This window comes from Nyctereutes procyonoides, unplaced genomic scaffold, assembly GCF_905146905.1.
Source record: "Nyctereutes procyonoides isolate TBG_1078 unplaced genomic scaffold, NYPRO_anot_genome, whole genome shotgun sequence".
Lineage (NCBI taxonomy): Eukaryota > Metazoa > Chordata > Mammalia > Carnivora > Canidae > Nyctereutes > Nyctereutes procyonoides.
Genome location: NW_026575020.1, coordinates 49410222 through 49612199, shown reverse-complemented (window position 1 = coordinate 49612199; position 201978 = coordinate 49410222). Strand labels below are relative to the sequence as shown.

Here is a 201978-nt window from a genome sequence, read left to right as displayed (position 1 = left end):
AATGGAGTCTAATGTCCTGTCTCAGTTTGCCCTTGCTCTTCCCCGTTTTCCTACCACCCATCATGGTATGCACTTGTTCTTCAGCCCTGGTGGGGAGTACAAGATGTTAGGATTTTATGCAAAGCATGAATTCCAGAAACACTCATTATTTGAGACTGACCCTGAGGAAGGCTGATAGCTATTCATGGCTAAAGTGGCGCCACCAAGTGGCAACGGTGTAAACACGAGTTAAGGATTCACGCCAGCTTTGAAATTCTGCGGCTGGAAATTTACGTCATCTAATTTCCAACATTTTTGTCTGTACTGTGTCTTGACTTGACCGGGGGAATCATCCAGGCATTCAATAACAGTTTAATGTGTACCTACTCTACCGGGAACTGTGATTGTCTCTACAAGGGTGAGCCGATCACAGTGGCTGGTCTCTAGGGAGAGAGACAGGAAAACACAAGTTGGGGAAGGAGGATGGAGAGTAGGCAGGGAGGCCTTCCCGGAGAAGGTGGCATCTAAACCAATACAAGAAGAATAAGGAAGAGTCGGTGAAGAAGAAGAAGAAAGGAACCCTTTTCAGAGGAAACCTGTGCAAAACACCCGGAGGTACAGGGGAACATTCTAGATGACATTTAGGAAACTGCAAGTAGTTCAAGACGGGACCCCAGAAACTGGCAAAAGATGAGTCTGAAGAGCTCATGACAATAAGGCTAACACACACACACACACACACACACACACACAGTGTTTGCTTGTGCCTAGAGTGATTCCTGTATTCTATACATGCTAACTCAGCCCATCCTCGTCACAATTTCCTAAGGCAGGGGCTACTGTCATTTCTATTTTACAGATTAGTCTGAGGCAAGGAGAAGCTAAGGAACTTGCCCCAAGCCATAGTGGTAGAAAGAGGTAGATTTGCGGTGTGAACCAAGACCCAGAGCCAAGCCAATGCACTTGGGCTTTCACCTGAGAGCAACCGAAGACTTCAGTGGAAAGAGGGACTTGGTCAAGTGTGCTTTAGAAAGGCCACAGGATGCCAGCGTGTTCTCTGGTGCTAACAGCAAAGCCGACACCAAGGATGTTTGGGAGTTTACACTCGAAGGAGATATCAACACACATCAGCCAAGTCAGGAAGCAAGGGGCAAGAGCATGGGATGGAATTAAAGTCAGTTGCCAAGTTTCCAAGAGCTGAGTGAGGAGCTGGCAGGAGGCCAGCCAAGACTGCAGGAGAAAGGGACATGGGGATTGCACCTGCCCGTGCCTGCCCAGTGCCTGACACCAAGTGTCTTTTCAGACTGTCCTCTTCTCTTCTCAGACTCACCTGCCTGCACTCACCTGAGATATGCACCCGACTGGAACCTACCTTCTTTCTTTTTTTTAAATTTTTAAATTTTTTAAAAAAATTTATTTATTCATGAGAGACACAGAGGGAAAGGCAGAGACATAGGGAGAAGCAGGCTTCCTGCAGGGAACCAATGCGGGACTCGATCCCAGGGCCCCAGGATCATGACCAGAGACAAAGGCAGACACTCAACCACTGAGCCACCAGGCGCCCCGGAACCTAGTTTCCTATGTATACTCAGACACGTTCACAAAAGGACTGAGGAGCATTTTAGTAAAAAAAAGCATGTAATAAAATCAGATTAAAACATGAATAAGGATAAATAGTAAGATCAAGGGGGGGGAGAGAAACCATAAATAAGAGCAGAAATCAAGCTGGTGGTGGGCGGGAAAATGAAACATAAATATCCAAGCTGTAAGATTTTTCCTACTGTTGCTATAGCTAAGTTCAAGTTTGCTGCTAAGCTTCCTGACAAGGCGAAAAGAGAGACAAGGTCATTTACATGGTTGCTATTGATAGAAAAGAGGAAATGCACCCATCTGTCAAGAAAATTGTTGTGGCCCTTGGCTGGCGAAGCTCTGACATGGGTTCCCAAACTGGACTGCTCTCCAGTTCCTTAACAGCCGGTCAACTTTCCCAAAGCCATGCCTGTGTTTAGGGCATCAGACCCTCCTGGCTTACAAGCACATAGTTGATGGTCAAAATCCTGCCCAAATGTCAAAGCCCAGCTTTGAGAGCTTGGTGCCTATGAAGCTGTCTCTTTCCTCCTTGGTTAGATGTCACTTCCCTGCCTTGTTCCCACAAATTCCATAGCACCCATCATATTCCACTAGATGTCCTAATTCAATGTGTGTAGGTCTTATCTTACTGAAGCAGTACTGCCTCTTGGTTAGAGCGACAACCCTGGAGTCAACCTACCTGGGTTCCCCCTTTGCCACCCACCAGCTGCCTGACCTCCAGAAAATTGCTTCATCTCCCTATACCCCCAATCTTCTCATCTGTTAGGTGGGAATTATAAGAGCATTGTCCCTGTTCTCTTAGCACCGCTCCTGGCACATGGTGAAACCACCAGCATCTTCATAATCATCATCTCCCCAAGGGTTGAGCTGTCCCTCTACTAGTAGCTGTTGAGCTGTCCCTCTACTCATAGCCACTAGAGTGGCTACTAGTGTCCCTAGTAGCCACACATGGCTCTTTAAACTAATATCAGTTGTAATTAAATGGCAAAAGTCAGGGGGCACCTGGGTGGCTCAATTGGTTGAGCATCTGATTTTTTATTTCGGCTCAGGTTGTGATCTCAGGATCGTGAGATCAAGCGCCGCATTGGGCTCCGTGCTCAGCATAGAGTCTGCTTGAGATTCTCTCTCCTTCTCCCTCTGCCCCTCCCCCCATAATCTCTCTCTTACTCACTTAAATAAATAAATAAATAAATAAATAAATCTTTTAAATAAATAAGAAAAGTGTAAAAGCCAGTTCTTCAGTGACACTAGCCTCATTTCAAGTGCCACATGTGGCCAGTGGCTCCCATTTTGGACAGCACAGATAAAGAACATTTCTATTAGCACAAAAGTTCTATTGGACAGTGCAGGTCTAAAACAAGGATTGGCATATTTTTCCAAAAAGGGCCAGATAGTAATTATTTTAGGCTTGGCAGCCATATGGTCTCTGTCGTAACTACTCAGCCTCATTAACATAGCATGAAAGCAGCTATAGACAATGCATAAATGCATAAATGAGTAGGCATGGCTGTGTTCCATAAAACTTTATGGGCACTTAAAACTGAATCTCAATGATTTTCGTATTTCACAAGATACTGAGTTTTCTCAACCGCTTAAATATGTAAATGTCATTCTTAGTTTGTGAGCTGTAGAAAAACAATAGGTGGACCATAGTTTGATGACCCTCTGCTCTTGAGTATAGGCTCCTTCTAGATAAAACTTCCATTTCATTCATAGCTCCATATCCTGGAATACCTACCACTGAGAGCCTGCTATGTAGTGGACTCTTGGTACATTTGGGAGACTCTCCCAAGACACAGCATCTGTACTGTAAAAGTTCACAGACTAGAGGCAGCAGAATAATAGCCCCCAAAGATGTCCCCATGTGACTCCCCAGAACCTATGATTTGTTATATTACATGCCAAGGAAAATTAAGATTGAAGATGGAATTAGGTTGCAAATCAGATGACTTTAAGATAGAGAGATTATTCCAGATTATCTGGGTGGCCCCGACGTTATCACAAGGGTCCTTAAATGTGGAAGAGGGAAGCAAAAGAGCCAGTGTCAGAGTGATGTGATGTGAGGAAGACTTATTTGGCCATTGCTGACTTTGAAGGGGATGGAGGGCCATAGGCCAAGGCATGTGTGGCTCAAGACAATAGAAAACACAACAAAGCAAATTCTTCCCTGGAGCCTCCAGAAAAGAATGCAATCCTACCAACACCTTGATTTCAGTCTAGTGAGACCTATGTAAGACTTTTGACCTCTGGAGCCCTGGATAATGAATTTTTGTTATTTCATGGCACTAATTTTGTGGCAATTTGTTACAAGAACAACAGGAAACTAACACACAAACTAGCAGTAAAGTCAGACAGGGAACAAATGTGATGTGTAGATGAGTACAACAAGAAGCAGGACAATGGACAACCTTAGCCCAAGCAGTTTCGGCAAATGGAACAAATAAGAAAAGAGGCCCAGCATGTAAATGGAATCATATGGGATTTGTCCTTCTGAAACTGGCTTATTTCACTTAGCATAGAATATTCCACTTACACGAGGTTTCTGAAATAGTCAAACTCATAGAAGCAGAGAACAGAGTGGTGGTTGCCAAGGTCCAGAGGAGAGGGAAATGAGGAGACGTTGCTCAATGAGTATAATGTTTCTGTTGTGCAAGATAAACAAGTTCTAGAGATCTTGTGTACAACATCATGTCTGGAGTTAACACAGCATTGTGCTCTTAAAATCTACCGAGAGGGTAAATGTCATGTTAAGCATTCTTACCACACACTCACATACATGCAAAGGGCCATGAGGACACTTTTGGAGGTGATGGATATGCTTTCTACCTCGATTGTGGTGATAGCATCACAGGTGTGTGCACAGGTCCAAATTCATCAAACTGTATATACTGAGCATGGGTAATTTTTTGTAGGAGGCTTGGGGTATCAATTATGCTTTAATAAAACTCCTTAAAAAATAAAAGGAAAATGAGCCTGAGTGTGGACAAAGGCACAGAGGGTGAAGACCAAGAAGTCTGAGATTATAAGAGAGCACAGTAGGAGTGGACAGGTAAGAGATGAGAGGAAAGGTAGGCAGAGGCCAGATCTGGGAGGCCCTTAGCCCCATGGAGAAGCCTTTAGTTGCCTACTGCAATTGCAGGTATCTATTACCACCCAACAATTAAAGCAGTAATCATCGTATTATGTACCATAATTTTATGGATCAGGAATTTTGACAGAACTCAGTTGGGTGAATCTTCTTCTCCATGTGGTATCAACTGAGGTCCCTGGGTGGTATTCAGCTGGAGGATGTGCTGGTCTGAAGGGGTTCAAATGTCTGCTGCTGTGGTGGGGAGGATTAAGTGAATGGACCCCAGTGGAGCTGTTGGCTGGGACACTTATAATATGGAAGTCTCAAGATGCCAAGCTCCTTCCATCACGGCCCAGAGCTCTCACAGGGTGTCCCCAGACCACCATACAAAAACTGTATAGCTTTTTGCAACCTAACCTTGAAGTCCCAGAATGTTATTCCTGCCACATTCTCTCAGTCAAACAAATGACTTCAGACAGCCCAGATCCAAAGGGAAGGGCATTGAACCCAATCTCTCAGTCAAGGAGTACCAAGGTCCCTGACCACCTTGAATCTGCCATACTAGAAATACAGGAGCCAGTAAAGGGCTTTTTTGAGGGGTGGGAGGGACTATGTGGATTCTTTCAATATTATTAATATGGAAAAATACCCCCCAAATTAAAATCATCCACAATCCCACCACCCAGAAACTATCACATTGTGAAGAATTCTGTATTTTTGATGATCAATCTCTTCAGACTCTCCATGTATTTTTGGGTTTTTCCACTGAAAGATGTTAAACAGGAAATTGACATTATTAATTTGCTTGTTGAAACATTACTTTGGCATCAGCGTAGAAAAGAGCTTGGCAGGGAGACCAGTTGGACAGCTACTCTATGATGGAGGCGGTGGCCCCTGCAAGGTTGAGAGTTCTGCCCTTCCAGAAGCTTCTCCCCGCTTCATCTTTTTGATATGCACAATTTAATCTCAAAAAATATTATATAAAGTGTTTCACAAATACAGCTTCAAGACAAGCCCAATCCTGAAACAGGCTGGAAAAGGTCATCTGAAAACCTACCTCTTGCTCACACCACATCTATCCACCAGGTGGCCTGAAATTTGGTTCCATATTGTCTTCACATGGGTCTCAGGTTTCAAGACTGACCTCTTTGTAGAACATTGTGGCACAGGGAAAGAAATATTGGCTCTTAAAGATTCTACCAAGGAGGGATACATGTCAGTCTTTCGTGCATGTCATTGGTCAAAGCAGATCACAGGACAACGAGCTTGTACGTGGGGCAGAGAAGACTTGAAACGGCCCCACAAGTCAGGCCCCCCACCTCAGTCTGGCTCTTCCCTCCACCTGAAACACTGACCTCTCCACACAGCCTCAGGGCTCATGGTCCACCTCCTTCACGCCTATGCCTAACTGCCACTTGACTCCCTATATTCTCACTTACTCCATATTTATCACTGAATGACATGTTATATGTATTTTACTAGTTTGTTTATTCTCTCTCTCATACACACACACACACACACACACACACACACACACACACACACAAAGAAATGTAAGCTTCCAGGATGCCTGGCTGGTGTACTCAGTCAAGGACAAAATTATTGATCTTGGGGTTGTGAGTTCAAGCCCCACATGTGGTGTGGAGTTTACCTAAAAAAAAAAATTAAAAATTAGGAGCGCCTGGGTGGGTCAGTAGGTTAAATATCCGCCTTTGCCTCAGGTCATGATCTTGGGGTCTGGGGTCAAGTCCGGCGTCGGCTCCCTGCTGAGTGGGGAACCTGCTTCTGTCTCTCCCTCTGCCACTGCCCCTGCTTGTGCTCATTCTCTCTCTGTCTCACTCTCTTAAATAAATAAATGAATAAAATCTTTAAAATAAATAAGCAAATAAAAATTGAAAATTGGAAAAAAAAAAAAAAGAAATATAAGCTTCACGAGAGCGGAGTTTTTGTTTTGATCACTATAATGCCTCCAGTACCTAGAATAGTATCTGGCATATAAAAGTTGCCAAAAAAATATATTTGGATGATTCAGTGATGGATGAATGAATACTAGAAAGGTTATTGGCACCAGAGAAAATCAGAAAATGTTGACTTAACTTATAACCAGATGCTTCTCCCTAGATAGCATAGTGTCGACCTAAATAAATATTGATGAACTAATTTGGTGACCTTCATTTGAAAACTCTAGAATGTAAAAAATGTATCTGAGGGTAAAGTTTATTTTCCAGCGGTGGAATTACTGGATTTTTTCATTATTATTTATATTTTTCTGACTTTTATTAATAAAATGTTTTGAGTTCTCACCGTGTGCCTGGCACATAGGTGTGTGCATGAACATCTTATGAAATCCACACATCAGCTCTGGGAGGTAACCAACATTAGTGTACCCATTAAGACTTAGGTAACTGAGGTGTATTACATGAGTGACTTCTGCAAGGTACGGGTAGTCAGCTCCCTGACTAAGAGTTTGAACCAGGACTCAAACTCCAGGTTGATTCTGGAAAAAAAGTATAGCCACACTATGTTATTACTTTCTACAATGAGCTCAATTTATTCTTCTATTAGGAGGAGGGAGAGGGAAAGCTTACTTAAAAGGAAAAGAAGGGACACCTGGCTTCAGCTCAAGTCATGATCTCAGGGTCAGTGGGATAGAGCCCCACATTGGGCTGCGCGCTCAACAAGGAGTCTGCTTGAGATGCTCTTCCTCTGCCCCTCTCCCACTCAGGCTTGCACGTGCTCTCTTTCTCTAAAGTAAATAAATATTTTTAAAAATAAAAATAAAAGGAAAAAAGGAGGAGATGGAGGAAGAGAAGGAGAAAGAGAGAAAGATGAATAAGAAGAAGCTTCTAATCAAGAGCTTGCGCCTCCTGACATTACAGCAGACTTCAGCCTGATGATTTTTATAGAACAGTCCCCTGGAAACCCATTAGCTTTCAAGACATCATCATCATGCAGACATTTTAAAAACCTCACGGGGTCTTTTCTGCCTAACCAGACATCAGTTTGACTAATGTGAAATTGATTGCAAAGTTGGCTGGTTCCTGAGAGAATCTTTTCTTCCATTTTGATCAATCAACGGCTCACTGAATCACTAAATATGTTATGGACCGCAGGACTTGATCGTTGAGCTTAAAGCTTATGTGTTTAGCATCAATGAAATGAACATAATTTTTTTAAGTGAGGAAAAATGTAGCCCTTTTAGGCTGTGCCAGAACAATCGGAATGTTTCCTCCTTTATTCACACAGTGTTCAAATGCTGTGGATGCAAAATGAAGTCTCTGCCTCTGGGGTTCAGGCATGATCACCATTTTACAAACACAGGGAGAGAAGTAGGAGAGTTTAGAAGATCTCATCTCCAGAATAAAAGATCAAAGGGTCGGAATAACAAGTGGTCACTTTAAGGGAAATATTTTTAGAAGGCTTAACTCAGTGGAAGTAACAGATGCCTTCTTTTTCCTTTGCCCTCTCTCTTTTACAAAGCAAACCTACTGCTGTACTAATACAACATAATCCAAGCACACCGAGTAACTCAGAGGTCTAAGATAATACCCTGTACAGCCAGATCTGGTTTTGGAGGTCACTCGGCATTGGTCACTCTCTGTGGCGGTGAAGTCAATCACGATCTCTGACTCTCCTAACTGTGTGGAGCTAACTTTTCATTCTAGACGTTTAAAAAACGTCTAGACATTTAAGGTGTCCAATGTGATGTTTTGATATAAGTATACCTTATGTAGTGATTACCACAATCAAGCTAGTTTATATACCCATCATCCCACATAGTTACTGGATGTGTGCGCGTGCGCCTGTGTGTGTGTGTGTATGGTGCTATTGATTTCTACATATTTAGTCATCTTTGTACCACACATATGAATCCCCAAGTGATATCACATGAATAGATGAATGAATGGCTGGTTAGATGAGTAATTATCACGGTGGAGACTGTGATAAAGAGGAAACATTCTGGCCACCTTCACCTGGAAATTTAGGATCAAATATAATAATGTGTTTATGCATAGCTAAGTTTTCAAGGAGGAAAGGGAAACCCCAGGAGTCAAAAACATGGCACAAACAGGTAAAAAGTTCAAACAAAAACACACGGAAAACCGGACCCACAAGGGGAATGAGCTGATGCCATGACTGGGTAGGGAGAGATATGGCTATTAGGCTTGGTAAATGACAGGCTTAGATTGCAGTGCCTACATAGACAGAAGAGATGAAATGCTCGACCTACTTGTAGCAGGAAATTGAAATTGAGTCCCCTGCATAAAATTGAGGTGTTTGGGGCTCCACTACCACGGTAATTGATTTTTTCTTATCTCTCTATGCTGTGTTCTACCTAATTTTATCATGATTTTTTTCTTAAGATTTTATTTATTTATTTATGAGAGACACACACACAGAGAGAGAGAGAGAGAAGCAGAGACATAGGCTGAGGGAGAAGCAGACTCCCTGCAGGGAGACCGATGAGGGACTCCATCCTGGAACCCCAGGATCATGTCCTGAGCCAAAGGCAGACACTCAGCCACTGAGCCATCCAGGCATCCCTCATGATTTTTTTTCTTAAAATTAACAAATCTTCTCTTTCTCTGTATTTCACATGCTGTTCAACCAGTCTATGAACTTGTAATTTCAAGACCCTGTTTTTCATATTTATTTATTTATTTATTTATTTATTTATTTATTTATTTTTAAAAATATTTTATTTATTTATTCATGAGAGACAGAGAGAGAGAGGGAGAGGCAGAGACACAGGCAGAGGGAGAAGCAGGCTCCATGCAGGGAGTCCGACGTGAGGCTTGATCCCGGGTCCCCAGGATCACACCCTGGGCTGAAGGCGGCGCTAAACCGCTCAGCCCCCCGGGCTGCCCTTATTTTATATTTAGTTCTAAAATTCACCTAGAATGCATTTTTATTTTAGTTTTTCCCAAGTGAATATTTTATTTCTCCAGCAATATATTTTTTAAAGATTTTATTTATTTATTCATGAGAGACACAGGGGGAGAGAGAGAGAGAGAGAGAGAGAGAGAGAGAGAGAGAAAGGTGGAGACACAGGCAGAGGGAGAAGCAGGCTCCATGCAGGGAGTCCGACGTGAGGCTTGATCCCGGGTCCCCAGGATCACACCCTGGGCTGAAGGCGGCGCTAAACCGCTGAGCCACCCGGGCTGCCCCTGTTTTTCGTTTTTAGAAGTTACTTGATTTCTTTAAAAAAATAAATCAATCTTTTAAAATTCTAGGGTCTTGGCTGTTTTCCCTTAATTTTTTTCTAGAGATTTATTTGCTTATTTTAGAAGGACAAAAAGAGCATGAGCTGGGGGAAGGGCAGAGAGAGAGGGAGAGAGAGTCCCAAGCAGACTCTCTGCAAAGTTCAGAGCCTGATGTATATTAGTTTAATAGTTTAATAAAGTTTAGTATAAATAAATATACATATACACATACCCGCACGCACACGCACACACACATATGCATATATATGTTTCCACCAGAGTGGAAATTAGAAATTAGAAAATATTTAGGCAGAGGCAGCAATGAAAAAACTGTATCAAAATGGCTGGGTTGAAGCTAAAGCAGGAATTCCACGGAATGTCTCATCCAATGTTCATCCTTCTGTTGCTTTTGCTTTATTTGCTCAATATTATGTTTCTCGGTACGTCATTGACACATGAAAATTTAATTGAGCCATTTAACTGTTACGTAGAAACACAGGGCACATAGACCTGACTTCAAGGAAATTCTTGCTATGTTTCTGCAGTACATATGCTATTTTCTAGAAGTCTTTGGTAGATACTATTTCTTAGGTTAAGGAAGTTCCCTTCTATCCTCAGCTGGCTGAGAATTTTTATCATGAGTGCTCTTGAAATTTATCAATCCACAAAGAGATCTATCGAGAGGACTGTGTTTTTCCTCCTTCATCCATTAATACATTAAAATCACCTTGAATGCAGCAAGTGATTTTTGAATGTTAAACCACCCTTTTGTTACAGGAATAAATCCAGCTTAGATTTTGGAATTTTTAAGATCTTTTAAAAAATGTTTTACTTCCTTTTTTAAGTGCATAGGAAAACTCAGGTGTTTTGATTTTGACTGTTGGCATTCTTTGGTTTTTATTTGAGAAACTGGTTGAGAAGCTGGATGGGGAGCTGCAAGACACATCACCTGGCATCCTGCTCTGCCGAACATTCATCACAGGGACCGGAGGCAGCCCTGCCCGCTTGCTGTCAGCCTTGTCACTACGTGTGGCATCAGGCAGCAGGAGATCAAGCAGGCCCCTAGGGCACTGCTGTCCAAATTACCCAGCGCTCAACTCCTCTTGTTCACGCACGGATGTCCAATGCAGGAAGTACCCTTCTGCCGGCATTCTCTTCAATCCTTAGGAAGCACACCTCATCTTTTTAAAAACAGCCAACAAATTACAGCTGACTCCCTACCCTTTCCAAAAAACATAGGGGAGGAAAAAAAGAGCAGAGTGGATCTGACTTAATGCTCTAAATCTAGAAATGTTCCAGGCCTTACATTTCTCGGCTGAACTGAGGAATGCTAAACTTTACATAGCTATGTATGATATAAAACGAATATAAAAAATGTATTGAACGGCTTCAGAAAGATGGGCAAGAATCAAAACGTTACCAATGAGCAACTGAGTGCCGAGATTACAAGGTAACATGCATTCCTTTTTTGAAGAGTTCCTTTTCTTGTTAATAAGTTTTGAAATTGAATGAGGAGTACATGCCTGTGTTTTTAAAAAGCCAAACAGTGGCAGGGGGTTCCTGGCTGGCTCAGTTGGTGGAGCATGGGACTCTTGAACTCTGGGGTGTGAGTTTGAGCCCCATGTTTGGTGCAGAGATTACTTAAAAATAAAATCTTTAAATAAATAAATATAAATAAAAATAAAAAAGCCAGGGGTGCCTGAGTGGTTCGCTTGGTTGGGCATCTGCCTTCGGATCAGGTTGTGATCCCATGGCCCTGTGATCGAACCCTGCACCTGGCTCCGTGCTCGGTAGAAAGCCTACTTCTCCCTCTCCCTTTGCCACTCCCTCTGCGTGTGCTCTCTATCAAGTAAATGAAATCTTTAAAAAAGAAAGAAAGAAGAAAGGAAAGAAGAAAGAAAGAAAGAAAGAAAGAAAGAAAGAAAGAAAGAAAGAAAGAAAGAAAGCCAAACAGTGGCAAATTATACAAATAAAGAGTAAGCTCCCTCCTACCACATTTCCCCAGCTTCAAAGGCTTTGGGAAGGGGAATCACCCCTTCCAGTTACTCTCCATCTTTCCAGAAATTGACACTGCATTCCAAGGGAGACCAGTTGATTGGTTCATTGACAGATCAGTAGCTAAATTAATGGTCCTATCTCTTCATAATAATCAGTTCTGTGTAAGTCTGAATTTAAGGGCTTTTTAAAAGCTTTTTTGTGGGGATCCGTGGATGGCTCAGTGGTTTTAGCGCTTGCCTTGGGCCCAGGGCGTGATCCTGGAGACCCGGAATCGAGTCCCACATCAGGCTCCCTGCATGGAGCCTGCTTGTGTCTCTGCCTCTCTCTCTCTCTCTGTCTCTCATGAATAAATAAATAAAATCTTTTTTTAAAAAAAGTTTTTTGCTTGTTTTGTTTTGTCTTTGTAATCTCTACACCCACATGGGGCTTGAACTCACAACCCTGAGATCAAGATTCACATGCTCTTCTGACTGAGCCAGCCAGGTGGCCCTGAAATTAAGTTTAAATGTAAATTTATACCTGACATTTTGAATGTTTCCCCTGATATTTCCTGTAACTTGTAAAAGTCATATAAGAATATGAAACTTACATGCACAGAATAATCTTTCTCAAAATTAAAAATTATTTACAATCTGGCATTTGCCACGAGTGACTCACATCACTTTCAATTACATTAATTAAAAATAAAGTTGCTGGGGCACCTGGTGGCTTAGTCAGTTAAGTGTCTGCCTTTGGCTCAGGTCATGATCCCAGGGTCCTGGGATGGAGCCCCATGTCGGGCTCCCCACTCAGCGGGAAATCTGCCTCTCCTCTCCCTCTGCCCTTCCCCTGCTCACTCTCTCTCTCTCTCTCAAATAAATAAATCTTTAACAAAAAATAAAGCTGCTGAAAGTATAAATTTTGGTGGCCTAATAATTGAATTTGCATAAAAATGAGCCGGAAAAACTGAATGATCACTCAAGATAGATATCACATAAACAAATCATTATTTATTGTGTTATATAAAATTTTGACATCAAAATGTTATTTTTTGCAGTTTGTAAGTTTATGTTACTATTCAATATCTTTCTTACTCCTATTATACTTTATAAGTAATAACATATTTTTAGGGGAAAGCCATATATTTTAGTGATTTTATCAACACTTTTTCCCGCTTTTTCGAACAAGGGACCCTGAGTTCCCATTTTGCACTGGGCCTTGTAAATCAGGTAGCTGGCCCATTTTGGGAGGTTTGTTGCCCTATGAGTTCTCACAGACCCATCCCAGTGTGCCTGAGCGGAGACAGGAGGAAAGTCCATGGAGTTTGGCCTGTGACTTTCCGAATGTGGGAGGGAAATATGTGAAGATAGAGCCTAGTGCCTACTCCCTCACCCCCCACCAGCAGAGTGAGGAGAGAGAGAGTAGCAGTGGGGAAGTCTCTACCCCAGCTGTGACAAGGTAAGAATTTATGAGCTCCCCAGGTAACAGAAGCTGGAGGAATTATCAAGGCTGGAGTCATCTTGAAGGGCCTCACCAGCCAGCTGCCAGCGCCATAGAAGAAGGAGGCTATGGATGGGCACTGGGGGGAAGAAGCTTAGGAGGAGAGCCACAGAGGTCTGCCAAAGAGCACGTCACCCAACTTAGGAGCTAGGAAACACAGAGGGTCCCATGGAGCCCTCTGAATAAGCACATATGTGACCCATGAGAGAGAGATAGGCTTTAGGAGACATCTAGAGAGCTTCCCTAATGGGAAAGTATTAGGCAAGAAAGAGGTGTCAGTGATGAAGACTTCACTCCTCTCTCACTAATCCCCTCTCCTGATCAGAAGAACTTGAAAAGTTAGGGGGTCTTCTCATCCCACCCTTCAAGGTGGTGTGATTACAGAAAAATAAACTGTCTCCTGTTGTTTTTCCCTCCATTGAGTTCATGGAAGAAACCAATTAGGTTTCTTGGGAACTTAATTCCTAATTTCTTGGGACCTTGGGAATTAGGTGTGCACACATTTTAAAAATAGAAATAGACCTGATGCTACCCTATATTTTCATGTAACAACATATCTCAGAGCTGGTTTCAGTACCAAGAGGGCCGCCTTATTATTTTTGATGACTGCATAGTATTCCGTCTATAAATGTACCACAATTCATGTGACCTGTCTTCTATTGATGGATATTTCATTGTTCTCCAATATTTTCCTATAAATGTATTCCTTTCAAATCATAAAAAATTCATTAACTTCTTTAATTGTACGTCACTGAAAGAAAAAACTGCATTGATCCCTTGATTCATTTGTACAAAACAGTAAGGTCAATTAGTACAGTGAACTCTTGATTGCTTCTGGGTTTTTACCCCCACGTTTAGCATCTGATGGTAAGAGACACTGGAGTATGACCATCGCTTCTCTGTCACTTATTAGCTTGGTGGCCTTGGATAAATGGTTTAAGTTTTCTGAGCTTCCATTTCTTTACCTTTGAAATGAAGTTAGTAATTTCTACCTGAAATTATTATTATAAAGAATAGAGATACCATCTTTTGAAAATGCGGAACATAGAGTATATGCTCAGTAAAGGCTTGCATTTTTGTTAGTGTTGTTTGTGTGTGGATGTGTCTTGAATGAATGTCACAAATTATTAACTTTTTGTTTGCTTCTCCATAACTCATCACTCACTATGCATCTTGGCTGCTTTTGGCACTGATGCAGTGTTGAGGAATATAAACATTTTCATAGTAAGCTAAATAAAGGAAATTGAAGAGGGAGATACACTATTTAAAGGTAATGTGGTTCAAAGGTAAAGAAAAGGGGTGCCTGGGTGGTTCAGTTGGTTAAGCATCTGCCTTCAACTCAGGTCATGATTCTGGAATCCCAGGATTGAGCCCCACATCAGGCTCCCTACTCAGTGAGGCGTCTGCTTCTCTCTCTGACCCTCCTCTATCTCATGCTCTCTCTCTCCTCTCTCTCTCTCTCTCAAATAAATTTTTTAAAATCCTTTTTTAAAAAAGTAAAGAAAAGTATTATTCTCCATTAATATCAATCACTCATTCTCAAAGTGTGCTTTGAATATCTCTGGGGCTTTGGGGCATCTACAAAGTCAGAACTATTTTTTAAATAACACTGAGATATTATTTGCCTTTTTCACTCCTATTCTCTCAACAAGTGCACAAAGCCTATGTGATGTGTGATATCACCACCGATTGAGTGTGGAAGCAGATATGAGAATCCAGCTGTCTTCTATTAAGCCAGACATCAAAATTTTTTTTAATGTAAACAATGCCTCTCTTTTCCCTGTTATTTTGTTTATTTTGGAATAAGAAAAAATATGGTATTGATGTTAATATGTAATGGGTTTATTATTTTTAATGAATTAATAAATATTTTGAGCTCTTCTCAGTTTTAATTTTTATCTCTTACTAAATAATGGTACTTATGACTCACATGAACAATAGCTCTTTAGGGCTTTCAACAATTTTTAAGGTTGTAAAGGGGGGGTTCCAAAAATTTTGAGAGCTGCTAATATAGTTAATTGACCTTTGGTCATAATTCATAATTCTAGTTACATTTGGGCAATAGCATTGTCCAAGAGAGACAAGAAAATGACACTTATGAAGTTATGGAAAGCAAATTTTTGTATGATTTTTCAATTATTATTTCTTTAGGTCAATCAGGTGGCAAATATTCCATGAGCACCTACTATGTGGTCAAGCATTGCTCTAGATGCTGGGAGAAGACACATAAGACCTTGCTCTCACAGGACTTACCTTCTAGATAGAGGAGATAGACAGTAAACATGTAAACAAATAAACAAGATAATTTCAGGTTCTGATGACTGTTTTGAAGTAAATACACAGGCTAATGTGATCAGAATCCCCGGTGGTAATGGGGAACTTGAATGGCTCTGTTGGTTAAGCGTCTGACTCTTGGTTTTGGCATGGGTCATGATCTTGGGTTCAGGGGATCAAGCCTGAATCAGGCTCTGACTCAACTCACAGTCTGCATGAGATTTTCTCTCTCCCTCTTTCCCTGCCCTTCCCCCTGTTTATTCTCTCTAAATAATAAATAAATAAATAAATAAATAAACCTTTTAAGAAAAGAATCCCTGGGAATATACAGAATTGTTTATGCAGTCATGGGAAATTACATGCCCGGGTCAAGAGGACCTAAGAATCTATACTATGTTCATGGATTGGAAGAAAAGAAGAATAGCCCACCAAAAAGAATCAATGCACAAAACAGTACACGATAAATTATTGCTGTCCTTGGTATGGGATAAATCTCTTTTTAAAAAACAACTCCCCCACCATTCCCTGGGAGTTGCTAAAGCAAGATTCTTTCAAGAGCTCAGGAGAATGAGATCCTATCAGGAATGCCAAGTGGAAGTTAGTGTTGATGTGCTCTGGGATGAAAGACAGAGGCAGGCAGAGCATTCCAGAGAGTGAGGTCAGACAAGGGTCATCTGTAGATAGAGGCTGACTTAAACCTCCACATATGGGAACAGATGCCTGCAGAGAAAGTGGAGAAAGAAGAGCCGAGGGCCTAGGAAATAGCTACCCTAAGTATTTTAAGATATGTCTCCTCATCCACTTGATATCTTTCTGAAAAGCTCTTAAACAGCCTCTGGAACCAAACTTCTATAAAAAAGTAGAAACCCACCAAAGGACGTTTCTGATTGCAGAGAAAAGATGAAAAGTCCAAGTCATACCTACTTCAGACACGCAGCAGTGAAAACTCTCAGTCTTGTTTTTGGAAAACATGCCAGCTTTCTATTCCTCATGCATATTTGCTATCAATAAGCAAAATGGGAGATTGTGTAGATAATAGGTACCAAAATAAACTGGTGCGTTCAGTTTTAGCCAATGAGCATTTGCCAGTTCAGGTTTCCATTTATAACAGAGATTCTCACTCATCAACAATGTGAAACATAGAGCTGCTGCAGCCAGCTCAGCGCACACACCAGTTTCCTTTCTGTAGTGTTCCTAAAATTAATTAAAGGAATACTCAAAACATCAAACCAGGACATATCACCCCAATTCTTCACCACTGACACATTTTTCTTACATCTGACCTCCTCTCGTAGCTTCAACTACTACATCTTCACCAATGATTCCAAACCTCTCTCTCTCTCTCAATCCCATATACCTACCCTATGCCATGTATTCCAGATATGCCTCTGAGACATTCCCTCTTGGATGTCATACAGGGTCTTCACAGTTCAAGAAATGACTTTGTCCTTTGTGTCATTAGTTATAGGGTTAGCACCACTTTTTATCCTAACAAGAAACCCACATAATGGGGTACCCCGGCTGAATTGAAGCTGGGGTTAATCATATCCTGAAATATCTGAAGACCATATCATAGCATCAACAGCTTTTAACAAGGAGGATAAAATAAGAACAGAAAGACTAGGCCAGAAGGGGCAGCCCAGGGTCTGCTTCAGATATTTCACCCTTGACTTGGCCTCATGGGCTCACATTTCAGCTTTATACGTTGAAGCTGAATGAGTCTCTATATGATACAAAGCTCTTTGTCCAACTGTCAGAGCATGACCCAGAAATACCGCATGGCTTTGGCTCATTGTTTAGTGCTGAGGGACCCAGGACTACCTGGTGTCCCAAGAGTTTGCAACTTTGCAGACGTGGCATAAAAAACTCAGGGTTTTTCACATCCATGGGGATAGCTATAATAATTGTAAACAATGAAAACAGAAACTAACAAATGTTGGCAAGGACATGGAGAAATTGGAGCCCTTGTATGTTGCTATGGAAATGTAAAATGGTTCAGCCTCCTTGGAAAACAGTTTTTCAGTTCCTCAAAAAAGTTAAACATGGAATTACTGTATAATCCAACAATCCCATTCCAAGATAGATAGATAGATAGGTAGATAGATAGATAGATAGATAGATAGATAGATAGATAGACAGATAGACGTATATATATCTCTAAGACAATTGAAAACACATACTCAAATAATCACCTGTACATGTATATTCATAGAAGCACTTTTCACAATAGCCAAGAGGTAGAAACAATTCAAATGTCCATCAGCTGACGAATGGATAAATAAATTATGGTATATAACTTAATGGAACATTATTCAGGAGTAGAAAGAAATTAAATACTTACTGACACAGACTACCACAGGGATGAGCCTTGAAAGCACTATGTTACATAAAAGAAGCCAGACACAAAAGGTCACATGTTGTATCACCTCATTTATAGGAAACATCCAGATTATTATTTTTTAAATATTTGACAATTCGGTCCTCAGCACTTTCATCGATCATATACGGTTACACAAGATTTCAGGCGGGGTGCGATATCTCAGCTTTAGGCCCACAGAATGTTAGAGAAGGAAGTAATTATTTTGCCTGGCTTTTCCTAAACTTTGTTCTCCAAAATACTGGGGGCAGATGAAGTCGTAGGAAAGACCACCAAGTTCACCCAATTTATGTTAATGTTCTTAACTCGGTATGCTAAGGGAAAGTGTACAGCCAATGAACCATGGGGTGTCTCAGTAAAAGGCTCTGAAAAGGGGCTTTGTGTAGGGTTTGGGTTTGCACTTAAGTGATCCTAAGGTGGGAAGAGTAGGGGAACAGACATCAGACCGGGGGTAGAGGTGGTCATGAAGTAGGGTGCTTTAATAATTGGGCATCTCACAAATCTTTATTCAGCGGGTGGGAGGGATGGAGAAAGCCTGTGGAAAGCATTGATAAAAGAGACTTAATCACTCAATGTTAGCCCCTTTGCAGCTGTGGTGTGGCCTTGGGAAAAACACTGTTTTCTGTTGGCCTCGTGCTGGCCTCGTTTATGACTGTTGGGAACATCACAGTCTGCTTATCAGGGCTGACTTTCATTTTCTTGGGTCCCACAAGAAGTTAGTGGGTGTTCCTACAAGAAAGAGATCTACATAAGCCTGGAAAGTACTTCTTAAACAATGTGAAACAATAAATTGGGCCTCCTGGAGTTTTTATTTTTTATTTTTTTAAAAGATTTTATTTATTTATTCATGATATATATATAGAGAGAGAGAGAGACACAGAGACACAGAGACACAGAGACACAGGCAGAGGGAGAAGCAGGCTCCATGCCGGGAGCCCGATGCAGGACTCAATCCCAGAGCCCCAGGATCACGCCCCAGGCCAAAGGTAGGCGCTGAGCCACCCAGGGATCCCCTCCTGGAGTTTTTAAACATGCTAAAGGGAATTGTGAACCTACCAAGAAACCTTTAATTTATTTTCAACCCAGCTGCCTGAGTGATTCTGTTCAAATGAAAGTCAAAATGCCCAGTGGTTTCTTGTCCCTCTCCCACATTCTTTTCCATTACCATTACCATTACCATTACCATTACCATTACCATTACCATTCCCACTTCTTTTCCTGTTTATCCACGCCTCCTATCTCTCCACCAACCATGCTCACCTCCTTCAGGCTCCTCCTACCCAAACAGCTTTTCCCCACATATTCCCTTCTCTCCCCCAGGTCTTTGTTCATAAGGGATCTTCTAGTGATGCCTCCCCTCCCCTACAGCCTTCAACACCCTCCCACTGCTTTATTTTCCTTCTTGGCTCTCACGGCCATTTGAGATACTTCCCATTCTGTTTTTCTTGTCTATGGTCTCTCTGCCCATATAAGCAGGGATTTTTATTTAATTTTTTCCCCAAGATGCATCCCCCGGACCTGGAACCATGGCAGGCACAGAACAGGCACTGAATAAAGGTGTGTCAAATGAATGAACAGGCCAACCCCTTCCAAATTTCTTCTCCTTCTGCAAAAGAGTGCTGAGTGAGGCCTCTGTATTTTCCATGTACAGACAGTAAAGAGGTTTTGGAAGAACACATGGAGAGTCTGAGACTCTTCTTCCAGGGTTTCAGGATGAGCTCTCTCTATCTTCTCACACAAGCCAGTCTCTCCTTCAATGTCCACCCACCAGCCTGGAACTGAATTGGTTCACTAGATGGCACTGTTCACCAAGAATCATGGCGTTCTTCGCCCTCTCCCTGGCTCCCCTAAGGCCTTTGAAATCACCTTTTCCCCAGAAGTGAAGAATTCCAAGGAATAGTGACTGTTCATGCCAGCTCTCTAGACCAGGAAGAAACTCAGAGTCCCAGAGCACCACTTAACTAGCCACCGTCACCCATGAGTGCAGGTTAATCCTTTACCTGAGAGCAAAGGCTATTTCTAGATACTTCTAGTAGTACCACCAGTAACAAACCTAAGCAAAGCTTTGGCTCCTTTTGAAAACCTCTAGGCTGGATGTCCTGCCCCTTGCACTTGGCCAGTGGCCCTCTTGGCATAATCTCCCTCTGTCTCTCTACCCTTGCCTCTCTGCCCCTTTAGACAATGGAGTACAGGTTAAGATGCCAATTCTATGACCAACTCTGAGGCACAGCAGTCCGAGAGGAAGCATGGAATGAGAGGCAGCCTGGAAGTGCAGTAAAAGGGTGAGCAAAAAACCACATTTCTATCACAAACTGCCCTAGGACCTTGAGCTACTTATCCAACATCTCTTGACCTTGGTTTCCACAGCTGTGTGATGGGAATTAAAATCTCTGGGACAGGACATGTAGTGAGCATTAAATGAGAAGATGCATGAGGCAGGCTTCAGACCAAGCTTTCTATAAAGCTTTGCTTTCCATTTCCAGATGTCACCTATATCTATACTCTAAAACCTCAGTCGGGGCGATTGGTTGACCCAATGAACACTTCTCTGTAATCCTGGCTGGTCTTAAAATGGCCTAGTGAACAAAATCTCCATGATGGAGCCTCTCTATACTGCCTTGACTAACAGACCATTAGCTCAAGGTATGTCTGCAAATGCACACATAGAAAGCTACTGTCTTCATGAATGTCAGCCAATTAGCAAGTATTTGTGGGGCACTTGTGATTTTGCCTCAGCATTTTAAGATTATTCTGGAAGCAAAAATGAGACAGATGGGAGAGAGAATGTAGACAAAGACACTAGTTCACTCTTCAATGAAATGTCATTGTTTCTTGCTTTTGAGATGAAATATGTAAGTCAAGGAATGTTAGAATGGTTATTGGTCTTTGCCCCCACTGTCCCTTTTTTAACTGATAAAGCCAGATAGAGTGGTTCCATTTTGGGAGCAAAGGCACGTTATAGGGGCTGTTCATTCACTGCAGCTATGCCCTCACACACAGATTGTGCCTGTGATTAGTTTAAAAAAGGCCAGTTGTGCCTGCTGTTTAGTCATGCCTCTGGCTGGGTACTTCCTGTTTGCCAATCTGATGGGATCACCTCCTTTCCCAGAAATCATCCTATGCTCCAACCCCTTACCTCCTATCCTAGAATGGTAGCAGAGGGGTGACTCCTTGAGCCTGGGACACATTCCCTCTCTTTCCCTACCCTCAAGGCTTACCTATTCTACCTCGAGTCCCCAGGCCCTTCCTCATTCTTCCTTTTCTCAAAGGACTACCATACACTCGTCCATTCCAGTTCTACTCTTTCAGCTCACGTTCTGAGTGCTGAAACATATCAGAAAAGAAGAAGGAGCTTATTTCCTATGACTTGATTTTATAAAAATAGAATGGATTTTTATACAAAGAAGTGGACAGGAATGGTATTTGTTCACCTCATAGTCACTCTAATTATAAACAGTTGGGTGTTATGCACAACCATATTGGGTGACATGTGGGTTGCGTCAGACAGGATGTGTCATTTCCAACTTCCCCTGTCATTGCCCTGTGCAGTCCCTCATCAGCATTTAAAATTACAACCTGATTGCTGCACAAATAGGAAGTCTTCCCATTAGCTGAACTGTGGTCTGCAATTTTGTATTACCAAGGATACTTAATTCCCAAGCTCAGCTTTATTCTTCCAGATTTTGCTGATTTACTGTTTCCCTAGAAATAATAGACATTTTGTCTGGGAAAAGACAGACACTTAGGCGTTTCATTTGGAAGAAGGATAAAAAGCTGAAGTCTTGTTTTTATTGTGGTCAAGTGTTGTATATCCCTCTTCTTCCAGATAGCCTCTGCTTCTGTTATTTGGTGTTGAAATTTCTGCTCCAAGAATGTGGAAGGATTAGGATGCTATAAACATAACAATATAAATCAGGAGTTTCCTCTCCCACAGAACCTAGAACTGGAACTTAGAAAAAGAAAAATCAGCCTGAGCAGAAATGAATCTAACACCTCTGAATTTATTTGTAACATTTTCTTTGGAATTTTTTTTTTTGAGGGTGGAGCTTCTCAAAGAGACTGCTTATGCCTTGAACAGAGGTCACACACTGGACCTCCACAAACCACATCCAGCCAGCTGGTCTATTTAATTTGGCCCACACAGTGTTTTTTTTGTTTTTAAGAGTTGGTCATGGACATTTTAAATTTTTACACAAAAATATAGGGGTGTATAAAATATTTATTTAAAATGTATTTATATAAATATACAGATTTCGATATTATCTTGGGAAAAATAAGTCCAGCTGAGGTAGCCCTGGGATGTTCTTTGCTCATGGGTAGTGGTGGACGGTGGACCATTAATTCAATGGGAAACACCCAAGGGGGACCATTCACAGGAAAGGTGGGGCTGGGAAGATGATCAATTTTCTCACATACCCACATCTCTAGGCCTGAACCATAATCCCAATGAGCATTCAGTTCTGCTGCATCAACATATAACTAACTGCATCTTCCTGAATACCTGCCCAAACCACTAGTTTCTGAAAGCAGCACCATAAGCTTCTATTTTCCTAACCACGGAATCAGCTTTGACTCTTCCCTCCTCTTCCCTGCCACACCACACCTCCCCCATCAGCCACCGGGTTCTGCGGTTTATTCTCCCCCAATTCCACTGAGCAGTAAGATAGCTACCAGCCACATAGGCATGTTAAGTGTGGCCACCGTAAATCGAGGTATGTTCTATGTGAAAAAAGATACACTGGATTTTAATGACTTATGTCAAACAGAAAATAATCGAAACTGGCTGATTAGTACTTTTACACTGATTACCCATTAAAATAAGATTTTTTGACATATCGTGTTAGATATATTACTAAAATTCACCTACTCATTTCTCTTTGCCTTTTTTAGTGTGGCTTTAGGAAATTTTAAATTACAAATAGGATTTACATATGTGGCTGACATTTTCATTCTTTCTTTTTCTCTTTCTTTCTTTCTTTCTTTGGCTTATTATCTTTCTATTGGGCAGCAGTGCCTCAAAATATCTCTTCATGTGACTTGTTAGTGGTGCTAATCATAGCCACAGTGCAATTATATTATAATATATAAGTATCAAATCAACATGCTATACACCTTAAATTCACACAATGTTATACATCAAATATATTTCAATTGAAAAAAAGTTTCTCTTGGGTCTGTCCTATCCTTTCTAGTCTTGCTGCCATCTAATAGCCTGTATTTCATGTCCTGTCACTCTGAGAATTTCACATTAGTCTAAATTTTTCACCCTTCTAATCTGTTCTGCACACCCTGGCCGAGTTTATCTGTCTAAAACACTGCTTTTATCACGAAACACTCCTGCTCAAAAACTAACACCAGCTCCCAACTTTAGCCCATAAAGTCCAAACTATTGAGCATAACAGCTTCCACTGTAAAAAATTTAAAAAAAAACCTATTCTGCACTTCATTTAATTCTTCAAACAACCTTGCACCTAGCCTACCAGACTCCTGGTTTTCTAAATGGCCAAGCTGGGAGTGGTGTGGAGAAGCACCTTTGCTCCAAGAGGTAACAAAGATGAAGCAGTTAAAACATCCAAACAGAAGCTTTTTTCAGGGAGGATAGTTTATACAACACCTTGCAATCAACTAAGGAGCAATCAATATCTGTGGGTGGATCTGTGAGCTGAACTATTTTTACATCAGTTGGGAGAAAAGAATGAGAGTGTGGAGTGAAGAAACTCTTATCTTTGCATTTTAGAAAATCCAAACTGGAAATGCAACCAGAAAAATTTAAGTGAAATAGTGTTCTTCAGTCATCCATTCTAGGTCCGGTTTTCCATACACACACGTATATATAGCTTAGTCACAAAATAGATAAAGTTACTGTGGCATAACAATTAAAATGTCATCTCAACTTGCAAAGTATGAATTAAAAATTCATCAGAATGGGGCACCTGGGTTACGGTTAAGCGTCTGCCTTTAGTTCAGGTCATGATTCCAGCATCCTGAGATGGAGCCCCACATCAGGTTCCCTGCTGAGTGTGGAGTCTGCTGCTCCTTCTGCCCCTCCTGCTTGCTTTCCCTCTCTCAAATTAATAAATAGAATCTTTTAAAAAATTCATCAGGAATTATATAAATCCAAAGCCAGCAGAGCTACTGATTTCTACACTGTGTTGGGTATTCTACATGGCAACATGATCCTTGTCAGGATTCATCTTAAATATGTGAGTTCTGAACTGTGCCATCTTCAAGATCTCATCCCTTTCATCAAATACACCATCTTAAACGCATTTTTAAAAAAGATTTTATTTATTTATTCATGAGAGACACAGAGAGGCAGAGACACAGTCAGAAGGAGAAGCAAGCTCCCTGCAGGGAGCCTGATGTGGGCTTGATCCCAGGACCCCAGGGTCCTGCACTGAGCCCAAGGCAGGCACTCAACCGCTGAGCCACCCAGGGGCCCCACATTTTTTTCATTTTTTTCAACCACAGATCAGATAGGCTTTGCCAAACTTTCCAGCAGAATTGTCTGGTTCACAGGCCTTGCAATCAGACAAATCCACTTTCTACCACTTGTTGTGTTACTTTAGACCGACTCGTTAGCTGCTCAGTTGCCCCTGTTTTTAAAAAATCGAGCATAGAGCCTATTTTCCTGTTTTATAAGAATTCAGCGAGATACTACACGCAGTTAAGACAGCGCTTGGCATGCAGGAAGAGCTCTCCCCTGCAGGACAATCGGTAAAATAACTTGAGATCTCTCCGGCTTTAGCATCCCCATCTCAGAAACTTTTTTCCCTAGGCAGCTTGAAGACTCTACAAAAGGGTGAGGCTTTCCGCGTCTCACGCTCTCTACTAGACGCTGTTAAGTTTAATAGGCAGAGAGCTACTGGTGACAGCGGTCTGGGCGGGGTGAGACCGAGCGCGTCCGCCCGCCCTGGTCGCCGCAGCCCCACCGCGGCCGCCGGCGGAGGCCTCACCGCGCTGCTGCTTCCCAACTCCCGCTTCGCAGCATCTGGCAATGACAACACCACCACGTGGCCTGCAGCGCTGCGTCACGCGCCTTCGTCCAATGGGGAGCCGCCTCACCGAGCCGGGGGCGGGCCGTCACCGGGGCGGTCCGCCCGCAGCCGTCGCCAATTGGCCAAGGCGGCGCCGTGGGCGTGGACTCGTAGCCAATAGCGGCCGGCGGCGGGGCCCCGCCTCTCGGCGGCGAGGTTTGGCCGGGACCCGCCGGAGGGTCCGGGGCCGGGCCGGGGCCGGGCCGGGGGGGGCGGAGCGAGGCGGGCCGGGGCGGGGCCAGAGGCGGAGGGGGGCTGGAGGCGACCCGGCCCGCGGAGCCGGCGCCAGCGGGCTGCTGAGGTGGCTGTCGCCGGCTCGGAGCTGCGGCTGCCCCGGGTCGAGCCCCCGATGGAGGCCGAGGCGGCGGAAAGCCCCCCGGGCGGGGTCGAGGCGGCGCTCAGCTGCTTCTCCTTCAACCAGGACTGCACGTAAGCCGCGGCGCCTGCCCTGCGGGGAGCCGGGGGGAGGTCGCGGGCGGGGGTCCGGTCCTGGCCGCGAGTTGCAGCCGGAGAGGCGCAGGCCTACGCCCCAAGAGGGCGTCGGCGGCCTGGCCGGGGCGGCCCGGGGCTGGCAGGGCGCAGGGGGGGGGGGGCGGGGAGGCGGGGGCTCCCCCTCCTCCCCCTACTCCTCCCCCTCCTCGGCAGGGGCTTGGAGCGCCCCCACCCCCGCTGCGGGCGGTGGAGCCAGAGCCAGAGCCAGGGAGGGAGTCCGCGGGCGGAGCGGGGCCGGAGCAGGGGCGGAGGTGAGCGACCCGAGCGGGGGGCCTGGGGGGGGAGGGGAGGGGAAGCCAAGACAAAGGAGGTGGGAGGGGAGCGGGCAGCGGCGACTTGACCCCAGGCTTGGTTGTTGGGGCCCAAGAAGATGGGAATACGGGGAAAACTTTCCCATTTGTCCTTGAGCATCTCAACGTGGCATCTGGGCAGGGCCTGGGACAAAGAGGCAGCCTATCCCTGTGGCCGGGCCAGCCCCTGCCCCAGCCCAGCCCAGCCCAGCCCGGGGCACCTGGCCTGCGGCCTCGGGGCGTCAGAAACCCTCCCAGCCCTCCTCTCCCTGTTTTCACCGAGCCCCCTCCGGCGAGGCAGAGTCCCCTCCCCTCCCCCGAGGCCAAGAGCCCTTTCCCGGACCACCCCCCCTCCCACGAGCTCCACCCTGTTGCTTTTTTTTTATTTTTCTTTTTTTTTTTTTTGAGCGGATTTTTAATGTTTCACTTCGATGTGCACATTTGGACTCAGGCCAGAGAGTGAGCTGCCGAGCTGTATTGCAGACATCTCGAGGATTCCCTCCCTGAGAAGCAAACGCCTGTTTCCTTCCCTCTCGGCCTGGACTTGTTAGACGCCGGTCCCCGGGACCATATGGAATCATGCCTTTGGAATGTGCACCCAGAGCATCGAGCAGGGATGTCCACTTTCCAGTTTCCCACTTCCTGCTGTACCAGTTTCTGTTGTGTTCCTTGTTTTGGAGCCGGCTTCAGGCTTGGGCCTTGGCTGCCTCTGACGAGGCTGTGCTAATATTGAACATTCAGCGGTGTAATTAAGGCCATCCTGTACCATAAGTAAATCTGGCTCCCATTCCCTTTGTATTTCAGTTTAAAAACACCCTATGCCAAACAATATGCCTTTGTTCGGAAAAAAAAAAAGAAAAACTGGATGTGTAATCGGGTAATAGGGTAGCTGGACAGCTCGGTTGCATGAGTGACTTATGAGTGACTTTCAGGCTTTTTTTTTCTTTTAACCATAATCCATGATAAGAAATAACATATTACAACATTCCCTTATACCCACATGCATAGGATATCCCTGAAAAGTGGTTCATTAAGCAGTGTTTACCCCTCCTGTGTGTGATACCCTCTTTTAAAGGTGTTTGTAACTCACAGAACTGTTTTTAAGATCAACTGATGGGTTGAGACCCGCAGTTTACAGAAATGATGGTGTAGATAAAATTTTGACGTTTTGTAAGAAGCATTTTGCAAGAGAGGATGGCTGTTGAAATGCCAGAATGTTTTCCTTCCCAAATGAACACAGGACAAGGAGTCAGTTTGCTTATTGGAAGTAAATGTTCTGAATTCTGCTTTGTGGATATTGTTTGTTAGACTTTTTAAAGTCATGTTGGTTTTTACTCTCGAGTCCCAGCTTTCTGTAGCACTTGGGTAAAAAATGTTATTTTCAAAGCTGTTGGGTGGTTGGAAAGTTGATTTCCTTCGTCTCTACTGTCAGTTCTGTTTTCTTGGATGAAAGCTCTGCTGGACAGCTCTGTCTCACCTATAAATAAAAGTTTTTGTCACAGTCAGTTGCTCTGAGCCACAGAGGGTATGACATTGGATTTTAAAATAAGTCAAGCCCCTTACGAATGCACTTAGGAGTATCAGAGTGTCTTTTTCTGTAAGTGTAGGCTGAGTTGGAAATCCAGTACTACAACTAACCCTTGCCAGTCTTCTTGGATCATACTTCATGTTTGGCACTGTGCTAGACACTTTGGGTACATTTTTTCATTTGATTGGCAGTATGTATTTGTCCCAAGCCCTATTCCTGTGAGAGATGATGAGAATTTTTTTTTTTTCCTGCAGGAAGGCCTTACAGATAAAATAAGATTTTACTTTGGACTCCTGGATTCAGCATCTTTTGTGGCCATTGATCAATCATTTTAAACCTAACAGTAATCACATTGCCATTTTCTCATGTATAAAATCCTTCTGTTCTAGGAGCAGGGCTTACGTTTGAAAATTATTTTAAATTGCCAGACCTTATGGTTAATATCACAAGACTCTAATTACATTTTTTCCCTCACTTGCAAGTTTTAGAAACCTCAGTGTGCTGCTAAACGCATCTATATTTATGTGAAAAAGTCCTGTGTGAAAAAAGTTTAAAAGCAGTAATTCCTACAGAGTATATTTTAAAACATTTTTTCTGAATCCTGGAAATAAAAAGGAGCCTTTTAAAGTTGAGGTATAATTGGCATACAGTATTATTATTAGTTTCAAGTGTATGACCTGTTGTGATTAGACATTTGTATACACTGGGAAATGGTCACCATGATCAGTGTTCTAAACATCTATTGACTTACAAAGTTAATGTGATTTTAGCTACTGTATTTCCCATGTTGTACATTAGCCCCCATGACATATTTATTTTATTTTTAAAGGATTTTATTTATTTATTCATGAGAGATGCAGAGAGAGAGGCAGAGGCACAGGCAGAGGGAGAAGCAGGCTCCACTCCGGGAGCCTGATGTGGGACTCGAACCCGGGACTCCAAGATCATGCCCTGGGCCGAAGGCAGACTCCCAACCACTGAGCCACCCAGTCATCCCCATATTTATTTTATAACTGGAAGTTCGTTCTTCCTGATTTCCTTCACCAATTTCGTAACCCCCCCCACCCAACACCCTTCCCATCTGGCAACCACCAACCTATTCTCTGTAAACTCTGAGTCTGGGTTTTGCTTTCTTCTGGTGTTCTTTTTTTTAGATTCCACATATAAATGAAATCATGTGGTATTTATCTTTCCCCATCTGACTTATTTCATTTAGCAAAATACTCTCATCCTTGTTGCTGCAAATGGCAAGATTTCATATTTTTTCATGGCTGAGAAGTGTGTGTGTATGTGCACACGTACATGCCACATCTTTATTCATTCATTCACTGATGGACACTTAGATTGTTTCCATAGCTCAGCTATTATAAATAACATGGCAATGAACATAGGGATAGGGGTGCATATATCTTTTGGAGTGTTTTCATTTTTTCTTCAGAAAGATACCCAGAGGGGATCCCTGGGTGGTTCAGCGGTTTAGCACCTGGCTTCGGCCTAGGGCATAATCTTGGAGTCCTGGGATCAAGTCCCACATCGGGCTCCCTGCATGGAACCTGCTTCTCCCTCGGCCTGTGTCTCTGCCTCTCTCTCTCTTTCTCTCATGAAAAAAATAAAAATAAAAAATAAATAAATAAATAAATAAAAAGATTCCCAGAAGTGGAATTGCTGGATCATAGGATAGTTCTAGTTTTAATTTTTTGGGGAACCTTCATACTGTTTTCTGGAGTGGCTGCACCAGTTTACATTTCTACCAGTAGTGCACGAGGGCTGCCTCTCCTCCGCATCTTCGCCAACACTTTGTTATTTCTTATCTTTTTGATAATAGCCATTCTTACAGGTATAAGGTAATATCTCATTGTGGTTTTGATTTCCATTCCCCTGATGATTAGTGATGTTGAGCATCTTTTCATGCACCTGTTGGTTATCTGCATGTCAATTCAGATCCTCTCCCAATTTTAAATCAGATTGTTTTTTTGTTATGTGAATTTATTTATTTCGGATAGTAACCCCTTGTTGCGAATATTTTCTTCCACCCAGTGGATTGTTTTTTTCATTTTGTTGATGGTTTCCTTTGCTGTGCAGAAACTTTTTAGTTTGTCGTAGTCCTGTTTGTTTATTTTTGCTTTTGTTTCCCTTGCCTTTGGAGTAAGATCCAAAGATCATCTCGAAGACCCATGCCAAGGAGCTTACGGCCTGTGTTTTCTTCTAGGAGTTTCATGGCTTTGGGTCTTACATTTAAATCTTTAATCCATTTTGAGTTCACACTTGTATACTGCTAGTAGTCCAGTTTCATTCTTTTGCCTGGAGCTGTGTTTTGAAGTTTTAAGATGCTGCTGGCTTGCCTCTCCAGTTACTGTTGGTCAGCTCTGGGTGCACAACTGCTCTCATGCGGATGTCCAGCACACCACGTTAGCCCCCCAGCAGGTTGGAGGACTGAGAGACAGAGGCAACTTCCTCACTGGTTAAAGGTTGACCATATTCTCCTATCCTTGTGACCCAGAGAAGAACAAACGTTTGGGTAGAAAAAAAACAATTCCAGGGAAAATCACGTGACCTCCTCTTTTTTATTTTTAGGCTAATGAAACCAGAGCCTTGGCCATCCAGACTTGCCCCAGTAAACTGCTTCTGTTCGTATATGCTTCCCTATGAAGAACAAATCTCACCTTTTCAGATACTTGTTTTAAATGAGGAAGCCAGGCTAATTTTTAGGTCCACTTAGGACCATTTTAAGGTCCGTTTCAGCTCTGACATCGCATCTTCCCAAGGGTAGAAGTGCTCAAGATCAGACTGCGTATTCAGAGTGCGCTCTGTGTGAGGTTTTGCTCATCAGTGAGGTGCTAAAGGCAAAGTAGGAGAGAGCTGGTTGGGGATCCCAGCTGCTGAACAAAATTGACTCCTTTGCTTTCATCCTAAGGCCAAGGCAACTGGGGTTTACCCTCCATCTTTATCTGTTGGTTGAAAGTGAGAAAATAAGAAAAGATTTTTTTTTTAGCCCATATTGTTTCAGATGGGTGTTTAATTTTTTGTTTTTATGTTTGGTTGTGACACTAGCTTTGTGGAACATGGTATAAGGCAGAGTTCTCAACCCTGGCTGCACATTGAAGTACTTGAACTAAAAAAAAGAAAAAAATAGAAGAAGAAAGAGAGAGAGAGAGTTGGGAGGTGGGAGAGAAAGAAAAGAAAGGGGGAAAAAGGAGGGAAGAAAGAAAGAATCTAATTAAATAAAAAGCTCAGGGTTGGAGGGCACCTGGGTGGCTCAGTGATTGGTTGTCTGCCTTTCATTCAGGTCGTGTTCCTGGGGTCCTGGGATCAAATCCTGCATCAGGCTCCCTGCAGGGAGCCTGCTTCTCCCTCTGCCTGTGTCTCTGCCTCTCTCTGTGTGTCTCTCATGAATAAATAAATAAAATCTCTTAAAAAAAAAAAACAAACTCTCGGTTGGAAGAGCAACAGTAAACAATAATTAGTATTTTTTAAAAGCTTCCCAAGTGAATTTAATATACATCTGGGAATGAGAGCTACTGTTACAAAATATCTGGAATATTTTTGTGAAAAGCAATGCAAGGATGCATCCATTAAATTGTACCTACTAATGACTGTGCCCACTATGATCAGGTATTTATTTTTTAAGCAAAAAAAAAAAAAAAGGAAATAGAAAATTTACCTCTTGGTAAAGTACCTCTCAAACAAACAGGAGCCCCCTAATCGTGTTGGGAGTAGCACCAGGATGAGTATTCTTAAGCATTATATTTTTCCTATTTCTGTCCAGTTGGGAAAGCATAGTCGCTGGTAGGTTTGACATTTCTATGGATGAGTTTCAGATCTCTTAACCATTTCACATCTCTGTGTGTGGTTATCTTTGCGCTTTGTCATTTTAATGTACCTGCCTACCTGACAAGGTGTGCCTCACCATTTAGATAGTTATCAAATATCGAAATACCTGAGGATGGATGTTTGTCTGTCTACTAGGAGACTGGGGGGAAGGGGAATGTCTATCTTCAGCAGATCTGTGGCTGGAATACAGTACCTCCTGTCATTCCCATGCTCTCTTTATCTTCCACAGATCCCTAGCAATTGGAACCAAAGCCGGTTATAAGCTGTTTTCTTTGAGTTCTGTGGAGCATCTGGACCAAGTCCATGGAAGCAGTAAGTGTGTGTGTGTGTGAGATCTCAGGGACACCAAATCCTCCCTCCAGACTTTAATCTGTGGTGCTCCTGAGCTGTCTGCATTTTTCTACCTTAACTGTTAACCTGAGGGAGTCAGTATTTTTCAGATTTAAATGTAAATCATTGCCTCCACTTGGTTTAAAAAAAAAAAAACCCACAAGTAAGCACCCTGATTTGGCAATATCTTAGGTAACATTTTCTTTTTATATTAAGAAATCCTTTGTTTGAAACCATATTGTTGACACTTCTTCATACACTTCTATGCACAGCCGTCGGTTTTTATAATTGTCAAACCAGAAGGTCACTTATGATTTTTTTTTAATTTTTTTTTTGGCCATTGTACTGGGACTGTAGAATATTGCTAACATTCATTCAGTCATGGAAGTCTTTTCTTTGTTTGTTTTTTTTTCTTTGTTTTAATAAAGCAACACTATCCTATTTGCATAGCTCATATTGAAGATGTTCAAGTACTTCTAAGGAATATTACCAAAAAAATGCAGCTTAGAAATGTGACTCTCTTATTTTCTCAGGGTAAGTAATAATTTATGCCATCGTAATAGTGAAGAATACACAATCTTTGGATTTCCTGGAAAGAAAGGTTTGGTAGATAAATACATTGGGTCCCTAATATATTTATAAGATCTTACTTTTATCACACCATTTTTGTGAATACTTGACTCTGTATCTGTCCTGTGTCAATTCCCTGTGAGACCTGCCTAAGCACAAGGAAGGCAAGCATACAAAAAGAATGTTCTCAGGAAAACGCTGAGGTGTCTACCTATGGGCACTCGGGAGGCTTACTTATTTACCTTCTTTCTGAGTACAGAAGTACTTCCCTGGTCATAACACAGATGTCCAGTTTGTCTTCAACGGGAAAGGGATTGCAGAGAGGGCCAGGGAGCACAGCAAGATGGGGAGAGGTTACAGATTCAACTAGATTACTACCCACCCCCACCACGGTGGTGTCTGTCCATAGTGCACCTCTTGGCAACAGGGCCCGGAATCCTGAAAGCAGAGGTTCCCCAGAGTAGACACTCCTTTGAAACCTCTCAGGGAGAAAAGTTAGATTGAGAGTGGCCAAACCTCCCAAATACGTTTCACAGAGCAAACAGTGGGGCTCTAGGGCTGATTTTACCACACACAGGATCATGGGAAGCTCTGAAAGACCTGACTCTGGGTTCTGGTCACCAACATTTTCTTTAGGTATTGGCAAGGGCCAATACCTATTGGCAATTGGAATCGATCGCTACCTTGGGAAACAGCTAAAGCTTCATTGCAGGGGGAAAGAAAATCATTGTAAATGTGTGCTGATGGAGGGCACCCAGTCTGCAAGACCTAGAGGCCTTCGGCTAACTGGTGTCAGCTCAGCTCAGGGGAGGCTGAAATCTGTGTGACCTCAGTCTGCTCTCCCTCCCAGACGAAATCCCAGACGTTTACATCGTGGAGCGCCTGTTCTCCAGCAGCCTGGTGGTGGTGGTCAGTCACTCAAAGCCACGGCAAATGAACGTCTATCACTTCAAGAAAGGCACAGAGATCTGTAATTACAGCTATTCCAGCAACATCCTGTCCATAAGGCTGAACCGACAGGTACATTCGGGGAGACCTCTCGGGGTTGCCGGGCTTCTGTTAATTGGCACCAAAGAGAAAGATGAATACCTGTAAAGATGAATGTTTCTAAACCAAGCATCAGATTCTAAAAGGAATTTTAATACTCAGGCCGAGTATGATTGGGAACATCATAAGCCTACTCCGGGTACTCATTTCAGTGATGTGGCCTCCCTGGCCCTTCAGCCTCATGTCCTTTCTCGAACATTGGCCACTGGTGGAGTGAACCCTCTTCCGCTGGGTGCAGGCTGGGTAGAAATCTGGCTGTGACTTAGTCCTGTGAGCAGTAATGCCTTTTAGAACAAAATTCCTGAGGATGAGTGTGCCCTCCCCTCCCCAGCTTACTCTGAAAGCAGTTGTAAAACTACCCGTTCTCTTGCTCTCTCCTTGGACATTCCCAGCTATTCAAATGTCCAGGCTCATGCTCCTGTTTCTTTGTCCTGGCTCGCCCTACAGATCTTACTTGTGTTTTTCTTTTTTTTGTCAAAGGAAGGATTATTCTTATATCAAATATATAATATGTTCTCTTTAAAAATAGAAAATTTCCTGGGCAGCCCCGGTGGCTCAGCGGTTTAGCACCGCCTTCAGCCCAGGGTGTGATCCTGGAGACCTGGGATCGAGTCCCACATCAAGCTCCCTGCATGGAGCCTGCTTCTCCCTCTGCCTGTGTCTCTGCCCCTCTCTCTCTCTCTCTCTGTGTGTGTCTCTCATGAATAAATAAATAAAATCTTAAAAAAAAATAGAAAATTTCCTTAAATAAGTATTTGGGGCTATGAATGAGTTTATCTTAAACCATTAGATTTTAAAACCTATGAGGGCAGGCATTGTATCTGTTGTGTTCACTACTGTAGGCCTAGTAGAAAAGACAGTGCCTGATGGAAAAAAAATACTCCGTGAATATCCATTTCCTGACCACCTATTAAATAAGTAAACAAACATTCTTTATATGACTGTGCAGATCTTTCTGTTCAATATTTCCAGGATGGTGGAGGTCATTGCATTCATCAAGGACAATGTTTTCTTGTCTTCTTACCTAAATTATTAAATGCTAATTTTTTTTTTTTTTAACAAATGAGACAAAGTGCTCTCTTCCATTTATGAGAAGGAAGAGATTGTTTCGTTGAGTTGGTCAACTACTTTGATTGGATACCCACTTAGGTCTATATAAAGCAGTGTACTGAAGAGAGCCTAAGAAGTAGGATGTGGGGCTATTTAAGTAAGGAGCAGGAGTAAAGAAGGAAGTAAGCCCAGGCTCTTGGCCAGGGAGGGAAAGGCAATTTGAGAGTTTTCGACTTGAAGGTTTTTAAGCCTGATTCTTGGCTCAAGGGCTCTCTCTAAAATCTGTTGGTAGCACATTAAATTTCATTGCAAAACTTTTTTGTCTTTGCATGCAGTGATAGCCAGTATATGAAAATTAAAATCTCTATTTTGGCATCTGATTGTCTTTTTAAGATTATTTAGGCCAGAGGTGCCTGGATGGCTCAGTCAGTTGAGCGTCTGCCTTTGGCTCAGATCATGATCTCAGGGCCCTAGGATGGAGCCCTGCAGTAGGCTCCCTGCTCAGTGGGGAGTCTGCTTGTCCCTCTCCCTCTTCTACTGCCCATCCCCGCTCATGCTCTTTCTCTCTCTCTCCGAAATAAATAATTTTTTTAAATCTTTAAAAAAAAAAAAAAAAGATTGTTTAGGCCAAAGTCCTATAAGATCAGAACCTTCAAATAGTACCTATGGAATTTATTTCTGTAATTTCTCTCTTACTTGCTCTCTGACATTTTCATTACCAAATGGGACAGAGGATTACTCAAGTGTGTGAGTCTGCTAGCCTTTCAATGCCACCCTGTCCTCAGTATAACATCTGTGACTTTTGAGGCTCCCCTGCCCCAACATCTTTAGAAGGTCAGTGCTCCTAGCACTACTCAGCTGTGAATGGGCAGGTTCATTGGAACCCACTTAGACACCTGTCTCCTCCTTAGCATTTTTTCTCCTAAGAAGTTTCTCTTTTTTTCTTTAAGATTTTATTTATCAGAGGGAGAGGAAGAAGCAGGCTCCCCGCTGAGCAGGGAGCCCAACTAGGGACTCGATCCCAAGACCCCAGGATCATGACCTGAGCTGAAGGCAGACGCTTAACTAACTGAGCCACTCAGGTGCCCTGATTGGGGGGGGGGAGGGTGCTTTTTTTTTAAAACATAGGCTTGGGCCTTAGCAGCTCTGGGGTTGGGCACCTGCTGCAGCCCCTCCCTGCGGGGCCAGGGTCCCATGATGCCAGGGCTCTGCCGCCCCCTGCAGGAAATGAACAGGAGTGAGTGCTGCGCATCCTGCCCGCTGTGGGAGTCAGCGGGTCTTTGGGCAATGCAGTTCCTTTTTTAAAAAACAACAGGAAACCGGGATCCCTGGGTGGTGCAGCGGTTTGGCGCCTGCCTTTGGCCCAGGGCGCGATTCTGGAGACCCCGGATCAAATCCCACGTCGGGCTCCTGGTGCATGGAGCCTGCTTCTCCCTCTGCCTGTGTCTCTGCCTCTCTCTCTCTCTCTCTCTCTCTCTGTGACTATCATAAAATAAATGGAAATTAAAAAAAAAAAAACAGGAAACCATCAAAGATTTGTGTAGGGAGTTATGAGGAGAGAACATCTCTATTTTTTTCTAAGTATATAGAAAGGAAAAATATTTAGTAAAGGGATTTCTCACCCTCAGTTAATGTCATGCCCCTTGTCCTTAATTGAGGAGATGTATCTTGCGGCATAACAAGGACACATTTGATGTATTTCCATATGTAAACTGTGACGGTGGTCTGACCATCTGTTCTGAGGGGCCCTGGGTTATCCAGCTGCACATCCCCTGGATCGAAGCCTCTGGAGCTACCTCTGAATCTGTGATGCTTGAGGGCAGATGCTATCAATATTTTCTTAATCACTAAAAGGGGTTATTACTTCTAAAATCTAGAAGAGTTGATGAGAGCCAAGGTGACTGGGAACGAGCGGAGTCGAAGGCCCATCCAGGGTTCTGCTAGGGCTGAACGTTGGTCACTAAAGAGCAGTTTCCAGGGTCACGCTGGCCCCAGAAGAGTCTTGCACAGGAACTTGGGACACGATGCCTCCTCTTTCCCCCTTGCTGTTATCTCTCTGTTTCCCTCCCATTTAATTCTTGTCTGTGGCCAGCAGGGGTGACCTGAAACTCACTGAGTGGGCCACAGAGCAGCTGGTGCTATGACAGCTGGTGGGACGGATGCCGACAGGTGGCATGAGCTGGATATGGAGGCTGTTCCTACAAGAGGCATATGTTGAGGACCCAGTGTCCTGGGGCTTGGGTGTGGGGATACAGGAGGACGTCAGAAACCAAAGAACATTACCATATACTACTATAGTCCAAACCATAGAAAGTGCTGGCAAATGGCAAGGACTTTGTTTCAGGGACTATGTTTCTCAGAGAAACGCGAATGTTTGCCATCAATTTTGAGACCCTATTAGATTTTTTTTCTTACCCCTTGGTGCTCAGACTTGTGGCCACAGAGCCTTAATTAAAATTGAGGAAGACATTTATATCTTATTTTCTGCTTGGTAAAAGTGATGCTCTTCATTTTTCTGAGCTGTGAGAAGTCATACTGGGAAAACAGTAGGGCAGTCTAGTCCCTTGGAGGAGAACCTCCTAGGGATTTTTGTAGTATTTTTAGGTGCCTTCCTCTATAAGTGTTGTTTTTTGCGATAAAAGGATCTGGCCTAAGAACAGTGGCCCTCAAACTCAGGTGTGCAGCAGAATGACCCAGCGTTCTTGTTTAAAACCTCCCAAACCAGAATTTCCAGGGAGAGGCCAGGCCTTGTCCCTTAGGTGCTCGGCTGGTTCATCAAAGCCTGAGAACCACCAGCTTAGAGGAAGCTAGTCAGGCTTGTGCAGGGGTCATGGGCAGCTGCTTAGAGTGAGGAAAGAGCTACCCAACCAAAAACTCCTTCCCAACAGCCCCTCACTGGCACCCAGCATCCACATCGCACTGAGCTATGCGTTCCGCTCCTTTACACACCCAACATCGACCCCGCAGCCTGTTTCCACTTTCCAATGGCCATTGGGAAGAACCTCTACACCTGACAATCCTCATTTGAAAAGGAAGAGAAGGGCCTCCCTGCCCTGGAGAGGGAAAGGAGCCAAGCTGGGAGGGACCCTGAGCAGGGGGCACCCTGGGGCCGAGTGTGCACAGGAGGGCAGAAGGGCTTTCCAATTCCCTATACCAGGGCCAGAGAGAGTACACAGAAGTGAGTGTGGAGGGGCACCCGGGTGGCTCAGTAGTTGCATTTGCCTTTGGCTCAGGTCATGATCCTGGGGTCCTGGGATCAAGTCACCCATCAGACTCCCTGCAGGGAGCCTGCTTCTGCCTCTGCCTGTGTCTCTGCCTCTCTGTGTGTCTCTCCTGAATAAATAAATACAAATTCTTTAAAAAGTAGGTGTGGAGGAGAGTTGAGTGGAACAAAGGTAAAGCTGGCAGTTCTTTGGAGGGGGTAAAGCCTAAGATTGGTAATACAGGAGGAGTAAAGAAACCCATGTCTGTGCAAGAGGGAGACTTCATTATGGACATTGAAAGGGAGCCTGTCTGGTGGGAATAGGAACCAAAAAGATTACCCAAAATTGTCCTAAATAGTAAAGGGAGTCTGATCAGGAAGTGTCCAGGAATTCCAGTTCTAAAGAGAAGGGAAAGTACCACACACACAAACACACAATCTCAATTTCTTTCTTTCTCTCTTTCTTTCTTTCTTTCTTTCTTTCTTTCTTTCTTTCTTTCTTTTTTTTTTTTTAAGATTTTATTTATCCATTTGAGAGAGAGAGCACGAGGTTGAGGGCAGAGAGAGAAGCAGACTCCCCACTGAGCAGGGAGCCCAAGACAGGGCTGGATCGCAGGACCCTGAGATCATGACCTGAGCCAAAGGCAGACGCTTAACCCAATTGAGCCACCACCCAGGCACCTCCGCACAAATCTTTTTAAAATTTTAAATGAAGTTTTTTAAGATCTTGTGTTTTATGGTTCTGTTCAGGTGGATGATGTGTGCGTGCATGCATGTGTGTACATAATCTTCAAATCGATCCTTGAAATTCTTCCTCCTTTAGGCTTTGAAGCCAATTTAGGGCTTACATGAAAGATGAGTGATTCTGTTTGGTTGGTTCCTTTGGGAGGAACTGGCCCAGTGGACTGATGAGTCTGTGATTGCAGAGGCTGCTGGTGTGTCTGGAGGAGGCCATCTACATTCACAACATCAAAGACATGAAGCTGTTGAAAACCATCCTGGATATTCCTGCAAACCCAACAGGTGAGCTCCAAAATCAGGGGGGATGCCCCCCTCCCTACCCACCCCCGTCTCACCCCCACCTGCTCCCTTCACAGGCTGGATTCCCTCCTCACTGGAAAACCTAAGGCAGTATTTTTATGGGTTTTGAGTCTCAGTGGTGTTTACCTGGGAGTTTTCTCTTCATGGTGGCAAATCCCAATTATGTTAGGCAGTGCATCCTTCAGGAAAGCTGCGGCCTTCCAGAAACCCCTTTCATCTGGGACCCGTTCTCAGCAAATGTGTTAAGACACTTTAGGTAGACGCGTAGGAGATTTCATGCATCTGATATTAAAACATGTTTACCCCTAATTATTTTCTGTGATTGTTCAGTACAGAGTAGGTGTAATAATTAGAAGCAGGTTTTGACTTGGTGTGTCTGCAGGAGTAGGAAAAAGGCTATGAAGAATGTGTTTTATGATGTTAAAGTGAAGTCTCTCTACGTGGGTGATGTGCTAGGATACTGGTCTTTACTAAATCCTTCAGTTCTAACACTGTTTAACCAGTGCGCCATGTAAGAATGGGATTAGATTGGATTTGGTAGATTGAAAGAGCAGATAATGCATAGGGGTTCACTAAGCAAGAAGTAAATGAGAAAGAAGCCCTTCATTATGTGGGAGGGTAGGGGGTCCTCACACGAGAACAACTGGTGTCTCCAGGGATTCAGGTTAATATCTGGGGATTGTATTTCAGTTTAGGATCAGTAAGTGGCTCCTCCAGTTTATAGCAGTTTCCTAATCCTTTGACTTTCACTGAATTGCAGGGTCTGTATGGTCCAACCCAAGTCCCCGAGGCCCTTTGGGCCTCAGATTTTTTTTCTCTGTAAAATGGGATACCTAATAGCTATCTTGCAGGATCACCTGAGAATGACAAGAGGTCAAGTTTGTGAAAGTGACCAGCTCCCAGCCCACCATACAGTAGAATCTCCTATGCTTGCTCTCCTTCCCTCTTCTCAGTTACATAGATGGCCCTTTACTGTCAACTTCAGTGCTTTAACATTTCAGCCATAAAAGAATATATTTTCAAAGATCAAAGGCATTGAGGCCATTGTAAAATTCTGTGAGATGAGGACTTTAAAGCATATTTCATAGAATGAAGGATGGTAAGTGAAGGAGCTGTGGATGGTCAGGTTTTTGTTCCAGAAATATGAGGTTGAACTGATCGGGGAAAGTAGGTACTGAAGATGTATCGTGTGCCTGGAGCCACAGCAGGAGCTGTCAGGTATAAGTAGGGCACGTACCCAGCAGGGACTCAAAACCCAGCCACACGAGTCCCCGGAGACAAATGTGTTTTGTGTAATGGAGTATAAGACAAATGCTCTGGCACTTTGCAGGGCTAGGACCCAGTGTGGGACTGTGGGGTGCAAACAGTTGAAAGTAACAGGTGCTCTTCTATAGGTCAGGCAGGAGCAGTTCTGTGGCCAAATCAGAGCAGATCTCATGCAGGAATGGACCTGAGTTAGACCTTGATGGATTTGGGCAAGGGACCACCCAGGTGGCCAGGAAGCTAGAAGCTGCCTTGGTTCTCTATTTCTCTGAAAGGCAGGGGTTGGCATGGTCAGTACCCTCTCCAGCAGAGGGGTCAGCGCTGCGGTCGGCTTCACATGCTCAGCCTGCAAGACAGCTCTGCCCGCAGGACTGGGCCCACTCCTCTCGTGAAAAGCGGTTTCTCCCCATCTACTCTTAATTTATGGCAAATGTACCTGTTTTTCTTAGCTCCAAAAATTCATTGGTTGCCTCACTTGTTGCAGCTTAAACAGGGTATAAAGAAGGCTTGAAAGGGTGGTTGGGCCCCTTGTATTTTATGTTAGAGAGAATGGGTATGATTTGTAAAGGAATAATTTTATCACAAGAAAAATTAGAAACAGTGGGAGGTGTTTTCTCTGCCTCCCATAAACGTTATGAATGGATTCAAGGACAAAGTTAGCATTTCCTTCTGAAAGACCACGGGCGGGTTGAAAAGACCCAAATACGGTCTTTCGACACCTTTGGTGTTCTTTGGAGAGATAGCCCGAGACTTTTTCAAATCCTGCAATTTATAATTATCATCTCAACTTCCACTGAGCTCCCTTTGTTCTCCAGCAAAAGAGAGACCATAATGTGTATCCCACAGAGTTATTTTGGGGCGGATTAACGGCCAGGCAGGGAGAGCAAAGGCGAGGCTCGCTCCCTAGCCAGCCCCTGCCTGGAGGGCAGCCTGACATGGTCAAAGCTGCACTTGCAGGGACACGACCAGTTCCTCGCTCAGCTGACTCTGAGCCGTCAGACCCAGGAATGTAAAATTTTCAGACACAGGGAGTCTCCCTTATTTGTCGCCCTTCTCTCATTCACTTTCTAAACGGAGACGTAAGACGGAAACTCTGGCTCTCGATTTGATAAATGCTTAATGGGTACACAAGAGAAACGGAGTCCCTTGTCCAACTGGCTGGAGCGCACTGATGCCAAGTGGATTGTAACCTAGTGAATTATAAATAAATTCTATACACAGAGCTCTACCATTGCTTCGCACCCAGTATCTAATGCGGCTGTAAATTTCCTTCCTTTCGTCTGTGTTTATGTCACGGCCAATCCTGTTGTGTCAAAGATTGCAGGCTGTTTCCTTTAAAGGGTTTGGCCAGACGGGGCTAGAAATTAATTTCCTGCCAGCACAGCAGTCTGTGTGCTGAGCAGTGAGGGTGGAGATCTCCACGCAAGCTCTGCCAACTGCAGAACTCGGCGGTGCCGTAAACAAGACCTTCTACAGAACATCGGGGGAACCGTCTATACCACACAGCAGTGTGTGTGGTAGAACAAAGGAGCGGTTTATGCCCAAGCCAGCGCTCCTTCTGAAAAAGGGTAATACAGGTGGGGTAAGTGGCTCTAGAACATTGGCAAATACAGAGATTTCTATTTGTGAAACTTGGAAAGCATCTTCTGAGACATCAGTCGACCCAGAGGGAACTGCAGTGTATAAGTCGCTGTTAATTTGCTTGAAGTTTGTCAAGTCATACTATAACTACCAAGGTGAGGATGATCTAGAATCATGGGACTTCCTTCTTATTCCAGCCAACGATCCCATCAGTTCTTGCACCGATCACAGGCACTTCTTTTCCCACTGCAGAAGAATTACAGCCAAACAATTTCAGTGAAGTTAGAGCAGACAGTGATTCATGAGACTGTGTGTCAATTCTTAAGCAAACCCAAAAGCCACATCAAAACCAAATTCCTTTTTTTATTATTTATTTTATTCATGAGAGACACAGAGAGAGAGAGAGAGGCAGAGACACAGGCAGAGGGAGAAGCAGGCTCCATGCAGGGAGCCTGACGTGGGACTCGATCCCTGGTCTCCAGGATCACACCCCGGGCTGCAGGCGGCGCTAAACCGCTGCGCCACCAGGGCTGCCCAAAACCAAATTCCTTTCTTTTTTTTTAATTTTTTTTTTTATTTATTTATGATAGTCACACACACACAGAGAGAGAGAGAGAGGCAGAGACACAGGCAGAGGGAGAAGCAGGCTCCGTGCACCGGGAGCCCGACGTGGGACTCGATCCCGGGTCTCCAGGATCGCGCCCTGGGCCAAAGGCAGGCGCCAAACCGCTGCGCCACCCAGGGATCCCCCGAATTCCTATATAGAAAAAAGACTGGAAGAAAATATGCTCGAATATTGAGAATGGTGAAAAGCCTCTGGGTTTTAGACCAATGAGTGATATATTTTTTTTTCTCTTGCTTTGTATTTTCTGGACTCTGCAAGTCTTTTACACTATGACTTTTCTGTGATGTAAAATGATATCAGAGACAAAGCTGATTTCCTTCCTGGAGTAGGCTTAGTGTGACACCTGTGCTGGGAAACAAGACGAGGAGAATGGTAACATCTAAGCCTCAAGTGAGCTCTTGATGTTTTCCTCGGGGGCTTCAGAAGGAATAAAAATGCATTCTTGTAGCTGGTTGACTCTGAGAACAGAACCATGCGAAATCTAAGAAACTCGTGGAAGCCTTTCTGGGGACCTTCATTAAGTCTGCAAAGGTTGGTGTGCAGGATCCCTTGGCTAAATTCAAGTGGATTGGCAGATGCGCAAGCCCAGAGGCAAAGCTCTCAGATAAGGTGTAATGTGTCAGAGTAGGCCTGCCCTGGCCATCGAACTTTCCCTGTTAGAGTCTAGTGTCATCCCACTGTCAGATACTACCGAAGGTTTGATGTTACTCGAAGAAATGTAAGCTTTTCTTCCTTTCTGGGATATTTACACTTTAACAAGAACAACAACAAAAACTCTGAAGGCCATCTCACACCCGTCAGAATGGCTAGTATCAAAAAGACAGATACAAATTGCTGGCGAGGATGCAGCGGAAGGAGGAGCCTCGTGCACTGCTGGTGGGAACGCAGACTGGTGCAGCCACTCTGGAAAACAGCACAGAGGTTCCTCAAAAAATTAAAAAACAGAACTACCATGTGACCCAGCAATTCCACTTCTGGGTATTTATCCGAAGAAAATGAAGACATTAACCCGAAAAAGATCATCTGCACCCCTATGTTCACTGCGGCATTATTTAGAACAGCCACGACATGGAAAGACCAATGCCCATTGGATGAACGGATCGAGAAAATGTGGTATGTACGTATGTACAATGCAACGTTATTTGGGCATAAGAAAGAAAGGGAAATCTTGCCATTGGGGACAACATGGATGGACCTCGAGGGCATCATGCTATGTGGGTTAAGTCAAAGAAAGACAAATACCACAAATACTGTATAATCTCACTTATAAGCAGAATCTTAAAAAAAAAAAAAGAAGAAGAAGAAGAAGAAGGTACAGAGAACAGATTGGTGGTTTCCAGAGGTGGGGAGATGGGGAGGGAGGGGGGATGGACGAAGAGGGTCAGAAGTTACAAACTTCCAGTTATAAATAAGTCATGAGGATGTGATGTACAGCATGGAGACTATAGTTACTAACACTATGGCATATTTGAAAGTTGGTAAGAGAGTAAGCTTTTAAGAGCTCTCATCACGAGAAGAAAATTTCCTGCGTATGGTGACAGATGTTAACTAGACTCACTAGACTATCCCTCACTCGTGATACATTATATACAAATATCCGATCATTATGTTGTGCATCTGAAACATAATGTTATATATGTCAGTTATACTTCAATTAAATTAAAAAAAAAAGAAAGAAAAAACAAACAAAAAAATTAAAAAATTAAAAAATTAAAAAATTAAAAAAAAAAAAAAAAGAACTCTAGGGATCCCTGGGTGGCGCAGCGGTTTGGCGCCTGCCTTTGGCCCAGGGCGCGATCCTGGAGACCCGGGATTGAATCCCACGTCGGGCTCCCGGTGCATGGAGCCTGCTTCTTCCTCTGCCTGTGTCTCTGCCTCTCTCTCTCTCTCTCTCTCTCTCTCTCTCTCTCTCTGTGACTATCATAAATAAATAAAAATTAAAAAAAAAAAAGAACTCTAAAGGGCAGCTCGAAAGTCCAAGCTTTCTGCTCAAAAACCTCCCCGTTCTCCCTGCCACAAAGATGGGCCTTGATATTTTCAGAGGAGGATGTAAATAAACGAAGACTTGGCATCTTAGAATGTTAAAGCTGGAAAGGTCACTGTAGCCCCCTCATGTCATGGATGATAAAGGTGTGAGCCTCAAAAGGCCACAAATCACTCAGCCAGAGTTACAGAGTCGTAGACAGACCTAGGTCTTGACTCCATGTCCTCAGCCCATCTCTGCCAAACAAATATTCTTAAAACACTCCTTTTTTTTTTTCCTAACAGCTTTGTTGAGCTAGAATTCACATCCTGTATGATCCACGCATTTAAAGTGCACCATCCAATAGCTTTTAGTATATTTGTAGTGTTGTGTAACCATTACCACAACCGATTCTAGAACATTTTCATCGCCCCAAAAAGAAACCCCATAGCCCTTAACCACCACCCCCCATACCCCCAGCCCCAGGTCACCATAATCTACTTTACGTCTCTCTAGATTTACCTATTCTGGGTATTACATGTAAGTGGGATCATATAATATGTGGCCTTTTGTATCAGCCTTCTTTCACTTACATGTTAGAACATTTATTCTGTATCTAATAATATTCCGTCATAAGGGTATTTACCCATATTTATCAGTTGATAGACATTTATGTTGTTTCCACTTTTTGACTCTTAGGAATGATACTGCTTTGTATATGGCTGTAGGATTTAATGTCTCCTGGGTAGAATTTGAGGTTCATATGATAACTCCGTGTTTAACCTTTGCAGGAACTGCCAGACTGTTTTCCAAAGCCCTGTCCCATGTTACATTCCCAGCAGCAGCGTAGGAGGGTTCCAATTATCTGTCTTTTTGATTATAGCCATCCTAGTGAGTGTGAAGTGGTACCTCATTGTGGTCTTGATTAACACTGCTTTTTTTAAACATACGGGCTTAGAAACCTCTGGCGCGTACCCAGGGCATTTTTAAGATCTTAACTCTTTGGCATGGTCCTCAAGTCCTTGCCCAGTTGCCATGTCCAGTCTTACCATCTCTTCTGCTAAGCAGCCCTATGGGAACCCACCATGCAAGCCAACCCAACCTCCCATGCTGTTCCCGCCTGTTTCACAAGACCAGAATGCCTTCCACCTGCTAGCTGCTCTTGAAATTGCACTTGGATTGCAAGGAGCCCAGAGAAGATGGGGGAATTGAGGTTCCCCAAGCAAAACTGGGAAGATACAGGAGAGTCTCTCCCTAAGGCTGGGGCTGAGAGTGACCCTGTACCAGCAGGGGTTACAGGATGCCAAAGCATGCAGGTAAGGGCTCTGGGCTCAGTCATGTTCCCCCCAGAGTTCTGTGTGGCAAGTGATAAGAACACAGCCCTGGCTTTGTCCTCATCAAAGCCAGAGAGCAGGAAGGAGGACCTCGGTTTCAGTTCTCAGTGTTGGATTTTTTTTTTCTCTGCTCATCCCCCGCCCCCAGCAGATTAGGTTGGGTGCATTTTAGCCTGATGTAAAGTTTTTCTTATACCTGTCTAAGAAACCGTTTAATATACTAAACTTGTGGGGCGCCTGGGTGGCTCAGTCGGTTAAGTGTCTGACTCTTGGTTTTTCAACTCAGATCTTGATCTCAGGGCCGTGAGTTCAAGCCCCACAAGGGTGGGCTCTACACCCATGATTTAGTGTGTGTGTGTGTGTGTATATATATATATATATACACGCCTACCCTAACTTGTGACAAAGTTGTCAATTGCCTTTTTCATTTAAAAAGAGGTCACACTTGCTTAAACTCAAAGTTCTGCTTTTGGTTCTACTAATTCTGGTAATGCTTTTGGTTCTACTAATTCCTTGAATTCACTCCTGTCACAGACACCTCTACTATCAATCCAGACCACTGCTGTGAAAATCCTTCACTTAAACACTTTTAGAACTACCCCCACCTTGAGTCTCCTTATAAACAAAAACTGTCTACATCGGTTCAGTGATGTGATTGGCTGTTTGCTCTCCCGGAATATTGTCAAAGCACCTTAAGACCAAAATGTCCTCTTTCTTTAGCTTATTTCAATGGCAGAGATCCATCTTACCTGAAGGTTCAGCCCTCAAATGAACTTGCGTCTCTGGAGGTGCCCATTTCCCTAATCGAGGCAGACATTTATTTGGCTTAGAAATGAACAGTTTCGGACAGCCCAGGTGGCTCAGCGGTTTAGCGCCGCCTTCAGTCCAAGGCATGATTCTGGAGACCCGAGATCGAGTCCCACGTCGGGCTCCCTGCGTGGAGCCTGCTTCCCTCTCTGCCTGTGTCTCTGCCTCTGTGTGTGTGTGTGTGTGTGTGTGTGTGTGTGTGTCTCATGAGTAAATGAATAAAATCTTAAAAAAAAAAAAGAAATGAACAGTTTCTATATAGGTCCTTCCCCCCGACCCTCCACCCTGGGCTCCCCAACTGGCTATGAGTGGCCAGCTGCATGCAGTCACCTGCAGGAAGGCTGAGACATACGGCCTTTATTTCCGTAAAGTCTCTTAGAGCCTTAGAGGGTAATGAAAGAGAAACAGATGCGGTTTCAGAGCCCCGTGGTAAAATGTCAAGAAGAACTTTTTCAGTATTCTGAGTTCTGTTTGCTTCGCTGCGGAGACCCGGCCTGCATCAAGTGTGAATTTTACTGTAGAGATTCCCTGATCGCAGGAAAGATCGGCTAAGCCGTCCCTCCCCTCGCCAGTAGGTGGCACTGTAGCTGCGCTGTTTTCAGATGCCCTTTCCAGGCCTGGTCTCTCCGAGGTCTCTTCATCTGCTGTCCCTTCTTTGCCAGGTCTCTGTGCCCTCTCCATCAACCATTCCAATTCGTATGTGGCCTACCCTGGAAGCCTGACCACAGGCGAGATTGTGCTTTACGATGGACACTCCCTGGTGAGTTGGCAGTGACCCAGCTGACCCAGCCCACCTGCTTGGCTGCGTGGTCAGTGGCAGGTGATGTGCAGGCTGGGTCGCGGCGGGGCGGGGTGTAGAGGGAGAAGCGACACCGGGGGCGTTTGTTTTGGCCACAGTCTGGCTGGGAATGGAGGAGAAGGTAATGATACCCGTCCTGGCTGCCGTGAGTCAACCTGCGAGGCGGCTCGCCGGCCGAGGCAGACGTAGACAGTGGAGTGGAAACCACGTGCCAGCAGGTGGCCCATTGTCAGGCTGAAGTAGGTGACAGTGTACGGATGTACGCTTCCTGCCCTGTGCCCCCTGCGGCTTCACAGGGCAGGGCACGATTGCTGCGGGAAGCCCCCGACAGCGGCGTGCAGGGTGAGCCGCGGCAGCATCGCTGCGCCTTGGGCCTGCGGTTGGCTGTCCATCTTCCAGAGGGCAGGAGGAGGGCAGGAACTGCGGCAGAATCTGGATAGAGCAGAAGAGGCTGTATGGCTCCTGGGTAAATGGCCTGGTGCAGAGAGAGACGCAGGGAGCCCAGCAAAGGCGGGAGGGCATCTCCGAAGGAGGGGAGGGAAGGGAAATGCATCTTCCCTCTGCCCCAGCATCCGTGTCTGTTTTCCCTTGTCACCAACAGAAAACAGTCTGCACGATTGCTGCCCACGAGGGGACGCTGGCCGCCATCGCCTTCAATGCCTTGGGCTCAAAACTAGCGAGCGCCTCTGAAAAAGTGAGTGCACTTGCCGCGTCTCCACTGGCTCTCTTGTCACAGCTCTGCCGGGCAGCTCCCTGGGGCCAAAGATCCAATGAGATGGGGCTGGGGACAAGGACTGACTGGTCTCTGGGCCTACCTGGAATCCATTTCCAAGGGGAGCCTCTGACCCATGCATGCTGTGTATGTGGATACATAATTCAACAGAGCGAAGGCCTCTGCTATGCAAGATGCAAGCTACTCGACACAAAAGCGTGTGGTCTTAGTGAGACACACGCATGCACATCCTCCCTAGAAACAGACAGAGGCTGCATTTCATGAACCGTGTAAACAAAAAGTTGTGCTATTTAGCAGGAGAGATCGGTCTCTTCTGTCTGGGATGGGCAGGGAAGGTGATCCAGTTGAATTTCAAATGCCATGAAAAGCATGTGTCTTTTGACAGGCGGAGACTGGCTATTCCAGGAAGCCCAAGCATTTTGAGCGTGCGCGCGCACACACACACACACACACACACACACACGCAGCCCTGAGCTAGGGCACGGAGGGAAAGGGGAACAGTGTTTCACACCCGTCCCAAGAATCACTTCTGTGGCCATGTACAAACAAAAAAGCCTCTATGCCCAACACTTCGTGCTTCCTCCTCAGAGACAGCTGTTCAAAACCAATAAAACAAGCTCGTCTCTGAAGGGACATCTTGGTCTGAAGCCGTTCATGGTCTGAAAGTCTGAAATGTCCTCCTGCTGTCTTTTTCAGGGCACTGTCATCCGGGTGTTCTCTGTACCTGATGGGCAAAAGCTCTACGAGTTTCGAAGGGGCATGAAAAGGTCTGTGTCCACCGTGAAACCCATGTTACAGTAGACACTAAAGACCCATGGTGGGCGGCTGGCAGCCGTCCAGGGAGAGTGTGGAGGGTGGCTCTGTGCCCTCCTCTCCCCCGGAGGAGGTCACCTGCCTTAGACGCTGTGCTGGGTGCTCAGTACACCTGACAGCTCGGCCGCTGTCCTAGCACAGGGCTTCAGCCACGGGAAACCTTCTGTGATGGGTGCCAGGGCAGCGAGCAAAGGAGAAACGAGAGCGCAGGCAAGTCACAACCCAAAAGTAATCCGTGAAGTGTGATGGGCGGGGAACCTCTTGGCGGTAGCCTTTGCAGCTGGATCAGTGCACAGAGCCGCTGGAAGACGTCCAAGGTGACAGGAAGGGGCGGTGCTTTGTTTCTTCCCACCCGAGACCATGGCCCTTTACGAATCTTGCCAAAGTGAATTTCTAAATTAGGAATGACACAACGGCAGGGGGATTTGGAATACCTAGACTCCCCAGGACATGTCCAGTTTTCTTACAAAGCTGGGTTTTGAACTGTAAAGCAGCCACCCTCCCCTGTCGGGCTCACTAGTCCATCTCCACGTCGCCGTGTTCCCTAGGTACGTGACAATCAGCTCTCTCGTGTTCAGTATGGACTCGCAGTTCCTCTGTGCCTCAAGCAACACTGAGACCGTGCACATCTTCAAGCTGGAGCACCTCACTAACAGGTAAGTCAGTGCCCGACCAGAGGAGCCAGGTGGTTCTGTGCTCCCACTGCCCGCGTAAGTGGTTTCCTCACTTTCTGAATGCCATGCACTCGGCCTTACCGGCTCTGCCTTCCCCCAAGTGGTGAGTGTATGCTGACCAAACCTCGGTGGTGTAATGCGTGGAAGCACAAAATCCGGGGCCACCCCCCTGAGCTCAACCCCCGGCTCTGGCCCAGGCTGCCCTGCACTGAGAGACCCAGGCAGGTAATTTAACCTTCCCGTACCTCCGTACAAAATAATCATCAATGCCTCTTGGGCTTGTCATGGGGATTAAGTGAGTTCCTTGAGCCAACGTGTTTAGCATGGTGCCTGGCACACGGTAGACATTAAGAAATATTAGGCAGCAGGGACGCCTGGGTGGCTCAGGGCGTGATCCTGGAGTCCTGGGATCGAGTCCCACGTGGGGCTCCCTGCATGGAGCCTGCTTCTCCCTCTGCCTGTGTCTCTGCCTCTCTCTCTCTCTCTCTCTCTCTGTCTCTCATGAATAAATAAATAAAATCTTAAAAAAAGGGGGGGGGGCAGCAGAGCTATGGGTACAATAATATGTGAATCCCGCCACCTTGCCTGCCTCTGGGGCGCATGGGAGACACCCCCAGTGCCTGTGGCTGTACCAGTGGCAGGAGTGCAGCTGCCTTCCCCTGCAGCCAGTGGCGTGTGTATTAGTTTCCTCTTGCTGCTGTAACGAGTGACCCCAGATATAATGGCTTAAAGCAGCACACATTCATTATGCCACAGCCCTGTAGGTCGCTAGCCCGGGGTGGCACGGCCTAGTTCTCCATCCAGGGTCTCATAAGGCAGAAATCCAGGTGCCAGGCAGCCACGCTCTTATCTGGAGCCTGGGGCCCTCTTCCAAACTCAGTCCTGTTCCTGGTGAGAATCCAGGGCCTTGCAGTGGTAGCAGTGAGATGCCCACATGCTTGGTGGCCCTCAGCCCAAGAGGCCACCTGCTTCCCTTCTCACATAGCCTTCGATCCCGCAGTGTCGCACGGATTCCTTCTTGTCCTCTGGATTGCTCCAACTTCTCCTTCTGCCTTCCTCGTCTGCCACCAGTTGGAGAGACCTCTCTGCTGTTAAGGGCTCATGGGACTAGATCAAGCCCATCTGGATAATCTCTCTACCTATGGTGGTCTGAGCCATAAACATAACACAGTCACTGGAGGGCTATTTTGTCACTGTCACAATGTTCTAGGGACCAGGGCGTGGAATCTTGAGGCCATTCCTAGAAATTCTGCTGTAGCATGTGAGCACTAGAATGTAACTAGCTGCTACGTGCATGTCCATGCCTACCCTTGGAGCTCTCCTACACTGGGAAGCAGCAAAGCAATGAGGGATTCTCCTCCCACCCAACCACTCTCCGTGGCAGTGTCACCCTGGCCTCTTGTCCTCTTCCCAAGGTCAAGATCTTGCTTCTGGTAGCACAGTAAACAGGTCATGCCTTCCTCAGGGGACTTCAGACAACTCATGGCTCCTGACTCTTGGGTGTCATCATAGGAAATTGAAACATGAAATGTTAGCGATGAGCTCGTTACCCACGGAAGGCAGGCGGTCGAGTTAGCGATGACAGTGACACTCGCACATCGATAGAGCGTTTAGTAGTTTACAGAGTACTCTCACACACTTCCTCCCTCGGCTCCCCATGGTAGTCCTGGAAGGCAGGCGTCCAAGTTTCATAACCGAGGCAGCTGGGGTTCAGAGCAGTCCAGCGTGTTGCTCAAAGCTGGCCTCCGTCTACAAGAAGGGCCACGTTTTAACAGCCCGCCAAGCTTCTAGGGCTGCTCCAGAGTGCACACTCCGGGGTGTCCGAGAAATGTCCCAAGGACTTACTTCCACGCTGGGTTTCACACTTGTGCCAGGAGAGGCCCCTCTTCTGTAACTGAAATAATTCTTCTCCTGTGATAGAACTTCTACGAGAAAATTACTTTTTCCACCTAATTAGCAGGTCATGGTACATGGGCTCTGTTCCGTGTGTTCAGCATAGCATGTGTCTGTCTGACACTCTACGCGGCTGCTGTTATGTGTGTATTAGTGTGTCCATGTGACACGGCACCTGGCCTCTGTCCCCCTTCTGAAGCTCCATCCATGGGCACCAGCAACCAAAGCCTGGTTCCGTTTTTCCCTCCACAGGCTAGTGCAGCGCTCTTCCTCTGGGAACCTCATCCCTCCCCTCCAGCCCCCGGCACTGGTGTCGGAAACCCCAGGGGCTGCCCCCTCCCCTGCTCCTGTGTCTCAGCAACCCCGTGAGTGTCCACCCCTGGTCATGTGCATCGCAGAGCACAGTGTGTGTTGGACTTTTAACCCTGCATGTTCTCCCTAGGGCTTTTATCTGTTCTCTGGACTTTTCTATCACTTCTCAGCTCGTAAAACAGAAGCCCGGATCTCTTGGGGAGCTGTTCAGAGCTTAGGAGGGTGGCTGGCCTGCTGGGATGACCTTCAATCCAAGGTGCTGTGACAAAGTGACCCCATGTCTTCATCGGAGTTTGTTATTGGTGCTTCAGACAGGAGGTTGCCATTTGAACTCATTTCCCCATCCAGGCTCTCCTGTTTCCGTCAGGGATCTCAGATAGCTAGGAACAACCCCTTCCTCCCCCCGAGCGGCTCTTGACCTGGTTTGTCCAAAGACCACCCAGCTGGTTGGGAAACGGAGTGAGAAGTAAACCCCAGGGCTTCTGGGCTGCAGCGCGTGTGCCCTACCAGGCTCTGGCCCTGAGGACAAGTGGCCTCTCAGCAGGTGCTCCCAGGAGTGCACAGCATGAAGGCAGGGTGTGTGCTCCTGCCCATTCTCACCTCTCACCAACAGAGCAACCACCCTCTTTGTCTGGCAGCCGCCCTGGGATGAACTTTGATGACTGCAGGGGTCGTACCAGGTCCCCGTGAATTATCTCTACTGTCGTCGTGAATCACCGGGGAGCAGGGTGGCTTCAGGGCTGTAATCACACACCACCCAAAGCATCTTGCCCGGAGGTTTGCTTCCCACTCAGTCTGGCTAGGGAGGCCTTGACACCGAGATCGCTCTGTTCTTCCACGAGCCCGGGACAGGCTTGAGCTTCCTTTTCAGAGTCCAGATATCGATCCCATCTCACTCCCGACCCTAGCCCCCTTCTTAAAAATCTGGAAATCAGACTAATCATTACATGCAACTTCTTTAATGTAGGGAAGTGGTAGCTTTGGGAACCTCTTAACAGCTTTGCAATGGCCCTTCCGAAGGACGAATGAGCGCTCAATGTCCTTTTGCTGTTGCCAGAAGAGTACGTCCCGGGCTGTTCCTGGGGGTAGAACATTATGCTAAAGGCACAGTTCCTTTTTGTTGCAGTGAGCACAGCTCCTTGCACCTGGGCGTGTGGACCGTTGGCCCGATGCCCAGGCCTGCGGGGCCGGCTCACCTCCACCTGTGCCTTGCTCCCCCAGCCGACCAGAAGAGCCTTCGACCTGGACTGGCTACATGGGAAAGATGTTCATGGCTGCTTCCAACTACCTCCCCACCCAGGTGTCAGACATGATGAACCAGGACAGGGCCTTCGCCACCGGACGTCTGAACTTCTCGGGTCAGAGGAACATCTGCACTCTCTCAACGTACGTACGGCACCACCCACCCTCCACAAGAATAAGCTCTCACAGAGCTGTTTGCCCAAAGTGCAAAACCCCCAAACATGTACAAAGAGGAAAAGAAAGACAAGATGGCCAGGAGGAAGGGCGTGCAGAATCGAAGCCCGCTGTGTCCATCCACTGTCTTTCCTCCTAGTCATCATTTGTGCTCTGGGGACAGCTGGAAGTCGGCATGGGAACCTCAGCTCTCTGGTCATAACGCTGTCTTGAAAACAATTCCCATTCTTATGTAACTCTCTAAAAAGGCTCTAGTTCCACGGTCCAGCTTCAGACACCTATGGGGCTGACAGATATTTTATTGAAAAGAGTTAAAGAAGGTAAACTTTTTTTTTTTTTTAATCTGATAAAACTGGCCAGCAACGCGGTGAGCTAAGTTTGTCCTTTCTGTCACTGTTAAAGGCAGAAACACACGTAAGCCAGAGGCTGTGTCCCATTCAGGTCAGCTGATGTTTTTGCTGGCAGTGGCTCTTCATAGAGTAATAGCATGCACACGCGTGGTTTTGTATCACCCACACAATTATTTTCAAAGACAAGAAATAATCCTCAAGGTAGATCGCTAGGTCAGAATGCAAAGAAATAGCCAGAAACCCAGAATCCGGGGCCAGCAGACCAGGTAAACGTTTCCTGATGGCAGGAGAAGCAGCTTGTGACAGCCAGGGTGGGTGAGGCTTTGTCATTTGAAGCTGGCCCGTTGCTCGTCTTTGTCGTAATCACAGCATGTGTTTTCCTTGGCTCTTAGGATCCAGAAATTGCCAAGGCTGCTGGTCGCATCATCCGATGGACACCTTTACATCTACAATTTGGACCCTCAGGACGGAGGAGAATGTGTCTTAATCAAGACCCACAGGTGAAGAGACTAGTTTTCAAAAAGTCTTTTTAAGAGCCGCTTTGTGTCAGGTTGTCAGTTGGCCAAGAACGACAGGCTTTAGGGCCATTGCTTGTCTGTCCTCTTCGCCGGCCATCTCGGTGGCAAACCTCTAAGGGCACCTGCTCTGTGCTGGGCTCGAAGTCAGGCACCCTCACTACGCTGTGCACTTCTGGAAAAGTGCCAGGAGGAGTAACACACAATTGAAGAAACACAATGTCTTTCTGTGGCCTTTCCTCCTCGTACATTGGGTGCTCAAAAATACTGACCAAACTTAATTGAAAAGTTCTCTTGATGTCTATGACCGAGAACAAGGTGACCTCTCCCTGCTGTGCCTGGACACCGTGAGCTGCCCCTGCCCCCTCGCCCACACATCACCCCTCCTTGTGAGCGTGTCTTAGGGTCCTTGCCAGGGTGTACCAGGAAGAGCAAAGGGCCAGTCTTCGTTTAGTGCATAGAAGAGAAAGGGGTCCATTGTGAAGTTGCGTGATGGACCCCAGCTCTTCAAGGCCACTGGCGGGGTCACATGACCCAGCTTGAACTCATAGGTCCGTACTTTAAACTGCAAGCCTGAGCTGCCCAGTGCTTTTCCTTGTGACGGTATCCTGGATATGTGATCTCTTTTTTTCTCCTCCCCTCCCCCACAATTGCTGCAATTAGCTTGCTTAGCTCAGGAACAACAGAAGAAAATAAAGAAAATGACCTCAGACCTTCATTACCTCAGTCTTACGCAGCAACTGTAGCCAGACCAAGCACCTGGTCCGCCTCCACGGTGCCAGGTGAGTGGATGTGGGGGCCTGGTGGGGGCTAGGGGGGTGGTGGGGCACCGTGGGGGCCTGTTTCTGACGCCACTTCCTCTGTCTTCACGGTCACCTGTAGATGGAATGCTCTCCCCGAACCACTTATCTCCTCCCAGGTGCGACCGCAAGAACAGCCTTTAAAAGTCGGGTTCCCAAACCCGGCAGGCGCAGCCCCAAATTATCGCCTCCCCCAACAAGTCGTGTCAACCCTTGGCCTCTCTGAGAATTGCCAACCAGTAGCGAGTCGGAGATGTCTAGGGTAGACAGGTGGGTGAGGCCAGCCCGTCCGGAGGCTTGGATGCCACACACGGTGGGGCTCTGGACTCCTCTGAAGTTCAGTCTCTCCGTTCAGAAGGCAAAGGCAGCCTCTGTGGTCTCCCTGGAGGTCCCGCCCCCAGGTCACAGCATAAGGACAGCAGGCCGCCGGGCTTCTCTCAACGTCTCATTCTTGGCTTCCAGGTTATTCTGAGGACGGCGGAGCCCTCCGAGGAGAGATTATTCCTGAACATGAGTTTGCGACGGGACCAGTGTGTCTTGATGATGAGAATGAGTTCCCCCCTGTGAGCATTAGGAACCCCTAACCGAGTGGCTCAGTCTGTGTGCTTAGAAGGAAGCCTTCTCCTCATGCAAGAGGCGAAGTCACTTGCCCTGTTATCTAGTCCTGTAACAACTAACCTCCTCTGCACTAGTCAGAAAGCCCTAGGTGATGCGCTGTGCTGTGTGCCTCGGGCCCGACAGACCAGCCATCAGGTGTCAGGCTAAAGCCGGCAGCAGTAGAATAACCGAATACTAACCCAGGGAGTCTCGGCGGCCTCACTACCTCCAGAGGCCTGGAATCCTTAACTTGGCTTCTTTAGCACTCTCTGTACTGCTCACAAGGTAGGAATTCGTGCCTGCATAAACCCGTTTGCCTGAGGCTCCTAAGGATGTCCTTGCAGAATGCTGCCTTTTTGCTAAAGACGTGGACCTAACGGGGCTGGGCCGCTGCGCTCTGTAAGCCAGCTAGACCCTCACCCTCGCGCGGCTCTAATGGGGCGGACCCCAGGCTCCCAGCAGCCGGGTGGAGGGCGGGAGCCTCGGTGGAGAGCTCCCGGGCATTTCCCTGCATCTTGCTTCAGCTGTTCTGGCAGCAAGAGCCCTCGGGGTTGGCTGGGTGCAAGGCTTGGCTTCTCCCTGCATCCGCGTCTGACGAGAGGGTTCTCTCCCTGGGTGGCTGCCTTAGCTTAGCTTAGCAGATCCTTCTGATCCCTCAAGCTTCCATTTAGAGCACCATCCAGACCGCTCTCGTGAGCTGCAGTTAGAGAGTGGCACAGAGAGTGAACCTAAAATCTTCGAGACACGGAAGCTGTGTTTGGACCAAGACTTAGAGAGTCAACTGAGTGAGCCTCCTGGAGCCAGATCGGGCCCTGCTTCAGAGCCCATTAGGTCTTGGTATATGATGTTTTCTCCTGACCGTTATCTTATAATGTCAGTTGAAATCTCATTTGCAAAAGGATGGAAGGCAGGTCTAGTTTCTTTCTCCTATAAATCCTGGGACAATCCGGTAAGCCCAGTCAGCTTTTTTATTTTTATTTTTATTTTTTTTAAAAGGCTGTTCTAGAGTCCTCTGTGCATGATATGGGAGGGTGGGGTGTGTGATTGCCCATGAAGGCTCTACGGACTGCAGCTTGAGATTTACGTTTCTGACTTTTAAGAGGCAGACTGCCAGATGCAGTGCCAACAAGTACGATTTATATTTTAGGGCTGGAGAGCAGTGGTTCTTAAAAATACGAATTATAAATATAAAAACAACCATTGGCTTGCTGCCTCCTTTGCCTTTGGGTTCTCATGCCCTGACTAGCCATAAAGGGAGCTCTTCCGGCCCCCTAAAAGTTGGTGGTCACTTACCTGAAGTTGTGTCTTCTGGGAACCAGAGCAGAGTAGATAGAGCGGGGATATATGTGTCCTACACTGCCCAGGTTTAGAACCTTCACTCACTAGGTTCCATCTCAGTGATTGTGGCGAAAGTCTGTGACTGCTCCAAAAGACAATTAGATTATTAATTAGATTCTTAGCTGTAATCAAAGTAAACCCTAAAACCTTTTGTACAAATTGGGGTACATCAGATCCTGGCTTTCAGGAGGCGGTCCCTTGCCAAAGAAAACCTGTATAAAATAATAGGTACACTGTGTAGATCATTTGTTTGGAGTTTAAAAAAAAACAATGGAGATGCTTAAGATCTAGTGGTAGAATTTGTTGAGAGGCCTGTTCACCTAAACACTGCCAGGAAGCTGGGTAGGAGCCGGTTGTCCTGTCTCCCTCTTCAGGACCAAATGTGAGAAAGTCCATTTAACTTGCCTCTGGGATTTTTCTTTAGACACAAGGAAGGCTTCCTGCCAGCGAGAGCGTTGATCACTGAATGAGGCCCCTGTTAGACCCTAGAGCCAGCAGTTGGGGTCATGGAAGCCAGCAGATCCCAGACGCCCTGCTGTCCAGCTTCCAGGCAGACAGGGAGGACAGGATCGAGCTTCTACAACCCCCCAATGTCATAGCAGACAGTCTTCTCTATCTCATTTCATGGAGACCAGAGGCGTGAGTGCCACTGGGATGTCCTCTCGACGTGAACCATCTCCCATCCTTTTGGCAACGATGTCCAACAGGAGAGGAGATGCTGGACAACTCCCCTCCCTGCCATTATTCTGCACCAGCATGCCTATTACGCATACTTGGCCAAAATTCACACCTCTACCCACATCCCTTAAAAACTTACGGGATTGTGATCTTGGAGTCAGCATGGTTAAAAACATGGGCTTGCCTGCCTAATCTCATGAGGGGCTCCCCAGGCCTTTGCCTTCAGAACACAAGTCCTTGTGAGTAGGGTCTTTTTTTTTTTTTTTTGTAATATACTCACACTTTCCTGAATATGATCACTCTTATCTCCTGGGGATTTCCTTTGCTCCATCCACAATGAGAAAAGAGAACTGATCATTTCTGGTACCTTAGAAAGGTGCCGTATTCAGGAAGCAGCTTTTGTTGTAAAAACACGCCAACCTTTACAAATCTACACATTCTCTGACAGTGGTCTTACTCCTATGAGCAAGAGTAAGGGAAGTGGGACCAAGGGTATTTACTGACTTTTTCATAGTGACTTAGCAGTCTGTGTTTACACGTAAGATGAGCCTTTAAAAAAAAAAAACAAACATGCATATACATAGAAATACACACACATACACACGTATTTTATATATAGTCAGTATTTTCTGAAACTGTGCCATACTCGTCTACACCTACGCAAGACGGGTGGACTTTCTGTGGCCACAAGTGAGGGTCAGTCCATGGACATACGCAAAAACTGTGCCAGCCTCCCCCTGCTGACCCCGCATGGGCACAGATCTGTTGATAATGCAGCCTTGCCTAACAGCCTCTACCTGGAAGGAGTAAGGCCATTCTGTTTTGATTTTGGTAGATAAACTTGTGCCGTGGAAGTCAGAAGGGCAAAACGAAGCAGTCATGATGAGAAGCGCACCTCAAATCAGGAAACCCCCCCCTATCAGGAAGGTGGAAGAATGGAGTACAAATTGTGTGTGCAGAAAGGGGGGGCAGGAATCCCAGGTGCCGCCTGCTTAAGCCACGAGACATGGTCCACGGCTCTCCAAACTCTCCTCTGCCCTCGTTGCCAGTGGGTACGGGAGACCCTTATATACACATCCTGCTACTCGAAATATGTTACAGCCATAGTGTCAATGCTAACTAACCATATTGGTCTATAACCGGAACTTTATACGATAAAGGGCATCCTTTTTAAATGTATGCCGTGTAAAAATGTACTTATAGGAAAATCTCTTTGAATTGTATTTCTTGTATATTACGTACGTATAGCGAGAGACTGTTTTCAGCCACGCAAAGTATTTTTGCAGTGATTGGAATAAATCATTTATTACCTTTGAGTCCCATTCAGGACACTAATAATAAAATCATGGCAATGCATCTTTGAGGTTTTAAATTTTTTATCTCTTCTTGGTTTTAGGAAGCAGGAAGATGCCTAAAATCTTTAGGATACAGTCGTTTGATCTTTAAAGGGAAGGAGGAGGCGGGTAGGGCTGGGGATTAATCTGTGGACTCTTGAGCGATGAGACCCAGAAACATCTAACTTTGTCCTAGCCTGCATTTGGTGCTACTCAGGGCAACCCCCACCTCCCCCAGGAGCTGCCCAGAAATGGAGCATCTCAGGCCCCACCCCAGACCTACTGGGTCAGAATCTGCACTTCCATGAGATCCCAGGTGATACGTATGCGGATCAGAGATGGAGAAGCACTGCCCTAGATCCCAGTTGGGATGAATCTATGCTAATGGGACCAGCGAAACTGGGTACAGAGAAAAACTAAAATGTATTAAGTGCCTGTTCTGTGTCGGGTGACATGGCAGGCATCTCCATGTATCATCGTCTTTCGTCCTCAAAATCAGCTTGCAAGCTAGGCTAAATGCCCACATTCAAAAGCTGGGCCTTGATCCAGATCTAACGGCAAAGCCTGGGTGCTTTCTGCTCTAGGCCCACCCAGCTGTTCTCTCAAGCGGGGAGGGGGGAATGCAAAGCTCGAGCCTCAGAACAAAATCCTGAGACTTAGTTTTACAGCATCCGGAGCTGGAGTGTGAACTTGCCCTGTCTCGCTTCCTAACATCTGCCCCTGGGGAAATCGGTCCATCCGGTGGCTTGGCAACGGCAGGCGACGTGGTGGGGATTGCAGCAGGGGGTCACCGAAGGATCGCGAGTGTAATCCGCTCTGGAGGTGTTGTCACCAGCAATGTCTAGAAGAACATCTGCAAGAACCTCTCTGACCTTGGGCAGGACGCCCTGGTATTCGGCGCTGCCTCTATCTAGAGGCACAGCTTCTGCAACATCATCTTCCAGGTTAAAAATAAGGGGAGGCTCATGATGCTGCTCCGGTCCGACGTCTCCATCACAGGCTTTGGCTCCGCCTAGAGAGGGGGTGACAGCAAATACCCAGTCAGACCCAGCTTTGGCCCTATGGTGGAAAGAGGAGAATTCTGATTGATTTTACATTAATCCAAACATCCCAGGACTTGAATATTCAAGTGACCATTCTGCCTGTGAAGTCACCTTGAGATTTTTGGTGCTCAGACCAGTGATGCTCCTCTTGTCCAGAGTGATCTGGAACTTCTCCGGGACTTGCCTTCAGAGCCAGTATGACTCGACAGTCAACCAGCTATCTCTCATCTCTACCCTTTGTGAGGAAATTTGATTTTTTTTTTCCCAAACACTGATTTCTTGAACACCATGATACTCAGTTTGGTGGACTGGGCAGGAAGGCGAGGTGAGTAATTTCACTTTGGGTTGCAGTTGAGATTCTTACATGAATTCGAATCTGGCCATGAAGGCAACCTCCAAAGAGGAGTAACAAAAATAGAGTACTGGCAGCAGCAGTTAGCGATTTGGGTGACTTTTTTTTTTCTTTTTCTTTTTCTTTTTTTTTTGCCTTTTCCATACAAAAGTAGTTAAGGTATCAGACAGGAGTTAATATAATATGATTGAATAAATGAAAGCAATCAAGGCAAGGGACAGCCATCAGACATACAGTAAATCCCAAATGCCTACTTTGCATCCGAGCTTCCTAGCAGCCAAACAACAGGGTAGAAACTTCTCAGTGGCTCAGGGGAAGCCCAGCTCTTCCTGGCACTGATATATGTGAGAGAAACTCTTGGCTTCCCCAGCAGGGAGAGAAGAATGGGCAAACCACACAGCTTTTAAGGCAGCCCTCCTTAATGGTTTTCCTGCTGTGGTTGACATTCGGGTCGTTCAGAAAGAGTCACTGTCTTTGCCCCAAGTTTGGAGTCCAGATTAAGCTCTCCTTCGTTGCCAGTAAAGGGCAGCGAATGAGGTTTGTGATCAGTGGAGCAAGGGCTGGACTCCTCTTGGAAAAATTTAAGACTTCCACTTTGAGAACCATGGAGAAACCAGCAGGGGGGGGGGTTAGCTTCCATAGGACCAGCCCCCTATTGAGAACAATTTGGAATTCTAGACATATTTAGGGGGAAAAGAAACCCTGAAGGCACCAGGAAGTTACCAAGGCAGGCAAAGACCGGAAAGAATTTGATCAATGAAAGAGAGGGTCTCCATGGGTTGGGTCTGCATTTAGGAGTTTGTGCAGCCCCCTCCCCCCGCAACAGGACCCCCCTCAGTCTGTGCAGCTTGGAGCAGTAAGAGCCCAGGGAGAAAGCTGTCGTCTCTTTAGCTTGAGGTGTCAGGGGCCAGGGCTCAGAGCTGCCACAAGGGAAGAGAACTGATGGGTGAAATCCTAGGAAGGAGGAGGGAGCCAGAGAGGAGCAACCTGAAAATCCATCCATGAAGTCCCTCCGCACCGTTCTCTAACCTAATGTAGTAGATGTCAACACATGTAGTTTATCTGAAAGCAGTTTTAAGAAACAGGGGTGCAGATTCCCAATGAGAAGGGGAAGGGAGGGGTCAGAACATGTGTGTCACACGCCCCACCCCCGGCTCAAGACACACACACACACACACACCACACACACACACACACCTCCAGCTGTTGAGAGGTCTTCCCTCCGCATCCTCATGCTAACACTACTGGGTCCTTGGTGACTCCTCAGAACAGACCTGCCCTCCCCTGGGTATCATAATTCCTGTCCGATTGTGATCGTTCTAAACAGTCCGATTACTTCATAGCAACATTCAGGATTCCAACACCGCGGTGCCAAGGGCTTTCTGGCAGGGCCCTGACTTCTGAAATTAACTCAGCCTGGAGAAGCCATACCTTTGAGATAATGTAATGTAAGGACTGTAATCTGGAAACTTTCCATCTGAAAGCATAACAAATATCTGACTGGTTTGCACTGTAGGTTTTGGAGGATCAACGATTCTTGTGGCATTTTTAATATCCCTCAAGTTACGAACTCAAAGAACTTGTTTTGTGTTTATGCCATGTTTTCTCCAGGGTCACGGATTTACAGTCAGGGATAATCATTTCCGTTCTTTATTATATAATTCTTTGGAACACCCTGATGTTAAATAATTGAATCAAATTGGAATCTGCACCAGGTCCCGGATTTTGTTTTGTTTTTGTTTTTCATTCACTAAAAGAAAAACGTTAGGGTCCCTACGAGGTACAAGATGCTGTGCTCAGCACTTAGAGACCACAAAAACGAAATACCTTACAAAGCTCAAAACTAGGGGCGCCTGGGTGGCTTAGTTAAGTGTCTCAGCTCAGGTCATGATCTCTGGGTCCTAGGACGAAGCCCTGCATGCGGCTCCCTGCTGAGCTGGGAACCTGCTTCTCCCTCTACCCTCCCCATTGCTTGTGCGCGCTCTCTCTCTCTCTCATGCTCTCTCTCTTACATTAAAAAAAAAAATTTGGGATCCCTGGGTGGCGCAGCAGTTTGGTGCCTGCCTTTGGCCCAGGGCGCAATCCTGGAGACCCGGGATCGAATCCCACGTCGGGTTCCTGGTGCATGGAGCCTGCTTCTCCCTCTGCCTATGTCTCTGCCTCTCTCTCTCTCTCTCTCTCTCTCTCTCTGTGACTATCATAAATAAATAAATAATTGGAAAAAAATGAAAAAAAAATTTAAAGCTCAAAACTAGTAGTGGAAATAACTGTGTACCCCCAGGACCCCTCCCAAAAAACAAACATTTACCCAAATAACTGGCATATATAGCAGAATGTGACCCTTATCAGAGTTTTTCCAAATCATACGCAGCTGGCAAGATGAGATTGGATTTTATGACCAAGGTACTAGAATTTGATGGGAGGACCTCGCAGTGGAGAGAGATTTCGATACAAGGCCAAGGAAGAAGGCCATTGCCCTTGGAGAACTGACCGTGGAAAAGTGGAGGGACCCAGGATGGAAGGAGCCTGAATCCAGTGGGCAGCAAGAAGCCACTGGAAGGTTTTGAGAACCATCCTGACCCAGTATCACATTTCTAAAATATACATTGAAGATGGTCAGCGAATGAACCAAGAAGCAGAGCCTTCTGCTGGTTTGCTAACTCAACCTCTAGAGTCTATTTTCTGAAACAGTCTATTGTCAAGTAAATTACACTTTAAAATATCTCTAAGCTCCCATTTCATGTTCGGCCAAACTGGCATTTAAAGCACAACAATGGAATGAAACGGGTTCTTGGTGGGGAAAGGGCTGTGTCAAGTGTGCTGACTAGCTCGGAGCTTGCTGGAAATTTCGGTGAACGGTAAAAAGACTTTGTTTTCCTATCTGTGGGGGCCGAGGGCCTGTGCTGGGGGGCCCCTGGGTGCCAGGAGCGCCCCTGAAGGAGGGCAGCCCACACTCACTGCCCGAGGCCTGAGGGAGGATGGTGCACAGCACACCCGACTCACCGCTGACGTAGAAGGCCTTGTAAGGCCCCAGGCGGACCGTCTGAAGGGCTCCGAACTCTCCAGCAGCCCCGCTGTTGGGGTGAAACAGCACCTGAGAAAGAGCAGCAGAGCTTCCTAACCAGCCAGGCTCCCGGGGACTCCCTGGAAAGCATTTCTTTCTCTGTCATTGTGCCCGGCCCAGCACCCCCACCCCACCCTACCCTGGTCCCAAATGCTGACCGACTGGGGCCTGTGGTCCACTCTGGCCAACCCCACCCCGGGGGAGCGGATGCCTCCATGAAATAGCTATTTGGCCAGTTACTTAGATTGGCCCCCTCTCTGGTCAGATTCGCAGGCCCAGTACCAGCTACAGCATGTGCAGGGTCCACTGCAAAATCAAAGTGAGAGAAAGCTCGTTCAACGTTGGAGAGTTCCAAGACGGCACAGCACCTGCTCTTTAAACCAGCTGCGGGGCTGTCCTAAGTGCCAGGGGGATGGGGTGAGAGATGACTGTGCTGCTCACACACCGGCCCAGGCCCCAGCCCTCAGGCTCAAGATAGGGCCTGGGAACCTGCATGCCTTCCAGACCTTCCCAGGGATTCGGACGCAGGTGTTCCTCGGATCTCTTTGGAGAACCGACTTCGGCATCCGGTTGATTTTCTCGCTCCCCCTCGAGCAAGGGTGGCCTAGGAAGGCATGCTTGAGAGGACGGCTCGGCTGATGTCTCGGAACCGGGCGCGGCCTAACATGGACAGCCTCACCTTTGACTCAACCCTACCCCACTCGGACTGAGGAAATCCTCCCTCATCAGGCCAGAGATGAAAGAATCACCCTACAAAGCGGAAACACCTAATTCAGGCTTGCCAAGGGCAGGATTTGGTAGAAAATAACTGACCAGTGTCCTTGGTCGGTTGGTGGGTTTGGGCTGGAAGCGTGAGACCGCCCTGGTATGAATCATGACCGATATATATCACTGGAAAGGCGCTTACGTGATTCAAAGTTTCCATGGGGCTAAAAAAAAAAAAAATGAGAAACATCTGTTGGAGCAGTAAACAGCTGTCCCTCCAAGTTCCCGGGCTCTGAGAGGATGCCGCCGAGGGCGGGGCTCCTCCCACACCTGCAGCTTCCGTGCTGGGCTCTCGTGACAGTCGCCGTAAGGTCCCCGGCCAGCGTGATGACAGCAGGCTCCTTCCAAACAGGAAAAGAAGTCGTAACTCAAAACCCACTCTCCTGCCAGCCCTGCCGGAAGCCAAGCCCGTCACCGCAGGAGGCCGCTTGGTTTCCTTCTGGAGAGGGCAGGAAGTGGGGGACTCTTGTCAACCGACCTAAGACGCACTCAGACATCCAGGAGGTGGGAGTCGCGGTCCGCCGCCAGGTCAAGCCATGGGCATCGTCTGAGCCTCAGAAACTCCATCAGTTTCCTGCCACGTCCAGGATATTTATGCAGCGTTACCAGAGGCAACTTCCATAATCCAAGAGGAAGAGGAAGCAAGACTTGAGGATGGCTCACTCCCCGAAACGGGGATGGGTTTTGCTTTCCTCCGGGGCACACTGGCCAGGGCGCTGGGGTTCCCATCCACAGAGGAAGAGGGCTGGCAAATGTGCACATGAACCACAGCCCAAGACAGGTCCTCAGGTCCTCGGGGGAGGGCAGGGAGGACACCCCGTCCGAATTTCAAAGATGACTGTGTCTTCTGCAAAGCAGGTGCACGTTCCTGGTTGCCTTTCTTGCCTGTTTTTGCTTTGTTTCATTTTGTTTTGTCGTTTTAAGCAGGGGAGCATCTCCTTAGGCCCTGGAGGCTGGTGCATACACACACACACACACACACACACACACACACACACACACACACAAGGAGGGCTCCCCCAGTCCCTCAGATGGGGCTGCAAAGCTCTGTCTCCAAAAGTGGTGGGCCACTGGGGATGGCGCCTCTCACCACTAGGGGCCTCCCTAAGAGAAGTGATGGGAGTTCCAGAGCCTGCAACCCAGCTCCTGTCCCCTCAATGTATAGCTTCCAGGGAGGGGCCACGTGTCTTAGGACCCACAGCAGCCCCAGGCCGGTTTGGACTGGCTGGTACAGAGCCATGAAAGGCTTCTTCCCTTTGCCAACAAAATTTGGACTTGCTGGTGGCCACCGGGAGCTGCCGTGTGACTTGACCAACGGCAACGTGACAACGTGACAACCTCCAGCTTGCATTCGAGAGTCAGGCAAGCCCCCAGTGGGATATTGGAGGCACCTTCCCCTACCCGTCTCCCCTCCCCCCCCTCCTCGCGGTTGCCCTCGGTGCCCAGACACAGACCCAGGTGCAAGACCCACCGCGCAGCCTGGTGACAGCTGCTGCGGGTTTTAAATACCACCCGACTTCCCCAGAGACCTCCAAGGGGACAATGAGAAGAAGGCCGAGAAAGCCGCTCTGCAGGAAACCCAACAGCCCACGATTGGCCTTTAAATTCCTGCACCTAGGGCCTGGGGAGGCTGCCAGGGGGCGCGTGGCCCTAGGTGGCTTCAGCACTTCCCACTTGCGGTGACTTCATTTGCAAAATAAGGAAGAGCCCCATTGCTCAGGCCTATTTGCATCCTGTTTTGAGATGATCATCTAGGAGTTACTTTGAGCCTCTTGAAACTGGAACTGTTTTCTAAACCAAGCCCGCGGTAGGATCCTGCAAGCCCAGGACACAGCCGAGGGTGAACACAATTAAATTGTGTTTCTCAAAATCTCCCCGGGGCGGGGGGGGGGACACGTATGTGCGTATCCACATGGATAGACGTGTGTGTGTGTGTGTGTGTGTGTGTGTGTGTGTGATCACTCACTTCACCTCCTGGCCTCCCTTCTGCAAACTCAAGACAATTTATTCTAGTCTGTTCGGCAGGTGGCCGGAAAAGACCAGACTCAGAGCCCACAACTACCTGTGTTGCCCTCAAACTCGAAACTCTGTGGGAATCTAGGGTCCTGGGAAGGGGGGCGTGGCCCGAAGGTGCCAGCACCCGCAGGCTTTTGCTCTTGAAGATACCATCAGTGGCTTCCGGCGGGCGGTCGGGGAGGCTGTTTCCTTCCAGGCCCTGGGGTGTGGTCAGGACTCCAGCTGCACACACACGCCTGCGTCCCCCACGTGAACCCCCAACGGTGCTGGGGCTTGGATCCCATCCTCCTGCCTGGTCCCCCCACTCAGCCACCGCCGGGCACCACACCAGTAACCGTGAGGCCCCGAGCCCGGGCCTCGATAGCCCCACGCAAAGCAGCAACCAGAGTGAGCTCTCTCCTGCCTGAGAGCGGAAGCGAGCGCGAAGGAGCTGGCTTCCACAGGCAGACCGGCCACGGCAAGGAGCCCAGAGTCCTTGAAGCACTTCCTGGTGACCCCAATTATTCTATTAGTAGCTGTGCTAATAAACACTCGGGAGCACCTCTGCACTGACGTCTTCCGTAACCCCCCAGGGTCACACACTGCCAACCTCCAGCCCCGAGGCGGAAACCATCTTCCTGCGGCCTCGCCGCTGCTCAGCAGTACAGCTCAGCCTGGAAGGGTCTGCAGTTCTAGAAGATTCCATATGCCAGGAGAAGTAGTGCTTCCTCGGAGGGCATTTCAGGCACGTCTGATGAGCCCTAGAAACTGCACGAATGCTCACAGAAGCACGGGCGGCCCTCTCGGGGCCAGAGGGCCGCCTGCCCTGGGTCGGCCCAGCCACAGGGGCGGCTTGGGTGACCGCTGCCGCACATCTGAGCAGCATTTGAGTCACTTCCATGTGACCCTCGGTAGAGACGCAAATAGACCCTTTGATGTGTGGGTCCCTAACTGAGAAGCCATGTGCTCTCATGGGGCCCTACAAAGGGGTTTGGGGTTCCCTCCTCCCACTTCCTCTTCCTTTTGGTGAAAGGAAAACACACGGAAATGACATGGAAAGGCCACTGGGCCCGATGCTTCCGGGCTGTCACTGCCCCCGAGTGCCTCAGCACACATGAGGAGGGGACCCTGGGCCCTGGGAAGCAGAAACCCAAAGCCAGTGCAGGGGCTGTGGAGTCACATGTCAGGCCGTCCAGGAGCCAGGGGGCAGGTCAGAGGCATAAAGCCCTCGTTGGCCCTGCCGTCCAAGAGCTGTTTCATTCATGTGTCTGTTCATTCATTTATTCATCAGATCCGTATTGATTGCATGCCCGTGGGTGCCAGGCACTGTGAGGCGCACAGGGAATTCTCAGTGAAATCCCTGCTTTCGGGAAAGTTCCATTCTAGTCAGGGAGCCCCACGATACACAAGTCACTCACACTACTCAGCCATCTCATCCAACAAAAATATGCCAGGTGCCTACGATGTCTCAGAACATTCAGTAACTGTGAAAACAAATCATATGTTATGGGGAATAAGCACCCCCATACACCCGCTCTAAGCCAAGGTGTTAAATTAAGTCTGGATTGGCAAACCGGATTGATCATAGGAGAAAGGGGTGGGGTAGAAAGAGAGGTTCGTCTCAAAGGAGCCATCTATCAGGCTTTCTCAAACTAGGTCTGGAGCAGCCACCTCCATGTAGCGTCCAAGGATGGTTCTCTTTGCACAAAGGCAGCCCCGGATGAGAGGCAGCTGGCCAATCTCCTGAAGAGCCTGAGAAGGGCGCACACCCCCTTCACTTACCCTGTGCCCAGTCTGCGACCAGCCAAAGAGCACCTCGGAGGCATCCAAACCATCAAAGTGTCGGTCCTGGGGCAGGCTGGCCCCAGCCAGAGCTATCACGGTGGGGAAGATGTCCAGCACACTACAGAAAGAACAAGACAGCGTTGACCCCGGCTATTCCCAGACTCTCTCCCTGGCCATGCTATGGTCAAGGCCCACCCAAACAAGCCCAGACTGAGCATCCACATCCTCCCATATGGCCCCCTCCTCTGCCTGCCTGTCCTTTCTTTGGGTTCCACCTGTATTCCTTCTTCTTCTGGAAGAAGCAGAATGGCACAGTGGTTTCCCACCCAGGCCCGGTGGCTGAGAGTTACCTGGACTCCAATCCCAGGGTTGTATCTATCTGGCTTCTTAATGCCTTCATTTTCTATTTTCTAAAATGGGCATGATGATAGTGCCCACTTCAGAGAGTACTGTGTGGACGAGGCACACAGATAAGGCATAGAGAAGAAGACCTGGCACTCTGGAAGGGCTCATTGGGTGTTTGTGTTATGATTATTCACAAGAGCGGTGCCTGGGTGGTTCAAATGGTTGAGCATCTCCCTTTAACTCGGGTCATGATCCCAGGGTCCTGGGATCGAGCCCTGTGTTGGACACTCTGCTTAGCACAGAGTCTGCTTCTCCCTCTCTTTCTGCCCCTCCTCCCACTTGTGCTCTCCATCTCTCTCTCAAATAAAATATTTTTAAAAAAATAATTATTCACAAAAGCACCCCTATGGACCTACCTAAGAACAAAGGGGTTCCACCTGTCACCAGGTAGGCCGCAGCCACTAGATGAGAGGGGACACTGTGTGACAGGTACCTGCTGGAGAATGTACACTTCATTATTCCTTCCCCGGGTCTCTGGATCACAAATATTTAGTCTTTGTTTAAAATGCCATAGTATGTGACACATTCCACCCCTTTATTTCAGTTACTTTTTCCTCATTACAAAATAGCAAATGTTTATGTGAAAAAAAAAATAGAACATCCAGAAATATAAAAGAGAGAACAATGCACGACGGGTGCATTACCCGAAGGTTGCCACTGTTACCATCTTGGTGAATTTTGTTAATGTGATTTTTTTAAAGTCATGTGGTACAATTTTACTCTCTTCTAGGGCACATCTCCTGCCAGCCTGCTGTGCTTTGTCAGGAAAAAAAACTCTCCAGCATAAACAAATGGACTGTCCTTTCAACAAAGCTGTTTATATCCACAGGCCAGGCCAACTGAGTCAGTGGGATGTGATGCAGTCAGGAAGGCAGGGCCAGGGCGAGGGGCACTCCCCCGGGAGAGAGGCCCCGTTGGCCTGAGGCTGGGCACAGAGCCACACTTCGGGCACACTTTTAGGGAGGCCTCAGGGGCCGCACCTCCCACTGCCACCACCCTGAAGTTCAGGGAGGGGTTCTCTGTCCAGCAAGAGGGGCTGGGGAAAGGACTGAGCTTCTACCCACCATGTGGCTCTGCCTACAGCCCTGGACAGAACCTCTCCCTGGACCATGGCACAGACTGTTTCTGGGTTGCCTTCAACTTTCACGGTCCACCCAGCTGGTGGCTTATCTCTCGAGATACGTGTTCCAGGAGCTGGCATCTCACACGGGCAAAGTCAAGGAGTGCCGAGTAAGCACTAATGGAGTCCGGCACAGTCCAGAAACCCGTCCAGGGTCCAAGGATCCGGGGACAAACTGGGCAGCGCTGAGCACTGCAGCACAGTCCGAGAAGGCCACACGGCTGGGGCCCCTTGGCTCTAGCTTTCTCTAGATAGCACCCCTAAGAGAGGCTGGGTCACAACAGCGAGCAAGAAAAACAGGATCTGTGTTAGATCGGAATGTACGGCATACTTTCTCTTTCTATCTTATATTTTTCTCCCCCAGTGTCATGAGGTTTCACATCCTAATGGAATAAAGCCCGAAGTCTACTGTTTGTGGGACCCTAGCATCTCAGAACTGCTCAGGATCCTCAGAGGTACCTTTTCCTCCCAGAGGACAAAGAAAACCTCGGCCCACGAGAGTCTTCAAACATCTCCGACGACCCGACTCGCCAGTCCAGCATTGATCGCCAAGCCCAAGCTACCACCAAGGCTTTCCTTCTGTCTCGGAGGAAGCCAAGCCCCCGAGGTTAGCCTTGGAAGAGGGAGGGCCTCCTGGGCACACTACAGTCCCAGTGCCAGCCCAGAGGTGGGCGCCCCCATCCCAGAGCTGGGCCCCCAGCCTAGGCGTGAGTTTAGAGGAAACCGGTGTCCTACAGAAGCCACCGAAGGGAGCCCAGCTGCTCCAAACCTCAAAACCCACCCAAGAAACTGGTCCTGGGAGTCGTCGAAAGCTTCGAGAAAGAGACACAAAAAACCTAGAACCTACATTTTCAAGTTTCTGTGGCTGATGCCACTTGGGATGGAGGCTTTGGGCAGGGCCACATTCTGACTTTCGTGGGATCTTTGTGGGCTGCTACTTCCACACAAAATATGTAAAATCATATTTCACAACTGTGTTGACTGAAAGACGCACATAGAAATAGTAGATATTAAACCATTTTCTCCAACATAAAAGTTGGGTGTTTTTTTTCTCCTTCTGATTTTAGAAGAAATTAAAAATCTGTATCCCTAAAAATTTCATGGGCCTGGCTCTGACCCTCCCCTGCCTAAGGGACAAGTCAGCCCTGGCTTCTGGAGGGATGAAACCCCCCTGGGCCCGAGTTTTCTCTGCACAGTGACACATCAGAGTGGGCAGGGGGCCGCCTTTGCAGGTTCCGCTGCCCATATAAAAAGCGTTTCTTTCTTTCTTCATATGGCTTCAGCCAGCCCAGGGCACTGAAAGTTGTTCGGAGGAAGTGTGCATGTTTGTGTTCCTATCCAAGGTGTTGCCATAGGAACCTGGGCGTAGAGAGCAGGCGACCGACCAGGAGGAGGATGCCGGAGGGTCCGAGGGTCCCGCCAGGAGCTCGCTGGGGCTGACCAGCAGCAGAGGCCATGTGTGGATGGGAACTGGGGACAGGCCGTGCTGGGCTGTCCTAGGGGGAGAGCATCCCAGGGCAGAGGGAAGGGCTGGGAAGGGAGGTGTTTCCTAGAAGCTGGGGAGGTTATATCTGGGAAAAGGCGGTGTGATCTGAAGACGGGAAGTGGGAAGGACAAGGGGGTTGCCAGGGGAAGGACTGAGGGTGCGTGGGCCTGAACACAGAGGGAGGAGACAACAGTACTTCCTCCAGGTCGCGGGACGGTGAGAACTGTCCCTAGGACGTGGGAGCAGCTCCCCATTTAGTTGTTAGTCTCTTCCTGTCGGATTTCCCTCTCGGGAGCCCTGGGAAAAGCAGGTATGCACCCCTTCCTGGCCTAAGCCCCTCTGCGAGCGGTTGAGAGGCTGCAGCTGCCCCCAGACCCCCACCTCGGGTTCCTCTTAGAGCCCAGCAGAACCCCCACTGCACTGTTTCCAGGGAACATGGGGGTCCCAGAGTGTCAGGAGCACCCCCCCTCCCAGCACAGAGCACACACACGGGTTACGTAGCAGAGCACAGCTAGGAGCAGGGGTGGGTGTGAGACCCCTCCCCCTCTCCCGCTCCCCTGCCCACTGTCCACAGGAAAGAGTGGGGGACCCTGAAAGGAGATATGTGGCTAGACCTTGCTCTCATGGTGACACCTAAACCACAGGACACTGATGTTAACATGGACTTCTGGGCCTGGGCCTGGGGACAGTACAGAGGCAGGCGAGTCACCCTTCCACACAACTGACAGCGCTGCAGGTATCTGGAGAGAGCCACGAGGCAGCCCAGGGGACTGTGTGCTCTCCTGGCTAAGCGGAACCTTTAGAGATCCGGTCACCTTGTATTTGTCCCCGGAATCTGGGATTCTCTGTTCTGAACACAGATGGCAGTCTCCCGGCTCCGAGACGCAGGGCACAATCTTCACCTCTTTGCATATGGCGATGAGAGATCACAGACTATGGTTCTCCACGAGCACGAGTCTGCCCTCCCAGGGCACATCTGGTGCTGCCTGGAGACACTGGTTGTCACGACTTGGGCGGGGCGGGGGGGTTGCCATTGGCAACAAGTGGGTAGAGGCTACTCAACATCCTACGGTGTGTGTGCAGGAGAAGCCTCCAAACAGGATGCGCCAGCCCAAAAGGTCAACAGTGCCAAGGCTGAGCTGTCCCGCATTAGAGTCTGAGGTTCAAACCACCGGCCCCTTTTGACGTGTGAAACCAAAGCCCTGCTCTCCTGGGGGCAGGTTAGCTCCTCACCTTTGTCAGGAACTTTGTCCCATCTGCTCACTACTCCATCCCCGGTCCCCAGAGCAATGCCTGCCCCACAGCTGGACACAACAATAAAAATTTGGTGAATGAATGAATGAATTTCCCTCACTCTGTGATTGTGTCACTGGGCTTGGGGGCCAGGAGACGGCGAGGCCTTTCTTTGACCTCGCTACATGACATGGGTGTGCGGTGGAGCTTTCATTAACAGGGAGCATCTCTATCTAAAAGGGAACCAATGGAGTCAGTGTGGATCCCTCTTCCCTTGCTATCCCCCTCTCCCCAACACACTTGTTACGTTTGTGTATTCACGTGAGTATCTATATCAAGCTGTCTACTCTCTTCCCGTGACTTCTCAGGGGCACCAGAATTGAGGTGTAAGGGACTCTGGCCTTAGCTCTGAATGGCTCAGGGGAGTTATCTCTGTTCTAGAAGAAGATCCATATCCATCCGAGGAATAAAGTGCTGGCAAAGGTGATAAGCACCCTGGGTGGGAGAGCCTGGCTGGGCTCCCAAGGACATGAAGCAGTCTCCTCGGTTTATTAAAAACGGATCATGAGGCTATCCTCCTTAGAGCTGAGCCTGCAGGAGTCACGGAAAAGAGCAGCAGAGACACAGTGGCCTGTCCTGGCAGTAAGGACACTCCACCCCAGCTTGCTTTACGTGGATCGAGTCACGTGGGGCAACAGCGAGGAGGTGAATTCTATGGACACAAACTTTCCTGCTACAGTTGAGTCTACTTTCACGCCAAAAAAAAAAAAAAAAAAAAAAACCATGTTACGGGGAGCTGATGGGGTGACATTGGTATTGTCCTGGCGAAACTCCAGGGGCCCTCAAGCAAACGTTATCTTGTACCAAGACTCACCTTCTTTCAGCCACCTGGCTATGTCCCCTAAGATAGGTGCCCCCTCGGAGGCCTTAAATCATTAACGGAGCAATGTTATTGCACTGCTGCTGCGACGGCCGACTGTGGGTGCAAACAGCCTTCTCAGATGAGAAGCACGCGCTCGGTTTTTGGGGCTGGAACTTGAGAGATTGCCCAGTTATTTGTGCATGTGCGGCCCAGCCTGTGAACACTTGGCCCGACTGCACCAAGTCAGCCCCATAAAAAGCAGCCCTTCTGGCCGTCTTCCCGGCCAGCCTGACATCACGGACTCCAGCCCACGCTGTTGTTGTCACACCTGCTGGCACCCCCCTGACAACACGCTGCCCCCTCTTGACTGTATTGGGCAGGGCTGACCCGAGCCCTGGGGCCTGCCCCCGTACCCCCCCCCACCCCGGGCTGCCAGGGACAGTGCCTACCCACCCCCTCTGGCCATCAGAGCTGTTTACCTTTGCCTGGGCTCCAGTCTTCCTCCCTGCTCCCCACCAGGTCTGGGGATGCTGGAAGGAGCCCAGGAGGCTTGTTTTCCTCTGTGAGGCTGTGTTCTTTAGGCCACAACTCATTCGGCTAATGAGAGAGCCTGTGGAACTAATACATTCGTCTCTAACCAGCCCAAAAGCTCTGAGCACAAGAGTAGCACCCAGTCCCCCTTGTCAGTGAGTACAAGAGCAGAACCACAGAGAGGAAGTCCCCAACGGAGTGAGTGACAAGTTCCCATCGTAAGACTGGGTCATACAGAGAGCTGCATGCAAGTGCCCTCAGAATGGCACACCACACCGCGTGCTGTGCCGAGGAGATGGCCTCCTGGATCTGCCTTAAAATAACAAGATAAGAGTCGGGGGTGGGATATTATCACATTTTAGAGCCATCCTTCTAGTAAAGGGAGCAGCCCATCAGCTCACCTCACTGAAAGGGAGCCTTCAAGGCCACAGGTAGGCATGTCCTCACCTAGGGTTCATTCTTTCCTGGTCAGCCCGTTCGGGCCACCTCCTCTCCCTCCCCTCCAGGGCAGGGGGACACCTAGATTCCTTTATTGGGACCATGTGATTGCTGGTGATAAGCTGGCTTCACACAGGCATCCTGAGGCCACCTGCCCTCACCCCCGAGGATGGAATATTTATGGCTTCTATGGTCTATTCTCTCCCGTCAGCTGAGCCCAGACCAAAAGGGGAGATGCTGCTGCTAACTTCTCTGCCACCGCAGCATCAGCAGACACTGTCCTGTCTCCACGTCGAGGCCATGAAACCCACCCAGGCCCCTCTTCACTCCAACATGACCCCCAGAGGATGGCTGGGAAAGAGCCACTCTTGCTGTAAGTAGCACAGGTACCTGGGAACACCTGGCCAGGGCAGGTGGCCGAAGGGGGTCTCTCTTCTTGGGGTTTTTGGCCATTAGAGCATCGATTCATGATTTCCTTGCTCTGAATCCCAACATTTCAAGATAGTTTGGGTCTCGTACCTTAACAGGGCAGTGCTGGTGACATTGACGGGAACTCTCCCAGGCCAGTAAGCCAGAGCCGGGACGCGGTGGCCTCCTTCCCAGGTGGTCTGTTTGGCTGGACTGCCCCCTGCGACAGGACACATGCAGTCAGGTCTCTAGCACCACGGGCCTCTTGTAAAGGCACCCTGAGAGCTTCCGATCCCTCCAACCAACGGATGACTTCTTTAGTAACCAGCTATTTTTACGCCTCTAGCTAACATCTTGCATTCTGTGCTTTTATTTTCCTGGATTCAACATATATAAACAGGTGCTGCTGTCACTCTCTGTGGATCCAGGTCACTTTATTTTCTTCATGACACTTTTAACACTTTTAATTGTCTGATGTTTGTTCATTGACTCGCTGATGGTGTCATCTCCACACCAGGAGACTCCATCAGTCTCCTACAACCAGGAATGGTAGGTATTTAACAAATATGTTGAATAAAAATGACTTTGTCGGGATCCCTGGGTGGCTCAGAGGTTTAGCACCTGCCTTTGGCCCAGGGCATGATCCTGGAGTCCCGGGATTGAGTCCCGCATCAGGCTCCCTGCATGGGGCCTGCTTCTCCCTCTGCCTGTGTCTCTGTCCCTCTGCCTCTCTCTCTATCATGAATAAATAAATAAAACCTTTAAAAAAAATGACTTTGTCTTCCTACTGCTCATGTGACTGTTTAGGCTAAAAATATATATATATATATATATATATATATATATATATATATATATACACATACATATATACAATTATTTGAAAAGACAGAAAGGCAGAAACTCCCCCAGCTATTTGATCTGTTCAACGCCCAACAACTGACCTGGCATGGATTTTATTGTTGTATTTCTGTTTGCTTCGCTTCGCTTTGTTTTTCTTTGACTTAATGAGTTGTTCTCATGTTGTAGAGACAGCATTAGTAATAGCTCCGACCTCTTGCCTCTTGGGGGGCTTGGGGGTGGGTGGGTGGGGTAAGAACAATCTATGTGCAATCTATGAATTTCCACTTTGGTAATTAAAAGGAATTATTTTCATAACCACTACTCAAAAGTGACCACCAGTCTAACGATGACCAGCGGGCTGGAAGAGATGAGGTCATGTTTTATGGAAACATCCTGAATTCATGTAGCGTTGAATTAGCCGTGACCATCCCACCACTCCCACACACACCCCACCCTCATCCCACTGAGCCAAGGATTCCACAAAGTTAGCGTGTAGAAAGCCCTTCCAAGGCAGACGCTGTATGTGGCGCACACATATCGTGGTCATGCAACCTCCCCATGTTTGGCTGGCATGGCTATGAAAGCGGCGATGATGGGCAGGAGGGGGCTACGAGACCAAGGCGTCTGTCGCTCTGCACTCACACTGCAGCAAACAGAACCTCTAATGTCCCTGGCCCAGCACGTCCCACCGGAAATGCTCAGCATTCTTGGGATTTTCTCCTAACCAGCTTTGGAGTCCCCCAAGTGTTGAAGTAAGAAACAAAACATAAAACAACTCACATCTATGGACTGTTTATGCTCAGGGGTGTGGGACTCTCAAAACCAAGTGGAGTTCGGCAAGCAAAGCGGGAAGCTCTTTGCTCGTTTGTCGAAAGCCACACCTCCCAGAAATGCGTTTGGAGCCCACTCTCAATTTTTCACGCACATGGAACAGAATCCAGAGCTGCGGCAAGCCTGAAATGCACTCCCACGTGGCCTTGGAATGCATAACTCAAGCTGCAGCTCAAGGCCAAAGAGCAGAGAGGAAGCATCCCAACTGCACGTGCTGGAGCTCTGCAGATAATTCCCCTCCCGGGGAGGGACATCTGTATGGAAGCCTGGGGGGACAGGTGGGTGAAAGCATGGAGCCTGTTTCTTTGCATATCGGCGCTGCACAAAATTCAAACAGATTGGCTTAGTCTTTGAGGCCAGATGCTGAGGACCAGTGAAGCCCCCAGTGCTGAGAGGCAAGCCCAGAATTCCAACAGCCAACGGGAAGGCAGGAGCCGAGGGCCTGCCCGGCGGTGGGCATGGGTACCAGGCTTGGTCTCTGCCCCCAGCATGTTTCCAGAAGAACACACTAGCTCCCCATTAATACATTTGCTGGTTGATCTTCACCACGAGGGGCTCTGCTTGTCCCCCACCACCTTTTGTGTGGCTCTTTTTCAGGCAACCGATCCTCCTAATTTGGTTCTCAGAGAAAAAAATTGTTCATTACGTTTGCCTTATTTCAGCAGCGGGGGGAAAGCTGGAGGGATTCGAAGGAATCCAGCCAGTTATAAAAAGTATGTGTGTCAGTGCAGTGGACAGCCCACATGGAGAGGTTCTGGAGCCAGGAGGAAGAGGATGGCTGGGAGAAGCCCCCCAGTATGACCACTTGAGGAGCGATCCCCACTCTGTGTCGTCAAGACCGGCCAGCCAGCGCCGGCTGCACCCTGGCTTCTGGCTTTAACAGAAAGACACAATTACATATTCCAGCCAGGCCCACAGACTTCCTACTGTAGCAGAATTTATCTTAAAGGAGTCCAGAGAATGAGTAAGCAATTATAAAAAATAGATTCCCCTGGGATGCCTGGGTGGCTCAGTGGTTGAGCGTCTGCCTTCGGCTCAGGCCGTGATCCTGGGGGTCCTGGGATCGAGTCCTGCATTGGGCTCCCCGCATGGAGCCTGCTTCTCGCTCTGCCGGTGTCTCTGCCTCTCTCTCTGTGTGTGTCTCTCATGAATAAATAAAATCCTTTTAAAAAAAAGTAAATCTCCCTTGTTGAATTATTACATTGTACACCTGAGACTAACATAACATGGTGTGTTAATTGCAAATTTAAATTTTTTTTCTTAAATCCCCCTTAGCATGGAATTGTCTTGCTCTAAATCCCAGTATCTCATTGGCTGACTGCATAGTGGACAAACTTAAAAAGATCCCACTGGCATCCTCTGTGGGGTGCCCAGAGTTGTGGAGTCTGAATTTCAGAAACATCTAACAGTGTTTCCTTCAGTTTATCTGCACAGCTAAGGCTGAGCCCCTGCCCCCCAATACTCTGCAATGATACGAAAGGAAACTCATTCTGAGCTAAATGTAATAACCACAGTAACCACAATATCTCGTATTTGTTGAGCCTTCCCTATGCACCAAGTTAACGGACCTCGAAGCATGACGCTAAGTGCTTCCCTGCATAATCCCATTTAATCCTACTGACAACCTTGCAAACTAGGCACTATTATCCCCATTTTTGAGACGAAGACACTGAGGCTCAGAGAGATTAACCAATTTGTCAAAGGTCACACAGCTAGCAAACGCCAGGACCAGGATTTGAATCCAAGTCTAACTACATAGCCAGCCCCTGACCCATCAAAGCTTCTAGCACAGTGGCTCCCACCCATCCCTGAATGTATATTAGGATGACAAGGGGAGCTTTTTTTTTTTCATTTAAAAATGCTGAATTTTTTATTTACTTTAAAAAAAGTTTTTTTAATTGGAGTTCAATTTGCCAACATATAGCATAACACCCAGTGCTCATCCCATTAAGTGCTCCCACCCCCCCACCCTCCCCGACTAGGGGAGCTTTTAAAAAATACCCAGGCCAAGTTTCCTTTCCCAGAAATTTTGAGTTCATTTGCCTGGGATGGTACCTGGACATTGCTATCTTCTAAAGGTAAATATCTAAAAATAGTTAATATCTGAAGATGGGAGAGCGCCCATCTAGGACAAGAGCAAGGGGCAAAATCAGGAAGTGGACACAGTGCGTTTCAAAATCAAAGGTGGCTTGGGACGCCTGCGGGGCTCAGCGGTTGAGCATCTGCCTTTGGCTCAGGTCGTGATCCCCGGGGTTCCGGGGTCAAGTCCCACATCGGGTTCCCTGCGAGGAGCTTGCTTCTCCCTCTGCCTGTGTCTCTGCCTCTCTCTCTCTCTGTCTCTCATGAATAACTAAATAAAATCTTAAAAAAAAAAATTAAATGTGGCTTACCCGCTTTTTAAGCGTGTGTTTCATATTGCCCACACCTTTACACCTTTATGCCATAGGATCATAAATGTAAGCCTGTTACTCTCAGTAAACTTAATAGCAAAGCCCATCAATCGAACTCGTGTGCACTTTTGGATTTCAAAAGCTATTGGCCAGTTTAGATAAACCTTCAGACTTTGATCAGTGGCACCAGCCCATTCAAAGTGCCCGTTACATCTGGCTCTCTTTGGAGAAATGCACGTCTTATGGTCGTGAGAACACATTTTAGTGCGCTCGTGGTTAGTTATGACTCTCATTAAGGCAGAACCTCTTACTTAAAGCCATAAATATTTAGCCTCAGCAACCAAAACATAAACAGAACCATGATTCATGAATTTGCTTACTTGTCCTCCCCTGGCTGCGGAAGTGAAGTGGCATTCCGTGATGCAGGGCAGACGGGGAGGCCGAGCACGACTCCCCGCCACCGCCCGCGCCTGGAAGTGGAGGTCTTTCCCCTCGCGGCCTACTCGACGTCACTGAGTCACAAGGGCAGCCCAGCTAAAGAAGGGGGCTTGCTCAATACAAGAGAACCACCAGAAGATCACCCCCCCCCCCAAGCGATTCTGACTTAATAAGCCTAGAGTGGGGTTCTGATGCCAGCTGATTCCGATGCCAGTGGCCTGAGGAGCAGAGTTTGGGGAATATTAGCAAGATGGGAGGGAGGATGCCTCTGGAGTCCAGCAGGCCTGAGTTCTACATCCAGGGCCATTCTCGACATGTGGCCTTGGGCAGGATTCTTACCCTCCCTCAGCTCTGAAGGGGAAAAGATGATTGTGCCTATCTCACGGAGGCGGAGGTGGGCAAAGCCACAGAAGATCATGTGTATCAAGCTCCAAAGCAAGGTCCCCCTGCACAGCGCCTGCAGGAAGTGCCTGACAGACGCCGTCCAAAGAAGCTCAACAAACAAACAAACAAACAAAAACGAAACAACCTACGGAGGGTAAACAGCAGAAGTTGCAAGCTGGCAGCTCACACGCTGAATTCAGCCCTCTGACAGTCGGGTTTGGCACGAACGGGATTTTCTGAACTAATTCTGAATGTCGTTAGACGGGGCCCTCTCTGCAGTCTACTGAACCCCTAACGTGCTGCCCACCACTTAGGAAAACAAACATTTGCTCGTCCACATTACCTGCCTGGCGTTTGTATTTGTGACTCGGGTAGGACACGCCTGTCCCGAGGAGTGTGCATTCTCTAACCTTCTAAAGAAGCAGCCTTCGTTTCTAAATATAAATACGTGTCCTTGCCAAGGATACCCGCAGCATACTAGTTTTCTAGAAACACAGGGCAGACGGGCCTCTGTTTGGATGGAGGACTCTGGCTGGCCTGGGGTGGCCTTGAGCGGGGTGATGGGGACATTCCAAGCCGGGTGGCCAGCGTCCAGGAAGGAGACACAATTTGACTTCCACTGGGTCCCCCAACCAGCTGGCCCTGCCCCCCAGCAGGGCCAACAGCCAACATCCCTTGTCCGCTCTCGCCCTCCCTCACCCAGCCCCACCTCTGACCTCTCTCCACCCCACCCCCTGCCCCAAGCGGAACAGAAGGCCCAGGATGCGGAGCCGCTTCCCAGTGGGAAAGCTTACGCAACAACCTGATAGCATCAAATTACAAACAACCAAGGTCTCCTAGAAGCTGAGGATGCCAAATTCAACAGAATGTTTCCTCATCACCAAGGGGGAGGAAGGAACAGTTCTGCTCTTCAAATAAAACAAGGAAAGATTTTCCAGACAGAGGAGCAGTCGGTTAGGGGGCAAACAAGCTGCTGGTTGTGTCCCGGGTAGGAAATAGGTCTGGAGTGGGGAAGGGAGGGCCTGCTGCTCCGGGCCAGGGCCACGCTGAGGCAGCAGGGGGCAGGCACCCGCGGGTCCTCTTTGGGAGAAAGCAGGGGTGCTCTGCTCTGCTCGGGCCCAGCACCCCCTCCACCCGCGTTCAGTTTCTCTTCATCCCTGCAGGGGTGCAGGCCAAGCCCAGAGGAGCATCCTCACTCCTGCACAGGGTGCAGAGATGACTCCAGGAGACGCTGCCTCATCCCATCAGCTGAGCAAGGCGGCTTGGCCAGGAAAGGAAAGGGAAGACGAGGGGGGGGGCCTGGGGCCCCGGGAACAGGGGAAGGCAGCGCGTGGCCTGACGTAGCGGGCTGGCTGCGGGAAGAAAGAAGCAGGGCTCTGGGTACTGTTTGTCCTACTCCGTTGCGAAAACACTGACTGCCTTCTCCCTTTCATCTGCTCTCAAGACCCGGGCCCCTTACAGCAGGATGTGAAGGCATCCCACTGAAGAGGAACCTGGACGAGGAGGAGCAGGCGGTCCAGAGGGACCCCTAGCCTCCCTCCCGTGACCTGAGCCCTGGCACACAGCTCCTGCCACGCAGGCTCAGCCTGACTTTCCAGAGCCCCCCACCCACCAAGCGGTGCTTTGAGCAGAGAGGAGGAGGAGGAGGAGGAGGGCTGTGGGGGAGCCCCAAAAGGAAGCCGGTTTGGAGAATGAGGAAGGGCAAGTGTTCACCCCCTAGGCCAAATTCACCTTCAGGCTTTCCTGAGAAAAGAAGAGCATGGCATCCGGCCCCCACCCCACTGAGAACTCAGCTCCTTGCCCCACTGGCACCACAGGAAGCCACAGGTGTATCTGCCTCGCTCCTAGAGAAAGAGTGTTCTCTCTCTCTCTTTTTTAAGTGATTAATATTATAATTTTATTCGATATGAATAGTTTGGCTCTGCTGGATCAGATGAAACATGCACACATGCTGTAGCTGTGAAAAATCCCATTTTCCGTTTCCGTGTAAAGCAACATCTAGAGCAGCTGAGAGGGGGAAAAGTTATATTTTCAAAAATAGTTAAGCCAGACTGTTTCCTGGAGATACTTCATTCATTTTTCATCCTCAGATGCTACTAGCTATTTCTGGGAGGGCCAGACAGTAATACCAACCGGTTTGGCTTTCCCGACGACTGTTAACAGACTATCCCACAATGAACCGGACTTGGCGCCAAAGGCACTGCGGTGACCCCCGACGTACACGTATTGTAAAACATGTGTTCCAAGTAAAAAGATCCAGATTCGCCAGAGTATGAAATGAGAAGACTGAAATCCAGCTTCAGAGCAAAGTTTCCAAGACTGAGGCTCCAAACACTCGGAAAGTCATCCATATGTTATTTAAGTTGCCCGCAGCCTTCGGTAGGGCTAGACACTAATACTGACCAGTTTAGCTTAATTAACACCAACCAGTTGACTCAGCTGGGAATGAAGACACGGAGAATCATGGGGGTTAGTAGAGGACACGCACAAGGCTGGGTGCCCCCATCTGATGATGGTGGGCAGCACCCCATCTGATGCTCCCATCCATCCAGCGAGTGGGGTCTACAGTCCTACCTTACAGAAGGAGGAAACTGGGTTGGCCAGGGGAGGGGCCCGGTGGGCACCGATTCGTAAGTGGGGTTGAGATTGGAGCCCCATTGGGGCTTCCAAAGCCATGAGCTCCCTCCACCTCTCCACTCAGCCTCCTGCAGATTTAGAAAGATTCACACTGTTACGGGAGCCAAAGACATTTTTCTTGACAACCGTGAAGTCCAAAGAAGCAACACGGGATTTTCCAGACGGCTGAGCAGTTAGCCGAGTAGAACAAGGTGTGACTACAGCCATGGTGTAGGTTGGGTTATGAGCTGGTGGGGGTCAGAAGACAAGGCCCCCTTGGCCAATGGCTGGCCTCGGAAAGCCCTCCGCCCTGCTCCACCTCAGTTTCCTCGTGTGGCCAACAGGGTGGTTGGAACAAAGATCGCGGAGGTGTCCTCCTACCCTGGCATTCTTTGAGTGCAGGGATTTGGCTGGGGATTCAGTCACCTGCTGTCCTCATTTATCACCCAGGGCTTGGTGGAAACGGGTCTAGCCTTGTCCCTCTCTCTGCCCTCAGCCCCACCAACCTAAGAGGGATGTCTTAAAATTGACCAAGAGGCCAGGAAGAGTGAGAGATGGGAGGCAAGTGTTTAGGGGTATGTGGTTTTCTCTGGGGGCGGGGAGGTGTCTGGGGGCTCTGCAGTGAATGTGCTCAATGCCAGTGAGTTGTACACACTAAGAGGGTCCATCTTCTGTCCCAGAATCTCACTTCAAATAAAAAATTGAAAAATGTCGCCTTTACTCATAAAACGTTTCCTCCACAAATCCATGTTTCTTTAGAATCAAGGCCTAAATGGTCTGTCTGAAACAAAAGACCCTTGACCACTAACCCCGGCTCTCACTCTGGCCTCGCCTCCCCCTACATGACCCACTTCTACGAGCTCTGGACACACACACAACTAGGCAGCTCCTGTGCTGTGCTCTTCCCGCCGCTTCCCCGGGCTGCTCACGGCCCCCTCCCCTGCACATCCCTAGCTGTGGCCTACTCATTCTTCAAAACTCATACCACTCGGGGAAGCCTTCCTGTGTCTTTCTCATGTGGATGAGATGTGCTCGTGCTCCTCTTTATCATGGAGTCCTTACCCATATTACAATCTCCTGCTGAAGTGGAGGCTCCCAGCACAGTCCAACAGAACTGCCTGCAGTGATGGAAATGGTCTCTGTTCACACTGTCCACTATGGTAGCCACCAGCCATATGTGGCTTCTGGGCCCTTGCAGCGTGGCCAGGGCGCCAGGTGTACGAGACAGGGTAGCTCTCGACAGGTGGCACCCAGATTTTAACCTGCACCAAAAATCACCTGAAGGACAAGGTAAAACACAGGTTGCCAGGGTCCCTCCCCAGAGTTTGTGACTCAGCAGGTCTGGGGTGAGGCCCTAGAATTAGCACTTCTAACAAGTTCTCAGGTAGCGCTACTACTGCCAGATCCGAGGCCATAGCTTGGTAACTGCTGGTCTCCATCTGAAAGTTCTAGATTCATATGGTTTCCACGTGGATATTCTAGTTTGGTGGTTCTATGGGTGATTCCCGGACCAAACATTTCAGTGTCACCTAGGAGCCTCTTAGAAATTCAACATGCTCATGGCTATCCCAGAACTACTGAGTCTGAACTAGAGGGTCCCCAGAGGACTGTCTGCACGTTAAAATCTGAGAAACAACAACAACAACAACAACTAACTAACTAACTAACTAACTAACTAACTAAATAAATAAATAAATAAATAAATAAATAAATAAAATCTGAGAAACAGGGACACCTGGGTGGCTCAGCTGATTAAGTGTCTGCCTTCAGCTCAGGTCATGATCTCAGGGTCCTGGGATCAAGCCTGGAGTCAGGCTTCCTGCTTATCAGAAGTCTGTTTCTCCGTCTGTCCCTCCCCCTCTGCTTATGTGTGTGTGCTCTCTCTCTCTCCCTAATAAATAAATAAAATCTTAAAAAAAAATAAAATCTGAGAAACACTGCTCTAGACGGTCATAAAGCCAGGGGCTTTGTTGATCTTTGCATCCCTACTTGCTGGCACAGAGTAGGTGCTCAACAAATGCCTGAAGGTCAAACCAAGGAAAGGAGAAGTGGAGGCTGCCCAGCTCATCATAATTGTGGGGTGTTTTTTTTTTTTAAGATTGTATTTGTTTATTCATGAGAGACACAGAGAGAGAGGCAGAGACATAGGCAGAGGGGAAAGTAGGTTCCCTGTGGGGAGCCAGATGTGGGACTTGACCCCAGGACCCCAGGATCACAACCTGAGCCAGAGGCAGACGCTCAACCACTGAGCCACCAGGTGCCCCTAATTGTGTGTGTGTGTTTTTTTAAAAGATTTTATTTATTTATTTGAAAGAGGGCAGGGGGAGGGGCAGGTGGGGAAAGAGAGAATCCCAAGCAGACTCCATGCTGAGCACCAAGCCTTACGTGGGGCTCCATCCCCCAACCCTGAGATCATGGCCTGAGCGGAAACCAAGAGCCAGACTCTTAACCGACTGAGCCACCCAGGCGCCCCTCATAATTCTGTTTCTCACAGGGCAAAGTACTCCCCTCAAAGAACAGGACCCCACTCCCCATCACAAAACCTAATTCGTGATTTCAAAACTGTCATAAAGGGGAGAGAAAGAAGATAAGGCTGGTCTAGATAGGAGATCAGAGGTCACCTTCTTAGGGAACAGAGGAGCCACTTACTGGTACATGGAGACCCCATCCAAGGTCTCCATAGCTTTCTGGAATTTTACACTGGAGAGTTCCGATTCCAGGCTCCTTCAGGCGTTCCAACTGAGCATTAGGGCCAGTAGCCTGGTCTGAGGGTATCCCAGGTATGGAGAGGAGGATCAGCTAATGCAAAACTACTCCCAGCTCCCACTGTATCTCTCTACCCCCAGAGAACATTCCCGAATGGGACTAGTCAAAGAGATCAATATGTATAGAGAGACACAACACCCTGACCGATGAAGCCCCCTGGTCACCAAGCAGGTCAGGGGGAGGTGGCCCCCAGTTCTCCTGACCTCCAACTGGAATCTCCAGGCACAGCACCTGGCTATAGTCAAGGGCAGCCGCCCACTTGTGAAGTTCTCAAGAGATCTGAACAGACACCAGGTTAAAGGTGACAAAAAAAAAAAAAAAGCATCAGCACTTCCTTCTTGTCCCCAACCATGAGATACACAAAAGTTCTACTTTCTAGGTAACTGCCAGACTAATAGGAAAAACAGTCTGTGTCCTCTGACCTGGAGACAGTGAATGCCATAGCTCAGGAGCTGGTCAGTAGGGAAAGCCCAGCCCGGGGAGGGGGTGATCCCCCCCAAGCCCACCTCTGAACCCCTTGGATATAAGCACCTTCCAAAAATTTATTTTAATATTGTAGGACACAAATAGGACCAGGTTTTTGTGAGAAAAAAAAAAATCACATTTAGATCCTCCTTCCCCTCCCCAAAGGTAACCACCTCTCATGTCTTATCAACTGCCCATACCTCTCTCAAGATTTTTCTGAGAATTGGTATGCTTATTTTCATAGAATAAGATCATACTTTACATATCGCTCTGTAACCTGCTTTATTCACTGAAAAGTATTTAAGGTAAATGTTTCCAGGTCAATAATATGCATCATTTCAGCAGTTCCCTAGAATTTCCTTAAATGTGCATGTCACCATTTCCTTAAGCACTCCTCTCTTGCTGGATCCTTGGGTAATGCCCAACTCTTTGGTTTTTTTTTTTGTTTGTTTGTTTTGTTTTGTTTAAAAACTATGTGGGGCACCTGGGCGGCTCAGAGGTTGAGCATCTGCCTTCAGCTCACTGCGTGGTCTCGGCGTTTGGGGGTTGAGTCCCACATTGGGTTCCCCGCAGGGAACCTGCTTCTCCCTTTGCCTATGTCTCTGCCTCTGTGTGTCTCTCATGAATAGATAAATAAAATCTTAAAAAAATATTTAAAAAACCTTGCAATGAGCATCCTTTCACATACAGCATTTGCACTTGGCTAATCCGGAAGAACTGATGCATCCACCGGCCTGTGTTCCAAGCCTTTGGTCCTTTCTGCCAGATTGTCCCCAGGGCAGTAGCTGTGTTAGAAGGTGAGGTCCCCGAGCACATGTCTCTGAGGCTCTCCTTCATCTGTAAACAGAGGCGTTACTACCTCCTTTCCAACGTTGTAAGGTTTAGGGATTATGTATATCAAAACCTTGTGTATTATGCCCTGAATGTCTCCTAAATGAATGGAATGAATTCATGGTTGGATGGAGGGAGGGATGAGTGAAAAAAAATAAAAAGGAAAGAAAAGAAAAGAAGGAGGATGAGTGAAGGCAGTGGGATAAAGTTCAAGGTTAAGTGTATTTGTTGGAAGGTTCCTGGACTCAGAGTTCATGCCCTGAGGGAGCCCGGGGGCGGTAGGAGATAGATGGAGAGAAAGGGGTGGGTCCAAGCTTAATAGAAACTCTCATCTCTCAGTTTATTCCTTCCCTGGGAGCTGGTGGCTGGTGAGCAACTTGTCTGAGTATCATGATGATGGCCAAGAAGCCTGCGTATGAGTTGATCCTCCCCAAGACAGACCCCACAGCCCCACCTGGGCTCAGCATCCCCAGTGGGATGCACCAACCCCAGTTGAGCCCCTACCTTGATGAGTTTGCCACAATCCAGTGAAGGGACCCACGCTACCTGCCAGCTCACACTTCTGAGCCCACGGGCCATTGTCTCCTGGAAACCAAAAGAAGCAACAGGTAGCCATCAACTGGCCTGTGGACACTTTTGCCGATGCTCCCTCCCTGGTCCCACATCTCCGTGCAGAGCAGGGCGCTGGGAAGGAGAAGAAGCTGTAAAATCAAACATGATCCCTGCCCCCGAAGAATGACCTGTTCTATGAGGCTGGGCTTCCAAGAGGTGGGCTTTCCCTGGCCCAGGTGAGCCCCAGGGCGAGCGAGCCTCTTGTCTCAGATGCTTTTACCTTCTCCTTTGCTTTTACTATCCTCAGCCCTGCAGCTCTTTCCTGAGAGCCTGACGCACCCAGCGCCTCCCTTACAGGATCTCAGGATCGTCCAACACGCTAAGCAGTAGATGCTAGTGTGAGCTCAGTTTTGCACGTGAGGAAACTGGCTCAGAGAAGGTAAAGTGCCTTTTCCAATAGTTCTGAGCAGTTTCAAACCCAGGTCTCTGCCTGCCCCGAGAGCACCGCTTCCAACCACCACTCCACTCCCCCCAATTCCAGAAAGGCACCCAGGACCCACAATGCCTGCGTAGGCCCTTTAAACAGTTCACTAGTTCAGCGCACTCGGCCAAAAGGTGTGACCACCGGTGGCAGCTGGCGTCTCTGGGGTCTCTGGGACTGGGACGATGGTGAGGAGGGAACCTCAGAACCACCCAAGGACTACACGGATTTGCAATGTCAAAGTCACTACCCAGATGGCCCTAAACCAATACCAAAGAGGCCAGCAGGGTACCTTGCTCTCTGCACAAACTTTTCCAGGGGCTCGGCCTCGGAGGCCCCAGGGGACAGGTGCTCAGCACTCAGGCCAACAAACACTAGCAGGACGCCAAGTTCAAAGCCAGGCCCCTGCCCTGTGAAAGAGGATCCCTTAGCCAGATTCTGCTCTTCCGAGGGGCCATGGGCAGGGTTATCCATTAGATCTCAGGGAGCTAGCTGGGTTTTACTACTTCACCTGTGAACCAGAGGAATGTGTTTTCTTTGGCTGTGCGGTCAACTTTGTCCTTGATCTGGCCCACCAGGCTGTCCATCTCCCGGAGACCTGCACCGTATGGCCTTCGACCCCGTGCGTCTGCTGAGAGCTGGGTCCTGGATATGGGCACGTGCATGTGGGCCAGGCCCATGTATAGCAGGAAGGGCCTTCCGCTGGCGCTGCAATGGGAAAGCCAAGAAGTAACTCTCCAGAAGGCCTTGCTGGCTCGTCCAGTGTCTCCGTGGCTCTCCTTTGCCTCAGAGAAAAGTCCCAGAACACCGTCTGCCCCACGTGCTCAGGAATACACACAGGTCTACAACCTTCCAAGGGAACGTGGAAGTCATCGGGTCAGCCAGTTACAAACTGGGAGTCATCGTAATAATTGTCACTGTCCTTTATTATTGGCTGAACACTTATGAAATCCGATTTGTGCTGCCTCTTTCACCCTCACAATAACCCTCCAGTTCCTTTCCCAGATGAAGCATCAGAGGCCCAGGGAGACGAAAAGGACTTGTCTACGGCTACCTAACTAGTAAGTGATACCATCTGGATTCAAACTCTCATCTGGCTGACAGCAAAGCCTTGGCTCCTAAATGCCACAGCTGACAGCAAAGCCTTGGCTCCTAAATGCCACACTCCAGAATCCAGTACAAACATATTTTAAAACCGGATCTGCTCTTTCATGGCATCCAGGTCGTCACATCCATTCCCAGCCTCGGCCCTTTCCAGGAGATGAATGAATGACTCATGTTGACCACAGGCAATTCCAGGGACACACATGAGCACTGGGAACATCTAGGTCAAGGCTCTGTTAGTGGCTCAGGCGCTGGCTGCCCCCATCTGGACCCTGACGCTTCCCCTCTTGGGAGTGGAGGGAGCCTGGGCGGCCTCTGTTTCCTGGCTGTCCCCCACCTCCATTCCCAGGTAAGGAACGGGATCCAGCCAGCCGCAGAATTCCAGCCTCGCCCCTCCTGAAGCAGCAGGGACCTCCATGGAGCCCCATTCCACAGACCACACCTATGGGGGAGCACATCTTTCGGGGTATGTACTAAGGACAAAAGGACAATGCCATCAAGTTGGTACAGAGAGGTGATCGGAGCATGGCTCACTTTACACCAGCTCCCCCACGACTGTATTTTCAAGTTGGCTCTCAATTATTTAGCTTACCCCAATTTACACCACCCCATAGCTCTGAGTGTCCCCAGCTCTGCCTCAAACCACACCTTGCAGAGCTTCTTGCATTCCAATTCCTGGGCCTCCCTGATTAGGGCTGTGCCTGTCGACAGGCATAAAACTCAGAACACAAGTCCTGAGACAGGGGACTCCTCTTCATCTTAACCAACAGTTTCTCTGCAATATTTCCAGGGCTGCGTTGTCCAAAGCAGCAGCCACGACTTGTACGTGGCTTAGATTTCAATGGCTGAAAAAATTTTGTTAAGATTTTATTTATTTATTTGAGAGGAGGAAGAGAGAGAGAGAGAGAGAGAGAGAGAGAGAGAGAGAGAGAGAGAGAGAAGCAGACTTCCTGCTGGGCAGGGAGCCCGATGTGGGGCTCAATTCCAGGACCCTGGGATCATGACCCGAGTCGAAGGCAGGTGCTTAACTGACTGAACCACCCAGGCACCCCTCAGTGAATGAAAATTAAATAAAATTAAGAATTCAGTGTCTCACCAGCTACAACACAGATGAGTCTTGAAGACACTGTGCTAAGTGAAATAAGCCAGTCGCCAAAGGACAAATACTGTATGACTCTACCTAGAGAAGGTACCAAGAGTGGTCAACTTCATAGAGATAGAAAGTAGAATGATGGGAACTAGGGACTGAAAGGAAGGGGAAACTGGTGTCTAATGAGTACAGAGCTTCAGTTTGATATGATGAAAAAAGTTCTGCAGATGGATGGTGGTGATGGTTGTATAACAACGTGAATGTGTTTAATGCCACCGGAACGTACACTTAGGAAGGTAAATGTTACGTTATGTATATTTATCACTATACACATATATTAAAATTGTATGTTTCGGTTGCCCAAGCCGGCTCTGTCAGATGCTCAGTAGCCACAGGTGGCCTGTGGCTACCATCTTGGACAGCACAGATAGAGAACATTCTCATCCTTGTGAAGAGTTCCATTGGGTAGTGTTGACTTAGTGTCTGTTGCCCGCTGTCCTGGGGACGATAAAGTACAGTTGTATAAGTTGTGTCCTGCACCAGGACGTCCTGCTGAGACGATGAATAGATGCCTAATTCCAGCCCTGCAGTGCCTTGGCCAACCTGGGTGCCCCAGCAGGGATCAGCAGCCACCCAGAGGGGGCGCTTTTTTCTAACAGGTAGATACCATAAGGCAAGCCCCAACTCCAGGAATTTTGCAAGCCAGTTGTTAGACACGGCAATGATTAAAGATTAAATGAGAGCAAGACTCCAATAAATGCAATTAAATAAATCATGTGAGAGGCGCCTGGGTGGGTCAGTGGTTGAGCGTCTGCCTTCAGCTCAGGTTGTGATCCCGGGGTCCTGGGATCGAGTTCCGCATGGGGCTCCCTGCAGGGAGCCTGCATCTCCCTCTGCCTGTGCCTTTCTCTGTGTGTCTCTCATGAATAAATAAATAAATACAATCTTTTTGGCAAATTGACACCAATAAAAAAATAAATTTATTATAAAAAATACAATCTTTTTCAAAAATAATAATCTGATCAGAAATAGAAAGTGGTGGGTGGGGGGCACCCACTTATCATGAAAGGTCCCCAGTGGGCATCCGGCCAGAGAGCCAGACCGGCCGGGGGTAGCAAGGAGGGGTAGGCATCTGCCTGGTTGGTTTCTGGCTCTGGATAAGGGGTGTCTCTGGAATGGCTTGCCCCCACATTTCTCCATGTTTCTCGGGGCTTCTGTGTTACAGACAGCGTTCTCAAACCCAGTTGTGAACCCAGTTCCCTCTTTAGAAGCACATGGGAGGAGCTCGACTATAGCCCTCTGGGTTGGCCCCAACCCAGCAGCCCAGCATTCAAGGCCATTCCCAGCCTGGGTCCCTTGCAGCCTTCCCCTCCTTCCTCTCAGAGACCCTCTCTATATATGCCAGCTTCTCAAACACCTCACCTTCTGCCTTCCTGTGCCCTGGTCACACCATTCCTCTCCTGGCAATCACCTCCCTGGTATCCCGCCTATAAATACTTACTCAGTGCTTAAGATCCAGCTCTAAGCCATCAACATGCCTCCTGTGCACCCAGGTCACGGATGGTGTCCTGCTCCCCTCCCTCACCATACTCATCAGTATTGATAATACACACTGTTAACACCAGCTTCCCACAAATCTGTTTCTCCACCAGCCTGGGAGCCACTCAAAAGCAAGGACAGATCTAATTCACGTTTGTATCCCTAGCACAACACCGGCACGCCTTCAGGGCAAGATAAAGTCATTCACTCACTCAAGGAATATTTATTAAGCTCTAACTAGCCCTCAGGTAGTGGGCACAGAGCAAGGAACATGATAGAGATGATTTTCAACTTCTTGGAGCTTCACATCCTATTGGAAACAGGAGAGGAAAATGCAACTAAAAAAGTAATCCGATAATTATTTGCAAATTAGTAAGAGTGATGGAGAAGAACTATATACAGGGCGCTGTGGGACAGTGTAATGGGGGAACTGAGCCGGGTTTGGGGTAAGGCAAAAGATCCTTAAGACTTTGAAGCCTACAGATGGGGGGCTACAGGTGGGTTGTGCTGGTGGCTGCTGGAGCAGGTGCAACAGGGCCAGGGAGAAGCTGCAGGAGAGCAAGACTCCAGGTCCCACTATCCCTTAGCTCCTTCTTTTCCTCACTCTGTATTCATCGGACCATTTGCACAGGAGAGAGAGGAAAGCATGAGTTTGGGGGGGAGCATGAGCTCATAGTCGAATGCAGAGCCCTGATGCAGGGGGCAGGTTGGTGGGTACAGGTGAGGGGCAGACCAGCAGGGAGACGGCAATGCCAGGGCGGGGTCAAGTCAGGTGGGGGAGGGCATCAAAGTCTTGACACGGCTCCTTGGCTCCAGCCCAGACAGGTGGGGTGGAGAGGGCTCATTTGGCACCTGTGTATCCCCATGACCTTCTTCTTTTTTTCTTTTTTTCTTTAAGATTTTATTTATTTATTCATGAGAGATATATAGAGAGAGGCAGAGAGAGAGAAGCAGGCCCCATGCAGGGAGCCTGACATGGGACTCAATCCGGGGTCTCCAGGATCACACCCTGGGTCGAAGGCAGATGCCAAACCACTGAGCCACCCAGGTGTCCCCCTGGGACCTTGTTCTGAGTGATGAACACTCTGCCTCACACTCTGCCTCGCCGACCATGCACTCTGACTTCAAGTACCCTAAGCTATCGCTCAGGCCTGAGCCCAGCACCCTCACCCTTGTCAGGCCCCGTATTTCATATTCGGGCTCAGCATGCCATCATCCCAGACCCTGGGAGGCACACGGGACTGGCAGCTCCATGACCCAGGAGCCCATGACATCTGCTTTCTCTTTTTCTGCCAGGTAAGAGCTACACCTGCTGTTTAAAACACCCAGATCCGGGGTTAGCTTTGGGCACGCTGCTAGGTCAGGGGTCTGCATTTGACTAAAGATCTAAGAGAGTAGAAATTTTCAAAGAAGTCTAGGGTGGGCCTCTTGCCAAGGAGGAGCAGGAAACCCCACTCTGGAGACTTCCCATAGTTCTGACAAACGGGCCCAGGTTGGGGAGGGCCTGGCCCCGGGGGCAAGCGTCACAGAGGAGGAGTACAGATCTGGGGGCCTTTCTTGCTGATGCTCCAAAAATCATGGATGAATTGGCAAGTCAAATCCTAAAGAAATCAGCACACCCAAGGGATTCATGTGACTCTTCACTTAACAGATAATTAATAGGGACGCCTGGGTGGCTCAGTGGTTGAGCGTCTGCCTTTGGCCCAGGGCTTGATCCTAGAGGCCCCGGGATCGAGTCCCACGTCAGGCTCCCTGCATGGAACCTGCTTCTCCCTCTGCCTGTGTCTCTGCCTCTCTCTCTGTGTGTCTTTCATGAATAAGTAAATAAAATCTTTTTAAAAAATAGCTAATTAATACATTAGCAAACTCTTCACCTTTTTCATACGATAAGGAGATTATTCATGCATCTGCCTGGTAGGTGATTAGTTAACTGGTGGATGAACAGCCCTGTGCCCACTTGAGAGCGTGAAGCCGTCCCCCATCCCCAGTGAGCTCCCACTCCTCCTCTGAGAGTGCTCTGCTGTCTAAAACACTGCAGACTGTCCCCACCAGCCATGAAGCGTCCACCTGTCACAGGGCACAGGGACCTGAGCCATCTCGAAGCTCCAGGGAACAGACATGTGTTCAGCTCTCCAGATGGGAGAAGGGGCTTGCCTGTTTCATCTCAGCCATGTGAAAAAAGGCCAGTGTTTCTGAGAGCCCCAAAACACTTAAAAGATGTGGCCCCTGAAGCTGTTCCCCAGATTTAGGCCATAAGAAGTTTTTATTATCGAGAAAAAATTGCTGCCTCTGCTCTGCCTGTTGCCCTGCTCTCTAGAAAAATCTGCGCTGAGCAAGGGGTTGGGAGGGATTCTTATACATTTAAAGACCAATACGCTCAGTTATCCACAGGTGGAGTCCCTTTTTAATTCTGCACAAGCAAACAGGCATGTGACACATTTTTTTCTCGCCCTCTTAGGTTAAGGCTATAGGGAATAGCAAAGAACCTGCTGGAAACTGTTCCACTGCCCTGGAGGAGTTTGCAGTCCTGGGAGAAAGATGAGCTGAGCACACAGAGGCTCATTAGAGGCCAGAGCAAAGGCAGCTATGTAGGGTCAGAGTAAGGCCAAGGTGGTAGGGGCAGGGTGACCGTGTGTGAGCACATGCTTACACCCCACAGCCTGTGCATGAGCACCCAGGGGTGTGGCCTGCTTCTGCTTTTTGGTTTTCGTTATTTTTAATGAGTCATTTCTAGACATTTAAAGATCAGGAGATGTCACACCAGGGCCAGGTATCTTGTGTGTCTTACGAAATAAAAGGATCTGACGGTCTTGGCTCCTATCCCCTAAAGAAGCCACGGGCAGCTAGAGCAAGGTAGCAGCTGTTCCCTTAGATGGGGCCTGTGCTTTCAAGTTCACCACAGCCCCCACCACTCCCTAAAGCCTGACACTCAGCCTGCTTCCCTCTGTAAGCTACCAGGGCCCTGTAGATGCTAGAATTGGCAAACCCTGTGTGTTACATTGAATAACGGCCCCCAAAGGTATCTGGGGCTCATCCCTGGAATCTGCGAGTGTTACCTTTTATGGCAAGAGAGATGCTGCAGATGCAATTGAATTAAGGTTCTGGAGATAGGGAGACTACCTCGGATTCACCTGGAAGACTCTCAACATAATCGCAAGTGTCCTTAAAAGAGGGAGGCAGAGGGAGATTTGACTACAGAAGACAAGAAGGCAAAGGGGCAATAGAAACAGATATTAGAATGATGTGGCCCTAAGCCAAGGGATGCCAACAGCCACCAGAAGATGGAAGAAGCGAGAAACATTTCTCCCCTGGAAGCTCCAGAAGGAGATAGCCCTGCTGATACCTTGATGCTAGCCCCCATAAGACTTATTTTGGACACGCAACCTCCAGATCTGTGTGAGAATAAACTGCTGTTATTTTAGCTGATAAGTTGGTGATACGTTTGTTATAGCAGCAGTACAACGCTAATACATCCTGCCAATTAATGAATCAACAAACGTCTTGAGTGCCCAGGATCCAGCAGCAGGCCCTACCGTCCAGGAGCTTATAGGAGAGGACAAAACGATGATGACAATAGTGCATGATCTGAGCAGGGGCAGGGGAAAGCTCCCAGAACTCTGGGAACATACCGGAGGAGCCTCGAACCCAGGCCTGGAGATTCCAGGGGAAACTGTTGTCTAGCTTTATTTATAGGAAACATGCATGCATCCATCTCTGTTGGGAGATGGAACTCCACCGAGGTTGAGAAGGGTGCTGAGGCCAGGGGACATGGTGGGTGGGAGCAGGGGGCAGCCCTGGGGTGCGGGGTGGGGGGCAGGGGACTCTTACCTTGCATGCTGGATGAACCGGATAGCTTTCTCAGCATATTTGTGTGCCAGGCTGCTCAGGTTCACGGGCTGCTCCACGATGTTGAGGTTTTCATACAGAGGAAGGGCCACATCCGTGTAACAGTCCCTCTCAAGGCTTCTGTGTGGAAACCACAGACGGTATTCATTTCCACAACCTAAGTAGCCACGGTGTAGAGCAAAACGCTTTTATGCATCAATGTACGTGAATACAAAACATTTAATAACCTGGCCCCAGATGATTTTTCCAGTCTGCCATTTCCTCCAAGTACAAAACCAATAAAATATCTCCTTCCCTTTCCTTCTAACAGATGTTTATGCTCCTCAGACAAGCCTGGCCACTCAGCAAAGCTCACGAAGACTTCCGTGAGCTGCGTACATTATTACTCCCATTTGGTTGGGAGAGAAACTGAGCTCCAAACAAACTAAATTACTCAAGCAGAGTCCCACAGCCCATCAATAGCCCCCATCCCCGGCTTTTTCCGCCGACCTCCCTAAGTGATGACTTCTGTCAATGGGGCACAATGCTTGGCGCTTTCCTAGGATAACCATCGGGACTTCATGTGAAATGACGTTGGACAATAACACAGATGACTGGGGATAGTTTTAAATATTTCAAAGCATGTTTGGAGAATTTGGAGAAGCTTTAGCAACTAGAAAAAGTGGGAGTCAAGCCAGCTATATCTTCTGGAAAAAAACAAAAAAAAAACAAAACCAAAAACCCAGTCCTTGGTCTTACAGGACCATCTGTCCTCAGCTCACTGCTGAGAGTGAATGCCCCAACATGAGTGGCTGAGTAATGACTCTAGCTGTGACCTGTGAGCAAGTTACCTAAGCTCTTAGGGCCAACTCTCCTTATGTGACAAGTGCCCGTGACCTCTGATGAGGTCTCGAAAGGACGGAACAAGACAGTGAGTGTTGGAGCTCCTGCATGCTGCCCAGCATACTAGCAACCCCATCATCACTCAGGCCTTCAGCCCTGGCTGCCACAGAGGACGGGGGGAGGAGCTGCGAACCATGGGGAGAGAAGGGGGACCAAGAGACAGCTCAGAGAAGGAAACTGTCCTCATGGTGCAGGGAAGGACTGGAAAGACATGAAACCCCCATTGTACCTAGATGCACACATGCCCCTTTATAAAAGCTTAGGACACGAGGTCAGACTGGGATAAATAATCGCCAAGGACCACAACTTTTGAAAAAGGGAGAAAAGATTATCACCGTACTAGGCATCATAATGCCAACCGCACCGTCAGTGTCAAGTTTTTCAGGTTGTTATGACTTTGTGGCAACTCCACCATCACCCACAGTCTCTCCCCCTTCCCCCCACCAAGCCAACCCTTTTTTTTTTCTGTTTGATTTAACGTGGATTTAAAGGGACCTGGCTGACATAGGTCATGCCACAATATGTCCAGGTGTGCCCACAGGTGTGCTGTACAGGCCACAGGTGGTAGGGACAGCAGCAAGATGTGCTATGGCTTCACGTCTCCTGCCGCAACGTGCACACAAATATCACCTGCATATCTTTTGAAAATGCAGACCTGGGATCCCTGGGTGGCGCAGCGGTTTGGTGCCTGCCTTTGGCCCAGGGCGCGATCCTGGAGACCCGGGATCGAATCCCACGTCAGGCTCCCAGTGCATGGAGCCTGCTTCTCCCTCTGCCTATGTCTCTGCCTCTCTCTCTCTCTCTCTCTCTCTCTCTCTCTCTCTCTGTGACTATCATAAATAAATTAAAAAAAAAAACTTCTGTTGTTTAAAAAAAAAAGAAAGAAAGAAAATGCAGACCTGAGGCCTGAGGGATCTTCCGTGCTGCTCTTCTAGCAAGCGCACAGGTGATGGCCACGCTGCCAGGCAAGCACCCATGCTTTGAGGGGTCTCAGAGGGACCTCAGAGGGACCCAGACCAGAGCCATTACCTCCACCTATTACAGCTGCAGGGTGGCCTGGGCAAGCAGATCCTGACCTGTCCCTTTATAGGCTCCTCACTTATAAAATCAGGTCAGATACCTGCCTTATACAACAGTCAGGTCATGTGGATTGCAGACAAACATGCAGAGTGCCTAGACTATAACAATTTCTCAATAAATGGCCATTATTATATTAACTATTGTGTTATTAAGGAGCCAGCTGAGACTGTCTTCCCTCGGTGGCTCAGACACCTGTGACCTTATAAACAACCACAGAGCATGGGCTGAGCAAGCAGGGCACCTGGTTTGTGTGACTCTATTACCTGAATAAAATTTAGCATCTTTTTCTTTTTTTAAGATTTTATTTAATTTATTCATGAGAGACATGCACAGAGAGAGAGGCAGAGACACAGGCAGAGGAAAGAGAAGAAGGCTCCATGCAAGGAGACTGATGCAGGACTCGATCCAGGGAATTTGGGATCAGGCCCTGAGCCAAAGGCAGATGCCCAATAGCTGAGTCACCCAAGGCTTCCCGCATCTTTTTCTATAACAAACGCACTACATGCTCACTGCTGAATATTTGGAAAATACAACAAGAAAGAAAAAAGAAATAAACCCACAACCAGAGGGAGTGAGCCCGTTACCACTTTGACTGATTTCCTTTGAGTCCCACTCGGTAGGGCTGTGAAGGTGTGGATACAGAGGTAGTTAAGATCACACTGCTAATGATTTGTTTTCTGCTTTTTTTCCTTACTAGTATGGCTTGAGGATTTCCCCATCTCATGGAATATGATGTTCAAGCATCCTGTTGAGTGACTGCATGGCATTTCAGAGCTGGAATGTTGGCTTCTTTGTCACGGGGACTGGAGGGTGGGGGGAGATTGTAAGCAGCCCTGTGTGTGTTCTTCCCCTTTCTCTATCCCTCATATGTCTGGTGTCTAGGCCAGATGAGTAGTCTAGCAGGCAGAGGGGGAGGGAGGCTTTACCAGGGTAAGTCCATGGCAGCACCAGGCTCTTCCCAGCTGAGCTAAAAAATCCCAGGAAACTGGACAAGTCCAATAAAATAATTTTGCTGACCTCATCTTTGCTAAAAGTTTTCTCACTCCCCATGCAAATAATGCATTTAAATTTGCACTAAACATACTCTTTTTTTACTGGCTTAATTGTCTCCTGTGACCTTCCTCATTTACTCCTAATGGACTACACCCTTAGGACTTCACCTTGCTCTGGAGCCCACTGCCAGTTCCTTAGATGGGATTACCTTGATGGTCTGTCGCCCCGTGGACACGCCGGACAAGGAGGGTGGTTGTAGCCTGGGGTATCAGTGCAGCCCATATCATGGCTATATGGGATTCCAAAGTAGTAATCAAAACCTGGAAGAGAAGCAACTGGTGAGCACCCCCACTTGGCTTCTGTTCTATGAGCCTGCATTCTTACACCTAGGACAAAAATTTAATTTTCTATGATTTAATACTGCAGTGCTATGGAGTATGTAATTAAAAGAGGATTTGATTAATATCCCTTTGTAGTATGCAAAGAAAATACCTTGCTGGGTTCTGGCTGTAAGACTAGATTTGCAAAACATCTTGGGATTAGAGTTAACCCAGAGTGGGAGGAAGTGGAGAGAAGTATTGCACACCTACCGTCCCCAGGGCAGTTATGAACACACTCGCTAAGTATTTAATGAAAATCAAGTACATACATGGCACTTTAAGGAATAAAATACTCTGCCCTCAAGGGATTGAAGGCGAAGTAAGATATATAGATTAAACTATAAGAGGTTTGGATGAGGGTAATGGAGTATGGGACAGTGCACCAGGAAAGGGGTATAAGAAGCAGGAGGGGACACAAGTGAACTCAGAGAAAGGAATCAAGAAAACCTCTGAATGCCCGAGGCAGCAGAGTTTTTGAGACTATCTGGTCCAAGGACACAAATGTATGGCAGGTGCTCTCTCTTCTCAGTCCCAATGGGAGACACCACAAATCCAAAATGGCACCACTTCCTGCTGAGCAGGATCCAGTCTCAGGATCCATCCCCCCCGCACCAGACTCCAGAAACACACACTCAAGTTGTCAACACCTCAATCTAGCTCAACCTCCTCATTTGTCAAGGAGGAAGCAACATGCGGGAAAAATAAGGTCTGTGGTCATTTTTAGTGGAAACGCCAGGTCTTCACTTCCTTCACCTGTCACTCTGTAAAAAGCATATGTGGAAGATGCCATGGAAGCCCAACTGAAAAACAGGGCACAAGGGAAGACAGGGGGTTGGAGGGAGCCCCAGAGGGGAGAAAGGAGTTGGACAAGGTGTTGGCCAATGGGAGCCCAAGGCTGAAGGCTGGTTGGAGGCCGATTCTCTAGAAGCCATTGAAATGCAAAAATCTTCAGAGGCAAACAGTTCCTCACGTCTAGGAGAGAGCACTGCAGCCTCTTCCCATGGAGCTAGAGGGAGATATTGGGGCTTGGGGGAAAGTCTGCAAAATAGAGAACCACATTTAAGGAAAGGGCCACCCATTTGCTGATAAAATAGCAAGAGCAGCTGGGAAGCACATGCCAGGGAGGAACTGGGGAGAAGCCTCAGAAGTTGAGATCATGATAAATCACTTTCAAGAGAACATCTGTGGGTTCCCATCTGAAATAGAAGAGGCGGGTCAGGGAGGAGCGCAGAGGTGACCACAACTTTGGAAAAACCATCAATAATTTGGAGAATTGGGGCAGCCCCTGTGGCCCAGCGGGTGCCGCCTTCAGTCCGGGGTGTGATCCTGGAGACCCGGGATCAAGTCCCACGTCAGGCTCCCTGCACGGAGCCTGCTTCTCCCTCTGCCTGTGTCTCTGCCTCTCTCTCTCTCTCTCTCTCTCTCTCTCTCTCTGTGTGTGTGTGTCTCATGAATAAATAAATAATCTTTAAAATAATAATAATAATAATAATAATAATTTGGGGAATTGGACATTCAGAGAACTCATCAATCAGCAAACTGATATTCAGATAACTGGCTCAGGCAGCTTGATCCTGGCCTAATCCCCAAGGCCAGAGAATCAGGAGTCTGAGGCTGTGAATAGCTGCAGCAAGAAGGCAAGAGGGAACATCTCCTGTTTGAGTTTAGGGCCTGCTTCGGTGAACCCGCTGGACAAGCTTGACTTCTTCGCACACTAGACGGGTCAGGAACTCACAGGTGCCAAATGTGTCCCAAGATGTGGACACTTGATGGGCTCACGATGAGAAAGCCAGAGGGCTGGCAGGCACCAAGGAGGGGCGGGGGGCAGGAAAGATGCCAGGAGAGAAGAATGTGAGACGACCAACGGGAGCTCTGGGTCCCCCAAATGCTCTTAAGTGACCCTGAGATGAAGATGCCCTAACTCAGGAGGGATGTGCCCCAGGAGCAGGATGGCTTCAACATTATTGGAGTCCTATCCCACCAAGGTCTTTGCTTTCTGTTTCCCAGGTAACACGTTCCCCCAAAGAATTCTTACCACGGAAGTTGGGGTGATAAAGGCCATGGTGCCCGAGGTGCCATTTGCCTGTAGGAAAGCAAGAGAGAGACGTTCAGAGGAATCCCCACAGGGGCTCCCAGTGACTTGGGGGGGTTGATCACACATACTCGCTCCTCCATCAGTGTTGCCCTTGACAGAGGACAAGCAGAGACCCTGCAAATGCCATGTGAGAGCCAAGCCTTGCTCTCTGGGACTCAGAGGGACCCCAAGGGGACAAAAAAAGCAAGCAGGGATGACTCAGGACCTCTGCAGGAAAGCACACAGAGAAAAGGAAGACAAGCCTTTACTGGGGGCCCAAAGGAGCCAGCAGGCTGAGCTTCTGCTCCTGCAAGAGGGCTCAGTGCCCACAGCAGCCCACGTCTTCGCACCTGCTCTGCCCTCCTGTGCAGGGGACCTGCAGAGGCCCAGAGGACAAGCGTGGGGCCCCGGACAGCCGTGGAGATGCCGGCTTCCCTCCTGGTTCCATCACCTTCCTCTCTGGCCACCAGCAGCAGCCCGAGGAGGCCGGACCGAAGACCACCTCCCCCTCCCAGGGCTGTCCCAGCGCAGAGATGCTCACCTGGACTCCCACGGCTGCTCCTCACTCTGTGCATGTGTTTGTTCAGGGGGGAGAATGACTGTGTGATGTGTGCCAGAAGCCCTGGCCCTGTTTGAACTCCCCGACCTGCTAATTCTGCTCTGAGGACCCCAGGGAAACCACCCATGAGGCAAGGGGCAAAGAAAAGAATGTGGTGCAAAGATTGAAAGAGGGCCATTGAATGACACCCAAGGGAAAGAAAGAAACGGGCCACCGAGGAAGCATATGGCTACGGAAATTATTTCACGTGGTCTGGGCAAAATACTACCAAGCTATCTTTTAGAGGCAAACACACGTCACAAAAGGTAATAATCAGGGAATCTAGGGAAAGGGCATGTGAGTGCCTATTGTTCCCTTTTTGCAACTGCTCTGTAGGTTTGGAAACATAATATAGGTTTGGACTAAGCATTACATGGAAACCCTAACTTATATTAAAGTGTTTAACTTATTTCTAAAATTTTTGAAACTATTGTAAATATGTAAAATTATATTACATAGAAACATAAAACAATAGGCAGGGGCTAAAAGGAGGATCAAGTGGTGTATTCAACTAGGTAAAAATGAGACACCTGGGTGGTTCAGTGGTTGAGCGTCTGCCTTTGGCTCAGGTTGTGACCCCGAGGTCCTGGGATCGAGTCCCACATTGGGCTCCCTGCATGGACCCTGCTGTCTCCTCTGCCTGTCTCTGCCTCTCTCTCTCTCTCTCTCTCTGTCTCATGAATAAATTAAATAAAATCTTAAAAAAAAAAACCTAGGTGAAAACACATGACCGTGGACAAGGTTAGAAGCAAAGTGTGGGTGGGGCAAAGGGTCTTGATGTTCTTTTGGGGGGGGGTTGATTTTCTTCCCATAAGCATGCTTGGAGGAAGTGCATCTTGTCAACACATGGTTGTAGTTGACTATTCTCGCTCTAATTTGCAAAAGGTGGAATGAGCAGTGAGGGGAGACCGGAGCCCCTGAACGGTTAATATGTAAGCAGCTGCTCACTTGGAGTTCAAAGGTATGAAGAGGGAAGGGTGAGTGAGATCCACCTCAGCTCAGGAAGATCCCAGTCCCCTGTTGCCTCATGAAACTTTAGAGTTGGGGAGCCCCAAGGGCCAAACCCTTCCTGCCTGTGAGCATGACTCGGATGCAAGGGATGGGGCCGCTAAGAAGATTCAGCCCACAGGGAGGCTTCACAGTAACGATACCTGATACCTCGGGGTATGGCCAGAAAGGGATTGAAAAAGCAGGATCTTAATTTATACCTCCTCCCACTGGGGCTTGCCCCCCTGGGACCACGAATGCCCCACTCCACTCTGTAGGAATTGGTCGGGCTCCTTGACCCAGAAGAGGAGGAGGCAGGCCCAACACCCAAAACTGGAGCCTCCTGCAGGTGAACATGGGAGCTCCAGGCACCGGTCACTGCCCCCGGGGACCCGCGCTGCCATCCTGCTGGTTGCACAGCCTCCCTTGCCACTTTGCATACTGGAGAGCGAGGCAGGAACCCCCACGGGACCCCCACGGGGCCCAGCGCTCAGAAAGTCAGAATAACAAGCACAGGCAGCCCGAGGACGCCGCTGGGACTGGCGCGTTGCCTTGGCCTCCGGAGGGAGGAGCAGCAGTGAAGCCCAAGCATCAGAGCAGTCACACCTGTCTGGACCCACATGCTCCTGTCTAGGTAGCACCGAGCTCAGCTTTCTCACGGGGCCAATCACGACCTCAGAAGGCATCTCCGTACCCTGATGCAAATAAAAACCTAGCCCGCTGCCACGCATGTAGGAAATGTTGAGCAAGAGGGACCCACAAAAATCCTAAAAGGCCTGTGTGGCAGGTGCTGCTGCTTGCCTGACCTGCCCCCATGCCTCTCCCACTCATCCCGCTACCAGAACTTTGGATTTGTTAGGGGATCAGAGACACGTGCCCCAATCCAAGCCCATCAGTACAACCCTGAGCCCGGCCTCCCAGGCTTCCTTGCAGCGGAGCGTGGCCACACAAATCCACCAATAAGACTTAAGTGCATTTCTTTCTGCAGGGAAGGTGGGGCGAGTCTGAGAAAAGATTGGCCTTCCGGGTAGAAGCCAACACACGAGGCCTGCACCTCCTCCCCGCTGTTTTTCCTCCCGTGAAGCCAGGTTCTGGTGAGTGGTGCAACCAAGAGCAACAAGCATGAGGACAAAAGCTACCATCCTACAGATAGCAGAGCAGAGAAACAGAAATGGATTTCTTGAGCTGCCGAGCCAACGAAGGCCATCACTCACCTCTAAGGTTGTTATAATAGAAGGAAAATACCTACCTCCATGTATGGTTTCGTTCCCTGTTAGGTGTTTTCAGTTACTTACAGCTGAAAGCTTTCCAACCTTACACAGCAAGAAATAAAGACAAGCAGAGAGGAGCAGAAGAGGTGGCCACATGCCGGGGCTACACAGAGACGAAGCAGGCACTGCAAGAAGTGTTGTGGGAGATGGGGATCCCAGGCTGTGGAGCATCGGGGTTACCTATCATCCCCGTGACGTAGCCGGCTTGCTGCAGCACCTCAGCCAAGGTGGTCTCGTTGAGCGGAAGGCCCCCCACAGAGGTGACCGCAAAGTTGTGCGTGACTCCGTTGCGGAGGCCAAGCCGGCCGGTGAGCAGGGAGGCCCGAGAGGGCGAGCAGGTGGAGGCAGCTGCGTGGAAGTCCACAAACCTGCCGGGAAAGAAAAGGGGTTGGGGTCCCTCCATCCACAGAAAGCCAGGCCAGGAGAAATTCAATTCCCACCCAGGTCCCAGGATTCCAGTGTTGGGAAAAGCTCAAAGACCACCCTGCAGAGGGACAGGTTAGGAAAATGAAGCTCAGAGAGGTAATGCAACTAACTCAAGGTCACATGGCTGGCTCGGATTGGTTTAATCCGGTATATTTATGGATCCTCTTTATCCAAAGTTTCCACATTTTGAATTCATCGACCTGCTAAAATCTGTATCTCCAAAATCAATACTCGTGGTTCTTATGAGGTCACCCATGGTCATTCCAAGGCGTTCCAAAACTTCCCCATATGCACATCCCTAGCTGAGGATGACAAAGGTGACCCCTTCTTGTTTTGGCTTTCACACTGTAAGCAAGTGTCCTACTTTCCACAGTCTACTGCATGCTATAGTTTTTGCATTTTTGTGCTTTCTGTTGGTGATTCTACTGTTTAAAATGGCAAAATGGGGATGCCTGGGTGGCTCAGCTGTTGAGCATCTGCCTCTGGCTCAGGGCATGATCCCGGGGTCCTGAGATCAAGTCCTGCATGGGGCTCCCCGCAGGGAGCCTGCTTCTCTCTCTGCCTGTGTCTCTGCCTCTCTCTGTGTGTCTCTCATGAATAAATAAAATCTTTAAAAAAATAAAATAAGGGGATCCCTGGGTGGCGCAGCGGTTTGGAGCCTGCCTTTGGCCCAGGGCGCGATCCTGGAGACCCGGGATCGAATCCCACACCGGGCTCCCTGCATGGAGCCTGCTTCTCCCTCTGCCTGTGTCTCTGCCTCTCTCTCTCTCTCTCTCTCTCTCTCTCTCTCTGTGACTATCATAAATTAAAAAAAAAGAATTAAAAATAAAATAAAATAAAATGGCAAAATGGCCCTCAAGTGTAGGGATGAAGGGCTGGCTACTACAGCCTTAGAGAGATACAAGTGCTAGATAAGCTTCATTCAGGAAGGAATTACAGTATTGTTGGCCATCAGCTCAATGTTAATGAATCAAAAACTCTGTTAAATAAGATGTCATTAAACAGAAACACACAGAAAACAAGGTTCTGGGGGTGCCTGGGTGGCTCAGTTGGTTAAACATCTGCCTTTGGCTCAGGTCATGATCCCCGGGTCCTGGGATGGAGCCCTGCGTGGTGATCCCTGCTCCGCAGAAAGTCTGCTTCCCCTCTGCCCGTCCCCTCCCCTCGCTCATGCTCTCTCTCTTGCTCACTCTCTCTTGCTCTCTGTCTCTCCCAAATAAGTAAAATAAATCTTTAAAAATAAATAAAACAGGGTTCTGTACTGATCTTTTGACAAAAACGTAACAAAAGGCCCACAGGAACCTAACTCTGTAGATGCCCTAGAAGCAATGGTTCAGTATTCCGTAACTCAGTGTTCTCAGTGACTTTATAGAGCAACGACTGCCAATAACAAGAACCAGCTGTATTTATTACACATTGCTGGATGCTCAACCCTTTTTTAGATACTGTGGAGAAATATATAAGAAGTCTAGCCATTTCTCCACCATCAAGAAATATGAATAAACTTCATGTCACTCGTAATAGGGCAACTGCCTTGTGTGTCTCCTGATGGGATGATAGGAAGTTGATCTCGTCAAGGATTCTTTTTATTTTTAAGATTTTTTTAAAGATTTTATTTATTTATTCATATGAGAGAGAGAGAGAGAGAGGCAGGGACACAGGCAGAGGGAGAAGCAGGTTCCATGCAGGAAGCCCGACGTGGGACTCGATCCCAGGTCTCCAGGATCACACCCTGGGCTGAAGGCAGCCCTAAACTGCTGAGCCACCCGGGCTGCCCTCATCAAGGATTCTTGTCAAGAATATTTAAACTAAAAACAAACAAACAAAAAACAAAAACAAAAACAAAAAAAAACAAAATAAAATAAAATAAAAAATGAAAAGGGGATCCCTGGGTGGCGCAGCGGTTTGGCGCCTGTCTTTGGCCCAGGGCGCAATCCTGGAGACCCGGGATCGAATCCCACGTCGGGCTCCCGGTGCATGGAGCCTGCTTCTCCCTCTGCCTGTGTCTCTGCCTCTCTCTCTGTGTGTGTGTGACTATCATAAATAAATAAAAATTTAAAAAAAAGAATATTTAAACTGAATCTAATCAGACCTCTGGACCCAATGTCCAGGTTATAGGAAATGTAACTAATAGAAGAACAAATTAAATGACACCACAAGGAAATATTCTAACAAACCATTCTGCACATTCTATGCCATCCTACAACTGGTGCAGTTCTTCAAAAAGTCAATATCCAAGGGAAAAATGAGATAGAGGGGGATATTCTATCCTACAGGACATTTTTTTAATAAATTTTTTTTAATTTTTATTTATTTATGATAGTCACAGAGAGAGAAAGAGAGAGAGAGGCAGAGACACAGGCAGAGGGAGAAGCAGGCTCCATGCACCGGGAGCCCGATGTGGGATTCGATCCCGGGTCTCCAGGATCGCGCCCTGGGCCAAAGGCAGGCGCCAAACCGCTGCGCCACCCAGGGATCCCTATCCTATAGGACATTAAAGAGACAAACCAAATGTGATACATGATCCTTGGCTGGATCCCAGTTCAAATATACTTACGGCACATTTGAGGGCTAATTGGGGAAATTTAGGGTGGGCTGGATGTAAGATGACATCAGGGGATCACTGTCCATTTTCTTGATTATGACCATGTAGAAGAATGTTTTTGTTCTTTTTTTTTCTTCCGGTTGCATTGGCATAACATTGTATCCACTGACAACATAATGATTTGTCACATGTATATACTGGGAAGTGATCGCCACAGTAAGTTTGGTGAATGGCCATCACTTCCCATAGCTATGATTTTTTTTTTCTTGTGATGAGGATTATAAGATCTAGTCTCTTAGCAACTTTCAAACATACAATACAGTATTGTTAACCAGAGTCACCATGCTGTCTACTACATGCCTAGAACCTTCTTATCTCATGACTGGGAGTTTGTACCTTTTAACCACCTGCACCCGTCTCCCCCACCCACACCCCCGCACCTGCCAATCTGTTCTCTGCATCTGTGAGTTTGGCTTTTTTAGATTCCACATATACATGAAATCATATAATATTTGTCTTTCTCCTTTTTTTAAAAGATTTTATTTATTTATTCATGAGAGACACACACACAGAGAGAGAGAGAGAGAGGCAGAGACACAGGCAGAGGAAGAAACAGGCTCCATGCAGGGAGCCCGATGTGGGACTTGATCCCCAGTCTCCAGGATCAGGCCCTGGGCTGAAGGCAGGCACTAAACCGCTGAGCCACCTGGGCTGCCCTGTCTTTCTCCTTTTACCTAACATCATGTCCACAAGGTCTATCCATGTTGTCACAAATGGCAGGATTTCCTTCTTTTTTACAGCTGAATAGTCTCCTGTGGTCTATGTATACCACATTTTTTATTACATTAAGAATGTATTTTTAGGGGCACCTGGATGGCTGTGTTTGAGCATCTGCCTTTGGCTCAGGGTGCGATCCCGGGGTCCTGGGATCAAGTCCCTCATCAGGCTCCCTGCAGGGAGCCTGCTTCTCCCTCTGCTTATGCGTCTGCCTCTGTGTGTGTGTGTGTGTGTGTGTGTGTGTGTGTGTCTCTCATGAATAAATAAATAAAATCTTTTTTTCAAAAGAATACATTTTTATTACACTAAGGAAGTTATTACACTATGAATGTTTTTATTCTTAAGAGATGCATGCTAGAGTGTTTATAATAAAAGAGCACAAAAAAAAAAAGAGCACAGCTGCACTCTTCACATGGCTCAGGAAAAACACCACCACCTTATTTATAGATAGAACAAGGACAAACAAAAATGGCAGAATGGTATTAACGGTTGAGTATACTGGTGTTTATTTGACTATTCTTTTCATTTTCTTTTTTTTTTTTTATATTTTATTCATTTACTCATGAGAGACACAGAGAGAGAGGCAGAGACACAGGCAGAGGGAGAAGCAGGCTCCATGCAGGGAGCCTGACTCAGGACTCGATCCCAGGTCTCTAGGATCAGGCCCTGGGCTGAAGGCGGCACTAAACCGCTGAGCTACCCGGGCTGCCCCTCTTTTCATTTTCTTTCACGTTTGAGATTTTTTTTTAATATTAAGAAGTTAATAATGCTTAATATTGTAAGTTTCAAAAGGATGTCGATCCGGAATCTAGAACGAGCAGGGCAGCAGCAGGGTTGGGAGCTGAGGTGGACCAGAAGGTAGGGAGGGGAGGGAGGGGTGGAGGGGTGGCTTCAGGTACAGCCTGGCACATTGGAAGTGTGCATGTCGGGGTGCCCCAAGCCTGGGTGGCAGGTCAGCACAAAGCCCCAGGTGTGGTGGGATGAGAGACTGGCCCACAGATGCCAGGTCAGCACAGCAAAGCAGGGCTCCGTGCCTCTCCCCTCCTCTCCACATAGGACCCATCCTCCCCCAGCAGCCAGGGGGGGCTTTATTTTTTTTTAAGATTTTATTTATTCATTCATGAGAGACACACAGAGACAGAGAGAGAGGCAGAGACACAGGCAGAGGGAGAAGCAGGCTCCATGCAGGGAGCCCGATGTGGGACTTGATCCTGGGTCTCCAGGATCATGCCCTGGGCTGAAGGCAGATGCTAAACCACTGAGCCACCCAGGGATCCCCACCAGGGGGGCTTTAAAGTGCCCCTCTGACCACTGCTTAATACCCTGAGATGATTGCCTGGTCCACTCTCTAAACACCTGGTCCCCCACAGCCCATCTTATGGGCCTCCCCTTCCCTCCCTCCATGGGCCCCAGTTCACAGTCTTCTGTTGGGTCTGCAAAGTGCCAGCTCCTTCCCAAGGTCAGCCTCGGCCTGGCATGCTCTCCTGCATCTTTGCATGGCCTTTCCTCCCCTCTTTCCCTGCAAGGGGGCCTCTGCTGTGCTCTAATCAGGCACCCTGGGGCCTACTTGGTAGCACTGACCCCAACCACAATCATCTGGTTTATTTTTGCACCCTTTCGTTTTGAGTCATCCTTCCTCCATGCAAGCTCCCTGTGAGGAGGGCTTTGCCTACGTTGCTGGCTGCTTACCTCCAGCTCCTAAAATACAGGGGGTAGGGGAGGGGAGAGGACGGAGAGGGGAGGGAAGGGGAGGTGTCTTCCCAGCAACTTCATGGAACATGCAACCAAACCTCAAAATAACCATTACTGGGAAGTGTGATTGGAAGGGGGGGGGGGTGCGGTGTGCAGAGGAGCAGAGTTTCCCTGAACAGGTTCACCACAAGTTTTGGAGGTTGCATGGGGGTTGCAAGCATTAGTGTCATGATGTGAAGGGCCATGAGATAGGACATCAGGGACCTGTGTGAGAGCAAGGGGGTGAGGTCGCAGAGAGCAGTGCATGTTTAAATACTCCCTTCCCATGTGCTGCAGAGCCTGGCAGGCTTGCCTCCTGCCACCTCCATTCAGGCCTCTGGCTTCTGCCATAACCCCTGGACGGTGGTGGCCCCAAACTACTTGACAGCAGCTCTCAACTGAGACCCCACCCAGGGCTGTGCTTGCTTGGGGTGCTTAGACCGACCTGGAAACATTTTTTTTTTCTATGCCCTCATAGAAGCCAGCCTGGGACAAGAAAGCGGGGGAAGGAAGGCATACAAATCCCTGTTTCTCTGAGCACACAATTCTGGCAGAAGACTTGGGACAGAGGGGGTTAAAACACAGTGCTTAGAAGGGACCCCACCTACAGCCTCTCCCCAGCCACCAGGGCCAACTTGCCTAAGGAAAGCCCTGGAAGTCTGTCATGTTCTCACGCCCCTCCCAGATGCTCTATGACGCAGCTACCCCTAGCCCGGTGACAGCCAGCAGGGAGGGCCCTGGACACCCTGCCCTTCACTATGACCTTGGCATCTGCAGGGGTCATGGCCCTGGAGGGCAGTCAGGACTGCAAGGCGTGTTGGCAACGCCATGGTTTCCTCTTCCCTTGTTCCTTTCCCTTTCTCTCTCTCTCTCTCTCTCTCTCTCTCTCTCAATATACTACACTAGAGCCTAGAGATCATAAGGCAAAACTTTAAAAATCTGGCAGACCGATGGCCAGGTGACCCAGCGATTCCACCACCAGGACTGGATTCCCCAGGAGAAGTGAGGGCAGGTACTCGGACAGATCCTGCGCGCTCCTATGGGCCGTGGCGGGACGGTGGCTGTGGCCCAGCTGGCTCTCAGCGGGGGTGTGGACCAACAAAATGCGGCACATCCACACTCTGGAATGGTATTCACCCACGAAAAGGAACCAACCACTGACACCTGCTACGACGTGGGTGAACCTTGAAAACATGACACGAGTGGAAGGCGCCGGTCACAAAAGGCCACATACTGTACAATTTTGCTTATACAGATGCCCCAGATTCGTAAATCCACAGAGATGGAAAACAGGCTGGAGGCAGGGTGGGGAATGGGGAGACTCTGCTTCGTAGGTGGGAATGGGGTTTCCTTTTAGGATGATGAAAATATTTTGAAACTGCATAGAGGCAGTAGCCGTACCACATTCTAAATGTTCTAGAGGCGCCTGGGTGGCTCAGTGGTTCAGCATCTGCCTTCGGCTCAGGTGGTGATCCCGGGGTCCTGGGATCGAGTCCCAAATCAGGCTCCCTGCATGGAGCCTGCTTCTCCCTCTGCCTGTGTCTCTGCCTCTCTCTCTGTGTCCCTCATGAATAAATAAGTAAAATCTTAAAAAACAATAAACGTACTGAATGTCACAGAGTCGTCTGCTTTAAAGTGGTTAGTTTTATGTCATAAGAATGTCACTTCAATGAAAAAAAAAAAAAAACAAGCAATCCGAGGCTTACGGATTCAGAGACAAATGCCAGAAGAGACTCTCTCAGGTAGGAGAAAAGGCCCACAAAGCTGGGTGTCGGGTCTGCAGTCCTCAAGATGAGAAAATGCTCATTTATAACTCAGGTGGTGATGTACCAATTCATCTAATTTAACCCCAAAATAATGAGTAGACAGCAAGCAGGGGCAGATCTGTGACAGATGCTCAGGAAGTAAAGAAACAGTCCCTGTCCCCAGTGACCTTACAGTTTAGTTTCTGCACAAAAGCCTTTCTGGGTCATTCTGCTTCACCACGAATGGTTGTGATCCCTTATGCAGCACCGTGTTACGGGTGTCAACTCATCTAACACGGCAGCCCTAGGATGTGCTGCGGTAAGCACTCCCATTAGAGATGGGGAGACTGAGGCAGCACAACACACTGCCGCACACGGAGGAGCCAAGGTCTGTACCCAGGCATTGCGCTCCACGCCGGCCCCCAGCGTTACCCAGCACAGCCAGGTTTCCATGGCAGCGTTTAAACTCAGGCCCATCCGATTCCAAATCCCATGTGGGTGCCACTTAACCACACTGCTTCCACTAGGAAGTCCAGAGTGTGTCTGGAAAGCCGAAGGGGAGGGTCTGGGGGTACCCACTGCACAGCCTGTCTCGGGAGGAGACCCCCTCCACGAGACAGAGTGAGGATTTTAAGCAGAGAGGAAACATGCCCAGTCCCTCAGACTCCGGGTAAGAGAGGGGGAGCAGGGTGCTGGCATAAGAAGAAGCTTTGAGACTTCATCCAAAGACTGGTGGGGGTCACGCACGCACGCGCGCGCGCACACACACACACACACACACACACACACACACACATACACACATCTCCAAAATGCAGCTGGCTGTGAAATGAGAGAATTGCTAACCGGGCGTCAGAAGAGCTTTTTGAGGGATCCCTGGGTGGCGCAGCGGTTTGGCGCCTGCCTTTGGCTCAGGGCGCGATCCTGGAGACCTGGGATCGAATCCCATATCGGGTTCCCGGTGCATGGAGCCTGCTTCTCCCTCTGCCTATGTCTCTGCCTCTCTCTCTCTGTCACTATCATAAATAAAAATTAAAAAAAAAAGAAGAGCTTTTTGAAATAACACGATAAAACACTGGTTTGATTAATTCAGGGTTGGCCCGAGAGCCTCCAATCCCAAAAAGCCTTCAAGAGAAAAACCAGGCACCTGATCATCTGGTCTCATTGGAGTCCTGCCTGGAACTAAGAGGCCACACTCAGCACCTCTGGGGTCTCTAGAGCAGACCAGGGTTCTGGGAATTCATGTTTCTGGAAAGAAGAGTTCTCCACGGGGCTTCCTCGGGGCCAGCCACCCATCGTCAGCCCACACCTGCTGGTTGCCACAGCCTCCACCCCACAGAACTCACCCAGAAGGTGGGTTAGCTCCCTAAGGCCATCTTTCAAGGCCACAAATGGCAACGAGGGGCCATGATCCGGGAGCACTGGCATGGCACCATGAAGTTCCAGAAGCGCAGGCTTGGGCCTGCAGCCACTCTTGGAAGCAGGCTGTGGGTGCCTCCATCTGATTGAACGAGGGTGGAGAAGGTGGGTGCCCCGGCATGCACCACTGGGTAACAGGTGTGGGGCGAGGCCTCCCTCCAGGCCTCAGGGAGCCCAGGGGTGCTGGCTTCCCACCCCTGCTGACATTCCTTCTGGGCCCTCAGTCCCCCGGGGCTGGAAGACACACTGTTTCCCTCCCTCAATCCCTACGCACCCATTTCCCAGGCGGGGGCTTCTCCAAAGCATCCCCGCCTGCCAGACATCCTGGGGACACAGGGGTCCTGGCTGGTGCAGGCAGCCGGCAGCGCCCACTCTTCGAATTCCAAACCAGGTTCCACCTTGCAGAGCACATTGTTGCTCCCAAGACAAACATCCGTCTCTGCCCGGCCTTTTCTGTTCTCTGCCTCCCCAGATTGAGGCCCATGACCCCTCCCAGCTCACACTCCTAAATGTCCCTTGTAATAATTCTTATCACTCCCAGCTAACGCTTATCAACCCAGGCACTTTACATACACAGCATGTGTGAGCATCTCTTGTGCCGGGATTCACCCTGGGTTGAATCTGCATGTTCTGTAAGCTCCGTGCGGGCTGGCCCAGGCCTGTTGGTGTCATCTCTTTACTGCAAGACAACCAGCTGTGCAATTTGCCCGGCCCTGTGCAAGAGAAAACAAGGGAGCCCTTGCTCCAAATTTACTAAGCATTTCAAGATGGCAATGACAGCTTTAAGCCAAGAGCAGGGCCCTCCTAAAGCATGGGACCCCGTGTGGCTGCACAGGTCACACGCCCATAGAACGGCCCTGCCCACTACTACCCGTTCTGTCTCAGACCCAAGCTGTCCCTTGGCTCACTGGGCTTCCCAGAGCAAGAAGAGAAAGGCCCACTGGTCTTGGGCCCCAGACGTTGCTCCCATGTGGCCCGTGGTTGTTTTCTCTGCAAGTTTATCTGGTTCTGCTTTAGATTTGTCCCTGCACACCTGTTCCTCCCCTTCCCGTCTTCCCCATCTCAGTAAATGGCACCACCTCTCACTCGATTACTCAGTCCAAAGGAGGCATCTTGATTCCTCTCTTTTCTTCCCCCTCCACAGCCAAACCATCAGCACATTCTTAATAGGACTCTACTGCCAAAGAGATCTAGAATCTATTTCTCTCCGCCTACCTGCTAACATCCTAATCCCAGCTTCTACCATCTTGCACCAAGACAAGCCCCATAGTCTATATTGTCTCCCCAGGGCCATCATGTTGTATAATTGCCGGGGACGCCATTCATGCTGTTGTCCGACGTTGAGCAGTGCACAATCTGCCCAGCTGTATGTGGCAACCCTGCTCCCCACTTCCATTCCTGCTCCCAGTTCCCCTTCCCCCTATTTTCCATGGGGCAGCCAAAGTCATCTCAAAACCTGTTTATCAGCTAACATTAATTTCTGGCTCGAAGCCCTCTAATAGGTTCTCACTACAATCTGAGTAAATCCAAAGTCATTATGGTGGTCTAGAGCCCCTCCATCAGAGCTGTCCAGCCCAGGAGCTGGAGCACACAGAAAGGGCCAAATGGGCCACAGGATTTCCAAGATCGGGTTCCTCTCAGCCCCAGGGACAGCCAGATGGGGCCCCAGGCAACTGGAGTCCCCAGTGCAGTCTTACCCCAGGGGTGTGTGTGTCCTGTACAATTCCAGGGAAAGCAATCCTCTGAGAGCACAACATAGCAATCCTCTGAGAGGCCCTTGGGGTAGGGCACCCCGCTGGTCACCTCCAACTGCCAGGAGCCTCAGTGGAGGTCAGCCAACCACATCAGGGCTTGCTGGGGGAGCTAGTGGTAGGAACCACAGCCTTTCCATTGAGTAGCTCAACTTTAGAAGTGTTAGGACATGTGGATAAGAAGACAAGATGAGCCTCGTCAGAGAAATTTAAAGCAAGAGCTATGGGAGGCAGAGTGATAGGAATGATAAACATGTAGACAAACAGCTCTGTGTGAAATCCCAGCCTCCACTCCCTCTAGTGTGAGATAAGACAGGTAACTTAATCTAGGCCTCAGTATCTACCTCTGCAAAATGAGCATAACACCCCTACTTCACCAGCTTATTTGAGGGATTCAGTGGGATGATGTGCACAAGGCATCTAGCAGAGTTCCAGGTTCTCTACCTGGATTTAAAAATTCACGGTAGTCGGGATCCCTGGGTGGCGCAGCGGTTTGGCGCCTGCCTTTGGCCCAGGGCGCGATCCTGGAGACCCGGGATCGAGTCCCACGTCGGGCTCCCGGTGCATGGAGCCTGCTTCTCCCTCTGCCTGTGTCTCTGCCTCTCTCTCTGTGTGTGTGTGTGACTATCATAAATAAATAAAAATTTTAAAAAAACATTAAAAAAAATTTCATGGTAGTCAAGGTAATCGGTGTCAGGACTCACTAAATGGGGGGGAGAGAGAACATTCTAGGTGTGTAGGAGAGCAGTGCACTGGGCACCAATGGGCGGGGTGTGGAGGAGGTGGGGCCCCCGGCTGCTGTTCATACTACCCAGGCATCACATTCACTGCCACAGGTATGTCGTCTCATGTCACCTCAGCCTCAGTGTGCAAAGGACCAAGCTCAGCATCCTCCCTCCAAGACTCCATGTCCACATCCCTCCCAGTAAACCTGGCTGGAGACTGAGATACTATCTTCAAGTCCTTCCGCCACTTCTCACCTCTTTCAGCTCCTCCCACTCCAAACAATGTCACCCGGCAGCTATATACCCAGATCACTTCGGTGACCTTCTGAGATGCCAGGCTCACTCCTCCAGCCCCTGCTAGCATGCACACCAGTGGGTCAGGCCATCCCCGGACCTCAAGTCTTCAGTGACTCCCTTCTGTGTGGCCATCATGGCCCTCCATGCTCTGGCTCAACCTACCTCTTCAACCTCCTGAGTCACTGCTGCCTAATGTAGGCTGAACTGTGATCCCTAAAAAGACAGGTTGAAGTTCTAAGCCTCCCCACCCCGGACCCCCGAATGGGACCTTATTTGGAAATAGAGTCATTGGGGATGTAATAGTCAAGGTGAGGTCATGCTGGATTGGGGTGAGTCCTCAACCTCTTCTGACTGGTGTCCTGATAAGAAGAGGAGAGAGACAGAATGCCACGAGAAGACAGAGACACACAGGGGGAAGGTGGTCATATGATGACAAAGGATGGAGTGACACGGCCACGAGCTGAAGAACGCCTGGGATTCTCAGAAGTTGGAAGAGGCGAGGAAGGAAACCACCCTAGAACTTCAGGGAAAGCATGGCTCTGCCAACATCTTGAGTTCTCGCTTCCAGCCTTCCAGAAGCGTGAGAGGAGAGACGGCTGTTGTTTTAAGCCACTCTGATTGTCCTACTTTGTCACGGCAGCTCCAGGACCCTACCCCTCCACCCTACGTAGCCCAGGAGCTCAGCCCAACAGGACTCCTGTTCCCGGAGCAGCTGGCAGCCCTTGCCCCCTCTCCCTCCCACGTGTCCCACACACACCTCTCCGACACCTCGACTCTGTGACACCTCAGCCCAGAAAGTCTGCCTCTTCCTCTTGTCCTTCCAAATTCCTACCTGTCCTTCACCAGTGAGCATCATCACTGTGTTTCCTCCCGCCCCCCTGTCCCCCAGCCAACCCCCCCAATGATGAGTCTGGACTTTGGCTTCTAGAGCACATGAAACTTCCTGGCAGCCCTTTCCTGTCTGAAGGTAGACATTCACCTGACAATATCTGGGCTGGACCAGGCGGGCATCTTCCCCACCCACCCCTTCCACACGACTCTTAGGCTGATGCCCACGTCCTACCCCCCCCCCACCCGCCCCAACATGGGCATGAGACGCTGCCGTGGGCTAAGCCGAGTAGCACAACCTCTCATCCTCAAGGATCGGGCCCACAGCCCGTGACCCAGGCAGGGCTATTCAGAATCCAACCTGGGATTTTCTTTTCTTTCTTTCTTTCTTTTTTTTTTTAAGATTTTATTTATTCATGAGAGACAGAGAGAGAGGCAGAGGCATAGGCAGAGGGAGTAGCAGGCTCCCTACTGGGAGCCTGATGCGGACTCGATCCCAGGACCCCAGGATCATGCCCTGAGCTAAAGGCAGACCTCAACCACTGAGCCACCCAGGTGCCCTTCAATCTGGAATTTTCTGAACGGGACAGTGAGGAATAGCTCTCTCGTTCCCTTTGAACCGCAAGCTCTGAGGATGTAGGGTAAGGGTCACCTCTCCCATCATATGGAGGAACCTGAAAGAATAAGCAACTGGCCCAAAAGCCCAGACACAAGACGGGGTCTCTGCAGAGTTTAGTTTATGAACGAAAGCTTCGCCTCTTTTGTGCTTAGGCTGGCTGAGCTGGGCTGCTGCCACTTAGAATCAGTCCTGGCTATGATGGTGTGCGTACAATAGGATTGGAGCCCAGAATAGAACAGTGGACACTGTCAAGCCCTGCCCTCAAGTTGCCCAAAGCTCAATAAGGGTGGTGGAGGATCCCAATGTGTGAGAGAGCTCTGAGGACAGGAAGCACGGGGTGTTCCTGGGCTCTACAAGGTGCACATACACGCATGTTAAGTGCTTCTCAAAAGAAGCTACATGGAAGCGGAGACCTAAGGTATAAATAGGCATTACCTTTGTCTGTCTTATCAGAGTAAAAATAGCTGTCATTTGTCAAGTGACTCCCACCCCAATCATATTGCATATATGATTTCAAATCACGAGGATTCCCATCTTACAGGTAAGGGAGGTGAGGCAGATAGAGCTCAAGCAGCTTTCCTGAGACCACAGAGTTGGCACGGGTACAGATGCAGCTTGTCCTGCCCATGCACTGTGCCACAGGCAAGACTGTAGGCCCCCGTATTGGGGAAATGACAGAGCTAGAACTTGAACGCAGGCCTGCCCAACCAAAATCCCATGCTCCTTCTACTCCGTTCACATCTGAGAGAAGGTGGCTGGAACTAGGCCAACCCAGAGGTTGGTAAGGTAAACCCAGAGGGAAATGCCTTGGGTAAGTGGCTAGTCTTGGGCTAGGGAGGTCCCGAGACTCACCCTTGGGGGTGCCCACCCCAAGGGCCTGACTCACGTCCACACAACCCATATGAGCCTGAGAGAGACACCAGAATGCCCGTCTCCCAACTAGCTTCCAGGGATGGGTGCAGAAACCAAAGTGTCAGAGCAGTCAACAAGTTCTCTTCTTGTGCATGAATTACAGCGGAAATCAGAATCCAAAGTTTGCCTTGGTGAGTGTGGAGGTAATCAATGCCACGAGAATTCTAATGGGCCACAGAAAAACCCTTCAGTCCACTAAGCTTAGAGAAATTCTGTCCTCTGTGGACTGAGGCTTGTCAATGGGTCTGGGATGCACAATTTTCTTCCCTGACACTATGGACCCAATGTTTGCATCGAAGCCCTAACCTCTAATATGATGGCATTTGCAGGTAGGAGCTTTGGGAGGTAATCGGGTTTAGATGAGGTCAGGAGGGTGGGATCCCTATGATAGGCTTAGTGTTCTTCTGACAAGAGGAAGAGACCAGAGGTCTCTCTTCCTCTCTCCCTCTCTCCTCCATGTGAGACACAGTGAGAGAAGGTGGCCATCTGCGGCCAGGAGGAGGGTCCTCAGCAGAACTGGACCCCACTGGCACCCTGATCTTGGACTTCCTAGCCTCCAGAACTATGAAAAACAATTCCTACTGTTTAAGCCACTCATTCTATCGTATTTGTTACACTAGCCCGAGCTGACCAGTACTCCCATTGCCTAGACGCTGTCCCTGCTTGCCTGTCTTTAACGACTAGCCTGGCTGTGGGCTCCCCTGGAACACACACCACCACCCTCGGGGGAACAGTGTTAGTGCATTCCTCCAACACATGTAACCTCCAGTCCTCCCCAGACGGTGGGTCCTATGAGGATGGGGTTAGAGATCCAAGCGCAGCCCCCAGCGGCGTGCCTTGCTGGCATGGAACCACCCCAGCAACATCTGGTGAGCGAGCAAACAAAACTTGAAGGGGTCATTTGATTGGAAAACATACATTCGTACATTTTGCACAAAATCGCTCAAGCTGATGCTTTTTAGGGTTCAATTCTTTCCCCACCTTGGGTTAAAGCTCACACAGCTTAACGCTCAGAAATAATCTTCTCTCCTTTATTGCAAGGTCTTTAGAGAGCCCTGACCATACTCTTGCTACCTTCCCCCCCCAAAAAAAAAACTCACAATACCCCAGGCGGCCCAGTGAACTGACCTGCCCGTCACCTTTCCTCTCTCCCAGCCTCTGTCTCTGTTTGGCAGAGACTAATTAATAAGCGATAAAATGGTCTTGCTATTTGGAAAGCTTTTGTTTTCCCCCAAATCTATCTGGGCAGGCTCGGGCCAGTTCACCAACAGGGGTCCTAATTAAACTCTGAAAATACATTGTGAAGGCAAGCTGGAAATACAGAGCCAGACATTACAGCAGCCTGTTAACAGGAAAATCGGCGCAAATGAAGACACAGCCAGACAGAAACCAAAGCAACTTGCCATCGCATAAATTACGTGTATTAGGATCGGAAAACGTCAGTGCTGGAAACGCTGCCCCGAAAGCCCTGGAGGGACATAATGTTGCGAGGTTGAGCGTGTCCAGTCTTCATTTAGGAGGAATTTAAAATAGATGATGAGGCTTTCCGTGGTAACTCTCTAAATTGCTGTGTGCCTGGAATAAAGGCTATCTTTGCTCCATTCATAATTTAAAGTCTTGGAGGCGGAAACAGGTTTTAAAAATTATTTGCTGTGGCCTTTGCATGTAGAGGGATGAAGTGGGAGGTGAGAGCTGGAGAAACACTTTGGTGGGACTCACCGAGCACAGCATGGCCTCCGTGTTGCCTTCTGTGAAATGGGAAGACCGCCAAGTTCACGCTCAGAAAGTTGTCAGGTGAGGTCGTTGAGGGCACTGATAGGCAAGCCCTTTGTAAACTACATGCAAGTGTGGCAGCAAAGAGCAAACTTGATGTGTTTTTTTTTACTCCTCCAACCATCCTTTCATCCATCCATACTTCCTTCCATCCAGTCTTTCATTCATCCATCCATCTAGTCTTTCATCCATCCATCCATCCTTTCTTTAATCCATCCATCCTTCCATCTTTCCATCCATCCATCCATCCTTCCATCCATCCATCCATCCTTCCATCCATCCATCCATCCTTCCATCTTTCCATCCATCCATCCATCCTTCCATCCATCCATCCATCCTTCCATCTTTCCATCCATCCATCCATCCATCCTTCCCTCCATCCACTCATACTCTGTTCTTTAAAAAAAAAAAAAGATTATGGCAGCTGAGCTTGGTATGATCCTTGGCAATTTCCCACTTCCCCTTCCACATTCTCATTGTGGACATGAGTACATTCACACTCCAGGAAGGACACACACTAGACACAGGACAAGAACCATGCACACATGCACACACAGGCATCCCAGTACCTCCTAGATTGGACACCTCCCCACTGCCACAACCCTGAGCCATACACTATCCTGGAGGCTCCTGCAATCTGCCCACTGCCCTCCCAGCTGCCAGCATGGGCCACCCCTGGTAAGCTGGAGCAATCCATCTCAAATGCAGGCCGATGACTTCACTCCTCAAGGCCCCCACTGCCTCCAGGACCAAGTCCAAACACTTGAGCATGCACACAAGGCCCTTCACCAGCGGCCAGGTCCATTGGCCCAGCCTCACTTCCACCTCTGTCCCAGTCACACTCAACCACTGGAATGGTCACCCTGGGAGAGTAAGGGCTTCTTATTGTTTGGATCAGGGATACATTCCCAGCACCTGGGAGAGTGCCTGGGGGAACCTCCAGGAATATGTGTCCAGTGAAAGGGCATTTTTGGGTCTTTGCTCAAGTTTTTCCCTCTTACTGTAACATGGTTTCCTCCCCCTTCTTCTGGCTAATTCCTATTCCTCTTTAAGGTCTCAACAGTGAGGTCCTTTATCAAGTAAGTACCTCTTGGCTTCCCTTGGGAGAAATGGACTCTCTCTTCCTGCAGCCCCATAGGACTGTCTTCAACATGCTTCTTGCTCTTGGGTTCTCTCATCAAAAGGCAAGAAGCCCAGCATGGACCTTTCTCATTCTTGACTGTGACCAAGGGATAAGTAACATGCTAATTCTATCCCAGAGGATTCAAGTCAGTTCCATTCTATCCAGGTTATTAAAGCCCTGGGGCAGGAGGTACAGGGTTCCTGCTCATACAGCACATCCCCCTTCTGCATGCTAAAGGCTGCATGTCTTGGGGTGCCTGGATGATACAGTCACTTGGGTGTCTGACTCTTAGTCTTGGCTCAAGTCATGATCTCAGGGTTGTGATCTTGGGGTCATGGGATCAGGCCCCACATCAGGCTCTGTGTTTAGCACAGTCTGCTTGAGACTCTCTCTCCCTCTTCCTCTGCCCCTTTCCCTGTACTCAATCTCTCTCTAAGATTTTGCTTATTATTTATTTACTCATGAGAGACACAGAAAGAGAGGCAGAGATACAGGCAGAGGGAGAAGCAGGCTCCCTATGGTGAGCCCGATGCAGGACTTGATCCCAGGACCCTGGGATCATGACCTGAGCCAAAGGCAGACGCTCAACCACTGAACCACCCAGGCATTCCTCATTCTCTTTCAAATGAATAAATAAATCTGCAAAAATAAATACATACATAAAAATAAAAGCTGCTTCTTTTGTCTTATTTACCACCTGGCTGGAAGCCTCTTAGGGCACAGCTGGCTAGGATCTTCCAGCATTTGTCCTACGATGGGCTCTTAGCAGAGATTCCTTGTCAAATGACTCTTGTCGGGAGACTTAACAGAAATGCACAATAGCTGTCAGACAGGCAATTTTGAACTTGCACTTGTGAACCAGGCTGGCACCAAGGCCTCATTGGCTAATATTTCAGCTCCTTTTCTCGAAGATTAGGTGTTATCTAGATGATTGCATTCCTGCAGGTCTCCATTCTATTACACAGAACCACGTGGCTAAATCCTACAGAACCTTTCATGTAAGCTTCACCTTGGCCTGGTTGGTAGGTGGGCATTGCATGATTTTATGTCCATTGGACCTACTGACCTAAGGGCCAAGAGATAAAATCGCCTGTCCTGGGATGCTGAGCAGATTTCTCGAAGTCAGCAGTGAAGATCACAGGCCAAGAGGCTTTCTCCCTCAACCCTAAGTCTGAATCACTGTACCAATCGCTTCTCAGCCTTTTGGCTAAGATCAAGTGAATCACTGTACCAGCGGATGGAGATAAAGCTGGAAGGGGACTGCATGGTGGGGAGGGAAACTTTCCCTTATCAAGATAAGCCTCACGCAGAATGTTCTTTCTACCCTAGCTCTCAGGAAGACCTCATTACCATCCCCTGCAGTTATGAATGCCAGCCTGGTTCCCAGCTTCCTTGGGATCATTGCAAAACCCCGGAGGCAGTGGGACAGCTGAGAAAACTCTGAGAGGTAACAGGATGAATGAACGTTTGCCAAAAGCCACTGCCGAGAACAGAAATCACAGAAGGTGTTTGACTGATTTGACAGATCAATTCATTCTTCACTGAGGCCCTTTCTAGAAACAGACTCAAGCCCCTGGGAGCCTCTGACCTTCCAGGGGTGAATATCGATCTTTGATTCCTAGCTAAGTCACTGCCTCTACTCAGCAGCAGCATTGACTTGACTCAGATTAGACTGGGGACTGAGAAGGCGTGGAACAGGATGGAAAGAAGTCAAGGTGCAAAGGTAACGTACTTGCAAGTCACTTTGCACAGGTGAATGTGCCTACAGTGTCTTGTCAACTCCCTTCTGAGCCAGCCTGGGAGACCCTCCAAGTGGTTTAAGTTTTAGCTGATTACTAAATCCCTAGCCTTTTCACCTGAATTCTGACATTTTTATTTTCTTTGGATTATCTTATTATTCTTAAACTTTCAAATGTTCAACAGTACCTCTCAGCTCAGATTTGCACAGGACAGTGACAAAACGCCCAGCCCACCAGGTCAAGGGCGAAAGTCAGGTTGTCGGGTGAACCTACTGACAAGTGCAAACTAGATAACCTGCCCCCACTTGCTGGAAAGCAACCAGAGTAGTAAAAATACTTCACTTCTCTCTGGCCTCAGTTTACCCCTGTGTGATAACATGATGAGGATGCTCTTAGGCCTGAGCTACCATAAATGACATAGCTCTGTCATAACCCTCAAGACTATGGGGTTTCAGGCCACGATCCCTCCTTCACCACTACATAAATGGAAGTTAAGAGGTGGGTAAAGGAACCAAAATTGAGGCACTAACAGCTCTGCCTTTCTTTCCCCAGGGAATCCTTTTGTTCTGCAACAATGACATCCGGGTCATGTTGTGAATGGGGCCCATTCCATTCATAAATTTGGTAAATCGCATCTACCATACCCAAATGGGTAAGAAGAAAAATCCACACTAATGGTGTGTACTGGCAAGAAATGTTATGGAGACACTTAAGTGTTGCCTTGGGGACTTGGTCTAGCGCTGAACAGACTGAAGCAGATCCCAAGAGGACAAATGGCTTGATCTTGACTTCCTCACCTCATCTCTTCTGAAAGAAGAGAAACATCGGGTGGTGGCCAGAATTAACCAGAGTGATGCCCAGAGCCTGGAACCTCACATAGGCACAGGAGGGGTTAGCTATTATCACAACTGTCACATTTGATTCAAATACACATGTTGGCTCAGTGTGGATGGTCCACATCCAGATTAACAGGGATTTGTCTCTGGAACTCACTCCTCCTTCCACGATTTACCATTTAAATCTTTCATTATGCAGAGTAGCCAATTCACATCAACAATTCAAATGGATATTATTTCTAAGACCAATACCAAAAATAACCATAGCTCACATATATCTGTGTCTATCGTGAGCCAGGCTCTGTGTTAATTGCCTGCACGGATGACTTAATCTAATCCCCACAACATCCTATGAGAGGGGTGCTACCACTGTCCCCAAGGAATGATGTAGCTTGTCCAGAGTCACATAGATGGAAAGTAGTAGAGCTGGGATTTGAACCTGAGACCAACTTCTTAAAGCAGGATATTTAGTCTTCAAAGCAACAATCGTTCATCAAGCACCTACCACATTGCAGATGATGTCAGGAGCAGGGCTAAAGACATATGCGGGATAGCTAATTGTTCTGGGTTGACTAGCATCTCCCCCAAATTTCACGTCAACCCAGAACCTGGGAATATGACCTCACTTGGAAATAGGACTTTGCAGATGTAATCAAGTTGCGATGAGGTCATAGTGGATTAGGATGGGCCCGAAAGCCAGTGACGGCAGCCATATGAGAAGAAGGGGATTTAGACACGCACACAGGGTGAGCCCCATGGAAGAGTGGAGGCAGACAACGGAGTGATGCATCCACAGGCCCAGGAGGCCAAGGACCGCCTGCAGCCACCAGAAGCAAGAGGGGCAGGGTACCGATTCTGCCTCGGAGCTTCCAGAAGTTTCCAACCCTGCTGACATCTTGATTCAGGACTTCTAGCCTCCTGACCTGTGAGAGGATTAATGTGAGTTGCTTTAAGCCGCACAGTTTATAGTCATTTGTTGTGAGAGTCTTAGGAAACAATACCCTAATAAAAAAGAGACAATAAAAAAACAAAGACACTTTCTCAAGTCACCCAGAGACCCTGTTTGGCAACCAGTTCTCGTCTGAAAGTCATGGTTCCCCACTGGCCGTGAGTAGGCAGGGGGAGAAGCCAGCGATGAATCAACCCGTGGCCTCACAGGAAGCCTGCTTTCCTGTCAACAAAGCACAGAGAGAAGAGCCGCTGCCGACTGGGGCCAGAGGGCCAGCCGCCTGGCCCCTGTCACAGACTCAAATGGAGAGAATATTTTCATAAAGGGAGGAAGAAATAGGAGAGTCCACCAAACGGTGCTTGCATCTGCATACAAGGTGCTGTTTCTGCACAGGATGAGAGGGTGGGGACAGCAGTAAGGGGAAGGTCCAGGCCCCAGAAATCTCGGTTTAAATAATGGGCCAGATACTTCCCCACGAACCCACTTGACACTAAAAGCAGAAGTTCTTAAGCATTTGGCAATCCTGTTCCCTTTGAGGATTTAATGCAATGGATTAAATCTCTCCCGGGGGAGGGGGTGGGAATCCAACATGCAAAATTGGATTGACATGTCAAGGTATCTTGACTTAAAGCCCATTCACTGATAAACAGTGACTTATCAACTGCCTACTGGGCGCCAGGCACAATGCTCTGTGCTAGGAATACAAGAGGGGAAGAAGAGACCAGGCATTTTCCCTCCTGAAGACCAGGGCTAGAAGGGAGTTGTATGATTTTCCTGTGGCTGCCAGAGCAAATTAGCACTAGAGGCTTCAAATGACAGAAATGTCATTTTCCCAAGGGTCTGGAGGCTGGAGGTCTGAAATCAAGATGTCAGTAGGCTTGGTTCCTTCTGGAGGCTCAGAGAGAGAATCTGTCCCACGCCTCTCTCTTGGCGTCTTGCGGTTCCCAGCGATCCCTGGCATTCTCGGCTTGCAGACACATCACTGCGTTCCCTGCCTCTGCCTTAGGTCACCTCCTCTGGGTGTCTCTCTGCATCCTTCCCTCTTCTTATATGGGCACAGTGGTCATTGGATTTAGGACCCACTCTCCATGGAGGGTGGTATCATTAAGATCCATAACTAAGGGGCGCCTGGGTGGCTCAGTTGATGAAGTGTCTGCCTTTGGTTCAGGTCATGATCCTGAGGTCCTGGGACGGAGCCCTGCATCGGGTTCCCTGCTTAATTGGGAGTCTGTTTCTCTCTCCCCCACCCCCCACTTGTGCTCTGTCTCAAATAAATACATAAATCTTCAAAAAAAATCCATAGCTAAATACTAAAAACAGAAAACAAGTCCCTGTTTCCAAACGAGGTCATATTCTGAGGTTCCAGGTGGGCATGAATTGGGGGGGGGGAGCATCCTATCCAACCTGACACAGGGGGTGAGGTGGTTACACAATCACCATGAAAAGCAGCAAGGGGGTTGGCAGAGAACCCCAGCAGGGAACCCGGGCAGCATCCCCGGAAGCTTTCCCAGGGACCTCAAGAGGCACTAGGGCCCCAGGTGGTGAGTAGGAACTGACCAAGCAGGGACGCCTGGGGGGCTCAGTGGCTCAGAGCATCTGCCTTTGGCTCAGGGTGTGATCCCGGGGTCCTGGGATCAAGTCCCACACAGGCTCCCCATGGGGAGTCTGCTTCTCCCTCTGTCTATGTCTCTGCCTCTCTCTGCGTCTCTCATGAATAAATAAAGAAAATCTGAAAGAAAGAAAGAAAGAAAGAAAGAAAGAAAGAAAGAAAGAAAGAAAGAAAGAAAGAAAGAAAGAAAGAAAGAAAGAAAGAAAGAAACTGATGCAGCAGAGGAAGCGTCCCATAGGGGAGGCCCAGACAGAGGCAACAAGTGAAGGTGGGGGGTGGGGGGGGACACAGGTTGAGAACCAATGTGGAGGAGGGGCTGGTCTTGGAAGCTGCTGTCCAGAACTTGGTTTGCATCCCTAGGGCCACAAAATGCCACTGAAAGATTGGAACAGAGGAGTGTTCTAGAACTTTCAGTTTGGCCAAGGTGAGGAGGACGGACTCGAGTGGGTGAGACCAGATGCAGGGACCCTGAGACTCTATCACCAGGGAAGCCCCGGGCTGGAGGCTACAAGTGGCTGAAGTACTGCGGTGATGCCCCATGTGGTGTCCCAACCAGCTAGCCGGACCGATCCCCACCCCACTGGACGGAGGCACAGGACACAGCACAGGTGGGAATCTGAGCTAGACCAGTAGCTGGACTGGCGTCAGCCTGAGAAGCCTACCCAGCAGGCTAAACACTGATACGTGTTCTCTCTCCGAGCGGGAAGGGGGCTTATGAACCTCCAGACCCGCTCGGATGCACAGGCCCTTCCCTGGATGGTGTGCCCTTGCATGGAGCAGTAAGTCCCATCGGCTCACAGACAAGTCCTCTTACCTTTGTGGGCCTTGCTGACTCAGTGGCTCTTCAAAGGTCACCTGCTCCCCTGAACTGGGCCCAGGCTGGGTTCCACGGCCTACCTTGCAGACTCCCAAAAATCCCTGATGCGGGCTCACATGCTCGGTTGTAGTTCCTACTTTCCTTTTAACTCATCCCCTCCCACAGATGTTAAGTACCAGAGGGATCTTGTTCACCTCCGTATTCCCAGCTCCTGGCACACGCACCCACACACAAACACACACACACACGCACACACATCCCTAATGTTATCAGATGGATGAATGGATGGATTTCTTCAAGATGCTGTACTAGTTTCAAACCGAATTAATCAATTAACTAAATCAGCACGGACCCATCAATTGGTCTTTAAGTGCTTTCCGCTGCCCCCTCCCGCAGGGAGCCAGACATCCCCAGAGATGCTGGCTTGGCATCCTCAAGACTCACCTCATTCCTTCTGCAGCCATCTTATCAAGGTTGGCGGTGTCCTTCGTTTCTGTGTCCCAGTTTGCTCCCAGGTCACCCCACCCCATGTCATCTGCCAAAATGATCACGAAATTCGGCTTCTGGCCTCTTGTTTCCCCACTGGGGTAAAAATCCACAAGGGGATAAAGGCATCCCAAGAAAGTCACCCCCAGGAACAGAACCTTCAGAAAAAGCCAGCCCATGGTGAGAAGGGGAGGGTAATAACTGTCTGGAGTGACGATGGGCCACAGCTAAAGATTTTTCCGAGAGCTTCCCCCTGTTTCCCTTTCAGGGCAGGGGGTCCCTGGAGGGCAGGGGGTCCCTGGAGAGCAGTGGTGGAGTTTGCAAGAAGATACAGGTGGTGGTGGTCGTCGTGTTGGTGGTGGTGCCTGTAAGGATGGTCGGGCTAAGAAATGAGGCCCCCACCTGGAATCCTAATTCAGGAGAGTCAGGACACTTGCAACCTCAAATGTGGTTGCCCCACTGCAGCTCCGAGAGAGAGGACGGCGGTGTGCCGGCATCAGACAACAGTGACAACAACTGCTCTTTGGCCACTTGGTGAACAACCCTTCTGTGCTCAGGGATGTTAGGGCTGGAGCACGAGCGGCGCATCTGTTCGGGACTCCAGCTGGAGAGTGCGGGATTAAGTTCTCACATCTGCAGAACACCTGGACGTTCTAGAAGCCGCAGTCAGCCTCGAATGAGTTTCTCAGCTCCAGATGGTTGAGGGCTTCATGTTTCTGTAAGGTTTCCTGAAAGAACAGAAATTGACAAGAAAACAGAGTTGAAACTGCCAGTGCAGCTGTGTTTTACTCAGTAGCTTAGGAAATAATCTCTTTCCCATGCCAACAGATGTTTTCCTTCTTAGTTAAATATGTAGCTGGCTCATCAGTTTCTCCACCTGAGGAATCGTGATGATAATAATATTTGCAATGGGCCTATAATCACAGGGTTGGGAGCGCCAGTAGGGATGAGGTCTCTCAACCCGCTCACTATATGGGTGAGGACACTGAGGCCTCGTGCCCTGGAAGGGGCAAGGGCCAGCATCCAACCCGGCAAAATCCCGGTTCTCCCCCGCCCCGCTCCCACACCACCAGGCTTCTCTGATTCACAAGACATCCCCAAACGAATTGGGACCTTATCAAATCCATTGAAAATTCTAGAAGAAAGATTGAGACCTTTGTTACCAAGACATGATTCGAACAGTCATGCTGTCAATTAATATTTCTGTATAAAATTATTGATGGAAATTAATTTGAGAAAAAAAGAAACGTAAAGAAAATTAATGGTATAATCTAGGTATGAGGATATATGGGTACTTTATGGTAGAACTTTTGACTTTGCTATCTGTTTGAAATTTTTCACAATAAATGTCAGGAAAACCCATTTCCAAAAAATGTTAATGGAAATTGTCCCTTTATATCTCAACAATGTAATTTTTAATAAAGTCTAAAGACATGCTCAACTAGGGCTTCTCACACTTGGATGTACATACAAATCAGCTACAGGTCTTATCAAATACACATTCAGTAGGCAAGGCTGGGGTAGTTCTAACTACCCTCACCTCCCAGGTGAGGCCTATATTACTAGCCCTTAAATCACACTTTGAGTACCAGGAGGCTTAGAAATAAAAACATCATGATTCTTGTCCAAGAAGAAAACTAACCTAACTGGAGATGCTTAACCTACTGGAGATGATGCAGCTTCAGTGGACAAGCCCGAAAGCAATAAATCAGTTGAATTTTGAAAAACAGGAATTGAAGGTAAAGGCTTTTCAACAGCAGGTTGCAAATGGGAACCACAGAAGAAAACCATATCATCCCTACTTCACTTGAAAGCCCTAAATTTACAGGGTCAGTAAGGAGGCATAGACTTGAAATTCTGAACCAAAGAAAAACCTGTTGGACGCCCAAGCCATTAAGAGGATTAGAGGAGAACCGATTTGTAATGCATAAAGATGCTACTAGGGCTGGGATTATGATAGACATGATTCGAAGTTGTGTATCCCTGCCCTTGAGGAAGGAACACACAACTGACAGAGCCAGCCAGTCAACTCAACTGCCAACCCAAGTGGATGGGGGTGGTTGGAGGCATGTAAATTCTGCAAGACCCAGATAAACTCAAAAGGATGGGCAGATACATACTTAATCAAAATAAAAGAGAGTTCAAGTAAACAGTCATGGTCATCTGGAGGCCAATGAATCAATTGTTCAGAAATGCAAATTCCTCTGTTTTCCAAGAGGAGAGTTATTCTTTCAAACTCAATTAGATTCAACCAGTATTTGTTGATCTTGAGGCCCCAAAGACTTCTCCCTTTCTAGAAGAAGAAAGAGCCCTTGCACAAGGAGGGCGCCCAACAAACACTTGTTGACCTGCTGGTTGATTCCCAGCTTCATTCTACTGGCTTCCGACCATGAGCAACAATCATTGGAGGCTTTTCTTCTTAAAGCTACTTAGCTTGGAACTCTAGAGCGGCCTCATTCTTCGTCAATAATCCATTTTGGAATGACCCAACACGAAGGACTTCAGGGGGGAAAAAATTCACTTAAGAAAAAAGCTAAAATGAAGGTGGGAACATAAACAGATTGTTTTTCTTAACGGTTCCATGATAAAACATTCCTTTGAGGATTTTCAAAGAGAATCATTAATACTTAAAATTTTCACTGAATGGAAATAAGCTAATTTAGCCAGTACACCATTGCATTATCCTTCGTGCCCATATCTCCAGGGAGATATTTAATCTTTCCCCATTTATTTTTTTTAACTACAGTGAAAAGGCAAACCACATATTCAAAGAACGGACCCGAAGCCGCAGACTTTGATTAAGATCCAAGCTGATATTATGAAAAACAGGATGGCGGTTCCTCAACAAATTAAAAATAGACTGACCATATGATCCAGCAATTCCACTTCTGGGTATCTACCCAGAGAAATGAAATCAGTATCATGAAGAGATATCCACCCCTCGTGTTTACTGCAGCATTATTCACAATTGCCAAGGTATGGGAGCAATCTAGGTGTCCATGAATGGGTTCATAAAATAAAATAAGACAAATCAGAGAGGGAGACAAACCATGAGAGACTCTTAACCCTAGGAAACAAACTACAGGTTGCTGGAGGGAAGAGGGGTAGGGGGACGGGGTAACTGGGTGACGGGCATTAAGGTGGGCGTGTGATAGAATGAACACTGGGTTCTATGCAACTGATGAATTACTGAACTCTACCTCTGAAACTAATAACATACTGTTAAGTAATTGATTTTAAATAAAATTAAATTTTTTTAAAAAAAGAAAACGTGCTGCATATACAATATCTACACAATGGAATTGTATTTCGCCTTTAAAAAGAAGACTCGCGGAAAAGAAAGTGGTTGCCATTTGCAACAACCTGGGTAAACCTGGAAGACCTTATGCTGAGTGAAATAAGCCAGGCACGGAAAGACCAATAGTGCACGATCTCACTTATATGTGGAATCTGAAAAAACCAAGCACATCGAAGCAAAGGGGAGAGTGGTGGTTGCCAGCAGCTGGGGTGAGGGTGGAGGGATAAGTTGGGTGATGTTGGTCAAAGAGCACAGACCTTCAGGGATGCAGGATGAGCAATTTGGGGGGATCTAAGGTACGGCATGGGGACTACAGTTAATGATACCATGTTGCACGCTTGAATTTGCTGAGAGAGTGGATGTTAAATGTCCTCACCACAAAAAAAAAATTAAAACATGTGTAACTGGGTGAGGTGATGCATGTGCTGATGACACTGTGGACACCATTTCATACTGTCGATGTACATCAAAGCATCACACTAAACACAGTAAACACACCCAAGTGTTATTTGTCCATTACACCTCAGTGAAGCTGCTGGAAAAGTCTGTAAAAGACGCAGGCTGAGACTTTATGCTCAGTGCCTCAACTGAGGTTATCCTCCCAACTTTCTTTATGCATCACCCTGCTCCTCTCAGAAGAGAGGGTGGACAGGGAGCATGTTTGTGGGCTAAGGAAGAAAAAGGGGAATCTTTGGCAAGTAGAGCATCCCTACCTCCTTCCACTGGGCTGGAAGGAACTTGACCACCTAACTCAACCAACCCCACAAGGAAGGCCCATCTGCTCCAGCCAAGCAGGACAAACAGGGATACATCCCTGCTGAGTGTGAGTATGAGCCACTGGCCATGTATCGATGCTCCTTGGGCAGCCCTAGAGTGAACCTGGGTTGCCCATCAGCTTAGCGATGATTTGTGCTCTTCTCATGACCCCCATTGTAAAGCAAGGCTTGGAGGTCTGCTAAATTTTGGCCTTTCTTTCCATTCTGGGCTCGCTTCTGGGGAAGGGTGCTCATAAGCTGTGGAATGACCGATGGGCAGCTGTCGGCCAGAAGGGCTGAGAATGGAATGGAATGAGCCAACCTGAAGATGCGCTTTGCAGTGTCTGAATCCCAGGCCTGGAAGTCCATCACCTGACCTGGCTCCCCGAGGGCCTTCCTGCGGCCAAGCAGCCCGCTGGAGGGCCTTGGAAACAGCTGAAATAACAAGAAGGTTGGACAGACCTTTCTGGCAAAGGGCTCTGTTGGTTTTCCAGAGACAAAGCTTCTGATGAGCTGAGGCCAAAAAAGACAGAGGCACAGGGGGAGTGTGATCTCTGGCGGCGGATCACTGTTATTTTACCTGCCAATCAGAGGGTGGTCATGTGCCCTCCAGGACCCAGAGTCCCAGGGGGACCACCACGAGGGGCCTGGGTACCAGCTCCCCCACATGTAGTCTGAACGGATGCCCCCACCACCCTGTGCCTTGTCATCCACCCAGCAAATGCGGACAGAGTGACCAGTCTCCGGCGGTGTGTACAGCAGTGAGCAGGGCACAAAAACCCTGCCCTCGTGCCGCTTACTTTCTGGGAGGGGGTGGGAAGAAAGATGATGAGCAAAACGTCAGGGCTGGGGAGAAAATTAAGGCAGGAAGCAGTTCATGAGATGCAAAGTGAAAGACTTCAGGGACAGCCTCATGGAGAAGGTCCTTCCAGAAAATCCTTCCAGAAGGTTCTGCAGGAGGAAGCAATGCAGCTAGGGGAAGTTGTGTGGGAAAGGAATGCCAGGCAAGGAATCCAGCGAGGCAAAGGGCTGGCACATGTGAAGAGCAGCAAAGAAGCCACTGTAAAAACAGTGGGGGGAGGAAGGGTGAGTTCCGACCTACATATACCAGAGTTCCTCCCCTGCTCTGCCACGGTGGCAGGTAAGAGAAGATGAGAAGTCAGGAGTCTGTGGCACCAGTCCAGGTGAGCCCAGGTGAGACAGGAAGGCAGAGAGAGGAAGGCAAGCTCAGTGCCCGGCACTCAAAATTGAAGGAGGTGGCATTCCATCTTGGGGTCCACCTGCCCTCATGTGACTCTAATCAGTGAGCACATCCTTGAAGGTGTCCTCACCCAAATCCAGGTCCAAGTGGACAGGAGAATCCAGTTACCTTGAGAACCAAGACAAATTCAGGTTATTTAATGTCTATGTGTAATAAACATCCTTATGGGGGGAAAAAAATCCTCGTGGTCCCTTCCTTTGCCCTGAGACCCTAACATGTCAGTATAGGGCTGCCCCAACTCGAAAAGATCGTTTTTCTTTGAGCATATCTAGGGGGGGGGTCTCAGTCTTAGCTCAACAGAAGAGGGAAAGGCATTTTTTTTCTGTTTCTTTTTCTTTCCGTTTTAGGGACACATAATTGACATACAGCACTATACACGTTTAAGGTATACAACATAATGACGTGACTTACATATATTGTGAGATGATCACCCAAATAAGTCTAGTGAACATCCATCATTTACAAGAAAAAAAAGACAGAGAGAAATGGGTTTTTTCCTCGTGATGAAAACATTTAGGATCTACTCTCTTAGCAACTTTCAAATATACATTGCAACAGTGCTAACTACAGTCATGACGGTGTACAGTAGATCCCCAACACTTATATATCTTATCACTGGAGCAAGCCAGACCCTATTGTTGGGAAGGCTACTTCTGTGGAGGCAACAAAGCCAGGACACTCATCCACGTATGACATCCTGCCCAGCCAGCATTCGCTAGAACCACCTGTTGGAACTGTCACAGAAGGAAGCCATGTGGCGGGAGCCAATTTGGGAGAGCAAAGGTGGCATCATGCCATGCCTCTAAAAGCTCAGCAGCCCAGCAGAAATTATATCTGGGTCCTTGAACACATGTCAGAAGAACAGAGAAAGTTCTCTGCCCATCAGAGGATGGGGCTCTGAGTGACATCCTTTCTCTAAAATTCTATCCTCCACTCGAGAAGAAATATCGTGAGAAATGTGGTGGAGCAGAAAGGATTCAAGGTCAATTGAATTGATTCCACTCCTTCATCCACTCCCTGTTTGCTAAGTTTTTAAGGACTTTTTACAAAGCAGTATTTACTTATCATTTATAATAAGTAAATTTTACGGAAGTTGTCAAACATACAAAAGTTGAGAAACTCATGCGTCCCTAACCAGCATCAAGATTCAACAGCTATCCGCACACGGCCAGCCTGTTTTCATCTGTCTCCCCTTCTACTTCCCTTTCTCTGATCCTCCACAAGACACTGGATTATTTTGAAATAAACCTCAAATGTCACATAATTCCATCCGACATTATTTCTATATGTTTCTCTAAAAGATAAGAATTCTTTTAAAATATAACTGCAGCTCTCTTCGTAGCCACTTTTCAAAGTTAACGACAATTTGTTAGTATCATCAAATGAAAGGAGTGTTTAAATTCTGCTGTCTCACCAGTTTTATTTTTTTTTTCATTGTAAACATTTTTACAATTTTTTAAAAATTCTAATCAGGACCCACACAAAGTTCACCACGCATTGCATATGGTTCATGTGTCTCTTCTCTCTCTCTTTTTAAGATTTTATTTATTTATTTATTCATGAGAGACACAGAGAGGCACAGACACAGGCAGAGGGGTAAGAGGTCTCCATGCAGGGAGCCTGATGTGCGACTCGATCCCAGGACCCCGGGATCACGACCTGAGCTGAAGGCAAATGCTCAACCACTGAGCCGCCCAGGCGCCCATCTCTTCTCTTTTCATGTATAAGTTCCTCCTCTCTCTTCCCTGGAACATATTTGTAAATAAATTCGGTTGTTTGTCCCATAACATTTCTATTTTGGACTTGATTGCACCCATGGTGTGATTTAAAATGTCCCCGAGTCCCCAATTCCCTGTTAACTGACTTGTAGATCTAATGGTGAGATCTGATCCAGGTTTGACTTTTTTTGGCAGGCCCACCTCCTACATCTGTCCTTCTCCCTGTCATGTTAAGATCGATCAGCGGTCCGTGTGGCAAACTTTCATTTTTCCGCATGAGAATTGGAAGCTTTCTACTAAATGCCACGTGCTATCTTTCCTATTTTTGCAGATTTATGATTTCCCAGGGTTTATTCCACCTCTATAATGAAACATGCGGGACTCTCTAATGAACGGAATATTCATGTCCTCCCCAAATGTGTATGTTGAAGCCCTAACCACCATGTGATGGTATTGAGATGAGGCCTTTGGGGAGGGGATTGGGGTGGATGAAGTCGTGAGGGTGGGACGCTCCCAATGGGACTAGTCCCTTTATAAGAAGACACCGGAGGTACACTTGGGTAACTTAGTGATTGAGCGTCTGACTTCAGCTCAGGACATGGTCCTGGAGTCCCGGGATCGAGTCCCACATCAAGATCCCCTGCATTAGGCCTGCTTCTCCCTCTGCCTCTCGCTGTGTCTCTCATGAACAAATAAATAAAAATCTTTAAAAGAAAAAAAAAAGAAACTAGAGAGCTGGGTCTTTCTCTCTGATGGGTGAAGACACAGCAAGAAGGTGGCCTTCTGCAAGTCAGCAAAAGAGCCTTCTGCCAGACACCAAATCAGTTGGCACCTTGATCTAAGCCTTCCCTGCCTCCAGAACTGTGATAAATACGGTTCTGTTGTGTAAGCCCCGCAGTGTGTGGTGTTTTGTTACGGCAGCCGGAGCAAACCAACACAGATTCCAGCTAAGCTCTAACCAACAACCTCTGAGGCTGAGTTCAGGGCATAGGAAGTAAGGAGAGATCCAGTGAAGCAGTTCCAAATTTGCCTTTTGGAAATCGATTTGGGGGATGTGGTGACCTGTCTCCAGAAGAACGTGCACCCAGGATTCAGCATAGTCATTTCCTACCTGTGTGATTTTGGATACCTACCAAACCAACAAACGAACCCCCACCAAAACAAAACAGAAAAAATGAAAAACAAACTCTCTGCCTCAGTTTACTCACTTCCCTGAAAAACAAAGCCACAGTCAACTTCCTCCACCCCAAACACAACACGAGGATGAAATAATCCAACACAAGTGTCTGCTGTCCATAAGTGTTCCGAAACATGTGTTATCCTGCCCCTCTGTTGTGTTGAGAGAAACAGATGATCACAAATATGAGAACGATTTGAAAAAGTTCTAGAAAGCCCAAAGCATCACTAAAATTGATATGAAGCAAAACTATTCTGAGGGTCGATGGTGAAATCCCGACTCCCTGTAGCCATTGGCCGTCTTGGCCATAACCGTTTGCCAGCATGCCCTCCTCGTAGATCCCGCAGCCATAAACACCAGGGTCGCAAACGGGCCAAAGAGAAAGAGAAGAGTCCTTCTGGTTTGTGTATTCAGAGCTCCAAACTGTAGTCCCTCGCCACACAGTCCCATGGTGGTCTGTGTGGTTTTGGCCAAACCTGAGCTAGGTCCCTGTGCCTGGGGAGACTCGGTGACAGTCGACATGGTCTTTGCAATACTCCGCCTACCTGCCAGCAAATCTGGTTCTAGACAGTTTAACAGTATGGGGTCAAGCCGAGACACAGAGTGGGTGTGAAGGAAATCCCCCCTTGGATGCCAACGAAAAGTGGGAGTCACATGTTAATATCAGAAATACGAAAAAAAAAAAAAAAAAGATTTGTCCCTGACCCTGGGCTAGGTGCTCCAGCCAGAGAAGTCACAAGTCTAGGCTGTAAGGTACATAAGGACAGGAATGTCTATGTGCTTTACGGGCTGCATAATCCTGGTACCCGGCCCAGAGGAAGTCCAATCAATATTTGCTGAATGAGGGACGCCTGGGTGGCTCAGCGGCTGAGCACCTGCCTTCGACCCAGGGCGTGATCCTGGAGTCCCGGGATCGAGTCCCACAGTGGGCTCCCTGTGTGGAGCCTGCTTCTCCCTCTGCCTGCATCTCTGCCTCTCTCTCTCTCATGAATAAATAAATAAAATATTTTTAAAAATATGTTTGCTGAACAAATGCATCAAACATGATCAACGATGGCCAAGCCTGCTCTGTCCCGCCCAGAAAGCTCAGCTCAGCCTCATCATGTCCCTAACCTCAGATGGCCTTTGTGAGCTCCGCTTCCTCCCTCGTAAAAGCGCACCTGTGGAAATGCTGCTTTAGGTAATGATCACACGTGTGTCCTGTCTTGTGAACTAGACAGTAAACAGTCGGAGAGGAGGGACCGCGTTCTCTGGGGTGCGGTTTTGGGGCCTGGGAAACAACCACATTCATCAGGGCTCGTGAGTGGGCTGTGATGAGCAGAGATGGCCCAGATGGAAGAGCTATGGCTGTGGAAGGAAGGATGGACACTCCCTGCCTCCAGTTGCACCGCAGACTCCTACCAAGCATGCGGGCTCCCCCGAGGAGGCCAGAGCCCTCCACCAACCACGGCAGGACAAGGCCCCTCGTGGCCTCATGTCCATAGCGCAGCCTGGAGCAGCCTTCCAGCTTCCAAGAACCATCCCCTGCCCCCCAGCCATCTGGAAATGAGCGGATGCACAGGTCCTAACGGGTTAAAATCGAAGCCTAACACTGTGTATTGTTCCAGGGAGCAGCAGGACAGGCTGTGCGTGTTTAGACAAGAAGGGGGGAGAGCCAGCATCTCCCTTTAGGCAAGAAACGTAGCAGGAGAGCAGGTTTTTATTCCTTGGCCTTGAGCAACATGGTGGGTGGAGCAACTCCAACAACCATCCAAAGAAAGCCTGATATAATCGGGGCAAAACCTAGTGGTCCCACACATTTTCCAACATGGCCAATTAGACTTCGTGCCTGGCACCCGTGTCTTAAGCTTTTAACACGGCAAGTACTCACTCCTGAAAGCAATGTGATGAAGATCACTTTATTCTGACGATCCTGATTTTTCTTTTGTGGTGAGGATCTTTACAACAGGCTTCAGACGGTTTTTAGAGACCTCCTCTAGGTGACATTCTCTCTTTTTAAGTAGTAAGAGGATGGCAAAACCAGAGGAGCAGTGACTATCAAGACTGAGAAGGCTAAGAACAAATATCAGGGTTGACATCAAGTAAAACTCCCTCCAGAGTTAACGAGACGTACCCAGTGATGCATCATCAACGCTGGGCTGAATGGTAACCAGGCATGATCGAGATCAGATCATCAGAGGCCATGGATGGGGAGGGGATCTTCTGGTTCCCAAACTCAGCACCTTTTGCTGTTCACTCCTTCCCCTCCTTGTCCCCCTTGCCAGTCCTTGTAAGGTCTTTCCTGGTTCTAGGTTTCTCTAGAGGCCTCAACCCTCCAGCCAAGAGTTAAGGAACCTCATCATGATCCAGGCACATCACTAACCTGCTAAGCTCCTTACACATGGTAACTCAGTTAACCTAGCAACACAACGTTAAGCCCCCCACATGACAGCCCTATGCAGTATTATTTTTTTTAAGATTTATTTATTTATTTATTTATTTATTTATTTATTTATTTATTTATGAGAGAGAGAGAGAGAGAGAGAGAGAGAAAGAGTGAGTCAGAGACACAGGAGGAGGGAGAAGCAGGCTCCATGCCGGGACCCCAACGTGAGACTCGATCCCAGGACTCTAGGATCGTGCCCTGGGCCAAAGGCAGGCGCTAAACCACTGAGCCACCCAGGGATCCCCCCTAGGCAGTATTATTATCCCCCCTTTCACGGATGAGCTGACCGAGGTAGACAGAGGTTCAGTAATTTGCTCAACTAGTCCAGAGCAGACCTGGGATTCAAGTTCTAGAGCCGATGCCCACGTGTGCTTTACATAGTACCTACCTCTCAATTACACAGCCCCAAGCTGGCCTCACGAGGCCCACTGTGGTGACTCTCAGGTTTGTTTTCTCACCCCAAGGAGAATTTATCCAAGAGGGTGGAGACCACAGCTTTCTTGTCCTACAGTGGCCTGCAGATTTTTTTGCTTGGGTATCCTCTAAAAGACTTTGGAAAAAACAATAAGCCCTCTCGGGGTCAGTCAGCACAGGCCGCTGTAACAAAACGCCAGAGACTGGGTGACTTATACAATAGAAATCCATTTTCCAACAGTTCTAGTGGCTGGAAACCTGGGATTGGAAGCCCAGCACTGTTGGGTGAGGGCTCTGTTTCTGGCTTGCAGACATCTGCCTTCTCACTGTGTCCCCCAAGGCTGTGTTCTTTTAAGGTCACTAATTCCATCCTTGGGGCCCCACCCTCATGGCCTCATCTAACCTAATCACTTCCCAGAGACTCATCTCCAAATACTATCACGTTGGAGTTTGGGTTTCAATATCTGAATTTGGGGGCTGCTGGGGGCCCACATTCAGTCCATACCACCTTCATGCGGTGTTTTCTTTTTTAAATTTTATTTATTTATTTTAGAGAGAGAGAGAGAAAGAGAGAGACAGAGAGAGCATGAGCAGCTGGGGGGGCAAAGAAAGAAGGAGAAGCAGACTCTCCGCTGAGCAGGGAGCCCAATGTGGGGCTCAATCCCAGGACCCCAGGATTATGACTTGAGCCAAAAGTAGATGCTTAGCCAACTGAGCCACCCAGGCGCCCCCACCCTCATGCAGTTTTAAGTTATGTTCAATGTTTCATGTTAGCTGCAAAATATATTGTTTCAATTGTATCTGTAAATGTTTGTTTTTTACTTTTACAGTAAATGGTTTTTACTTTTACAGTAAAACTATTTCATTTTTTTTTCAGTAAAACTATTTTAAACCACTCTTTCAAATAAATGTATCCAGCGTCAGATAAACATCAGAGTAATAGGAAAACCATCATCACTCGTTTAAAAATTACATGAGAACACTTCTCATTAAGTCAGAAATTTCCTATCGTTTCATTTTTCTCTTTTTCAAAACTGTATTTCCATTCTATCTCAATACGATACACTTGCATGTTCAAAATTATTTAATGAAAAAAATTACTTAATGATCCTAGGTCTCTGAACACAGATTTTGTGTACTAATTGAAATTTTGTTATTTACATCTCAAGGTTAAAAAAATCCCTTCTGGGTTGAGTGATTATCACAATTATTACTATAAGTGATCATTTATCATCGAACAACATATGTGGTATATCTGGACAAGCTATTACTACTGCCAAAGCATCTTTACAAGATAGACTGGGGGATGGGACATACTGACTTGAACAAAGAGGCCTCCCTGACACAGTATTTCAATACTCCCCCCAGGGATGTTTTCAGCTGGAACAGCGCACCGTGGTGAGATCCTGGCTCTGGTTATGCTGGAGAAGCCAACCATGCAAGACTAACCCAGCGCTAGGCCTGCCCCACAGTGGGTTCTCAGACAAATTGGCTTTCGCAGAGAGCTCATGTTCTGAAACCCGACTGCCCTAAAACTATCTGTGCCTCAGGTCCCTTGGCAAATCTGCACACACACACACACACACACACACACACACACACACACACATACCCTGCGAGCACGCGTTCCCATTTGAAGCGTCCTGCCTTCCCTCAAACTGTTAAATGTGGGGGTTAGAGGAGGCTCCCCAACCCACAAGATAAGCCCAACACATCTACCTGGAATTCCTACACGGAAGTTTGTGGGTTTCTCTGCTATCTGGAGAAGCAGATATTAACGTTTTCAAGCAATAATTTGCTTCAAATACACATGGTTCCCATTCCCCACCCTCACTCCCACCCCACCACCTGGCACAGGCCCTCAGGTGAGATAGCGGGTGGTGGTGCAGAAACAGGAAGGGGGGGTGGATGGGGGGGTGACCAACACCTCCTCATAGGAATCCCCTCAAATGCTGCCCATCTTCATGGCTGCTCCGAAGACCCAGCCCCTTAAAAGCAGGCTGCTCCTCTCTGAGCTCCACACAGGATTCCTTTCAGTCTACTTACCCAAGTTTAAGTTCTCACGGGCTGGTAAATGCAGTGAGCTTATTTGCAAGCCAGGGTCATATCTGCCTAGCAACCCAACATGAAGACTAGAAGGGCTATAAACGTAGACAGAGAACAGGCTGGCCAACTTTGCACAAAGGAATCTGTTCTCATGCAAATGACCCAAAGCAAGATGGCTAGAGAGAGAGAGCAGAGGGGATAGCCTCAGGAGCCAATTTATTTCCCCAGAAGATGTTGAGGGACTTTTTAAGGGCATCATCACAGCCTTGCCCACTGTAAATGAAGCACCGGAGGGGCTCTGCTGCCACTGGGCTTATGGCAGACACAAGAGAAGATGGTAAAAGGGGAGCTGAACCCTAAACTTCAAATCCTGATTTTTCTGGTTCTGTCGTCCAGACTCCAAGGGTTCTTTTGTTCGCATTTAGAACTAAACAGAGTTAGTTTTGTTTGGGGGGGTTTTGATTAGCATGGTAATGCAGTGCTTTCCCTCTTTGCTTTCTTGGGAGGAGTGAAAAAAGCAGGGGTTTTCACGCTTGGTCTCACTAGGAAAGGGACCAAGGTGGAGCCAGCCTCTAACCAGGGCGAGCAAAAGTCACTGGCTTGTGGCTGGCAAGACCTGAGAGAGACTGGGTTTCCAACCTCCTCTCTGTTCCCCAAATGCAGGTGACAGATGTCATCTTTGGATGAGGCTCTGCAGCAAAAAGGACCAGGGTGTGTCTATAAATGTTGTGAAACCTTGGGTGAATCCCTCCGGTGCTCTGTGCCTCGACAACTCTCATCTGTAAAATGGGGATAGTGTCAACGGCAGAATGTTACCCCTGCAGAATGAGGTTAAAGTTAGATCACATGGGGACACCTGGGTGGCTCGGTGGCTGAGCATCTGCCTTTGGCTCAGGTCGTGATCCCAGAGCCCAAAGGGAGCCTGCTTCTCCCTCTGCCTCTCTTTGTGTGTCTCTCAGAAATAAATAAATAAATAAATAAATAAATAAATAAATAAATAAATAAATAAAATCTTAAAAAAATAAAAGACCACATGTATGTACGGTATTTAATACAGTGTTGGGAAAAAAGAAAACATGCAAAAAATCAATAAAAGGACTAATATTAAAATAATAGCAATTTAGTATTCGTATGATGATCATTGCAGTAATGCCTCCCCAGAGGACTGTGCTTTCACTCTGGTCATATACTCAGATGTGACTTTCTCAATTATTCATTCACACCTAGAGCTTTGGGCATGATTTGCCTAATGTTTTAAATCAAGAATCTGAAGCACCAGGAACTTCCCAGACTTGATTTGAATCGCTTAGTTATAAGTAATGGGCTACACCCATAGGTTCCCAATACCCAATACAGTAGATACTGTGCCATAAATATGACAATTCCATACTAAGAGCCGTGGCAGGTCCTAACGCACGGCAAGATCCTAAATGTCCAAGATTACACTTTGAGTCAGTCCGGTTTTAGCAATGCTGCCATTTCAGCGATTCGAGTCATTTTTTAAACATCATCACGTCTGGATTCTTTCAAGAACAACTCGGAAAAAAAAAAGGATCTTTTGCGGGGGTGGAGGGGTGTTGGAGTCAGCAATGGGTATGGTAAGCCATAAATAATAGCAACAATAAGGGCTAATGGGCACCTGGGACTCCCCGCATGCCAGTCACTTTGATCTGCACTTTACAGGCATCATAAAGCCTTCGATTCTGAGGATACCACCACTGACCCCATTTTATGGATTTGGACAGTGACGCTCCCAAGAAGTGAAGGTGTTCCCGCAAGGTTGCAAAGCTCATCAGCTGCCCCCTGGCTGTACGGTACTGGCCGCCAACAGGGGACTTCCCACGGAGACACCTGCTCCCCACCTAGCCCACGCCACAGCTTGTAAGAGCACAGAGCAACGTTTAAGGGAGAGAAATCAGGCAGCGACTGCAAAGGGATTTTTATCAAAACTCAAATCCCCGACTCCTCCCGGTGGCGACCCCGCGCGCGCGCTCCCAAAGTAGGCTCCCTGGAGTTTCTGACATCAGAACCACTTTCTGCAACCCCAATGGAGGCAGCAGCCCGCACCCCAGTCGGCGGGGACACGCGGAGAACAAGGCCCTTGCTTCCGAGCAGGTGTCCACTTGGCCCCGGGAAGGTGAGGTGGAGACCAGGAAGCCCGGTCTGCGCCCCCGCGGGCTCGGGGATGCCCGGGACACGACACACTGCTTTGTCCCCGTGACAAGATCGTAACCGGCTTCCCGGGCGTCGTCTGCTGAGTTCACAGTGACCTTGGGGTCGCGGATGTCGGGATGGGGGGGGCACGAAGGCGTCCGGGTCCCTCCGGCCGCGGGGCTCTCCGCGGACCGGGCGGCCGTGCACCTGTGCGCGCGTCGCCAGCCGCCGGGGAGGGAGGATGCGCGCGCCCCGAGCGCGGATGCTGACTCAGCCCGCGGCTCCCATCCCTGCCGCGCGGCGCGGATGCCGGTGCCGCCGCCGCCGCCGCCGCCGCAGACGCGGGGAAAGCAGGGCTCCCGGGGCAGCCGCGCCGCTGGCTGGCTGTCCGGGGCTCGCTGCGGCACTCCCTCCCCCGCACCCCCCACCGGGGAACCAGGCGCCGGTTGACGAAACGGGGGGAAGTGGGCGCAGGAGGAGGAACTCGGGGTTCGCGGCGCCGCGCGCGCAGCTCACACCCAAACTGGCAGGAACCTGTTCTGCCCGGGGCGGGCGCCGAGCTGCGCCCCGGCGCGCCCCCCCCTTCCTCCTCCCCATCGCCCAGTCCTGCCCCCGCGCGGGGGGCGCTGCGGGAAGGGAGGCGGCCCCGGGGCCCCGCGCGCGCCCGGCCGGGGGGGGGTGCTGGGGAGAGATGCAGCCGCCCCGAGCACGCCCGCGCTCCCCGCCCGCGGCGCAGCAGGGCGCCGGGGTCCCGCCGGGCAGGGCGCGCGTAAGGAAGGCCGCGCCCGCGGGGGGGGGGGGCGCGTGCCAGGGACCCCGGCGGCGGCGCGGGGGGCGGGGGCGGGGAAGGGCCCGGGCGGCGACGCCGTTACCTTCCGTGACCCCGAGCCCGGGCCCCGGGCGGACGCGCGCCTGGCGCGGCCCCGGTCCACGTGGGCCGGCGCGCGCGCGCCAGGCCGGCCCCCTCCTTGGCGGCGCTCGGCGCTCGCAGCACATGGTCGGCGGCGGCGCGCCCCCGAGGCCGGCGGAGACCGGCTGCAGCCGGTATAGGATAAGGGATAGGCAGCGACGCGGGGCCGGGGCGCGGGCAGCGGCGCGCAGGGCCCGGGCGCAGGCGGCGGGGTGGGGGGCGGGGGGAGGGTGTGGCCGGGGTGCCCGAGGCGCGGCCGCGGTGGGGGCGGGCCGGGGCCGGGGCCGGGCCGGGCGCTGCGGGCCGGGCGCCCGGTGCTCCGCCGCCGGGGCCCGTCTGCCGTAGGCTCGAGCCCACGCCCTAAGGGGTTAAACCTTTCTCATGTTCCCGAGCGGCTTATAAGGAGGGGGAGGCCAAGCCTCCGCCTTATTGGGAGCCTTTTGGGGTTTATTCTCTTCCCTTCTAACTTGGTGAGTTGGTTTTATTATTTTACATGTTTAAAAGTTTGATTGTGGGCTGTGGGGTTGTTTTTTTTTTTTTATATAAATCGGTACGGGGAGCTTTATTTTATTTATTTATGGGGGGGGGGAGCGGAGGTGGCGGGCGGGAGAGGCGGGAGGAGACCACTGCGCAGCCGAACATTTTGGAGAGGTTATGCTGAAAAAATATTCTGACAGTTGGGAATGCCCAGGGCCACCGGGAGGACGCGCCCTCGCCAGTGTGGGCAGCTGAGAGTGGGACGCCCCGTGGCCCCGGCGGTCGGGGGTCCCGGACCTCGCTGGAGGCGGGCTCCGGCCGCAGTGGCCGCTCGCTCCGGGCTGGGGGCTTCGGGTCCCCGGGCGAGCGAGCCGGGGGCGGGGGGGGGGGCGCCCGGATGAGCCCTGCGTGGATTTTCCGCATGAAGTTGCCTGCGCGTCACCAGAGCGAAATGTCAGAGGTACCTTCCAGGTTGGCGCGCGCGCAGGGCGGCCACTGAGGCAGCCGAGGGCGAGTGGGAATCCCTGGGTCCCCCCCTCGGCCCCCCCCCGTACCCCTCCGTCCCCCGCCCGCAGCCGGCACGCGCGCCCGGGGCAGCGCGCCTGACCCCGCAGGGCAGGGCGGGTCGCACACCTGGACCGCGGAGCTGTCAGCGCCTGACGCTGGTCCCGCTCAACTTCCAAGGCTCCCGGCGGGGGCTGCCAACCGCAGGAAAGCGCCCGGGTGGCCCAGCCGGGCCGAAGTGGCGGACGATGATTTTGCAGAGGAAATGGGTTCTTTCCTTCAAGGCATATATATTTTTTTTTCCTTTCCTTTTTTTTTTTTTATTAAGCCCCCACCCTCCCCCAGCAGACAGGTGACAGAAGTTTGTTTAGGTGGCACGGAGAATGTCACCCAACGCGGGGGGCGTTAGTGTTAGAAAAAAGCTCCCCGGAGGCAACCCGGGAAGAACATTATTACAAGTTGACCACCTGGAAGCTGGTTTTGTTTGCACAGTGAGACACTCCAGCTCCTTCTTGAAGGAGATGGTATCTACACCACCACCACCACCACCACCACCCCACCCCCCGGGGAAGGAGGTTTCTCGGTTATCTTACTGTTTTGCAAATCATAGGAAGATGAGTGTCTTGCCTACAAAAAGAAAAAAAAAAAAAAAACAACTACCAAGTGGGCTTATGCTGAAATTTCTAAGGGATGCATCTTCCCATGTCCCAAGCACCATTACGCGGCATTTTTGGGGTGGGCGATACATCCTGCCCCAGGGATAAAGAAATACCTCTTCTCCGAATTAAGGGAAGGGTGGCCAAGATAGAGAGTTCCAGTAGGTAAATAAACAATGCAGCCAAGTGGAAAAGCTCCTTCTGTCTTAATGAGTACCACTAACTGTGAGTTTTCCTTCTGTGGTTTCCAAAAATGGACTTTCCTCAGTGGAACTCCTGAGGAGGACACTTAAACTAGGGGTTCAGGTTTCAACATCGTGATCTTGTAAAATGGGTGAATCGGTTGTATCCAGTGATTCAGAGCTGCTGAAGGGGGACTTCAGGTTAGGTTTGGGACTTCGGTAGTAGAGAATTCAAATGAACTTCACCTAAATACAGACTGGCTTGGACAACTGGGGCTGGAAACAACTTGTCGAAAGCTGTTCTCTCCGGGCTATGCCTTTCACAAGAACAGAGACTGGCAGTGCGTTTGCCGAGAGGCTTGGCTTATCCCAGCACTCACCACCATTTCCATCCAAAGTCTGCATTTTGAACTTTGCTCTGAACGGAGCCTGGACTAACGCTCTGATGCTCTATGATAATCCAATAGCTTGCATTCTTGATACCCCCCAGATCACATCTTTTCCTCCAAAAATCGACTCCCGGAGAAATTCCTAGGTATAGCAGATTTCCACTCTCTGGCACGATCCTCATTTATTTAAGGGTAAGACAACCACATACTCACAGGAAATACTCCAAACTGCCCAGTGTATTTTGTCACTGTATTTCCTTTGGAAAGCCATGAGGGTAGAAGGCGGGTTGGCTGCCAGGAACCCCACCCCTGTCCCCACCCCACCGCTGTCATAGAATTTTACAGTTGGGAGAGACCCTCAAGTACTCTGTGTCTAATCCCTACCTTACAGATGATGAAATTTAGGGATTAAGTGATTTTCCCAAGATTGTGCAGCCAGTTAATAGTAAACAGACATTCAACAAAGAAAGCCCGAGGGGGGTTTGCAAGACAACCAACCCATGGGCTTTGTCTCAATGGGCTCAAGAGTTAAGAAGGATGAAAAGTCTAACTCTGAGCAGGTCAAGCTAAAAGCTGTGCTAAAACTGGAGATTCCTAGGGCAGGCAGAGATCGGAGATCATGAGCAAAACTCTTTTTACCTGCTGACAGCACAAAATCAAGGAGCAAAGTGATTCGGCCACTCAGCATGATTCACCAGTGAGACCCCCACGTAGGAAACCAATTTCCCTTTCCGTACATAAGCTAAGTTCACATCACCGTAAAAACGAAACAGACCGTATTTCATATTCTGGAACCCGTAGAGGCTTCAAAGTCACTGAGTTCAAAATTCAGGCCTTTGTTTCTAGCTTTGTGGAGGTGGACTTTTTAAAAGCCAGTTGGCCTGCAGAATGAATAGACATAAGAAAAAGGAGAAGAGTCCAGGGAGGGAATTCCATTCTGCAAGCAGAGACTTCCTTACTTGCTTTTTAGAAGGATAGGGCAGGGCCCTGCTTCTGCAGCACCCCGGGACCTCTACTTTGTATAAGGAGCTTTTATTGAGCACATACTATGTGCCAAATGCCCCACTGGGCACTGGGTCTAGAAAGAGCTGCCGACTGCCCTTTAAGGTGCCTGCCCTATACGTGATCCTACGTGCAAAACACAGATGTCATCCAGAATGTTTTAGAAACCAAGCTATTCTATGATTATTCTATATTGTGGTCTTGTCTTCAAAGCTGAATATAATAGGATGTGCGATGCTTTAAGGTGATAGAGGCATAACGTTTGGAAGAGGAGTGGGTTTGGGCGTGTCATCGTCCCTTTATGATGTTCCCAGTAATGATCATACGAAAGCTGCTGTCATCCAAAAACCTAACCACGTAGGTGAACATTCTACTTGGATCTTGCTTTAGGAGAGTAGCACAGACGTAAAGCAAAATTTAAAAAAAAAAAGAAAGAAAGAAAGAAAGAAAGAAAGAAAGAAAGAAAGAAAGAAAGAAAGAAAGAAAGAAAAGGAAAACACCCAGAGGGAGCTCGCTCAGAAAGTACCCAGAGAGCAGTCAAATCTGCCATCTAACCACCTGCTGGAGATCAGATCTAAGCAGGGTCCAACTACTTATCACTCACATTTGCAAGAACCATCTAGCATTTGCACTTTCCTGCTTGTGCTCGGGTTCCCTGGGCTACCCAGGTTTGGCCTACTGAATAAGAAAGTATGAACCGCTAACTTAGAATGAGACCTTAAAAGATCCTCCGGGCCAACCTCATTTGACTTAACAAGGATCCCAGGCCCAGAGGGTGCAGTTGACTTGCTCAAAGTCACAGAGTACGGTGGTGATAACAGTTTATAGAACTCTTTACACACAGAGGGCAAGAGAGTTTTTGTCTCTGAAAGGCATTCCTCACTACCTCTACCAGAGCCTTCAACATGCTGTCCCGTAGACTGAGAGGGCAGGGCCCCGGGAGGCAGGAGATCTGATTCTGGACCACTTAGGTAGAGTGCCTTCTCTTGGGTTTAGTTACCCCCCCCCCTTCAAAAAGCATGTAAGATTTTTCGATGAGATGGACAAATGAGCTCCAAATCCCCTTTCCACGTTAACATCTGATCATTGTAACACCACTCCCGGCTACTGGTTGATGGGAACTCCGCCTGATTCACACGTCCAAACCGCAAATCATGACAGGCAAAGAAAGGATGAGACAGGGACCCATCACCAGAACCTTCTAACGATAGGGTAATCCCCTCTTCATACAAAAATTGCAATCCTGTCCTAAATGCAGTCCTATGAAAGAAAAGGTTCTGTCTCTTGATCCCATAGTGGTTTTAGGCTAGGGAGATATTTCAGTCTGTCTCTTTGGGACCTTGATCAATTTTATCCCGATGTGTTCTTATTAAGGTTGGGCCTGAGCCCCAAAGTCATATGGGCACCCTTCTGGGTTAGAACAGTTGTGCCAATAGGTCGTTGGGCTTGGTTGCCACTTAGTCTAACTGCTTGTCAAACCTGCTGAGCTCTGGAAGGTCATGGCAGATGGTTTTACTCTGCGTTTCAGGCTTAGGATTCCTGTCATTACCATCCACAAAGATTTAAGTCCATAGAGCAGACCACCACTCTGTGTCTCACCGTAGTAACCCTGGGGGCCTGGCATAGGGCCTGGCCCCTCATAGATACTTCGCTGAAAAACTCAACACAGACTGTGTGCAGGGTCCGGAAGAAGGAAGGGAGAAGAAGGTACAGAGAAAGGCCCTAGGATTTGTTTTCCTTGAGCTTATAATTTAATTGAGCAAGTAAGATAAACACAAGTAAACCATACCCCATAACTAAGGGATACCTGTCACAGGAAGGGAGCCCCGTAGGTTAAGTGGGTCAGGAAGCATTATGGAGGGACGCCTGGGTGGCTCAGCAGTTGAGTGTCTGCCTTTGGCTCAGGATGTGATCCCGGGATCGGGGATCGAGTCCTACATCAGGCCCCCTGCATGGAGCCTGCTTCTCCCTCTGCCTGTGTTGCTGCCTCTCTCTCTCTCTCTCTCTCTCTCTCTCTCTCTCTTTCAGTCTCATGAATAAATTAATAAAATCTTAAAAAAAAAAGGAAGCATTATGGAAGCAGGAAGATTTGATGGAGGAGGGCCTGACAGGTGCCAACCCCTTGGAGGGGTGGGGGAGGGTGTGGCCCCAGACAAGGTGGTTAGAGACCGGAGGGCAAGGAGGAGTCCATTTGGATCATGGCCTGAGTCAAGTCTTAGAACTGGAAGCCAGAAGGCTACAAGGATAGGGTGGGGTCCCACGACGAAGGCATTGAAAGCCAGGCTAATCCCAGGGTTTTACGTATCCTTCAGAAAGAGGAAAGCCACTGAAAAGGACTGAGCAGAAAAATGTCATAACAGTGCAGCATTTCAAAGAGATTAATCGTACCGGATGCATGGAGCCAGTTAGGCTAGTAAAGGAGTCTAGGGCTCCCCAAGGAAAAGCCCAAACTAATAGCCTGGTAGGGGAATGAACTGAAAGGGGTGAAGCTAAGGACCTAATAAGCTTTGGGCTCACACCACTTTCCCCTCCCCTCCCCCCATACCTCTCCCTAGGGATAAACACGCAATACTAGATAGACCCTATTACTGGGAAGTACTTTCATTTTTATTTTATTTTACTTTTTTATTTTATGTCTTCTAGATCTCAAGCCAGGCACTGTTTCACTCCTCTGCCCCAGCAGCCCTCCTCCTGGGAGTGAATTTTGAAAGCCTAATGAAGGAAGGGTGTTGTGAAAACCTCATTGGAGGGAGCGCTCCCGCCTTCCACCTTAAATCAGCTGCTTTCCATGTTGGGGAATACTGATGGCAAAACTGTTCTGTTGATGCTCAGCCTACATCTCGAGGCATTTTGCTGGCCTTCCCCCCCCCCACCCCCTTTGCAAGTGCTCTCAGGACAGACACACTGACGCACATCAAAATGCAGAGGTCTTTGCTGCAGAGAACATAAGCTTTTTTAAGCATCTTATGCCCTATTTCATTCAATCAAATATTTAACAGTTAAGGACAGAAAGTGAGTGCACTGTCCTTTTAGAGACCCAGCTACCGTGGGAACGGCGCGCCATCGATAGGATGAACGCTACTAAGTTGGGTCAGATTTGCTGCTTTTTAAGATTTATGGAGTAAACTCAAAATATTAGATCCTAATCCCCAAACTTGGCAAGTCTACTGGAGAGATGAGGTGGTGTCCTCTTATTTGCCCTGCGTTATCAGTGAAACCTGCCTCAGTACTTGAACACGACAAGTTACGGCCAGGAAAAGACACCCACACATCCTGAAAATTCACATGTATACAACTGTATGGTTGGAGAGAATTTTTTTTTACCCCATTTTATTTATTTGAGAGAGAGAGAGAGCATGGGGTGGGAGGAGAGGCAGATGGAGAGGGAGAAGCATGCCCACAGGGCTCGATCCCAGGACCCTGGGGATCATGACCTGAGCCAAAGGGAGACACTTAACCGACTGAGCCACCCAGGCACCTGGTTGGAGAGAATTCTTAAATTCAAGTGTTCCAAGACCATGGACTCATGTATTATTTTAGATATTAGTGGGAAGATTCAAGTTCACCCATCCTCCCTCTGGTGTTAAATACAGCATTTCGCCTTACTAGTGGTGTTACAGGCACAGGTCTGTTTGTTCTGATGTTTGTTGCAAGTTCAAATGGGAAAGTATATTGAGGTCAGGGCTAACTTGGTTACGCTAACTGGCTGCCGGGGCCCTGCACGTCTGAAGTGCTTTATTTGGTCAATGTATTCAAGGGTATTTGTCAGTTGCTAACACAGCAAACGGTGGTCAACTGCGAGGAACTTACTCCTGCTAAACAAATTCCCAGAAGACAAGAGTTCTCACATTTATATGTATATATGTATTTAACATATACATATTATATATATTATTTACAGCTACATTCTGTTCACGTAGGTACATCCACATGAGACACCAGATCCTAATCAGAATATTGCTGACTGAGCGGGAAATGTGATCAATGATCTTGAATGGCCAGTAGCATCAAGTAGAGATGCATAGCGTGTCTGAAGGCACACTTCTCCCACAGAAGGTGCTAGATGGAATGTCAATGTCCGCCTCTTAGCCTCCCAGTGTCTAGGCTTCATTTCTGATCAACCCTCCTCATGATCAGCTCAGGTTTCCTTTACCTGGCTTGTCTTCAAGTTCAAGATCAACATCAATACTTGGGTCTGGTGGCCATTCAGTGTCCTTCAGCGTGTTTCCACCTATGCCATTCTGATTCCTTTTGTGTTTTCCCATTTATTGTCACAGCTAAGAAGTCTTACTTCCAAATTCTTTGGGGGGGGCTCCATATACAACACAGATCTCCAGAACCAAAGAATTTGGAAGTAACACTTCCCAGCTGTGACAAATAGGTTATCGCTAGCCAAAGACTTTATAATAACTGCACATTATTTAAATATTGATCAGCCTAAGAGATGTGGTCAGTAGTTCTTGTTATGTTTGCTAAAGAGTAGCAAAACCATCACCCCTTGGGGTATTGCTGGTCTGAATTTTTTTTTCACTTTTTATTTCAGATTAAGAATGACCCAAAAGACATCACAGCTTTGTTCCAGAGCCAATGTTTATACTCAAGTGCCTGATGGAGGATGGGGCTGGGTGGTAGCTGTGTCTTTTTTCTTCGTTGAAGTCTTTACCTACGGCATCATCAAGTCATTTGGCGTCTTCTTTAATGACTTAATGGACAGTTTTGATGAATCTAATAGCAGGATTTCGTGGGTCATATCAATATGTGTATTTGTCTTGACATTTACAGGTCAGTACCTCTTTCTGTTTAAACAACATGTAAGCATGTGCCACTTTCCCTTGGCTTAACTACACAATGGTACCCTTCATGTTTGCGATGCATTTCCTTAATATGACTCTTTCTAGCGTCAAATATGTAATATGGTTTTCAGGGGTTGACAAGAGACAAGAGGTACCAAAGGAAAAGGCTTTATCTGCCATCCTTGATGTGTACACACATGCATTAAACACCTACTGTTTGCACACTCTTAGGACACAATAGATGACTCTGAGGCCAGCCTGTAGAGTCACTTTCTGAAGAAGCAAGCGCAAAAGCACTTGATGTTCTAGGACCTGGTCTCATAAACGCATTTGGCAAACAGGCTAGGAACTTGTAAATGTAGATCCATGTAGAACAAGGGGATGTGGAAACAGGATATAATGTAAGGTTACACATCTCAACCAGGAGGGACACTCTGAATTCCAGACTCCTGCTTCCCTCAAGGGTTTTATTGGCTAACCAGGTGCAGGACCCCCACATCCAGCAGCATCGGAGAAAGTGGGATTTGAGTACAACTTTCAACATGCTGATTCTCACTGGGTCCCAAATGGGCCTGATTCTCACAACGGCCCATCCGTCTGCCAGGGGGCACACCAAGGGCTTCCAGAAAACACAGCTACTGAACTCACCACGGAAACTTGACCTTACATTTCACTGACTTTACCCTAATAGCCTCCCAATGGAACTTCTGCCTCTAAAACTTGCTTTCAACTATAGTTTTCAGCCATATACTGTCTTACAGAGGCAGCTCCCCTGTTCTTTCCTACCGAGCACCAAACTTCTCTTACTACTCCCGGCACTCTCTCCTGCAAGCTTCACAGAAGAGTTCCTAGTCCCAGTTTAACTGAGTATTAAGATACTTAATGGTTTAATTGTGCAAAGTTTACTTTCTTGGAGAGATAATTACTTTTTTAAAAGATTTTACTTATTTATTCATGAGAGACACGCAGAGACAGAGAGTCAGAGACACAGGCAGAGGGAGAAGCAGGCTCCATGCAGGGAGCCCGACGTGGGACTCATCCTGGGTCTCCAGGATCGCACCCTGGGCTGAAGGCGGCGCTAAACTGCTGAGCCACCCGGGCTGCCCTTGGAGAGATAATTAGAACGAAAAGTTTACCTTTGATAATCTAAATAAAAAGAAACTGCCAAAGCTTCGCTTTGAGCTCTTTTATAACCAAAAACAACAATACAGTCAACAAGAAATTTCCAGTTAAAAAAAAAGAGAAAAAAAAGAAATTTCCAGTTAATACTATTATAACACCAGAAGGCAGTTCTCTTAAATGCTATTATTATAATAATTAATGCTTGGAGCCAACATACTACCTAAAACTGATGAGAGTGGTTTCATTATGAGCAATATTCAACATTGGCTTATAGTCTACTAACGAAAGAGTCATATATGCACCAAAGCCAACAAAATTTAGTCCTTTTTTTTCCCTCCTCTATTGAGTATGTTCTATGTTGCTCTTTTACTCAGTTCTCAAGGGTTTCCTCATCTCAGTATATTCAAGTCAGTATCAGGGTCAGCCTGAATAACATATCACTAGGAAACTAATTTGTCAGATTTACATGGTCTGCAGGATATGGAATATAGAAGCTAAAGGGATGATTATTCATCAGCCACTCTGAATTATCCTTCGGCTCTCCTCCTTTTGGAGTGTTCAACAGAGAATTCACTGTACTTTCATAAGATTTTCAGAAAAGTCAAATGTAACTGAGCTAGAAAAGAGCCTAAAGGGGATCCCTGGGTGGCTCAGCAGTTTAGCGCCTGCCTTCAGCCCAGGGCGTGATCCTGGAGTCCTGAGATCGAGTCCCGCATCGGGCTCCCTGCATGGAGCCTGCTTCTCCCTCTGCCTGTGTCTCTGCCTCTCTCTCTCTCTCTCTCTCTCTCTCTCTCTCATGAATAAATAAATAAAATCTTAAAAGAAAAGAGCCTAAATGGAGCTTTTTTAAAAAAAAAATAAAGAATCCAAAGCAGTGACTATAGAAAAAGTAAATGGTCCAAGCCATCATGAGAAAACCCATTTTTATGACAGTAACATACATTAAATGCATATCTAACTTTATAGGTGCTCATGGTGAATTTATATTGCTTTCATCTAAAAATATTGCTATAAGTTTCATACTGTTATTCTGGCTTTCTCTGTAAGAAGCCCAAAGAACATACTATCCAGTTGAACAAATAGAACCATTGTGTAAAATGCATTATATACTGCACATCAACTCTCCATGTGCAAGACTTAAAAAAAGGAATCTTTTTTTTTAAGATGTTATTTATTTGAGAGAAAGAGAGCACAGACGAGAGAGCATGGGTGGGGGGCAGGCAGAGGAAGAGGGAGAAGCAGACTTCCAGCTGAGCAGGGATCCCCACATGGAGCTCAGGGGCTCTACCCCAGGACCCTGGGGCATAACCTGAGCCAAAGGCAGATGCTTAACCGACTGAGCCACACAGGTGCCCCAAAAAGAGAAACTTTAAGCTAACGCTTATGTCTTTGGAGTTAAAATATCACATTATGGAGGTGCCTGGGTGGCTTGGTCGATAGAGCATCTGATTCTTGATTTCGGCTCAGGTCTTGATCTTGGGGTGAGATCGAGCCCTGCATCAGGCTCCATGATCAGTGTGGAGCCTGCTTGAGATTCTCTCTCCCTCTCCCCTCATCCTTCCTCCTGCTTGCTCTCTTTCTAAAAAATAAAATCTTAAAAAAATAAAACTAAAATGTCACATTATGGTCCGTCACTGCAGCTCCCCTGTCTGCTGTCCTGAGCACTCGTTTCGGACACCGTCTGGTGGTGGTGGCTGGGGGCCTGCTTGTCAGCACGGGAATGGTGATGGCCTCCTTCTCCCGGGAGCTGTACCACATGTACATCTCAATTGGCATCATATCCGGTAAGTGTTGCTCCTGGGCTCGAAAAGTTCTCCAAATACTCAATCTGAAGAACAAGGAAGGGGTATGGGGCATGAGGGGGTCCAACCCAAAAAGTACTTCTGTCTCCCTTTCTCTTTTTTCCCTTTGAAATTATTAGTGTCCCAGATGGATGGTTCTGAACTGGGCTGGATGGACTCCCAAGGGACTCAGGGCCTGAGATTTTTTGATGGGTTTTTAAAAAAATATTGACCAACAAGAAAGATAACTTCTCTTTTGCATGAGCCTGTAGCCAAAAGACATCATTTTCACAAAGTAAGATGTGAGTTTCTTTAGCAGGTATTCCCGCAGTGGGAGTCCGGGGCTTCTGGGCTGTCGGGGAGAGGGCAGCGAGCGCACTGGGTGTCATCCCAGGGGTCTGAGATACCTTTTTCCCTTTAAAGGAAGTCCACTCATTACTTACAGATGATACGTGTATTTAGTGAAGATTTGTGCACTTTTGATGCACTTATCAAAGGTCATTTATTTCCAAACTCTTATAGAAAAACTATATTCAACAGTAGTCTATCTATTGTGAATTATATAAATTTTGATGCAGAAAAATAGGGGGAAAAAGCAGAAAGCAGTTATACTCCTAGCATCCCCAAAACAGTGGTTACAGCTTCTCTAGACCTCTAATGAAACCTATTTTTATTCTATTATTTTTTACTACAGCACCTTTTTCCAGAATGAAATTCTTGGCTCCCAGAACTTATGATTTAAAAAATAAACACCCCTCCCCTACCGAATAGTTTATAATGGCAGCTTCTATTTCCCCTTTTGCCCAGGAATTATTTAGGAAACGCATTGTTTGGATTTCTAAGAGATTAGATTGTCTGGTTGTTAACTTTTTCAGTATTATTTTCAAATTGTCATGCACTGACTTGTTGGCACATAAATCTTTTGGGAAACCAAAAAATGTCTTTTTGATATGGTACTTAGTATAAAAATACTAAGTAATCCCTAAAAGTACACACATAATACATACGTTGAATTAAATATTAAAACAAAAATAAACACAAAAATCCCAGATCTTTGAATGCACCCTTCTGGTATCAGTCAGTATGTGGTTCTTACTGCTTTTTCCGGCTTCCTTTCAGGTTTGGGATACTGCTTTAGCTTCCTACCAACTGTCACCATTTTATCTCAGTACTTTGACAAAAGGCGCTCCATGGTCACTGCCGTTGCTTCCACGGGAGAATGTTTTGCGATGTTTGCTTTCGCCCCAGGTAGGCGACTACAGTAGTCCACGTGCGACTGTGGGCTGGGGGATGCCACTCGGCCGTTCCTGCCAACAGTGGGCTGATGGGTGACTTTAACTGCATCCATACGGAAAGGTTATTTGCCTTCTCTCCTTCAGCACATTTTTAGGATCTGTCCTCACTAATCTCATTTTAGGATTTCAGACACTGTAATACTAATCCAAGTTGACATAAATAGGAAGGTGCAAGATGCGTATTCAGTGGGAAGGCTTGAAACATCCTTTCCAAAATAAATAATTTAATGATTTGAGATTATTCACACTATTATTTCTCTCCTTCATTAAAAGTGCCATATTCAACATGGATTTAAAATATGCTAATAAAGTTATTAGTTTTATTTTCTGTCTGTGGGTAATCTCACAGCAAAACAATTTTTTTTTTTTTTAGAGAGAGAAAGCATGAGCAGTTGAGCTTGTGTTCATGCACCAGGGGGAAGGGGCAGAGGGAGAGGAAGTATCTCAAGCAGATGCCACACCCAGCCAGACACAGGGCTCGATCTCATGACCCTGAGATCATGACCTGAGCCAAAATCGAGACAGACACTTAACCGACTGAGCTACCCAGGCGCCCTCACAGCAAAATGTTTACCCCTGGTTTCTTTGCTACCTCAACATTAGTAGGTGAATTATAAGTAGTCTAACAAGTAGTAGGCCGATAACCTTGGAGACCCAGATTCATTTCTTACTCTGCTGTTTTTAGTTTTTTTTTTTTTTTTTTTTGGTGGCCAGCAAAGCAAGGTTTGAGTGATAGCAAAGTGACAGTACAAAGCTCCCAAGGCAGGAGGGGACCCAAGAGAGTTGCCACCAGAGTTTCTAAGTCTGGGGGTTTCTATGGGCTCACTGGCAGACTGTTTTAATCTAATCAACCCTCCCTGCGCCTGTTATCAAATCAGGTTTTTGTCATCCATCTATCCCGTGGGAAAGGGTGGAGGGCTCTCCTTCTAGGGTGGTGCGAAATCCTTTAAAGGTGGTTTCCTCTTAGGGCAGGGAGGTGGTGGGGGGGTGGAGCTTGTCTCTGCTTGCCTGCGGTCCAGCCATCCCTCATCATTCCCTGCCCTGAAGAGGTAACCCCAAATGCTGTTAGGGAAGCAGGACGATGACCAATCGTGACTACTTCCTGCTGGCCAGGGGCAAAGGATGAGGCAGCAGTCAGGGTTCCTCTCGTCCCGGCCTAGCAAAGGGTCCCCAGTAGAAGTCTGGTTTGACCACCATGTGAGGCCCCATCTGAACCACCATTTGGAGTTTGCTGACCTTTATTCTGGGAGATAGAAAGCAGGTTAGGGCATTTAGGAGGTGATGCACAAAGTGCAGTGCAAGATGGAGCCTAGCCAGGGGTCCTTCGAGAGATAGAGGATATTTCGGTGCATTCCATGTACCGTGAGAAGGCAGGTGAAAGGAATGTAGTAAGGATTGATCCAATACGGGGAAGAAGACTGATCTATGTCTTGTCTCTTCAAGACTAGTTTGAGATCCTCCCTGGGTTCACAGAGGGATTTTGGTTCCTTGTTGTTAGGCCCCAGTGGGGACCAGGGTTTGACTCTGGAATGGTGGATCCAGGCCCCCTGGGCCACAGTTGGAATGGCTAACATCACTGTACGCAGGCCTTCCCAGAGCGCTCCAGCAAGCACTAGGTCTCCAGGGTGAAATGCGACTGGTTGGTTATTTTGGGGCTGGGCGTTGGGAAGCTCCTTGCAAGAGGGATGAAACAATTTATCAAATCAAAGACTTCCTTGTGTATCAGCAGGTCATAAGATCTCGAAGGGTACTCTGCGGTTTCTGGAAGAATGTGCCAGTGGATTACATTTTGTTCAAAGGAGATAGTGCAGAAGTATTTAGGGGGGACATGTCATGATGTCTGAAGCTTTTCACATAGTTGAGCAAAATGAATGTGTGTGTGCATATAAACATACAGACAGAGACAGGAAATGTTAACTGTAGAATTTAGGCGAAGAGCAGGAGGGCAGGCACATCGGTGTCATTCTTTCTACTTTAGTGTCCACTTGAACTTTTTCAAAATAAAATGTGGAGAGGAGAATCAGTGGTCTGTGAATGCCCTGAGGGTGGAAAGCATATCTCAGTCGGCTTTCTTTCTAACACGGGGCACATCCCCGGGACCTGGTAGGCACTCAAGAAATGTAAAATGGGGAAAGAAAAATTGCACCCACTTTTGCCAGAGGAGCATAAGGCTTTTCAAAATACCCCAGCCTAGGGAGTGCTTGGCTGGCTCAGTCTTAGAGCCAGCAACTCTTGATCTCTGGGTAGTGAGTTCAAGCCCCATCTTGGATGTGGAGCCTACTTAAAAAATAAATACATAAATACATAAATACCAAAAAAAAATACCCAAGCCTAAAATACTTTGCAATTTGAAGTTTTCCACATTAATGGGAGGGATAGGAGGTAGGAAAACAGGCTTAAAGTGAGTGGATCTCCCCTCCAAGGAGTGTGGGGCTGCCTTGCTAAGCCTATCTCCTGGATAACCAGCTTACCTGGCTAACCAGGTACGTCTTCATACCTGTGTGCTGTCAAAGAATTGGAATATAATAAAATTCTACCGAATATCACTTAACCTTTCTGGGACGATTACAAAGATACTTGCAGGTCTCGCAGGGCCAGCATCGTTCAGTTCTCCTGCAGGGCTCTCCCTGTGGCCATTCCCCCAGCCTCACATTCCAGTGTCCGGCCTGCCCTGGTCTGCAGCCGAGGCCCCAGCTTAACTGGCGGGAAGGGCAGGACTCCGGCAGCTAAGGAGAGTCTGCCGAGCAGAACTGTGTCATCATTTCATTCTGGGATAATCATGAGCTTTTTGGAGTCTTCCTTTATCTTTTTACTTAACCCCTTCCTGCTGTGGATCGAATGGGAGAGTGTACAATGATCTTGAGCTCAGACGTGGGAATTTCTGTTTTTAAAAGGCCAGACAGTAAATACATTAGGCTCTCATGGACTAGAGGTAGCTGTCAGAACCCCTCAAACTTGCGGTCACAGCACCAAAGGAGCTTTATTACCCTTTATTCCAGGGGAGCTTTATTACCCAAGCCAGGCAGAGGATTGGATTTGGCCTGCAGGCCGCTGTTCGGCAAACCTGGAAGTAGGTCACCAACTTAGTTCATTTCTTAGGCCTCTACCTGGCAAAATGCACCCTCCAAACCTCAGCCGACAGGGTTTGCTTTATGTAGGATGATCCCTGTGCACATTTTCTCCTTTACTGGTTCATAAGAGCATCAAAACCGAGGACGGAGGATGCAGCACAGGTGGACTGCGGTCACGCTGCTGGGTAAATTCTTAGGACAGTTATTACTACATCTGAATCCTGATTTCTGCTGGGTATTTTCTCCTGGGCCTTGAGTCTGTTTCTGACCTTAGATTTTATTTCCTCTCCGCTCCCGCCCTCCTGAAGCAATCACGGCTCTGAAAGACCACATTGGCTGGAGATACAGTCTCCTCTTCGTGGGCCTGCTGCAGCTGAACATCATCGTCTGCGGCGCGCTGCTGAGGCCGATCATCATCCGAGGACCAGGGTCCCCGAAAGCAACCGTGCACGAACATCGGAGAGAAGTGCAATATATGCTCGAAAATGAGAAAACACGCACCTCAATCGATTCCATTGACTCAGGAGTAGAACTAACTACCTCACCGAAGAATGTGCCTAGCCAAGCCAACGTAGAACTGGAGCCGAAGGCCGACATGCAGCAGATCCAGGTGAAGACCAGCTCCAAGCCAAGTGATAAGAAAGCCCCCTTACTGGACTTCTCAATCTTGAAAGACAAGAGTTTCATTTGTTATGCATTATTTGGTCTTTTTGCAACACTGGGGTTCTTTGCACCTTCCTTGTACATCATTCCCTTGGGCATCAGCCTGGGCATTGAGCAGGAGCGCGCCGCTTTCTTGCTATCCGCAATGGCAATCGCTGAAGTTTTTGGGCGGATCGGAGCTGGCTGTGTCCTCAACAGAGAGCCCATCCGCAAGATCTACATCGAGCTCATCTGCGTCATCTCGTTGATGGTGTCTCTGTTTGCCTTTACTTTCGCGACCGAATTCTGGGGTCTGATGTCATGTAGCATCTTTTTTGGTTTCATGGTTGGGACCGTCGGGGGGACCCATATACCACTGCTGGCCGAGGACGATGTCGTGGGAATCGAGAAGATGTCTTCTGCTGCAGGAGTGTATGTCTTCATCCAGAGTATAGCGGGACTGGCCGGACCACCCCTTGCAGGTAATCTGAACACACAAAATCCCAACCCTTGTCTACAGGCACCTTATCAGTGGTGCTCACTTCTCGTTACGGTCTTAAGAAAAACACTGCTTTTTATCGTCCCATAGAATTTCAGAGCTGGCAGGATTAGCTGAGCCAACTCTCTTGATTTTATATATGAGGAAATTGAAGGTCAGCCGACCACCATACGGTAAATTAGTGACCAAGTCGGGATTAGAACCTACGCCTGCAGTTCAGGCCGCCCCGAGCTTCTGCTACCACCTTGCCTTGGATGTGCCAGAGGGGACCCCATCCATGTAGAACTGCATTAGCCTCCGACTTTTGGAAACAGCAGCACGGAGGGACTTTTTTGTTAAGTCATCTTCCCTTCTAAGAAGGGAACAAGGGAACTAAACCAGAGCGCGCTCCCCAAATACTTAATTGATTACCACACGACATTTCTTGTAGGAAGGATTGGGTGCGCTCCATACGTTAGCCCTGAATTAGGTCCTCAAAAGTTATTATGATAGAAGTTGTATCTCATTGGATAAGATCCCTGAAGTGAACCCAAGGGAAAATAATAGAGCTCTTCCTTCTCTTGGAAATAGTTCCTGTTCAGAGAAGCAGGCTTAATCTAACTGTCTCAAGTTTTATTCTCTACGAGCACAGATTAGCCCATGAAGAACATGCTAGCAACACAGCTGTCTCGGCCCTTATGTTTGTCCTGGCTTATCTCTCCTCCCCAGCCTAGAAGTGATTCATGCCTTCAACACTCTTGTTTCTTTAGAAGAACCAGATAAGAACAGAGAAGGCTAAGCCCCTGAGAAGCCTCTGAGCCTGGGGGGAGCCTGGGGTAGCGAGGGTTTGTGCCCGTGTTGCTAACAGATATGAATTTCTCTCAGGTCTGCTGGTGGACCAGAGTAAGATTTACAGCCGAGCCTTCTACTCCTGTGCAGCTGGCATGTGTGTGGCTGCCGTGTGCCTCGCGCTTGTGAGACCTTGTAAGAAGGGACTGTGCCAGCCTCATCCTGCAGGGGAAGCACAGGTGGAGAATCCTCGTGGAAAAGCTTTACAAGACATACCTGAAGACTTTCTAGAAATGGACCTTGGGAAAAATGAGCATAAAGTTCAAGTGAAACTGGAGCCAGTATGACACGCTTTCAATTAAGGACGGCCACCCTGTTGGCTGGAAGGTGGGCGGACGGGGGGCAAGGGAGGTACAGGGGCTATCCACTCTACCCACACTTCAATCTACATTTTAAAGGGAATGTACATGTGAGCACTACCAACATCCTTTTTTTTTTCTTTTTTAAGTTTTTCTTTTTTGCTTGTTTCTTAAGCCAAAACAAAAACAACCCAGCATTCTTCTGTACCTAAATCTGGTTGTATTCAGTAGCAACACAGAGATACAAAGAAGGACCCTGTGGTTCACATTCCGATTTTAAAATAGTGACGTGAATTGGTGAAGTGGTTTTAAGAGCTCTCACGTGTGATAAACAACTATCTTACAAAATGACAGCCAGCCCAGATCATTGAAATGAAATTGGCCACTCCAGACAAACAAACAAACAAACAAACAAACAAAAAACTTAAGTCACTTTTAAAATTTCTCATTTTCAGAAATAGGAACAAATTGTTTAAAACCCCTTGGAAAACACTGAGGTCTCCATTCACCAACTGTGGCCTCTCAGTGTGTCAGATATTCCGTGGGAATGAAGTACAGTCCAAGACCAAACATTTGGCTAATAAACAGAAATTTTTTAAAAAGATACATAACTTGAACTTCATAAATGTGAAGATTACCACTTCTTTTTATGGCCAGTCATTACCAGAAGTATTTCAACACAGAATATAGAGAATGACATTCGAAAATGTGTTTCCTATTGCTTTTAATTATTCAGAAATATGTGACTGTAGTGTCTTTAATTTAAACCACTATTTATTATTAAGTTATTCTAGGATGATTAATCAAAAGAAATAAAATCCAAGACCTAAGCATCATTTTTACCTCCTTTTTGCAATCCTTTAAATGCCTCAAAGAATACTTCTTATCTTGTAAAGCTACTCTCATCAGAGGGCCAGGTTGTAATGATTCTTCAATTTGATTAAAAGCCACATGTGCTATTTGAAGGGGAAAAAAGTAATCGCCTTAGCTTTTTAAAAATATTTTGTTTTATCACCTAAGAATACTTGAGGATCTCCTTTGATCGGAATTATATTTCATTGAATTGTTGAAGCATTTCTGACTTTCTTTTTTTTAACAGCTAATTGTTGAAGCATTTCTGTATTTCACATGGGGTAGCAGAGACATGTATTTTACCATCCTAAGTTATAAGTTGCGATTTACATCTTACATAAACCTCGACTGCTCTAAGTTGCCAGAGTTATCAGGTAGCTTAGTCGCTGTTGGGGTTTTTTGTTTGTTTGTTTTTGGAGTTACACTACATGTATAGTATTTCTCATGTTATCATTTTTCTGTAAAGAGAGCAAGTGTGGGCTACTTATATGTACTGAATCTCATTCTACAGGTGATGGTCGCTCGCTGCTCCATCTTTTATTCATCTTTACTGTTAATTTATGACAACTCAGGGGGAAAAAATATAACAAGCCTAGTTTGGTTACAGGTACACACAAGCTTGAATATTTCTCTGCACTGAAATGAAAGTGGCATAGTTCATCACCACCTGCTACATTTTGTATAGCATTTATCAGCCATAGAAATAGGACAATCTGTAAAACTTTGGGGGTTGGGGGAGAAAATGACAAAGTGTCCGTCGAAAACAGACACACCTAACACAAGGTGGATGTAGCAAATCTCTGTCACTGCTTGAGAAGGACTTTGAGCTTGTGGCAGTTTTGCAGACTTACATGACTTCAGCACTTTACAACATTTTTTACTATGAATGTTCAATACAATTTAATATTTATAACTGATTTCTGAGCAATCTGCTCAAGGTCCATTCTGTTAACTGCATGAAAAAAAAATGTATGCCAATTTGAGTATGTCGATAATCAGGTTTTAAATGTTTGGAAGAAAATTAAAACAGGATTGCTGATTTGTTCTGTATTTGTGACATTCTGGTACTTCTAGATTTGCAATAAATGTATGGCTTTTTTATTTAGAGACTGATTAGTTTTTTTTATAGACTCATCGGCGTTCATTGTTTGATCCAACTAAAGTCATAAACACCCAAGGAAGATGCACTTCAGATAAATAATTTCTTTTCACTTCTCTGCAAAATCTTTTAATTCTACTAGAGACACATAAACATGTCCAAGAAGTGTTTGCAGAGCTTGATTATTTTTTTAATGAAAAATATATGAATGAAACGATATCATGGTCACCAGAGAGTAATAGCTAAGCCTATCAACAGTACTACATCGTTGAGACTATCTATATCCAGTTACAGACTAAAAGCTATTCTGACCTCTAAGTAAATAGCATACTCTCCATGGCAAGGGTCAGCAAACTTTTTCTGCAAAGGTCCAGACTGTAAATATTTATGGCCCTCTGGGCCATGTGGGTTTTGCCACAACTACTCAGCCCCACAGCAATAGTATGAAAGCAGCCAAAGAGAATACGTATATTAATGAGCATGGTTGCTTCAGTAAAAATTTATTGATGGATACTGAAATTTTAATTTCATCATGGAATATTATTTTGGTGTTTTTTTTTTCCCAACCACATAAAAGTGTCAAAAGCCCCTATTAGTTTATGGAAAGAAAGGAAAGAAAAACAGGCAGTGGGCTGGATTTGGCCTGCGGACTGTGGTTTCTGAGCCCTGCTCCGTGCCTCGGTGACCCTGGAAGGGTCAGTGCCACTGGTGGCACCCCTCTGAAAAGGAACGTCCTGCCCAATATAGGAAGGGATCCCTGTGGTCAAAGTGGCTTTTAGATCAGAGGTGCCAAAGACAGGAAAGATCAAACAGCTGATGGCACATTAATTACAAGTTTTCATTTCCTGGGATTAAAGAGATTCTGGTTTAACCTTGCTGACTTAATAATGTTTCATCTAAATGAACACTACTTCCCTCCCCAAAAGTAAAATTATTCCAGTGGCAAAACTGAGTTATGATCATGTGCTCTTTTTAAGACAAATGCACCCTTGATGGATATAATGTTTCCAAGCCTTTTAACAAAGTTACTGGTTTTGTCCTCCCATAATGCATAATGTAGCTTTTGTACATGGCTTTGCCTTTCCTGCAGCTTAATACCTGGTGATAAAATAGAAAATAGATCTTATGTCAGGGTTCCCATGGCCCACTTACCCATTCAAGTCACCTAGAGGTATTTATTGCATTCAGATTTTCGTACTCTTTCTCAAAAATATTCTCAGTGGTTGAGCATCTGCCTTCAGCTCAGAGTGTGATCCTGGGGTCCTGGGATCGAGTCCCACATCGGGATCCCTATGGGGAGCCTGCTTCTCCTTCTGCCTGTGTCTCCGCCTCTCTCTCTGTGTCTCTCATGAATAAATAAAATCTTTTTTTTTTTAAGGAAGAAAGAAAGAATCACCAATGCTTATTTTAAAAGCTCCCAAGTACCAGGCTTGCTGGCAGTTCAGATACTGTTGCCTTTAAACTTTTATATGGTTATGAGCTTTACTGGAAACGACCAATTTAAAGACAATTCGGGCGTGTTTTGTGCTAAAAGGTCAATCCTATAGGTACGCGTAGCACTGAAAAAAAAGAGAAACTGAACTTGTTTTCAGATTTTTCTTTGATACAGATGTTAATCAAAGGAGGGCGGCAATCGCCAACAGGTGGGCCAGCCGCTGGATAAGCAAGGAGACTAGCGCCCCCTGGTGTTCGAGGCCCGTAAGGACTCCCTGAAGGCGGCAGCAGAAGAAAAAGGACAAGTTCAAGAACCTGCTACTTACTTCGCTTTTCAGGGAAGAAAAACTCTCACATCCAAATCAACATAACTTCAGTGACTACGGATTTCCTAGAGGGAAAACCGGACAGCAAAAGTGCTGTTCCAGAACATTTTATCTATAAAGGCTCTTAAAACACAGCTCAGCAAATATTATGGAGAGAAAACACACATGGGTGGCCACGTATTTGTATTATTTATATCTTTCCAGCAACCCAAGAAAAGAGAAGCACTCCAACTCTCCTAGCAACCTACTCCCCTAGAATTCAGCCAAAACTCTAAGTACCTTCTCTACACTGACAACTCCTGTTGTAAGACCCGACTTTGCAGCTGAGCTCCAGACTTACGCCCGTGTGACAGCGCCTGGTGCCAACCAGGCATTTCCAACGTCGCATGTCCTCAGCAGAACTCTTGACCCTCCTCCCCAAACCTGCTCCTCCATAAATCCTATTGGCTTTACTTTCTAAATATATCCAGAACCTGCCTTTGCCAATTCTACGGGTACCTCTGATCCAAGCCCATATCATCCTAGCTGGATTATTGCAATAATCTCCTAGTTGGTTTGCCCAATTCCACCGTTGCTTTAATTTCCCTGCTTTAATTTTTCATAAAGAAGCCTTACAGGGATCCCTGGGTGGTGCAGCGGTTTGGCGCCTGCCTTTGGCCCAGGGCGCGATCCTGGAGACCCGGGATCGAATCCCACGTCGGGCTCTCGGTGCATGGAGCCTGCTTCTCCCTCTGCCTGTGTCTCTGCCTCTCTCTCTCTCTCTCTGTGTGACTATCATAAATAAATTAAAAAATTAAAAAAAAGAAGCCTTACAATAATCCTTTTAGGGCACAAATCAGTCACCATCACATTTAAACCCTAAAATCCCTGGGGCCCCTGGGTGGCTCAGTCTGTTGGGCGTCTGCCTTGGGCTCAGGTCATGATCTCAGGGTCCTGGGATTGAGCCCTGCATGGGGCGCCCTCCTCAGCAGGGAGTCTGCTTTTCCCTCTCCCCACTGCTTGTGCTCTCTCTCTCTCCTTCTCTCTGTCAAATAAAAAAAAAATTGAATAAATAATAAAACCTAAAGTCCCTAACAATGGGTTCTTCCTAAACTCCCAGCTCTTAACTTCTTTGCTCCCGCCCCCCTGGCTGCTCTGGCCTCACTGGGCCCTGAAAAAGCCTTCAGCCTTAGCATTTCTATTTCCCTTTCCCTGGTCCACCCTTCCCTTTGACGTGTACATGATGTGACCCTTTATTCTAGTCTCCTCCAAAGATTCCAGAGGAGGCTTCCGTGCCTCTCCTATCCAAAACAGTCCTCGTGTCTACACTTGACTCTGAAAAAAAGTTATAGGAGTAATTTGTTTTCCCACATTAATTAGGTCTCTTGCACTGGCCCATTAAGGTAGTCGTTTTGGTTCATGGCTATGTTCCTGAGGCTCTGAGCAGGGCCTGTGCACATAGTGCAGATAGTGGTGCACATAGTAGGGGATGCTCCCAAAATATTGTTGAATGAATGAATAAGTTCATTTCTCACTGGCTTTTTCAAGAGGAAAAACAAATGGTATCTATTTACAATTACAGCTCAAGACAGTCTGGTGCTGCTACAAAGCAGCTGGGTGGCCCTCAGAACTGAAAGCACTGCGATCCCACCTACTGGCCCCACAGCTGAGAATGGGTCTCCTAGTGCCCGGCAGGAGGGCGGGACGAGCCAATCGGCTGTCACGAGGAAAACATAGATCCATCGGAGACTCAACAACCAGTGGGAAGAAATTACCCCGAGGGTAGGGATGCAGATGGAGGGCTCAGTTTAAACATATTGCTGGAGCAGATTTTGTTTTAACTTAACCTATTTTCCAGTAGATGTTTTTTTAATGATGCTTTTTTTTTTTTTTTTTTTTTTTTTAATGCCTCCATGGGTAGCAAGTGCTTTTCTGGATCTTAAATCTCTTTTCTGGTGCTAAGGCAGAGTGCATGGACTGATTTCTCTGACTTTGAGCCACACCAGATGGCCCCACTTGAGCAGAAAAGAGGCTGAAAGAAAGTTTAATCTTATAACCTCTACTATAAACAATCTGGGGGGGGGGGAATCAGGTCTCTGGCCTGTGGTATTTTACGTCTCGTGAGGTCATGCAGCACAGGGCAGCGAAGCCGAATTCGTCATTGGGGAGGGGGGGGTGGGTGTTGGGCCGGGTCTCTCTTTGCCACTGCGGCGCACAAGCTCCCCTGGCTACTGAGGGCCTGTGTCTTCACGTGTGAAATGACCTGAGCGACATCCTCATTATCAGCACTTTACAAAATTCTGCATTCCAAGGATGAAGACGCCGTTAGGGGACAGCCCAGGCCCTTGGCAACGGGAGACGGTAAAAAGCCGGCCAGGGCCGCAGGAAGTAACGGCGAGATCCAAGGGCCAGGCCGTAGGGAGGCCTTGAGCTCGGAGCGAGCGGCCACGTCCTCGCGGCGGGCGAGCAGCACCCTCGGGACTGCCGACGCCCCGCAAAACCTTTCCCTACGGAGGGCGCGGCCCGGTCACGCCCGTGTCGCGGCCTCACAGGTACGTCCTCCCGCGCGGAGCAGCAGCAGGTGCGCAGCGAGCGAGCAGCCGGCGAGCACCCGGCGAGCCCCCGCGGCGCGGCCTCGGGGCTCCGCGTACTTCGGGGGGTCGCCCGCCCTGCGTCGGGGGCATGGCGGTCTCCAAGCGCAGGTGCACTACGGGCTGAAACGGAAAGGCTCTGGACAACGTGCGGCTAAGCCTGCCCTCGCGTGCCCCCACGTGGCGCCTGCACCCCGAGGCTCGCACCTCGGCCCGCGCGCTCTCCGTCGTGCACCGAGGGGCTCTAGCTCGGGGCCGCTCTAGCTCGGGGCGGCTCTAGCTCGGGGCGGCTCTAGCTCCGGGCCGCTCTAGCTCGGGGCGGCTCTAGCTCCGGGCTGCTCTAGCTCGGGGCGGCTCTAGCTCGGGGTGGCCTTAGCTCGGGGCGGCTCTAGCTCGGGGCGGCTCTAGCTCGGGGTGGCCTTAGCTCGGGGCGGCTCTAGCTCGAGGCGGCTCTAGCTGGGCGGGGGGGGCCGCGCCAGCTGGGGCGGCTCTAGCTCCGGGCCGCTCTAGCTCGGGGCCGCTCTAGCTCGGGGCGGCTCTAGCTGGGCGGGGGGGGGGGGGCGCGCTAGCTGGGGCCGCTCTAGCTCGGGGCCGCTCTAGCTCCGGGCGGCTCTAGCTCTGGGCGGCTCTAGCTCGAGGCGGCTCTAGCTCGGGGCGGCTCTAGCTGGGCGGGGGGGCCGCGCTAGCTGGGGCGGCTCTAGCTCGGGGCGGCTCTAGCTCGGGGCGGCTCTAGCTCGAGGCGGCTCTAGCTCGGGGCGGCTCTAGCTCCGGGCGGCTCTAGCTCGAGGCGGCTCTAGCTCGAGGCGGCTCTAGCTCGGGGCGGCTCTAGCTCGAGGCGGCTCTAGCTCGGGGCGGCTCTAGCTCGGGGCCGCTCTAGCTCGGGGCGGCTGTAGCTCGAGGCCGCTCTAGCTCGGGGCGCCTCTGGCTCCCGGCGGCTCTAGCTCGAGGCGGCTCTAGCTCGGGGCGGCTCTAGCTGGGCGGGGGGGGCCGCGCTAGCTGGGGCGGCTCTAGCTCGGGGCCGCTCTAGCTCCGGGCGGCTCTAGCTCCGGGCGGCTCTAGCTCGGGGCGGCTCTAGCTCGGGGCGGCTCTAGCTCGGGGCGGCTCTAGCTCCGGGCGGCTCTAGCTCGAGGCGGCTCTAACTCGGGGCGGCTCTAGCTCTGGGCGGCTCTAGCTCGGGGCCGCTCTAGCTCCGGGCGGCTCTAGCTCGGGGCGGCTCTAGCTCGGGGCGGCTCTAGCTCGGGGCGGCTCTAGCTCGAGGCCGCTCTAGCTCGGGGCGCCTCTGGCTCCCGGCGGCTCTAGCTCTCAGCGGCTCTAGCTCGGGCTCCGGGGCCGCGGAAGGGGCTCCGCCGCGTGCCCGCGCCGCGCACACGCGCCCCCCTCCCGCTCGCTCGCACTCACGGCTCCGCCGCGCCGCGCCGCCGGGCTCCTCGCGGCTCCTGCCCCCTGGCCGGGGAGGCTACGCGGCGGGCCGGGGGCGCGGGCCGGGGACGCGCGGCGCGGCGCGGGCGAGCGGCGGGGGCGGGGCGGGGGCGGGGCGCGGGACGGGCACGCGCTGGAGGGGAGGGGGCATCGGAGGGCGAGCCGGACCAGCCACGTTACAGGCTTGCGGACTAAGACGTTGACCCCGGATCCTTGCCCTGACCGGGAAGGAGACTACTAATTCCGCAGGCGCCAAGGCGAACAGCATTTCAGATTCACTTATTTCTAGAAGGTGTTCAGACCGCGCGGAGAACCACCAGTTCTCCTCCGCCGTAAAGACCTTGTTGGTGCAGCATTTGCAGAGCAAAGCCTGCGTGGGTTTCCGTTTGCCCCTGAGTGAAAACCCGTTTCTCAGAACAAGATTTACCTGTAGTACCTACAAGTTAGTTGCAGGAAGCAAATTGCATTCTCTAAATTGAACCCTAGAATACAGGGCGGTACTCTGCGCAACTGATGACTGCTGAGTAAGTGCCTATTACAGAAAACTTTTGTCCGACTTTTAACAGGGCCGATTTGATCCTTTAAACGAGAGACGTTTTTCCTGGTTTGGGTGTAGAGTAGGTTCAAATGGACTTTACGTCTTGCCCAAGCAAGCACAACCCGATTTACACAGCTAGCCAAATCTGAATTTGTAGGTGTGTAACTCACGGTGACCTACAGGACTAAACCTGTGCTTACCTTGTGGGAAAACAGAAGAAAACTGAACACAGTGGACAATAATAGCACCTTTCTTTCAAGGAGGAAACAAAACTCCTAGCAGAATGCATACAAGTCCACACTCCCTTGGGTTCGCTTTCTCATATTAGAAGGACCAAATGTTCACCCTCCAATTAGCTTGAACACAAATCACCATTTTTCTAAATGACCTTCAGGGTCTAACCAAATAAGAAAGTGAACGTAGTAAGAGCAACCACGGGTTCAGTTATAATAGGTGCTTTCAATCACACTGCATGAATAAAGGAACAGGGAAAGAATTTAGGTTCCAAAGTTCAAAATTTTAAATTACCCATAAGTTTTATCCTCCAGGTGAAGATGAGAATGTGGGAAATGCAATCTGCTCCCTGGCATTCATTCAAATGGTCCAATCAAGTTTCTAGATTTCTGAGTGGTACTGATCTCACAGAGGTGATTTGTGAAGTCTGCGGCTTTCAACCTGTTCCCTCCGGAGGGAGTCCGGCTGATGTGCACAGCCTGACAGGCCATCATGGGTATTCCTGACACAGCGACAGGTAAGCCCATCACATCCTCCCCTGTACTCAAGTAAACAGTTCCAAATGCAAAGTGAGGACGATCCTACTGTAGGAATAAACCTAACACCTGCTCTCAGCCAACGGGAAAAGTGCAATGCTCACAAACATAAGCCCTGTTTTAACGACTTGTGTGCAAGAAACTTCACAAATACTGTCTTTTGTAGAAAGTCCTACTGTTCTTTTCACGTGTCAATATTCTTGAGAGGAGGTCACATTTTGTAAGCTGCTAAAACCCCAAGTGAGCTATTGCTTCTTTCAGGCTCAAGAGGACAACCAGTGAATGGAAGGAGACAAAACAGCCCATGTGGGAAGGACAGTCCATGGATGAGGGATGTTAAGTGGAGAAAGTGACTTGCCTGGGTCTAGAGGGGGAGTGAGTACCTCTTCTAAGAAATGAACCAAACATCACCCCTTGGAAATTATGTTTCTTGGAAACCCTTTCTTGCGGCATATAAAGCGATCTTTATAATGGTTACTTATCCGCTAGTACTAGGTCTCTTATGAGACATAAACATATTTGAAGAATGGACATGGTGTGCTCACTACAACATACCAGGCTACTAGGACGGGCGAGAGAGTGTTTATAGTTTTCAGCACTCAAAATAAGCCGCATTTCTATGTTCAGGTGTTTTTTTTTTTTTAAGATTTTATTTATTTATTCATGAGAGACACACAGAGAGACAGAGAGACAGGCAGGGGGAGAAGCAGGCTCCTCACAGGGAGCCTGATGCAGGACTTGATCCCCAGCCCCAGGATCATGCCCAGAGCTGAAAGCAGATGCTCAACCGCTGAGCCACCCAGGCATCCCAGTTCGGGTGCTTTAAAGAAGGTTCTAGGGCACCTGGGTGGCTCAGCGGTTGAGCATCTGCCTTCAGCTCAGGTCGTGATCCTGGGGTCCTGGGATCAAGTCCCACATTGGGCCCCCTGCAGGGAGCCTGCCTCTCCCCGTCTGTGTCTCTGCCTCTGTGTGTCTCTCATGAATAAATAAATAATCTTTTAAAAAAGAAGAAAAAAGTTCCATTCTGTTACTTGACAGGGCAGAGTCAGTGAACAGTTTGTTCTAATGAAGTACTCCATCCAAATGAAAGCATAATGTGCAAGTGTTTATTTCAATAACTATGTGAAGGTCCTTATTTTTGGACAACAGCAAGGCATTTTATTATCCACTCTTTCCATTCCTTAAAGGCTTCCACAGGTTTTGGTAAATTCACATTATCCTCACAACTGTGTTCCGTGCTGACTCCGGGGGTGTCCGCCGACTCATCATCAATCCACCTCACCAGCGCCTTGAAAAACAGAAAGCAGATTCGCATGTTAACAAATCAGAGCAAAATAGTCTTAGGCCGGAGAAAAATGTTCACTTCTAAATCACATTATCTAACTCCGTGACTTCTATTACCCCAGTAAGATGTTCCGTTTGATAAAGACGTTTGTGAATATGGAATAAGACTACGGGGCAGCCTGGGTGGCTTAGCAGTTTAGCGCCGCCTTCAGCCTAGGGCCTGATCCTGGAGACCCAGGATCGAGTCCCACGTGGGACTCCCTGCAGGGAGCCTGCTTCTCCCTCTGCCTGTGTCTCAGCCTCTCTGTGTCTCTCATGACTAAATAAAAATTAAAAAAAAAAAAAAAGACTACACAAACTATGATTACAAGTGATGGTCAGAAGTATGCACAGAAGAGATTAAAGAGAAACACGCCAATCCTCTCAGGTTTTTCTAGATGGGAGGACTATGCTTTTCTCAACATGCCGAATGTTCCACAGGGCACTGGGTAAGTGCTTTGGATCTGATGTGAAAGTGGGTCCCTAAGTAAGTGTGCACACAGGTGGAGACAGACACGTACATGTGAAGATCCCCGCAGGAGTAGTCACACCCTCGAGCAGGGTCGTGATGGATATGGACCTATTTGTGGGTGTGCGGACACTCAGACAGGCACACACATACTGAGATTAGGTACTTTCCCTCTTCCTCCTCGAAGTAGTCCATCCCTTCCTCTGAGTGAAGAGCATACCTCTGTCCCACATTTGGAAAAATAAAGCATCTCCGCATGTACTTATGGATTAAAAAAAAAAATGAACTGCCACACGAAGTAACATTAGCCTGGGGGATCCCTGAATGGCTCAGCAGTTAAGCATCTGCCTTCGGCCCAGGGTGTGATCCTGGAGACCCAGGATCGAGTCCCACGTCGGGCTCCCTGCATGGAGACTGCTTCTCCCTCTGCCTGTCTCTGCCTCTGCCTCTCTCTCTCTCTCATGAATAAATAAATAAAAATTTAAAAAAACATTAGCCTGTTCTCCCAAGTCATGTTCTCTCTCCCCCAGCGAAGGGGGAACACAGAAACATCTTCCACTGTTTCTCATTGAACTACAAGTGTAAGGCACTCAGAGGCAGGGCAGTTTGAGATTTCTTTGGGTGTTTTTTTTTTTTTTTAACCACAGCTTCCTGCTTATCTTTGCACTAATTTCCTCCGATAAATTATAGCTCCAGAGAAGGGCCTGATAGAAAATGGTAGTTTGCTACTTATATAACCACTTCCCCCTCTTTTTCTTCCCCTCGTTTACTTGGTATCTTTCTATTATGTTGAAGCCAATAGCACACTGCAACTTGCGTAAACAGATAGGGCAAAGGTTGAGGGGGCGCCGGTCAGCTTCTTCCAGGTGGTTGGAGCCTTGCATGAGGCATGCAAGCCACTGGCAGTGTCGAAGTCCAAATATGTGTCCAATCTCATGGGTTAAAGTCTGCAAGACATTCACATCAAGGCTTTATAGCGCCACCATCATCAAAGGGTTAGACCTTCCTCCTTTTTCTTGCTTTTCAAGAAACGAATTTACATTCATCACCAAAACTTCAACCTGCCCAAGACTTAATCCTTCATTTCCCTAAATGTCTTACTGCTTTCCTTCCTATACTTGATTACTTCTCCTGGAGCAGGGTTTCTCAGCCTTGATACACCTGACATGTGGGGTGTGATCATTCTTTGTGGGCCAGTGGGGGGTGGGGAGGAGTGGACAACTGTCCTGTGCAGTGTAGATGCTCAGCACCATCCCCAGGCTCTATCCACTAGACACCAGCAACACCCCGGCCCCAACTGCAACAACCAGAAATATCTCAAGATATTGCCAGAAGTCCCTGGGTGGCAAAAATCACCCCTGGTTGACAGCTGTTGCTCCAGGCCAGTGGGGCACTTGTTACAATTCAGATTCTGGAACTTTCCCCCAGAGATGCTGATGAATCAGTAGGTCTAGAAGGGAGGGGGCTCTTCGCATGTTAACGAACACACCAAGTGATACTGATGCAGGGTACGCGCTCTGAACACACTGTAGCTCTCAAACCCCAAGCAGGGGTACTTATGAAAACAGAACTTCCTAGCTGCGGGAAAAGCCTGTGTCTCTGGCTACTGAGGCAGGGAGGGGAGCATCAGGAGATGGGCTTTCCAAATAGCAAGGGCTGGGGAGATTGACTAGAACTAACCACAGTAGAAGGTAGCCTGGAGCCCAAGAGGAAGCCATTCTCAAGACCTCTGCCTGAGAGCAGAGGCCCTCCAAGGGGAGCTTTATTAGATGACCACCACAGCTCCGAAGAGTCCGTTACCTTACCCATACCAGACTTCTGGAATTAGACTAGTGGCGAGGATGTGGGTACAGCCAAGGCTGCATGTAACTAGCCAGACAGAATTCCAATATTAAGGCATCCATTTAAATTTTTATTGATAACTTCAAACAATAGGCACCAAACGCCTATAGATGATACAACCTCATGTATAATATTACCTTAACGACTGCTGATAACGCAATGCAGGAATTAAGAGCTCTTTAAAAAATACTCTGGTGGGTTTTCTTTTCTTTTTTTTTTTTTTAAATGACTCACCTTACAGGAACGAAGCAGCAAAACACTGGTCACTTCAGGGGTATAATAGCTATCAAAAACGGAATAGTCGCTTGAAGATACTCTCCGCAGCTTGTTCACTTTGCCTTCAAAGCGTGAGCTATAAAAATCACTGCCGTACCTGGCAAAGCTGAATATCCCCACACCTATAAAAGGAAGAACAAGCAACAACAGAAGGGGAGTAAGATTTCTGAATGAAAGACCAAGAAAGAGCGCCCGCTTGGGCGTCCAGTCATTGGGTGCAAATCTGTGCTAGTGCGTTCGCACGGTCCAATACGCTTCAGGTTTGCCCCGACAGAGAAGGGCTTTTGCCCTCAGATTTCCCTCTCCACATCTTCTTCTGCCATCCTACCTCCTCTGCCCTGTAAAACCCAATGGTCTTGAGATCAAATTATTGAGAAACTCAAAGTTCCAGAATTGTTTTTACCCCCTCTTTTTCTCAAAGCCGAGTCCAAATCAAGTACTCTAAGAGGAGCAAGGAGAAGTGGTGACACACATACCACGCACCCATGACTTTACTCTTTCAGAACACAATAAACAGAGCTCCAGGTCCTATGCTGAGGGTTCCTGCACCTTCCTGGTGCCATGCTGAGGGAAACCGAGGTGCCACTGCCCTGATGCTGGGAGACCATGCCTTCAGACAACCTCTTCCCTCCCCCACTCCTCACTCGGAGCACGACTCTGCTGTGTGGCTGCCGTCGGATGACCAGAATAAACACCCTTTTAACTGACTTCCTGTTATACTGACGCTTGTTTCAACCATCCCTGCATACATGGAGCACAGGGTTTCCTGCACAACGCATTCTAAAGGGCATGGCTCTAGAATGTGACTTGCTTACATTATCACTGTTATTTATGTCTCTTCCAGTTGTTATTTGAAAGTAATACGGCATTTTTTTGCGGGGGGGGGGTTAAAGAAATGAATTCATAGTAAGTCTGTTGGATCCACCTTGACCCACAGAGAACACTCCTCACCCCACCCTTGGAAGTGTTGCCTGGTATTTGATATTTAGGGTGAGAGAGAGCACTCTGAAAGTTAAGAAAAAACAAAATCTGCTCATGTCACAGCTGACCTCGTCTGTGCTCTGGCCAAACAAATGTGGGCATACATCCCTCCAATACCTTTAGCAAGAATATTTTTTCCTTCTAATAATCCTATGAATGGAAGCTTATTTTCTTTAGTAATTAACTGTTTCTCTATTTTAAAATCTTCACTTTTGTACCCTTGGAGAGTGCAGTCACGTGTAGTAAGATACTGTCTCATTACATGGCACTTCAGTGCTGCTAGCCTACGCCTTCTCTTAGGCCATGCAATATTTAAGAAACTTACTTTTAAAAAGGGTGGAGGTGTTTACAATAGAAACATTTTAGGGGAATGTCTCCTGACCTCCTCAACCAGGAAAAAGATAAATTAGCTAGCAATGTCTAGAGAAATTGTTTTAATATATCTTTAATGTTTCATCACTGTCAGATTAATTATGAAAGGGGAGATAAAAATTTAGCTCATAAAAGTTTACTTCTGATAGGGGCACCTGGGTGGCTCAGTTAGGCATCTGCCTTGGGCTCAAGTCATGATCCCAGGGTCCTGGGATCGAACCCCATGTCAGGTTCCCTGCTCAGCAAGGAGTCTGCTTCTCCCTCTGCCTCTGCCCCGCCCCCCAGCTGGTATTCTCCCTCTCTCTAATACAATCTTTATTTTAAAAATTTTATTTCTGGGGATGCCTGGGTGGCTCAGCAGTTGAGCTCCAGGATCGAGTCCCACATTGGGCTCCCTGCATGGCGCCTGCTTCTCTCTCTGCCTGTGTCTCTGCCTATCTCTCATGAATAAATAAATAAAATCTTTAAAAAAAATTATTAAAAATTTTATTTCTGAAAGAAAGATGGCTCTTACAAAAATCAGAAAGACAGCAGTGGCCAGAGTATCCAAGAGTGTGTTGATGGTGGGGTGGAGGGTGGTGGTGGGGGGGACACTCTAGGAATGTAAAGGAAGTCACCAATGAAAGAGTAGGGGGAAGAAGAGGCTCTGTGGTGCCCTGGGCTCCCACCTCTAGTGAATGTGTCACAAAGGGAGATATCTAGTAGAAAGAAACATTTGTTAAAGAAGGTGCCCACCTCCAACAACCCCGAGGCCAATGTAGCACCTGGACAGTCCATGAACTGGTACCCCGAAAATACCATCCTGGGTACCTACTCCCCCTAGAATGCTAATGGATGACACTCCCCTTACTGCATTGGACTTTCCCTTTCAAACCTGTCAGATCTTAAGGAATGAGGGTAGAGAAATTATAGCAAACATGGAAGGATGGGAAGAAAAGAAGTGGAAAGAAAGAAAAAAAGAAAAAACAATTAGGCAAAAATAGTATTTGCTTCCAGGTCCTTTCCCACCCTCAGTATCACCATATAGAATTCTTTTTTTTTTTTTAATTTTTATTTATTTATGATAGTCACACAGAGAGAGAGAGAGGCGGAGAGACAGGCAGAGGGAGAAGCAGGCTCCATGCACCGGGAGCCCGACGTGGGATTCGATCCCGGGTCTTCAGGATCGCGCCCTGGGCCAAAGGCAGGCGCCAAACCGCTGCGCCACCCAGGGATCCCAACCATATAGAATTCTTAATGAGCCAAGTTTACTGTATCTAAGTCGAAAACTGAAGTTGACATTTTTTTCAAGTAAAATAACAAAATGTCACGAGACACAGAATAAGAAGCTTGCACACTTGTAAATCAGTCTATGGTTTATCTATACTAGAAAACTACAAAAAGAACTGAAAACCAATTACAAGATTTTCACTTACGTTGATGATAGGGGATTTTTTTAGATTATTTATTCGGGGGGAGGGAGAGAGAGACAGACAGTGCACAGGTCGGGGGAGGGGCAGAGGGACCAGAGGAGGGAAAGAATCTCCCGCAGATTCTCTCCGAGTGCGATGGGACTTGATCTCATGCCCCTAAGATCATGACCTGAGCTGAAACCAAGAGTCACACACTTAACCGACTGAGTCACCCAGGGTGCCCCTATGTTAATGATATTTCAAGCATCCTTAATATCTTTAATTCACCTTGCTAGTGAATTACTGATATTTACCATCTGTTGTGCTGAATGCCTATATATATGCCACCCATAAACACACCCTTTTTAAGTACCAGTTTACTGTTAGGTAAACTATCTCAAAAGAACTCTCTGACATAGGTATCATTGGCCTCAAGATCATAGGGATGAAGCCAGAATATCAGAATCCATCCACAGCACACTTCCTGAGCACAGCATGATGCACCAGAATTATTATAGTCTTAAGTATCAAAATTATAATTGGTTGGAATTTCTTCCCTTTATCAACATTTTCAAATATTCTCAGGTTGAGGAAATTTCTACCAACAATGTCAAAAAGGAATACCATCTGTCAAAGAGGCCTGTCCAAAGACAAAATTCCAGGAGTCTCTTGGGTAAAGATCAATCATGGTTATTCCCACAATACAGAAGGCATCTCCAGGTTTCTTCTTTTTTAGGAACCTCAGGATGTCTCCTATTTGAAAAAAAATGTATACATGAGACATGATATCTCCATACATGTATCGATCTAATATCTCCTTTACTCAATTCAAATTGTAAAGTTGTTTAATTCACCTGCGTGAATTTGTAGGTTTTGTGTGTTATCATTGACTCTAAAGGAACACCTCGTTACAGAGACAGGAACCGGTTCTAGGAGTTTTACTGTCAAGCCATAGAAAAATGCTTCACAGTAGCCCTTGAGCCATTTAATATATCCGTCACTGATAATCCTGGTGTTTCCTAGAGATCCTGTAAGATGGAAAAAAATGTAAAGACAGACTTTAAGGTGATTAAACATTCAGTCTTCATCTCAGTCTATAATTAGAAATCTGAAATGAGAAGCAAACTACCGCTAAATTTTCAATAAACCTTTATCACTCATTGATCTGTATATGAATTACAAAGACACAAAATGTCCTGTTTTAGGGCTATTTAGGTACATAACTTCCACCATGGTAACGAATGTCAAAAAAATGATCATAAAAACTACCCACTTGCATGAGATCAGCAGCCCAGGCTATCCCTGGCAACAGCCCTGTTGCAAACCAACCCAAATCCGTCATGTTAACAGCATATACCGATGCACTGTATATAAATACTGCGTTTCTCCGGAGATGGTGCCTTTCTATAAGGATCACTGAAAAACTGTTCGAAGTCTTGGGGAGCCTCAGGATGGGAGATGATCCAATCTGATTCCGAATGCAAGGTAATGGGTCCAAAGAGATCACTGTCTGCCTTGAAGGCTTTGTTCAGCAAACGCCGTTCGCCAGCATCTAACTTCTCATACTGTGACACAAGCGTTGGGTTCTTTGAGATGAGAGCTGTTTTTAGAGTCTGTTCAGAGTGCCGTACTGTTTGCATCTACCAGGAAACACAAGTAATCAAATAAACCATGTAAATCCATTCCAGTCACTTTCATCTACCTATCCTCCACATACATCTCTCATTTCTTCCTAAAATGAAAAAACTGCCTTTTTTTTTTTTTTTTAACACCAAACAACTGTGTTCCTTTGCCATTTCCAATCAATTTCTTGGGAAGGGTATCTGAAAAAGTGAAAAGAAAAATCATGAAATTCATTCCTCCTCTCCTTATGGAACCTGCTCCCATTATAAAAACCGAAAGAGAGGGATCCCTGGGTGGCGCAGCGGTTTGGCGCCTGCCTTTGGCCCAGGGCGCGATCCTGGAGACCCGGGATCGAATCCCACGTCGGGCTCCCAGTGCATGGAGCCTGCTTCTCCCTCTGCCTCTCTCTCTTTCTCCCTCTGTGACTATCATTAAAAAAAAAAAAAAAAAAAAAAATTAAAAAATAAAAATAAAAACCGAAAGAGGATGACCTGATTTCCTATTTTTTTTTCTGTCCTTAGGGTAACAGTATTACGAATGGAGTCATTAGGGCCACATGAAAAATACTCATCTTTTCCAAGGTGACTCAAAGATGTTCCAGACAACCCAAAAAGAGAACTGATGTAAGTCCTGCCATTTCTGTAATTTAACTGCAGGCTGGTAACAGACCTCAGCCACTGAAGTGCATTGCCTCAAAGCCATGTCACCCGGAGGGGAAGACATCAGGTGACTAATCAAAAGCCAGACTCACAATGACAGGTCTCTTCCATTCACATCGTGTTCCTCTGTAGGGCTGTCATCCTTTCTTCTGAATGCGTCAAACAGCTGTTCCACCGCGAGGCTTTTTGATTTAGAAAAGGAAAAAATAATAATAAAATAAAATAAAATTTGGACTTCACTGTCTGGAGCCTATCCTATTTCCTACTCATCCAGATTCCCCCTCCCCCCTTCCCTGTTTAATGTTTGAGAATTGATGGGAAACTTTAAGCTAACATCTGTTCTGGCTGGACATCAGAACCTTAGGGGTCCCGGAGCATGCACGGAATTCCCAGACGGAGGTCACTATGGTCAAAGCTCTGACACGTGCATAGGATCGTCCTCACTGCTCCACACCTGGGCCGAAAGTTCACTTCTCCCACAGGACAAAATCCCCAGCTAAACGTGCCCTCCCGCGTGCTATACCTACCTGTAGGGAGGTAGGGTCCCATCAAGGTGTCTGCCTTGCAGGGACGGGCATGCCTGGGCCTGGCCGGGAAGGGGCTGTGCCGGGCGCCTTCACCCTACAGTCATTAGAAAGGCAGTGTTAATGTGAAAGGTCGGCCTTCTGCCGGGCCCCAGGCCCCTGCGCGGAACCGCGGGGGGCACAACAGGATCGTGTAAATGCGCTGGGGGGGGTCTGCAGTGCTGTAGGCGCTAAAACCAGCACATCCTGGGCCCACCTGGACCACTCGGTCACCCCCGCTGGTTGCTATAGCAACCGCACCTTGGGCCGGGGCCCGTGCAACCGCGAGCCGGTGCCCGGTCGGGGTGAAGAGGGGGGATCCCCCGGGGAGTCTCCTTGGTCCTTCCGCCCAGAGGAAGCCTCCTCGGAGGGCCTGACTCCCCGGAGACGCCCCCGCCCCGCCCCCGCCGTCCTCCCCTGCTTCCGCCGCCGCCGCCCCGCCCACATCGTCCCTCCCCCGCCGACCGCGACCGTCCCCCTCCTCCCACGACCAAGCCCCCACGGCGGGCGGCTCCACCCGCACGGTCCTCACCCCCCCAGGCCAGGACGCCGCCGGCCCCCGCAGCCGCCCCTGCGCCGTACCGCGCCCCGCAACCCGCAACGCCACGCCCCATCGCGCCACGCACCGCTCCGTCGCGCGCGCACAGCGCCCGTGCCACGCCCCCTGGCCGCACGCCACGCCCCTCGCCGCGCGCCACGCCCCCTCGCCGCGCGCCACGCCCCTCGCCGCGCGCCACGCCCCCACGTCACGCGCCGCGCCCCCTCGCGCCCCGCTGCCGAGTGCGGCGGGCGCCGTCCGGGTGTCCGCGGGCGGGTCCGCGGTTCGTCCGAGTCGGTCCCCGCGGGGCGCGCTGCTCCCGCGCCGGGTCCCGGGGCAGCCGCAGGGGCGGGGCGCGCAGCGGGAGGCCGGGTCTCGCGGCCGCGGCTCTCCGTCGGGTTTGCCTGCTCGCGCAGGTGTGCGCAGGGGCCCGCCGGCCTGCGGGGCGCCCTGGGCGTGACTCACGCGAGCGGCCGCGTCCAGAATAAGTCAGCGGCGGCCGCGGGGTGACGCACGGCCTGGGCGCGCGCCCCGCCTGCCGTCCTCGCCGGGCTTTCCCCTCCGCGCCTGCAGCGGCCTGGGCGCGGCCGCAAGCGGGGGCGCGGGGCGGGGGAGCGCGGGGGCGCTGCAGGGTCGCTCCCCGCCGGGGGTGCGTCCCCGGCTGCCTCGCTCGTGCTGATAAGGCCGAGGCGCCGGTGCCGCAGAGGACCGAGCCCCTGCGTGGCCGTGGGACGGCCGGGTAACCGCTGGGCCTCGTGGAAGGAGCCGGCCCTGACCCCTGCTCGCGCCCTCCACAGCCCCTTCGTGCCCCGCGCAGGTGTGCGGCTGGTCCGGCAGGTGTGCGGCTGGTCGCCCCCCAGGCCGCCCCGAAGCCCACCCACCGCGCTCGGCGCATGCTCACCCAGGCTCACCCCCTGTTCTCCATCTGCCCCAGCAGCTACCTACAAAGGGACCCCCCGCCCCCCCGCCCCGAGGAACCCAGGCCCAGGTCCGTTGTCAGCCTGCCTCCTCTCACCTCCACCTTTTCCCACAGTTCTCTCCCCGGGACCTCACCTGAAGGGACGCTCAGCTTTCCTCCCTGGTCATCGCTTCCTCCCTCCCAGCCTTCACTCAAACACACGCCTGTGGAGCCCCGTGCGTAAAAGCCATTGGCTCACGACGACCAAGCAACTTCTATTCTTTTGAAGTTCAGGCCATGTTACCATAGGCTGGGGTTTCTTTTTCCTTTCTTTTTTAAAGAATTTATTCATTTCTTCCTGAGACACAGAGAGAGAGAGAGAGGCAGAGACACAGGGAGAGGGAGAAGCAGGCCCCACGCAGGGAGCCCGACGCGGGACTCGATCCCGGGTCTCCAGGGTCACGCCCTGGGCCGAAGGCAGGCGCCTAACCACTGAGCCACCCGGGGATCCCCGGCTGGTTTTTCTTCATCCTAATCGTCCTTCCCGCGCTCCAGGAAGGACACATGCGTTTTTCTGGATGACTTCAGCCCTGTCTGAAGGTTATCTTCACCTTTAATCCCTTGTCATCTCTCCTTAGGGGACTGTAACTTCATAAATATTTGGCCTTTTCAGCTCCAGTGATCACCTCGGTCTCTCATTTGTTTACTCCCCCTGGACCTTAAAATGTCCCACATCATTCTTTGACCTCGGTGCCGATGTCCGCCCTTACCCAAACCCATTCTTCAGTAACACGCGTTCATATCCCGCCTGGTCCCAAAGTTTTAAACTGAGAACATCAACCACTCTCACTGTATCTGAGATACTTCTTGGCTTTCTTGGTATTTGTGCCTTTTGACTGAGTGTCAATCTCCAGACATCCCAAGAGTCAGGGTAGCACAGGAGCTAAGATCTGGTTTGGTCTGGGTTTGAATCCGGGAACCACCTCTGTTCATTAGCATGTGGCCAGCATCCATTTTTTTTTTTTAGAATTTTTATTTATTTATGATAGAGAGAGAGAGAGAGAGAGAGAGAGAGGCAGAGACACAGGCAGAGGGAGAAGCAGGCTCCATGCACCGGGAGCCCGACGTGGGACTCGATCCCGGGTCTCCAGGATCGCGCCCTGGGCCAAAGGCAGGCGCCAAACCGCTGCGCCACCCAGGGATCCCCCAGCATCCATTTTTTGACCTTATGCATCTCTTCCCTGGTTTGTACAACAGAGATCATACTAGTACAGACCTTCCCTAGTTTGGGGGATCAAATGAGTTACTTTGAACATTTTACCTTTTGATCTAGTGGCCTTCTGACATCCTGAGGGGCTTCGTTGAGCTCAGTGTTCACCCGTTCCTAGAGCCCTCCCTCACCCCACCTCCTGCAACACAAAACCCCATCCTCTGCAGTGCTCACTGCCTTGTGCATACCACTGTCATCGTCCTTATCACGATGATCGTAACATTTCTTCAGTGTCTCCCTTTCTAAACTGTGAGATGCTTAAAGACTTTCATTCAAGGTATCCGGAACATAAAATTATCTATTGGCTTTTCATTCAACTCATGTATTCATCAACAGGGTTTTGTTGGTTTTTTTTTTTTTTTTCCATTTGAACTACTTAAATTCACTTTCTGGATTAAAAAAAAAAACTTTCTGGTTGCTCCCAAACTTTAGAAAGATACCACATTTCTGTACAATCTCAAAGTAATACTTCTTGTTTAAAAAATTTAGTGCCCCATGTGTGTTAAGCTTTATTTTTAGAATGAAAAGATATATATGTTATATATATGTATGTAATTATACGTAACATATAAAGTGTATGTATACATAACTTTTCTCTTTATTTCACCTGGAGTTAATCATCATTTCATTTCTGTTGATTGATTTTTTTTAATTATAAAAGATTCATTTATCAAGGTTCTTAGGTCTCCTTTAATTCTTTATTGTTAAAAAAAATGCTTTATCATCACTGTTACACTTGTCAATATTTTCTACATAGCCTCAGCACATCAGTTGCTGTTGTTGTTATTTCTGAGATCCTTCATCCTGCGACTCTCTATCCCCTGTTCCCACCTGAACGGGTCCTCTCTGGGCCTGCTGTGGTCTCCCTGGGACGGCGGCTGTACTCTGCTCTGTTAGGTCCTGTCTCTTGAATTCTTACCTTCCTCTTCCTTGGTTTACTCCTTTGATTGTAGTAGCACATGCTTTAGATCCTTTTGTAAAAAAAAAAAAATATATATATATATATATATATATACATAGAAATAAGTATTTTGAAATCTTGCATATGTAAAAATGTTTTTACTCTACCCTCATACTTGACTGAGAGTTTTCCTGGATTCCTGGACTGGTATGGAATTTTAGGTTGAAAATCATCCTGCCTCAGCATTGGAAGGGTTTGTTTCATTTTTTTTCTGACTTGTAATAATAAAACCATTTTGATTCCTAATCCTTTGTATGTTACCTGCCTTTTTTTTTTAAAGGAAGATCTTAGAATCCTCCCTTTATCCTTACAATCCTGAAAAACTCTATGTTTTTAAAGTATATTGTTTATAGGTTTTAAAAAATATTTATTTAAGTAATCTCTACACCCAGTGTGGGGCTCAAACTCATGACCCAGAGTGGAACACTTTTCTGACAGACCCAGCCAAGCACCCCTATAAGTTTTTTAAAGATATGACCTGATCTGAGCCTTTGTTTCCCCCGTTACATTTTCTTGCTCAGTGGGCTCTTCAATCTTGAGTCTCTTTTCATTTTCATTGGAAGAAATTTCCTTCTCTCCATATTTGCTGGATGTGGGATTTTCAAGATGGATCCTCTCATATCTTTTCTTCAAGATTTTTCCATCTATTTTTTGTGATATTTTCTGAAGTCTTCATCAGCTTTCATCTCTCTGTCTTTTGGGTATTTTTTCCCAAACATTGTATTATTTAATAGCCAAGCATTCTTTCTTGTTCTTACTATTTTGCACCTTTTCTCATTTAATGGGTAAAATGTCTTCTCTTGTCTCTCTTTGGATATGAACTATGCTACTTCTGAAGTTTACTTCTGCAGTTTCCTCTGTTTTTGTCTTTTTCTTTCATGTTAGAACTTTCTACAAACATCTGATGATCTTTGGCTATCTGTTAAGCTTTCATCATGAGGCACACAAAGCTGGTTGATGGTTTTGTGTACATGAAAGCAGCTTATCCACTGGGGGTTCTCAAGGGTGATTTGGCAGATGACCAGCTGGTTCACTGAGGGGAGATTCCCTAGTGTCTGAACCTGTGACCCTACCATTAAAAAAAAATAACAAAAGGGGGAGGGGATTGTTTCCTGACTGCCAGTGTTCTGGAAACAGGGTGAGCGTCCCACTAATAAGTGTACAGTTTCTAAATCTTTAACTCCCTTGTTTTTCACCCTCTCTAACTTACTCCCTGTGATGATTCTCAAGTGTCCCAACCAATCCATTTTAATGTGAGAATACATTGAGGGTTTCAGTCATTTACCTGCTAGTATGAATTTGTGTCTGCTCAGTTGATTTTTCCTCCAGCCCTTAGCTGATATCAGCTGCTCTGAGGAAATGGAAGTCTGCTCAGGAAGTGGAAAGAAGTAAGTCACTTAGGGTCACAGAGTTCCTCAGCAGAAGAGCCGCCCAGAGCAGATAAGGCAGATTGGGGAGGGTGCTGTGATCTGGGGGGATCTGGGTACTGGGACCTGGATGCTGCAAAGGAGGTGAGAAGATGGAAAAGAAAATTCACTTCCATTTAAATGGTGCTGAGCCGGGGCTGCACCCGGAGAGTGAGAGCTGACTTGCTCTCTCCCTCTGCCCTGGCCCGTAGCCTGCCCTTGAGGACGCAGGGCCCGGGTTCTAGAGGAGCTGGACAGCACAGTGCCAGGGGAACCTGAGAGCCCAGTCACCCTGGCAACAGCAGATTTTAGGGGAAACGCATTCTGCGTTCCAGACAACCAACTTCTAAATGATCTTTTGGACCACGTCCTGCTTGGGAACTGAGGCTCGATTTGCCCCATCTGGGGCCAGCTCGGGTAGCGCCACGTTGGGGGAGGCCATTAGCAGAAATGGCCAGAAAAGCAAGAGATCTTTTTAGCCCATTAGGTGAAAAGAGGATTTTTCTATCTTTTATTATTCATGATTTGTGACTTCAGTTACTGTTTCCCGGAACAAATAAAATGTTACAGTTTTACTTCAACTTACTGGAGCAAATAGATGCTTATCGTCAATCATGCAGAAATTTCGAGGCAGTCTCTCAGGTTTTTGCTGTTTGTGGCCCCTTTGCAGTCCTTTGATGTCAGGCGAGTTACTTTCTGTGCCTCACACGGGTTTCCAAAAGCTGCCACAACCTGAGTGTGTGAGTGTGTGTGTGTGTGTGTGTGTGTGCACGTGCATGCATGTGCATGGGCAAGTGTGTACACATACACACGCACTCGTGTTACCTATATCTGTCTTTCTTGCAAATGAGTACAATCAGCTCAATGAAGAGAATGAAAGCTGACTTTGGTTTTTGCTTTGAGAACGCTGCACCCCGAAAAGAAGCAGGGCTTCCAACGATCTCCAGGGGCATTTAGGGTTACCTGGGGTGGGGGAGCTACAGAGGGTAGCATGAGGGGAGGGGGGAGGCAGGTGGAGGGGCCTCCGGGGCCCTCTGCAGGGTGCTGCCCCCCGCACCCCACCCCCACCCCCACCCCCGGAGACAGGCTCCAGCCTTGCAGCCACATCTGAAATTTTCAGTTTTCTTTCCCGTTCCCCTTTTTCAGGCTCCAAGAAGGCTGGGGGGGCGGGAGGGGGGGAGGAGGAAGCCTGAATGAGACACAAATGAAAGAGGAAGTGTCTCAGCACTAAGCAAACATAAAACAGCCCACTCCATCGGTGACCTCTATGGAAATACTGAAGACATCCTCTGCGGCGTCCTTTTAGCCTTTCTGGGGGAGGGGACGGCTGCTGCCCAGAAGCAGCCAGCTTCCCTGTGGCCAGGTCAGGGCGGCGGCAGCACCCCAGGGAGACGGGCCTGGAGGTTCGGGGAGGCCCTCTGTGCACTCAGGCAGGAAAGGCCTCCAGGCCCTGGTGTGTCCCCCGGCTTCTCCCTTGCAAGCTCCACCTGCTGAGCTCACGACCTGCAGGGGCCCAGGCCGTGGTCACCGCGGGGGGTGGGGGGAGCACCCCAGGGGGCGACCCCGGGAGCCCCAGGCCCTGCAGGGGGCCCAGCTGCTGCCCATGGACAGACAGGGTGGAGGGGCCGGCCACCCTCCGGCAGTGAGGCCCAGTGATGGAAGCAAGCGTGTGCAAGGCAACCAGGGGCAGAAGGCTGCCAGGGCTGACACTTGAGTGGTTCAAAGACTCGGCCTTGGGTGCCACTGAACACACGTTTTTACTGGAGTCGACGAGATGAAAGACAGTCATGAGACCTAGGAAAACGGGAAAGGACAGAAAAGTAGACAGAAAGACAAATCACTCCTGGTCCTTCTGCCCACTGGCTGCACTTTTATTTATTTATTTTTTTAAGATTTTATTTATTTACTCATGAGAGACGCACAGAGAGAGGCAGAGACACAGGCAGAGGGAGAAGCAGGCTCCGTTTGGGGATCCCAATGCGGAACTCGATCCCAGGACCCCGGATCACATCCCGAGCCTAAGGCAGATGCTCAACCACAGGCATCCAGGTGCCCCCGGCTGCACTTTTACACTTTTTCGTGGTATGGGTTATTTAAGCATCACTGTTATCACAGGAAAGCTCCCAAATTGTACATACTGATTTTTCCATCCATTCCTCTTATTCCAGAGAGAATACTTTATATACGTGGGTGTTCATCATGATGTTGTTGAAGATCCTGAGAACTTGAACTCAAGTTCATCATTAGCATCTCAGTCAAGTACGTAAAATTATAATCTCACAATAGAATATGATGCAGTCATGAAAAAGATTAATCTTGTGCTACATTTATTGACATGGAAGGATATTGCCAGGACCCTGCTGAATTCTTTAAAAAGTTTCCAAAACAGAATATATAACTTGAGCCTATTTATGAAGCGTCATGAGTGTATGTGTGCGCACAGGTGATGTTTGCCAAAATGCTAACGATGGTTCTCTCTAGAAGGAGGGCTTTCTGTGCTGTTTACCTTCTTCTTTATGTCTTTTAGGATTATTTATTTGTTGTGATGAGTGTTTACTAGTTTTATGGTTTTTTTTGAGTATTCTGAAAAAAATCTTATGCAAATCAGTACTTACTGACACATATAAAATGTATCCACTATACGATGAGTGGAAATGAGAGTCATAAAATTCGTATGCGGGCAGCCCGGTGGCTCAGCGGTTTAGCGCCGCCTTCAGCCCAGGGCCTGATCCTGGAGACCCGGGATCGAGTCCCACGTCGGGCTCCCTGCGTGGAGCCTGCTTCTCCCTCTGCCTGTGTCTCTGCCTCTCTCTGTGTGTCTCTCATGAATAAATAAATAAATAAAATCTAAAAAAAAAATCCATATGCAATATGATACCACTTGGGTATTTTACATCCTTATATACAAATGTACATATTTTATATGTAAAATTTGCAAATACAGAAACACGTAAATGACACACATCGGGTATAAAATTCACACATACATGTTCAATGTGTGTATCAAAAATAAATTTAAAAACTTGTTACCTTGGGTTGGCTATTTATTTATTTATTTATTTATTTAATTTTATTTGTGTTGGCTTTTTAAAATAATGACGCTGTGTTATATTTTAAACATAATGCTATTTCCACCCTGCGGAGAAAGAAGCAATATTTAAAGCTGAGTCTTGAAGGAGTAGGGACTGACCAGTACAGGATGGTCCAGGCAAAGGGAACAGCATGTACCAAAGGTACAAAGTCACAACAAAGCATGGCACATTATCCGCCGTATCACCCCTGGCATCTGATACCACAGAGCATTCCTGCCTGGAAACTCTCCTCCCTGCCCTTCTGGGTCACTGCTCTCTCTGGGCTGCCCGGTGGCCTGGGTCAGCCAAGCAGGCACCGGGGGCCCCGAGTGAATGAGGTACAGGCTGACAACCCTGGTTGTTGGGGAGAGGTTCTGTAGAGATCATGAGGATTAAACCAAACTACTTCATAATATCCTGAAGCTCAGGCCTGTGCACCAGGAGCAGAGAATCTAGAATCCACGATCAGTGGACTTGGGCTCAAGTTGAGACACCACTGCACCCCTCTTGGACAAAATACTTCAGCAGCTCGAGCCTCAGTATTTTTATCCACAAAATGGGACAGTAAGAATCTCTACCCCGTAGGGCGGCTGAGATGATGAAACAAGACTTGGGAAAGCCCCCTGACAACTGGTTATTATCACAAGAAGCTGACCACATTACTAACAGCATAGCAAAACCCCAAAGGCAAAAACGCAAAGCCCTGACATTTTAGCAGGTCATTTTTTGCTAAGAAATCGGCACTCACGACAAGTCCTTGTGATATATCCTCGTGGTTGGACTTGTCAGTCACAAGTTCTAATTATGGAAATGCACTCTGACAAAACAGCCCGTTGGCGTGAGTGAGTCACTGGGGTGGTTTAACTCTGTAGGCCAGGAACTCTCCTGGGAAGGGTTTGGAGACATGTACACTGGAAAGTAAGAATGCAGTGATTTCATAACCATTTCCAGCCAGGGGTTAATTTACAGTCCTGACAGTGACCGGCTTCTGAAACAGCAGGTGTAAAAGAACTGGCCAGGGTCTCCCCATCGTGCTTCCTTACAGACCCTTCTCTTTCCTCCTATTAAGAGTCTCTGGTTTGGGGAGCCTGGGTGGCTCAGTGGTTGAGCATCTGCTTTCGGCTCAGGTCGTGATCCAGGGTCCTGGCATCGAGTCCTGCATCAGGCTCCCCACAGGGAGCCTGCTTCTCCCTGGGCCTGTGTCCCTGCTTCTCCCTCGGCCTGTGTCCCTGCTTCTCCCTCGGCCTGTGTCTCTGCCTCTTTTTCTGTGTGTCTCATGAATAAATAAATAAAATCCTTAAAAAAAAAAAGAGTCTCTGGTTTGACAGCCACACCTCCATTGATTCAGGATCCAGCCTCGTGATCTGGGTAAAGACTTTTAAATGGAAATTCAAATAACTTCAGTGTCCTCCCATAAAACACAGAACGTGGAAAGACTCTGCTTACTGTGGGTGGCTCTCCGGTGGCTTTGAAACTAATGAGACTTTTATTGATGGCCTTCCATGTGAGAGGGCGTGAGGATATTTCTTTCAAGGGTGAATATTTCTTACTCCTTCATCATTGGATTTCATATCTGGAGTCTTCCTGAGTTTGTTTTCTGAGTTGTCAAAGGATTTATTAACATTGAGAGCTCTCCTATGCGTGATACTATGGCGTGGCAGTTGGGGGCCATGGAAGGATGTTTCCCAAACCTTGCTGAATTAAAAAAAAAAGGTTTAAAAAGTTTCCAGTGTACATAACTTGAGCCTATTTATATAAAAACATGGGTGTGTGTGTGTGTGTGTGTGTGTGTGTGTGTGTGAAGAAAGATGCTTGCCGAAATGTCAATAATGGGAAGAAGCCATGGGTTTGAGTCCCAGCTGTGCCACTTACTGAGTGTGTGACCTGGGACGGGTTGTCACATCTCTCTAGGTCTGTTTCTGTATCTCTGAAACTGGGATGGAGTTGTTATAAGGGTTGTGTAAGCTATAGGAAGCACTTAGTAAATGCTACTTAATATGATCTTTTTTTTAAAAGAAGATTTTATTTATTAATTCATGAGAGACAGAGAGAGAGAGAGAGAGAGAGAGGCAGAGACACAGGCAGAGGGAGAAGCAGGCTCCATGCAGGGAGCCCAATGCGGGACTCGATCTCGTGACCCCAGTATCACACCCCGGGCCGGAGGCAGATGCTCAACCGTTGAGCCACCCAGGTGCCCCCTTAATATGATCTCGTACTTCAAGCCTGAAGAAATGACTTTCTACCATTTGTTGTGGTAAACAGCCAGCAGAACAGAGTGTGGTAACTGAAAATACACAATTTACTGACACTGGGTGTCACCTGGGGGTGATCCAGCAGCACAGAGAAAATGGTGTAGAAAAACCCCAAAACCGGGGCATCTGCGGGGCTCAGTGGTTAAGCACCTGCCTTGGGCTCAGGTCATGATCCCGGGGTCCTGGGACGGAGCCTCGCCTTGGGTTCCCTGTTCAGAGGGGAGTCTGCTTCTCTCTCTCCTTCTGACGCTCCCCACTGTTCATGCTCCACCACACGTGCTCTCTTTCTCTCAAATGAATAAAATTCAAAAAAATATTTTTTAAAGAAAAATCCCAATGCCTTTTAACTGTCACCCTGCTAAATCCACACAATCCCAGATCAGCACATGCAGTCCCAGGAGGCAATGGGACACCAGATTCTAACAAGTTTTCCTGGTAAATGTGGGGACTTTGGAGTGACCCCAGGGGCCACTCAAAGGCCTGGTAAGTCTGTCCCCGCAATGAGGTCAGAGCGCCTTTCCATTTTCCATCGTTGGCCAACCGCCTTCCCGACTGGCACATTCATAAGATCCGTCACAATAGAAGGTTTCAAGTGTTTCTGGAAATATGCTTTCCTTATATTCTCCAATTGCAATCAAGCCTGGCTGAAGGACCCATTCTGACTTCCGAAGGTGACTTTACCTTTCTTTATTCTCCTCCAGATGTGTTAGCTTTGCGGTTTAACTCTCAAAGTGAGATTGCCAGATATTATGCAGGCTTCCCAGTTATTTGCATTTCAGAGAAACAACGAATAATTGTTTGGTCTAGGCATGTCCCAAGTATTGCATCGGGCATACTTATTCTAAAAAAATTTTTCGTTGTTTCTCTGAAACTCTAATTAACTGGGCATCCTGTATTTCCATTTGCTAAATCTGGCAACCCTATCTCCAAGGGAAATCTTTTTTTTCCTATCTCCAAATTCTTGGAGGTGGGGGTGACCTCCTTGCTCGCTCACACAACCTATACACAGTTCTGGGAGGATAAGAAAGGTAATTCTATATGCACAAAGCCAAATTCCACACAAATAGCAAATACCTCCCCATGTAAGGCACAGTGCTGGGTGACTCAGAGAGAGTAAAGTCTGGTAAATCACAAGCCCTGCCCTCAGGAGCTTACAGTGTAGAATGTGCAAGTGACCCCCTCCAGGGCCCCCAAAGGTGATCCACACAGAAGGTCCCCCAGGTGTTCCAAGCTCAGAGGAGAGGGAGATCACATTTGCTCGGAGGGAACTGGATGAAGAAAGGCCCCTTTGCAGGGGTGGCATCTGCATGCATCTTTTAAAAAAAAAAAATCACCAGGTGGAGACAGCGTGGTCTGGCATGTTCAATGGAGATAATGACTTGAACACAGGTAAAATATAGAGAGAGGATGAGGCGTATCTGGTGACTTCCTTCAGGCAGAGTGTAGAAGACGTAAAGAGGCAAAGAAGAGACTAAGGTTGGAAAAAATAAGTTAGAAGAAAGAAACGAGCAAACAGAAAATGAGCCAGAAAAAAGCACCCAGAGTCACCAAATCTTTTTTTCAAGTACAGTTTTCAAATATGGAAATGTTTCCAAATATTCTCTTGGGAGAGAAGGTGGGGGGTTATCCTGTCCTCCAGGGAACTAGTTTTATCACATCTGGAGTTGAGTTGCCTTCCCAGATAGTCGCTGCCACCATATAACTCGTTTTTGGGCTCCAGCAAAGGGCATGAGAAATAATCAGGTATATCCAAGCACAACAGTGAGTATCTGGGTGAAGGTGGCCTGTGGAAGAAAGCATGGATATCTTCTGTTTTATAGACTAGATACAGTCTGGAGAAGTTGGCTGGGGAAGGAATTTCTGAAAAGTAAATTTATTTCTCTAATTTTCTTTTTCTTTCTTTCTTTCCTTCTTTCTCTTTCTTTCTTTCTTTCTTTCTTTCTTTCTTTCTTTCTTCTTTCTTTCTTTCTTTTTCCCTCTCTCTCCCTTTCTTTTTTTCTTCCTTTTCAAGCAAGCTCTTTACCCGATGTGGAGCTCGAATTTATGACTCCGAGATCAAGAGTCACATGCTTCACCAACTGAGCCAGCCAGGCACCCCTATTTCCCTATTTTTCAGTAAAAAAGAAGTCCTGGGGTGTCTAGTCCCACCTGCTACTTTTTTTTATATGGCCTTTAGCAAATGTATAAGCTAATAACTCAAATGAGACTCAGTTTTCTCATCTGTAAAAGGAGAAGGTGGCCCAAAATGCTACACTTCCCTTCAACCGATCCAAAGGAAAGCTCTTGGGGACAAAGGGGCCCACTCAGAAGGCACCATGGCACGTATGGCTCCCCTACTCTTCTCTCAAGAAAATGAATATAGGTGAAGCGACTCCTAGGAGCCGGCCCTTAGGAGGAGTGCTGAGGGCTGAAGCCGCCCCTCCATGCCTCCAAGAATTAGACTCCCCCTGGAAAGGTAGGACATGGAGAGGAGGTTGTCACAGTGGTGGCCACTGTGAGCCCCATCCCTGGATTTCATACCTCCTGGCACTCATGCCCTCCTGGCATTGATGTTATTCATCCTTGAGTCTGGATTGCTTAATATATGGAGTGTGACAGAGGTGACACCGCACCAGCTCTAGGCTTATGCCTTAAGAAAGTTGGGTGGAGGGACGCCGGGTGGCTCAGCCATTGAGCGTCTGCCTTCGGCCCAGGGCGTGATCCCGGGGATCCAGGATCGAGTCCCACATCAGGCTCCCTAAGGGGAGCTTGCTTCTCCCTCTGCCTCTCTCTGTGTGTCTCTCATTTTAAAAAAGAAAAGGAAAGCTGGGTGGATTCGGATTCTGCTCTTGAGTTCCCTGCGTTACGGGGGGAACTAGTCTGCCTCCCCTATCGGAGAGGCCCCACAGCGAGGGACAGGCCCCGAGTGTCTGCGAAGGAGAGCTGAGGTCTGGGCCTGATGTGCGCCCCTGCTACCCCTGATCCCGCCACCCCCGACTCGGGATCCAAGCCAGGGGAGGCACCCAATGGGTGGTGGAGGCTCATCTGGGATGTCCCACCCAGATGGAGACCAGCCGCCCCCCTGAGCCCTGCTGAAATCCTCAACCCACAGATGCAAATTGCATCGCTGGTGTTTCAAGCCGCTGAGTTTTGGGGGGGTCATCTGTTATACAGTGATAGGCCCCCAGTCACAGGAACTGGGTAAAACGCCCATAGAAATGTCAAGAATCTGCGCCTTCAGGCTGGTCGGGTTTCTCAGGGTCAAAAGAGAGGGTGGGTTCAGTTTAACCACAGGCAGGAGCACCTACTACCGGGGACCGAACAGGAGTTCCCCCGAGGACCCCAGCTTTCCAGTCTCTGGGGTGGGAATGGGTGACAGGCACCCCTGGGGGTTTCTCAGCCCTTGCACAGCATTCAGAGACAGGGGGCTTTGGGGCCACCAAGTCAGGGGTGCCTCTGCTGGACAGACCACTGTGACGCCCCCACCCCTGCACCTGCCAGGTGGTAGCAGAAACCACAAGAGGCAGGTGGAGCGGAGCGGGGATTGATGCAGAAAACTGCTCTGAGGCAGGATGGGAAGGAGGGAACCACATTCTGGTGACGGGGGTCAATCCAGGGCTCTGGACCGGAGTGCAGCGCGGGCTTCGTGGGCAAGGCCTGGCCGTGGCTTTGAAGACCCCACCCGCATTGCCGGGGAAGGAGGGGACCGGGCATTCTGCACATGGGGGGCCAGCCCCTGACCTTGCAGAAGCAGGAGCACAGGTACTCCAGCTGCAGAGGTGGGCAGCTTGGGGGCAGCGGGGGGCCCAGGGAGGCAAGGCCGGAGAGGCAGGTGACACAGGTGAACGCTTGGGCCGAGGCAGCCCATGGCCCACACTGTGATCAAAGGCCAGGCCTGGGTCTGGTTCATCATGGATCCTCTCTGCTCTCCCCCAAGCCCCCCACACACCCAGGCAGCCAGCTCATCATAGACACTCGATAAATGTTTGCTGACTCGTTGGACTTGGCTTCTGTGTCACAGGGAGATGCTGAAACTACTTCCACGGGGGTGACCCAAGTCAGGCAAAAGTAGGGAACAGAAGCTGGGGCGACTGGCCAATGGGGAGGCCGGATGGGGAGGTCCCAGGTGGCCTCTGCAGTGCCCCTCGGAGAGGGGGTGAGAGCAGGGCTGGAGAGGAAGGATGGGGAGCACCATTCTCAAGAGGACTTTTACCAGGATGGGCAGCCGGCGTAGGTGGTTCTGAGGGCCCTGGGCTCTCCTCCGGCCTTGCCATTAAATCACCACGTGACATGGCCAAGTCACCACCTCCATCTCAGGCTCTGCTCTGTCTCTGCGAATCTAAAGTATTCAATGGGAAGTTTCCCTTCGTGATCCTGCCATCTGTGACTAATACAAAGTGTGGGTGGGGTGGGGTGGGGTCAGGGTAGGGAAGGAGCTGGAGGGGTCACAGACAGCTCCAAGTGGGATCATGGAGAAAATGATGTGGCTGTCACAGAGATAGGGAGTCAGAGGGAAGCCGGGCTGGGCGGGAAAGTGGATGTGTTTGCTGTTAGGGAAGGTTGGAGAGAAGGAGGATACAGCTCTGGTGCAAATGGGAGGTGGAGGCAGAGAATCACAGCTGATTGGGACACTCCCCTCAGCGCCCCCACCCCCTGTCCCTTCACCAGAAGATGTCCAAGTCCTAATCCCTGGAACTTGCAAATGTCACCACATATGGGGGCGGGGGGAGGTTTTGCAGGTGTGATTAAGTTATGGTCTTGAGATGGGGAGAACATTCTGGATATTCGGGTGGATTGGCTCCGCGAAAGCAACATAAGTTCAGGAAGGCACCTAGAAATATACAACCACAAAAAGGAATTTTAAAATGTAGACATCTGAACGCAAAGATGCAAAGCAAAAGGGTTGGGGAGGAAACCTGCTGTGCACCTTTGCCTCTGCCTTGTGCCTTCTGAGCTGTGTAGGCAGCCCGGGGCCAGTATAAGGATGGGGAGCAATGGGGAACCGTCAGGGCTCCCCTCAGGGTGGGGAGGGAGGGTATTCGAGCCCTTTCCAGGAAAGCTACCAGGACACAATGTAGCTCTGTTTTGTCTCTGTCTGTCTGTCTGTCTGTCTGTCTCTGTCCAGAGAGCTAGTCTGATTAACTAATAGCTTGCTCCTCGGGAGAGCTGTTGTGGGCCACCCAGTCAGCCGCTGGATGGGCCCATTTTGGTCAGGGGACCTCCCCTGATCCAGTGATGTCTCCACTTGCCCAGGGCGGGGGTTGCAAGGGAAATCATGACCAGAGCTGAAGGCAGATGCTTAAACATCTGAGCCACCCTGGTGGCCCCGGTTTTCCCTTTCTAAGGGCCAAAATGACATGGGGCAACCTAGAGGCCTCATTTTCTCTGTATCAATCTTGTCTGAATTAAACATGTTTGCAAAATGAGTGTCAAACCCTTCACCCACTGAGGAATGTTCAGTATCTGCCTGAACATAATGCTAATTTAAGAAAAAAAAAAGACCTATTTGGTGTTTTTCCATAGTAAGTATAGAGTAGAGCTCAAATAGAGTAGAGCTAAGTCAATGGCCATTGATTCAATAACACCTCCTAGGGATCCCTGGGTGGCGCAGCGGTTTAGCGCCTGCCTTTGGCCCAGGGCGTGATCCTGGAGACCCGGGATCGAATCCTACATCGGGCTCCCGGTGCATGGAGCCTGCTTCTCCCTCTGCCTGTGTCTCTGCCTCTCTCTCTCTCTCTGTATGACTATCGTAAATAAATAAAAATTAAAAAAAAATAAAAATAACACCTCCTACCCATAGTGCCAATCAAAAGATGGAGGTGCCCATGTATTTTGCTTACAGATCTTTTAACGTAAGGTTTAATTAATAGAAGTCAGATTTTTATATCTGTACCCTCCCCCTCCAACCAAATATCAACACAACTCCTTTCTCAGGGACTTCCAGTTCAAGTATCACCTCTGGGTGGCAAAGGTAGTATTACAGCTGAGACTTTCACACATTGGTTTCCGTTTTGTTTGAGGGCAAGATTGTTCAAATGAAAAAGGAGACAAAGAGGGCAAGGAGGGTGAAGAAGAAAGACAAAGAAATCGAAGGGGGATAAAAGAGGAAAGTGAAGATAAAAATCTAACATTTTTAAAGACGAAAACAGTAGGCAACCCCAAGTCCTATTTCATGCCTGACACTGCAGAGTTTCTGCATTTAATGTTTAATAACCAACGTCGGGCAGGCAGTGTGACAGATGAGGCTGTCACAGACGCCCAGAAAGGCTACGTCATTTGCCTGCAGTCACACAGCTTAGTAAGGGAAGCCTGGATGTGAATCCAAGCACATCTTGCTTCCAAGATCAAGCTTTGGTTTCTCAATTACAGAAGCACCCCCTGGTCATTCCTTAAACAAGCTCACAAAATGAAAGGAAAAAGCCCCCCCCCCTCCCCTCGCCTCATCTCCACCCAGCAATTCTCTAGAAAAGTCGTTATCTGGTCATCTGGATTGGAAAGCTTGAGTGAAAACAACATAATGAGATGTGTCCTTTGCTGGAATTGGTGGTTGGGACCTCTTGTATGACTGAGCACAGAAGCCATTCCAGAGATGGGCCACCCACAGGCTGCTGAGAGTGGGCGGCCCGGGGGGCTTCACTGTGACGGAGCCGCTCGACGACTGGCTGAGAGGCGAACGCATCTTGAGGTCGTGGAGTTGGCCTGGCTCAGCCCTTCACGCCTTCTGGTAGGGACTCCACTCGAGTCTAGGCTTTGAAACTGTTTTTAATACTTACAACACCACTTCCACAAGGCCATGATGTCTTTTTCTTTTTCCAGATTTTTCTTCCTTTTTTTAAAAAAGATTTTATTTATTTATTATTTATTTATTTATTATTTATTTGAGAGAGAGATCACAAGTGGGAGGGGGGCACAGAGGGAGAAGTAGCCCCCCCCCCCCGAGCAGGGAGCCTGAGGCGGGCCTCAATCCCAGGACCCCAGGATCATGACCTGAGCCCAAGACAGACGCTCAACGGACTGAACCACCCAGGCACCCCTCTAACCTTTTATTCTGGAAAGTTTCAACTTACACAAAATTTGCAGAAATAGCCTCATGAATAATGAATATTTTGCCGTGGGCTTTGCCTGCCTGGGCCCCTCTGACTCTCAGGGACAGTTCTTACTGCCCCTCCCGTTTGTAAGCTCCCGGCCTTTGCACATGCTGTCCCCTCTGCACAGAACCTCCCTTTGACGTACTCATCTTTTATCACAGCCTTTTGTAGTCTTGTTCCCTTACTGGACAGTGAACTTCTTGGGGTGGGGACAGGGGGACGTGTTTGTCCTCTTTACTTCTTGTACCTTACAGAAGGCTGCTCAGCGAACACTGCTTTCTCGTGTCTCTGCTGTCCCATCCAGCCGGCATGCAGCCTACCCCACTCTCATGTCCCGGTATGTGTAGGCCATCTGGGAAGGCCTTCTCTTCCACAAGAGTGTCCCCAATTCCAGCCTGATGGAAGTAATTGCCTTTCTCTGAAGACACACAGCAATTTATCTAGTCCCCGGTATTTATTACTGTGTATCCTGCTTTAATTATTTATGCACGTGTATTTTCTGTCCCACTAGACTGTAAGCATGTATTTTTTTTAAGATTTATTGATTTGTTTGAGAAAGAGTGTGAGCAAGAGCAGGGGGAGGAGCAGAGAGAGAATGTCAAGCAGACTTCTGCAGAGTTCAGAGCCCATGATCCATGAGATCATGAGCTGAGCCGAAATCAAGAATTGGAAGCTTAACCAACTGAGCCACCCAGGAGCCCCTAGACTCTAAGCATCTTAAATTCAGTTCCATAAGTGGCTGTTATCATATTCACGGAGTTATGTGAGCATTACCTCAATCTGAGAACATTATCATCATCCCCCAAAGAAGATCATACCCATTAGCAGCACTGCCTGATACCCCTAGACGACCATCAATATATGTTCAGTATCTATAGAGTTGCTTCTTCTGGACATTTCCTATAAACGGAATTATAGAATACAATTGTAAAGATGAAGCCTTTTTGCGTCTGGCTTCTTTAACTTAATGTTTTCTAGGTTCATCTATCCTATAGCATGGATCAGTAGTACCTTATTCATTTTATTAACTACGATTTCACTGAACGGATTTGCTGCATTTTATGGATTCATCATTGTTGGGCATTTGGGCTGTTCCTACTTTTTGTCTATAATAAATAACGCTGGTATGAATAGTCACGTACAAATCTTTGTGTGGATGCATGTTTTTGTTTCTCTGCGGTTTAGACCAAAGACTGAAATTGCTGGATCACATGGCAATTCTGTATTTAATGTTTTGAGGAACTGACAGACGGTTTTCTAAAGGGGCTACAGACTATTTTACAATCCCACCAGCGATGTCTGAGGGTTCCAATTGCTCTACATCCTCACCAACACTTATGCCCATTTTTTAAAAACTCTAGTCATCCTAATAGGTCTGAAGTGGTAACTCATCGTGATTTTGATTTGTATCTCTCTGATGGCTAATAGTGTTGAGCATCTTTTCATGCACTTATTGAACGTTATTTGGACACTGTTACAAAAACCTTGGTTACTTGGGACGGGACTAAAGACAAGTATCAAGTCACGGGCGGCTAAAACCCCCCAGGTTTGGTAGCTGAGTGCCCTTTGGGTGCCAGTCATGGATAGTTTTGAGCTGGCTTTTATAAACAATCATGAGGATATCCTTGGACATAAGCCCTGTGGTTTTAGAGAATGTCCTTGGACACACAAAACTAATTTTTTTTAATTTATCATTTATTTATGATAGTCACAGAGAGAGAGAGAGAGGCAGAGACACAGGCAGAGAGAGAAGCAGGCTCCATGCACCGGGAGCCCGACATGGGATTCGATCCCAGGTCTCCAGGATCGCGCCCTGGGCCAAAGGCAGGAGCTAAACCGCTGCGCCACCCAGGGTTCCCCCAAAATTAATTTTTAAAAAGCCCTCCAATTCTAGGAACAGAAGTAAAATGAAGCTTAATTTTACAATGCAGAAATAAAATCATTTTTGTCTTTCTTTAATCGCCAAATGGATAAAATTATCTACTCTCACATTTTGAGATATTGTCCCCAAACTGAGAATTATTCATGCAATACCAGGCATCTGCACAATATGGAGTCAATTTTAGACTGTTCTGTTCTGTTCTATGGTGCCTCGAATCAAATGTGGGTTCAGTTCTCATGACAATCTGGAAGGTCTTTGAGATGTTGGATTTATGAGAACATAGGAGGACTTCAGAACCAAGCACTACTGCCTGGGAGAAAGAGTCAGGCTCTCAAATAATCTGATTGGCAAGCATCTGAAAACAAAGTGGGCGTCATCATTGCTGCTGTTGTCAGAACAGTTGGTATCTCTGGTTTGGGCAAGAAGTTCAAGTAGAAAGATCTAGGCAGGTACCACGTGAAATACGCAACTACTTAAAACAATTATCCTTGGGACTTATGCTAAGGACATGTTACTGAATCATACACAGGGAAAAGTTACTAGACAGAAACATCAATATTATTTACAGTGATGATGACACAGTGGTGAGATTAGGGTGGTTTTTTCACCAAACGCTTTTCACAGTATGTGAAAAAAAATATACCAAAAATGGTGTCAAAACAGAAGATGCTCAGAAGCTGCTGGGCCCTTATCTCTGCATTGATCACTGAAAAAAAAATGGTTCTTCTTGGAGGGGGGGAAAAAAAAGCAGAAGATCAAGCTGGATTCAAGCCAATCCTGATGACATTTTGGTGACTCTTATGAGTCATCAATGGTGTGTCCTCTCTCCCATTCACACGTTGAGACCCTAATCCCAGTGTCTTGGTATTTGGAGGTGGGGACTTTGGGAGGTAATCTGGTCATGAGGGTGGAGCCCTGATGAACAGATTTGTAACCTGTAGAGAAAGGGGCCAACTAGCTATTTCTGTCAATGCAAAAGCAGAGGAGGGCCCTCCCAAGGACCCCATCGTGCTCCCACCCTGATCTTGAACTCTGGTCTCCAGACTGTGAGAAGCACATTTTTGTCGCTTGGGAGCCACTGGATCTGTGGTACTTTTCATGACAGGCTCAACTAAGATGGTGGCCGTAGGATCTGTGGTACTTTTCATGACAGGCTCAACTAAGATGGTGGCCGTAACACAAATGAATCTGAAAGTGCCCATGACTCTCAGAGGCTGCCAGATTCTAACTTTCAGTACCTCAGAAAGACGAATGCACCCTTGTGATGGGGAAATTCCCCCTGGAGGACAGAGCACAGGGAAAAAAATTACAAAACACTGAGGGTCAAATTTTTCAAAACCTGTTGAGTTACCCTCAACATCTTCAAAGATAATTTTCCCCTTACAGTCTCCTTCTTTAAAAAAAAATTTTTTTTTGGAGGGAAAAATAAAGACCTTGTCATAGGAACTTTGTACTATAACATTCTATATTCTTCTATAAATAATTTTTGCTACATGCTGGAATGTTCTAGAAGGCTTTCAAGAATCTGAATGTAGGAAGGAACACAGAAGACATTATTGTTAGCTCAACCTCCTGATGTCTCCGATCTGGAGTCTAATCAGGTCCCTCCTGAAGCTAGTGACAGTCAACTCAGAAGCTACTTCTTCTTCACAGCCTGGCTTCACTCAGGCCCCTGTCATGACTTGACTGTGAGTGTCCGGACAAGGGGACACTGTGTTGGTTACTCAGGAACAGTCAGAGGTGTCTGATGGGCACTCGGGGAGATTAGCAAGAGCATCTGCAGAGCAATGATGAGTTAGTCTCACCGTCAGCAGAGGAGCTGAGATGGGAACAGAAACAGCTCTAAAATAAGGTGGAAGGCTTGACGTGTCCTGAGAGAGGAGTAGGATGGGAGCGGTACCCAAAGGAAGGAAACCGCTCCTGATCCCAGGGTGGGTGGTGAGCCAGCAGTGATCTTCAGAGCTGGGCTTGAAGATGAGCAGGAGCTGGCCTGGAGCAGAGTGAGCCAGAGAGAGGGGATTGGGGGTGGGGGTGGGGGTGCAGCAGTGCTCACTTAGTGGGTGAAGGCAGCTGGAAGGGAAGGTTGGTTGGCAAGGGAGGTTGACACTAGATCCCTTGAATGCTGGGCAAGGGGGTCGAATGCAATTTTGTTCTGTGCACTTTAGAAGGGGTTGTGCTGTACAGTATGCCGGTGTTAAATTGGGGCTCTTTACTCCCATGAAGTTGGGCATCCAGCTCTTAGCCTGGCATGGAGTCCTCTTTACAGATTCATAGCATCTTCCCCCAAACTACAAACTTGCTACATACGTGATACGTGCAAGGATTGCATGTACAAAATTAATTTTTTTAAATATTTTATTTATTCATTCATGAGAGACCCAGAGAGGCAGAGACACAGGCAGAGGGAGAAGCAGGCTCCCAGTGGGGAGCCTGATGTGGGACTCGATCCCGGGACCCCGGGATCATGCCCTGAGCCAAAGGCAAGATGCTCAACCGCTGAGCCACCCAGGTGTCCCCAGAATTAACTTTTTAAAAAGATTTTACTTATCTGTATAACACAGAGTGAGAGAGAAAGAGCACAAGCAGGGGGAGCGGCAGGCAGAAGGAGAGGGAGAAGCAGGCTCGATCCCAGGACCCTGGGATCATGACCTGAGCCGAAGGCAGACGCTTAACCAACTGAGCCGCCCGGGTGCCCCCCAGAATTAACTTCAATATGCGATGTCGCCAATATTGCTGAGCCATAGGTGCTGGGATGCTCTTTTATTCAGGATAAAGGTTTGACAAACTTATCCTGATGTTAAAATAAACTAATTAAATCCCGCAAGGTTCACAAGAATTGGGCTTTCCATGCAGAATAATAGAAAAATAAACCAAGTATACTTTTTCATTCCCAAGGTCAGCAGTTTAACCTCAGTTTCACCTTAGAGGCATGTTCCCTGTCTTCTGTGATGTTTGACCGGGACCGAAATTCAAACCCAAGTCTAAAGCTGCAGGGCAGTTAATTGCAAAAGGATAATCAACATTTAAGGGATCCCTGGGTGGCGCAGCGGTTTGGCGCCTGCCTTCGGCCCAGGGCGCGATCCTGGAGACCCGGGATCGAATCCCACGTCGGGCTCCCGGTGCATGGAGCCTGCTTCTCCCTCTGCCTGTGTCTCTGCCTCTCTCTCTCATTCTCTGTGACTATCATAAATAAATAAAAATTTAAAAAAAAAGAGAAATGTTTAAAAAAAAAAACATTTAAAAAGCCTCGGTGGCTTATATTTTCCCATCAGTGTACCTCCCTGGGGAAAAGGAAAACCAACACACTCCTCCACTCAGTATAAATGTTAATTCTGGACACAACTTCCCTCCTTATTCTTTCCGCCAACAGAGAAGCTTCACACAGTCGCCTTGAATAGTGAGTTTGTATCAAATCCTTGTTTGAGCCTTTTGTTCCCTCTGGTATTCGAAGGCGGACCCTTGTGAAATATAGCTGCACAGCGTTTTCATTCGGAGACTCCTTACTGCAACCACAGGACTGTATTTCGGTCACCCCGCTAATTTCTGAGAAAAAAATCACAGCATGTATTTTAAAACACTGTCCTCGGTCATTTGTTTCATGAGGATTTGCCAAATTTCCCATCACCAAAACGAACCTCCGGTTTAACCTATAAACTCTGAGTTTCCTGCCTTCTTGAAACCAAAGTCTTCTCTTTTCTCTTCCAACAACCCACACTGTGGGCAAAGGAACAGGTCATTTTGAGAGCATCTCATGGCAATTAAAGTGCCAAAACACTTTACTGGACAATACTGGAGTCTTGGCTGCTTCCTTTGACAAAGGAATATTCTATTTCCAACAACAGTAAGGAAATGTTTTTCTTTTACTTTTTTAAAATTAATTTTAAAAAAGATTTTATTCATGAGAGACACAGAGAGAGAGGCAGAGACACAGGCAGAAGTAGAAGCAGGCTCCATGCAGGGAGCCCGACGTGGGACTCGATCCCGGGACCCCAGAATCACACCCTGAGCCAAAGGCAGATGCTCAACCGCTGAGCCACCCAGGTGTCCCCAATTTTTTTTTTAAAGATGTCTTGACTTCTTTGGGGGATTTAAATGCTCAAGTGAGTTTAGTGTCAATTTTTTAAGGTCTTAAATCTCTCAAAGAAAGCCTTTAACGACCTGTTTTCAAGGTACAGATTTGTAGGTGTGTGCAGATTTGTAGCTATTTCTAAGTCTAAGTCTTTCAATCTCCATTTTTCTTGGGACCAACAGTGAAATTTATGTTGAAGGTGAGACCTCGGAACAGAATTTCTTTTTTGCCCCTAAGGCCTGGAGCCAATTATTCTGGGGCACAGCCATCACCACGGAACATTTATTCGAATCAGCTATACAATCCCGATTGTGGGGAAAGGCCCTTCATTCTCTTCTGGGAAAGTACATGCTGTTTTGGATATATGCCATTTAAGCAAAGGTATGAACATGTCAAAAGTTATTTAACAGGGGCACCTGGGTGGTTCAGTGGTTGAGCATCTGCCTTCAGCTCATGATCCCAGGGTCCTGGGATCGAGTCCCGTATCAGGCTCCCTGCAGTGAGCCTGCTTCTCTCTGCCTATGTCTCTGCCTCCCTGTGTCTCTCACGAATAAACAAATAAAATCTTAAAAAAAAAAAAGTTATTAAGAACCTCCCACTTAGCTGAAGCTGTAAAGGAAAAAGATGGGTGGTATGCCTAATAGGATTTGATGAGGATGATGCTTTACCTCTGTGGTCCCCCAAACAACATAATCGAGTCTATCATGAGAAACACATCAGACAGATCCCAACAGAGGGGCAATTTACAAAACAGCCACCCAGCATTCCTTCTCAAACCTGCCATGGTCATCAAAACCAAGGAAAATCTGAGAACCTGCCAAGAGAAGCTGAAGAAGAGACAATTAAATGTGATCTGGTGTCCTGGATGTATTCTGGAACGGAAAGGGACAGCAGGGAAAAAACTAAGGAAATCGGAATAAAGTGTGAGCTTTAGTTAATAATAAAGTCTCAGTATTGGTTCACTATGACAAAGGTACCAGACAAAGGCAAGATGTAATGATGATTAGGGCAACTATTGAAAGGGTGTGGAATACCGGAGAAACTCTGTGATCTTTGTAAATTTTCTGTAAATCACGATCTAAAATAGTTGATTGAAACAAGAAAAATGAG

At 48.1% G+C, this 201978-nt stretch overlaps 4 protein-coding genes across 16 annotated transcripts; 2 read left to right on the top strand and 2 right to left on the bottom strand.

Moving 5' to 3' along the window:
* Nucleotides 1-25251: 25251 nt before the first annotated feature.
* WIPI1 (WD repeat domain, phosphoinositide interacting 1) lies at nucleotides 25252-58236 on the top strand. Of its 2 annotated transcripts, XM_055332852.1 has the most exons (14): nucleotides 25311-25437; nucleotides 25654-25751; nucleotides 31379-31461; nucleotides 32900-33069; nucleotides 38275-38371; nucleotides 46625-46722; nucleotides 47363-47455; nucleotides 48191-48261; nucleotides 48856-48963; nucleotides 52408-52572; nucleotides 53345-53452; nucleotides 54131-54249; nucleotides 54730-54830; nucleotides 57716-58236. In XM_055332852.1, the coding sequence occupies exons 4-14, from the start codon at nucleotides 32983-32985 to the stop codon at nucleotides 57761-57763; spliced, it is 1095 nt and encodes a 364-aa protein (XP_055188827.1). In that variant the 5' UTR covers nucleotides 25311-25437; nucleotides 25654-25751; nucleotides 31379-31461; nucleotides 32900-32982; the 3' UTR covers nucleotides 57764-58236. The 2 variants fall into 2 exon arrangements, with proteins under 2 accessions (XP_055188822.1, XP_055188827.1); XM_055332847.1 differs by lacking the exon at nucleotides 25654-25751 and having other exon boundaries at nucleotides 25252-25437.
* A 139-nt stretch (nucleotides 58237-58375) lies between these two features.
* Nucleotides 58376-166671, bottom strand: ARSG (arylsulfatase G). Of its 3 annotated transcripts, none has more exons than XM_055332819.1 (12): nucleotides 166627-166671; nucleotides 125208-125977; nucleotides 102323-102510; nucleotides 99248-99295; nucleotides 97041-97152; nucleotides 93860-93997; nucleotides 86810-87006; nucleotides 85770-85850; nucleotides 73813-73921; nucleotides 67216-67336; nucleotides 62613-62703; nucleotides 58376-59226 (listed from the first exon to the last, which is right to left on the bottom strand). In XM_055332819.1, exons 2-12 carry the CDS (start codon nucleotides 125426-125428, stop codon nucleotides 58922-58924), a joined length of 1611 nt encoding a protein of 536 aa, XP_055188794.1. In that variant the 5' UTR covers nucleotides 125429-125977; nucleotides 166627-166671; the 3' UTR covers nucleotides 58376-58921. The 3 variants fall into 3 exon arrangements, with proteins under 3 accessions (XP_055188794.1, XP_055188804.1, XP_055188811.1); XM_055332829.1 differs by lacking the exon at nucleotides 166627-166671 and adding an exon at nucleotides 141370-141447; XM_055332836.1 differs by lacking the exon at nucleotides 62613-62703 and having other exon boundaries at nucleotides 58982-59226.
* SLC16A6 (solute carrier family 16 member 6) lies at nucleotides 140308-160900 on the top strand. Of its 6 annotated transcripts, none has more exons than XM_055332790.1 (7): nucleotides 141716-141877; nucleotides 147261-147914; nucleotides 149161-149399; nucleotides 152173-152316; nucleotides 153433-153561; nucleotides 156988-157803; nucleotides 158685-160900. In XM_055332790.1, exons 3-7 carry the CDS (start codon nucleotides 149168-149170, stop codon nucleotides 158933-158935), a joined length of 1572 nt encoding a protein of 523 aa, XP_055188765.1. In that variant the 5' UTR covers nucleotides 141716-141877; nucleotides 147261-147914; nucleotides 149161-149167; the 3' UTR covers nucleotides 158936-160900. The 6 variants fall into 6 exon arrangements, with proteins under 6 accessions (XP_055188775.1, XP_055188741.1, XP_055188765.1 ...); XM_055332782.1 differs by having other exon boundaries at nucleotides 147261-148243; XM_055332800.1 differs by lacking the exons at nucleotides 141716-141877; nucleotides 147261-147914 and adding an exon at nucleotides 140308-140480.
* Nucleotides 166672-169047: 2376 nt separating the features above from the next.
* On the bottom strand, nucleotides 169048-178179 carry AMZ2 (archaelysin family metallopeptidase 2). Of its 5 annotated transcripts, none has more exons than XM_055336656.1 (9): nucleotides 178081-178179; nucleotides 177419-177512; nucleotides 176984-177073; nucleotides 175967-176249; nucleotides 175464-175637; nucleotides 175234-175362; nucleotides 171824-171987; nucleotides 170518-170694; nucleotides 169048-169243 (listed from the first exon to the last, which is right to left on the bottom strand). In XM_055336656.1, the coding sequence occupies exons 4-9, from the start codon at nucleotides 176247-176249 to the stop codon at nucleotides 169088-169090; spliced, it is 1083 nt and encodes a 360-aa protein (XP_055192631.1). In that variant the 5' UTR covers nucleotides 176984-177073; nucleotides 177419-177512; nucleotides 178081-178179; the 3' UTR covers nucleotides 169048-169087. The 5 variants fall into 5 exon arrangements, with proteins under 5 accessions (XP_055192631.1, XP_055192614.1, XP_055192597.1 ...); XM_055336639.1 differs by having other exon boundaries at nucleotides 178037-178106; XM_055336622.1 differs by lacking the exon at nucleotides 178081-178179 and adding an exon at nucleotides 177987-178062.
* Between the last annotated feature and the right edge of the window lie 23799 nt (nucleotides 178180-201978).

Excerpts from the sequence above, each read along its gene's own strand:
- AMZ2 (XM_055336656.1), bottom strand. The coding sequence starts at position 176,249 with ATGCAAACAGTACGGCACTCTGAACAGACTCTAAAAACAGCTCTCATC. Across the intron at positions 175,638-175,966 it reads TATTTATATACAGTGCATCG|GATCTCTAGGAAACACCAGG; the intron begins GTATATGCTGTT and ends TCCATCTTACAG. Across the intron at positions 170,695-171,823 it reads TGCTGCTTCGTTCCTGTAAG|ACTTTAACCCATGAGATTGG; the intron begins GTGAGTCATTTA and ends AATGTCTTGCAG.
- ARSG (XM_055332819.1), bottom strand. The coding sequence starts at position 125,428 with ATGGGCTGGCTTTTTCTGAAGGTTCTGTTCCTGGGGGTGACTTTCTTG. Across the intron at positions 73,922-85,769 it reads ATTGTGGCAAACTCATCAAG|GGGGCAGTCCAGCCAAACAG; the intron begins GTAGGGGCTCAA and ends GTCCTGTCGCAG. Across the intron at positions 67,337-73,812 it reads ACCAGCACTGCCCTGTTAAG|TGTGCTGGACATCTTCCCCA; the intron begins GTACGAGACCCA and ends TTCTTTCTGTAG.
- WIPI1 (XM_055332847.1), top strand. The coding sequence starts at position 25,358 with ATGGAGGCCGAGGCGGCGGAAAGCCCCCCGGGCGGGGTCGAGGCGGCG. Across the intron at positions 33,070-38,274 it reads CCATAAGGCTGAACCGACAG|AGGCTGCTGGTGTGTCTGGA; the intron begins GTACATTCGGGG and ends CTGTGATTGCAG. Across the intron at positions 52,573-53,344 it reads AACATCTGCACTCTCTCAAC|GATCCAGAAATTGCCAAGGC; the intron begins GTACGTACGGCA and ends CTTGGCTCTTAG.
- SLC16A6 (XM_055332766.1), top strand. The coding sequence starts at position 141,492 with ATGGTCGGCGGCGGCGCGCCCCCGAGGCCGGCGGAGACCGGCTGCAGC. Across the intron at positions 149,400-152,172 it reads ATTTGTCTTGACATTTACAG|CTCCCCTGTCTGCTGTCCTG; the intron begins GTCAGTACCTCT and ends CCGTCACTGCAG. Across the intron at positions 153,562-156,987 it reads GATGTTTGCTTTCGCCCCAG|CAATCACGGCTCTGAAAGAC; the intron begins GTAGGCGACTAC and ends GCCCTCCTGAAG.